At 52.5% G+C, this 288358-nt stretch overlaps 3 protein-coding genes and 1 non-coding gene across 6 annotated transcripts; 3 read left to right on the top strand and 1 right to left on the bottom strand.

Annotated features, from left to right (window-relative positions):
• Positions 1 to 18507: 18507 nt before the first annotated feature.
• On the top strand, positions 18508 to 48249 carry MEP1B (meprin A subunit beta). Its single transcript, XM_078855129.1, has 15 exons — positions 18508 to 18612; positions 18952 to 18979; positions 19182 to 19232; positions 20455 to 20492; positions 21408 to 21492; positions 22793 to 22910; positions 24473 to 24651; positions 26504 to 26722; positions 27799 to 27951; positions 28933 to 29142; positions 29829 to 30302; positions 30954 to 31130; positions 44596 to 44779; positions 46669 to 46849; positions 48220 to 48249. The coding sequence occupies exons 1-15, from the start codon at positions 18508 to 18510 to the stop codon at positions 48247 to 48249; spliced, it is 2232 nt and encodes a 743-aa protein (XP_078711255.1).
• Positions 48250 to 71731: 23482 nt separating this feature from the next.
• Positions 71732 to 71813, bottom strand: TRNAS-GCU (transfer RNA serine (anticodon GCU)). Its single transcript has one exon. It is a non-coding gene; the product is annotated as a tRNA-Ser (tRNA).
• Positions 71814 to 93763: 21950 nt separating this feature from the next.
• LRPAP1 (LDL receptor related protein associated protein 1) lies at positions 93764 to 227086 on the top strand. 2 transcript variants are annotated; one of them, XM_078855680.1, is made up of 8 exons: positions 93764 to 94044; positions 208829 to 208961; positions 217967 to 218094; positions 218422 to 218536; positions 221607 to 221732; positions 222793 to 222875; positions 223518 to 223757; positions 226597 to 227086. In XM_078855680.1, exons 1-8 carry the CDS (start codon positions 93964 to 93966, stop codon positions 226666 to 226668), a joined length of 978 nt encoding a protein of 325 aa, XP_078711806.1. In that variant the 5' UTR covers positions 93764 to 93963; the 3' UTR covers positions 226669 to 227086. The 2 variants fall into 2 exon arrangements, with proteins under 2 accessions (XP_078711806.1, XP_078711805.1); XM_078855679.1 differs by having other exon boundaries at positions 93770 to 94104; positions 226597 to 227072.
• Positions 227087 to 255297: 28211 nt separating this feature from the next.
• LOC144931609 (neutral amino acid transporter A-like) lies at positions 255298 to 281363 on the top strand. 2 transcript variants are annotated; one of them, XM_078855677.1, is made up of 9 exons: positions 255298 to 256252; positions 267886 to 267928; positions 268172 to 268255; positions 268924 to 269090; positions 270275 to 270508; positions 273092 to 273290; positions 276208 to 276402; positions 277338 to 277472; positions 279468 to 279626. In XM_078855677.1, the coding sequence occupies exons 1-9, from the start codon at positions 255798 to 255800 to the stop codon at positions 279489 to 279491; spliced, it is 1536 nt and encodes a 511-aa protein (XP_078711803.1). In that variant the 5' UTR covers positions 255298 to 255797; the 3' UTR covers positions 279492 to 279626. The 2 variants fall into 2 exon arrangements, with proteins under 2 accessions (XP_078711803.1, XP_078711804.1); XM_078855678.1 differs by lacking the exon at positions 273092 to 273290 and having other exon boundaries at positions 255307 to 256252; positions 279468 to 281363.
• Positions 281364 to 288358: the final 6995 nt, after the last annotated feature.

The raw sequence follows: 288358 nt of genomic DNA, 5'->3' as shown, positions 1-288358 counted from the left end.
CGCACTCCGGACGACGCGGGGACCGGCGACCTGGCGGCCGCTGCGGGCCACTGGGTTCCGAGGAGGAGGACCGAGGCACGTTCAGGTGCTTCGTCGGCGCCGCTCCGGGACGTCGATGGGGCCGACCGGCGAGTCGGCATGGCGTGCTTTCGGTGTGGCCGGCCGGGCCATTTCGCATGGGACTGTCGGAGTCGTCCCCGCCATCCGCCTCTTCTCGGATCCCCACCTCTGCAGTCGCCACTGTCTTCGTACTGTGACCCGAGCCAGGCAAGTCGGTATGCATCATACACCCGGCAAGCTTTGTCACCTCATGCATCGTCGACCGCGCATGATTCGTATGTCCGGGGCTTACATGGGGCCGCCGGCGGTTCGCCTCGTACGGTTACTCAATGGAGGAAGTTGGCACGTCGTGTGGTAGCGGCCGCGACGGGGTCCTCTACGGTGCCAGGCTCTATTTAAGGGGTGGACGTGCGGATATTGGTGGACATGGGCGCGTCGGCCACTATCATCTCCGATGTCATATTCCACCTCCTTTCCATTCCCGCTTCGCACGTGCGGCCGGCTTTCGATGTGTGTATTGCTGCCAACGGGGGTAGTATGGGCATTGTGGGTCTGGTCGAAGCGCATGTTTCCATCGGGAACGTTGCGGCATCGGGAATGGTCTTGATTTCCAGATCATTAGCAGTGCCTTGTTTGTTGGGTACCGATTTTCTCTGTCAAATGCCAGTTAAGATCCTCGTTGATCAGGGCTGCATTGAGCTACCTGTGGGGCGTAAGATTTTTTTTTTGCCGTCCCCCGTTGAGTCATCCTGCGCCCGACGTTCTTGTGCAGATGTTTGCCGATATCTCGGTGGAAATTCCTCCGGGCTCCCAAATGCTCGTCCCGTTGCGTTACCGTAAACAATTCCGCGGGATGGACGTGGCGGCAGGCATGCTGTTGTCCCCGTCTAACACCGCTACCAAGGGTCTTGCGCTGGTTGGGGCCCAGACGATCGTCTGGCCGGGTCAACCCCCGTTTTTGCAAGTTTTGAACGGGGGGTCGGAAGGCATTTTATTTGCGGCCGGCATAGTCCTGGCTCATTGCACTACCGCGTTTATAGTCCGCGATGGGAATTGACAGCAAGGGTTGGCGGCGGCGATTGAGCCTCGTGGGACGTCCAACGATCGTTGGATCGCCAAGTTGTGTCAGGAAAATTCGTCCTTGACCACGCATCAACGAAGCGCGCTTCGGGCGCTGTTGTCCGATTACTCCGACGTTTTCAGCAAGAACGATTTCGACTTGGGGCGCACTTCACTGTTGTCCCATCACATTGATACTGGGGGGGCGAGCACTATACGGATGAATCCGCACCGGCTAAGTCCCTCGGAGAGAGACCATGTACGCGGCGCGGTGGATGACATGCTAGCCGCTGATATTATCTCTCCATCGAATAGCCCGTGGGGCGCTCCTGTTGTCCTCTTAAAGAAAAAGGATGGTAGCCTCCTCTTCTGCATTGATTTCCGGAAGCTTAATAAGGTTTCGGTGGCAGACACGTACCCTCTGCCACGGATGGATGACTCCATCGATGCCTTGTCGGGAGTACAATACTTTTCCACCCTCGATCTCTCCTCTGGGTTTTGGCAACTTCCCCTCGACGATTCGTCAAGGGAAAAGATGGCGTTCCGTACGCCTCAGGGGTTATTCCAATTTAACTGTCTTCCCATGGGACTGAACACCGCTCCCGCTACGTTCCAGCGATTGATGGAACTGGTGTTGACCGGGTTACAATGGGACACGTGTCTGATATACTTAGACGACGTCACTGTGTTCAGTCGTACGTTCGAAGAACACCTTCAGAGATTGAGGGCTGTTTTCGACAGGATGCGTTCCGCAAATCTCAAATTCAAACCTAAAAAGTGCCACCTCTTGCGTTATTTGGGACGTCGTGCACCCGGGACTGGCCGACCCCCACCTTGGTGGGGGAGGTACGTCGGTTTGTCGGGTTCGCGTCCTACTACCGTCGATTTGTGCCGAATTTCGCCACTATCGCTAGACCACTGCACCTCCTCACGGCGAAAAATCAAAGGTTCAAGTGGGGACCGGAGGAGGAGACGTCGTTCCGGGACCTTCGCGATCGATTATCGACCGCGCCGACGCTTGATTACACCGATTTCTCTTTGCCCTTTATTCTGGACACAGACGCCAGTAATACGGACATTGACGCTGTTCTGTCCCAGTGTAAAAATGGCGTCGAGCGCGTGGTGGCGTATGGGAGCCGCGTTCTCTCGTCGGCTGAAACCCGCTATTGTGTAACCATAGGGTATTATTGGCAATTGTTCATTTTGTTCGCCAATATCGACCGTACCTGTACGGCAGGAAATTCTTGGTGTGCACGGACCATGCCGCCTTGGAATATTCCATGAAGATCGAACAGCCCTCTGGCCAGTTGTCGCGGTGGTTGGAGACATTGCATGAATTCTCGTTTGATATACAGTATCGTAAAGATTCTCGTCATGGTAACGCGGATGTACTCTCCTGATTATTGCAGGGATCCTCTTGCTCATGCACCTCGGGCACTAATCGGTGCACGCGCCCCCCTCAGCCCCTTCGGCCGGTCATGTCCGCGATGACGGATTCCACGGGCCCGGCCTGTCCTGAGCCGGCTGACGGGGTGTTTGGATCCGCGAGCAACTGTTGGACGAATCATTGACTTCGTTGCGGGGTCAGGTGGGCAGGCCGCGGGTGTCCTCGTCTGCAGACGATTTCCCGCCGGTGGCCCTCTAGGATGGGTTGTTGATGTGGAGGGAGGATTTACTGGGCCGTTGGCGCCTGGTGGTTCCTATCGCACTTCGGTATGAATTGACTCAGGTACTGCACACCGAGAAGTTGTTACATCTTGGCGTGCATAAAACCTTGCTCATGTCACAGCGGGACTATTTTTGGCATGGCATGATGGCTGATGTCGTCAAGGATATTCAGGCCTGTTCCGAGTGCGCTCGTCAGAAACCGCCTAAACGGGGTTATATTCCGCCCTTGAAATCGTTCCAGGTGACGCGCATTAACGAGCTGGTGGCTCTGGACATCCTCGGGCCTTTTTCCCCATCCGCCCGGGATAACAAATTTCTGTTGGTGGGTGTGGAATATTTCTCGCGGTGGCCGATGGCTTGGCCCTTGCCCAATCAGTCGGCGTCGTCTATCACGGAGGCATTTCTGTACGGGTCTAAATTGTTGCTTAATGTGTGTGATGCATTGGGCACCAGGAAAGTACGTACTTCACCCTACCACCCGCAAACGGATGGGATGGTTGAGCAGTTGAACCGTACCCTGTCGGCTATGGTCTGCCATATGGTTAGCGAGAAGCAGGCCGAGGCTTGCCATAACGTAAGGGACGGTGGCCAATTACAGCCAACGTCCGTTGACCGTGGACAATTAGATCCAAGCAGAAACATAACATTTAAAAAATAATGTAAAAAATATATATATTTTTTATGATAGAATATAGTATTGTCATCAGTATAACATAAGTATACCAAGTTTGCAGTCGATACCACATTGGTAATTGGGTTAAAATTGAGTTACAAGATTTGAGGATACAACAACGACAACAACAACAGAGTGAGTTAAAAGAAAGCGTGTAAAAACAGAGCGCCCGGACAAAAAAAATTCACGCGACCATGGGGAGAGCATGCAAACTCAAAATATACAGCAAGTGTTAGGGTCGGGATAGAACCCACAACCTGTATATCAGACGAGGTAGTTCAAATCTCGCCACCATGTGGGAGGTTTATGCAACTGGGCTCACAGTAGATGTGATGTTGAGGCCTGCGCCCAAGGGGAGACTTCAGGCCAGATGGCTGGACACTTAGAAGGCCAATCGTGGAGGCCGCCACTGCGTGTCTCGACCCTGCAGCAGCAGTTGTGGGGTTGGGTGGAGGGTCGAACGAAGAGGTTTCAGTGGTGGTGGCATTAGCGCCTTTGGCCGTGGTGGTGACCTCTTGAGACTCACTCGACCAAATACGTCAAGCGGTTAATCATGTGAGTAACTCAGCCATTCCGCGAATACGACTTGACCTTTGCTCTCGGATTACTAACCAGCTTTTTATCTAGCGTTTCCAACTCCGACATTGCACTGATAGTGGTTCCCTGTACTTTGCCTGGGGGTACTTCTTGTCTTGAACCCATTTCCATGTTTATCACTGATGTCTTGTCCTCAATACGCCACCCTGTCCACCACAGTGATGGTGACTACATACTGCATCCCAGTTTCTAATTCAAAAGTGGATGCTCCTGCAAGCTTGTCACGTTCAACTTAACACCAAGAAGATAATGTTTTGTGAGCCGAGCAATTGCGCCGTGTCACCCATCTTATTTAACGATGATATTCTAATCCATAGTAACGTAATTAATGTTCTTGGCACATTCTCATCTGAGCTATCATGGGATGGCTGTGTTACCCATCTGACTTATCGTGGGATGGCTGTGTTACCCATTTAACATATCGATGGGATAGCTCTGTTATCCATCTAACCTATTGTGGGATGGCTGTGTTACCAATCTGACCTGTCGTAGGGTGGCTGAGCAGTGTTACTAATTGGTGAAGGAGGCATTTGAGAAAGATTGGTTTTGTTTTCCTTATGCACAATTACTTTATTCAAGGAGCAAATACTATAATGACTTACTATAGGGTCCATAGTTTTTGTTACATAGCCACAATCGCACTACTGTGGCATGTCTCTAATTTTCCATTTTGAATGGAGATGTGCGCACTGGCCTGCTGATGTTTTGATGGGGTTGATGATTCCACCACTAGCGTTTCCGAGAACGAACATCAAAGCCAGAAGGTGCGATGTTTGGGTCTCAAATGAGGTGCCTATTCTGGACATTCACATTGTTCTACTCAGTTCGCCAGCGTCATTCAAAATCTGTGTGAGATTCTAGGTTGGTGACAGCAGCAGCGCAATCCCAAAAAATTTACCCGTAAAAACAAAGTTTTTCACTATAAATCCTTTATATGCGTGGCATCGGTTTTATTTTATTATTCATTTCTGTTTTTCTTGAGTAAGAGTTTCATTTTTATCACATTGGTATTTTAAATTAAATGTGAAAAAAAATGTCCTAAAAAGTGGAAAAAAATTTTCACGAAAATAAATTGTAACGCACAACGAGTCTGTGTGCAAAATGTCAGCTCTATTGGATCACGGGAAGTGGGTTAACAAACGACCGAAAGATGTGCACGGTCGTAAGCGCGCAAGCAAGCAAGTGAACTTAATATAAAGGATTTAAAAAAGAGGATCGGGACTTGAGTCGGCGCCGAGGTCCATTGTTGACGTCTTCATTGATGATGGGTAGGTGGTTGTCATTGCCAAGACAACGTCTAAACTCCCTTGAAGTTTGTATGTCTCTGCAGATAGGGATTGGTGTCATGTTCAGTGTTCTGGTTACAATGCACGTCACATTATTCCATTGTGCATCTAGCAGTTTTGTCTGCGAGCTCCCCGATCAAGCTGGAGCATAGTGACTCTGCCACTGAGTCGATCAGTGAGGGGGTGGCAGTTCGTAGTGCATCAGCGGAGGCGCCCCCAGGTCGTCCCTGCAACTTTCTGTAGCAGAGCGATTATTGATTTGGTCTTTTCAGAGATCTTTTTTTTGTTGGCTAACTTCAACAGGCAGCAGAGAGGTCAATCATTGCTGTTCAGTTTCTCTGTTGGCGCTGGAAACCAGTTTCTGTGAGGGTGGTGAAGGCAGCAATTTGCTCACATGTTGTTGAGGGGGGTGTCACCCCTCACCCCTCGCTGCGTCTTGCCTCGCCACACAAGGGGCAGCTGGAGGATAGTCATAAAATGTAATTGTCGTGACATCAAGGATGTCACTGTATGGTGTCGGTCCGAGAGGGCCGTGGCGTGTGATGTCCCTACATCGTGGACAGCACCGGGTGGGTTGCTGTGTGAGGCCGGCTCTAGCACAGCAAGGCGTGCGATGCACTGTCATCGCGTACACCGTGTAGGTGGGTGTAGTACCAGCCCTAGCGGGCTTGGTGAGCACTGGGATAGCGCGGGCACCACGCATAGCGTGTAGTGCGGGCCCCCACAAGGGGGAGTGGGAGAGTGTCAGCCCAGGGGCAGGGTTGCCCCGGGCCATAGCACTCTGGTTGACCCCGTAGACACGTGATCCGGAGTGTCCACAGAGAAGACCCCAAGGTGGGGGGGTTAGGGAGTGATCACGTGTCCGGGGAGAGCTCTCGAGAGGGATCAAGAGGGAGCTAGAACGCTTGAGAAGGCGGGCAGGGCCAAGGGTGGAGTGGCTTCGACCCGGGGAGATATAAGGTGGGTCCCTGGAAGGGACCGGGGTTCTTCGTTCTACAAGCTGGAATCTCCACGTCTACAAGCTGGAAGCTCTCTCTACGAGGCATCAACACGTGATCGGGAACCCGAGTGAGGGTCGGACCCTTCGTAGCTGTAACTCCTACATACAGTATAGTGTAGTTAGCTGGATGGTCACCACCCTAGGCTGTATCTGGTGAATGGGCAGTTACCCCTTTGTGTTAACGGGTTGATGTTACAATAAAAGTGTTGCCTCTAAAGAACGTCTGAGACTCAGTTGGACTGAGTCTCCGACGACGTTTGCACGAGTTCCAGATCATAGCAGCCTCGACTGTGAGTTGGAGCTCGCCTTTTATCCTGCCCAGCGATGCCAGGCTCCGCCCTCGGCCCCGCACCCCTCTGGATCCCCCAGAGGGTTCCATGCCTTGCCCACAGGTCCAACTGGTAGAACGGGCTGCTACCCCTAATTCCATTGTCTACCAATCTCCGAGTGGCACGCGCTACAGTGACTCATTCAATGTCACTACAATTACATACACTTGCATAACGTCATACAATTACACCTTCATTTTAATATCACGATTGATAATACCCCTAGGCAATAAAGCAGAGTTCAATTAGCATAAATGTATACATTTGCATAATTACATATTTTCTTAATTTCGTTAAATGACACATTTTTTATTTTCGCTAAATTTTATTATTTTTCAAGACAATATATACAACACGCAGGAGCAGGAGATCTACTCCATTATCGACCCCCAACTGCCTCAAGAGGCAGTTGGGGGTCGATAATGGAGAAAGTTCCATGAACTTGGAGGTTGAGAACAAGAGGGATATTGGCCTGCAGCTGGAGGGCGATTCTTGCGGATTTTGGGGTTTCAGAAAGGTGATGAATTTGGGTTCCATTCAGTGCCGGATTATCCTAGCAGCAAAAATAGCATATGTTACGCGACCCACACTTTCAAGTGCCCCGCGCTAAATGCTTTCAAGCTATCAATTCCGGTTCAGTGATTCTGCACTTGCTCTATTACTATAATACTATACTGCCTTCAACAATTATGAACGACTGGGTGTTTAAGGTTTATTGTGTTATCTGGCTGTATAGAAAATGAAAAAATACAATTACTTTACTGTGCAAGTTATACATTTGTGTTGAAATATTGGTTATTATTTTATTTAGGGCCCATTTATAACATATGTTACATGTCCCGCACTAGCTTAATCCGGCACTGGTTCTATTCATTTGGGATTTTGCCTGACCTGTGCATGACGGTTTAGACTTTAGAGGCTTGCATGCCATTGTCGTTCATAGAATCCCAAGTTTTGTAGGAAGTCAGGACACAGGCCATCAAACCCCCATTGCCTTGTTGGACTTTGTGGCCATGACGGCCGCTTCGATTTCAGTGACCGTGTATGGTTTCCTTAGATCTGTTACTTGGGGTAGCTGACTCAAGTTGATGGCGAGTTATTTCCAGACGGTATGACTCAAGTTGATGGCGAGTTATTTCCAGAGCAGGGCAGCAACGCGTGGGAAGCCGCAACGCGTGGGAAGCCGCAGCGCGCGGGAAGCCGCAGCGCGCGGGAAGCCGCAGCGCGCGGGAAGCCGCAGCGCGCGGGAAGCCGCAGCGCGCGGGAAGCCGCAGCGCGCGGGACGCCGCAGCGCGCGGGACGCCGCAGCGCGCGGGACGCCGCAGCGCGCGGGACGCCGCAGCGCGCGGGACGCCGCAGCGCGCGGGACGCCGCAGCGCGCGGGACGCCGCAGCGCGCGGGACGCCGCAGCGCGCGGGACGCCGCAGCGCGCGGGACGCCGCAGCGCGCGGGACGCCGCAGCGCGCGGGACGCCGCAGCGCGCGGGACGCCGCAGCGCGCGGGACGCCGCAGCGCGCGGGACGCCGCAGCGCGCGGGACGCCGCAGCGCGCGGGACGCCGCAGCGCGCGGGACGCCGCAGCGCGCGGGACGCCGCAGCGCGCGGGACGCCGCAGCGCGCGGGACGCCGCAGCGCGCGGGACGCCGCAGCGCGCGGGACGCCGCAGCGCGCGGGACGCCGCAGCGCGCGGGACGCCGCAGCGCGCGGGACGCCGCAGCGCGCGGGACGCCGCAGCGCGCGGGAAGCCGCAGCGCGCGGGAAGCCGCAGCGCGCGGGAAGCCGCAGCGCGCGGGAAGCCGCAGCGCGCGGGAAGCCGCAGCGCGCGGGAAGCCGCAGCGCGCGGGAAGCCGCAGCGCGCGGGAAGCCGCAGCGCGCGGGAAGCCGCAGCGCGCGGGAAGCCGCAGCGCGCGGGAAGCCGCAGCGCGCGGGAAGCCGCAGCGCGCGGGACGCCGCAGCGCGCGGGACGCCGCAGCGCGCGGGATGCCCATCGGTTCTAGATAAGCTTCAAGGCTTTACGACTGGACTGAGTGAAGGCCAAGTCGGCAATCACTGCAGCAGTGCTGTGCTGTGCCCTTATTTTAGTCACCAGCTTTAATGACCTCTTTCAACAGTTCTGTTTCTGGTTGACAACATTCATATAGGATAACCCCTCGGGATGTTGTTTTTGTGTGGCAGATGTCATAATTTTTATAAATGTATTGAAGGTTTCAGGCTGTGGCTCCGGGTTCTTCAATTGGGCGTCGGGCTTCAGTCGGTCTTCAGAGAGTTCCAACGTAGTCATGGTGTTGAGGTGATGCCCGGTATCCGTAATCCACTGTGCATCACTGCCGGTCCATGTTGGCTATTTGTAAAATTGCAGATAGTTCGTGAATTGGTTAGTGGTGTCCGTTCTTGTCCTTTCGAACGAAGCGTGGAGTTGGGGTTGTTTAAAGCCATAGATTGTCCCATACAACCCACACCAAATTAAGCGAATTGTATAATGTATTATTTCAGTGAATATGTCCAAGACCCAAACCCAAAGAAAGACAACTCTGTCATAAATCGCAATAACATTGGAACAAGCACATCCTATTGATTTGTGCATGTGTTTTTAATTATAGTCTTAATAAATTTACACAAATTAAGTGACAATACTCTAAATTATAGTTTTACTAATGCTACTCTATTCTCTGGATTAAACTTCCATAGGCGGAAGATACTTCTGGTAGAATGGTAGAGATAAAAAAGAGATTACTTAGTTTCAAGAAGGCTCTTTCAAGAGGCACCTGAGAAGGTGAACATGCGTAGATTTAGAAACCCGAGAATATATCACATTGGATGTATGTTAAACTTCTTTCACACCTAACGTAGCCAACCATGCTAATCGATGGTGCGGGGGAAGGACAAGAAACTAAACACAAAAAGCAGTTTAAAGAAATTCGTTTTTAAACTAGATTATTTTAAAGTGCATAGCTCCATTGCCTTCCTAATATCAGAAGGAACAGCATTCCACGCGACCGCAGAAGCGCACCCGAAAGCACGCGATCTAGCGACCGTCTTTGTTGGATGGCGAGCCATAAGCCATTTTAGCAGACAGGAGAGTCTTCTGTCGAAAGAAACGAAAGGAGGCCATTCCATCTGAAAAATTCCTGCAAATCACTTGGAGAGCTTCATGGAGTTCACCAGGGGGCCGCATGGAGAAAACTGTGACCCATTGGGTCCACAAGTGAACCGCTTGGGGAGCACTGCTGCCAACCTTGATCTTCTTCATTATAGATTCATGGGAACTGGCGCGGACAGACATGCAATGTTCATCTCTTCATAACAGTGGAATTTGGCGGTGGTCGCCAGTGAAAACTATGCTTAGCGCATTGCAGCGGTTAATTGGAATTTATATATCTGGCTACGTTTTATTGGCGGCAGTTACAATCAAACAATCATTAAAGGATCATCTTCATCACCCGTTACATGTGTATCAGCAATACGTGTCTAATTTCATTCGTGTGGTTTACTTTGTCACGTCTGATTATAATCCTTCTGCTTTTAATCTCTCCCACGTTTCCAATTCACAAATTTACCCTCGCTCAGACGTTCGCCTAAAGTAACCAGCATGAGATTGACCATCGAGCCATGGCAGTCGCGATAATCGTGCCTCTCACATCGTGCACGATGGCCCTGGGAGCCTCTACGTTTCACGAGATAATGTGAGAACTTTGCACTCATGGCCATAACCCTCGAGATGCCGCTAGGCACGCCTTCGAGTACACGCACGAACTGTCTCCTGTGCAGCGTGCCTCAGTAGATAGGAGGGAAGTGGTTTTCATTGGCACCCCGTAGGACTGAGCGGGTGGTGTAGTCGTGATCCCCATCTCAGCGATGTCGTCTCTTCACCGCACGCTTCTTCTCACGGTGTTCATCACTCATTTGACCGGAATCCAGGTATGTCTCCCTCTTCAGTGCCCGTGTCGATACACGCTTCACCTAAAACTAAACTTTTTTTTTATTTTACCAGGCAAAGTCCACTGAGCTATGTATCTCTTTTTCAGAAGCGACCTGGTCATAAATGATAGCTCAACGAAGTGGCTTATCACGTGGAAATGTATAGCGGCCAAGTACTCTAAACGCATATTGATTTTAAATGTGGAGGGAAAAAACGGAGAAACCGGAGAAAAAAATACCACGCGACCACGGAGAGAACATGCAAACTCAACATATACAGATGCCAGGGTCGAACTCACGATCTCCTGTATACCAAGCGAAGTAGTTAACATCTCGCCACCGCGGCGCTACCTACAAGGCCCACGAGGGCGCTTTGCCTCTCGTTCATCCAACCGAGAGGCTCAGCGGGAGAGCGAGCGGTTCGCAATGATTAGAAGGTTGGGAGTTTAAATACACATTGGGGGTTTGCCTCACACCATCATCCCTGCGTGGTTGATTAAATGAGTACCACTTTGTAGGGAGGTCAACAGTGGTTGTCCTCTGGAGAGGTCTTGCACCCGCATTAGGAACGTGTAATATTCACCACTGGCTCAGGACTATTTGATAAGGTGATATGTTTGACTCGATAACCAACAAACGCCATCGTAGTTGTGCAGTGGAATCTGAGCTTGCAAGTCTGTAAGCTGCGACAAGTTTAGCAATTGTTCTGTAATGTGACTCAATGAAGCTTACTGAAGTGTTTGTTATCCAGTTGAGATGTGCATACCTGACAACCCCTTTCAGTGCCGATCTTATATTGATCACTCTGTGCCTTTATAAATTTCAACGTTCATTCTAAAAGGTCCCTTCACAAGGGACAAACAAAAAAATAGACAAAAATACATTTTATTTGCCCGTATTGAAACAGCTGTACGCCGTATGGACCTGAAAACTCAATTTCCCTTTTCAAGAATACGAGTGAAACGTATGGGTTGACAGCTATGGATGTGCGTTGGGACTCAATAGTTCCCCATGTGACTTGCCTCAGGCGATCATTGCACGTCTAATCCGCCTAGTTGGACCTATGGTTCAAATCAACGCATTGAAAGAAAACGGTATTCGGTTTGGCAGGAATGATCTCCAATTAGCACGGTTGGCTACGTACGGTGGGAAAGAAGTTCAACACACATCGTGAAAGGAAGGGAGCTGCGATCGTGGGGTCATGGCGAGCGCACTGGACTTGCAATTCAGAGGTCGCCGGTTCAATTCCATGTCCTGGGCGACAGTTGAACCGTTGGAGGAAACTTTCTCAACACCCCCCCCCCCCAACTCTGTCCACTGAGCAGCAGCAGCCGTGTGAAAGGGGGTCAACCAGAGTGAATCAGCAGTGTGGGTACTCCCACCTCTTCCAACACACCTGATCAGCATGGAAGAGTGGACCATATACCGTAACCCTCTGGAGCTCCCTTGAGTGCAGGAGGTCTTCCGCCAGCAGTGGTGCGAGCCAGCACTTGCAGGCAGAAGTGAACTGGGATAAAAAAAATAGGCCCAGGAATTTGCAAACACACCGGGCCAAAATCGGGGCTCTGGAGTAGCTGCGAGACGTTGCGATGTGACGTAGCGTGGTGTTACCGTAGTGTTACCATGGTGTTACCGTGGTGTTACCATGGTGTTACCGTGGTATTAACGTGGTGTTACCGTGGTGTTACCGTGGTGTTAGCGTGATTTTGCCATGCGATCTCACTGACCCATTTAGGGCTGGGTCCAAAAAACAAATGGGTAGGCGGTGAGGAAGAATCTTTGGGGCTGCCGAATTTGGGGGCTTAATGCCAACTGAGAGTGTAAGGTAGCAATGAAGCGGGGAACATTAGAGGTAATAACATATTTTAATACATAAATATAGTCGTTAAATTTCGATTTAAAGCTTTCGTGACTGCAGGGATTCATCTTATTGGTTCTTTCGGTAAAGTCACGTAGAAGGAAAAAAATATAGTCGTTTTTTTTTCACTCAGACCACATTTGCAATTTCCCCACACAGACCGGCCCACCGGCCCTCGAAATGGACCAACCCACCGAGGCATTTGCCCTATGGACTGCTGCCCTATGGCCAGTTCGGGGTCTGCTTTGCCTTATCGCTGAGACACGAGGGCACGTGTCACCACGCCGTGACTTAGGCCGACGTGATGTTTCTGCGTTCACACAAGCTGATCGCTGCACCGTTCGTTACTCGCGTTCCACAATAAACGGTGACCGATTCCTGACGTTTTGGAACCGTATTTGGAAACGGCCGCGGTGTTTGTGTGCGAACCGATTATGGTTTGACCACAGCTGTTCGGCTTGGTGTGATCGAGCAGAATGTGGAGGGAGGGAGGTAGGGTTGGTTGCTCACACAGAACCAGTGGCGTAGTAACTCCATTATATCAGCTCAGGGGGTGCGGCAATCGGTCAGGTGGGGCCCCGATATTCAATTTGTCTAGCACGGTCGCACGCTTGGCTATTTCATATCGCGGGCTCCTCTTGCCTCATCACATCGCCGTTCGGCTCACGGTCTCGGACATTTGACGCTGTAGGGGGCGCACCGCCTTTGCCAAATGCAGCCACTGCAGCTCCGTAGCAGTTACCTCTTTCCGATATAATTGACGCCTATCTCACGAAATACCTTTTCCAAACGTTACTGCTCTAATTACATTAAAATAAAACGTGGATCATAAATGAAAGCAAATTTCGATTTAAAGCTTTCGTGACTGCAGGGATTCATCTTCTTGGTTCTTTCGGTAAAGTCACGTAGAAGGGAAGTAATACAATAATAAAAATAAAACATAATAAAACAATTCTCACGACGTTTCGGCTACAACGCAAGCAGCCGTCTTCAGGTGAAGAATGAGACACTACCAAGCTAGGAGCTTATATATAAACTGGGTTGGAGGTGGAAGAGCGCCTTAACAGAAGGAATGTGCATATGAAGAGGAATTTAGCATATTCATGGAAAATGCGTAGGAGGTGGGAGGGGGGGTTTCAAAGTCATTATGCCTATGCATTATGCAGGATCAACAGCACCAAGGGGGGGTGCAGGGAGTAGCATTAACAAAGGAAAGGAATGTTAATGATATGTAGCTGCAGTTACTAAACAACCACGTAGAAAACTAAAGTATAAACTACATAAAAAACTAAAGTATAAACTGCATAGCACCATCAGTATACTTACTATACTCTACAATAAGCTGAGTTACTAACAACAAGTAATACATTACAATTCTACGTCGTAAAAATTATATAATATGCTTCCATCTAAACTTTATTCTCTTACATCACACGAGCATATACCGTACTATATACTGTCATAGATAAACCCAACGTTAAATTATATACTGTATTGCTATAAACCACCCTATACCTTATACATTTCAACATAACACTATGTATTATTCTACCCACCCTAATGTGTATCGAAATGGTTTATTACGTCCTTCCAGTGATTGCTAAGCCAGAATCCATCTTCTCGGTTAAAATTGTCTCTGTGTTTGTATATGTGGATCGCCTCATGAACGAATCTCTCATGATAGCCAGATGGCTTGCAGAGAACCTCTGTCTTGGAGAAGTCAATGTCATGTGAGCCCACTGAGTTGTAACAGTGATCTGCCACGGCTGAGGTGTTTGTCCTACCGGGTTTCAGGTCAGCTTTATGTTCACGGATGCGGTCCGAGACATGTCGCTTGGTTTCCCCAATGTAACTGCTACCACAGAGGCAACTGAGTTTGTAGACACCAGGGTACTGTATGTCTGGAACCACATATTTTACAGACGGTACCAGATCACGGATTTTATATACTGTGTTGAATCGGACCTGGATCTTGTGTTTAATCAGGATTTTGGAGATCTTTTTTGTGACCCCAGCAATGTAGGGTAAGGTGATGGTCTTGAAAGGCTCCTCAACAGGATCCTTCTTGATTGTTGGAGTGATGGCTTTGCGGATTGTATAGTCGGAGTAACCATTAGCCTTAAGAGCTTGGCGTACGTGTTTGAGTTCACTGGAAATGTGTTCATGGTCGGAGATGCATTGGGCTCTATGATATAGAGTCTTGATGAGGGAATTCTTCTGGGATGGATGGTGGTGGGAATCCGGTTTTAGATAAGCATCCGTATGGGTGGTTTTCCTGTAGACAGAGTGGCTCATTGAACCATCAGGTCTCCTTTTGATTAGGACATCCAAAAAGGGTAGCTTGCCATCATTTTCGACTTCCATGGTGAATCTGATGGCTGGGTGTATGGAATTGATGTGGTCGAGAAATTGGTCTAGAGCAGGCCGGCCATGTGGCCAGATGACAAAAGTGTCGTCTACGTACCTCTTCCATAAGGTCGGGCGTAGAGTGGCAGTCTGGATGGCGTCCGTCTCAAATTTCTCCATGAAGATGTTGGCTACAACCGGAGATAGGGGGGAGCCCATTGGGGTGCCCTCAATTTGCTTGTAGAAGGTTCCATTCCAGGTGAAGTATGTATTGGTTAAGCAGTGTCTCACCAGGGGGGGTACCCCAGCATTCAGTCCTTGATGAACCAAGTCTTCAATGATTGCGATGGTGTCAGGCACAGGCACCTTGGTGAACAAGGAAACCACATCAAAACTGACAAGCAGGTCGTCTGGGGACAGGGCAATCCCCTTGATTGTCGATACCAGGTCAGTAGAGTTTAGTACTGCAGAGGTGGTTTTTCCAGTGAAAGGCCGTAGTACTAAACTCTACTGACCTGGTATCGACAATCAAGGGGATTGCCCTGTCCCCAGACGACCTGCTTGTCAGTTTTGATGTGGTTTCCTTGTTCACCAAGGTGCCTGTGCCTGACACCATCGCAATCATTGAAGACTTGGTTCATCAAGGACTGAATGCTGGGGTACCCCCCCTGGTGAGACACTGCTTAACCAATACATACTTCACCTGGAATGGAACCTTCTACAAGCAAATTGAGGGCACCCCAATGGGCTCCCCCCTATCTCCGGTTGTAGCCAACATCTTCATGGAGAAATTTGAGACGAACGCCATCCAGACTGCCACTCTACGCCCGACCTTATGGAAGAGGTACGTAGACGACACTTTTGTCATCTGGCCACATGGCCGGCCTGCTCTAGACCAATTTCTCGACCACATCAATTCCATACACCCAGCCATCAGATTCACCATGGAAGTCGAAAATGATGGCAAGCTACCCTTTTTGGATGTCCTAATCAAAAGGAGACCTGATGGTTCAATGAGCCACTCTGTCTACAGGAAAACCACCCATACGGATGCTTATCTAAAACCGGATTCCCACCACCATCCATCCCAGAAGAATTCCCTCATCAAGACTCTATATCATAGAGCCCAATGCATCTCCGACCATGAACACATTTCCAGTGAACTCAAACACGTACGCCAAGCTCTTAAGGCTAATGGTTACTCCGACTATACAATCCGCAAAGCCATCACTCCAACAATCAAGAAGGATCCTGTTGAGGAGCCTTTCAAGATCATCACCTTACCCTACATTGCTGGGGTCACAAAAAAGATCTCCAAAATCCTGATTAAACACAAGATCCAGGTCCGATTCAACACAGTATATAAAATCCGTGATCTGGTACCGTCTGTAAAATATGTGGTTCCAGACATACAGTACCCTGGTGTCTACAAACTAAGTTGCCTCTGTGGTAGCAGTTACATTGGGGAAACCAAGCAACATGTCTCGGACCGCATCCGTGAACATAAAGCTGACCTGAAACACGGTAGGACAAACACCTCAGCCGTGGCAGATCACTGTTACAACTCAGTGGGCTCACATGACATTGACTTCTCCAAGACAGAGGTTCTCTGCAAGCCATCTGGCTATCATGAGAGATTCGTTCATGAGGCGATCCACATATACAAACACAGAGACAATTTTAACCGAGAAGATGGATTCTGGCTTAGCAATCACTGGAAGGACGTAATAAACCATTTCGATACACATTAGGGTGGGTAGAATAATACATAGTGTTATGTTGAAATGTATAAGGTATAGGGTGGTTTATAGCAATACAGTATATAATTTAACGTTGGGTTTATCTATGGCAGTATATAGTACGGTATATGCTCGTGTGATGTAAGAGAATAAAGTTTAGATGGAAGCATATTATATAATTTTTACGACGTAGAATTGTAATGTATTACTTGCTGTTAGTAACTCAGCTTATTGTAGAGTATAGTAAGTATACTGATGGTGCTATGCAGTTTATACTTTAGTTTTTTATGTAGTTTATACTTTAGTTTTCTACGTGGTTGTTTAGTAACTGCAGCTACATATCATTAACATTCCTTTCCTTTGTTAATGCTACTCCCTGCACCCCCCCCTTGGTGCTGTTGATCCTGCATAATGCATAGGCATAATGACTTTGAAACCCCCCCTCCCACCTCCTACGCATTTTCCATGAATATGCTAAATTCCTCTTCATATGCACATTCCTTCTGTTAAGGCGCTCTTCCACCTCCAACCCAGTTTATATATAAGCTCCTAGCTTGGTAGTGTCTCATTCTTCACCTGAAGACGGCTGCTTGGGTTGTAGCCGAAACGTCGTGAGAATTGTTTTATTATGTTTTATTTTTATTATTTTATTACTTCCCTTCTACGTGACTTTACCGAAAGAACCAAGAAGATAAATGAAAGCATTTTCATTAAGATACATTTAAACCGCGTTTCAAATAAGTTGCGTTCTTTTGCACTATTGTTTAAAACAAATCTCATGGTGGTTGTCAAGGGGGTCCCAACTCGGGCTTTGTCCACCAGGGGAGGCCAAGGCACCCCCTGCTTGCCCCACGCTCGTTATGCTACTGCACAGAACTCGAATGACTGTTAAACACAGCACAGAAACAGTGCCGGATTAAGCTAGTGCGGGCCTATACCTTATGATGTTATAAAGGGGCCCTAAAAAACATAAATATTAAAACACACATTTTTTTACTTGCATAATAAAGTAATTGTATTTTTTCATTTGCTACACAGCCAGATAATACGACAAATCGCTAACCTTAAACACCCAGTCGTTGAAGGCAGTATAGTACTATAGTAATAGAGCAAGTGTAGAATCACTGAACCGAAATTGATAGCTTAAAAGCATTTAGTGCGGGGCCCTTGAAAGTGTGGGGCCCGTAGCATTATGCAGCTACTTTTGCTACTGGGAGAATCCGGGACTGCACAGAAAGGAGGTGACTGCTCTGTTCATGTGGATATAAAGTTGGTGTCTTTAGTGATGTACGTAGCAGCATCACCCCCACCCCCCCGAAGCGAACACTCTGCAGGACCCTGCTTCTGCACGTAGCTGTCTTCAGGGGAGTTGAGAGTCTGTGCGGATTTTCTGAGCAGACAAGCGGAATACAAATATAAATACATAATGCACCCGGATTGCGGCAGCCAGGTTACCGAGTCGCAACTACAAACGACCCCCAATTTCACTTGGCACCACCGGCTCGCGGTCCAGTTCCAGAACAGCGACAAAAATCACAATCAGTATCTTCAACATCCTCCACAGACTCACCCCCACCTACCTCTTCCTTCTGTAATGCGAGCAAGGACAGGGTGGGCGCTGCCTCCGCACCACTCACACGGGCCGGTGTATTGGAGAGGCGGAGCCTGGTCGTCGGGGTGAGTGGGGGCGGAGACAGGGGCAGGATGAGAAGGTGGAGTTTGGGTCACGTGAGAGAGGGGATATAAGGGAGAGACGGAGGAGGAGCAGGGGGAGAAGAGAGTGAACGACAGAGGGGAGCCACGCTGGCGGTGAGGGGAGAAGTGGCGCCATTGCCACGTGGTTGGGGCCGATAGGCGTACTGGGGTGAAGTGTGCGCGGGCAGCGGAGCGAGCGGGTGCGCACGGGAGAGAGAGAGCCGGAGCGGGTGTGGGGGACCCGAAGGGCGGTGTGGCCCGAGTGGGTGAGGAAGAGCACATGGAGGGGCCGGAGGTGACGGTGTGGCGAGAGCCACACGGAGCGTGCACGGGGGCGTACGGCGATGGAGAGAGAGAGCCACACGGAGTGTGCGCGGGGCGCACGGTGAGGGTCGGAGCGAGGACCAGCGGGTATGAGGAAAAGAACCCAATAAAGGACCAACGGAGAGCGACAACGTGTGAAGGAGTCCTTTATTACACTTCTCATCTCACTCTCCCCGCCCCCTCCACGCACTCTCCTACGTCTCCCTTCTCATCTCACTCTACTGTGACGTGTCTTTAGGCGTGGTTATTCTTGCAGCATAAACATGTGTTTCATTCCTTGCGATGAAAAAAAGTAAAAACGATAACATTGGGACGATCTGTAAACGCCTCTCTGCTTGTGAACCAATAACCGAGCAGGCATTGCGACTGATGCAGCTGTGCGCTCTCTCTCTCGTTACAGTCCACTGCGGACAGGCAGCACACCGTGGGTGAGTGCCGCAGTTTCGGTGGTCTGTGGCCATGAAACCCGGCGTGAGACATCATGACAGCCGCTCCGTGCATTTGGCCTGGCGCGTTAACTCGCAGCCAAATTGTCAAGTTCATCCGCATCTCATAATGCCCCAAATGTCACTCGTATCACAGGTAAAATACAATGTGATGACCACTCTCGACGTTATTCTTTTTTTTCAGAGAAAGATGTGGATGAAGGTCAAAAATGGGACATATTTGACATTAACAAGGGTAAGTTTCCATGTTCACGATGCTGCGAATTTTACCACCTACCCAGCCCCTACCACTCCAATTACTGCCACTCCTGTAATCCACCACACTTGTAATCTACCAGTCATATAATCCACCTCTTGTATATATTGTTATTACATTTGTTACATTTAATTAATATGGTAAAACACACACACAACAGCGGCTCATTTAATAATTCATGCATCAACTGCAGGAGATCCCGAACGAACAAACCCCAATATTTAGTATATATTTTATTTAACAAAAATGTTGTATCACAAAATATACAACACATCACTCCTATAATCCACTACTCCTGTAGTCCACCACTATTATAATCCACCACTCTTGTAACCCACCACTCCTATAATCCACCACTCCTGTAGTCCACCACTCCTATAATCCACCACTCCAAAATCCACCACTTCTATAATCCACTACTCCTTAGTCCACCACTCCTATAATCTACCACTCCTATAATTCTCCACTCCTATAATCCACCACTTCTGTAACCCACCAACTCCAATAATCCACCACTCCTGTAATCCACCACGCCTATGATCCACCACTCCTATAATTCACCACTCCTATAATCCAAGACTCCTATAATCCTCCACTCCTATAATCCTCCACTCCTATAATCCTCCACTCCTATAATCCACCACTCCTATGATCCACCGCTCCTGTAATCCTCCACTCCTATAATCCTCCACTCCTATAATCCACCACTCCTATGATCCACCACTCCTGTAATCCACCACTCCTGTAATCCACCACTCCTGTAATCCACCACTCCTGTAATTCACCACTTCTATAATCCACCACTCCTGTAATCCACCACTCCTGTAATCCACCACTCCTATAATCCACCACTTCTATAATCCACCACTCCTGTAATCCACCACTCCTGTAATTCACCACTTCTATAATCCACCACTCCTGTAATCCACCACTCCTGTAATTCACCACTTCTATAATCCACCACTGCTATGATCCACCACTCACATAATTCACCACTCCTGTAATCCACCGCTCCTATAATCCACGTGTGCCGTATCGAGCTCCGCGCATTGCAGTCGTGGGCAGCAGTGGGCAGAGTAACGCAGCCTCCGCTGTGCACCAACTTCCACCCACCCCCACGGTTAGCAGCACGTCACCTTCTCCGTTGCTCGCTGATTGCAATGTACGCGGTGTCGGACTGATTGTGTGCGGTCGATTACAGATATGAACCTGATTGAGGGAGACATTGCGTACGACCAGGTGAGTAGATTATTCTTCATGCAACTGAATTTGCCTTGCCGTGCGTTTAGTTGTGGTGTGATCTACCTCGCACGTACCAAGTTGTTAGGATTGTTAAGTTGTTTATGAAAAAAAAGCTTCATAGCTCATCGGATTCCTCCTGCAGTCTAAATAAAGTTTCTGCTCCTGATGATTGCCCATTCTGCACGGGGCACGTCCGCTCGTAGTGTAACATCGTGAGTAAGATGGTGAAAGTGACGTCGTGCATGGCTGGATAAATGAGAAACAGCAAATCGTTGCCCCTCTACTGCGACAACTTCGCCAGCACCCTCCTCACACGGAGTCTTGAGACTCTCCTGGGTTAAGCACGCACAACGATGCGAATAATGTAAAAGCTCGTTAATTAGCCGATGACTCAGCATCATGACTAGAGGACCGCAGAGCTTGGGCAATTGTTGACGTCGGCTCCCTCGCCGCGTGACAGTTGCCCTCCCCGCTCGTCTGTGGTTCCTCCTCGCCCCCTCTTGCGTCGTTCGCTGCGTCCGAGTGAGAGCGGCGCCACTTTAACGAGTCGACGTTTGTCACGAGTGCCATGGGCCCAGTAGCGTTGTGGCCAAAGCTATGAGTTGGGGGCCCCCTTGACACCCACCACGAGATGTGTTTTCAACAACAGTGTAAAAGAACAAAAAATATTCAAAATGCGGTTTGAATAAATAGTTTTCATGAAAATGCTTAATGATGTGATGAGGCAAGAGGAGTCGCGATATATAATCGCCTGGGTGCGACAGTGCGAGACAAATCACAATATTGGGGGCCCTACTTGACCGATTTCCGCAGCCCCTAAGCTAATAATGTGGTTTACTACGCCACTGCATGCGCCACAATGTATTCTGGATGCGCCCCGTGTGTGTGGCTGCGTGTGTTGTGCTCCGTAAGGTGTATTCAAGAGGTCGAAGTGCAGTCCGTGATGACCGCTACCGATGGCCCAAAACCATCCCTTACTACCTGGACATGAGCCTTGGTCAGTCGCGCCGATTTCCCAGTGCCTTCGATGCATTTCAATGGTTGTGTTTTTATTGCGACACAACGCGAGCCCGGTACGATACGCCGATAAGTGGACGTATTTGACAGATGTCCTTCTGTGTGCGTGGATATATATGGGTGCAATAATTGCTCCGAATCTGTCTCGTGTTTCCGTAACTTGCAATTCATATTTGTAAGATGATCAGAACACATTACAGCAGAAACATTCGTGCAGGCCGGAAAATACGAACAGATTAAAAAACGCACGAAGGTGGTGTGCAGCATTGTATGTACAAACGGCTTTGTCCAGACCACCAGGTCTGCATGTGTGGCCATTTTGTCATTTAGACCACCGACTTACAGAGTTAATTAAAAAAAAACGTGGCCACCATCCCAACAGGCAGCGGTGAAACAAGGACACAGCTGTACACCGGTTTCATTGGTATTATGACTCATCAGTACAGTACATTCATCAACGTTAGCTCTTGCCGTATACATCTGGGAGCCTCGTATGTGGAGGGGCCTCACCCCCACGCCCCATGAGCATCCCTCAAGACAACGATATTTTGCTCCGCTTATTTTCTGCTGCGATGGGTGAACACGATACACGTCTCTGTGCACCCTTTTTGGACTGCGGCAGATAATTGTGGAACACAAAGACGGTGAAGAACAGCGGAGGTGCTGAAGTGTTTGTTTCTGGCAGGGCTGCCACCGTCTCCTCTTTTTACAACACTGCGCAGTTGATTGCAACAATAAAGTTCAACGCAACAACGCCAGTGCCAGATCTCTGTGCAAATGTTTTTTTAACTAAACTAATTTTTATATTAGCAGGCAAGGTTCGCTGAGCTGTGTAGCTCTTTTTTCAGAAGCAACATGGCCACAAATGATAGTCCAACGAAGTGGCTTATCACCTGAAAATGATAGCAGCAGCCAAATACTCTAAACGCGTGATTCTAAATTTGGAGGGAAAACTGGAGGACTCGGAGAACAATCCGCGTGACCACGGGGAGAACACGCAAACTACAAATATGCAGCAGACGTCAGGGTTATGATCGAACCCACGACCTCCTGTATACGAGGCGAGGTAGATAACATATATCACTGCCTTGGTGCAAATCAATACTTGCCAGCCGTACACAGACGCCAATTGCCGGACAGGCGGCAATCCTTGCATCTTGCCGAGTGACAACTATCTCGGGGTCTCCAACGAGGGCGGTGGTGCAATGCGAATGTTGTGTATTGAATTAGACCAACATTTATTTATGAGCAAGGGTTTGCGTCTGGATTTGTACATTTAGACGTGAATGCCAAGGGCGTCATTATGCAAGCGTTTGAGATGTACCGACTCAAGACCTGTATCGACTTCAAGCCCTGGGCCGGCGAGCGAGAGTACATCCAAGTCATCAAAGACAGCGGGTAACTCTCTCACTATCTCACGTTTCACCACCACCATTATCAAAGACAAAGATCCCCAGTATAGCATTAACAGACTGTTGGGGCAAGTGCTGTTAGCGAGCACCTATGAAGGCCGGCACGGTACACGAGGGGGTGGGTGGCCAGCACCATGACCTACTGCCTTCGTCTCCCCAGTGTTGATGTTTACACACCGCACCAGGTACTCATTTGAGGCTGAGTCGACCTAGGGTAGGCCCAGAACCAGTTCAGATAATCGTTGCTGGTGTTGGCCGTGAGCGGGAATCGAACTTGGGCCGCCGGGTTCGTAGCACAGCGCGTTAACCGCTACGCTAATGTTCTCCACACCACCACCATCGTCATCATCACCATCGTCACCATCGTTCGCCACGATCCATCCACTGCTAGATGGCCTCCTGAAACCGCCACCACCTCTTGCGATCCGGCGATGTGACGATCTGCTCGGCACCCACGCACGAACTGATCTCATGACTCCATCTCTCCAGCGGACGTCCTCTCAGACGCTTTCTATTCCTTGGCTGCCGCTCCGTTATTAGTCTCGACCGTCGATCGTTGTCCCTTCTGGCTGCGACGCGTCCCGCCCCAGCAATGCTCACTAACCCTTAACAGTGTGGACGATGTTCATCGCCCTGCCTGTGTTCTCCAATCCACACGTTCTTCTCTCTGTATTTTAACGTAACTTCAAGCATGCTTGGAATTTAGCTCGTTTTCTTCTTCTTACACGTAAACGCTGCCCATCACACACAGTACCACATTGCAGGCGGCGCAACTGCTTGGGGGCTCACGCACGCACTCTCCCTGGACGTGAGCCCATCACCACTCCTGCTGTCACCTCGTTCCGTAGACTGCCACACCGCAACTTCGTTAATTGTGGGTCCTAGTGAACGAAGTTATGGTGTACATTTTTGTAATTCGTCGAATGTGGACCGTCACGCCGGCTCACAATGGCCGACTGCTCATGGAAAACGACGTCACGAGATAGTGCTGCATACAACTGCATTTGTAAATGTAATTTGTAACGTTCATCCTTACCCACATGTATCGATTGTTACATTTTTATGTGCAATTTTATTGAGCGACTCTGTGTTGTCTTGGTGTGGTCTGGGACTGTTCTAGCTGTTGCTTTGCTGTTTTTCCCAAGCTTGGGAATTGGTATACTTGTGCAATTCGAACTTATAAACTCTTTTATGTATACATTTTTTGTGATTTTATTACCTTTTTTATACTTTGCACTCCTATCGGTTTTTTGTATTGTTTGATGTTGTAACTATCTGACCCTATGCCCCTACTAGACATCTGTGAAAAATAGCTTCATAGCTCATCGGATTTCTCCAGGATAAATACAGATTCTGACTGACTATTAACGTCCACCGGCGAGCGAGTCGGATGGTGTGCAGGGTCTTACAGTTAATGCGCATGGCAGCATTATCCAGGGCGGTCCGCCATCCTTGAACCGTGGACCTCCGCTACGGGCCGGGGGGCGTGCCAACGTTGGGCCGCGTCGACACCCAGCTGAGATGTGCCGCGGTCGCCGTGCCCCACAGGTGCTGGTCCTATGTGGGCAACCTTCACTACGGGAAGCAGGAGCTCTCCATCGGCGCTAACTGCGACCGCCTGGGCACAGTGGAGCATGAGTTCCTGCACGCGCTCGGCTTCTGGCACGAGCAGTCGCGCGCCGACCGCGACGACTATGTCACCATCATGTGGGACCAGATCCTGAACGGTGAGGGCCCGGGCGCGGCCTTCGTTCCGAGCAACGACTTTGAGCGACTCTCTCCTTTCTCTCTGTCTGTCTCTGCTGCTTTCTTCACATTGCTCCACGTTGGGAATCCCCTACCCTCCCATCGTCCTCATCGTCCCTTTAACCTCGCCCATTCAATGGGCGTATGTTGAGCTTCTTTTGCACCGTACGTACTGAACCGCACGGGGGAAGGACAAAAGAATCAACACAAAAAGCACTTCGAAAGAAGTCAGTTTTAAATTTTCTGATCTAAAAGTGCATAGTTCCTGTAGCTTCCTAGTATCAGAAGGAAGAGCGTTACAAACTGCCGCAGAAGCACGTCTAAAAGTGAGCGATGCAGTAACCATCTTTAAAAACTCGTATCTGCATATTATGACATCGATGCTCGTGCTGTTTGTGGCTGGACACTTTACGGTGTTGGCCTTGGGTGTGTGCTCAGCAGCTACAGTGAGGGAAAAAAGTATTTGATCCCCTGCTGATTTTGTACGTTTGCCCACTTACAAATAAATTATCAGTCTATAATTTTAATGGTAGGTTTGTTTGAACAGTGAGAGACAGAATAACAGCAAAAAAATGCAGAAAAACGCATGTCAAAAATTGTATAAATTCATTTGCATTTTAATGAGGGAAATAAGTATTTGACCCCTCTGCAAAACATGACTTAGTACTTGGTGGCAAACCCCTTGTTGGCAATCACAGAGGTCAGACGTTTCTTGTAGTTGGCCACCAGGTTTGCACACATCTCAGGAGGGATTTTGTCCCACTCCTCTTTGCAAATCTTCTCCAAGTCATTAAGGTTTCGAGGCTGACGTTTGGCAACTCGAACCTTCAGCTCCCTCCACAGATTTTCTATGGGATTAAGTTCTGGAGACTGGCTAGACCACTCCAGGACCTTAATGTGCTTCTTCTTGAGCCACTCCTTTGTTGCCTTGGCCGTGTTTTTTTGGGTCATTGTCATGCTGGAATACCCATCCACGACCCATTTTCAATGCCCTGGCTGAGGGAAGGAGGTTCTCACCCAAGATTTAACGGTACATGGCCCCTTCCATCGTCCCTTTGATGCGGTGAAGTTGTCCTGTCCCCTTAGCAGAAAAACACCCCCAAAGCATAATGTTTCCACCTCCATGTTTGGCGGTGGGGATGGTGTTCTTGGGGTCATAGGCAGCATTCCTCCTCCTCCAAACACGGTGCGAATAATCGCACCAACTGTTGTCACCTTCTCACCAAGCTGCTTGGCGATGGTCTTGTAGCCCATTCCAGCCTTGTGTAGGTCTACAATCTTGTTCCTGACATCCTTGGAGAGCTCTTTGGTCTTGGCCATGGTGGGGAGTTTGGAATCTGATTGATTGCTTCTGTGAACAGGTGTCTTTTATACAGGTAACAAGCTGAGATTAGGAGCACTCCCTTTAAGAGTGTGTTCCTATTCTCAGCTCGTTACCTGTATAAAAGACACCTCATTAAAATGCAAATCAATTTATAACATTTTTGACATGCGTTTTTCTGGATTTTTTTTGTTATTCTGTCTCTCACTGTTCAAATAAACCTACCATTAAAATTATAGACTGATCATTTCTTTGTCAGTGGGCAAATGTACAAAATCAGCAGGGGATCAAATACCTTTTTCCCTCATTGTATGTTAACATCCATCTCAGTCCACTAACTCTCGAGTGTGGCGTTCGTGTCCCTCCATGTCTCGTTTTCTTCAATTTCCCTTCCCTGCTCCTACACGCATGTGTCCCATCCAGCGTTCTCGCCCAGGACGTCCACGTGGGCTGTGGTTGTAATGGTGCCTGCGCACCGCATGAACCGCGCGGTGCGTGGTTGCGTTTCGCAGGCAGGGATGGGAACTTCGACAAGTACGAGGACGATGTGACGGATCTGCAGAATGTGCCGTACGACTACTCCTCCGTGATGCACTACGGCGCCGGCGCATTCCAGAAAGCCGAGGAGCCCACCATCATCACGCGCATCCCCGACTTCATGCAGGTCATCGGCCAGCGCTCCGACTTCAGCAAATACGACCTCCAGAAGCTCAACCGCCTCTACAACTGCAGTGAGGGGCGCGCGGACGGCGGGGGGTTGGTGATGCGCGGACGGCTGAGGCCTCACGCGGGGCGAAGGGAACGTCGACACGTGGTGACGTCTTCTCCATGGCCACACAAAACGAGCGTGCAGATCCTGCCGCGTCGCACACTCCCCACTCCCATCGTTGTCATTGTCTCTTTCCCCGAGCTCTTATAACCATCATAATCACAATAATAACCTCGCTCCATTCACAAAAAGCGTTGACTCTCATACATTACCACGTTGACAATGCTGTTTGTTTCCGGCCGCTTGACGCTCTGGGCCTTGTGGGCCTTGTGCTCGACAACCGTAAACATAATTGTCAATAATCAAAGAATGGAAATTTAACCACCTTGCCGTAGCATCACAGTACCCCGGCTGGCCAGGAGACGACGGCCATGGTGGCCACGGGGCGTGGGTGGTCGATTCACGACCGTTCACGCGATCCGCCAACTCCCCTCGCTGCCTCTTGTGTCCCTCAGCGCAGCCACCTCCGCGATGCGGTGTTTGCCGCTCGTTGCAGAGTTTTGAGGTTTGGACCCAGCAGCCTGCCCCGATTAATGCCACAGGCATGTAAACCGCGAATACTACATGCGGTCTGCTTGACAGTGGGCGTTTAAGATCCCACAACGCCACTCCAAACGAGCAGTAGGCCAGGGTCCAAATTTTCGGAGGCTGTCGCGGCCATATTATTTTTTGTATTTTACCAGGTAAGGTCCACTGGAGCTACATAGCTCTTGTTCAGAAGGAACTTGGCCACAAATTATAGCTCAACGAAGTTGCTTATCACGTGGAAATATATGAGCAGCAGTGGGGGGTAGGAGGGAGGAGGAAACTGGAGGGCCTGGAGAAAATCTACACGACCACAGGGAGAGAGAGAGAGAACATGCAAACTCCAATTATACAGGCGCCAGTGTTGGGATTGAAGCCACGACCTCCTGAACACCAGACGAGGTAATTAACACCTCACCACCGGCCTTGATAGGTGCTCGCTAGCTGCACTTGCCCCAACAGTCTAAGGCTCTCGGGAAGGATCTTTGTCCTTGTCAACTCTGTGTTGAGCAGCTCGATCGCTTGCGTTCATGGAGCAGTGCAACTTTGAGGAGCTCAACATCTGCGGGATGATCCAGGGAGCCGGTGACACGCTCGACTGGCAACAAGTCACGTCTGCTGTTAATGGACCCGCTTCGGACTTCACTCACTTGACAAGTTGCCCGGGTAAATATATCACAGCATTGTTTAATTGGACCAACCCCCGTGTGGCTCTCATAGCGTCAGCTAAAGCCGAGAACTCAAATCCTCGTGGATAAGCCACAGTCCCCTTTATAGGTCGTCTTCGTCGTTGTGTTCGCATGGCTGTAAATGAGCGAAGTTGCGCATTTCTCATCTGGCAGCTATTCTATTTTTATTTCAGCAGGTAAGGCTCACTGAGCTATCTAGCTCTGATTCAGAAGCGACCTCGCCACAAATGATAGCTCAACGAAGTGGCTTATCACGTGGAAATTTATAGCAGCCAAATACTCTAAACGCATGTTGATTCTAAATGTGGAGGGAAATACCGAAGGACCTGGAGAAGCATCCAGCAGCAATCCTGCTTTGTGCGATGCAACGCCGAGGCAGCCGTACAACCGCTTATTTCCTTCTCGCACGGATTAATTATGTTCACTCATCGTGTTATATCCAATTCGCGTTATGAAAACAACACGCTTTATAGGAGAACAGACTGTACTTTAATTTGTAATGTAGAGAGAGAGCTATGGGAAGGAGGTGTATGGCCTGCTTATAAATTTTGCTACTGATCTTCTGCACGACACTGATGATTATCTTCCGCTGTGTATTGTAGAGTTTTGTGTCGAACTACCTACGTCTAACAGAGGCAGAGGGGATCCTTGCCTATAAACATCTACAAGTTCAGCATTGGTTCAAGTGATTCTGACTCTGCTGATGAGACAATGAATGTTGAAACCCATCCAGAGCTTGTTTTTACTGAATCAATGCCGCTGAAATAATGCACTCCCGGAAGGCCTGTTGGCTGATGGGATGTGTAAAAAAAAAAAGTTTATGGTTGATATGGCGAGACGGCTATGTGAAGGAGGCGTATCGTCTACTTATTCTTTTTTTCACATTCTCCAAGCGGACGTTTAATGACGTCGAGCGGCGTTGGGCGGTCGCCTCTGCATTTGGTGGTCATCGTTGCAGGGAAGGGCCACTTCATGTTCATGAGAACCTCAGTGGGTACCGAAGGGAGCCATGCGCTACTCGAAACGCGGACGCTGGTTCCAAAGCGCCAGCAGGACCAATGCCTACAGTTCTACTACTCCGGCAGCAGTGGGCAGCGCGGGGACAAGCTCGGGGTCCACTTGCGCGTCGGCAACTCCACCGAGCTCAAGGAGGTCATGTGGATCACTGGTAACGACGCAGACCGAACGTTGCGGCTCGACGCCTCGAGGCACTCGTTTCATTGCAGCCTCGAACACCACACCCCATACAGCGTGGAGCAGTCGTATTGCTTGAGACGATCCAACACTCGCCGATTCACTCCTATCACATACCCACTGGCAATCAGTCACCACCTTATTACTCTTGTATCACAACGACAGTGGTGACTGTTCCTTTGATATCCACTCGGTGATTGCGCCAGCTATGTTGAGGATTCGGTCCACTGGACTCTGACTCTCTTGTCTCATCCACCACACTGTGTTCAACCACGACACTGTAGGTCACAACAACACACTCACCCACCCACACACTTACTCACCCACCCACTCGCTCACACATGCACCTACTCACTCATCCACCGACCCACCCACTCACTCTCCCACTCACCCACTCACACACTCACTCTCCCGCTCTCTCCCCCATTCACTCACTCACCCACTTACTCTCGCACTCACTCACCCGCTCACCCACTCACTTACCCACCCGCCCACCGGTTCTGGCTGCTTTCCGTGTCTCTAGTTTCCTGCGCCTCCATGCAAAAAAAATCGAGCGCATTACCAATTCTCCAGCGTTTTCAGATGGGATTTGCACCACTAAAAATCAACTCGGAGCCTTGCGCGTGTGTCTGTCCCCCCCCCCGGCCCACCACCCCACAGATTTTAGTGATGCTCAGTGGAAGTTTGTCTTCCATCCGCTGGCAGAGACGCAGCCATTCCGCGTGGTGTTCAAAGGATTGAAGGGCTTGGCCACCTCTCCAGGGGGCATAGCCATCGATGATGTCAGCATCATGGAGGTGAAGTGTCCCACCCACATGTGGCGTATCCAGAATTTCTCGCGAGTTCTGGCGTCGTCGCCGTCGGGGCCCGGGGGCAGGATCTACAGCCCGCGGTTCGAGAGCGGCGAAGGCTACAACTTCCAGATCTCCATGTACATCAATGGCACAAGCGACAATCCCGAGAACCTGGCGCTGTATTTCCACCTGACGAGCGGCGACAAGGACAACTCGCTGACCTGGCCCTGCCCGTGGAAGCAGGCGACCATGAGCGTGATGGACCAGCACTGGGACGTCGGGGACCGCATGTCGCGTACCCGCAGCGTCACCACCGATCCGAAATACGAGGGCACCCACCGTGAGCACCGCACGCGCACAAAGACAAAAGGTCTCCCAAATAGTTTTAGTGAGCACCCTGTGCTGCACAAGGTGACTCAGCACCGGCGTGCAAGTGGGTATTCGTCTACCAGTCATGTGCGATGGTTGCTGCTGCGTGTAAACCCAATTTTACTAATTTGTGGCAGAATTTTTTAAGATTGTCAAATATCGAATTTAACGTGAGTAGGGTTGCTGACGGTCGGCGTTATTCGCAGACTTTGAGATGTTTACACCACCAGCAGGCTAACCATAGGGAGATCTCCAGCAGACCACGATACCTTATCTCCTGTCTTTTATGTCCTCTCACGATCCCTCCTACTTCTGGAACCTTCCAATCCGCCACAGCGATATTTAACCAAACTCCCGCCTGAATTCCCAACTCTCTCCTAAATCCCCTTGCGAGCCCTTCAGCCAATCGCACTCTCGCCAGTAGCAACAGACAATCGATCACGAGTGGCCGTTCTGCCTGACCAAACTAGGATTGTCCCAGTACAGCGATTAGCCAGTGGGTGAACGCCGATGTTTGTCATAACAGATCGACTTCGACGGCTTTTACACAACGACGACTAATCTCTCCCACCAACCTCACTCTCCCCTCCCCTCCCCCACACCCAATGCGATGTCTTCACAGCTAACGGAACCACATACTATTACTGGGACCGGCCAGACAGGGTGGGGTCTCCGGTGTCCGGTGAAACGTACTTCCGGGGACCCGGTCTGGGAACGAGCAGCTTCATGTCGCATCACACGCTGCTGTCGCGCAACTACGTCAAGGGCGACGAGCTCATGGTGCTCATCGCCTTCGCAGGTGGGCTCCCCGCCAGGCACCGCCACGCACACTGGTAGAGCAAAACCGCCACCGTCGGCGTCGTGGGGAATATAGGGAACGGAATAAACGAGCACACAAGGATTGCCTCCTTCACACAGCAGAGTCGGGCTTACCTGAACAGACGTTGGTGAATTCTATATTTGGAGTTTTCGTGACTGCAATGATTCATACTCTTTGGTTATTTCGGTAAAGTCACGTAGGTGAAAATTATAAAATAAAATAAAAATGAAAACAACTAAATTACTACAAACTGAGTTGCATTTGTGGTGATTGTTACATTGGGGAAACAAAACGACATGTATCTGACCGCATTCGCGAGCACAAGTCAGATTTGAAACACGGTAGGACGAACTCTTCTGCCGTAGCTAACCACTGCTACAACGCGGTGGGCTCTCATGATATTGTTTTCTCTGATACCAAAATGCTCTGCAAGCCGTCTGGATGCCACCAAAGATTTGTCCACGAAGCCATCCAGATATACAAACATAGACATAACTTCAACCGAGAAGATGGATTCAAATTGAGCAATCATTGGAAGGATGTTATTAACCAAGTAAAACCTTAGCTGCCTATTAGTTTATATTCATACCCACATCTCCAGTATTTTACTCCCAGCCTTGCACGCTACCATCAATAGGAAATTTGACGTGCGGTGTTTCGATCGTGCAGATTTCCCCCCCCACCCAACATACTAGCACAGACATTATGTGACCTCCTTTGCCAGTAGCAAGATATAGTAATAGGGCTTTACCCTTTTATCTGGCAACAAAACTGACACCTTTATACGAGGGATCATATTTGTAATAACCACAACACAAGCAGTCAAAATGCAAACAAAAAGAGACAACTCTGATAATGATATGCACTGTCCTTGAAATTGATTGGTCCACACCCGAGACGGCTTTTCTTAGAGCCTAGTCTCCACTGGTGTTGGACCAGATGACGCCAAAAGGCGTACTACTACTGTACTGGCACAGCTTTAGTCCGAACTCTTGGAACATCCTTGCCGCTCTCCCCGCCCCCACACTCACCCTGGCTCCCCCCCCGCCCCCTCAGCTATATAATCCCTTGTTACAGCCATCTCTTTGGCATACTTCAGCGATTGTTTTCGCTGTGGTGGTCCCCACCTGATGAAGGACGCTTGTGTTGTGCCTGAAACGTCGTGATTTAATTTAGTTGTTTTCATTTTTATTTTATTTTATAATTTTCACCTACGTGACTTTACCGAAAGAACCAAAGAGTATAGACCAGACATGGGCAAAGTACGGCCCGCGGGCCGTATACGGCCCGTTGGGCTTTTTAATCCGGCCCGCCGAACTTGTCCAAATATTATTATTAAATTAAATTTTACCTTCCTCCTGTAATGCCCCCATTTCCCCAATAGTTAGCGTACTTTTACCGGGAGTGTGGTGTATAGTAGAACATCTGGTCACGACCATAATTCATTCCATAACTTTGGTCGCAACCGGTTTGGTCGTGACTCGAACCTAATTTTCCCATTGGATTGTATGTAAATACTATTAATCCATTCCAGACTCCTACGAACTGTATATAAATATTGTTTTTTTAAGATTATTAAGCACAAAAATAGTTAATTATGCCATAGAATTCAGTGTAATAGTATACTAAATGTAAAAACATTGAAAAACACTGAGAAACCCTTGAACAACAGAGAAAACTAACATTGCCGCATCAAGGTTTAGAATCGTTCAACAAGATGATTGTTTTGTCTGCTATATCAGTCGGTCGATTCTGAGAGAGAGAATATTCGTATGAGCAATTCATGTTAATATTGAAAGTAAGTTAACAGTAATATTTGGGTACAGTATTGTTTTTGGAAGCATTCACCATAATATCGTATGAACGTTTACTTCACCGCATCATTGTATGAATGATGCTAGAAGAGATTAACGGGTTCTTATGTTAGCGATTTACATACTCGGCGCTTTCGCTCTCTAAATTACTGCTTGAATGAGGGGAAAGGGTATGACTACACTTACAAAATTAATATCTTACTAGTGTAATAAAAGACTCCATCAGGCACTGCTGGTCTCCGCTTGTCTATTATTTAGGTTCTTCTCCGCATCCCCCACTGGCCTCCTCTCGGACCAGTGTCGTCTCGCGCGCGCCCCGCGCACGCTCCCTCTCGCGTGCCACGCACGCTTTCTCTCGCGTGCCACGCACGCACGCTCTCTCTCTCTCTCTCGTGTTCTGCACGCTCCTCGCGTGCTCCTCTATTCCCGCACTCCGCACACCGCTGGCCGACGGCGTACTGAGGTCCTTCGGCCACGTGGCCGATGGCGCGGATCTTTCCTCACCACCAAACGTGGTTCAGCCTCTTAACTTCCCCGACTGCCCTGATCTCTTCTGGGCTCCCACTTATATACATTCCCCCCACGTGACCCTGGTTCCTCCCCTTCCGGATCCTCAGATCCGGCCTTCCATACTACCCCGCTGGCTCCGCCCCCATTCACCTCGCCTCCCATTGGAGCCGAGGTGAATGGTGGCCCCTCCCACACGCCCCGCAGACCAGGCTCCGCCCCCCAATACCCCGGGTCGTGTGATTGGACCCGAGCCCAGCAACAACCCCATTTACGCTCGCATTACACTAGGAATTTTATATAACAAAAGTTATATACATAACTGTTACGCTTTGTGTAATTCAACAAAACAAACAAAACTTAACTCCGTGTTCTCTCCGAATTTCACGAGTCCGTTCTAGACCCCACAGTTTTTTAAAGAGTTTTAAGCACATAAAACATAATTAAAGTTTGAAAAATCATTAATTATACAAACTTTTCAATAATTTCCTTCTTCACTTCGATTAACATTTTCTTTAAAACCTTCTTCTCACCAACATTACCACTCATTACCACTTTCTCCGAAGGCAAGTTTGTAAAAGAATGCATGGTACAGACAGCAGACATCTTGTGTCCGGAGATCAAAAGCTAATTTGAAAAAGTCAGTTTATCAAGCAGGACTGTGACTCGCCGTGTGGAACTGATTGATAAAAATATAGCCAGTCAATTAAACAAAAAGTCTGATTCCTTTGAATTATATTCACTAGCACTGGATGAAAGTACGGACGTAAAAGACACTGCTCAGCTCCTCATTTTTTTCCGAGGCATTGACGACAGTTTTGCGATAACAGAGGAGTTTTTGACCATGGAGTCCCTGAAAGGAACAACGCGGGGGAGAGGATTTGTATAACCAGGTATCTGCTGTCATCGAAAGAATGACGCTACCTTGGAGTAAACTTGTCAATGTCACAACGGATGGATCGCCACATTTAACTGGAAAAAATGTTGGGCTGCTGAAAAGAATCCAGGATGAAGTGAAAGAGGAAAACCCTGTCTAGGATCTTTTTTTCCTTCACTGCATCATCCATCAGGAATCCCTGTGTAAGTCTGTATTGCAGCTTAATCATGTCGTGAATCCAGTCATACAACTTGTGAACTTTATACGAGCAAGGGGACTTCAGCACCGTCAGTTTATTACCTCCCTGGAGGAAACTGATGCGGATCATCAGGACTTGCTGTACCACTCTCGTGTCCGCTGGTTAAGTTTGGGGAAAGTGTTACAACGAGTGTGGGAGCTGAAAGAGGACATCATCGCATTTTTGGAGTTGATGGGGAAATCTGACGAATTCCCTGAGCTAAGCGACAAGAACTGGCTTAGTGACTTTGCGTTTGCTGTGGACATATTTTCACACATGAATGAGCTGAATGTGAAACTGCAGGGGAAAGATCAGTTTGTTCACGACATGTACAAACATGTGAAAGCCTTCAAATTCAAGCTCACTTTGTTCTCCGGACAAGTTGCGAACAAATCTTTTGCTCATTTCCCCACACTTGCCATGCAGGAAGAGGCACCGCGAAACGCAAAAAAATACAGCAAATCACTTGAGAACCTGCACGGAGAATTCTGCCGTAGGTTCTCTGATTTCGAAAACATTGAACAGTCACTTCAGCTGGTGTCCTGTCTCCTGTCACAAGACCCTGAAACAGCACCACAGGAGCTGCAGTTGGAACTGATAGATCTTCAGTCTGACTCCGTCCTGAAGGAGAAATTCAAATGAATGACTTTTATGCTTCACTTAACAGAGCCACGTTTCCAAACCTCCGGACGACTGCACAGAAGATACTGACTTTGTTTGGCTCGACTTATGTGTGTGAGCTGACATTCAGTGTCATGAACGCCAACAAAACCCGTCACAGATCAAAGTTAATGGATCAGCACCTCAGATCTATCCTGAGAATTGCCACAACCAAAATAACTCCAGACTTGGATACACAGGCAAAAATGGGAGATCAACAACACTGTTCCCACTGAAACTGAAAGTGATGATGTGTTGCTGCAGCGAGGTTGGAGCCAAATCTCCGACACACAGCCTGCGTGGCTGCTCTAACCTGTTAATGTAGATAATAAAGTTCAAGTGAGGTAATTGGTTTGGCGCAGGCCTCAGATGTTTTCATGATGTTTGATCAGTCACGTTACGACATGTTTTTGTATTGTTCATGTTCGTGCAATTTGTTAAATTGCCTTGCAAATAAATTCTTTGCTACCTGTTAAAGGCCAAATCCTTTCATGTAATGACTTTTTACGTGTCATTTATATTAGTTCACACAAACACTCCATCCACGTGTTCCTGGCCTGGCCCCTCTGTCAAATTTTAGAACCCATTGTGGCCCGCGAGTCAAAAAGTTTGCCCACCCCTGGTATAGACGTTGGTGAGTTGCCGGATAAGGATCCTTGCCAATAAACATCTGACAGTTCACCAGCATTGGCTAAAGCATGCCTGACTTTATGACAAGACACTGAATGTTGACATCATTCCAGAGCTTGCTGCCACAGTATTGCACCAATGCTGTTAAAATTCTACACTCCCAGAAGGCCGGGTGGCTGATGGAATGTGTAAAAACACTTTTATGTTTCACGTGGAGGGCCTGCCTATGTGAAGGAGGCGAATTGTTCACATCGGTAATGAAAAACTTGCGCCTTCAGAAGAAAGTTTTCAATGAGTGCTGATGACCTGCGATGGAATATGCACCACAGACGTGACCACCGATGTAGAAAATGTAAACTGCAGATGAAAAGTGTGCAACGCAGCATGGAGAGAGATGCATGCAGATAATTACAATGAGACTTGGGGGGGAAGGGCAGAAAAAGAAGCTCATGGATCAATCTTAATTTTAGAACTTTCGTGACTGCAGGAATTATTATTTGGTTCTTTCGGTTAAGTCACGTCTAAAGATAAAATAATAAATTAAATTAAATAATAGAATACGACGTTTCGATTGCAACACAAGCAATCATCATCAGGTATAATGAAATAGCGACATAAAATCTAACCAGAAAACTATAGACAGACATATTAGCAGACAGATATCACCAAGATACATAGAGAGAGCAACACAGGTAACAGAGAGAGGTGGTCGTCTCTGTGGGGTGGCCTTAAATAGACAGAGGAGGGCGGATGCAGAGAGAGGGAGGGGGGTTAGAGAAAAAATTAGCATATCAATGAGTGGACAACAAAACGTGGTGCTGCAAGTGCGATGACACGGCAAGCAAGCCTGAAAATCAGGAGAAGGACACACTAAAATTAAATAACCTAGTAAAATATCGAAATGTAATGTAATACAACACAGAGGGTCGGTCAACACACAATTAACGCATAGCCTGGTTGATTACGTATTTCAAAGATTGCTAAGTTAGAATTTAAGTGTGAACATTCCAAAGAGAGGACACAGGCAGAGAGAACAAGTAGTCAGAGAGAGAGAAAAAAGAAGATAAGTTTAAAACTTCCCCGTAGAAGTGGTTCAATCTTAATTTTAGAACTTTCGTGACTGCAGGAATTATTATTTGGTTCTTTCGGTTAAGTCACGTCTAAAGATAAAATAATAAATTAAATTAAATAATAGAATACGACGTTTCGATTGCAACACAAGCAATCATCATCAGGTATAATGAAATAGCGACATAAAATCTAACCATAAAACTATAGACAGACATATTAGCAGACAGATATCACCAAGATACATAGAGAGAGCAACACAGGTAACAGAGAGAGGTGGTCGTCTCTGTGGGGTGGCCTTAAATAGACAGAGGAGGGCGGATGCAGAGAGAGGGAGGGGGGTTAGAGAAAAAATTAGCATATCAATGAGTGGACAACAAAACGTGGTGCTGCAAGTGCGATGACACGGCAAGCAAGCCTGAAAATCAGGAGAAGGACACACTAAAATTAAATAACCTAGTAAAATATCGAAATGTAATGTAATACAACACAGAGGGTCGGTCAACACACAATTAACGCATAGCCTGGTTGATTACGTATTTCAAAGATTGCTAAGTTAGAATTTAAGTGTGAACATTCCAAAGAGAGGACACAGGCAGAGAGAACAAGTAGTCAGAGAGAGAGAAAAAAGAAGATAAGTTTAAAACTTCCCCGTAGAAGTGGTTCAATCTTAATTTTAGAACTTTCGTGACTGCAGGAATTATTATTTGGTTCTTTCGGTTAAGTCACGTCTAAAGATAAAATAATAAATTAAATTAAATAATAGAATACGACGTTTCGATTGCAACACAAGCAATCATCATCAGGTATAATGAAATAGCGACATAAAATCTAACCAGAAAACTATAGACAGACATATTAGCAGACAGATATCACCAAGATACATAGAGAGAGCAACACAGGTAACAGAGAGAGGTGGTCGTCTCTGTGGGGTGGCCTTAAATAGACAGAGGAGGGCGGATGCAGAGAGAGGGAGGGGGGTTAGAGAAAAAATTAGCATATCAATGAGTGGACAACAAAACGTGGTGCTGCAAGTGCGATGACACGGCAAGCAAGCCTGAAAATCAGGAGAAGGACACACTAAAACTAAATAACCTAGTAAAATATCGAAATGTAATGTAATACAACACAGAGGGTCGGTCAACACACAATTAACGCATAGCCTGGTTGATTACGTATTTCAAAGATTGCTAAGTTAGAATTTAAGTGTGAACATTCCAAAGAGAGGACACAGGCAGAGAGAACAAGTAGTCAGAGAGAGAGAAAAAAGAAGATAAGTTTAAAACTTCCCCGTAGAAGTGGTTCAATCTTAATTTTAGAACTTTCGTGACTGCAGGAATTATTATTTGGTTCTTTCGGTTAAGTCACGTCTAAAGATAAAATAATAAATTAAATTAAATAATAGAATACGACGTTTCGATTGCAACACAAGCAATCATCATCAGGTATAATGAAATAGCGACATAAAATCTAACCAGAAAACTATAGACAGACATATTAGCAGACAGATATCACCAAGATACATAGAGAGAGCAACACAGGTAACAGAGAGAGGTGGTCGTCTCTGTGGGGTGGCCTTAAATAGACAGAGGAGGGCGGATGCAGAGAGAGGGAGGGGGGTTAGAGAAAAAATTAGCATATCAATGAGTGGACAACAAAACGTGGTGCTGCAAGTGCGATGACACGGCAAGCAAGCCTGAAAATCAGGAGAAGGACACACTAAAATTAAATAACCTAGTAAAATATCGAAATGTAATGTAATACAACACAGAGGGTCGGTCAACACACAATTAACGCATAGCCTGGTTGATTACGTATTTCAAAGATTGCTAAGTTAGAATTTAAGTGTGAACATTCCAAAGAGAGGACACAGGCAGAGAGAACAAGTAGTCAGAGAGAGAGAAAAAAGAAGATAAGTTTAAAACTTCCCCGTAGAAGTGGTTCAATCTTAATTTTAGAACTTTCGTGACTGCAGGAATTATTATTTGGTTCTTTCGGTTAAGTCACGTCTAAAGATAAAATAATAAATTAAATTAAATAATAGAATACGACGTTTCGATTGCAACACAAGCAATCATCATCAGGTATAATGAAATAGCGACATAAAATCTAACCAGAAAACTATAGACAGACATATTAGCAGACAGATATCACCAAGATACATAGAGAGAGCAACACAGGTAACAGAGAGAGGTGGTCGTCTCTGTGGGGTGGCCTTAAATAGACAGAGGAGGGCGGATGCAGAGAGAGGGAGGGGGGTTAGAGAAAAAATTAGCATATCAATGAGTGGACAACAAAACGTGGTGCTGCAAGTGCGATGACACGGCAAGCAAGCCTGAAAATCAGGAGAAGGACACACTAAAATTAAATAACCTAGTAAAATATCGAAATGTAATGTAATACAACACAGAGGGTCGGTCAACACACAATTAACGCATAGCCTGGTTGATTACGTATTTCAAAGATTGCTAAGTTAGAATTTAAGTGTGAACATTCCAAAGAGAGGACACAGGCAGAGAGAACAAGTAGTCAGAGAGAGAGAAAAAAGAAGATAAGTTTAAAACTTCCCCGTAGAAGTGGTTCAATCTTAATTTTAGAACTTTCGTGACTGCAGGAATTATTATTTGGTTCTTTCGGTTAAGTCACGTCTAAAGATAAAATAATAAATTAAATTAAATAATAGAATACGACGTTTCGATTGCAACACAAGCAATCATCATCAGGTATAATGAAATAGCGACATAAAATCTAACCAGAAAACTATAGAACCACTTCTACGGGGAAGTTTTAAACTTATCTTCTTTTTTCTCTCTCTCTGACTACTTGTTCTCTCTGCCTGTGTCCTCTCTTTGGAATGTTCACACTTAAATTCTAACTTAGCAATCTTTGAAATACGTAATCAACCAGGCTATGCGTTAATTGTGTGTTGACCGACCCTCTGTGTTGTATTACATTACATTTCGATATTTTACTAGGTTATTTAATTTTAGTGTGTCCTTCTCCTGATTTTCAGGCTTGCTTGCCGTGTCATCGCACTTGCAGCACCACGTTTTGTTGTCCACTCATTGATATGCTAATTTTTTCTCTAACCCCCCTCCCTCTCTCTGCATCCGCCCTCCTCTGTCTATTTAAGGCCACCCCACAGAGACGACCACCTCTCTCTGTTACCTGTGTTGCTCTCTCTATGTATCTTGGTGATATCTGTCTGCTAATATGTCTGTCTATAGTTTTCTGGTTAGATTTTATGTCGCTATTTCATTATACCTGATGATGATTGCTTGTGTTGCAATCGAAACGTCGTATTCTATTATTTAATTTAATTTATTATTTTATCTTTAGACGTGACTTAACCGAAAGAACCAAATAATAATTCCTGCAGTCACGAAAGTTCTAAAATTAAGATTGAACCACTTCTACGGGGAAGTTTTAAACTTATCTTCTTTTTTCTCTCTCTCTGACTACTTGTTCTCTCTGCCTGTGTCCTCTCTTTGGAATGTTCACACTTAAATTCTAACTTAGCAATCTTTGAAATACGTAATCAACCAGGCTATGCGTTAATTGTGTGTTGACCGACCCTCTGTGTTGTATTACATTACATTTCGATATTTTACTAGGTTATTTAATTTTAGTGTGTCCTTCTCCTGATTTTCAGGCTTGCTTGCCGTGTCATCGCACTTGCAGCACCACGTTTTGTTGTCCACTCATTGATATGCTAATTTTTTCTTTAACCCCCCTCCCTCTCTCTGTATCCGCCCTCCTCTGTCTATTTAAGGCCACCCCACAGAGACGACCACCTCTCTCTGTTACCTGTGTTGCTCTCTCTATGTATCTTGGTGATATCTGTCTGCTAATATGTCTGTCTATAGTTTTCTGGTTAGATTTTATGTCGCTATTTCATTATACCTGATGATGATTGCTTGTGTTGCAATCGAAACGTCGTATTCTATTATTTAATTTAATTTATTATTTTATCTTTAGACGTGACTTAACCGAAAGAACCAAATAATAATTCCTGCAGTCACGAAAGTTCTAAAATTAAGATTGAACCACTTCTACGGGGAAGTTTTAAACTTATCTTCTTTTTTCTCTCTCTCTGACTACTTGTTCTCTCTGCCTGTGTCCTCTCTTTGGAATGTTCACACTTAAATTCTAACTTAGCAATCTTTGAAATACGTAATCAACCAGGCTATGCGTTAATTGTGTGTTGACCGACCCTCTGTGTTGTATTACATTACATTTCGATATTTTACTAGGTTATTTAGTTTTAGTGTGTCCTTCTCCTGATTTTCAGGCTTGCTTGCCGTGTCATCGCACTTGCAGCACCACGTTTTGTTGTCCACTCATTGATATGCTAATTTTTTCTCTAACCCCCCTCCCTCTCTCTGCATCCGCCCTCCTCTGTCTATTTAAGGCCACCCCACAGAGACGACCACCTCTCTCTGTTACCTGTGTTGCTCTCTCTATGTATCTTGGTGATATCTGTCTGCTAATATGTCTGTCTATAGTTTTCTGGTTAGATTTTATGTCGCTATTTCATTATACCTGATGATGATTGCTTGTGTTGCAATCGAAACGTCGTATTCTATTATTTAATTTAATTTATTATTTTATCTTTAGACGTGACTTAACCGAAAGAACCAAATAATAATTCCTGCAGTCACGAAAGTTCTAAAATTAAGATTGAACCACTTCTACGGGGAAGTTTTAAACTTATCTTCTTTTTTCTCTCTCTCTGACTACTTGTTCTCTCTGCCTGTGTCCTCTCTTTGGAATGTTCACACTTAAATTCTAACTTAGCAATCTTTGAAATACGTAATCAACCAGGCTATGCGTTAATTGTGTGTTGACCGACCCTCTGTGTTGTATTACATTACATTTCGATATTTTACTAGGTTATTTAATTTTAGTGTGTCCTTCTCCTGATTTTCAGGCTTGCTTGCCGTGTCATCGCACTTGCAGCACCACGTTTTGTTGTCCACTCATTGATATGCTAATTTTTTCTCTAACCCCCCTCCCTCTCTCTGCATCCGCCCTCCTCTGTCTATTTAAGGCCACCCCACAGAGACGACCACCTCTCTCTGTTACCTGTGTTGCTCTCTCTATGTATCTTGGTGATATCTGTCTGCTAATATGTCTGTCTATAGTTTTCTGGTTAGATTTTATGTCGCTATTTCATTATACCTGATGATGATTGCTTGTGTTGCAATCGAAACGTCGTATTCTATTATTTAATTTAATTTATTATTTTATCTTTAGACGTGACTTAACCGAAAGAACCAAATAATAATTCCTGCAGTCACGAAAGTTCTAAAATTAAGATTGAACCACTTCTACGGGGAAGTTTTAAACTTATCTTCTTTTTTCTCTCTCTCTGACTACTTGTTCTCTCTGCCTGTGTCCTCTCTTTGGAATGTTCACACTTAAATTCTAACTTAGCAATCTTTGAAATACGTAATCAACCAGGCTATGCGTTAATTGTGTGTTGACCGACCCTCTGTGTTGTATTACATTACATTTCGATATTTTACTAGGTTATTTAATTTTAGTGTGTCCTTCTCCTGATTTTCAGGCTTGCTTGCCGTGTCATCGCACTTGCAGCACCACGTTTTGTTGTCCACTCATTGATATGCTAATTTTTTCTCTAACCCCCCTCCCTCTCTCTGCATCCGCCCTCCTCTGTCTATTTAAGGCCACCCCATAGAGACGACCACCTCTCTCTGTTACCTGTGTTGCTCTCTCTATGTATCTTGGTGATATCTGTCTGCTAATATGTCTGTCTATAGTTTTCTGGTTAGATTTTATGTCGCTATTTCATTATACCTGATGATGATTGCTTGTGTTGCAATCGAAACGTCGTATTCTATTATTTAATTAAATTTATTATTTTATCTTTAGACGTGACTTAACCGAAAGAACCAAATAATAATTCCTGCAGTCACGAAAGTTCTAAAATTAAGATTGAACCACTTCTACGGGGAAGTTTTAAACTTATCTTCTTTTTTCTCTCTCTCTGACTACTTGTTCTCTCTGCCTGTGTCCTCTCTTTGGAATGTTCACACTTAAATTCTAACTTAGCAATCTTTGAAATACGTAATCAACCAGGCTATGCGTTAATTGTGTGTTGACCGACCCTCTGTGTTGTATTACATTACATTTCGATATTTTACTAGGTTATTTAATTTTAGTGTGTCCTTCTCCTGATTTTCAGGCTTGCTTGCCGTGTCATCGCACTTGCAGCACCACGTTTTGTTGTCCACTCATTGATATGCTATTTTTTTCTCTAACCCCCCTCCCTCTCTCTGCATCCGCCCTCCTCTGTCTATTTAAGGCCACCCCACAGAGACGACCACCTCTCTCTGTTACCTGTGTTGCTCTCTCTATGTATCTTGGTGATATCTGTCTGCTAATATGTCTGTCTATAGTTTTCTGGTTAGATTTTATGTCGCTATTTCATTATACCTGATGATGATTGCTTGTGTTGCAATCGAAACGTCGTATTCTATTATTTAATTAAATTTATTATTTTATCTTTAGACGTGACTTAACCGAAAGAACCAAATAATAAGCTCATGGATATAAAACATGGAGGGGTTGGAGACGTAATTTTCACTATCAGGCTTGGGCAGCACGCAGCTCGGCTGGCAGCGACGATGACCGGTGGTCAAGAGTAACGACTGGGCGGCAGTCAAGGAAGGGATCATGCTAGATCCTTATCTTATATCTTGTATAGATTTACAGGGCACCTTAATCCAAGGCTCTTTACAACGATTATAACATTGTACAAAATATGATAGTGCTCAAAATAAAGTGGGGCTATTAAAAGGGTGGTACAGTTATGGTGACAGGAGGACAGATGTAGTGACAGGGGTAGTGATAGGGGTAGTGATAGAGTTAGTAATAGGAGTAGTGATAGGGGTAGTGATTTGGGGTTGGGATCGGGGGCAGGGAGTAGCAGTGGTAGGTTGATGATGGGCTAGGGTAGAAGAGATGGGGTTGTTTTAAGGGAGGAACGGAAGCTGGTTCGTGAAGATGGTTGCTCTGTCTGCTGCAGTGGGAGTTAGTTCCAGTGAAGAGGAGCAAGAAGAGAGGAACAGGAGAGATTGCAGAGATGGAACGACGAAATAACCTCGAGCGCAGTCGCTAGGTGATTGTTATATTGCAGTGGCGTGAATGGCTTGGGGGAGGCCTTCATCCACCAGTAGAATGATCATGGCTGATGACAATGCATTCATACTGCCTCATGAAAAGGTAAAGGTGCAGGGCCTGCAACTGCTTGCTCAGGCCGTGAGAGCAAGCTCGCGAGGGTACCTAGCCTACTCTTTCACGCTGACCCCGACGCGTCGGAAGAGGTGGCCGTACCCACATGTCACCTCACCACACGTGACCTGCCCGTCGACTGCGGTGCGCCCGCGTTCGCTGCCAGGTGGACAGAGGCGGCGAGGAGTGCGGTGGTTGAGAATCTTGCGCCGTTGCGACCGCCCGCGCCCGCAGAACGCATCGGACTGGGACAGCAAGGCCGGCGCACTGCCACCCTTTACCACCGTGACAGCTGCCTCTTTTGCCGCGCTGATAATTTGCATGCCAAGAAATACATACGATGGTTATTCATCTCTAATTGTACCATGATGTCAAAATGTATTAAAACTGCAGATGTGGCTCACCTGGTCGCGGAGCAACCACGCCCCTCGACTACAGCCAATCCCGGCCAGACGACACTCAAGCCCGGCCAGACGACACTCAAGCCCGGCGAGACCAAGCCTCTGGACCCGTGCACGGATGTGGAGTGTTTGAATGACGGAGTCTGCCTCGTGCAAGATGGGAATGCTCTTTGCTTGTAAGATATGCATCATGACCCCTGTATGTGCGTGTGTGTGCGAATTGTGAGGGAGCGGTGGTGTAGCGGTTAGCACGCTGTGCTACGAACATGGCGACTCGGGTTCGATTTCTGCTCACGGCCAGCACCTGTGTCGATTATTTGAACTGGTCCTGGGCCTCCCCTAGGGCAACTCAGCCTCAAATGAATACCTGGTGTGATTTTCAACACTTGTCCCAACAGTCTGGACAGGCTATACGGGGATCTTTGTCGCAGTCGTCTTGTGTGTGTGTGACCTAGGGTTGCCACCTGTTAGGGTATGACTATGATAATGCAGGGATTGGCATCTGTGTTTGGATGGCAGCAATTAATTTGTACCGAGGTCCTGTACCGGTATTGTGTTGAATTGTATTACAGCTTAGCCTTCGGCTGCCTGAGAAATGTGTGCGGGTTTGGTCTTAAGTGGGAAAGGTGGTACCCCTAGTGTTGTGCTGCGTGTGTTTTACCATCAAGGTGTTCTCTGCCAGCAGTGATTCATCTTGCACTGCCTTCTCTGTGGCCTGTGCGTGTGTGTACAACGGTGACAATGGTGTTTTTTTACAGTAGAGCAAAATATTTGAGTAAAATATCTGAACACGGCCTTAAAACAAGTCAAGAGTTACCGTATTTCCGGCTCAAATGAGCATTGAGGCGCTGCTCATCTGTTTACAGCCCTGAACTAGTGGTGGAAAAATTCCACATTCCTATGGTGGGGGTAAGTCTATCCATTGAATACCTAAAATGTAGGCTTTCCTAGGCAAGATTTGTTCTGAGTCGGGCTACATGGTAGAGTTACACCCGAATTATTATCATTAACCCTAAACCACCCACCAAGATTGTCAGTTTACAATGATATTATTTATATGTAACCAATGTACTAATCTATAAAGCCCCTCGTCAGTGGCTTAACACTTACAGTAAGATGAGAGGGGAGATGTAGGAGAGTGTGTGGAGGGGAGTAGAGTGAAATGAGAGGTAGGAGAGTGTGGAGGGGAGTAGACTGAGATAAGAGGTAGGAGAGTGTGGAGAGGAGAGTACAGCGAGATGAGAGGGGAGAGGTAGGAGAGTACAGTAATTGGGGTGATTGCATGGGGAGGCTTTCATCCAGCAGTGGATTGATTAAGGCCAATGATGATGATGCCATTCTGTGCTCTCTTGTCTATGAGGTGTCGTGCCGGACGCTGTGGTGGCGAGATGTTAACTCCCTCTCCTGGTATGCAGGAGGTCGTAGGTTTGATCCCAACCCTGACGCCTGCTATATATTTGGAATTAGCATGTTCTCCCCGTGACCATGTGGATTTGTCTCTGGGTTCTCCGTTTTTCCCCTTCACATTTAGAATAAAAATGCGTTTAGAGTATTTGGCTGCCACTATATGTTTCCACACGATCAGCTACTTCGTTGAGCTATCATTTGTGATGGCAGGGTCGCTTTTGAAAAAGAGCTACACAGCTCAGTGGGCTTCACCTGGTAACATAAGAATAAATTTCGATTTAAAGCTTTCTTGACTGCAGGGATTCATCTTCTTGATTCTTTCGGTAAAGTTACGTAGAAGGGAAATAATAAAATAATAAAAATAAAACATAATAAAATAATTCTCACGACGTTTCGGCCACGACGCAAGCAGCCGTCCTCAGGTGAAGACCAGGTCTGTCGGGGAGACGCTGTCTCCCGACCTGGTCTTCACCGCTGTCTCCCGACCTGGTCTTCACCTGAGGACGGCTGCTTGCGTTGTGGCCGAAACGTCGTGAGAATTATTTTATTATGTTTTATTTTTACTATTTTCCTTCTACGTGACTTTACCGAAAGAACCAAGAAGAACATAATACTATAGTTTGTATTTTCTGACCGGGTCGTTGTACATGCTGTGCAGTTGCCCGCCTCTGGCCGACGGCTGGTACAAGGACGATCGCTGCAAGCGGGGCTCTGATTCGGACATCGTGATCCCCGCGGCGGTGACGGGGGTGGTGGTGTTCGTGGTGATGCTCGCCGCCTCGGGCCTCACCTTTTTCCTCCTGAAGAGGAAGAATAAGAAACGAGCTGCCCACAAGCAGGTGGGTACAACGTGATGTTGTTGCACACGCGTAGGCGTAGAGGACTTCCAGATGCGTGGTTGTTCTTTCTTTAGGCATTTTTCGAACGGACCGATGCACGGCGAAAATTCCTGATCACCTAGCGTGTTTTTCCTTTAACCCTACTGTACCTTTCCCTTTCAACTCTCCCGGGCCAATCACCTTCCACCCCTCCTCTCGCTCCCCCCGACTCAGGTGAGTGGTCCCATTGACCTCGTGCCCCCATCCCTTGTGTAATGCGGATTCGTGGCGATGTAGCATATGTGAGTTATGCACACGGCTGGGCTTGTTTTGTATTGGCGACAGCCAGACCAGCAGTCCCCCGATGGTTGTTATTGGCGTTCGTTCCCAGCAACCCTTCGTGAAGCATAGACTGCATGAATGGGGAAGTTAACTATTTTCTGTCACTTTTTGTACTTGCATACTGGATAAGCGGGTGTATTATTAAATTTAATTCGGGGAGTGTTTTGAAATTGCTCTAAACACCGATTGATATTGCCAAATTTGTGTCGTAAGACCTCCACTATCTGGCATTGTGAAACATTAATATTCACGTGTACAAGTTATCATTTTACTTGTAAACATGTTAAAACCTGCGCATCTCATGTATGAAGCCTGTAATAAACAATGCAACGCCGTCCTCCTCCACTCCCTCCTCCTTCCCCACTTCCTCCACTTGACACTTCCCATCCAGTTTCCTCACATGACACGTCCAGCACCATTTGCGTCTCTAAAGAGTCCTTGAACCCAACCTTACGGCTCAGATTCCCCATTGTTTAGTCAAAGTCAAGGTGATGTCCGGCTGCTCATTTGAGTATCGAGGCAGTGTTCATCTCCCGTTTACAGCCCGGCAGAGCCAGTGGTGGAAATTGCTCAATCCTCATATTGGACAGCCCACTTATTTACTTGCAGGGCACCGTGGTGGCCAGATGTGAACTACCTTGCCTGGTATTCAGGAGGTCGTGGATTCAATCCTGACCATGATGCCCATTTATTTGGAGATTGCACGTCTCTCTCTATCCGTGGTCGTGTGCATTTTACTCCGGGTTTTCCCTCCATATTTATAAACGTGTGTTTAGAGTATTTGGATGCTATAAATTCCCACATGATAAGCCACTTTGTCGAGCTATTATTTGTGGACAGGTCTCTTCTGATAAAAAGCTACATAGCTTAGTGGGCCTTACCTGGTAAATAAAATTAGTTTAGAGGGTTTTTTTACTTCTCCATGAAGTAGTGGTCTATTTATCAACCCTTGAGGGATAATGGGAAACCAATCGTACAGCACATTATGTAAGGGCATTGGCCGCACGTTGTTTTAACTGTTTTCTGTCCGTAATGCGTGTCATTTACAGACAAAGAGCCAGAATGCTACTAACTTGTGAGAGGTGAGGGGGCATTCACTCGATATCAGCTGGGATGCTTGAGTAGCTGAGTAGCAAACATCACCACTGACATTCAGAGTCAAAGGAACAACGCAAGACCTCTGATTGAGAAATCTTCTGGGAATTGTAAATTGAAAATGTTTATCTGTTATTAAAGAGTAATTTTAACATTTATTTCCAATTGGTTAAACATATGTTAATTCATTGTACAGGCATAAGGTGTGATATTTGAAATATGCACAATACCTTTGGGGTATGAAACGTCATGTACACATGAATAGTAGGTTATTATATGTAACTGTGTGTTTTACTCAGATTGTTTAAATTATATTTGGGAAGTGTTGACAGCCAATTATGTGAGCTCAATGTCGTTGCCGTAACATATTAGAAAAAAAGACATCTATATAATAAAAATGATAATGTACACAATGGCGCTGGTAAATAATAAACTGTTTGCAATTCCTGTAGTGTGTTTTGTTGAAGCTATCTGTCTGGAAGCTACTCGGCCTATCACTCCGGATGACAATGTGGGTCTTATCGGCTACAGTTGTGTCTTCCCTTCTTTATGCTTGCGAAACGTGGTGCCCTTTCTGAAGCATTCAGGCTTTCCGGATTCATCCCGGATTTAACAAGACTGGATTGTGTGAGTAGCTCACAAATCCTTGAAAGACCTTACCACAGGCCTATCAGTAAACTCCTATGGCAGGTGAAGATGCGTTGGCTGGGTCATGTAACCCGCATACCCAACCACCGAATGCCCAAGCAGCTTCTTTTTAGCCAGATAGAGGGGGGTAAATGGGAACAACATGGTTTAGAGAAGAGATGGGCCGATGCAGTACAGGAAGATGTGGAGCTGAGTATACTTGCCGATGACTTGTACAAGATTGATCTCTATGTAGGAGGCGCATAAAGGACACTACTTAGCAGTTGGAGACAGTTGCTCTCCAACAACAACGGAAGGCAGAAGAGCGATGCTCATAACAAGCAGAGCACCGGGCAACTAAAATGCAGCAACTGGGCACAGTGGTGAGTACAGGTGTAGTGGCATAGAATAGTAATGTAGCAGCATAGCGCTGGCTGCTGGCAGAAAAGGGGATCTGCGGCTTTCAGCAGCCCTGACGTCAGCAGGCCAGGTTATACACCAGAGGGGGGTCTAGGGGAAATGTCACAGAAGGGCACACCAAGAACCACTGGTAGGTTCTAGAAAGGGGGCGTGGCCGGGAGCGGAGCCAGGCCACGCTGACAGTATAAGAGAGGACCCCTGAAGGGGACCTCGGAGCTGTCGTATGGAGTTGGATCCCCGTTGTGCTGCTGAAATCTTCACCATTCTTCTCGTCATTCTTGTCGTCTTCACCATCCTTCTTGTCGTCGTCTCCGTCTTCACCATCTCGGGGCGTCACCAGTCAGGCAGCCTACCAACTGTCCTGACTGAGAAACGTCGCCGACCATAGACGAACAGTTAACCCCGATGGTGCTTGTTAATAAAGAAGTGCCTCCAACTCTTAGTGTCCCCGAGTTAGTCACTACACAGGTGGTGCATCTGCCAGCTATTCCAATCAACCCATAACACCAGGGTCTGCCCCGGGACCTGTCAGCAGCGAGAGCCCTAAACACTTAACTTGGCCTCAAGGTGCACCTAGCCTAGCACAGTCACTGTGGTGATGTTACTGCAACTTATTGGCGAAGGGCGGTTGTTGAGATGAAGCGAGTCACTCAGCCACGCCTTTTTGCTTAAATGTCAGGGTCCAGTTCCTCCCTAACCGTGCAAGATTTAAGTTAGGGTTGGTAAATAAAAGTTTTGCATTACCGGTAACCACATGAGAAACAGTTAAATACTGGTTACCGGTTTGCGGCACACATAGACAGCTCTCGAGCAATAAACATAACATTTTTTTTTAATTGGAGTGCTTCTAATGTTGTATAATGGTCAGGGCACTGGACTTGCAATGCCGAGGTAATCGATTCGACTCCATTTCCCACGCAGCAGTAGAGACAGTGGGGGCACGTCTCATAAACCCTCCCGTCCACACTGAGTAGTGTATGTGCTAAACCGGCAACACGTGCCACGAAGTGGATAACAAAGAGGGAGGTTAAGTGTGGGTACATCCGACCTCTTCCTACTCTATTTATGCTTTAAATCAGTGGTTCTCAGCTGGGGGTAGGCAGACTCCTGGAGGTACCTGGCAATGTCCCAGGGGGTACGTGAGGTTATTTATAAATGTGAAATTATAGCATACGTGAGAGTCATTGGTGAATAACCATGTAAGAATCTTCCAATGTAAACTATGATACATTTTAATCCGTATGGTAACCTAAAGCGATATAAAATACGTTTCTAAACTCATTGATCGTAAACAATGTGGTTTCCAAGAGTAACCAGCGAGTACCAACAAATAACATCATGAACGCTGATCGTCCGTTTATTTTTTTTATTCGCTTGCAGTTACTAGGGTGTTAGGATACCTCACAAAATTGACAATTGCTTAAAATATTGACGTTCATTATTCGTATATTTAGTTCTCAGAACCAGTCAAGGGGGTACTTGGTTGAAATAAAACTCAACAAGGTGGGCACAGTTGCCAAAAAGAGTTGAGAACCACTGTTCTCAATGGTTCGTGGTTCCTGCTATGTGACGGGGGCATAGTTGTCCGCTTACTCATCGTGTTACTTATATTCTCCACCACGACGTTCACGAGCATGCCGTCCAAATTACAACTCGAGGTTGTGAAGCTTTTCACCTTGCTCGGGGCTCTTCCCCACCCACCCACCAACGGTGGCGGGACCAGGGCGTCCGCAGCCGATGCCCGAGCACCTCCGGATTAACATGGTTGACTATGTACGGTGAAAAGGAAGTTAAACGTACGGTACATACATCATATATATGCACACCTATCAAGCCAAACGGTTTAACCGTATTCTTGTGCAGGGAAATTGAGTTTTCATGTCCTTATGGCATACAGCCGTTTCAGACGTTTCAATTTGGGAAAACAAAATTCATACGGCCAAATTAAAACAATCGTGGGCCAGGTTTTTTTTTATCTTGGAGAGTCGCGATCCCCGTATCATCCACATATCAAGCAAGCAGCATGCAAGATCACATACAATAGCATAGGCAGCATCATTAACACGAATTTTCAAAATTAATACACAAAACAGTTTTTTGTTTAGGAACATACATTTGTCTATTTGTTTGCGTTTCTCCCTTGTGATGGGACTGTAGGATGAACGTCGAGATTTGCCGCTAAGTGGCGGTGACATTACCACGACGCTTGTGCCAGGCTATGTGCACAACCCAGGTGCCACGGGTCGACTGACACAAACACACTCAGACGAAGACCCCCATTTAGCCTTAACGTGCTTTTGGAGCAAGTGCTGTTCCTGAGCAGCATAAATGGGGGTCGGCATGGCACAGGAGGAGGTGTGTGGGTAGCACCAGGCCCGGCCGCCTTTGTCTCCCGAAGTCACAGGGAGCAGCACCAATGATCGTGTGAAGTGCACGGAGAGTATATGGCAGAGTGCTTGAGCAGACCGAGAGAGCCACGGCAGAAGGACTACGACGCCATGGCGGAGGTGACGGTGGTGAAGGAGGGCTGGCTCTACAAGCGTGCTGCAAACATATGACTCGGGCGATGAGAAATCAGGCGCACAGGCCGACAAGACGGAACTGCAGACCACGCTCCGCTCGCTGTCCTCCAAGCTCGAGGATATGAGCACATGCAACGACCTGATCGACAAACACGGAGCCGCCCTCCAGCGCTCGCTCAACGACCTGGAAACCCTTAAGCTGCCACCCGAGTGCAGCGAGAAGCTAAAGGCCGTCAATGAGCGCGCCACCCTTTTCCGCTTCACCTCCAATGCTATTGTAATGCGGGCGTAAACGACCTTCCGGAAGTGACGTCATGGGGGGAGGAGTTACGTCACGTGGGGGAGAGGGTAACGGTCTATAAGGGGGGTAACCGGAAGCAGTTGGGAGTGATCGGGGACTGGGAGAAGTGAGAGGCCACGCAGGGCGAAGGGTGAGAGAGAGTGGCGAGGTCGCCACACACCCAAGCCAGGAGGATCGGCACCGTCGGCCAACGGTGACCGACCCTGGGGCAGGAGGAGCAGCGAGGAGGCTGCAGAGAGCAGCGGGTCTGCAAGGGAGGAGTCGGCAGCAGGGGTCTGCACGGCGCGACAGCAGCCTGGGGCTGCAGAGTGTGGGCTACGGGAGCGACAGCAGCCTGGGGCTGCAGGGTGGAGAGTATATAGGGGAGTACCGTGAGGGAAAGAGATCGAACCCAAATAAAGGACACAGGACAGAGAGAAGCGTCCGAGTCTTTTATTACACTGGTGTCAAAGTGTAACGGTATGGCTAAACAATTGAGAAAAAAGAATATTCCGTCTCCGGCATCGGCTTCATCTTCCGACGACGATGACCTTCCTCCTGCGGTGGATCCGACTCTGGCAGAGGAGGAGATCCGTGCTGGGACGAGTGCGGGTCCAGGGGTCCAAGATGTCGCCGAGTCGGCGGACCAGTCTGCACCAAAGGACGCGGATTTGAGATGGAGTCAGATGGCGGAGCAACTTGAGACTCTCAAGAACGTGCTTGCACAGTTGTGTGCGCTTGTTACGCCGAGGACGGCGTCGGAAGGCGATGTTGGTGGTCTGCAGGAGCCCCGGTTGTCTTCAATGTCGACGCCATCAGCCACGCGGCATGAAGACGCCATCTTGGGCGTGGCGCATGACGAAAGGCGGGAAGCCGCCATTTTGGGCCCTCCGCGACGGAAGGCCGCCATCTTGTCGACACCACGCTGCGACGCCATGTTGAACATGCCACCGGAGGAGTCAGCGGCTGGAGGGAACGCGCCAAGGCGTCGCAGTCGTCACCTAACGACTGTCAAGGAATTCTCCATCGGGGGCGATTGGAGTGCGTTCGCCTGCAGATTTTTGGCAGCGGTGCGCTCGGCAGGGTGGACTGACGCCAAGGCATTAGAAGTTCTTCCGACTCTCCTTGATGATGAGTCCGTTAGATTCTTTCGCTCTATAAAAGCCGCGAAGAAGAAAACATTGCGTGGTGTGTTCGACGAAATGGCTGACGCTTACGAGCCGCCGGATGACGCTCATCGCCGGTTTGCGCAACGACAACGCGCACCCGAGGAGTCTCCGGTGGCGTATAGGGGCGCGGTACTGGAGCTGGCAATGGCCGCATACCCGGAGATGGAGCCTGACCTGTTGGAACCTCTCATCCTGGGGAAGATGTTGGAGTTGTCCCGGGATCTCGGCATTCCCATGCCGGTGTGCGGTCACGAGAAGCTCACATCCCGGGCTGCGGCTAAGTGTCTGGACGCCCAGTTCAACCTGCGCCGGTGGAAGCAGGTCACGGCGTGGACGGGTGGGCCCATCGTCGAAGGGGGAGCCGTGGGTTGGGACCCCAAGAATGCGGTTTATGTGCCGGACGACAGGAACCCGCAGGAGCTGTCGGCTGCCGCTGCTCCGTGGCCGGAGCCGCGGGCTGCGCCGCCGACACGGCCGCGTCAGGACGGGGCGCCCACAGCAAGGCGCAATAACATCGACTGCTTTCGCTGCGGGCATAAGGGCCATTATGCAAAGGGGCTGCTGGGTCCGCGTCCCGGGTCCGTCCCAGCAGGAGGCCTCGACAGCGGCCGCTCCAAGGAAGGATTCGCCAGCACAGGCAAGTCGGTGCGCACCAGACACCCGGCAAGGCTTGACACCTCACTCATCACCGTTGTCATGCGATCCGGGTGTTTTTAATAACGGGAGACCATTGACTGTGCCTTGTCGTTCGGTAACGCAGTGGCGTAAGTTGGCTCGGCGGGTCGTCGCGGCCGCTACCGGTTCGTCCACCGTACCTGGGTCGATACAAGGGGTGGACGTACGGATTTTGGTAGATTCCGGGGCGTCCGCGACCATTATTTCGGATGTAATATTCCATCTCTTGAACATCCCACCAGGGGCCGTGAGTCCGGCTTACGCTTCCTGCGTCGCCGTGAACGGGGGTAGCATGGGCATTGTGGGCCAGGTGTATGCTACAATTGCTATCAGGGGAGTGTCGGCCTCGGGTATTGTGTTAATTTCGAGGTCTCTTGCGGTTCCTTGTTTATTAGGGACCGATTTTCTGGCCAAAATGCCCATTTTAATTAGAATTAATGAGAACTGCATTCAATTACCGGAAGGCCGTAAAATTGCCTTTTTGCCGTCGCCCTGGGGGCGACCTGCTCCTGTCGCCCAGGTGCAGGCGTTGTCCGAAGTGTCTGTGGATATTCCACCTGGCTCACAGATTATCATTCCTTTGCGTTATCGGAAGCCTGTACCTGGTCGTCAAGGAGCGATTGGGGTTTTGTTGTCACCGTCCGCCACCATCACGGGTGGATCGGCGCTCGTTGGGGCACAAACTATTGTTAGGCCAGACCAGCAACCATTCTTGCAGGTGCTTAACGCGAGTGCCGAAAGCGTGTGTGTGCCGGCGGGTACCGTGGTGGCACATGCCACTACTGCGTTTACAGCTCATGATGATCTGTCCGGCCGGGGGGTTGTTGGAGGTGTTTCGGGGCCCGGAGCTGTGGATGACCGCTGGATTGCTGAATTGTGTGGGGAGAATTCAGCTCTTTCTGGGGAACAGCATTGTGCGATTCGTAAATTGTTATCGAGCTATTCTGATGTGTTTAGTTCCGATGATTTGGACTTAGGACGCACCTCCTTGCTTTACTATCATATTGACACAGGGGACGCTGCCCCTATTCGGTTGAACTCGCATCGGATGAGTCCGGCTGAGCGAGAGCATGTTCGAGGGGCAGTGGATGACATGTTGGCTGCGGACATAATATCTCCGTCTAACAGCCCATGGGGCGCACCTGTTGTTTTGGTCAAGAAGAAAGATGGCAAATTGCAATTTTGTGTAGACTTTCGTAAATTAAATAAGGTGTCGGTGGCGGATGCGTATCCCCTGCCGCGTATGGACAACTCTCTCGATGCCTTGTCGGGGGCGAAGTTCTTTTCAACGCTAGATCTCTCTTCAGGCTTCTGGCAGCTTCCCCTCGACGAGTCCTCGCGGGAAAAGACTGCTTTCCGTACGCCGCAGGGGTTATTTCAATTTAAATGTCTTCCGATGGGGCTGAATGCGGCCCCTGCCACTTTTCAGAGGTTGATGGAGTTGGTGTTAACGGGGTTGCAGTGGGAGACATGTCTTATATATTTGGACGATATTATCGTTTTCAGCCGCACATTTGACGAGCATTTATCGCGGTTGGAGGCCGTGTTCACCAGGATGCGTTCTGCTAATTTGAAATTTAAGCCCAAGAAATGTCACCTGCTGCAACACTCCATGCGTTATTTGGGCCACATAGTCAGTGCGGACGGGGTGGCCACGGATCCGGACAAAACTGCGTGCGTCCGTGACTGGCCAATCCCTGCCACGGTGGGGGATGTGCGTCGGTTTTTGGGGTTCGCCTCATATTATCGGAGGTTTGTTCCAAATTTTGCTACGATCGCGAGGCCTTTGCATCTCCTGACGGGTAAAGGACACAAGTTCGCTTGGGGACCCCCGGAGGAGGCGGCGTTTCGAGGCCTACGCGATCTATTGGCTACGGCACCGACGTTGGATTATCCGGATTTTGCGCATCCCTTCATTCTGGATACGGACGCGAGTGACACGGGTATTGGGGCGGTGTTATCTCAGTCCAAAGATGGTGTAGAACGCGTGGTCGCGTAGGGTAGCCGGGTTTTGTCTCCCGCTGAAACCCGCTACTGTGTCACTCGCAGGGAACTTTTGGCTATTGTTTTTTTTCTCCGCCAATTTCGACCGTATCTGTACGGTCGTTCGTTTATTGTTCGCACGGATCATGCGGCCTTGCAGTATGCTCTTAAAATGGACCAACCATCCGGCCAGCTGGCGCGATGGTTGGACACGCTGCAAGAATTTTCCTTCCAAATTCACCATCGGAAGGGAGTGCGTCACGCTAATGCGGACGCACTTTCCAGGCTGCCGCAGCGATCCCCTTGCGCATGTGCATCGGGGACGCACAGGTGTGGCCCGATTCAGCACCCCCCTCCGCCTGTCGCGCTGGCAGTCGAAGTGCCGGAAGCTCCACTTGAGCCGGGGCCGGCTGATGGGGGACTGGCTGATGGCATTCTACATCTCCCGAGGTCTGTGTGGATTCGGGAACAGATGTTGGATGATTCCTTGGTAACGTTACGTAAGCGGCCTGTCAAGGGGAGTGGGCGACTCGGTGCGGGCGGCGTGCCGGAAACCGCTCTCCGTGATGGCTTGCTCATGTGGAGGGAAGGGATGCAAGAACGCTGGCGTCTGGTTGTACCGGCATCACGAATTGATTAGGACTCTGCATTGTGACACGCTTTTACATCTGGGGGTGCAGAAGACGCTATTGACGCTGCAGCGAGACTACTATTGGCACGGCATGACGACGGATGTCGTCGGGCACGTTCGCGCGTGTCCCGATTGTGCCCGCCGTAAGCCGCCTAAACATCCATATGTACCGCCGATACAATCCATCCAGGTGTCTCGAGTTAATGAGTTGGTGGCGTTAGATATTTTGGGACCCTTTCCGCCATCCGCTAGGGGAAATAAATATTTGCTGGTAGGGGTGGAGTACCTCTCCCGCTGGCCGGTGGCCTGGCCTTTGCCTGACCAGTCAGCGGCGTCTATCACGGACGCCTTTCTTTTTGGGTATGTTATGGACAAAGGGGCGCCGGAGAGGCTCCTTACAGACCAAGGCCGGAATTTTTCCTCCAAATTGTTGGGGGAGGTGTGTGCGGCGCTGGGTACAAAAAAAATACGGACATCTCCCTACCACCCACAAACGGATGGTATGGTGGAACGGCTTAATCGGACCCTGTCCGCCATGTTGTGCCATACGGTTAGTGAAAAACAATCGGATTGGGATTTGCATATCCCTGGGGTGCTTTTAGCGTACCGGATGACGCCGCATGCGGCTACAGGATATTCGCCGTTTTTTCTAATGTACGGTCGTGAAAACGTACCGCCGATTAATGAACAGTTGGGAACCGAGGCGAGGGGACCTGTCAAGCCTCTTCCTGATTACATTCAGGACACCATTCGCCGAGTCACTGAAGCGCGGGTGGAGGCTCGCATGGCTACGGCCAAAGCCCAGGCTCGGAACGAGCGGTGTGCGCGACGTTCAAAAGGGGAATGCCCTTGGAAAATGGGGGACCTGGCCTGGCTCCATTGTCCACAGGTGCGGCCAGGTACCTCTCCTAAATTACATAAGCCATGGCAAGGGCCGGTTCGCCTCATCGAGGTTCCCAACCCACAGTCGGCGCGTGTTCGGTTTGGTTCTCGGCGTTGGTTCGTCCATACATCTCGGTTGAAACCAAACGTGGCCCCTCGACCGGATGCGTCATCTCCTGAGGTTGCCTTGCCGGGGTCTGTCGCTGCCGACTCGCCCTTGCCTGTGCCTGCTGACTTTGCTAGAGAGCGCCTGTCGTGCCTTTCACAGACGAGCCGGCCGTGACGCGGCAGGGGAAAGCGGACCCAGCTCGGGGTGCGCCTACCACGGCTGCGGAACCTTTGAGGCCCGCAGCCCTTCCTACCCTGCCGCGGACACGATTGCGGGACGCCTCTGGTGCTGCGCCTTCAAAAACAGGGGACCGGGACGTTGCCAGGCCTCCAATAGCGACAGACGAACTTCAGCCTGTCGCTCTTAAAACCCTGCCACGTTCCCGCTCGGCGGGAGGGCCACCGACCGTCCGGGACGGCCCGGCGACCCGCACCCGCTCGAAATCCCTCACATTTCGTTAATTATTGTGTTGTGTTCTTGTTCTTTCTGTATATTATCGTGTGTTCCGTGTCCTTTTACGTATTCGGTCGTGTTCGCTCGCATTGCTTATTGGAGTTGTGTTCAGCCGAGGTCGGCTGGATTTTCTCTACGGGGGAGGGTGGTGTAATGCGGGCGTAAACGACCTTCCGGAAGTGACGTCATGGGGGGAGGAGTTACGTCACGTGGGGGAGAGGGTAACGGTCTATAAGGGGGGTAACCGGAAGCAGTCGGGAGTGATCGGGGACTGGGAGAAGTGAGAGGCCACGCAGGGCGAAGGGTGAGAGAGAGTGGCGAGGTCGCCACACACCCAAGCCAGGAGGATCGGCACCGTCGGCCAACGGTGACCGACCCTGGGGCAGGAGGAGCAGCGAGGAGGCTGCAGAGAGCAGCGGGTCTGCAAGGGAGGAGTCGGCAGCAGGGGTCTGCACGGCGCGACAGCAGCCTGGGGCTGCAGAGTGTGGGCTACGGGAGCGACAGCAGCCTGGGGCTGCAGGGTGGAGAGTATATAGGGGAGTACCGTGAGGGAAAGAGATCGAACCCAAATAAAGGACACAGGACAGAGAGAAGCGTCCGAGTCTTTTATTACACTATGATCAATAGTGATCTTTTGCTCTAATGTCATATTGAGGGCGGTGCTCATCTCCAAAAACTCAAGCACACGGGCGAGAAGCCGTGCATGTGTGACGAGTGCGGCAAGACGTTTCTCGTGCTCGGCCTACAAGTATTTTTTTTCGCTTGTGTTGTTAAACGTGTGTGTACCCTTGATATTTTAAAGATGGCAGTTATCCTGCTGTGTATCCTACTACTGTCCCTCCCGGCCATATCTAGTGCCACACTTAACTCTACCACCAGAAACATTTCTCACTCATGCCGTAAATGACTTGCAGATTACGATTGACAACTACAACCTTTTTCGGCTTGACCGAGGGTCTAAAGGAGGTGGAATTGCCATCTACAGTATGTTTGTAATACTATTCCATGTTCACCAGCTCACTCCTTGTAAAAAAAAATGTTGCTTTGAAGGTCTAGCTCTCAGAATAACTCTCCCAAATAATCAACAGATATTGGTAGTGTGCTGCTATAGACCGCCTAGTGGTGTAATAAAAGACTTTGTTACACACTGCTGGTCTCCGTTGCTCTTTATTTAGCTTCTTGCTCGCACCCCGCTGGTCCCGACAGCGGACCAGCGTCTCCTCATGCGCGCCCCGCACGCGCTCCCTCGTCAATCCTTTTGCTCCCCCACTCCGCACACCGCTGGCCGATGGTGTGCCGAAGCTCCTCCAGCCACGTGGCTGATGGCGCGGATCCCCTCCGGCCACCCAACGTGGTCCAGTTTCTTCACTCCAACAACTGACCCGGAGCCCTTCCGGTCTCCCACCTATATCCCCTTTACCAAGTGATCCTGTCTCCTCCCCTTCCGGACCGTCAGATCCGGCCTTCCCATAGCGCCCTGCTGGCTCCACCCCCATTCACCTCGCTTCCGATTTGACCCGAGGTGAACGGCGGGCCCTCCCATATGCCCCCATACTGGGCTCCGCCCCCCAATACCCCGGGCCTTATGATTGGGCCAGAGCCCAGCAGCGAACCCCGTTTACGCTCGCATTACATGACCCCTCCCCCCGATGTAAAAGACTATCTGTCCCAGCTGAAACAGGATAAAATAATGCGAGCGACGGCAACACATTCACGACTCACAACAGACACAACGGAGAGCACAATAACGATGAACACAATCAATGAAAGGGAAGGGATCTGGAACGAATGTGGGTCGCCGGCCCGTCCTCTACGAGAACCAGCACCCTCAGAGGTCGCAGTCCAGACAGGGTTTGAGGAGCAGCGGAAACGGAATCATCCGCCGCTGGTGGAGGCCCGTCCTTCACAGCACCCCGCTCACTAGAGAGGCCCGTAATCGGGGCCCCTTGCAGCTGCAACCTCGGCAGGGTTGGAGGGGCAGCGGAAGCAGGTGCCCCCGTCGCTGTGGTAGGCCCACCCGGTGCAGAAATCCCTTTGTCCGGTAGGATCACCGTCGGCCCGTCTACAGGAGGCACGACAGGCGCGCTTGCAGGTTGAACAGGCAAGGGCAGTGGCACGTCGGACGCGACAGACACCGGCAAGGCAACGTTAGGAGATGACGCATCGACACGTGGGGCAACGTAGGGTTTCAATCGGGACGTGTGATCGTACCAACAGCGCGACCCGACCCGAACGCGTGCGGACTGTGGACTAGGGACCTCAATCAGCACCACCGGCCCTTGCCAGGGTTTGTGCAACTTAGGGGAGGTCCCCACCGGCACCTGTGGGCAGTGGAGCCAGGCCATGTCCCCCACTCGCCAAAGGGACCCACGATGAGAGCGCTGGGCGCACCGTTCATTCCGGGCCTGGGTCTTGGCCATAGCCAATCGGGCCGCGTCCCGCGCCTCTGCCATGCACCGAACGGATTCGCGAATATAATCGGGGAGGGGTTTAACAGGACCCTTCGCCCGCATGTCAAGTTGCACCTCCACAGGCGGCACATTCTCGCGACCGTACATCAAAAAGAAAGGTGAATACCCTATCGACGCATGTGGTGCCATCCGGTAAGCGGAGAGCACTCCCGGGATATGCAAATCCCAATCGGCCTGCTTCTCGTTAACCGTATGGCAGAGCATGGCCGACAGGGTTCGGTTCAACCGTTCAACCATCCCATAAGTTTGTGGATGGTAGGGAGAGGTCTGAACTTTCTTAGTTCCCAGTGCGTCGCACACATCCCGCAATAGGTTTGAAAAAAAATTACGCCCTTGGTCCGTAAGCAGCCTTTCCGGCGCCCCCTTGTCCATCACGTACCCGAACAGGAATGCCTCCGTGATAGACGACGCCGACTGGTCGAGCAAAGGCCAAGCCATTAGCCATCGCGAAAGATATTCGACCCCGACCAACAAAAATTTGTTCCCCCGAGCGGACGGGGGAAAGGGCCCCAGAATGTCCAACGCCGCCAATTCGTTAACCCGCGTCACTTTAATCGACTGCACTGGGGGAACATACGGTTGTTTGGGCGGCTTCCGCCCAGCACAGTCGGAGCACCCCCGAATGTGCCCGACGACGTCAGTCGTCATGCCGTGCCAAAAATATTCACGTTTCAAAGTCAACAAGATTTTCTGCACCCCGAGATGTAACAACTTCTCAGCGTTCAGAATCCGAATCAACTCGTATCGCAACGACGACGGCACAACAAGGCGCCAGCGACCCTGCAAGTCCTCTCTCCACATCAACAACCCGTCACGGAGAGCTGCTCCCAGCATTCCATCAGATGACGGATACCCCTTCGACTTTGCAGCCTGACTCCGCAAGGCCCCAAGCGAGTCATCGAGCAATTGTTCACGAACCCACACGGAATGCGGAAAATTCAAAACCCCGTCAGCCGGTTCCGGACATGTGGAAGCCGCGGGCATCTCCACAGTGGACACGACAGGCCGCGGGGGCTGTGGAACCCGCGTGCACCTGTTCGTGCCAGAGGCACAGGCGCAGGTGGATCCCTGCGGCAGTCGCGAGAGCGCGTCCGCATTAGTGTGACGCGAGCCCTTACGGTATTGAACATCAAACGAGAACTCCTGCAAAGTTTCCAGCCATCGTGCCAGCTGGCCAGATGGCTGGTCAACTTTCAGGGAGTATTGCAAAGCCGCATGGTCCGTGCGCACAATGAATTTCCGGCCATACAAATACGGGTGGTATTGGCGGACAAAATGCATAATAGTTAACAATTCCCGCCAGGTGACGCAATAGCGGGTCTCCGCCAGAGAGAGAACGCAGCTCCCATAAGCCAAAACGTGCTCGACGCCACCTTTACACTCCGATTGGACGGCGCCAATACCCGGTGTCACTAGCGTCGGTATCCAAAATAAAAGGCAAAGTGAAATCAGGGTAATCCAGCGTCGGCGCTGATGCCAAGCGATCGTGTAGGCCGTGAAACACCGCCTCCTCCGCCGGCCTTCATCTGAACCTCTGGTTCTTTGCCGTAAGGAGGTGTAGCGGCCTAGTGATCGTAGCAAAATTTTTAACCAATAATAGGAAGCGCACCCGACAAATCGACATACGTTTCCCACCGTGGCCGGAGTCGGCCAGTCCCGAACGCACGCCGTTTTGTCCGGGTCCGTGGCCACATCATCAGGGCTGACAATGTGACCCAAATAGCGCACGGAGTGCTGCTAAAGGTGACACTTTTTGGGCTTAAATTTCAAATTGGCGGAACGCACCTTGGCAAAAACAGCATCCAATCTCTGAAGATGCTCCTCAAACGTGCGGCTGAAAACAATGACGTCCAAATATATCAGGCACGTGTCCCACTGCAGGCTGGTCAACACGAGTTCCATCAACCTCTGGAACGTAGCAGGGGCAGCGTTCAAACCCATGGGGAGACAATTAAACTGAAACAGGCCCTGCGGCGTACGGAAAGCCGTCTTTTCCCACGACGATTCGTCCAGGGGGAGCTGCCAGAACCCTGAAGAGAGGTCGAGAGTCGAAATAAATTTCGCCCCAGACAAGGCATCGAGGGAATCATCCATACGCGGCAGGGGGTAAGCGTCTGCAACCGACACTTTGTTTAACCTCCGAAAATCAACACAAAATCGCAGGCTACCATCCTTCTTCTTCACCAGGACCACCGGAGCGCCCCATGGGCTGTTGGACGGAGAGATAATGTCTGCGGCCAGAATATCATCTACTGCGCCGCGGACATGATCCATCTCCGCTGGGCTCAACCGATGCGGATTCATACGAATAGGACTAGCATCCCCGGTATCAATGTGATGGGAGAGCAGTGAGGTGCGTCCCAGATTGAAATCATCTTTGCTAAAGGCGTCGGAATATTTGGACAGCAGCGTGCGAAGCGCGGACCGCTGGTACGTAGTCATGGATGCGTTTTCCTGACACAACCCGGCGATCCATCGATCGTCCTGCGATGTAGAAGCCGAAACCCCCGCCACGAGACCCTGGTGATCCGCATCATCATGGGCCGTGAAAGCGGTCGTGGCATGGACCAAGACAATACCGGCCGGCACCACAACATTGTCCGCGCCTCCGTTTAACACTTGCAAAAACGGAGGCTGACCCGGCCGAACAATCATCCGGGCTGCGACCAGCACCAGGCCGCCCGTAACAGCGTTGGACGGCGACAACAACACACCCGCCGCCCCCTCAACCCCAGGCACGGGTTTCCAATAGCTCAGCGGAATGAGCATCTGCGAGCCCGGCGGAATGTCGACCGAAACGTCGGACAGCGCCTGCACTGGGAGGTCCGGGGTGGACCGGCCCCACGGCGTCGGCAAAAAGAAAATCTTACGGCCCGCCGGTAACTCAATGCAATCCTGATCGACCCTTATCTGAATCAGCATCTTTGCCAGGAAATCGGTCCCCAATAAGCAAGGCACAGCGAGGGACCTGGAGATCAACACCGTCCCCGAAGCCAATACATCCCCAACGGAAATGCGTGCTTCCACCTGACCCACGATGCCCATACTCCCCCCGTTAACGGCAACACACGCATCGAAAACCGGACGTACCCGCGACGGCAGAATGAATAGGAGATGGAATATAACGTCCGAGATGATAGTGGCGGACGCGCCTGAATCAACTAAAATCCGCACGTCAATCCCCTGTATAGAGCCCGACACGGTCGAAGACCCAGTGGCGGCCACAATGACTCTGCAAGCCAGTTTCCGCCACTGTGTTGTCATCTGACGCGGATCACTAAGAGTCCCCCCGTTAGAACAGCCCCCCGGAACGCACTCTGACAACAATGAATGAGATGACAGGCCTTGCCGGGTGTCTGATGCGTACCGACTTGCCTGACACGGGTCATCGTCCGACGGCGATGGCGCGTCCTTGGTCGGGGCCTCCGGGCGAAGAGGTGGACGAGGGCAACTCTGGCAGTCACGCTCAAAATGTCCGAGACGTCCGCAGCGATAACACGCCATGTCGGCCCGGCTCCCCCGGCGTCCTGGCGATTCACCGACGAGGGCCCCGAGCGCGACAGAGCTCCCCCCCGTGGAACCCACTGGGCCGCCGCAGTGACATCGCCAGGCTCCGCCTCGTCCAGGACGAATACGGCCTTCGACAGTGTCCAACCAACGGCCTTCCCCTCCATGGTCGGACCGCCCATCCAGGCGGCCATCTGCGCCCAACGGCGCAAGTTAAACTGCGCGTCGAGGCACTTGGCAGCCAACCAGGAGGTCAGCTGCTCGTGGCCGCACACGGGCAGTGGAATGCCCAGGTCCTTGGACAGTTCCAACATCTTCCCCAGTATCAAGGGCTCCAACAAGTCGGGCTCTGTCTCGGGATATGCGGCCATGGCCAGCGCAATCACAGCGCCACGGAAGGCCACGGGTGATTCCTCCAGTGCCCGTTGTCTTTGGACAAATTTACGGTGTGAGTTGTCCGGAGGCTCGTATGCTTCCGCCATCTCGTCGAAAGCCCCTTTCAGCGCCGCCTTTTTCGCAGCCGTGATGGAGCTGTAAAATTTTAAGGACTTGTCATCGAGGAGCGTTGGCAGAACCTCCAAGGCCTCCGCATCCGTCCACTTGGTGGAGCGGACAGCCGATTCGAAGCGCCAAGCAAATGCGCTCCAATCCCCTCCGACGGCAAATTCCTTAATAGTCATCAGACGGTGGCTGCGAGTCCCCCCGCTGCTGAGACTTTGTAGATATACGCAGACGGCCCGGCTCCCGCGATGACATCTTGTACACCTGTCGTGTCGCTCGCCGCCGTGTCGCCCGCGCCCTCCGTGCTCGGGACCGCCACCGCTGGAGGAAGGTCCTCGTCGTCCTCTGAAGAAGGCGTAGGTTGATTTTTCTTCTTGAGATGTTTTGAAATCTCGAAGCACTTCTGACCCCAATGTAATAAAAGACTTCGTTACACACTGCTGGTCTCCATTGCTCTTTATTTAGCTTCTTGCTCGCACCATGCTGGTCCCGACAGCGGACCAGCATCTCCTCACGCGCGCCCCGCACTCGCTTCCTCGTCAGTCCTTCCATTCCTGCTCGCACCCCGCTGGTCCCGACAGCGGACCAGCGTCTCCTCACGTGCGCCCCGCACGCGCTCCCTCGTCAGTCCTTTTGCTCCCCCACTCCGCACACCGCTGGCCGACGGTGTGCCGAAGCTCCTCCAGCCACGTGGCTGATGGCGCGGATCCCCTCCGGCCACCCAACGTGGTCCAGCTTCTTCACTCCAACAACTGACCCGGAGCCCTTCCGGGCTCCCACCTATATCCCCTTTACCACGTGATCCTGTCTCCTCCCCTTCCGGACAGTCAGATCCGGCCTTCCCATAGCGCCCTGCTGGCTCCACCCCCATTCACCTTGCTTCCGATTGGACCCGAGGTGAACGGCGGGCCCTCCCATATTCCCCCATACTGGGCTCCGCCCCCAATACCCCGGGCCGTATGATTGGGCCAGAGCCCAGCAGCGAACCCCGTTTACGCTCGCATTACAGTGGTAAGGATGTTGAAGCTGCGTCTGCACTGAGAGAGCTTCTTGGGGGCCTCCCTTAAGGTGACAGTTTTAGTGGGTGATCTGAATTGGAATTGGCTAAACCCGCCGGCCGTGGCCTCAAATTTAGCAGATTAATTTTACCTATTTCAATTAATAAATGTCCCCACAAGACCCAAACTAAAAAATCCGGGACAGTCATCTTTGCTTGAAGTCCTATTGACAAATGCACCTCACAATTTCACACTGACTGGTGTTCTGGGTAATAACCTTAGTGATCACTCCTTCATATTTGGGGTGAGATCATCAGCCAGACCCAAAGCCCCCCTAAATTGGTTGAGAAGCACTCCATGAGACACTTCAACATACAGGCATTTACTAATGATGTGCTTCACTCAGATATTGGCAAGGTCTGTGATACCCCCAACCTGACTACGGCTTGGGAGAACTTCAGGTACACGTTTCTCCAAATTCTTAACAAACATGCTCCCTTGGTTAGATTTAAAATGAAAGGCAGCTGCCCACCATGGTTTAATCTTTTGATTACTAAGCTCATGAAAACTAGGGACAAGGCTTGGGCATGTGCTCAGAAAAGTAATTTGGTCAATGACTGGCTAGAATACAGGATTTTAAGGAATAGATGCGTCAAAAAGATATGGCATGCAAAAAATGCTTACTTTTCTTCCACTCTCCTGGAATCACATGGCAATTCCAGGACCTTCTGGAAAACAATAAAATGTATCGAAAAGGCATCCAACACAGATAATCTGCCCATTGCGCTTAACCGAAATGGGGACTATTTTTCAGAGCCCCAAAAAATAGTTGACAATTTTAACCTTCATTTTTCTGAAGCTGGTGACCTTTTTGATAATGTATTGGAAGTTAGCCCTGCTCTTGCAATTTCCTACACCCCTGTCCAAACATTAAACGAATTTAGTTTCCAGCCTATCCACGAAAGTAATGTTCTGAAACAACTATCCTACCTCAAAGGGTCCTCCTATACCGGAGCGGATAGTATTCTCGTCTTTGCTCTGCTAACTGTTGGTCACCTAATATACAAACCTATAGCCCATATTTTCAACCTGTCCATCAAAGAAGCATCAGTACCTCTCGAATGGAAACATTCCTATGTTCGTCCACTTCACAAAGGGGGCCGATAAGATGATCCAAATAACTACCAAACTATCTCAATTTTGTCCTCGTTGATGAAAATTTTTGAAAAATTCTTGAACTACCAAATTAGCAATTTCCTGTCCGACAACAATCTATTACATCGAAACCAATCTGGGTTCCGAAAAAAAATTCAGCACCACATCTGCTGCATTAGACTCTCTGAATCACATTTATGGTAGCCTTGATAATAAGCAGTACTGTGCCAGTCTTTTTCTTGACTTGTCCAAAGCCTTTTATACAGTCAGCCACAACATCCTGCTTAGTAAACTAACACGCAGTAGAATGGTTACAAAATTACGTCTCTTCTCGCACCCAAACTGTATTCATACAATCTTAATTTTGGAGCTTTCGTGACTGCAGGAATTATTCTTTGGTTCTTTCGGTTAAGTCACGTCTAAAGATAAAATAATAAATTAAATAATAGCATATTACGACGTTTCGATTGCAACACAAGCAATCATCATCAGGCATAAAAGTAGCAACAAAAATCTAACTAGAAAACTATAGACAGACATACAAGCAGACAGACATCACAAGGACACACAGAGAGAGAACACATATTGGCACAAAGAGAGAGGTCGTTTCTGTGTCGGTGCCTTAAATATAGAGAGGGGGGCGTGGGCGGAGAGAGGGAGGGGACAGAGAAAAAAATTAGCATATCAATGAGTGGACGGCAACGTGATGCTGCAAGTAAGATGACGACGCGGCACAGCAATGCAAGCTTGAAAATCAGGAGAAAGACACACTAAAATTAAATAACCTAGTAAAATATCGAAATATAATGTAATGCAACACAGAGAGTCGGTCAACACACAATTAACGCATAGCCCGGTTGATTACGAATGTATTCATACAGTGAGGGAAAAAAGCACTTTATCCCCTGCTGATTTTGTACGTTTTCCCACTAACAAAGAAATGATCAGTCTATAATTTTAATGGTAGGTTTATTTGAACAGTGAGAGACAGAATAACAACAACAAAATCCAGAAAAACGTATGTCAAAAATGTTATAAATTGATTTGCATTTTAATGAGGGAAATAAGTATTTAACCCCCTCTCAATCATAAAGATTTCTGGCTCCCAGGTGTCTTTTATACAGGCAACGAGCTGAGATTAGGAGCACACTCTTAAAGGGAGTGCTCCTAATCTCAGCTTGTTACCTGTATAAAAGACACCTCTTCATAGAAGCAATCAATCAATCAGATTCCAAACTCTCCACCATGGCCAAGACCAAAGAGCTCTCCAAGGATGTCAGGGACAAGATTGTAGACCTACACAAGGCTGGAATGGGCTACAAGACCATCGCCAAGCAGCTTGGTGAGGTGACAACAGTTGGTGCGATTATTCGCAAATGGAAGAAACACAAAAGAACTGTCAATCTCCCTCGGCCTGGGGCTTCATGCAAGATCTCACCTCGTGGAGTTGCAATGATCATGAGAACAGGGAGGAATCAGCCCAAAACTACACGGGAGGATGGGAGGATCTTGTCAATGATCTCAAGGCAGCTGGGACCATAGTCACCAAGAAAACAGTTGGTAACACACTGCGCCGTGAAGGACTGAAATCCTGCAGCGCCCGCAAGGTCCCCCTGCTCAAGAAAGCACATATACATGCCTTTCTGAAGTTTCTCAATGAACATCTGAATGATTCAGAGGACAACTGGGTGAAAGTGTTGTGGTCAGATGAGACCAAAATGGAGCTCTTTGGCATCAACTCAACTCGCCGTGTTTGGAGGAGGAGGAATGCTGCCTATGGCCCCAAGAACACCATCCCCACCGTCAAACATGGAGGTGGAAACATTATGCTTTGGGGGTGTTTTTCTGCTAAGGGGACAGGACAACTTCACCGCATCAAAGGGACGATGGACGGGGCCATGTACCGTCAAATCTTGGGTGAGAACCTCCTTCCCTCAGCCAGGGCATTGAAAATGGGTCGTGGATGGGTATTCCACCAAAACACACGGCCAAGGCAACAAAGGAGTGGCTCAAGAAGAAGCGCATTAAGGTCCCGGAGTGGCCTAGCCAGTCTCCAGACCTTAATCCCATAGAACAGACATGGGCAAAGTACGGCCTGCTGGCGTATACGGCCCGTTGGGCTTTTTAATCCGGCCCGCCGAACTTGTCCTAATATTATTATTTTAAAAAATGTTACCTTCCTCCTGTAATGCCCCCATTTCCCCAATAGTTAGCGCACTTTGACCGGGAGTGTGGTGTACAGTAGAACATCTGGTCACGACCATAATTCGTTCCATAACTTTGGTCGCAACCGGTTTGGTCGTGACTCGAACCTAATTTTCCCATTGGCTTGTATGTAAATACGATTAATCCGTTCCAGACTCCTACGAACTGTATATAAATATTGTTTTTTTAAGATTATTAAGCACAAATATAGTTAATTATGCTATAAAATTCAGTGTAATAGTATACTAAATGTAAAAACATTGAATAACACTGAGAAACCCTTGAACCAGTGGCGGCTCCTGCAAAATCTCTCAGGGGGGGCAAATGTTTGGATGCTTGATAAGGATAAGGTCCACCCATGCAATGGATAAATTAACAGCTTAAGCATGTAAAGGCAACTTCACTACTTTAATATTAATGAAAAATAAAGTGACTCTTACAATACATCTCCTTGTTTGTTTCTATACTCACTATTATTACACTGCTTACATCACATTACTCGCTTAATACACTGCTTACTTATACTGAAATTTTGCTCTTCTCTCTTTCAAAGTAGCAAAGTGATCAATTACTCTCTCATTGAAAGCAGGCATGTTCCTGACTAGTTCCCTCTCCATGGAAAGCATAGCCATTGCATTCAGACGTTCCTGTCCCATTACATTTCTCAGGAATGTCTTGATTTTCTTTAAGGTTGAGAAACACCTCTCAGCTTCAGCAGTTGTCATGGGAGTGGTTATGAGGATGTTCAACAGAGCAACAGTCTCTGGAAAAGTATCCTGGAGGTTGTACTTCAGCAAAACCTGGTACAGCGCTCGTGCACCACAGCAGCCCTTGAATTCTGGACGCTCATAAATGAGAGACAGTTCAGTCTTCAGCTTCGCCTTAGTTAACATAGGGTATGCCCTGACAGTGATGTTCAGAGCCTCAACAGGGAATGTATGGCCATGCTTTTGAAACATCTCTCCTTGTAGCAGCGTGGCACTTACAAGGTGGTCAGTAAAGGAGAACCTTTCTTTGGTGTGGACCAAGATTGTGTCGCAGACCTGACAAAATAAATACATTTATTTTAGTTATAAAATAAATTATTTATTATAATATAAATATTGAGATACAAGGTTTCTATCCCGACAGCAACAATGTATCAGGCAGAATCCATATTTTATATCTCCATATTTTTTCAAAAATTAATGCTATTGGTCACCCTTTACATCTGTCAATGTGTTTTATAAATATTTAACCAATGAAAAGCATTAAAAGAGCTTGTAAATTATTTTGGGGAAAAAACAGGTTTTCTTTCGTTTCCTGAAAAGTAACAGTTTTGGACATACAAGGCTTCCGTCCGACAACAATGATTTGTGTGTGTGTTATTACGTTAATTAACATTTTACCAAAATTCAAGCTCAAATGGAGTGTGACAAGGGTTTTTAACCAGTAAATGTATTTTCAATCCACTCAGTTTCTTTTATTAAAGATTCCACTAGGTGGCGACAAATTATATTGTTGACTGAAACGTGCTTACGTATGATGACGTAAGCACGTTAGTGCGAGCCCTCCCGGAAGCCATAGAGAATGGATTGGAGCGCCCCCCGTTCGAAAAAAAACATCTTTGAATGTAAGTCTATGGGAACACTCTGGGCGATTCTCAGCCAGAGTGAAATCGCCCAAAAAGAGGCGGTACTCCACAGAACGTGACATGACGCTGATTGGACTATATCCAGAGGCACAGTAACGGCTAGCGTGACTCTGTGGTTGAATGTTAATGTGATTGAAAAAGTCCCTTTTACACTTTGGTGGTGCGTCGCCCAATCGCCCTAATGAAGAAACCGCCCCTGCCTTGAACAACAGAGAAAACTAACATTGCCGCATCAAGGTTTAGAATCGTTCAACAAGATGATTGTTTCGTCTGCTACATCAGTCGGTCGATTCTGAGAGAGAGAGAGAATATTCGTATGAGCAATTCATGTTTATATTGAAAGTAAGTTAACAGTAATATTTGGGTACAGTATTGTTTTTGGAAGCATTCACCGTAATATCGTATGAACGTTTACTTCACCCCATCATTGTATGAATGATGCGAGAAGAGATTAACGGGTTCTTATGTTAGCGATTTACATACTCGGCGTTGTCGCTCTCTAAATTACTGCTTGAATGAGGGGGAGGGGTATGACTACACTTACAAAATTAATATCTTACTAGGAATTTTATAGAACAAAAGTTATATACATAACTGTTACGCTTTGTGTAATTCAACAAAACAAACAAAACTTAACTCCGAGTTCTCTCCGAATTTCCCGAGTCCGTTCTAGACCCCACAGTTTTTAAAAGAGTTTTAAGCACAGAAAACATAAAGTTTGAAAAATCATTAATTATACAAACTTTTCAATAATTTCCTTTTTCACTTCGATTTAAATTTTCTTTAAAACCTTCTTCTCACCAACATTACCACTCATTACCACTTTCTCCGAAGGCAAGTTTGTAAAAGAATGCATGCTACAGACAGCAGACATCTTGTGTCCGGAGATCTAAAGCAAATTTGAAAAAGTCAGTTTATCACGCAGGACTGTGACTCGCCGTGTGGAACTGATTGATAAAAAATTAACCCGTAAAACTAGCGTCCTCTCGTCCTCTGGCTTGAGATGGCTGCCACCATTAAGCAATTGGTAATTCCATATAAAAAAAAATTCCTAAAAAGTGTAAAATTTTGGAAAATAATTTTCACGAAAATTAATTGTCACGCACAACGAGTCTGTGTGCAAAATGTCAGCTCGATTGGTTCACGGGAAGTGGGTAAAAAAACGACCGAAAGATTTGCACGGTCTTAAGCGCGCAAGCAAGCAAGCAAGTGAACTTAATATAAAGGATTTAAAAAAAAAAATCGCGACGAAGGAGGGATTCGAAACCACGCGTGCAGAGCACAATTCATTAGCAGTCCATCGCCTTAACCACTCGGCCACCTCGTCTCACGCACTCTCACACACAAGCACATACAAACAGAACCAGGACGAAGACTTGCACGCACATACATACAAACAGACCCCCCCCACACACACAGTCATACCATTATTTTTTCCTAAAAAGTGTAAAATTTTGGAAAACATTTTTCACGAAAATAAATTGTCACGCACAACGAGTCTGTGTGGAAAATGTCAGTTCGATTGGATCACGGAAAGTGGGTTAAAAAACGACCGAAAGATTTGCACGGTCGTAAGCGCACAAGCAAGCAAGCGCGCAAGTGAACTTAATATAAAGGATTTAAAAAGATAGCCAGTCAATTAAACAAAAAGTCTGATTCCTTTGAATTATATTCACTAGCACTGGATGAAAGTACGGACGTAAAAGACACTGCTCAGCACCTCATTTTTATCCGAGGCATTCACGACAGTTTTGCGATAACAGAGGAGTTTTTGACCATGGAGTCCCTGAAAGGAACAACGCGGGGAGATGACTTGTATAACCAGGTATCTGCTGTCATCGAAAGAATGACGCTACCTTGGAGAGTAAACTTGTCAATGTCACAACGGATGGATCGCCAAATTTAACTGGAAAAAATGTTGGGCTGCTGAAAAGAATCCAGGGTAAAGTGAAAGAGGAAAACTCTGTCCAGGATCTTATTTTCCTTCACTGCATCATCCATCAGGAATCCCTGTGTAAGTCTGTATTGCAGCTTAATCATGTCGTGAATCCAGTCGTACAACTTGTGAACTTTATACGAGCAAGGGGACTTCAGCACCGTCAGTTTATTACCTCCCTGGAGGAAACTGATGCGGATCATCAGGACTTGCTGTACCACTCTCGTGTCCGCTGGTTAAGTTTGGGGAAAGTGTTACAACGAGTGTGGGAGCTGAAAGAGGACATCATCGCATTTTTGGAGTTGATGGGGAAATCTGACGAATTCCCTGAGCTAAGCGACAAGAACTGGCTTAGTGACTTTGCGTTTGCTGTGGACATATTTTCACACATGAATGAGCTGAATGTGAAACTGCAGGGGAAAGATCAGTTTGTTCACGACATGTACAAACATGTGAAAGCCTTCAAATTCAAGCTCACTTTGTTCTCCAGACAAGTTGCGAACAAATCTTTTGCTCATTTCCCCACACTTGCCATGCAGGAAGAGGCACCGCGAAACGCAAAAAAATACAGCAAATCACTTGAGGACCTGCACGGAGAATTCTGCCGTAGGTTCTCTGATTTCGAAAACATTGAACAGTCACTTCAGCTGGTGTCCTGTGCCCTGTCACAAGACCCTGAAACAGCACCACAGGAGCTGCTGATAGATCTTCAGTCTGACTCCATCCTAAAGGAGAAGTTCAACTGAATGACTTTTATGCTTCACTTAACAGAGCCACGTTTCCAAACCTGCACAGAAGATACTGACTTTGTTTGGCTTGACTAATGTGTGTGAGCAGACATTCAGTGTCATGAACGCCAACAAAGCTCGTCACAGATCAAAGTTAACGGATCAGCACCTCAGATATATCCTGAGAATTGCCACAACCAAAAACAGGACCCTGCGGGGTGGGCTGGTAGGAACGAATAACCAAAGAATATAAACATAATGTATTATTACACTTGTTTAGCCAGGAAAGCCCCACTGAGTCAAAAGGTTTTTGTAGGGTCCTGCCAAGTGTTTGCAGTAGGGGGCGATGTTGCTACACCTAATCGGACGATACGAAGGGAGAGATTGAGGCCTAGTTCTAGGCTTTATGCCTAGCTGTAGGCTTTAGGGCGCTGTGAGTTAATTTTTAATTTAAATGTTTAATGATTTATGTAAAAGCTTTAAATTTAAATGTTTCTATTTAAAAACATGAGGGAATGTAACATTTGTAATAAAAGACTTGACCACGGTCTCTGGCTCAGTGTCCTTTATTCGGTCCGTACTGCGTTCCCACACGGCTGTCTCTCTTATTCTCTCTGTGCTGGTTCCGATGTCACTCCAGTCCACATCAGCAGCCCCGCTGCTGTTCTTGTCGCTCTTGCAGCCCCACAGCAGCTCCGCTGCTGTACTCTCACACAGCTCCCTTGGCTGTTCCTGCTGCAGCTCTGACAGCCTCGTGCTGTCTCGCCTTCTCGTCGCTCCTGCGACTCTTGGCAGCCACCCCGCTGCCCCTCACACACAGCCTTACTGCCTATCTCTATCTGCAGCTTTGCACCTCCCAGTAGCTCCCTACTGTTCCCAGGGTTGGCTCCCGCTTCTGACGGTGCCCCCTCGGCTCGTACGCCCGCGTGGCCCCACACCTTTCCATTCACACCCCGACTGACTTCTCCTTCCGGTTTACGCGCTTAAGGACCCCCTACCTTTCACCCACGTCACCTGGCTCCGCCTCCTCGTGACGTCACATCCGGAAGGTCGCTTTCGCCCGCATTACACCACCCTCCCCCATAGAAAAAACCCAGCCGACCTCGGCTGAACAACACCAAAGCGTAATGCGGTGAACCGACCTTCCCCCTTAAAGGACACTAAGCATGCAATATAACAACAAGAACAACACACAAGTAACATCGACGAACGTACGAAAGCATGCGATAAATACGACGGCAAGAACAAGAACAATAACAACATACAATCAACGAAACGTAAGCGATTTGGAACGAGTGCGGGTCGCCGGCCCGTCCCGGACGGTCGGCGGCCCACTTGTAGAACGGGGACGCGAAGGAACACGAGAAATGACAGGGGGTAATTCCCCTGCTGCGATTGGAAGTCCACCGACATCTCGTGTCCCTGACGAATCAGTCTTGGTCGTATTCCGCGAATGCGCCTGCAGCGGGGTCGGAAGGGTCGCCGGGCTTGAAGGTACCGCAGCCCTGGCAGGCGCCCTCCGAACAGGCCCACTCCTCCCCCGCGGTGTCACGGTCGGCCTGTCTGGAACAGGTACGACAGGCGCTCCAGCAAGATCAATGGACGCAGGCGGGGAAGAGTCAGAGTCAGCAGCAACAGACCCCGCTCATCCGGCACATAGATCGCCCTTGTGGGGTCCCACCCCATCGCGCCTCCTTCCTTGACGGGCCCACCCGTCCATGCCGCCACTTGCTTCCAGCGACGGAGATTAAACTGCGCATCCAGACACTTTGCTGCCGCCCGGGACGTGAGCTTCTCATGCCCACACACAGGCATGGGGATCCCCAGATCCCGAGACAGCTCCAGCATTTTCCCCAATATGAGAGGCTCGAGCAGATCCTGTGGCGTGTCAGGATATGCTGCCATGGCCAGCTCCAACACCGCACCCCTGAACGCCACGGGCGATTCTTCGGGTGCTCGTTGTCGTTGAGCGAATCGCCGATGCGCGTCGTCAGGTGGCTCATAGGCGTCGGCCATTTCCTCAAAAACTCCACATAAAGTCTTCTTCTTATCGGCCGTTATGGAACGGAAAAATCGAACAGATTCGTCGTCCAGTAGAGTCGGCAACACTTCCAAGGCCTCCGCATCGGTCCATCTTGCTGAACGAACCGCCGCCAAAAATCGGCAGGCGAAAGCGCTCCAATCGCCCCCGATAGAGAATTCCTTAACTGTAGTAAGGTGGCGACTCCGACTCCTCTTTACGCCGTCTTCCAATGATGGTTGTTCTGGAGGCAAATTCAAAATGGCGTCGGCCCGCGGCGTGGCCAAGATGGCGGTTTGGCGCCGAGGAGCGCGCAAGATGGCGTCTTCTTGCCGCGTGGCCAATGGCGGCGGCAGGGCAGGCAACGTGGCGGCCCGTGGAGCACCTTCTCGTTCCATCATCGTCCTTGGCGTAACGAGGTGACATAGATGCGCCAGGACGTCCTTGAGTGTCTTCAGTTGTTCTGCCACCTGTTGCCATCTTTGGTCAGCGTCCGATGTTGTTGACGGACCCGCCATCGCGCCGATATCTTCCACGCCCGTCCCCGTGCTCGCCTCAGCAGGGCTCTCCTCCACCACCCCAGCAGAATCCGTGGTCGGAGGGAATTCGTCGTCGTCGGACGAAGAAGCCGATGCTGGCGCCGGGGGAATTTTCTTCCTTACTTGCTTAGACATGCCGTTTCACTTCTGACCCCAGTGTAATAAAAGACTTGACCACGGTCTCTGGCTCAGTGTCCTTTATTCGGTCCGTACTGCGTTCCCACACGGCTGTCTCTCTTATTCTCTCTGTGCTGGTTCCGATGTCACTCCAGTCCACATCAGCAGCCCCGCTGCTGTTCTTGTCGCTCTTGCAGCCCCACACAGCTCCCTTGGCTGTTCCTGCTGCAGCTCTGACAGCCTCGTGCTGTCTCGCCTTCTCGTCGCTCCTGCGACTCTTGGCAGCCACCCCGCTGCCCCTCACACACAGCCTTACTGCCTATCTCTATCTGCAGCTTTGCACCTCCCAGTAGCTCCCTACTGTTCCCAGGGTTGGCTCCCGCTTCTGACGGTGCCCCCTCGGCTCGTACGCCCGCGTGGCCCCACACCTTTCCATTCACACCCCGACTGACTTCTCCTTCCGGTTTACGCGCTTAAGGACCCCCTACCTTTCACCCACGTCACCTGGCTCCGCCTCCTCGTGACGTCACATCCGGAAGGTCGCTTTCGCCCGCATTACACATTGTTAAACATTAACTCCCTTTCACACACGCGGGGGTACGATACGAAGGGAGAGTTTCAGGTCTAGTTCTAGGCTTTAGGCCTAGCTGTAGGCTTTACGCCGCCGTGAGTTAATTTTTAATTGAAATGTTTTAATTATTAATGTAAAAGCTTTAAATTTAAATGTTTCTATTTAAAAACATGAGGGAATGTAACATTGTTAAACATTAACTCCCTTTCACACACGCGGGGGTACGATACGAAAGGAGAGTTTCAGGCCTAATTCTAGGCTTTAGGCCTAGTTGTAGGCTTTAGGGCGCTGTGAGTTTTTAATTTAATTTAAAAGTTTTAATTAAAAGCTATCTCAGGGAATTATTAGGGTGCTGTGAGTTTTTTATTTAATTTCAAAGTTTTAATTAAAAGCTATCTCAGGGAATTACAAGGGAATGTTGCACGTGTTTAGCCAGGAAAGCCTCATTAATTTAAATGTTTTAATTAAAAGCTATTTGAGGGAATTATAAGGGAATGTTACACTTGTTTAGCCAGGATAGCGTCACTGAGTCTAAAGGTTTTTGTAGGGTCATGCCAAGTGTTTGCAGTAGGGGGCGATGTTGCTACACGGACGGACGGACGGGCGGATGGACGGACGATATAATCTATTGGTGTCTGGTCCACTTCGTTCCTACCAGTATAACTCCAGACTTGGATACACTGGCAAAAATGGGAGATCAACAACACTGTTCCCACTGAAACTGAAAGTGATGATGTGTTGCTGCAGCGAGGTTGGAGCCAAATCTCCGACACACAGCCTGCGTGGCTGTGTGGGGGTCGCTAGCCCCCGAGATCCCTCCCTCGGTACCCCTAACGGCCGGGTTAACCTCATTACTCGCCCCCTCGCTGCTAGGCGAACCGCTGCTGGGTTCTTCACCCATGGAGTGAGAGCCGTCGCTCGAGGATTCCCCTCCCCCGCGGGTCCGCGTAGTAGGCATGGTTAATTACGTACGCGCACACCCACACACAGCTCTGTGCGGCACTCACTCAACACTGACCACTCACGTTAGGATCGCGCACCTGTATTATACACGTCGTGAACGTGCGCGCACACACACATACAGCTCCACACGCGATACCCACTCTTGCGCCGCTCTGCGCCGCGCTGGCCGCTCACGTTATGATCGCGCACCTGGGGTACGCCGATTACGCACGCCGCGAGCTTACGCATACACAGTACCACACGCGTTCGCACTTATAACACGAGATCACACGAGGCCACGATCAGCTATTAATGATTTATTATCCGCTACCTGGAACTAGATGTTAAATCAGTGAGTCGACGAGGCTGGCCTACGCCGATACCTCTGAATCTATTCTCTATTTATCGGCTATGATCCTACTTTTACCTCCTTACTCACCGTTAAGTGTCCACGGCGGTCCGCTGATCCTTGTGCTAACAGCGTACCTCGGCGCGTCGCACGGACGTCCGGGTCGCTGGCTGGAGCTGCGTCTGGTCGCCTGGCGCTGGAGTAAGAGCCCGATTTCCCCTTTGCGCCCACTATTTATCCTCCCTACCTCAAAGGGAATGTGGCTCTGGACAATAGGCTCGCGACCCTCTGGCACGCGCACCGCGGTTCCGGGCGCTTTTGATATGCTACTTAATGCTCAACCTGCGCGGCGAAAATTCCAATCAATCCGCTTTTGATATGCTAATTAATGCTCAACCTGCGCGGCGCAAATTCCAATCAATCCCTTTCTCACGCAGGCCCCCCCATTATCGCAGTTTATGCGGCGGCGTCCGTCACAAAGGTGCGCCGTGGGAATTTATGCACGGCTCCCCGCGTGACTTCGCTCTCCCGATTACTCATACCAACAGCCTTATCCTTTAACTCCCCTAACAATGGTGCCTGCGTGCCCGAGCGTAATTATGCCGTCCCTCCGTTTCCTGTGCGGGGGTGCCTGATTATGCAATTCAGATGCGCTGCGTGTTTTCTAATGATGCTCCTCCATCACAATGCTTATTCCCTCTGCCTGCCCCGTCGATACTTGCGTGTGTGGGGTGTGTGGGATGCGTTTCACCCGCGGTGGCCGAGTGGCCCCTCGCTGCGACCTTGCAATCTTAAGGCCGGTCGCAGCGCCGCGGTGCAAAGTAGCGTCGGGGGAGGTCGTCCAATTCCCTGGTCGCCGGAAACCGTGAAAGTTTAATCCCGGTAAGGGCTTCTCGGATAAAAACCGGTCGGCCAGGTGACCTCCTCTAGGAGCTCTATGGGGGGGGGGGAAATGAGTGCGGGTGTGTTCATGTGAGGTGAGGTGAGGGGGACGCGGGGTCGGCTCCGTCGCTTGGTGGTGGCGAGGTCGGAGATGGGGCGCCTGCTGAACGGCTTCGTGGCGGCGGCATGACATAGCCCCCCGAGATGCCGGTCCCCGTCCCGGGTTGACTGGAGCACCTTGCTTGGGCCGCGCCCACGAGGAAACGCTGCGGGGTCCGGGGGGTCCGTCCGGACCTCGTGGCTGGTCTCGGGGTGGGTGGCTCCATCCTCTGCAGCTCCTGCGGCGGCCTCCTCCTCCACTCCAGCGGCTCTCCCTGTCGCTCGGTACCTGCGGGCTGGGGTACAAACTCAGAAGCGGAGGGGTTTAGGGGCCGTCGTCCGCGCCGTCTCCGGACTGGATCGGTGCGTCTTGGGGGCGCGGCGGGGCCCATGTAGTGTGCGAGGCCCCCCAACATGAGGGGTGCGGGTACTCCGGGATTTCGGGGCCTTCGGGTGACGGGGTTCTCTCTCGCCGGGGCCGCTTTCCACGGTTTTAAGTGGCGGACGTTGACCACCGTCTCTCGACCCCTCTCCCCGCCATAAATTAGTACCGTCCAGGGGGAGATCTGCCGCACCACGGTCCAGGGTCCCCGCCAGTAGGTCGTCAGTTTCTCCACCTGCCCGGCCCCGACGCGAGGGGTGTGTAGCCACACCTTAGCGCCTGTCAGGAATAAGGGGAGTTCCATGCGGGGTCGGGTGCCCTGTTCCTGCCGCCGATGCGCGGCTTCCCCTTGCGGGTAAGCTCGGCCTCAGGCTTCTCGCAGGGTCTCCAACAGGTGTTCCACGGGGTGGCTTCCCTCCTCCGGCTGGGGGGAAGGGACGCCGAATAGCAGATCTGCGGGTAAACGAGACTCACGGCCGAACATCATTAAAAACGGGGTTTGTCCCGTCGACGTGTGTACGGTGGTGGCGTAGGCGAAAGGGCGTATGGGAGGTGTTCGTCCCAATCCCGTTGATTTGCGGCCGCCATACGTTTGAGTTTCCCCGCTAGGGTCTGATTCATGCGCTCTACCATACCGTTCGCTTGGGGGTGGTACGCTGTGGTTCGGTCCTTCTGGATTCCGAATTCTCGGCACAGTGCCTGGAACAGCTCGGCCTCGAACTCGCTACCCTGGTCGGTGAGGACTCGTTCTGAGATCCCGTGCTTGAGTACGTAATGTTCCACGAATGCCCGGGCCACCACCAAGGCCGTTTTATCAGGGATGGCCACTGCCACGGGGTAGTGGGTGAAATACTCTACTGCGACTAGGATATACCGGTTGCCTCGATGGGATCGCGGGAATGGCCCCTGTAGATCGATCCCGACCAGCTGATTCGTGCGGCTGACGCGGAACGGCCTTAGGGGTACCTGGTATCGTGCCGGTTTCGGCCCGCACTGCTGACAGGCGCGGCAGCCCTGTACCCAGGCCGCCACGTCTTGTGCCAATTTGGGCCAGAGATATTGGCGACGCAGGGTCTCTCGAGTGCGTCGTTCCCCATCGTGGCCCCCGAGTGGGTGGTCATGCACCAGCCGTAGCAGCTGGGGTCGCACCTGGGCAGGAACACAGATGCACCCCGGCTGGCCGGCCTCGGTTAACTCCCGTACCACTCCGTTCTGCACACACAACCGGGCATACAAACCGCTCCAGGGTCCTGGTAGGGCGCTTTTTTCCTCCCGCAGTGCCGCCTCCACTGCCGCCAGATCGGGATCTCGCTGCTGGGTCTGTCTCAGCTGCTCGTCGTTCAGGCCCGGGAAGGCACAGCCGACATCCTCCTGGATCCGTCCGATCGGGTCCCGAGCCGCGGGTCCCGCGCTTGCCAGGCGGTCGAAGGGATCCTCGGTGCCACCTGTGAGGGTCTCTGTGGCGCACACTGCACTCTCTCTCGCTGGGCGGGGGTCAGTGGCCGCGGCCTCTCGGGGGTCCGTTGCCTGCCGGCAGCGTCCCCCCGTGAAACACGGGCAGGCTTCCTCCGCCCTTGTCTCGGCGTACACCGTGGGCCGCCTCGACAAGGCGTCCGCGTTTGCATGCGTCCGGCCAGCCCGATACTCGATTTGCAGGTTGTACTCCTGCAACTGCGCCAACCACCGGGCCATCTGCCCCCGCGGCTCCTTGAATGTAAGAAGGAACTGCAGAGCATAATGGTCAGTGCGTACGCGACATTTCCTGCCGTACAAATACGGCCGGAACTGCTTACATGCGAAAATCACTGCGTACAACTCTTGGCGGGTCACGCAATAGTTCAGCTCGGCCCCACTCAAGGTCCGGCTGGCGTACGCGATGACTCGTTCCGTTCCATCCTGTACCTGTGACAACACCGCGCCCAGCCCGCTGCTGCAGGCGTCGGTGTCCAAAATAAAATCGGTGGTAAAATCGGGGAAAGCGAGGGTGGGGGCGTGGGTGAGGTGGTCTTTGAGAGTGGTGAAGGCCGTCTGGCAGGCCCCCGTCCACTGATAGGGGTGCTTAGGGGAGGTGAGTTGGGTGAGGGGGCGTGCAATCTCGCTGAATCCCTTTACAAATCGATGATAATAGGTGGCGAGCCCCAAAAATGATCTGATCTCCGTCAGATTCCTTGGCCGTGGCCACTCCACTACGGCGCGTACCTTCTCCGGATCCGTACGCACGCCTGCCTCGTTGACGCGATGCCCGAGGTACCCCACCTCGCGTTGTGCGATGTAACACTTACGTGGCTTGAGCTTGAGATGAGCCGCTCGCAGTCGCTGGAACACCTCTCGTAGCCTGGACCAATGCTCAGACAAAGATCTACTGAACACGATCACATCGTCCAAGTAAATCAGGCACTGTTCCCATTGCAAACCCCGCATCACCAACTCCATCAGCCGCTGGAACGTCGCGGGCACATTGGTGAGTCCGAACGGGAGTACTCGAAACTCGAATAGTCCCATCGGGGTGGTGAATGCGGTTTTCGGCCGATCCTCCTCCGCCATCTCCACCTGCCAGTACCCGGACGCGAGATCGAGGGTAGAAAAATATCGCGCTCCGTCGAGGCTGTCAAAAGTGTCGTCGATGCGAGGTATGGGGAAGGCATCGCCGAGCGTGACTGCGTTCAATTTACGGTAATCGACGCAGAACCGGGTTGACCCATCCTTTTTCGTTACTAGTACCACCGGGACTGACCAGGGGCTCGCCGAGGGCTGAATTATGTTATCGCGAAGCATGTCCCCAACCACCTCTTTGATCTGGGTGCGTTCGGGTGCGCCCACTCGGTACGCAGGGAGTTTGATGGGTCGGGCTGCACCGGTGTCAATTTGGTGCTTAACAAGGTCGGTCCGACCCACGTCCGAGTCGTGTTCGCTGAACACGTCGGCATACTCCCGCAGTAACTCGCGCAGCTGATCGGCCTCTCCCTTAGATAAATCCGCCCATGGTACATGTAACGCGTCGAGCAGGGGAACGACCTCGGCTCGGGGAGTCGGGCCGACTCGCCAGGCCAGGTCCTGGTCACCCTCAGGACGACCGGGGTCTTCAGCCCAGAGTGCGAACACCGAGTCGTTAGAGTGGCGTGCGTGCAGGGGGTGTACGGTGGCTATCGGGGTGCGCCGTCGCAGTATCGCTGGGGTATTGTGGGGGTTAAACATCCGCATAAACAATCGGTCCCCATCTGCGTTTACCAACGTGGCAGATCCCACGACCCCATACCGTTTTGCCAACTCCGGGTGAGGAGTTAGCATTACCTCCCCTGATGGTCGGAGCGCGGGGTCGGTGGGATATGTTGCCACCGGCACCAGCATCTCGGTGAGCGAGCCGATGGTGACTGCCGTCGCCAGGATAGCGGCCACAGGTGCGAAGCGGGGGCGCGTTGGTTCTCGTCCCAGGAACGGTATCCGCTCGCCGTTGCTCTCCATGGTGGCGCATCGCTGGCGGGGTTGCACGTTGAGTCCCAGTTGTTCTAAGAGGTCGGTACCTGCGATACACTCGTGACACAACGCACTCGACACGTAGAACTCCTGGGTGCACACCTGACTGCCTATGCGGACCTCTAGGGTTGCTCTCCCCAGCAATCCCATTCCGGCTCCGCTCGCCGTGTGCAGCGCGCGGTCCGGGGCCTGCAGGTGACGCACGTCGACCCCGATCGCGCTGCAGTGAGCTGCACTCACGAGCGAGGCCACCGCCCCCGTGTCCAGCAGGATTCGGGTACGCACTCCGTTTACCTCCCCTTCCACCAGCGACGTGGCCCCCGTGATCCCCGCCACCAGCTCCCGTAGCCAGTCGCCAGGAGTCACCGTTTCCGGGGGCGTTGTTGCTGGAACCTGTGTGGAGATCACTCGCTTGCCATTATCACTACAGCTTGTTCGTGTCGGGGCTACGTCGATTTCACCCCCCGGTGGTCCCCTCTCTAGGGAGGCCTTAGTGTTTGACCTTAGCTCTTGTCTAGCTCGGGCGACCTGAGGACAGTCCCTCCTGAGATGCCCTCGCCGATCGCAAACATAACACGTCCGGGGAGGGGTGGCGGCTCCGTAGTGGGTCCCCTGCTCGCTCCCTCTCCCTGTACGCAGTTGTTCCAACTCGGACTCTAATTGGGATACCTTCCCGGCCAGCCCCCCTACTGTGGAGTGTAGCTCACCCATCTCAGACTGGATGGTCTTCACATTTCTATTCGCTTCCTCGCGTATATCTCCTATGCCGGTCTGTAGCCCGGCTACCCAACCCGGGGTTGTCTCGCTGGGTCTCTGGGGCTCCCTTTCCCGTCCCCTTCCTGCGATGTCGAGCTCTTCCTCCTCGTCGGAGAGTAGGCTCGCTACGGCGCACTCTCGTCCCCTCCCTCGAGGCTGCGCGCGCTCACCCGAGAGTTTCTGGCATTTGCGCGCGCGCTCGACGAGGGTGTTAAAGGAGAGGCGTGCACCGTCGACATTTGGCTGCCACCACGGGGTTTGTGCCAAATATCGCTGGACCTTCCCGGCGGCGAGGCCCTCAATTGTTTTTGACTCGTACTCCGGGTACGCGAGCTGGGTCAGCGTGCGCACGTCCTCAGCGTAATCTCGCAAATCCTCGCCGGGTTGGCGACGGCGTGCCTCTAATGCTGCCTGCGCCTCCTCCTCGTCATAGGCGCCGAAGCGTCGTTCGAGTTCGCACATTAATTCTTCCCACTGAGTTTGTGCGCTTGCGGGCAAAGCTTCCACAAAGTCAGCTGCCCGTCCATCTAAATGTAGCTCTAACTGCTGCAACGCCTCCTCCTCTGACCACCCATTAACCTTTTTAGCCCCCCTGATGCTGCGGGCAAACGATTTCCATGATGGAATTCCTTTGCCCGTAAATGTGCATTTTACTTTAACTTGGGTTAGGGGGCCTCTCTCCCTTGGGGGCGCGGGGGATCGTCCCGTTTCTGACACCAATATGTGGGGGTCGCTAGCCCCCGAGATCCCTCCCTCGGTACCCCTAACGGCCGGGTTAACCTCATTACTCGCCCCCTCGCTGCTAGGCGAACCGCTGCTGGGTTCTTCACCCATGGGGTGAGAGCCGTCGCTCGAGGATTCCCCTCCCCCGCGGGTCCGCGTAGTAGGCATGGTTAATTACGTATGCGCACACCCACACACAGCTCTGCGCGGCACTCACTCAACACTGACCACTCACGTTAGGATCGCGCACCTGTATTATACACGTCGTGAACGTGCGCGCACACACACATACAGCTCCACACGCGATACCCACTCTTGCGCCGCTCTGCGCCGCGCTGGCCGCTCACGTTATGATCGCGCACCTGGGGTACGCCGATTACGCACGCCGCGAGCTTACGCATACACAGTACCACACGCGTTCGCACTTATAACACGAGATCACACGAGGCCACGATCAGCTATTAATGATTTATTATCCGCTACCTGGAACTAGATGTTAAATCAGTGAGTCGACGAGGCTGGCCTACGCTGATACCTCTGAATCTATTCTCTATTTATCGGCTATGATCCTACTTTTACCTCCTTACTCACCGTTAAGTGTCCACGGCGGTCCGCTGATCCTTGTGCTAACAGCGTACCTCGGCGCGTCGCACGGACGTCCAGGTCGCTGGCTGAAGCTGCGTCTGGTCGCCTGGCACTGGAGTAAGAGCCCGATTTCCCCTTTGCGCCCACTATTTATCCTCCCTACCTCAAAGGGAATGCGGCTCTGGACAATAGGCTCGCGACCCTCTGGCACGCGCACCGCGGTTCCGGGCGCTTTTGATATGCTACTTAATGCTCAACCTGCGCGGCGCAAATTCCAATCAATCCCTTTCTCACGCAGGCCCCCCCATTATCGCAGTTTATGCGGCGGCGTCCGTCACAAAGCTGCGCCGTGGGAATTTATGCACGGCTCCCCGCGTGACTCCGCTCTCCCGATTACTCATACCAACAGCCTTATCCTTTAACTCCCCTAACAATGGTGCCTGCGTGCCCGAGCGTAATTATGCCGTCCCTCCGCTCCCTGTGCGGGGGTGCCTGATTATGCAATTCAGATGCGCTGCGTGTTTTCTAATGATGCTCCTCCATCACAATGCTTATTCCCTCTGCCTGCCCCGTCGATACTTGCGTGTGTGGGGTGTGTGGGATGCATTTCATCCGCGGTGGCCGAGTGGCCCCTCGCTGCGACCTTGCAATCTTAAGGCCGGTCGCAGCGCCGCGGTGCAAAGTAGCGTCGGGGGAGGTCGTCCAATTCCCTGGTCGCCGGAAACCGTGAAAGTTTAATCCCGGTAAGGGCTTCTCGGATAAAAACCGGTCGGCCAGGTGACCTCCCCTAGGAGCTCTATGGGGGGGGGGGGGAATGCGTGCGGGTGTGTTCATGTGAGGTGAGGTGAGGGGGACGCGGGGTCGGCTCCGTCGCTTGGTGGTGGCGAGGTCGGAGATGGGGCGCCTGCTGAACGGCTTCGTGGCGGCGGCATGACAGCTGCTCTAACCTGTTAATGTAGAACAGGACCCTGCGGGGTGGGCTGGTAGGAATAATACTTAGTACCGGTACAGGGATATCGACTGGGTATAGAGGAGTTAAAGAAAAAATTACTGTATTCTAGTGTTTAAAGTTTCGTTGTGAGGCGCCGGAAGCGACGGCAATCTTGTTTATTTCAAAAGATCGCAGGGGGAGCGGGCGGCCATCTTGTCGGACAGGGTCATGCCAAGTGTTTGCAGTAGGGGGCGATGTTGATACACGGACGGGCGGACGGACGGATGGACGGACGGACGGACGGACGATATAATCTATTGGTGGTCTGGTCCACTTCGTTCCTACCAGTATAATAAAGAAGTTCAAGTGAGGTAATTGGTTTGGCGCAGGCCTCAGATGTTTTCATGATGTTTGATCAGTCACGTTACGACATGTTTTTGTATTGTTCGTGTTCGTATAATTTGTTAAATTGCCCCTTCTTCTTGGTTCTCTCGGTAAAGTCACGTAGAAGGGAAGTAATAAAATAATAATAATAATAAAATAATAATAATAATAAAACAATTCTCACGACGTTTCGGCCACAACGGAAGCAGCCATCCTCAGGTGAAAACCAGATGACTTTACCGAAAGAACCAAGAACATGAATCCCTGCAGTCACGAAAGCTTTAAATCGAAATTGTTAAATTGCCTTGCAAATAAATTATTTGCTACCTGTTAAAGGTCAAATCCTTTCATGTAATGATTTTTACGTGTCATTTATATTAGTTCACACAAACACTCCATCCACCTGTTCCTGGCCTGGCCCCTCTGTCAAATTTTAGAACCCATTGTGGCCCGCGAGTAAAAAAGTTTGCCCACCCCTGCCAAAGAACATCTGTGGAGGGAGCTGAAGATTCCAGTTGCCAAATGTCAGCCTCGAAACCTTAATGACTTGGAGAAGATCTGCAAAGAGGAGTGGGACAAAATCCCTCCTGAGATGTGTGCAAACCTGTGGGCAAACGTACAAAATCAGCAGGGGATCAAATACTTTTTTCCCTCACTATAGATGGTTGAAGGTCAAACAGTGTTAAGATAACAAAAGGGGTTCCACAGGGTTTCATCCTCGGCCCCTTCTTGTTCTCTCTTCATGTCAATGACTTGGGCAATGATCTAGATCATTCCAGGGTAAATCTGTTTGCAGATGACACGATACTGATTACTGCTGGTCGCTCTCCAGATGACGTGATTGCTAAGCTCCAGGGGGATTTTAACAAACTATAACATCAGCTAGTTGCTCTTAAACTAGTCTTGAATACTTCCAAAACCAAGGTGCTATGCTTCTCACCAGGACTAAAGCAGGAAGTTATTTTTCCCCAATTATATTTCTTAAATAATCATCAAATAGAGCAAGTCAAGATCTATAAGTATCTTGGGGTCATCTTTCATTCAAAACTGAATTTTCAAAATCACATTGATTATATTCTAGATTTGAAGCTTTCGTGACTGCAAGGAATCATCTTCTTAGGTTTTTTCGGTAAAGTCACGTAGAAAGTAAAATAAAATAAAAATAAAAACAAAAATCACGACGTTTCGGAGGCAACACAAGTCTCCGTCATCAGGTGGGACCGTCACAGCCAGATTAGCTGTATCAAGTGAGGCAATGATTCAAGATGTAATCCCTTAAAAGCGAGTTGAGGGGGGAGGGAGAGGGAGGGGGGAGCTCATCAGACTATGGTAGCCAATGAAAGGAACGTATCGGGAGGGAGGGGGGGCGAGGCCAAAAGGGTGGGCGATGGACGTGGAAGCGCTTGTGCCCAAGCGGCCAATTACTGCACACGCCAACACAATGGAGCGATTGTGCGCAAGCGGCCAGCCACTGCACCCGCCAACACAATGGGCAGAGAGGAGGAGGGGGAGGTCTAATACACATGATAGACAAAAGAACGAAAATGATGATGGGTACAAACTTAGGGGGAGCTCATCAGACTATGGTAGCCAATGAATGGAACGTATCGGGAGGGAGGGGGGGGGGCGGGGGGGGGGGGGCGAGGCCAAAAGGGTGGGCGACGGACGTGGAAGCGCTTGTGCGCAAGCGGCCAATTACTGCACACGCCAACACAATGGAGAGAGAGGGGGAGTGGGGGGTCTGATACACATGATAGACAAAAGAACGAAAATGCCCATGTTTATACCAATGCTGGCTGAACAATGAAGAGAGTACTGTTAAAATAACTGGGGATGTTAACACTCGGTAAAGTACAGTAAAATAGTGCCCGTCAGATAAGATGGTCCAAAAAAATTGTGATTAAGTCTTTTTTGCGTGGTTGATAACATCTTTCCAATGATTACTAAGTTTGTACCCATCATCACGGTTGAAATTTTGTCTGTGTTTGTATATTTGTATGGCTTCGTGTACAAACCTTTGATGGTAGCCGGGAGGTTTGCAGAGAACCTTGGTCTCGGAAAAGACAATTTCATGAGAGCTCACCGAGTTGTAGCAATGATCGGCCACGGCAGAAGAATCAGTTCTGCCGTGTTTCAGATCTGACTTGTGCTCGCGGACACGATCAGAAACATGACGTTTCGTTTCTCCAATGTAGCAATCACCACAAATGCAACTCAATTTGTAGACTCCAGGATACTGTAAGTCAGGAACGACATCCCTCACAGATGGAATCAGATCACGGATTTTATGCACTGTACTGAATCGGACTTGGATCTTATGTTTGTTTAGAATTTTGGAGATCTTTTTGGTCACGCCAGCTATGTATGGTAACGTGATGGTTTTGGTCGGAGTTTCATGTGGCTGTTTCTGTGTGGTGGGAGAGACAGCTTGGCGGATAGTACGGTCAGAGTATCCGTTCATCCTGAGGGCCCGATGTACATGTCTTAATTCACCGGTCAGGTGGTGTTTGTCAGAAATGCCATGTGCTCTGTGGTATAGCGTTTTGATGAGAGAGTTCTTTTGAGATGGGTGGTGGTGGGAATCCGGTTTCAAGTAGGAGTCTGTGTGGGTGGCTTTTCTGTAGACAGAATGTCCCAAGGAACCGTCAGGACTCCTCTCAAACAGAATATCCAAGAATGGTAGTTTACCGTCTTTCTCCACTTCCATGGTGAATCTGATGGATGGGTGTCTAGAATTGATGTGGTCAAAGAAGTGGTTCAATGCTGGGAGGCCATGTGGCCAGATGACGAAAGTGTCATCCACATATCTCTTCCACAGGGAAGGACGCAGGGTGGATGTCTGGATGGCGTCTGATTCAAACTTTTCCATGAATATGTTGGCTATAACTGGTGACAAAGGGGAGCCCATAGGGGTACCCTCATTCTGTTTGTAGAAGGTGCCATTCCAGGTAAAATAGGTGTTGGTGAGGCAATGCCTAACCAGCGCAGGTGCATCAGAATTCAATCCATGTTGGACTAAGTCCTCAATTATTGTTAGGGTGTCCGGTACTGGGACTTTGGTAAACAAAGATACTACATCAAAGCTGACGAGGATGTCATCAGGAGATAGTGCCATGTCCTTAACCATAGAGACTAATTGGGTTGAGTTGAGTACTGCTGAAGAGGTCTTGCCTGTGAAAGGGAGCAGAGATCTCCAAAATTCTAAACAAACATAAGATCCAAGTCCGATTCAGTACAGTGCATAAAATCCGTGATATGATTCCATCTGTGAAGGATGTCGTTCCTGACTTACAGTATCCTGGAGTCTACAAATTGAGTTGCATTTGTGGTGATTGCTACATTGGAGAAACGAAACGTCATGTTTCTGATCGTGTCCGCGAGCACAAGTCAGATCTGAAACACGGCAGAACTGATTCTTCTGCCGTGGCCGATCATTGCTACAACTCGGTGGGCTCTCATGAAATTGTCTTTTCCGAGACCAAGGTTCTCTGCAAACCTCCCGGCTACCATCAAAGGTTTGTACACGAAGCCATACAAATATACAAACACAGACAAAATTTCAACCGTGATGATGGGTACAAACTTAGTAATCATTGGAAAGATGTTATCAACCACGCAAAAAAGACTTAATCACAAATTTTTTGGACCATCTTATCTGACAGGCACTATTTTACTGTACTTTACCGAGTGTTAACATCCCCAGTTATTTTAACAGTACTCTCTTCATTGTTCAGCCAGCATTGGTATAAACATGGGCATTTTCGTTCTTTTGTCTATCATGTGTATCAGACCCCCCACTCCCCCTCTCTCTCCATTGTGTTGGCGTGTGCAGTAATTGGCCGCTTGTGCACAAGCGCTTCCACGTCCGTCGCCCACCCTTTTGGCCTCGCCCCCCCCCCCCGCCCCCCTTCTCCCTCCCGATACGTTCCATTCATTGGCTACCATAGTCTGATGAGCTCCCCCTAAGTTTGTACCCATCATCATTTTCGTTCTTTTGTCTATCATGTGTATTAGACCTCCCCCTCCTCCTCTCTGCCCATTGTGTTGGCGGGTGCAGTGGCTGGCCGCTTGCGCACAATCGCTCCATTGTGTTGGCGTGTGCAGTAATTGGCCGCTTGGGCACAAGCGCTTCCACGTCCATCGCCCACCCTTTTGGCCTCGCCCCCCCTCCCTCCCGATACGTTCCTTTCATTGGCTACCATAGTCTGATGAGCTCCCCCCTCCCTCTCCCTCCCCCCTCAACTCGCTTTTAAGGGATTACATCTTGAATCATTGCCTCACTTGATACAGCTAATCTGGCTGTGACGGTCCCACCTGATGACGGAGACTTGTGTTGCCTCCGAAACGTCGTGATTTTTGTTTTTATTTTTATTTTATTTTACTTTCTACGTGACTTTACCGAAAAAACCTAAGAAGATTGATTATATTGGTAAAAAGACAAAATTATAAATTGGTTTTCTGTATCGACACAAGCACTGCTTCCCTCCTATGTTCCGCTTGGAATTTATAAAAACTACCGTACTGCCTCTACTTGATTACTGTGATATCATATATAAATCAGTCCCCAGTACTATACTGAAGAATCTTGACTCAATTCATCACTCGGCCTTAAGATTTGCATTGAACTACCCATATAGGACCCACCACTGCGATCTCTACATTGGGTCAAACTTAACTTCTCTTAATGATCGACGGCTTGTGCATCAGATCTTATTTATTCACGATGTACTTACAAAAAAATCAGCAGACTACCTGGTGGATCTCCTCACTGTTTCGAAGAACAAATGTGACCTAAGGTTTTCGCTCATTTACCAGCTTCACAGTCCTTATTGCCGTACAAATACTGGAGGAAGGGCCTTTTCTATTGATGCCCCCAGGGTCTGGAATGCCATCGCCAATAAACTGCAACTTGGATCACTACCTATGAGATCTCCACTCAAAACTGCTCTAGAGGAGTTGTACACCCCTAGCTGCCACTGCTATTCAGAATGGCCTGGAATGAAATGTATCGTTCCAGATGACCGCTGCAAAGTATGATCTTGAGTTTTGATTATAGTGTGCTGATCTTTAAAGGTGTATTGAAACATTTTGATTTTGCTACTGATATTCCTGCTGTTATGGAGTTACTCATGCAGCTAGCTATGGCTGCAAAGTTTGGTCGTACATGTTATGTATATCGTTTATTGTTAAATTTGAATCACAGTTTCTATGATCACTGTTACATTGTTTTTATAGCTTTACTAGCGGTAAGTACCTGGCGTTGCTCGGGCGAAAAAGGCACACACACACATGGACTTACACACAGACATTGACCCACACACATAGAAACACATCGACTTAGACGCACACACACACATATAAGGTTAAACCCAGGATGGATCGTTAGCAGGCCAGCCTAAATGTTTCTAACTGGCGAAGATGTTCCATTAGGGGGATGCACGTTTCGCAAGCGTTTAGAAGGGAGGGAATTACCGTGGCCGAGAAGAGCTGAAGCTTCGTGCGGAGCGACAGACCAGGTAGCTTCCACACAGCATAACGCAGCCGATGAAAAGATAATGGCGCTCGACTGATTTGAAGTGAGACTTCTGCTGTTTAACTGGAGCCGGTCATGAGCACACTGGGCAGGTATGGGAATCTCGGCAATCTCTCCACAACTGGAGCATCACGAATTGTGAGCTGTGGGGGTGGATTGTTCGATGGTACAAAATACCCAGGCAGGTGCTTAGTTTTGGAGGGGCTGATGGTAAGGCCCCACCTCTTAGTGGCAAGCTCCAGGTTCAGCAGCAGCGAGCAGCAATCACCAGAGCATCGGCATACATAACATGGTTGAGCAATAGGGAGGCATCCGTTGACCGCACCCGGGCATCGATCAGCCCCCATTGTATCTGCACCATATGGTAATTGATCGGGTACAGCCAGTGAAGGCTTCACGAACTACGTGGTCAAAAGATATGTTACATAATGTGGAGCCAGAGGACATCCCTGTGACCCTGTCACACCCCAAGGTGTAGAGGGAATGGCTCTGACTGACGGCCACGTAGTTTGACGCGGAGCCGCTCACCATCATGAAGGTCCTTAAGGATCGTGAGCAAAGTTTGAGGGACTCCGAAAGCATGAAAAACAACCGAGAAGCCAGGCCTACTGATGGTATCATAGGCCTTGAGCAGGTCAATAAAGCACATACATTCACTCACACACACACGGACCTACAGGCACGCAAAGAAATGGACTTACACTGACTGACATGGAGCCATGCACACAAAGCGACCAACACAGACGCCCATGGACTGACACACACAGACATAGACTGACACACATACAACGACTCACACACACACATCGACTCACACACAGACATACGTGGACTCACACACACATTGACGTAAACACACATGTACTTACACAGACACATATCGACTAAGATGGAATTCCTTTCTAGCTCAGACCCCGCTTGCTTGCCCATCGCCACATATTTAACCTTGTTGTAACAGCTCTCTTGCTGGTTCAGCAGTTCTACTGCTGGATTTTTTTTCCGCCTGAGGACGACCGTTTGTGTTGCGATCGAAACGTCGCGATACATAATTTTTTGTTTTATTTTATTTTTCTACCTACGTGACTTTACCGAAAAAACCAAAGAGAAATGATGAAATGTGCAGTGAACACCTACGGGCTATCTGCCCAATGGATCGTGACGATGATGACGTTGGCTTTCCTGGATAAATGTTGTCCATACTGTTGCTGTGAAGTTGAGGGTGATGTTTTTGGACGAACGTGTTGAGTTATTTCAGGGCTGCTTCAGGTTGCAGACGTCACGACGTCCCGCACCACCGATTAGCACGTTGGCTACGTGCGGTGCGAAAGAAATTCAAAAACAGCCGCCATTCGCCAACGGCGCCTGTGCCAAGCCAGGTGCACTTTGAGGCCACGTGAGGTGTCGAAAGATTGCCGACAGGAAGGTCTCGGGACAGACCCAGCAGGTACAGTGGGTTGGCTGACTGATATGACTGGCAGATGCACACCAACTGTGCCCCCTGCTGAGCCAATTTTCAGCATTTTATCTGCCCGGCACTCCGCTCGTTGTTGTGAGCGTCGCTCCTCTTGCCCCTCCGTTGTTGTTGGAGGGCGACTGCCTCCAACTGTCCAGTAGCAGCGTCATTCGCGAGCTTCCTCCACAGAGGCCGATCATGACACGGCTGGTACCAGAAAGAAGTTCAACCAATACCAAAACCCGCCACTCGCCGCTGATGGTGACGTCACCACGGCGCCTGTGCCAGGCCAGGTGCACTTTGAGACCACGTGAAGTGTCGAAGGCTCGCTGATAGGAAGGTATCGGGACAGACCCAGCAGGTGCCATGGGTTGGCTGAGGTGCACCAGCTGTACCCTCTACTGTGTCAAACAAAGACAACATCCCTGGCATAGCCTTAACAGACTGTTGGGGCAAGTGCTGTTAGCGAGTAGCACGGCACAAGAGGGGGTTGGGTGGCCAGCACCACGCCCGGCCGCCTTTGTCTCCCCAGTGGCGACGCTTACACACCGCGCCAGGTACTCATTTGAGGCTGAGTCGACCAGAAAGCCGGGTCGCCAGGTTCGTAACCGCTGCACTACCGTTCCACACGTGTCAATTCACAGACTGACACACACGCATCCGGCCCATTCATTCTCGCCATGATGTCAGCACATTCCCCTTGACGTCTGCACGCTTCCCATGACGTCATTTGTGCGTGGGTGGGGGGTGAGCGATGACGTCCACACCCTCCTCCCCATTGACCCGCTCGCCCACAGAGCAAGGATCGCAACGGGCGATGTCATTGCCCGCGCCGGATGCGACGACCATCTTGTTTAGTTCACGGATTGCAGTGGGAGCGGGTGGCCATCTTGTTTAGTTCAAGGCCGCATCCAGCGGTGCGCGACGCGATTCGGCGATTCACCCTTGGGGGGTCTCGCATCGCAGACGCGGCGCCCAGCTGCACTGTATCGCTCTTGGTGTGCATGCCGCAGCGTGTTCGCGAATTTGTTGTGGATTGAGTCGGCGAGGTAGAGTAGGCAGTCACGCGAGGGATGAGAGCGAGAGACGCGGAGGCGATGCGGTTCGTGGCGATGGCGTTGGTGATGGTGGCGTGCGCAAGTTGCGGGGCAGACGTGAGTCCTGGGGAGTTCCGAGTGGCGAAGATCGAGCAGGCGTGGAACAAAGCGCAACGCGTGAGGAGCTTGCACCACCATCACTCCTCGCCACCGTCACTATTCACTCCCCACCATCACTCTTCACTCCCCACCATCACTCCCCACCATCACTCCTCACCATCACTCCCCACTTCCCACCATCACTCCTCACCATCACTCCTCACTCCCCACCATCACTCCTCACCATCACTCCCCACTTCCCACCATAACTCCTCACCATCACTCCTTTCTCCCCACCATCACTCCCCACCATCACTCCTCACTCCCCACCATCACTCCCCACCATCACGCCTCACTCCCCACCATCACTCCCCACCATCACTCCTCACTCCCCACCATCACTCCCCACCATCACTGCCCACCATCACTCCCCACCATCACTCCCCACCATCACTCCCCACCATCACTCCCCACCATCACTCCCCACCATCACTCCCCACCATCACTCCCCACCATCACTCCCCACCATCACTCCCCACCATCACTCCCCACCATCACTCCTCACTCCACCACCATCACTCCACACTTTCGCTCCTCACTCCCCACCATCACTCCCCACCATCACTCCCCACACCCCACCATCACTCCCCACCATCACTCCCCACCATCACTCCCCACCATCACTCCCCACCATCACTCCCCACCATCACTCCCCACCATCACTCCCCACCATCACTCCCCACTTTCACTCCTCACTCCCCACCATCACTCCCCACCATCACTCCCCACCATCACTCCCCACTTTCACTCCTCACTCCCCACCATCACTCCCCACCATCACTCCCCACCATCACTCCCCACCATCACTCCCCACCATCACTCCCCACCATCACTCCCCACCATCACTCCCCACCATCACTCCTCACTCCCCACCATCACGCCTCACTCCCCACCATCACTCCCCACCATCACTCCCCACCATCACTCCGCACCATCACTGCCCACCATCACTCCCCACCATCACTCCCCACCATCACTCCCCACCATCACTCCCCACCATCACTCCCCACCATCACTCCTCACTCCCCACCATCACTCCCCACTTTCACTCCTCACTCCCCACCATCACTCCCCACACCCCACCATCACTCCCCACCATCACTCCTCACCATCACTCCCCACCATCACTCCCCACCATCACTCCTCACTCCCCACCATCACTCCCCACCATCACTCCTCACCATCACTCCCCACTTCCCACCATCAATCCTCACCATCACTCCTCACTCCCCACCATCACTCCTCACCATCACTCCCCACTTCCCACCATAACTCCTCACCATCACTCCTCACTCCCCATCATCACTCCTCACCGTCACTCCTCACTCCCCACCATCACTCCTCACCATCACTCCTCTCTCCCCACCATCACTCCCCACCATCACTCCTCACTCCCCACCATCACTCCCCACCATCACGCCTCACTCCCCACCATCACTCCCCACCATCACTCCTCACTCCCCACCATCACTCCCCACCATCACTGCCCACCATCACTCCCCACCATCACTCCCCACCATCACTCCCCACCATCACTCCCCACCATCACTCCCCACCATCACTCCTCACTCCACACTTTCGCTCCTCACTCCCCACCATCACTCCCCACCATCACTCCCCACACCCCACCATCACTCCCCACCATCACTCCCCACCATCACTCCCCACCATCACTCCCGACCATCACTCCCCACCATCACTCCCCACCATCACTCCCCACCATCACTCCCCACCATCACTCCCCACCATCACTCCCCACTTTCACTCCTCACTCCCCACCATCACTCCCCACCATCACTCCCCACCATCACTCCCCACCATCACTCCCCACCATCACTCCCCACCATCACTCCCCACCATCACTCCTCACTCCCCACCATCACTCCCCACCATCACGCCTCACTCCCCACCATCACTCCCCACCATCACTCCCCACCATCACTCCGCACCATCACTGCCCACCATCACTCCCCACCATCACTCCCCACCATCACTCCCCACCATCACTCCTCACTCCCCACCATCACTCCCCACTTTCACTCCTCACTCCCCACCATCACTCCCCACACCCCACCATCACTCCCCACCATCACTCCTCACCATCACTCCCCACCATCACTCCCCACCATCACTCCTCACTCCCCACCATCACTCCCCACCATCACGCCTCACTCCCCACCATCACTCCTCACTCCCCACCATCACTGCCCACCATCACTCCCCACCATCACTCCCCACCATCACTCCCCACCATCACTCCTCACTCCCCACCATCACTCCCCACTTTCACTCCTCACTCCCCACCATCACTCCCCACCATCACTCCCCACACCCCACCATCACTCCCCACCATCACTCCCCACCATCACGCCTCACTCCCCACCATCACTCCCCACCATCACTCCCCACCATCACTCCCCACCATCACTCCTCACTCCCCACCATCACTGCCCATCATCACTCCCCACCATCACTCCCCACGATCACTCCCCACCATCACGCCTCACTCCCCACCATCACTCCCCACCATCACTCCTCACTCCCCACCATCACTCCTCACTCCCCACCATCACTCCCCACCATCACTCCTCACTATCACTCCTCACTCCCCACCATCACTCCCCACCATCACTCCTCACTCCCCACCATCACTCCCCACTTAAACTCCTCACTCCCCACCATCACTCCCCACCATCACTCCCCACACCCCACCATCACTCCCCACCATCACTCCCCACCATCACTCCCCACCATCACTCCCCACCATCCATCACTCCTCACTCCCCACCATCACTCCCCACCATCACGCCTCGCTCCCCACCATCACTCCCCACCATCACTCCCCACCATCACTCCCCACCATCACTCCCCACCATCACTCCCCACCATCACTCCTCACTCCCCACCATCACTCCCCACCATCACTGCCCACCATCACTCCCCACCATCACTCCCCACCATCACTCCCCACCATCACTCCTCACTCCCCACCATCACTCCCCACTTTCACTCCTCACTCCCCACCATCACTCCCCACCATCACTCCCCACCATCACTCCCCACCATCACTCCCCACCATCACTCCCCACCATCACTCCCCACCATCACTCCCCACCATCACTCCTCACTCCCCACCATCACGCCTCACTCCCCACCATCACTCCTCACTCCCCACCATCACTCCCCACCATCACGCCTCACTCCCCACCATCACTCCTCACTCCCCACCATCACTGCCCACCATCACTCCCCACCATCACTCCCCACCATCACTCCCCACCATCACTCCTCACTCCCCACCATCACTCCCCACTTTCACTCCTCACACCCCACCATCACTCCCCACCATCACTCCCCACACCCCACCATCACTCCCCACCATCACTCCCCACCATCACGCCTCACTCCCCACCATCACTCCCCACCATCACTCCCCACCATCACTCCCCACCATCACTCCTCACTCCCCACCATCACTGCCCATCATCACTCCCCACCATCACTCCCCACCATCACTCCCCACCATCACTCCCCACCATCACGCCTCACTCCCCACCATCACTCCCCACCATCACTCCTCACTCCCCACCATCACTCCTCACTCCCCACCATCACTCCCCACCATCACTCCCCACCATCACTCCTCACTATCACTCCTCACTCCCCACCATCACTCCCCACCATCACTCCTCACTCCCCACCATCACTCCCCACTTTCACTCCTCACTCCCCACCATCACTCCCCACCATCACTCCCCACACCCCACCATCACTCTCCACCATCACTCCCCACCATCACTCCCCACCATCACTCCCCACCATCACTCCCCACCATCCATCACTCCTCACTCCCCACCATCACTCCCCACCATCACGCCTCGCTCCCCACCATCACTCCCCACCATCACTCCCCACCATCACTCCCCACCATCACTCCCCACCATCACTCCTCACTCCCCACCATCACTCCCCACCATCACTGCCCACCATCACTCCCCACCATCACTCCCCACCATCACTCCCCACCATCACTCCCCACCATCACTCCTCACTCCCCACCATCACTCCCCACTTTCACTCCTCACTCCCCACCATCACTCCCCACCATCACTCCCCACCATCACTCCCCACCATCACTCCCCACCATCACTCCTCACTCCCCACCATCACTCCCCACCATCACGCCTCACTCCCCACCATCACTCCCCACCATCACGCCTCACTCCCCACTATCACTCCCCACCATCACTCCCCACCATCACTCCCCACCATCACTCCCCACCATCACTCCCCACCATCACTCCTTACTCCCCACCATCACTCCCCACCATCACTGCCCACCATCACTCCCTACCATCACTCCCCACCATCACTCCCCACCATCACTCCCCACCATCACTCCTCACTCCCCACCATCACTCCCCACCATCACGCCTCACTCCCCACCATCACTCCCCACCATCACTCCCCACCATCACTCCTCACTGCCCACCATCACTCCCCACCATCACTCCTCACCATCACTCCCCACCATCACTCCCCACCATCACGCCTCACTCCCCACCATCACTCCCCACCATCATTCCCCACCATCACTCCCCACCATCACTCCTCACTCCCCACCATCACTCCTCACTCCCCACCATCACTCCCCACCATCACTCCTCACTCCCCACCATCACTCCCCACCATCACGCCTCACTCCCCACCATCACTCCCCACCATCACGCCTCACTCCCCACTATCACTCCCCACCATCACTCCCCACCATCACTCCCCACCATCACTCCCCACCATCACTCCCCACCATCACTCCTTACTCCCCACCATCACTCCCCACCATCACTGCCCACCATCACTGCCCACCATCACTCCCTACCATCACTCCCCACCATCACTCCCCACCATCACTCCCCACCATCACTCCTCACTCCCCACCATCACTCCCCACCATCACGCCTCACTCCCCACCATCACTCCCCACCATCACTCCCCACCATCACTCCTCACTCCCCACCATCACTGCCCACCATCACTCCCCACCATCACTCCTCACCATCACTCCCCACCATCACTCCCCACCATCACGCCTCACTCCCCACCATCACTCCCCACCATCATTCCCCACCATCACTCCCCACCATCACTCCTCACTCCCCACCATCACTCCTCACTCCCCACCATCACTCCCCACCATTACTCCCCACCATCACTCCTCACTCCCCACCATCACTCCCCACTATCACTCCTCACTCCCCACCATCACTCCCCACCATCACTCCCCACCATCACTCCCCACACCCCACCATCACTCCCCACCATCACTTCCCACCATCACTCCCCACCTTCACTCCCCACCATCACTCCCCACCATCCATCACTCCTCACTCCCCACCATCACGCCTCACTCCCCACCATCACTCCCCACCATCACTCCCCACCATCACTCCCCACCATCACTCCTCACTCCCCACCATCACTGCCCACCATCACTCCCCACCATCACTCCCCACCATCAATCCCCACCATCACTCCTCACTCCCCACCATCACTCCCCACTTTCACTCCTCACTCCCCACCATCACTCCCCACCATCACTCCCCACACCCCACCATCACTCCCCACCATCACTCCCCACCATCACTCCCCACCATCACTCCTCACTCCCCACCATCACTCCCCACCATCACGCCTCACTCCCCACCATCACTCCCCACCATCACTCCCCACCATCACTCCTCACTCCCCACCATCACTCCCCACCATCACTCCCCACCATCACTCCCCACCATCACTCCCCACCATCACTCCCCACCATCACTCCCCACCATCACGCCTCACTCCCCACCATCACTCCCCACCATCACTCCCCACCATCACTCCCCACCATCACTCCCCACCATCACTCCCCACCATCACTCCTCACTCCCCACCATCACTCCCCACCATCACTCCTCACTATCACTCCTCATTCCCCACCATCACTCCCCACCATCACTCCCCACTTTCACTCCTCACTCCCCACCATCACTCCCCACCATCACTCCCCACACCCCACCATCACTCCCCTCCATCACTCCCCACCATCACTCCCCACCATCACTCCCCACCATCACTCCTCACTCCCCACCATCACTCCCCACCATCACTCCCCACCATCACTCCCCACCATCACTCCCCACCATCACTCTTCACTCCCCACCATCACTGCCCACCATCACTCCCCACCATCACTCCCCACCATCACTCTTCACTCCCCACCATCACTCCCCACCATCACTCCCCACCATCACTCCCCACCATCACTCCCCACCATCACTCCTCACTCCCCACCATCACTCCCCACCATCACTCCTCACTATCACTCCTCACTCCCCACCATCACTCCCCACCATCACTCCCCACCATCACTCCCCAATTTCACTCCTCACTCCCCACCATCACTCCCCACCATCACTCCCCACACCCCACCATCACTCCCCACCATCACTCCCCACCATCACTCCCCACCATCACTCCTCACTCCCCACCATCACTCCCCACCATCACGCCTCACTCCCCACCATCACTCCCCACCATCACTCCCCACCATCACTCCCCACCATCACTCTTCACTCCCCACCATCACTCCCCACCATCACTGCCCATCATCACTCCCCACCATCACTCCCCACCATCACTCTTCACTCCCCACCATCACTCCCCACCATCACTCCACACCATCACTCCCCACCATCACGCCTCACTCCCCACCATCACTCCCCACCATCACTCCCCACCATCACTCCTCACTCCCCACCATCACTCCTCACTCCCCACCATCACTCCCCACCATCACTCCTCACTCCCCACCATCACGCCTCACTCCCCACCATCACTCCCCACCATCACTCCCCACCATCACTCCCCAATATAACTCCCCACTCCCCACCATCACTCCCTACCATCACTCCTCACTCCCCACCATCACTCCCCACCATCACTCCCCACCATCACTCCCCACCATCACTGCCTACCATCACTCCCCACCATCACGCCTCACTCCTCACCATCACTCCCCACTATCACTCCCCACCATCACTCCCCACCATCACTCCCCACCATCACGCCTCACTCCCCACCATCACTCACCACCATCACTCCTCACTCCCCACCATCACTCCTCACTCCCCACCATCACTCCTTACTCCCCACCATCACGCCTGACTCCCCACCATCACTCCCCACCATCACTCCCCACCATCACTCCTCACTCCCCACCATCACGCCTCACTCCCCACCATCACTCATCACTCCCCACCATCACTCCCCACCATCACTCCTCACTCCCCACTCCCCACTATCACTCCCCACCATCACTCCTCACCATCACTCCTTACTCCCTACCATCACTCCCCACCATCACTCCCCACTCCCCACCATCACTCCCCACCATCACTCCCCACCATCACTCCCCACCATCACTCACCACCATCACTCACCACCATCATTCCTCACCATCACTCCTCACCATCACTCCTCACCATCACTCCTCACCATCACTCCTCACCATCACTCCCCACCATCACTCCCCACCATCACTCCCCACTCCCCACCATCACTCCCCACCATCACTCCCCACCATCACTCCCCACCATCACTCCCCACCATCACTCCCCACTCCCCACCATCACTCCCCACCATCACTCCCCACCATCACTCCCCACCATCACTCCCCACTCCCCACCATCACTCCCCACCATCACTCCCCACGTCACTCCCCACGTCACTCCCCACCGTCACTCCCCACCGTCACTCCCCACCGTCACTCCTCACTCTCCATCACTCCCCACCATCACTCCCTACCATCACTCCTCACTCCCCACCATCACTCCCCACTATCACTCCTCACTCCCCACCATCACTCCCCACCATCACTCCCCACCATCACTCCTCACTCCCCACCATCACTCCCCACCATCACTCCTCACTATCACTCCTCACTCCCCACCATCACTCCCCACCATCACTCCCCACCATCACTCCCCACTTTCACTCCTCACTCCCCACCATCACTCCCCACCATCACTCCCCACACCCCACCATCACTCCCCTCCATCACTCCCCACCATCACTCCACACCATCACTCCCCACCATCACTCCTCACTCCCCACCATCACTCCCCACCATCACGCCTCACTCCCCACCATCACTCCCCACCATCACTCCCCACCATCACTCCCCACCATCACTCTTCACTCCCCACCATCACTCCCCACTCGCCACCATCACTCCCCACCATCACTGCCCACCATCACTCCCCACCATCACTCCCCACCATCACTCTTCACTCCCCACCATCACTCCCCACCATCACTCCCCACCATAACTCCTCACTCCCCACCATCACTCCTCACTCCCCACCATCACTCCGCACCATCACTCCTCACTATCACTCCTCACTCCCCACCATCACTCCCCACCATCACTCCCCACCATCACTCCCCACCATCACTCCCCACTTTCACTCCTCACTCCCCACCATCACTCCCCACACCCCACTATCACTCCCCTCCATCACTCCCCACCATCACTCCCCACCATCACTCCCCACCATCACTCCCCACCATCACTCCCCACCATCACTCCCCACCATCACTCTCCACCATCACTCTTCACTCCCCACCATCACTCCCCACCATCACTCCCCACCATCACTCTTCACTCCCCACCATCACTCCCCACCATCACTCCCCACCATCACTCCCCACCATCACTCCTCACTCCCCACCATCACTCCTCACTCCCCACCATCACTCCCCACCATCACTCCTCACTATCACTCCTCACTCCCCACCATCACTCCCCACCATCACTCCCCACCATCACTCCCCAATTTCACTCCTCACTCCCCACCATCACTCCCCACCATCACTCCCCACACCCCACCATCACTCCCCACCATCACTCCCCACCATCACTCCTCACTCCCCACCATCACTCCCCACCATCACGCCTCACTCACCACCATCACTCCCCACCATCACTCCCCACCATCACTCCCCACCATCACTCCCCACCATCACTCTTCACTCCCCACCATCACTCTCCACCATCACTGCCCATCATCACTCCCCACCATCACTCCCCACCATCACTCTTCACTCCCCACCATCACTCCCCACCATCACTCCACACCATCACTCCCCACCATCACGCCTCACTCCCCACCATCACTCCCCACCATCACTCCCCACCATCACTCCTCACTCCCCACCATCACTCCTCACTCCCCACCATCACTCCCCACCATCACTCCTCACTCCCCACCATCACGCCTCACTCCCCACCATCACTCCCCACCATCACTCCCCACCATCACTCCCCAATATCACTCCCCACCATCACTCCCTACCATCACTCCTCACTCCCCACCATCACTCCTCACCATCACTCCCCACCATCACTGCCTACCATCACTCCCCACCATCACGCCTCACTCCTCACCATCACTCCCCACTATCACTCCCCACCATCACTCCCCACCATCACTCCCCACCATCACGCCTCACTCCCCACCATCACTCACCACCATCACTCCTCACTCCCCACCATCACTCCTTACTCCCCACCATCACTCCCCACCATCACTCCCCACCATCACTCCTCACTCCCCACCATCACGCCTCACTCCCCACCATTACTCATCACTCCCCACCATCACTCCTCACTCCCCACTCCCCACCATCACTCCCCACCATCACTCCTCACCATCACTCCTTACTCCCCACCATCACTCCCCACCATCACTCCCCACTCCCCACCATCACTCACCACCATCACTCACCACCATCATTCCTCACCATCACTCCTCACCATCACTCCTCACCATCACTCCTCACCATCACTCTCCACCATCACTCCCCACCATCACTCCCCACTCCGCACCATCACTCCCCACCATCACTCCCCACCATCACTCCCCACCATCACTCCCCACTCCCCACCATCACTCCCCACCATCACTCCCCACCATCACTCCCCACCATCACTCCCCACCATCACTCCCCACCATCACTCCCCACCATCACTCCCCACCGTCACTCCCCACCGTCACTCCCCACCGTCACGCCCCACCGTCACTCCCCACTGTCACTCCCCACCGTCACTCCTCACTCTCCATCACTCCCCACCATCACTCCCTACCATCACTCCTCACTCCCCACCATCACTCCCCACTATCACTCCTCACTCCCTACCATCACTCCCCACCATCACTCCCCACCATCACTCCTCACTCCCCACCATCCCTCCCCACCATCACTCCTCACTATCACTCCTCACTCCCCACCATCACTCCCCTCCATCACTCCCCACCATCACTCCACACCATCACTCCCCACCATCACTCCTCACTCCCCACCATCACTCCCCACCATCACGCCTCACTCCCCACCATCACTCCCCACCATCACTCCCCACCATCACTCTTCACTCCCCACCATCACTGCCCACCATCACTCCCCACCATCACTCCCCACCATCACTCTTCACTCCCCACCATCACTCCCCACCATCACTCCCCACCATCACTCCTCACTCCCCACCATCACTCCTCACTCCCCACCATCACTCCGCACCATCACTCCTCACTATCACTCCTCACTCCCCACCATCACTCCCCACCATCACTCCCCACCATCACTCCCCAATTTCACTCCTCACTCCCCACCATCACTCCCCACCATCACTCCCCACACCCCACCATCACTCCCCACCATCACTCCCCACCATCACTCCCCACCATCACTCCTCACTCCCCACCATCACTCCCCACCATCACGCCTCACTCCCCACCATCACTCCCCACCATCACTCCCCACCATCACTCCCCACCATCACTCTTCACTCCCCACCATCACTCCCCACCATCACTGCCCACCATCACTCCCCACCATCACTCTTCACTCCCCACCATCACTCCCCACCATCACTCCCCACCATCACGCCTCACTCCCCACCATCACTTCCCACCATCACTCCCTACCATCACTCCCCACCATCACTCCTCACTCCCCACCATCACTCCTCACTCCCCACCATCACTCCCCACCATCACTCCTCACTCCCCACCATCACGCCTCACTCCCCACCATCACTCCCCACCATCACTCCCCACCATCACTCTCCAATATCACTCCCCACTCCCCACCATCACTCCCTACCATCACTCCTCACTCCCCACCATCACTCCCCACCATCACTCCCCACCATCACTGCCCACCATCACTCCCCACCATCACGCCTCACTCCTCACCATCACTCCCCACTATCACTCCCCACCATCACTCCCCACCATCACTCCCCACCATCACTCCCCACCATCACGCCTCACTCCCCACCATCACTCACCACCATCACTCCTCACTCCCCACCATCACTCCTTACTCCCCACCATCACGCCTGACTCCCCACCATCACTCCCCACCATCACTCATCACGCCTCACTCCCCACCATCACTCATCACTCCCCACCATCACTCCCCACCATCATTCCTCACTCCCCACCATCACTCCCCACCATCACTCCTCACCATCACTCCTTACTCCCCACCATCACTCCCCACCATCACTCCCCACCATCACTCCCCACCATCACTCACCACCATCACTCACCACCATCACTCACCACCATCACTCCTCACCATCACTCCTCACCATCACTCCTCACCATCACTCCCCACCATCACTCCCCACCATCACTCCCCACTCCCCACCATCACTCCCCACCATCACTCCCCACCATCACTCCCCACCATCACTCCCCACTCCCCACCATCACTCCCCACCATCACTCCCCACCATCACTCCCCACCATCACTCCCCACCATCACTCCCCACTCCCCACCATCACTCCCCACCGTCACTCCCCACCGTCACTCCCCACCGTCACTCCCCACCGTCACTCCTCACTCTCCATCACTCCCCACCATCACTCCCTACCATCACTCCTCACTCCCCACCATCACTCCCCACTATCACTCCTCACTCCCCACCATCACTCCCCACCATCACTCCCCACTCCCCACCATCACTCCCCACCATCACTCCCCACCATCACTCCTCACTCCCCACCATCACTCCCCACCATCACGCCTCACTCCCCACCATCACTCCCCACTCCCCACCATCACTCCCCATCATCACTCCCCACCATCACTCCTCACTCCTCACCATCACTCCCCACCATTACTCCCCACCATCACTCCTCACTCCCCACTATCACTCCTCACTCCCCACCATCACTCCCCACCATCACTCCCCACCATCACTCCTCACTCCCCACCATCATGCCTCACTCCCCACCATCACTCCCCACCATCACTCCCCACTATCACTCCCCACTCCCCACCATCACTCCCCACCATCACTCCCCACCATCACTCCTCACCATCACTCCCCACCATCACTCCTCACTCCCCACCATCACTCCCCACCATCACTCTTCACTCCCCACCATCACTCCCCACCATCACTCCCCTCCATCACTCCTCACTCCCCACCATCACTCCCCACCATCACGCCTCACTCCCCACCATCACTCCCCACCACCACTCCCCACTCCCCACCATCACTCCCCACCATCACTCCCCACCATCACTCCTCACTCCCCACCATCACTCCCCACCATCACGCCTCACTCCCCACCATCACTCCCACCATCACTCCCCATCATCACTCCCCACCATCACTCCTCACTCCTCACCATCACTCCCCACCATTACTCCCCACCATCACTCCTCACTCCCCACTATCACTCCTCACTCCCCACCATCACTCCCCACCATCACTCCTCACTCCCCACCATCACGCCTCACTCCCCACCATCACTCCCCACCATCACTCCCCACTCCCCACCATCACTCCCCACCATCACTCCCCACCATCACTCCCCACCATCACTCCTCACTCCCCACCATCACTCCCCACCATCACTCTTCACTCCCCTCCATCACTCCCCACCATCACTCCCGTCCATCACTCCTCACTCCCCACCATCACTCCCCACCATCACGCCTCACTCCCCACCATCACTCCCCACCACCACTCCCCACTCCCCACCATCACTCCCCACCATCACTCCCCACCATCACTCCCCACCATCACTCCCCACCATCACTCCCCACCATCACTCCTCACTCCCCACCATCACTCCACACCATTACTCCCCACCATCACTCCCCACTCCCCACTATCACTCCCCACTATCACTCCCCACCATCACTCCCCACCATTACTCCCCACCATCACTCATCACTGCCCACCATCACTCCCCACCATCACTCCCCACCATCACGCCTCACTCCCCACCATCACTCCCCACCATCACTCCCCAATATCACTCCCCACTCCCCACCATCACTCCCTACCATCACTCCTCACTCCCCACTATCACTCCCCACCATCACTCCCCACCATCACTCCCCACCATCACTCCCCACTATCACTCCCCACCATCATGCCTCACTCCCCACCATCACTCCCCACCATCACTCCTCACTCCCCACCATCACTCCTTACTCCCCACCATCACGCCTGATTCCCCACCATCACTCCCCACCATCACTCCTCACTCCCCACCATCACTCCCCACCATCACTCCTCACTCCCCACCATCACGCCTCACTCCCCACCATCACTCATCACTCCCCACCATCACTCATCACTCCCCACCATCACTCCCCACCATCACTCCTCACTCCCCACCATCACTCCCCACCATCACTCCTCACCATCACTCCTTACTCCCCACCATCACTCCCTACTCCCCACCATCACTCCCCACCATCACTCCCCACTCCCCACGATCACTCCCCACCATCACTCTCCACCATCACTCCCCACCATCACTCCCCACCATCACTCCCCACCATCACTCACCACCATCACTCACCACCATCACTCACCACCATCACTCCTCACCATCACTCCCCACCATTACTCCCCACCATCACTCCCCACCATCACTCCCCACCATCACTCCCCACCATCACTCCCCTCCATCACTCCTCACTCCCCACCATCACTCCCCACCATCACTCCCCACTCCCCACCATCACTCCCCACCATCACTCCCCACCAACACTCCCCACCATCACTCCCCACCATCACTCCCCACCATCACTCCCCACTCCCCACCATCACTCCCCACCATCACTCCCCACCATCACTCCCCACCATCACTCACCACCATCACTCACCACCATCACTCCTCACCATCACTCCTCACCATCACTCCCCACCATCACTCCCCACCATCACTCCCCACTCCCCACCATCACTCCCCACCATCACTCCCCACCATCACTCCCCACCATCACTCCCCTCCATCACTCCTCACTCCCCACCATCACTCCCCACCATCACTCCCCACTCCCCACCATCACTCCCCACCATCACTCCCCACCATCACTCCCCACCATCACTCCCCACCGTCACTCCCCACCGTCACTCCCCACCGTCACTCCCCACCGTCACTCCTCACTCTCCATCACTCCCCACCATCACTCCCCACCACCACTCCCCACTCCCCACCATCACTCCCCACCATCACTCCCCACCATCACTCCTCACTCCCCACCATCACTCCCCACCATCACGCCTCACTCCCCACCATCACTCCCACCATCACTCCCCATCATCACTCCCCACCATCACTCCTCACTCCTCACCATCACTCCCCACCATTACTCCCCACCATCACTCCTCACTCCCCACTATCACTCCTCACTCCCCACCATCACTCCCCACCATCACTCCTCACTCCCCACCATCACGCCTCACTCCCCACCATCACTCCCCACCATCACTCCCCACTCCCCACCATCACTCCCCACCATCACTCCCCACCATCACTCCCCACCATCACTCCTCACTCCCCACCATCACTCCCCACCATCACTCTTCACTCCCCTCCATCACTCCCCACCATCACTCCCGTCCATCACTCCTCACTCCCCACCATCACTCCCCACCATCACGCCTCACTCCCCACCATCACTCCCCACCACCACTCCCCACTCCCCACCATCACTCCCCACCATCACTCCCCACCATCACTCCCCACCATCACTCCCCACCATCACTCCCCACCATCACTCCTCACTCCCCACCATCACTCCACACCATTACTCCCCACCATCACTCCCCACTCCCCACTATCACTCCCCACTATCACTCCCCACCATCACTCCCCACCATTACTCCCCACCATCACTCATCACTGCCCACCATCACTCCCCACCATCACTCCCCACCATCACGCCTCACTCCCCACCATCACTCCCCACCATCACTCCCCAATATCACTCCCCACTCCCCACCATCACTCCCTACCATCACTCCTCACTCCCCACTATCACTCCCCACCATCACTCCCCACCATCACTCCCCACCATCACTCCCCACTATCACTCCCCACCATCATGCCTCACTCCCCACCATCACTCCCCACCATCACTCCTCACTCCCCACCATCACTCCTTACTCCCCACCATCACGCCTGATTCCCCACCATCACTCCCCACCATCACTCCTCACTCCCCACCATCACTCCCCACCATCACTCCTCACTCCCCACCATCACGCCTCACTCCCCACCATCACTCATCACTCCCCACCATCACTCATCACTCCCCACCATCACTCCCCACCATCACTCCTCACTCCCCACCATCACTCCCCACCATCACTCCTCACCATCACTCCTTACTCCCCACCATCACTCCCTACTCCCCACCATCACTCCCCACCATCACTCCCCACTCCCCACGATCACTCCCCACCATCACTCTCCACCATCACTCCCCACCATCACTCCCCACCATCACTCCCCACCATCACTCACCACCATCACTCACCACCATCACTCACCACCATCACTCCTCACCATCACTCCCCACCATTACTCCCCACCATCACTCCCCACCATCACTCCCCACCATCACTCCCCACCATCACTCCCCTCCATCACTCCTCACTCCCCACCATCACTCCCCACCATCACTCCCCACTCCCCACCATCACTCCCCACCATCACTCCCCACCAACACTCCCCACCATCACTCCCCACCATCACTCCCCACCATCACTCCCCACTCCCCACCATCACTCCCCACCATCACTCCCCACCATCACTCCCCACCATCACTCACCACCATCACTCACCACCATCACTCCTCACCATCACTCCTCACCATCACTCCCCACCATCACTCCCCACCATCACTCCCCACTCCCCACCATCACTCCCCACCATCACTCCCCACCATCACTCCCCACCATCACTCCTCACTCCCCACCATCACTCCCCACCATCACTCCCCACTCCCCACCATCACTCCCCACCATCACTCCCCACCATCACTCCCCACCATCACTCCCCACCGTCACTCCCCACCGTCACTCCCCACCGTCACTCCCCACCGTCACTCCTCACTCTCCATCACTCCCCACCATCACTCCCCACCATCACTCCTCACTCCCCACCATCACTCCCCACTATCACTCCTCACTCCCCACCATCACTCCCCACCATCACTCCCCACTCCCCACCATCACTCCCCACTCCCCACCATCACTCCCCACCATCACTCCCCACCATCACTCCCCACCATCACTCCCCACCATCACTCCCCACCATCACTCCTCACTCCCCACCATCACTCCCCACCATCACGCCTCACTCCCCACCATCACTCCCCACTATCACTCCCCACTCCCCACCATCACTCCCCATCATCACTCCCCACCATTACTCCCCACCATCACTCCTCACTCCCCACTATCACTCCCCACCATCACTTCCCACCATCACTCTTCACTCCCCACCATCACGCCTCACTCCCCACCATCACTCCCCACCATCACTCCCCACTATCACTCCCCACTCCCCACCATCACTCCCCACCATCACTGCCCACCATCACTCCCCACCATCACGCCTCACTCCCCACCATCACTCCCCACCATCACTCCCCACCATCACTCCCCACCATCACTCCTCACTCTCCACCATCACTCCCCACCATCACTCCCCACCATCACTCTTCACTCCCCACCATCACTCCCCACCGTCACTCCCCACCGTCACTCCTCACTCTCCATCACTCCCCACCATTACTCCCCACCATCACTCCTCACTCCCCACCATCACTCCCCACCATCACTGCCCACCATCACTCCCCACCATCACTCCCCACCATCACGCCTCACTCCCCACCATCACTCCCCACCATCACTCCCCAATATCACTCCCCACTCCCCACCATCACTCCCTACCATCACTCCTCACTCCCCACTATCACTCCCCACCATCACTCCCCACCATCACTCCCCACTATCACTCCCCACCATCATGCCTCACTCCCCACCATCACTCCCCACCATCACTCCTCACTCCCCACCATCACTCCTTACTCCCCACCATCACGCCTGATTCCCCACCATCACTCCCCACCATCACTCCTCACTCCCCACCATCACTCCCCACCATCACTCCTCACTCCCCACCATCACGCCTCACTCCCCACCATCACTCATCACTCCCCACCATCACTCCCCACCATCACTCCTCACTCCCCACCATCACTCCCCACCATCACTCCTCACCATCACTCCTTACTCCCCACCATCACTCCCTACTCCCCACCATCACTCCCCACCATCACTCCCCACTCCCCACGATCACTCCCCACCATCACTCTCCACCATCACTCCCCACCATCACTCCCCACCATCACTCCCCACCATCACTCACCACCATCACTCACCACCATCACTCACCACCATCACTCCTCACCATCACTCCCCACCATTACTCCCCACCATCACTCCCCACCATCACTCCCCACCATCACTCCCCACCATCACTCCCCTCCATCACTCCTCACTCCCCACCATCACTCCCCACCATCACTCCCCACTCCCCACCATCACTCCCCACCATCACTCCCCACCATCACTCCCCACCAACACTCCCCACCATCACTCCCCACCATCACTCCCCACCATCACTCCCCACTCCCCACCATCACTCCCCACCATCACTCCCCACCATCACTCCCCACCATCACTCCCCACCATCACTCACCACCATCACTCACCACCATCACTCCTCACCATCACTCCTCACCATCACTCCTCACCATCACTCCCCACCATCACTCCCCACCATCACTCCCCACTCCCCACCATCACTCCCCACCATCACTCCCCACCATCACTCCCCACCATCACTCCCCTCCATCACTCCTCACTCCCCACCATCACTCCCCACCATCACTCCCCACCATCACTCCCCACTCCCCACCATCACTCCCCACCATCACTCCCCACCATCACTCCCCACCATCACTCCCCACCATCACTCCCCACCGTCACTCCCCACCGTCACTCCCCACCGTCACTCCCCACCGTCACTCCTCACTCTCCATCACTCCCCACCATCACTCCCCACCATCACTCCTCACTCCCCACCATCACTCCCCACTATCACTCCTCACTCCCCACCATCACTCCCCACCATCACTCCCCACTCCCCACCATCACTCCCCACTTCCCACCATCACTCCCCACCATCACTCCCCACCATCACTCCCCACCATCACTCCCCACCATCACTCCCCACTCCCCACCATCACTCCCCACCATCACGCCTCACTCCCCACCATCACTCCCCACTATCACTCCCCACTCCCCACCATCACTCCCCATCATCACTCCCCACCATTACTCCCCACCATCACTCCTCACTCCCCACTATCACTCCCCACCATCACTTCCCACCATCACTCTTCACTCCCCACCATCACGCCTCACTCCCCACCATCACTCCCCACCATCACTCCCCACTATCACTCCCCACCATCACTCCCCACCATCACTCCCCACCATCACTGCCCACCATCACTCCCCACCATCACGCCTCACTCCCCACCATCACTCCCCACCATCACTCCCCACCATCACTCCCCACCATCACTCCTCACTCCCCACCATCACTCCCCACCATCACTCCCCACCGTCACTCCCCACCGTCACTCCTCACTCTCCATCACTCCCCACCATCACTCCCCACCATCACTCCTCACTCCCCACCATCACTCCCCACTATCACTCCTCACTCGCCACCATCACTCCCCACCATCACTCCCCACTCCCCACCATCACTCCCCACTTCCCACCATCACTCCCCACCATCACTCCCCACCATCACTCCCCACCATCACTCCCCACCATCACTCCCCACCATCACTCCTCACTCCCCACCATCACTCCCCACCTTCACGCCTCACTCCCCACCATCACTCCCCACTATCACTCCCCACTCCCCACCATCACTCCCCATCATCACTCCCCACCATCACTCCTCACTCCTCACCATCACTCCCCACCATTACTCCCCACCATCACTCCTCACTCCCCACTATCACTCCCCACCATCACTCCCCACCATCACTCTTCACTCCCCACCATCACGCCTCACTCCCCACCATCACTCCCCACCATCACTCCCCACTATCACTCCCCACTCCCCACCATCACTCCCCACCATCACTCCCCACCATCACTGCCCACCATCACTCCCCACCATCACGCCTCACTCCCCACCATCACTCCCCACCATCACTCCCCACCATCACTCCCCACCATCACTCCTCACTCCCCACCATCACTCCCCACCATCACTCTTCACTCCCCACCGTCACTCCCCACCGTCACTCCCCACCGTCACTCCTCACTCTCCATCACTCCCCACCATCACTCCCCACCATCACTCCTCACTCCCCACCATCACTCCCCACTTTCACTCCTCACTCCCCACCATCAATCCCCACCATCACTCCCCACTCCCCACCATCACTCCCCACTTCCCACCATCACTCCCCACCATCACTCCCCACCATCACTCCCCACCATCACTCCCCACCATCACTCCTCACTCCCCACCATCACTCCCCACCATCACGCCTCACTCCCCACCATCACTCCCCACTATCACTCCCCACTCCCCACCATCACTCCCCATCATCACTCCCCACCATCACTCCTCACTCCTCACCATCACTCCCCACCATTACTCTCCACCATCACTCCTCACTCCCCACTATCACTCCCCACCATCACTCCCCACCATCACTCTTCACTCCCCACCATCACGCCTCACTCCCCACCATCACTCCCCACCATCACTCCCCACTATCACTCCCCACTCCCCACCATCACTCCCCACCATCACTCCCCACCATCACTGCCCACCATCACTCCCCACCATCACGCCTCACTCCCCACCATCACTCCCCACCATCACTCCCCACCATCACTCTTCACTCCCCACCATCACGCCCCACCATCACTCCTCACCATCACTCCCCACCATTACTCTCCACCATCACTCCTCACTCCCCACTATCACTCCCCACCATCACTCCCCACCATCACTCTTCACTCCCCACCATCACGCCTCACTCCCCACCATCACTCCCCACCATCACTCCCCACTATCACTCCCCACTCCCCACCATCACTCCCCACCATCACTCCCCACCATCACTGCCCACCATCACTCCCCACCATCACGCCTCACTCCCCACCATCACTCCCCACCATCACTCCCCACCATATTCTCAGGTTTTTTCGGTAAAGTCACGTAGGTAAAACATTAAAAGTAATGAAAGTAAAATAAAACAAAACAAAAATAAAAATAAAATTCACGACGTTTCGGAGGCAACACAAGTCTCCGTCATCAGGTAGGACCGTCACAGCCAGATTAGCTGCATCAAGTGAAGCAATGATTCAAAATGTAATCCCTTATAAGCAAGTTGAAGGGGGGGAGGAGAGGGGGGGGGGAGTTCATCAGAATGTGGTAGCCAATGAATGGAACGTATCGGGAGGGAGGGGGGTGGGAGGGGGAGGGAGCCAACAAAACATTTGGCGACGGCTTGGACGCGGCTGCTGCGCACGCCAACACAATGGGCAGAAAGGGGGGAGGGGAGGTCTGATACACATGATAGAACAAAGGAACGAAAATGCCCATGTTTATACCAATGCAGGCTGAAAAATGAAGAGAGTACTGTTAAAAATAACTGGGGATGTTAACACTCGGTGAAGTAAATTAAAATAGTGCCTGTCAGATAAGATGGTCCAAAAAGTGTAATTAAGTCTTTTTTGCGTGGTTAATAACATCTTTCCAGTGATTACTGAGTTTGTACCCATCATCACGGTTGAAATTATGTCTGTGTTTGTTTCCCCACCATCACTCCCCACCATCACTCCCCACCATCACTCCCCACCATCACTCTTCACTCCCCACCATCACTCCCCACCATCACTCCCCACCATCACTCCCCTCCATCACTCCTCACTCCCCACCATCACTCCCCACCATCACGCCTCACTCCCCACCATCACTCCCCACCATCACTCCCCACTCCCCACCATCACTCCCCACTATCACTCACCACCATCACTCCCCACCATCACTCATCACTCCCCACCATCACTCCCCACCATCACTCCCCACCATCACTCCCCACCATCACTCCCCACCATCACCCCTCACTCCCCACCATCACTTCCCACCATCATGCCTCACTCCCCACCATCACTCCCCACTATCACTCCCCACTCCCCACCATCACTCCCCATCATCACTCCCCACCATCACTCCTCACTCCCCACCATTACTCCCCACCATCACTCCTCACTCCCCACTATCACTCCCCACCATCACTCCCCACCATCACTCTTCACTCCCCACCATCACGCCTCACTCCCCACCATCACTCCCCACCATCACTCCCCACTATCACTCCCCACTCCCCACCATCACTCCCCACCATCACTCCCCACCATCACTGCCCACCATCACTCCCCACCATCACGCCTCACTCCCCACCATCACTCCCCACCATCACTCCCCACCATCACTCCCCATCATCACTCCCCATCATCACTCCCCACCATCACTCCCCACCATCACTCCTCACTCCCCACCATCACTCCCCACCATCACTCTTCACTCCCCACCATCACTCCCCACCATCACTCCCCTCCATCACTCCTCACTCCCCACCATCACTCCCCACCATCACGCCTCACTCCCCACCATCACTCCCCACCATCACTCCCCACTCCCCACCATCACTCCCCACCATCACTCCCCACCATCACTCCCCACCATCACTCCTCACTCCCCACCATCACTCCCCACCATCACTCCCCACTCCCCACTATCACTCCCCACTATCACTCCCCACCATCACTCCCCACCATTACTTCCCACCATCACTCCTCACTGCCCACCATCACTCCCCACCATTACTCCCCACCATCACGCCTCACTCCCCACCATCACTCCCCACCATCCCTCCCCACTCCCCACCATCACTCCCCACCATCACTCCCCACCATCACTCCCTACCATCACTCCCCACCATCACTCCTCACTCCCCACCATCACTCCCCACCATCACTCCCCACCATCACTCCCCACTCCCCACTATCACTCCCCACCATTACTCCCCACCATCACTCCTCACTCCCCACCATCACTGCCCACCATCACTCCCCACCATCACTCCCCACCATCACTCCTCACTCCCCACCATCACTCCTCACTCCCCACCATCACTCCCCACCATCACTCCTCACTCCCCACCATCACGCCTCACTCCCCACCATCACTCCCCACCATCACTCCCCACCATCACTCCCCACCATCACTCCCCACCATCACTCCCCACCATCACTCCTCAATATCACTCCCCACTCCCCACCATCACTCCCCACCATCACTCCCCACCATCACTCCCCACCATCAGTCCTCACTCTTCACCATCACTCCTCACTCCCCACCATCACTCCCTACCATCACTCCTCACTCCCCACCATCACGCCTCATTCCCCACCATCACTCCCCACCATCACTCCCCACCATCACTCCCCACCATCACTGTCCACCATCACTCCCCACCATCACGCCTCACTCCTCACCATCACTCCCCACTATCACTCCCCACCATCACTCCCCACCATCACTCCCCACCATCACTCCCCACCATCACGCCTCACTCCCCACCATCACTCCCCACCATCACTCCTCACTCCCCACCATCACTCCTTACTCCCCACCATCACGCCTGACTCCCCACCATCACTCCCCACCATCACTCCTCACTCCCCACCATCACTCCCCACCATCACTCCTCACTCCCCACCATCACTCCCCACCATCACTCCCCACCATCACTCCTCACCATCACTCGTTACTCCCCACCATCACTCCCCACCATCACTCCCCACCATCACTCCCCACCATCACTCCCCACCATCACTCCCCACCATCACTCCCCACCATCACTCCCCACCATCACTCACCACCATCACTCACCACCATCACTCACCACCATCACTCACCACCATCACTCCTCACCATCACTCCCCACCATCACTCCCCACCATCACTCCCCACCATCACTCCCCACCATCACTGCCCACCATCACTCCCCACCATCACGCCTCACTCCCCACCATCACTCCCCACCATCACTCCCCATCATCACTCCCCACCATCACTCCCCACCATCACTCCCCACCATCACTCCCCACCATCACTCCTCACTCCCCACCATCACTCCCCACCATCACTCTTCACTCCCCACCATCACTCCCCACCATTACTCCCCACCATCACTCCCCTCCATCACTCCTCACTCCCCACCATCACTCCCCACCATCACGCCTCACTCCCCACCATCACTCCCCACCATCACTCCCCACCATCACTCCCCACCATCACTCCCCACCATCACTCCTCACTCCCCACCATCACTCCCCACCATCACTCCCCACTCCCCACTATCACTCCCCACTATCACTCCCCACCATCACTCCCCACCATCACTCCCCACCATTACTTCCCACCATCACTCCTCACTGCCCACCATCACTCCCCACCATTACTCCCCACCATCACGCCTCACTCCCCACCATCACTCCTTACCATCCCTCCCCACTCCCCACCATCACTCCCCACCATCACTCCCCACCATCACTCCCTACCATCACTCCCCACCATCACTCCTCACTCCCCACCATCACTCCCCACCATCACTCCCCACCATCACTCCCCACTCCCCACTATCACTCCCCACTATCACTCCCCACCATCACTCCCCACCATTACTCCCCACCATCACTCCTCACTCCACACCATCACTGCCCACCATCACTCCCCACCATCACTCCCCACCATCACTCCTCACTCCCCACCATCACTCCTCACTCCCCACCATCACTCCCCACCATCACTCCTCACTCCCCACCATCACGCCTCACTCCCCACCATCACTCCCCACCATCACTCCCCACCATCACTCCCCACCATCACTCCTCAATATCACTCCCCACTCCCCACCATCACTCCCCACCATCACTCCCCACCATCACTCCCCACCATCAGTCCTCACTCTTCACCATCACTCCTCACTCCCCACCATCACTCCCTACCATCACTCCTCACTCCCCACCATCATGCCTCACTCCCCACCATCACTCCCCACCATCACTCCCCACCATCACTGTCCACCATCACTCCCCACCATCACGCCTCACTCCTCACCATCACTCCCCACTATCACTCCCCACCATCACTCCCCACCATCACTCCCCACCATCACGCCTCACTCCCCACCATCACTCCCCACCATCACTCCTCACTCCCCACCATCACTCCTTACTCCCCACCATCACGCCTGACTCCCCACCATCACGCCTGACTCCCCACCATCACTCCTCACTCCCCACCATCACTCCCCACCATCACTCCTCACTCCCCACCATCACTCCCCACCATCACTCCCCACCATCACTCCCCACCATCACTCCTCACCATCACTCGTTACTCCCCACCATCACTCCCCACCATCACTCCCCACTCCCCACCATCACTCCCCACCATCACTCCCCACCATCACTCCCCACCATCACTCCCCACCATCACTCCCCACCATCACTCCCCACCATCACTCCCCACCATCACTCCCCACCATCACTCCCCACCATCACTCACCACCATCACTCACCACCATCACTCACCACCATCACTCACCACCATCACTCCTCACCATCACTCCCCACCATCACTTCCCACCATCACTCCCCACCATCACTCCCCACCATCACTCCCCACCATCACTCCCCACCATCACTCCCCACCATCACTCCCCACCATCACTCCCCACCATCACTCCCCACCATCACTCCCCACTCCCCACCATCACTCCCCACCATCACTCCCCACCAACACTCCCCACCATCACTCCCCACCATCACTCCCCACCATCACTCCCCACCATCACTCCTCACCGTCACTCCCCACCATCACTCCCCACCGTGACTCCTCACTATCACTCCTCACTCCCCACCATCACTCCCCACCATCACTCCCCACCATCACTCCCCACCATCACTCCCCACCATCACTCCCCACCATCACTCCTCACTCCCCACCATCACTCCCCACCGTCACTCCTCACTATCACTCCTCACTCCCCACCATCACTCCCCACTATCACTCCTCACTCCCCACCATCACTCCCCACCATCACTCCCCACCATCACTCCTCACTCCCCACCATCACTCCCCACCATCACGCCTCACTCCCCACCATCACTCCCCACTTTCACTCCCCATTCCCCACCATCACTCCCCACCATCACTCCCCATCATCACTCCCCACCATCACTCCTCACCATCACTCCCCACTATCACTCCCCACTCCCCACCATCACTCCCCACCATCACTCCCCACCATCACTGCCCACCATCACTCCCCACCATCACGTCTCACTCCCCACCATCACTCCCCACCATCACTCCCCACCATCACTCCCCACCATCACTCCTCACTCCCCACCATCACTCCCCACCATCACTCCTCACTCCCCACCATCACTCCCCACCATCACGCCTCACTCCCCACCATCACTCCCCACTATCACTCCCCACTCCCCACCATCACTCCCCATCATCACTCCCCACCATCACTCCTCACTCCTCACCATCACTCCCCACCATTACTCCCCACCATCACTCCTCACTCCCCACTATCACTCCCCACCATCACTCCCCACCATCACGCCTCACTCCCCACCATCACGCCTCACTCCCCACCATCACTCCCCACCATCACTCCCCACTATCACTCCCCACTCCCCACCATCACTCCCCACCATCACTCCCCACCATCACTCCCCACCATCACTCCCCACCATCACTGCCCACCATCACTCCCCACCATCACGCCTCCCTCCCCACCATCACTCCCCACCATCACTCCCCACCATCACTCCCCACCATCACTCCTCACTCCCCACCATCACTCCCCACCATCACTCTTCACTCCCCACCATCACTCCCCACCATCACTCCCCACCGTCACTCCCCACCGTCACTCCTCACTCTCCATCACTCCCCACCATCACGCCCCACCATCACTCCTCACTCCCCACCATCACTCCCCACCATCACTCCCCACCATCACTCCCCACTCCCCACCATCACTCCCCACTTCCCACCATCACTCCCCACCATCACTCCCCACCATCACTCCCCACCATCACTCCCCACCATCACTCCCCACATCACTCCCCACCATCACTCCTCACTCCCCACCATCACTCCCCACCATCACGCCTCACTCCCCACCATCACTCCCCACTATCACTCCCCACTCCCCACCATCACTCCCCATCATCACTCCCCACCATCACTCCTCACTCCTCACCATCACTCTGCACCATTTCTCCCCACCATCACTCCTCACTCCCCACTATCACTCCCCACCATCACTCCCCACCATCACTCCCCACCATCACTCCCCACCATCACTCCCCACTCCCCACCATCACTCCCCACCATCACTCCCCACTATCACTGCCCACCATCACTCCCCACCATCACGCCTCACTCCCCACCATCACTCCCCACCATCACTCCCCACCATCACTCCCCACCATCACTCCTCACTCCCCACCATCACTCCCCACCATCACTCTTCACTCCCCACCATCACTCCCCACCATCACTCCCCACCGTCACTCCCCACCGTCACTCCTCACTCTCCATCACTCCCCACCATCACGCCCCACCATCACTCCTCACTCCCCACCATCACTCCCCACCATCACTCCCCACCATCACTCCCCACTCCCCACCATCACTCCCCACTTCCCACCATCACTCCCCACCATCACTCCCCACCATCACTCCCCACCATCACTCCCCACCATCACTCCCCACCATCACTCCCCACCATCACTCCTCACTCCCCACCATCACTCCCCACCATCACGCCTCACTCCCCACCATCACTCCCCACTATCACTCCCCACTCCCCACCATCACTCCCCATCATCACTCCCCACCATCACTCCTCACTCCTCACCATCACTCTGCACCATTTCTCCCCACCATCACTCCTCACTCCCCACTATCACTCCCCACCATCACTCCCCACCATCACTCCCCACCATCACTCCCCACCATCACTCCCCACCATCACTTCCCACCATCACTCCCCACCATCACTCCCCACTCCCCACCATCACTCCCCACCATCACTCCCCACTATCACTGCCCACCATCACTCCCCACCATCACGCCTCACTCCCCACCATCACTCCCCACCATCACTCCCCACCATCACTCCCCACCATCACTCCCCACCATCACTCCCCACCATCACTCCTCACTCCCCACCATCACTCCCCACCATCACTCTTCACTCCCCACCATCACTCCCCACCATCACTCCCCTCCATCACTCCTCACTCCCCACCATCACTCCCCACCATCACGCCTCACTCCCCACCATCACTCTCCACCATCACTCCCCACTCCCCACCATCACTCCCCACCATCACTCCCCACCATCACTCCTCACTCCCCACCATCACTCCCCACCATCACTCCCCACCATCACTCCCCACTCCCCACTATCACTCCCCACTATCACTCCCCACCATCACTTCCCACCATTACTTCCCACCATCACTCCTCACTCCCCACCATCACTGCCCACCATCACTCCCCACAATCACTCCCCACCATCACTCCTCACTCCTCACCATCACTCTCCACCATTACTCCCCACCATCACTCCTCACTCCCCACTCACTCCCCACCATCACTCCCCACCATCACTCTTCACTCTCCACCATCACGCCTCACTCCCCACCATCACTCCCCACCATCACTCCCCACTATCACTCCCCACTATCACTCCCCACTCCCCACCATCACTCCCCACCATCACTGCCCACCATCACTCCCCACCATCACTCCTCACTCCCCACCATCACTCCCCACCATCACTCTTCACTCCCCACCATCACTCCCCACCATCACTCCCCTCCATCACTCCTCACTCCCCACCATCACTCCCCACCATCACGCCTCACTCCCCACCATCACTCTCCACCATCACTCCCCACTCCCCACCATCACTCCCCACCATCACTCCCCACCATCACTCCTCACTCCCCACCATCACTCCCCACCATCACTCCCCACCATCACTCCCCACTCCCCACTATCACTCCCCACTATCACTCCCCACCATCACTTCCCACCATTACTTCCCACCATCACTCCTCACTCCCCACCATCACTGCCCACCATCACTCCCCACAATCACTCCCCACCATCACTCCTCACTCCTCACCATCACTCTCCACCATTACTCCCCACCATCACTCCTCACTCCCCACTCACTCCCCACCATCACTCCCCACCATCACTCTTCACTCTCCACCATCACGCCTCACTCCCCACCATCACTCCCCACCATCACTCCCCACTATCACTCCCCACTATCACTCCCCACTCCCCACCATCACTCCCCACCATCACTGCCCACCATCACTCCCCACCATCACGCCTCACTCCCCACCATCACTCCCCACCATCACTCCCCACCATCACTCCCCACCATCACTCCCCACCATCACTCCTCACTCCCCACCATCACTCCCCACCATCACTCCCCACCATCACTCTTCACTCCCCACCATCACTCCCCACCATCACTCCCCTCCATCACTCCTCACTCCCCACCATCACTCCCCACCATCACGCATCACTCCCCACCATCACTCCCCACTCCCCACCATCACTCCCCACCATCACTCCCCACCATCACTCCCCACCATCACTCCTCACTCCCCACCATCACTCCCCACCATCACTCCCCACCATCACTCCCCACTCCCCACTATCACTCCCCACTATCACTCCCCACCATCACTCCCCACCATTACTTCCCACCATCACTCCTCACTCCCCACCATCACTGCCCACCATCACTCCCCACCATCACTCCCCACCATCATGCCTCACTCCCCACCATCACTCCCCACCATCACTCATCACTCCCCACCATCACTCCCCACCATCACTCCCCACCATCACTCCCCACCATCACTCCCCACCATCACTCCTCACTCCCCACCATCACTCCCCACCATCACTCCCCACCATCACTCCCCACTCCCCACTATCACTCCCCACTATCACTCCCCACTATCACTCCCCACCATCACTCCCCATTATTACTCCCCACCATCACTCCCCACCATCATGCCTCACTCCCCACCATCACTCCCCACCATCACTCATCACTCCCCACCATCACTCCCCACCATCACTCCCCACCATCACTCCCCACCATCACTCCCCACCATCATGCCTCACTCCCCACTATCACTCCCCACTATCACTCCTCACTCCCCACCATCACTCCCCACCATCACTCCCCACTCCCCACCATCACTCCCCACTTCCCACCATCACTCCCCACCATCACTCCCCACCATCACTCCCCACCATCACTCCCCACCATCACTCCCCACCATCACTCCCCACCATCACTCCTCACTCCCCACCATCACTCCCCACCATCACGCCTCACTCCCCACCATCACTCCCCACTATCACTCCCCACTCCCCACCATCACTCCCCATCATCACTCCCCACCATCACTCCTCACTCCTCACCATCACTCCCCACCATTACTCCCCACCATCACTCCTCACTCCCCACTATCACTCCCCACCATCACTCCCCACCATCACTCTTCACTCCCCACCATCACGCCTCACTCCCCACCATCACTCCCCACCATCACTCCCCACCATCACTCCCCACCATCACTGCCCACCATCACTCCCCACCATCACGCCTCACTCCCCACCATCACTCCCCACCATCACTCCCCACCATCACTCCCCACCATCACTCCTCACTCCCCACCATCACTCCCCACCATCACTCTTCACTCCCCACCATCACTCCCCACCGTCACTCCCCACCGTCACTCCCCACCGTCACTCCCCACCGTCACTCCTCACTCTCCATCACTCCCCACCATCACTCCCCACCATCACTCCCCACTCCCCACCATCACTCCCCACTATCACTCCTCACTCCCCACCATCACTCCCCACCATCACTCCCCACCATCACTCCCCACTTCCCACCATCACTCCCCACTCCCCACCATCACTCCCCACCATCACTCCCCACCATCACTCCCCACCATGATGCCTTACTCCCCACCATGATGCCTCACTCCCCACCATCACTCCCAACTATCACTCCCCACTCCCCACCATCACTCCCCACCATCACTCCCCACCATCACTCCTCACTCCCCACCATCACTCCCCACCATCACGCCTCACTCCCCACCATCACTCCCCACTATCACTCCCCACTCCCCACCATCACTCCCCATCATCACTCCCCACCATCACTCCTCACTCCTCACCATCACTCCCCACCATTACTCCCCACCATCACTCCTCACTCCCCACTATCACTCCCCACCATCACTCCCCACCATCACTCTTCACTCCCCACCATCACGCCTCACTCCCCACCATCACTCCCCACCATCACTCCCCACCATCACTCCCCACTATCACTCCCCACTCCCCACCATCACTCCCCACCATCACTCCCCACCATCACTGCCCACCATCACTCCCCACCATCACGCCTCACTCCCCACCATCACTCCCCACCATCACTCCCCACCATCACTCTCCACCATCACTCCTCACTCCCCACCATCACTCCCCACCATCACTCTTCACTCCCCACCATCACTCCCCACCGTCACTCCCCACCGTCACTCCCCACCGTCACTCCTCACTCTCCATCACTCCCCACCATCACTCCCCACCATCACTCCCCACTCCCCACCATCACTCCCCACTATCACTCCTCACTCCCCACCATCACTCCCCACCATCACTCCCCACTCCCCACCATCACTCCCCACTTCCCACCATCACTCCCCACTTCCCACCATCACTCCCCACCATCACTCCCCACCATCACTCCCCACCATCACTCCCCACCATCACTCCCTACCATGATGCCTCACTCCCCACCATGATGCCTCACTCCCCACCATCACTCCCAACTATCACTCCCCACTCCCCACCATCACTCCCCATCATCACTCCCCACCATCACTCCTCACTCCTCACCATCACTCCCCACCATTACTCCCCACCATCACTCCTCACTCCCCACTATCACTCCCCACCATCACTCCCCACCATCACTCCTCACTCCCCACCATCACTCCCCACCATCACTCCCCACTATCACTCCCCACTCCCCACTATCACTCCCCACTCCCCACCATCACTGCCCACCATCACTCCCCACCATCACGCCTCACTCCCCACCATCACTCCCCACCATCACTCCCCACCATCACTCCCCACCATCCCTCCTCACTCCCCACCATCACTCCCCACCATCACACTTCACTCCCCACCATCACTCCCCACCATCACTCCTCTCCATCACTCCCCACTCCCCACCATCACTCCCCACCATCACTCCTCACTCCCCACCATCACTCCCCACCATCACTCCCCACCATCACTCCCCACTCCCCACTATCACTCCCCACTATCACTCCCCACCATCACTCCCCACCATTACTCCCCACCATCACTCCTCACTCCCCACCATCACTGCCCACCATCACTCCCCACCATCACTCCCCACCATCACTCCTCACTCCCCACCATCACTCCTCACTCCCCACCATCACTCCCCACCATCACTCCTCACTCCCCACCATCACTCCTCACTCCCCACCATCACGCCTCACTCCCCACCATCACTCCCCATCATCACTCCCCACCATCACTCCCCACTATCACTCCTCACTCCCCACCATCACTCCCCACCATCACTCCCCACTCCCCACCATCACTCCCCACTTCCCACCATCACTCCCCACCATCACTCCCCACCATCACTCCCCACCATCACTCCCCACCATCACTCCCCACCATCACTCCCCACCATCACTCCCCACCATTACTCCCCACCATCACTCCTCACTCCCCACTATCACTCCCCACTATCACTCCCCACCATCACTCCCCACCATCACTCTTCACTCCCCACCATCACGCCTCACTCCCCACCATCACTCCCCACCATCACTCCCCACCATCACTCCCCACTATCACTCCCCACTCCCCACCATCACTCCCCACCATCACTCCCCACCATCACTGCCCACCATCACTCCCCACCATCACGCCTCACTCCCCACCATCACTCCCCACCATCACTCCCCACCATCACTCCCCACCATCACTCCTCACTCCCCACCATCACTCCCCACCATCACTCTTCACTCCCCACCATCACTCCCCACCGTCACTCTCCACCGTCACTCCCCACCGTCACTTCTCACTCTCCATCACTCCCCACCATCACTCCCCACCATCACTCCCCACTCCCCACCATCACTCCCCACTATCACTCCTCACTCCCCACCATCACTCCCCACCATCACTCCCCACTCCCCACCATCACTCCCCACTTCCCACCATCACTCCCCACTTCCCACCATCACTCCCCACTTCCCACCATCTCTCCCCACCATCACTCCCCACCATCACTCCCCACCATCACTCCCCACCATCACTCCCCACCATGATGCCTCACTCCCCACCATGATGCCTCACTCCCCACCATCACTCCCAACTATCACTCCCCACTCCCCACCATCACTCCCCACCATCACTCCCCACCATCACTCTTCACTCCCCACCATCACTCCCCACCGTCACTCCCCACCATCACTCCCCACCGTCACTCCTCACTCTCCATCACTCCCCACCATCACTCCCCACCATCACTCCCCACTCCCCACCATCACTCCCCACCATCACTCCCCACCATCACTCCCCACTCCCCACCATCACTCCCCACTTCCCACCATCACTCCCCACTTCCCACCATCACTCCCCACCATCACTCCCCACCATCACTCCCCACCATCACTCCCCACCATCACTCCCCACCATGATGCCTCACTCCCCACCATGATGCCTCACTCCCCACCATCACTCCCAACTATCACTCCCCACTCCCCACCATCACTCCCCATCATCACTCCCCACCATCACTCCTCACTCCTCACCATCACTCCCCACCATTACTCCCCACCATCACTCCTCACTCCCCACTATCACTCCCCACCATCACTCCCCACCATCACTCCCCACCATCACTCCCCACTATCACTCCCCACTCCCTACTATCACTCCCCACTCCCCACCATCACTCCCCACCATCACTGCCCACCATCATTCCCCACCATCACGCCTCACTCCCCACCATCACTCCCCACCATCACTCCCCACCATCACTCCCCACCATCACTCCCCACCATCCCTCCTCACTCCCCACCATCACTCCCCACCATCACACTTCACTCCCCACCATCACTCCCCACCATCACTCCCCTCCATCACTCCCCACTCCCCACCATCACTCCCCACCATCACGCCTCACTCCCCACCATCACTCCCCACCATCACTCCCCACTCCCCACCATCACTCCCCACCATCACTCCCCACCATCACTCCTCACTCCCCACCATCACTCCCCACCATCACTCCCCACCATCACTCCCCACTCCCCACTATCACTCCCCACTATCACTCCCCACCATCACTCCCCACCATTACTTCCCACCATCACTCCTCACTCCCCACCATCACTGCCCACCATCACTCCCCACCATCACTCCCCACCATCACGCCTCACTCCCCACCATCACTCCCCACCATCACTCCCCACCATCACTCCCCACCATCACTCCCCACCATCACTCCCCACCATCACTCCTCACTCCCCACCATCACTCCCCACCATCACTCCCCACTCCCCACTATCACTCCCCACTATCACTCCCCACCATCACTCCCCACCATTACTCCCCACCATCACTCCTCACTCCCCACCATCACTGCCCACCATCACTCCCCACCATCACTCCCCACCATCACTCCTCACTCCCCACCATCACTCCCCACCATCACTCCTCACTCCCCACCATTACTCCTCACTCCCCACCATCACGCCTCACTCCCCACCATCACTGCCCACCATCACTCCCCACCATCACTCCTCACTCCCCACCATCACTCCCCACTATCACTCCTCACTCCCCACCATCACTCCCCACCATCACTCCCCACTCCCCACCATCACTCCCCACTTCCCACCATCACTCCCCACCATCACTCCCCACCATCACTCCCCACCATCACTCCCCACCATCACTCCCCACCATCACTCCTCACTCCCCACCATCACTCCCCACCATCACGCCTCACTCCCCACCATCACTCCCCACTATCACTCCCCACTCCCCACCATCACTCCCCATCATCACTCCCCACCATCACTCCTCACTCCTCACCATCACTCCCCACCATTACTCCCCACCATCACTCCTCACTCCCCACTATCACTCCCCACCATCACTCCCCACCATCACTCTTCACTCCCCACCATCACGCCTCACTCCCCACCATCACTCCCCACCATCACTCCCCACCATCACTCCCCACTATCACTCCCCACTCCCCACCATCACTCCCCACCATCACTCCCCACCATCACTCCTCACTCCCCACCATCACTCCCCACCATCACTCCTCACTCCCCACCATCACTCCCCACCATCACTCTTCACTCCCCACCATCACTCCCCACCGTCACTCTCCACCGTCACTCCCCACCGTCACTCCTCACTCTCCATCACTCCCCACCATCACTCCCCACCATCACTCCCCACTCCCCACCATCACTCCCCACTATAACTCCTCACTCCCCACCATCACTCCCCACCATCACTCCCCACTCCCCACCATCACTCCCCACTTCCCACCATCACTCCCCACTTCCCACCATCACTCCCCACCATCACTCCCCACCATCACTCCCCACCATCACTCCCCACCATCACTCCCCACCATGATGCCTCACTCCCCACCATGATGCCTCACTCCCCACCATGATGCCTCACTCCCCACCATCACTCCCAACTATCACTCCCCACTCCCCACCATCATTCCCCATCATCTCTCCCCACCATCACTCCTCACTCCTCACCATCACTCCCCACCATTACTCCCCACCATCACTCCTCACTCCCCACTATCACTCCCCACCATCACTCCCCACCATCACTCCTCACTCCCCACCATCACTCCCCACCATCACTCCCCACTATCACTCCCCACTCCCCACTATCACTCCCCACTCCCCACCATCACTCCCCACCATCACTGCCCACCATCACTCCCCACCATCACGCCTCACTCCCCATCATCACTCCACACCATCACTCCCCACCATCACTCCTCACTCCCCACCATCACTCCCCACCATCACACTTCACTCCCCACCATCACTCCCCTCCATCACTCCTCACTCCCCACCATCACTCCCCACCATCACGCCTCACTCCCCACCATCACTCCCCACCATCACTCCCCACCATCACTCCTCACTCCCCACCATCACTCCTCACTCCCCACCATCACTCCCCACCATCACTCCTCACTCCCCACCATCACTCCTCACTCCCCACCATCACGCCTCACTCCCCACCATCACTGCCCACCATCACTCCCCACCATCACTCCTCACTCCCCACCATCACTCCCCACCATCACTCCCCACCATCACTCCCCACTATCACTCCCCACTCCCTACTATCACTCCCCACTCCTCACCATCACTCCCCACCATCACTGCCCACCATCATTCCCCACCATCACGCCTCACTCCCCACCATCACTCCCCACCATCACTCCCCACCATCACTCCCCACCATCACTCCCCACCATCCCTCCTCACTCCCCACCATCACTCCCCACCATCACACTTCACTCCCCACCATCACTCCCCACCATCACTCCCCTCCATCACTCCCCACTCCCCACCATCACTCCCCACCATCACGCCTCACTCCCCACCATCACTCCCCACCATCACTCCCCACTCCCCACCATCACTCCCCACCATCACTCCCCACCATCACTCCTCACTCCCCACCATCACTCCCCACCATCACTCCCCACCATCACTCCCCACTCCCCACTATCACTCCCCACTATCACTCCCCACCATCACTCCCCACCATTACTTCCCACCATCACTCCTCACTCCCCACCATCACTGCCCACCATCACTCCCCACCATCACTCCCCACCATCACGCCTCACTCCCCACCATCACTCCCCACCATCACTCCCCACCATCACTCCCCACCATCACTCCCCACCATCACTCCTCACTCCCCACCATCACTCCCCACCATCACTCCCCACCATCACTCCCCACTCCCCACTATCACTCCCCACTATCACTCCCCACCATCACTCCCCACCATTACTCCCCACCATCACTCCTCACTCCCCACCATCACTGCCCACCATCACTCCCCACCATCACTCCCCACCATCACTCCTCACTCCCCACCATCACTCCCCACCATCACTCCTCACTCCCCACCATTACTCCTCACTCCCCACCATCACGCCTCACTCCCCACCATCACTGCCCACCATCACTCCCCACCATCACTCCTCACTCCCCACCATCACTCCCCACTATCACTCCTCACTCCCCACCATCACTCCCCACCATCACTCCCCACTCCCCACCATCACTCCCCACTTCCCACCATCACTCCCCACCATCACTCCCCACCATCACTCCCCACCATCACTCCCCACCATCACTCCCCACCATCACTCCTCACTCCCCACCATCACTCCCCACCATCACGCCTCACTCCCCACCATCACTCCCCACTATCACTCCCCACTCCCCACCATCACTCCCCATCATCACTCCCCACCATCACTCCTCACTCCTCACCATCACTCCCCACCATTACTCCCCACCATCACTCCTCACTCCCCACTATCACTCCCCACCATCACTCCCCACCATCACTCTTCACTCCCCACCATCACGCCTCACTCCCCACCATCACTCCCCACCATCACTCCCCACCATCACTCCCCACTATCACTCCCCACTCCCCACCATCACTCCCCACCATCACTCCCCACCATCACTCCTCACTCCCCACCATCACTCCCCACCATCACTCCTCACTCCCCACCATCACTCCCCACCATCACTCTTCACTCCCCACCATCACTCCCCACCGTCACTCTCCACCGTCACTCCCCACCGTCACTCCTCACTCTCCATCACTCCCCACCATCACTCCCCACCATCACTCCCCACTCCCCACCATCACTCCCCACTATAACTCCTCACTCCCCACCATCACTCCCCACCATCACTCCCCACTCCCCACCATCACTCCCCACTTCCAACCATCACTCCCCACTTCCCACCATCACTCCCCACCATCACTCCCCACCATCACTCCCCACCATCACTCCCCACCATCACTCCCCACCATCACTCCCCACCATCACTCCCCACCATGATGCCTCACTCCCCACCATCACTCCCAACTATCACTCCCCACTCCCCACCATCATTCCCCATCATCTCTCCCCACCATCACTCCTCACTCCTCACCATCACTCCCCACCATTACTCCCCACCATCACTCCTCACTCCCCACTATCACTCCCCACCATCACTCCCCACCATCACTCCTCACTCCCCACCATCACTCCCCACTATCACTCCCCACTCCCCACTATCACTCCCCACTCCCCACCATCACTCCCCACCATCACTGCCCACCATCACTCCCCACCATCACGCCTCACTCCCCATCATCACTCCACACCATCACTCCCCACCATCACTCCTCACTCCCCACCATCACTCCCCACCATCACACTTCACTCCCCACCATCACTCCCCTCCATCACTCTTCACTCCCCACCATCACTCCCCACCATCACGCCTCACTCCCCACCATCACTCCCCACCATCACTCCCCACCATCACTCCTCACTCCCCACGATCACTCCTCACTCCCCACCATCACTCCCCACCATCACTCCTCACTCCCCACCATCACTCCTCACTCCCCACCATCACGCCTCACTCCCCACCATCACTGCCCACCATCACTCCCCACCATCACTCCTCACTCCCCACCATCACTCCCCACTATCACTCCTCACTCCCCACCATCACTCCCCACCATCACTCCCCACTCCCCACCATCACTCCCCACTTCCCACCATCACTCCCCACTTCCCACCATCACTCCCCACCATCACTCCCCACCATCACTCCCCACCATCACTCCCCACCATCACTCCCCACCATCACTCCCCACCATCACTCCCCACCATCACTCCTCACTCCCCACTATCACTCCCCACCATCACTCCCCACCATCACTCTTCACTCCCCACCATCACGCCTCACTCCCCACCATCACTCCCCACCATCACTCCCCACCATCACTCCCCACTATCACTCCCCACTCCCCACCATCACTCCCCACCATCACTCCCCACCATCACTGCCCACCATCACTCCCCACCATCACGCCTCACTCCCCACCATCACTCCCCACCATCACTCCCCACCAGCACTCCTCACTCCTCACCATCACTCCCCACCATTACTCCCCACCATCACTCCTCACTCCCCACTATCACTCCCCACCATCACTCCCCACCATCACTCTTCACTCCCCACCATCACGCCTCACTCCCCACCATCACTCCCCACCATCACTCCCCACCATCACTCCCCACTATCACTCCCCACTCCCCACCATCACTCCCCACCATCACTCCCCACCATCACTGCCCACCATCACTCCCCACCATCACGCCTCACTCCCCACCATCACTCCCCACCATCACTCCCCACCATCACTCCCCACCATCACTCCTCACTCCCCACCATCACTCCCCACCATCACTCTTCACTCCCCACCATCACTCCCCACCGTCACTCTCCACCGTCACTCCCCACCGTCACTTCTCACTCTCCATCACTCCCCACCATCACTCCCCACCATCACTCCCCACTCCCCACCATCACTCCCCACTATCACTCCTCACTCCCCACCATCACTCCCCACCATCACTCCCCACTCCCCACCATCACTCCCCACTTCCCACCATCACTCCCCACTTCCCACCATCACTCCCCACTTCCCACCATCACTCCCCACCATCACTCCCCACCATCACTCCCCACCATCACTCCCCACCATGATGCCTCACTCCCCACCATGATGCCTCACTCCCCACCATCACTCCCAACTATCACTCCCCACTCCCCACCATCACTCCCCACCATCACTCCCCACCATCACTCTTCACTCCCCACCATCACTCCCCACCGTCACTCCCCACCGTCACTCCCCACCGTCACTCCTCACTCTCCATCACTCCCCACCATCACTCCCCACCATCACTCCCCACTCCCCACCATCACTCCCCACTATCACTCCTCACTCCCCACCATCACTCCCCACCATCACTCCCCACTCCCCACCATCACTCCCCACTTCCCACCATCACTCCCCACTTCCCACCATCACTCCCCACCATCACTCCCCACCATCACTCCCCACCATCACTCCCCACCATCACTCCCCACCATGATGCCTCACTCCCCACCATGATGCCTCACTCCCCACCATCACTCCCAACTATCACTCCCCACTCCCCACCATCACTCCCCATCATCACTCCCCACCATCACTCCTCACTCCTCACCATCACTCCCCACCATTACTCCCCACCATCACTCCTCACTCCCCACCATCACTCCCCACCATCACTCCCCACCATCACTCCCCACTATCACTCCCCACTCCCTACTATCACTCCCCACTCCCCACCATCACTCCCCACCATCACTGCCCACCATCATTCCCCACCATCACGCCTCACTCCCCACCATCACTCCCCACCATCACTCCCCACCATCACTCCCCACCATCACTCCCCACCATCCCTCCTCACTCCCCACCATCACTCCCCACCATCACACTTCACTCCCCACCATCACTCCCCACCATCACTCCCCTCCATCACTCCCCACTCCCCACCATCACTCCCCACCATCACGCCTCACTCCCCACCATCACTCCCCACCATCACTCCCCACTCCCCACCATCACTCCCCACCATCACTCCCCACCATCACTCCTCACTCCCCACCATCACTCCCCACCATCACTCCCCACCATCACTCCCCACTCCCCACTATCACTCCCCACTATCACTCCCCACCATCACTCCCCACCATTACTTCCCACCATCACTCCTCACTCCCCACCATCACTGCCCACCATCACTCCCCACCATCACTCCCCACCATCACGCCTCACTCCCCACCATCACTCCCCACCATCACTCCCCACCATCACTCCCCACCATCACTCCTCACTCCCCACCATCACTCCCCACCATCACTCCCCACCATCACTCCCCACTCCCCACTATCACTCCCCACTATCACTCCCCACCATCACTCCCCACCATTACTCCCCACCATCACTCCTCACTCCCCACCATCACTGCCCACCATCACTCCCCACCATCACTCCCCACCATCACTCCTCACTCCCCACCATCACTCCCCACCATTACTCCTCACTCCCCACCATTACTCCTCACTCCCCACCATCACGCCTCACTCCCCACCATCACTGCCCACCATCACTCCCCACCATCACTCCTCACTCCCCACCATCACTCCCCACTATCACTCCTCACTCCCCACCATCACTCCCCACCATCACTCCCCACTCCCCACCATCACTCCCCACTTCCCACCATCACTCCCCACCATCACTCCCCACCATCACTCCCCACCATCACTCCCCACCATCACTCCCCACCATCACTCCCCACCATCACTCCCCACCATCACTCCTCACTCCCCACCATCACTCCCCACCATCATGCCTCACTCCCCACCATCACTCCCCACTATCACTCCCCACTCCCCACCATCACTCCCCATCATCACTCCCCACCATCACTCCTCACTCCTCACCATCACTCCCCACCATTACTCCCCACCATCACTCCTCACTCCCCACTATCACTCCCCACCATCACTCCCCACCATCACTCTTCACTCCCCACCATCACGCCTCACTCCCCACCATCACTCCCCACCATCACTCCCCACCATCACTCCCCACTATCACTCCCCACTCCCCACCATCACTCCCCACCATCACTCCCCACCATCACTCCTCACTCCCCACCATCACTCCCCACCATCACTCCTCACTCCCCACCATCACTCCCCACCATCACTCTTGACTCCCCACCATCACTCCCCACCGTCACTCTCCACCGTCACTCCCCACCGTCACTCCTCACTCTCCATCACTCCCCACCATCACTCCCCACCATCACTCCCCACTCCCCACCATCACTCCCCACTATCACTCCTCACTCCCCACCATCACTCCCCACCATCACTCCCCACTCCCCACCATCACTCCCCACTTCCCACCATCACTCCCCACTTCCCACCATCACTCCCCACCATCACTCCCCACCATCACTCCCCACCATCACTCCCCACCATCACTCCCCACCATGATGCCTCACTCCCCACCATGATGCCTCACTCCCCACCATGATGCCTCACTCCCCACCATCACTCCCAACTATCACTCCCCACTCCCCACCATCATTCCCCATCATCTCTCCCCACCATCACTCCTCACTCCTCACCATCACTCCCCACCATTACTCCCCACCATCACTCCTCACTCCCCACTATCACTCCCCACCATCACTCCCCACCATCACTCCTCACTCCCCACCATCACTCCCCACCATCACTCCCCACTATCACTCCCCACTCCCCACTATCACTCCCCACTCCCCACCATCACTCCCCACCATCACTGCCCACCATCACTCCCCACCATCACGCCTCACTCCCCATCATCACTCCCCACCATCACTCCCCACCATCACTCCTCACTCCCCACCATCACTCCCCACCATCACACTTCACTCCCCACCATCACTCCCCTCCATCACTCCTCACTCCCCACCATCACTCCCCACCATCACGCCTCACTCCCCACCATCACTCCCCACCATCACTCCCCACCATCACTCCTCACTCCCCACCATCACTCCTCACTCCCCACCATCACTCCCCACCATCACTCCTCACTCCCCACCATCACTCCTCACTCCCCACCATCACGCCTCACTCCCCACCATCACTGCCCACCATCACTCCCCACCATCACTCCTCACTCCCCACCATCACTCCCCACTATCACTCCTCACTCCCCACCATCACTCCCCACCATCACTCCCCACTCCCCACCATCACTCCCCACTTCCCACCATCACTCCCCACCATCACTCCCCACCATCACTCCCCACCATCACTCCCCACCATTACTCCCCACCATCACTCCTCACTCCCCACTATCACTCCCCACCATCACTCCCCACCATCACTCTTCACTCCCCACCATCACGCCTCACTCCCCACCATCACTCCCCACCATCACTCCCCACCATCACTCCCCACTATCACTCCCCACTCCCCACCATCACTCCCCACCATCACTCCCCACCATCACTCCCCACCATCACTCCCCACCATCACTGCCCACCATCACTCCCCACCATCACACCTCACTCCCCACCATCACTCCCCTCCATCACTCCTCACTCCCCACCATCACTCCCCACCATCACGCCTCACTCCCCACCATCACTCCCCACCATCACTCCCCACCATCACTCCTCACTCCCCACCATCACTCCTCACTCCCCACCATCACTCCCCACCATCACTCCTCACTCCCCACCATCACTCCTCACTCCCCACCATCACGCCTCACTCCCCACCATCACTGCCCACCATCACTCCCCACCATCACTCCTCACTCCCCACCATCACTCCCCACTATCACTCCTCACTCCCCACCATCACTCCCCACCATCACTCCCCACTCCCCACCATCACTCCCCACTTCCCACCATCACTCCCCACCATCACTCCCCACCATCACTCCCCACCATCACTCCCCACCATCACTCCCCACCATCACTCCCCACCATCACTCCCCACCATTACTCCCCACCATCACTCCTCACTCCCCACTATCACTCCCCACCATCACTCCCCACCATCACTCTTCACTCCCCACCATCACGCCTCACTCCCCACCATCACTCCCCACCATCACTCCCCACCATCACTCCCCACTATCACTCCCCACTCCCCACCATCACTCCCCACCATCACTCCCCACCATCACTGCCCACCATCACTCCCCACCATCACACCTCACTCCCCACCATCACTCCCCACCATCACTCCCCACCAGCACTCCTCACTCCTCACCATCACTCCCCACCATTACTCCCCACCATCACTCCTCACTCCCCACTATCACTCCCCACCATCACTCCCCACCATCACTCTTCACTCCCCACCATCACGCCTCACTCCCCACCATCACTCCCCACCATCACTCCCCACCATCACTCCCCACCATCACTCCCCACTATCACTCCCCACTCCCCACCATCACTCCCCACCATCACTCCCCACCATCACTGCCCACCATCACTCCCCACCATCACGCCTCACTCCCCACCATCACTCCCCACCATCACTCCCCACCATCACTCCCCACCATCACTCCTCACTCCCCACCATCACTCCCCACCATCACTCTTCACTCCCCACCATCACTCCCCACCGTCACTCTCCACCGTCACTCCCCACCGTCACTTCTCACTCTCCATCACTCCCCACCATCACTCCCCACCATCACTCCCCACTCCCCACCATCACTCCCCACTATCACTCCTCACTCCCCACCATCACTCCCCACCATCACTCCCCACTCCCCACCATCACTCCCCACTTCCCACCATCACTCCCCACCATCACTCCCCACCATCACTCCCCACCATCACTCCCCACCATCACTCCCCACCATGATGCCTCACTCCCCACCATGATGCCTCACTCCCAACTATCACTCCCCACTCCCCACCATCACTCCCCACCATCACTCCCCACCATCACTCTTCACTCCCCACCATCACTCCCCACCGTCACTCCCCACCGTCACTCCCCACCGTCACTCCTCACTCTCCATCACTCCCCACCATCACTCCCCACCATCACTCCCCACTCCCCACCATCACTCCCCACTATCACTCCTCACTCCCCACCATCACTCCCCACCATCACTCCCCACTCCCCACCATCACTCCCCACTTCCCACCATCACTCCCCACTTCCCACCATCACTCCCCACCATCACTCCCCACCATCACTCCCCACCATCACTCCCCACCATGATGCCTCACTCCCCACCATGATGCCTCACTCCCCACCATCACTCCCAACTATCACTCCCCACTCCCCACCATCACTCCCCATCATCACTCCCCACCATCACTCCTCACTCCTCACCATCACTCCCCACCATTACTCCCCACCATCACTCCTCACTCCCCACTATCACTCCCCACCATCACTCCCCACCATCACTCCCCACCATCACTCCCCACTATCACTCCCCACTCCCTACTATCACTCCCCACTCCCCACCATCACTCCCCACCATCACTGCCCACCATCATTCCCCACCATCACGCCTCACTCCCCACCATCACTCCCCACCATCACTCCCCACCATCACTCCCCACCATCACTCCCCACCATCCCTCCTCACTCCCCACCATCACTCCCCACCATCACACTTCACTCCCCACCATCACTCCCCACCATCACTCCCCTCCATCACTCCCCACTCCCCACCATCACTCCCCACCATCACGCCTCACTCCCCACCATCACTCCCCACCATCACTCCCCACTCCCCACCATCACTCCCCACCATCACTCCCCACCATCACTCCTCACTCCCCACCATCACTCCCCACCATCACTCCCCACCCTCACTCCCCACTCCCCACTATCACTCCCCACTATCACTCCCCACCATCACTCCCCACCATTACTTCCCACCATCACTCCTCACTCCCCACCATCACTGCCCACCATCACTCCCCACCATCACTCCCCACCATCACGCCTCACTCCCCACCATCACTCCCCACCATCACTCCCCACCATCACTCCCCACCATCACTCCCCACCATCACTCCTCACTCCCCACCATCACTCCCCACCATCACTGCCCACCATCATTCCCCACCATCACGCCTCACTCCCCACCATCACTCCCCACCATCACTCCCCACCATCACTCCCCACCATCACTCCCCACCATCCCTCCTCACTCCCCACCATCACTCCCCACCATCACACTTCACTCCCCACAATCACTCCCCACCATCACTCCCCTCCATCACTCCCCACTCCCCACCATCACTCCCCACCATCACGCCTCACTCCCCACCATCACTCCCCACCATCACTCCCCACTCCCCACCATCACTCCCCACTATCACTCCCCACCATCACTCCTCACTCCCCACCATCACTCCCCACCATCACTCCCCACCCTCACTCCCCACTCCCCACTATCACTCCCCACTATCACTCCCCACCATCACTCCCCACCATTACTTCCCACCATCACTCCTCACTCCCCACCATCACTGCCCACCATCACTCCCCACCATCACTCCCCACCATCACGCCTCACTCCCCACCATCACTCCCCACCATCACTCCCCACCATCACTCCCCACCATCACTCCCCACCATCACTCCTCACTCCCCACCATCACTCCCCACCATCACTGCCCACCATCATTCCCCACCATCACGCCTCACTCCCCACCATCACTCCCCACCATCACTCCCCACCATCACTCCCCACCATCACTCCCCACCATCCCTCCTCACTCCCCACCATCACTCCCCACCATCACACTTCACTCCCCACAATCACTCCCCACCATCACTCCCCTCCATCACTCCCCACTCCCCACCATCACTCCCCACCATCACGCCTCACTCCCCACCATCACTCCCCACCATCACTCCCCACTCCCCACCATCACTCCCCACTATCACTCCCCACCATCACTCCTCACTCCCCACCATCACTCCCCACCATCACTCCTCACTCCCCACCATCACTCCCCACCATCACTCCTCACTCCCCACCATCACTCCCCACCATCACTCCCCACCATCACTCCCCACTCCCCACTATCACTCCCCACCATCACTCCCCACCATCACTCCCCACCATCACTCCCCACCATCACTCCCCACCATCACTCCCCACCATCACTCGTCACTCCCCACCATCACTCCTCACTCCCCACCATCACTCCCCACCATCACTCCTCACTCCCCACCATCACGCCTCACTCCCCACTATCACTCCCCACCATCACTCCCCACCATCACTCCCCACCATCACTCCCCAATATCACTCCCCACTCCCCACCATCACTCCCCACCATCACTCCCCACCATCACTCCCCACCATCACTCCCCACCATCACGCCTATCTCCCCACCATCACTCCCCACCATCACTCCTCACTCCCCACCATCACTCCTTACTCCCCACCATCACGCCTGACTTCCCACCATCACTCCCCACCATCACTCCCCACCATCACTCCTCACCATCACTCGTTACTCCCCACCATCACTCCCCACCATCACTCCCCACTCCCCACCATCACTCCCCACCATCACTCCCCACCATCACTCCCCACCATCACTCCCCACCATCACTCCCCACCATCACTCCCCACCATCACTCACCACCATCACTCACCACCATCACTCACCACCATCACTCACCACCATCACTCCTCACCATCACTCCCCACCATCACTCCCCACCATCACTCGCCACCATCACTCCCCACCATCACTCCCCTCCATCACTCCTCACTCCCCACCATCACTCCCCACCATCACTCCCCACTCCCCACCATCACTCCCCACCAACACTCCCCACCATCACTCCCCACCGTCACTCCCCACCATCACTCGCCACCGTCACTCCCCACCATCACTCCCCACCGTGACTCCTCACTATCACTCCTCACTCCCCACCATCACTCCCCACCATCACTCCTCACTCCCCACCATCACTCCCCACCATCACTCCCCACCATCACTCCCCACCATCACTCCTCACTCCCCACCATCACTCCCCACCGTCACTCCTCACTATCACTCCTCACTCCCCACCATCACTCCCCACTATCACTCCTCACTCCCCACCATCATTCCCCATCATCTCTCCCCACCATCACTCCTCACTCCTCACCATCACTCCCCACCATTACTCCCCACCATCACTCCTCACTCCCCACTATCACTCCCCACCATCACTCCTCACTCCCCACCATCACTCCCCACCATCACTCCCCACCATCACTCCCCACTATCACTCCCCACTATCACTCCCCACTCCCCACCATCACTCCCCACCATCACTGCCCACCATCACTCCCCACCATCACGCCTCACTCCCCATCATCACTCCCCACCATCACTCCCCACCATCACTCCTCACTCCCCACCATCACTCCCCACCATCACACTTCACTCCCCACCATCACTCCCCTCCATCACTCCTCACTCCCCACCATCACTCCCCACCATCACGCCTCACTCCCCACCATCACTCCCCACCATCACTCCCCACCATCACTCCTCACTCCCCACCATCACTCCTCACTCCCCACCATCACTCCCCACCATCACTCCTCACTCCCCACCATCACTCCTCACTCCCCACCATCACGCCTCACTCCCCACCATCACTGCCCACCATCACTCCCCACCATCACTCCTCACTCCCCACCATCACTCCCCACTATCACTCCTCACTCCCCACCATCACTCCCCACCATCACTCCCCACTCCCCACCATCACTCCCCACTTCCCACCATCACTCCCCACCATCACTCCCCACCATCACTCCCCACCATCACTCCCCACCATCACTCCCCACCATCACTCCCCACCATCACTCCCCACCATTACTCCCCACCATCACTCTTCACTCCCCACTATCACTCCCCACCATCACTCCCCACCATCACTCTTCACTCCCCACCATCACGCCTCACTCCCCACCATCACTCCCCACCATCACTCCCCACCATCACTCCCCACTATCACTCCCCACTCCCCACCATCACTCCCCACCATCACTCCCCACCATCACTGCCCACCATCACTCCCCACCATCACGCCTCACTCCCCACCATCACTCCCCACCATCACTCCCCACCAGCACTCCTCACTCCTCACCATCACTCCCCACCATTACTCCCCACCATCACTCCTCACTCCCCACTATCACTCCCCACCATCACTCCCCACCATCACTCTTCACTCCCCACCATCACGCCTCACTCCCCACCATCACTCCTCACCATCACTCCCCACCATCACTCCCCACTATCACTCCCCACTCCCCACCATCACTCCCCACCATCACTCCCCACCATCACTCCCCACCATCACTGCCCACCATCACTCCCCACCATCACGCCTCACTCCCCACCATCACTCCCCACCATCACTCCCCACCATCACTCCCCACCATCACTCCTCACTCCCCACCATCACTCCCCACCATCACTCTTCACTCCCCACCATCACTCCCCACCGTCACTCTCCACCGTCACTCCCCACCGTCACTTCTCACTCTCCATCACTCCCCACCATCACTCTCCACCATCACTCCCCACCATCACTCCCCACTATCACTCCTCACTCCCCACCATCACTCCCCACCATCACTCCCCACTCCCCACCATCACTCCCCACTTCCCACCATCACTCCCCACTTCCCACCATCACTCCCCACTTCCCACCATCACTCCCCACCATCACTCCCCACCATCACTCCCCACCATCACTCCCCACCATCACTCCCCACCATGATGCCTCACTCCCCACCATGATGCCTCACTCCCCACCATCACTCCCAACTATCACTCCCCACTCCCCACCATCACTCCCCACCATCACTCCCCACCATCACTCTTCACTCCCCACCATCACTCCCCACCGTCACTCCCCACCGTCACTCCCCACCGTCACTCCTCACTCTCCATCACTCCCCACCATCACTCCCCACCATCACTCCCCACTCCCCACCATCACTCCCCACTATCACTCCTCACTCCCCACCATCACTCCCCACCATCACTCCCCACTCCCCACCATCACTCCCCACTTCCCACCATCACTCCCCACTTCCCACCATCACTCCCCACCATCACTCCCCACCATCACTCCCCACCATCACTCCCCACCATCACTCCCCACCATGATGCCTCACTCCCCACCATGATGCCTCACTCCCCACCATCACTCCCACTTATCACTCCCCACTCCCCACCATCACTCCCCATCATCACTCCCCACCATCACTCCTCACTCCTCACCATCACTCCCCACCATTACTCCCCACCATCACTCCTCACTCCCCACTATCACTCCCCACCATCACTCCCCACCATCACTCCCCACCATCACTCCCCACTATCACTCCCCACTCCCTACTATCACTCCCCACTCCCCACCATCACTCCCCACCATCACTGCCCACCATCATTCCCCACCATCACGCCTCACTCCCCACCATCACTCCCCACCATCACTCCCCACCATCACTCCCCACCATCACTCCCCACCATCCCTCCTCACTCCCCACCATCACTCCCCACCATCACACTTCACTCCCCACCATCACTCCCCACCATCACTCCCCTCCATCACTCCCCACTCCCCACCATCACTCCCCACCATCACGCCTCACTCCCCACCATCACTCCCCACCATCACTCCCCACTCCCCACCATCACTCCCCACCATCACTCCCCACCATCACTCCTCACTCCCCACCATCACTCCCCACCATCACTCCCCACCATCACTCCCCACTCCCCACTATCACTCCCCACCATCACTCCCCACCATTACTTCCCACCATCACTCCTCACTCCCCACCATCACTGCCCACCATCACTCCCCACCATCACTCCCCACCATCACGCCTCACTCCCCACCATCACTCCCCACCATCACTCCCCACCATCACTCCCCACCATCACTCCCCACCATCACTCCTCACTCCCCACCATCACTCCCCACCATCACTGCCCACCATCATTCCCCACCATCACGCCTCACTCCCCACCATCACTCCCCACCATCACTCCCCACCATCACTCCCCACCATCACTCCCCACCATCACTCCCCACCATCACTCCCCACCATCCCTCCTCACTCCCCACCATCACTCCCCACCATCACACTTCACTCCCCACCATCACTCCCCACCATCACTCCCCTCCATCACTCCCCACTCCCCACCATCACTCCCCACCATCACGCCTCACTCCCCACCATCACTCCCCACCATCACTCCCCACTCCCCACCATCACTCCCCACCATCACTTCCCACCATCACTCCTCACTCCCCACCATCACTCCCCACCATCACTCCTCACTCCCCACCATCACTCCCCACCATCACTCCTCACTCCCCACCATCACTCCCCACCATCACTCCCCACCATCACTCCCCACTCCCCACTATCACTCCCCACTATCACTCCCCACCATCACTCCCCACCATCACTCCCCACCATCACTCCCCACCATCACTCGTCACTCCCCACCATCACTCCTCACTCCCCACCATCACTCCCCACCATCACTCCTCACTCCCCACCATCACGCCTCACTCCCCACTATCACTCCCCACCATCACTCCCCACCATCACTCCCCACCATCACTCCCCAATATCACTCCCCACTCCCCACCATCACTCCCCACCATCACTCCCCACCATCACTCCCCACCATCACTCCCCACCATCACGCCTATCTCCCCACCATCACTCCCCACCATCACTCCTCACTCCCCACCATCACTCCTTACTCCCCACCATCACGCCTGACTTCCCACCATCACTCCCCACCATCACTCCCCACCATCACTCCTCACCATCACTCGTTACTCCCCACCATCACTCCCCACCATCACTCCCCACTCCCCACCATCACTCCCCACCATCACTCCCCACCATCACTCCCCACCATCACTCCCCACCATCACTCACCACCATCACTCACCACCATCACTCACCACCATCACTCACCACCATCACTCCTCACCATCACTCCCCACCATCACTCCCCACCATCACTCGCCACCATCACTCCCCACCATCACTCCCCTCCATCACTCCTCACTCCACACCATCACTCCCCACCATCACTCCCCACTCCCCACCATCACTCCCCACCAACACTCCCCACCATCACTCCCCACCGTCACTCCCCACCATCACTCGCCACCGTCACTCCCCACCATCACTCCCCACCGTGACTCCTCACTATCACTCCTCACTCCCCACCATCACTCCCCACCATCACTCCTCACTCCCCACCATCACTCCCCACCATCACTCCCCACCATCACTCCCCACCATCACTCCTCACTCCCCACCATCACTCCCCACCGTCAATCCTCACTATCACTCCTCACTCCCCACCATCACTCCCCACTATCACTCCTCACTCCCCACCATCACTCCCCACCATCACTCCCCACCATCACTCCTCACCATCACTCCTCACCATCACTCCTCACTCCCCACCATCACTCCCCACCATCACGCCTCACTCCCCACCATCACCCCCCACTATCACTCCACATTCCCCACCATCACTCCCCACCATCACTCCCCATCATCACTCCCCACCATCACTCCTCACCATCACACCCCACCATTACTCCCCACCATCACTCCTCACTCCCCACCATTACTTCTCACTCCCCACCATCACTCCCCACCATCACTCCTCACTCCCCACCATCACGCCTCACTCCCCACTATCACTCCCCACCATCACTCCCCACCATCACTCCCCACCATCACTCCCCACCATCACTCACCACCATCACTCACCACCATCACTCACCACCATCACTCACCACCATCACTCCTCACCATCACTCCTCACCATCACTCCCCACCATCACTCCCCACCATCACTCCCCACCATCACTCCCCACCATCACTCCCCACCATCACTCCCCTCCATCACTCCTCACTCCCCACCATCACTCCCCACCATCACTCCCCACCATCACTCACCACCATCACTCACCACCATCACTCACCACCATCACTCACCACCATCACTCCTCACCATCACTCCCCACCATCACTCCCCACCATCACTCCCCACCATCACTCCCCACCATCACTCCCCACCATCACTCCCCTCCATCACTCCTCACTCCCCACCATCACTCCCCACCATCACTCCCCACTCCCCACCATCACTCCCCACCATCACTCCCCACCATCACTCCCCACCATCACTCATCACTCCCCACTATCACTCCTCACTCCCCACCATCACTCCTCACCATCACTCCCCACCATCACTCCTCACTCCCCACCATCACTCCCCACCATCACTCCCCACCATCACTCCCCTCCATCACTCCTCACTCCCCACCATCACTCCCCACCATCACTCCCCACTCCCCACCATCACTCCCCACCAACACTCCCCACCATCACTCCCCACCATCACTCGCCACCGTCACTCCCCACCATCACTCCCCACCGTGACTCCTCACTATCACTCCTCACTCCCCACCATCACTCCCCACCATCACTCCTCACTCCCCACCATCACTCCCCACCATCACGCCTCACTCCCCACCATCACTCCCCACTATCACTCCCCATTCCCCACCATCACTCCCCACCATCACTCCCCATCATCACTCCCCACCATCACTCCTCACCATCACACCCCACCATTACTCCCCACCATCACTCCTCACTCCCCACCATTACTTCTCACTCCCCACCATCACTCCCCACCATCACTCCTCACTCCCCACCATCACGCCTCACTCCCCACCATCACTCCCCACCATCACTCCCCACCATCACTCCCCACCATCACTCACCACCATCACTCACCACCATCACTCACCACCATCACTCCTCACCATCACTCCTCACCATCACTCCCCACCATCACTCCCCACCATCACTCCCCACCATCACTCCCCACCATCACTCCCCTCCATCACTCCTCACTCCCCACCATCACTCCCCACCATCACTCCCCACCATCACTCCCCACCATCACTCCCCACCATCACTCACCACCATCACTCACCACCATCACTCACCACCATCACTCCTCACCATCACTCCCCACCATCACTCCCCACCATCACTCCCCACCATCACTCCCCACCATCCTCCCCACCATCACTCCCCACCATCACTCCCCACCATCACTCCCCACCATCACTCCCCTCCATCACTCCTCACTCCCCACCATCACTCCCCACCATCACTCCCAACTCCCCACCATCACTCCCCACCATCACTCCCCACCATCACTCCCCACCATCACTCCCCACCATCACTCATCACTCCCCACTATCACTCCTCACTCCCCACCATCACTCCTCACCATCACTCCCCACCATCACTCCTCACTCCCCACCATCACTCCCCACCATCACTCCCCACCATCACTCCCCTCCATCACTCCTCACTCCCCACCATCACTCCCCACCATCACTCCCCACCATCACTCCCCACCAACACTCCCCACCATCACTCCCAACCATCACTCCCCACCATCACTCGCCACCGTCACTCCCCACCATCACTCCCCACCGTGACTCCTCACTATCACTCCTCACTCCCCACCATCACTCCCCACCATTACTCCTCACTCCCCACCATCACTCCCCACCATCACGCCTCACTCCCCACCATCACTCCCCACTATCACTCCCCATTCCCCACCATCACTCCCCACCATCACTCCCCATCATCACTCCCCACCATCACTCCTCACCATCACACCCCACCATTACTCCCCACCATCACTCCTCACTCCCCACCATTACTTCTCACTCCCCACCATCACTCCCCACCATCACTCCTCACTCCCCACCATCACGCCTCACTCCCCACCATCACTCCCCACCATCACTCCCCACCATCACTCCCCACCATCACTCACCACCATCACTCACCACCATCACTCACCACCATCACTCACCACCATCACTCCTCACCATCACTCCTCACCATCACTCCCCACCATCACTCCCCACCATCACTCCCCACCATCACTCCCCACCATCACTCCCCTCCATCACTCCTCACTCCCCACCATCACTCCCCACCATCACTCCCCACCATCACTCACCACCATCACTCACCACCATCACTCACCACCATCACTCCTCACCATCACTCCCCACCATCACTCCCCACCATCACTCCCCACCATCCTCCCCACCATCACTCCCCACCATCACTCCCCACCATCACTCCCCACCATCACTCCCCACCATCACTCCTCATTCCCCACCATCACTCCTCACCATCACTCCCCACCATCACTCCCCACTCCCAACCATCACTCCTCACTTCCCACCATCACTCCTCACCCTCACTCCCCACCATCACTCCCCACTCCCCACCATCACTCATCACTCCCCACTATCACTCCTCACTCCCCACCATCACTCCTCACCATCACTCCCCACCATCACTCATCACTCCCCACCATCACTCCTCACCATCACTCCCCACTATCACTCCTCACTCCCCACCATCACTCCTCACCATCACTCCTCACTCCCCACCATCACTTCTCACCATCACTCCCCACCATCACTCCCCACCATCACTCATCACTCCCCACTATCACTCCTCACTCCCCACCATCACTCCCCACTCCCCACTATCACTCCTCACTCCCCACCATCACTCCTCACCATCACTCCCCACCATCACTCCCCACTCCCCACCATCACTCCCCACCATCACTTCCCACCATCACGCCTCACTCCTCACCATCACTCCCTACCATCACTCCTCACTCCCCACCATCACTCCCCACCATCACTCCCCACCATCACTCCTCACTCCCCACCATCACTCCTTACTCCCCACCATCACTCCCCACCATCACTCCTCACTCCCCACCATCACTCCCCACCATAACTCCTCACCATCACTCCCCACTTCCCACCATCACTCCCCACCATCACACCTCACTCCCCACCATCACTCATCACTCCCCACCATCACTCCCCACCATCACTCCCCACCATCACTCCTTTCTCCCCACCATCACTCCCCACCATCACTCCCCACCATCACTCCCCACCATCACTCCCCACCATCACTCCCCACCATCACTCCTCACTCACCACCATCACTCACCACCATCACTCCCCACCATCACTCCTCACTCCCCACCATCACTCCCCACCATCACACCCCACCATCACTCCCCACCATCACTCTCCACCATCACTCCTCATTCCCCACCATCACTCCTCACCATCACTCCCCACCATCACTCCTCACTCCCCACCATCACTCCTCACCATCACTCCCCACTCCCCACCATCACTCCTCACTCCCCACCATCACTCCTCACTCCCCACCATCACTCCTCACCATCACTACCCACCATCACTCCCCACTCCCCACCATCACTCATCACTCCCCACTATCACTCCTCACTCCCCACCATCACTCCTCACCATCACTCCCCACCATCACTCATCACTCCCCACTATCACTCCTCACTCCCCACCATCACTCCCCACCATCACTCCCCACCATCACTCCCCACTATCACTCCTCACTCCCCACCATCACTCCTCACCATCACTCCTCACTCCCCACCATCATTCCCCACCATCACTCCCCACCATCACTCCCCACCATCACTCATCACTCCCCACCATCACTCCCCACCATCACGCCTCACTCCTCACCATCACTCCCCACCATCACTCCCCACCATCACTCCCCACCATCACTCCCCACCATCACTCCCCACCATCACTCCCCACCATCACGCCTCACTCCCCACCATCACTCCCCACCATCACTCCTCACTCCCCACCATCACTTCCCACCATCCTCCCCACCATCACTCCCCACCATCACTCCCCACCATCACTCACCACCATCACTCCTCACTCCCCACCATCACTCCCCACCATCACTCCTCACTCCCCACCATCACTCCCCACCATCACTCCCCACCATCACTCCCCACCATCACTCCTCACTCCCCACCATCACTCCCCACCATCCTCCCCACCATCACTCCCCACCATCACTCCCCACCATCACTCACCACCATCACTCCTCACTCCCCACCATCACTCCCCACCATCACTCCTCACTCCCCACCATCACTCCCCACCATCACTCCTCACCATCACTCCCCACCATCACTCCCCACTCCCAACCATCACTCTTCACTCCCCACCATCACTCCTCACCATCACTCCCCACCATCACTCCCCACTCCCCACCATCACTCATCACTCCCCACTATCACTCCTCACTCCCCACCATCACTCCTCACCATCACTCCCCACCATCACTCATCACTCCCCACCATCACTCCTCACCATCACTCCCCACTATCACTCCTCACTCACCACCATCACTCCTCACCATCACTCCTCACTCCCCACCATCACTTCTCACCATCACTCCCCACCATCACTCCCCACCATCACTCATCACTCCCCACTATCACTCCTCACTCCCCACCATCACTCCCCACTCCCCACTATCACTCCTCACTCCCCACCATCACTCCTCACCATCACTCCCCACCATCACTCCCCACTCCCCACCATCACTCCCCACCATCACTTCCCACCATCACGCCTCACTCCTCACCATCACTCCCTACCATCACTCCTCACTCCCCACCATCACTCCCCACCATCACTCCTCACTCCCCACCATCACTCCTTACTCCCCACCATCACGCCTGACTCCCCACCATCACTCCCCACCATCACTCCTCACTCCCCACCATCACTCCCCACCATCACACCTCACTCCCCACCATCACTCATCACTCCCCACCATCACTCCCCACCATCACTCCCCACCATCACTCCTTTCTCCCCACCATCACTCCCCACCATCACTCCCCACCATCACTCCCCACCATCACTCCCCACCATCACTCCCCACCATCACTCCCCACCATCACTCCTCACTCACCACCATCACTCCCCACCATCACTCCTCACTCCCCACCATCACTCCCCACCATCACACCCCACCATCACTCCCCACCATCACTCCTCACTCCCCACCATCACTCCCCACCATCACTCCTCACTCCCCACCATCACTCCTTACTCCCCACCATCACGCCTGACTCCCCACCATCACTCCCCACCATCACTCCTCACTCCCCACCATCACTCCCCACCATCACTCCTCACCATCACTCCCCACTTCCCACCATCACTCCCCACCATCACACCTCACTCCCCACCATCACTCATCACTCCCCACCATCACTCCCCACCATCACTCCCCACCATCACTCCTTTCTCCCCACCATCACTCCCCACCATCACTCCCCACCATCACTCCCCACCATCACTCCCCACCATCACTCTCCACCATCACTCCCCACCATCACTCCCCACCATCACTCCTCACTCACCACCATCACTCCCCACCATCACTCCTCACTCCCCACCATCACTCCCCACCATCACACCCCACCATCACTCCCCACCATCACTCCCCACTCCCAACCATCACTCCTCACTCCCCACCATCACTCCTCACCATCACTCCCCACCATCACTCCCCACTCCCCACCATCACTCATCACTCCCCACTATCACTCCTCACTCCCCACCATCACTCCTCACCATCACTCCCCACCATCACTCATCACTCCCCACCATCACTCCTCACCATCACTCCCCACTATCACTCCTCACTCACCACCATCACTCCTCACCATCACTCCTCACTCCCCACCATCACTTCTCACCATCACTCCCCACCATCACTCCCCACCATCACTCATCACTCCCCACTATCACTCCTCACTCCTCACCATCACTCCCCACTCCCCACTATCACTCCTCACTCCCCACCATCACTCCTCACCATCACTCCCCACCATCACTCCCCACTCCCCACCATCACTCCCCACCATCACTTCCCACCATCACGCCTCACTCCTCACCATCACTCCCTACCATCACTCCTCACTCCCCACCATCACTCCCCACCATCACTCCCCACCATCACGCCTCACTCCTCACCATCACTCCCCACCATCACTCCCCACCATCACTCCTCACTCCCCACCATCACTCCTTACTCCCCACCATCACGCCTGACTCCCCACCATCACTCCCCACCATCACTCCTCACTCCCCACCATCACTCCCCACCATCACACCTCACTCCCCACCATCACTCATCACTCCCCACCATCACTCCCCACCATCACTCCCCACCATCACTCCTTTCTCCCCACCATCACTCCTTTCTCCCCACCATCACTCCCCACCATCACTCCCCACCATCACTCCCCACCATCACTCCCCACCATCACTCCCCACCATCACTCCCCACCATCACTCCCCACCATCACTCCCCACCATCACTCCTCACTCACCACCATCACTCCCCACCATCACTCCTCACTCCCCACCATCACTCCCCACCATCACACCCCACCATCACTCCCCACCATCACTCCTCATTCCCCACCATCACTCCCCACCATCACTCCCCACCATCACTCCTCACTCCCCACCATCACTCCTTACTCCCCACCATCACGCCTGACTCCCCACCATCACTCCCCACCATCACTCCTCACTCCCCACCATCACTCCCCACCATCACTCCTCACCATCACTCCCCACTTCCCACCATCACTCCCCACCATCACACCTCACTCCCCACCATCACTCATCACTCCCCACCATCACTCCCCACCATCACTCCCCACCATCACTCCTTTCTCCCCACCATCACTCCCCACCATCATTCCCCACCATCACTCCCCACCATCACTCCCCACCATCACTCCCCACCATCACTCCCCACCATCACTCCCCACCATCACTCCTCACTCACCACCATCACTCCCCACCATCACTCCTCACTCCCCACCATCACTCCCCACCATCACACCCCACCATCACTCCCCACCATCACTCTCCACCATCACTCCTCATTCCCCACCATCACTCCTCACCATCACTCCCCACCATCACTCCTCACTCCCCACCATCACTCCTCACCATCACTCCCCACTCCCCACCATCACTCCTCACTCCCCACCATCACTCCTCACTCCCCACCATCACTCCTCACCATCACTACCCACCATCACTCCCCACTCCCCACCATCACTCATCACTCCCCACTATCACTCCTCACTCCCCACCATCACTCCTCACCATCACTCCCCACCATCACTCATCACTCCCCACTATCACTCCTCACTCCCCACCATCACTCCCCACCATCACTCCCCACCATCACTCCCCACTATCACTCCTCCCTCCCCACCATCACTCCTCACCATCACTCCTCACTCCCCACCATCATTCCCCACCATCACTCCCCACCATCACTCCCCACCATCACTCATCACTCCCCACCATCACTCCCCACCATCACGCCTCACTCCTCACCATCACTCCCCACCATCACTCCCCACCATCACTCCCCACCATCACTCCCCACCATCACTCCCCACCATCACGCCTCACTCCCCACCATCACTCCCCACCATCACTCCTCACTCCCCACCATCACTCCCCACCATCCTCCCCACCATCACTCCCCACCATCACTCCCCACCATCACTCACCACCATCACTCCTCACTCCCCACCATCACTCCCCACCATCACTCCTCACTCCCCACCATCACTCCCCACCATCACTCCCCACCATCACTCCTCACTCACCACCATCACTCCCCACCATCACTCCTCACTCCCCACCATCACTCCCCACCATCACTCCCCACCATCACACCCCACCATCACTCCCCACCATCACTCCTCATTCCCCACCATCACTCCCCACCATCACTCCCCACCATCACTCCTCACTCCCCACCATCACTCCTTACTCCCCACCATCACGCCTGACTCCCCACCATCACTCCCCACCATCACTCCTCACTCCCCACCATCACTCCCCACCATCACTCCTCACCATCACTCCCCACTTCCCACCATCACTCCCCACCATCACACCTCACTCCCCACCATCACTCATCACTCCCCACCATCACTCCCCACCATCACTCCCCACCATCACTCCTTTCTCCCCACCATCACTCCCCACCATCACTCCCCACCATCACTCCCCACCATCACTCCCCACCATCACTCCCCACCATCACTCCCCACCATCACTCCCCACCATCACTCCTCACTCACCACCATCACTCCCCACCATCACTCCTCACTCCCCACCATCACTCCCCACCATCACACCCCACCATCACTCCCCACCATCACTCCCCACCATCACTCCTCACTCCCCACCATCACTCCTCACCATCACTCCCCACTCCCCACCATCACTCCTCACTCCCCACCATCACTCCTCACTCCCCACCATCACTCCTCACCATCACTACCCACCATCACTCCCCACTCCCCACCATCACTCATCACTCCCCACTATCACTCCTCACTCCCCACCATCACTCCTCACCATCACTCCCCACCATCACTCATCACTCCCCACTATCACTCCTCACTCCCCACCATCACTCCCCACCATCACTCCCCACCATCACTCCCCACTATCACTCCTCCCTCCCCACCATCACTCCTCACCATCACTCCTCACTCCCCACCATCATTCCCCACCATCACTCCCCACCATCACTCCCCACCATCACTCATCACTCCCCACCATCACTCCCCACCATCACGCCTCACTCCTCACCATCACTCCCGACCATCACTCCCCACCATCACTCCCCACCATCACTCCCCACCATCACTCCCCACCATCACGCCTCACTCCCCACCATCACTCCCCACCATCACTCCTCATTCCCCACCATCACTCCCCACCATCCTCCCCACCATCACTCCCCACCATCACTCCCCACCATCACTCACCACCATCACTCCTCACTCCCCACCATCACTCCCCACCATCACTCCTCACTCCCCACCATCACTCCCCACCATCACTCCCCACCATCACTCCCCACCATCACTCCCCACCATCACTCCCCACCATCACTCCTCATTCCCCACCATCACTCCTCACCATCACTCCCCACCATCACTCCCCACTCCCAACCATCACTCCTCACTCCCCACCATCACTCCTCACCATCACTCCCCACCATCACTCCCCACTCCCCACCATCACTCATCACTCCCCACTATCACTCCTCACTCCCCACCATCACTCCTCACCATCACTCCCCACCATCACTCATCACTCCCCACCATCACTCCTCACCATCACTCCCCACTATCACTCCTCATTCACCACCATCACTCCTCACCATCACTCCTCACTCCCCACCATCACTTCTCACCATCACTCCCCACCATCACTCCCCACCATCACTCATCACTCCCCACTATCACTCCTCACTCCCCACCATCACTCCCCACTCCCCACTATCACTCCTCACTCCCCACCATCACTCCTCACCATCACTCCCCACCATCACTCCCCACTCCCCACCATCACTCCCCACCATCACTTCCCACCATCACGCCTCACTCCTCACCATCACTCCCTACCATCACTCCTCACTCCCCACCATCAATCCCCACCATCACTCCCCACCATCACGCCTCACTCCTCACCATCACTCCCCACCATCACTCCCCACCATCACTCCTCACTCCCCACCATCACTCCTTACTCCCCACCATCACGCCTGACTCCCCACCATCACTCCCCACCATCACTCCTCACTCCCCATCATCACTCCCCACCATCACACCTCACTCCCCACCATCACTCATCACTCCCCACCATCACTCCCCACCATCACTCCCCACCATCACTCCTTTCTCCCCACCATCACTCCCCACCATCACTCCCCACCATCACTCCCCACCATCACTCCCCACCATCACTCCCCACCATCACTCCCCACCATCACTCCCCACCATCACTCCCCACCATCACTCCTCACTCACCACCATCACTCCCCACCATCACTCCTCACTCCCCACCATCACTCCCCACCATCACACCCCACCATCACTCCCCACCATCACTCCTCATTCCCCACCATCACTCCTCACCATCACTCCCCACCATCACTCCTCACTCCCCACCATCACTCCCCACCATCACTCCCCACTCCCCACCATCACTCCTCACTCCCCACCATCACTCCTCACTCCCCACCATCACTCCTCACCATTACTACCCACCATCACTCCCCACTCCCCACCATCACTCATCACTCCCCACTATCACTCCTCACTCCCCACCATCACTCCTCACCATCACTCCCCACCATCACTCATCACTCCCCACTATCACTCCTCACTCCCCACCATCACTCCCCACCATCACTTCCCACTATCACTCCTCACTCCCCACCATCACTCCTCACCATCACTCCTCACTCCCCACCATCATTCCCCACCATCACTCCCCACCATCACGCCTCACTCCTCACCATCACTCCCCACCATCACTCCCCACCATCACTCCCCACCATCGCTCCCCACCATCGCTCCCCACCATCACGCCTCACTCCCCACCATCACTCCCCACCATCACTCCTCACTCCCCACCATCACTCACCATCACGACTGACTCCCCACCATCACTCCCCACCATCACTCCTCACTCCCCACCATCACTCCCCACCATCACTCCTCACCATCACTCCCCACTTCCCACCATCACTCGCCACCATCACACCTCACTCCCCACCATCACTCATCACTCCCCACCATCACTCCCCACCATCACTCCCCACCATCACTCCTTTCTCCCCACCATCACTCCCCACCATCACTCCCCACTCCCCACCATCACTCCCCACCATCACTCCCCACCATCACTCCCCACCATCACTCCCCACCATCACTCCCCACCATCACTCCCCACCATCTCTCACCACCATCACTCACCACCATCACTCCTCACTCCCCACCATCACTCCTCACCATCACTCCTCACTCCCCACCATCACTTCTCACCATCACTCCCCACCATCACTCCCCACCATCACTCATCACTCCCCACTATCACTCCTCACTCCCCACCATCACTCCCCACTCCCCACTATCACTCCTCACTCCCCACCATCACTCCTCACCATCACTCCCCACCATCACTCATCACTCCCCACCATCACTCCCCACCATCACTTCCCACCATCACGCCTCACTCCTCACCATCACTCCCTACCATCACTCCTCACTCCCCACCATCACTCCCCACCATCACTCCCCACCATCACACCTCACTCCCCACCATCACTCCCCACCATCACTCCCCACCATCACTCCCCACCATCATGCCTCACTCCCCACCATCACTCCCCACCATCACTCCTCACTCCCCACCATCACTCCTTACTCCCCACCATCACGCCTGACTCCCCACCATCACTCCCCACCATCACTCCTCACTCCCCACCATCACTCCTCACCATCACTCCCCACCATCACTCATCACTCCCCACTATCACTCCTCACTCCCCACCATCACTCCCCACCATCACTCCCCACCATCACTACCCACTATCACTCCTCACTCCCCACCATCACTCCTCACCATCACTCCTCACTCCCCACCATCATTCCCCACCATCACTCGCCACCATCACTCGCCACCATCACTCGCCACCATCACTCGCCACCATCACTCGCCACCATCACTCGCCACCATCACTCCCCACCATCACTCCCCACCATCACTCCCCACCATCACTCCTCACTCCCCACCATCACTCCCCACCATCACTCCTCACTCCCCAACATCACTCCCCACCATCACTCCCCACCATCACTCCTTACTCCCCACCATCACTCCCCACCATCACTCCCCACCATCACTCCCCACCATCACTCCCCACCATCACTCCTCACTCCCCACCATCACTCCCCACCATCACTCCCCACCATCACTGCCCACCATCACTCCTCACCATCATTGCCCACCATCACTCCTCACTCCCCACCATCACTCCCCACCATCACTCCCCACCATCACTCCCCACCATCACTCCCCACCATCACTCCTCACTCCCCACCATCACTCCCCACCATCACTCCTCACTCCCCACCATCACTCCTCACCATCACTCCTCACTCCCCACCATCACTCCCCACCATCACTCCTCACTCCCCACCATCACTCCCCACCATCACTCCCCACCATCACTCCCCACCATCACGCCTCACTCCCCACCATCACTCCCCACCATCACTCCCCACCATCACTCGCCACCATCACTCCCCACCATCACTCCTCACTCCCCACCATCACTCCCCACCATCACTCCTCACTCCCCACCATCACGCCTCACTCTCCACCATCACTCCCCACCATCACGCCCCACCATCACTCCCCACCATCACTCCCCACCATCACTCCTCACTCTTCACCATTACTCCCCACCATCACTCCTCATTCCCCACCATCACTCCCCACTATCACTCCTCACTCCCCACCATCACTCCCCAACATCACGCCTCACTCCTCACCATCACTCCCCACCATCACTCGTCACTCCACACCATCACTCGTCACTCCCCACCATCACTCCCCACCATCACGCCTCACTCCTCACCATCACTCCCCACCATCACTCCTAACTCCCCACCATCACTCCTCACTCCGCACCATCACTCCCCACTCCCCACCATCACTCCCCACTCCCCACCATCACTCCTCACTCGCCACCATCACTCCCCACTATCACTCCTCACTCCCCACCATCACTCCTCACTCCCCACCATCACTCCCCACCATCACTCCCCACCATCACTCCTCACTCCCCACCATCACTCCCCACCGTCACTCCCCACTCCCCACCATCACTCGTCACTTCCCACCATCACTCCTCACCATCACTCCTAACCATCACTCCCCCCCATCACTCCCCACCATCACTCCCCACCATCACTCGCCACCATCACTCGCCACCATCACTCGCCACCATCACTCGCCACCATCACTCGCCACCATCACAACTCACTCCCCACCATTACTTCCCACCATCACTCCCCACCATCACTCCCCACCATCACTCCCCACCATCACTCCTCACTCCCCACCATCACTCGTCACTCCACACCATCACTCGTCACTCCCCACCATCACTCCCCACCATCTCGCGCTCACTCCTCACCATCACTCCCCACCATCACTCCTAACTCCCCACCATCACTCCTCACTCCGCACCATCACTCCCCACTCCCCACCATCACTCCCCACTCCCCACCATCACTCCTCACTCGCCACCATCACTCCCCACTATCACTCCTCACTCCCCACCATCACTCCTCACTCCCCACCATCACTCCCCACCATCACTCCCCACCATCACTCCCCACCATCACTCCTCACTCCCCACCATCACTCCCCACCGTCACTCCCCACTCCCCACCATCACTCGTCACTTCCCACCATCACTCCTCACCATCACTCCTAACCATCACTCCCCCCCATCACTCCCCACCATCACTCCCCACCATCACTCCCCACCATCACTCGCCACCATCACTCGCCACCATCACTCGCCACCATCACTCGCCACCATCACTCGCCACCATCACTCGCCACCATCACTCGCCACCATCACTCGCCACCATCACTCCCCACCATCACTCCCCACCATCACTCCCCACCATCACTCCCCACCATCACTCCTCACTCCCCACCATCACTCACCACCATCACTCCTCACTCCCCAACATCACTCCCCACCATCACTCCCCACCATCACTCCTTACTCCCCACCATCACTCCCCACCATCACTCCCCACCATCACTCCCCACCATCACTCCCCACCATCACTCCTCACTCCCCACCATCACTCCCCACCATCACTCCCCACCATCACTCCCCACCATCACTGCCCACCATCACTCCTCACCATCATTGCCCACCATCACTCCTCACTCCCCACCATCACTCCCCACCATCACTCCCCACCATCACTCCCCACCATCACTCCTCACTCCCCACCATCACTCCCCACCATCACTCCTCACTCCCCACCATCACTCCTCACCATCACTCCTCACTCCCCACCATCACTCCCCACCATCACTCCTCACTCCCCACCATCACTCCCCACCATCACTCCCCACCATCACTCCCCACCATCACGCCTCACTCTCCACCATCACTCCCCACCATCACTCCCCACCATCACTCGCCACCATCACTCCCCACCATCACTCCTCACTCCCCACCATCACTCCCCACCATCACTCCTCACTCCCCACCATCACGCCTCACTCTCCACCATCACTCCCCACCATCACGCCCCACCATCACTCCCCACCATCACTCCCCACCATCACTCCTCACTCTTCACCATTACTCCCCACCATCACTCCTCATTCCCCACCATCACTCCCCACTATCACTCCTCACTCCCCACCATCACTCCCCAACATCACGCCTCACTCCTCACCATCACTCCCCACCATCACTCGTCACTCCACACCATCACTCGTCACTCCCCACCATCACTCCCCACCATCACGCCTCACTCCCCACCATCACTCCCCACCATCACTCCCCACCATCACTCCCCACCATCACTCCCCACTCTCCACCATCACTCCCCACCATCACGCCTCACTCCTCACCATCACTCCCCACCATCACTCCTAACTCCCCACCATCACTCCTCACTCCGCACCATCACTCCCCACTCCCCACCATCACTCCCCACTCCCCACCATCACTCCTCACTCGCCACCATCACTCCCCACTATCACTCCTCACTCCCCACCATCACTCCTCACTCCCCACCATCACTCCCCACCATCACTCCCCACCATCACTCCCCACCATCACTCCTCACTCCCCACCATCACTCCCCACCGTCACTCCCCACTCCCCACCATCACTCGTCACTTCCCACCATCACTCCTCACCATCACTCCTAACCATCACTCCCCCCCATCACTCCCCACCATCACTCCCCACCATCACTCCCCACCATCACTCGCCACCATCACTCGCCACCATCACTCGCCACCATCACTCGCCACCATCACTCGCCACCATCACTCGCCACCATCACAACTCACTCCCCACCATTACTCCCCACCATCACTCCCCACCATCACTCCCCACCATCACTCCCCACCATCACTCCCCACCATCACTCCCCACCATCACTCCCCACCATCACTCCCCACCATCACTCCCCACCATTACTCCCCACCATCACTCCTCACTCCCCACCATAACTCCCCACCATCACTCCTCACCATCACTCACCACCATCACTCCCCACCATCACTCCCCACCATCACTCCCCACCATCACTCCCCACTCCCCACCATCACTCCCCACCATCATTCCTCACCATCACTCCCCACCATCACTCGCCACCATCACTCGCCACCATCACTCGCCACCATCACTCGCCACCATCACTCCCCACCATCACTCATCACTCCCCACTATCACTCCTCACTCCCCACCATCACTCCCCACTCCCCACTATCACTCCTCACTCCCCACCATCACTCCTCACCATCAATCCCCACCATCACTCATCACTCCCCACCATCACTCCCCACCATCACTTCCCACCATCACGCCTCACTCCTCACCATCACTCCCTACCATCACTCCTCACTCCCCACCATCACTCCCCACCATCACTCCCCACCATCACGCCTCACTCCTCACCATCACTCCCCACCATCACTCCCCACCATCACTCCCCACCATCACTCCCCACCATCATGCCTCACTCCCCACCATCACTCCCCACCATCACTCCTCACTCCCCACCATCACTCCTTACTCCCCACCATCACGCCTGACTCCCCACCATCACTCCCCACCATCACGCCTGACTCCCCACCATCACTCCCCACCATCACTCCTCACTCCCCACCATCACTCCTCACCATCACTCCCCACCATCACTCATCACTCCCCACTATCACTCCTCACTCCCCACCATCACTCCCCACCATCACTCCCCACCATCACTACCCACTATCACTCCTCACTCCCCACCATCACTCCTCACCATCACTCCTCACTCCCCACCATCACTCGCCACCATCACTCGCCACCATCACTCGCCACCATCACTCGCCACCATCACTCGCCACCATCACTCGCCACCATCACTCGCCACCATCACTCCCCACCTTCACTCCCCACCATCACTCCTCACTCCCCACCATCACTCCCCACCATCACTCCTCACTCCCCAACATCACTCCCCACCATCACTCCCCACCATCACTCCTTACTCCCCACCATCACTCCCCACCATCACTCCCCACCATCACTCCCCACCATCACTCCCCACCATCACTCCTCACTCCCCACCATCACTCCCCACCATCACTCCCCACCATCACTGCCCACCATCACTCCTCACCATCATTGCCCACCATCACTCCTCACTCCCCACCATCACTCCCCACCATCACTCCCCACCATCACTCCCCACCATCACTCCTCACTCCCCACCATCACTCCCCACCATCACTCCTCACTCCCCACCATCACTCCTCACCATCACTCCTCACTCCCCACCATCACTCCCCACCATCACTCCTCACTCCCCACCATCACTCCCCACCATCACTCCCCACCATCACTCCCCACCATCACGCCTCACTCCCCACCATCACTCCCCACCATCACTCCCCACCATCACTCGCCACCATCACTCCCCACCATCACTCCTCACTCCCCACCATCACTCCCCACCATCACTCCTCACTCCCCACCATCACGCCTCACTCTCCACCATCACTCCCCACCATCACGCCCCACCATCACTCCCCACCATCACTCCCCACCATCACTCCTCACTCTTCACCATTACTCCCCACCATCACTCCTCATTCCCCACCATCACTCCCCACTATCACTCCTCACTCCCCACCATCACTCCCCAACATCACGCCTCACTCCTCACCATCACTCCCCACCATCACTCGTCACTCCACACCATCACTCGTCACTCCCCACCATCACTCCCCACCATCACGCCTCACTCCCCACCATCACTCCCCACCATCACTCCCCACCATCACTCCCCACCATCACTCCCCACTCTCCACCATCACTCCCCACCATCACGCCTCACTCCTCACCATCACTCCCCACCATCACTCCTAACTCCCCACCATCACTCCTCACTCCGCACCATCACTCCCCACTCCCCACCATCACTCCCCACTCCCCACCATCACTCCTCACTCGCCACCATCACTCCCCACTATCACTCCTCACTCCCCACCATCACTCCTCACTCCCCACCATCACTCCCCACTCCCCACCATCACTCCTCACTCGCCACCATCACTCCCCACTATCACTCCTCACCCCTCACCATCACTCCTAACCATCACTCCCCCCCATCACTCCCCACCATCACTCCCCACCATCACTCCCCACCATCACTCGCCACCATCACTCGCCACCATCACTCGCCACCATCACTCGCCACCATCACTCGCCACCATCACAACTCACTCCCCACCATTACTCCCCACCATCACTCCCCACCATCACTCCCCACCATCACTCCCCACCATCACTCCCCACCATCACTCCCCACCATCACTCCCCACCATTACTCCCCACCATCACTCCTCACTCCCCACCATAACTCCCCACCATCACTCCTCACCATCACTCACCACCATCACTCCCCACCATCACTCCCCACCATCACTCCCCACCATCACTCCCCACTCCTCACCATCACTCCCCACCATCATTCCTCACCATCACTCCCCACCATCACTCGCCACCATCACTCGCCACCATCACTCGCCACCATCACTCGCCACCATCACTCGCCACCATCACTCGCCACCATCACTCGCCACCATCACTCGCCACCATCACTCGCCACCATCACTCGCCACCATCACTCGCCACCATCACTCGCCACCATCACTCGCCACCATCACTCCCCACCATCACTCCCCACCATCACTCCCCACCATCACTCCTCACTCCCCACCATCACTCCCCACCATCACTCCTCACTCCCCAACATCACTCCCCACCATCACTCCCCACCATCACTCCTTACTCCCCACCATCACTCCCCACCATCACTCCCCACCATCACTCCCCACCATCACTCCTCACCATCATTGCCCACCATCACTCCTCACTCCCCACCATCACTCCCCACCATCACTCCCCACCATCACTTCCCACCATCACTCCTCACTCTTCACCATTACTCCCCACCATCACTCCTCATTCCCCACCATCACTCCCCACTATCACTCCTCACTCCCCACCATCACTCCCCAACATCACGCCTCACTCCCCACCATCACTCCCCACCATCACTCCCCACCATCACTCCCCACTCTCCACCATCATTCCCCACCATCACGCCTCACTCCTCACCATCACTCCGCACCATCACTCCGCACCATCACTCCCCACTCCCCACCATCACTCCCCACTCCCCACCATCACTCCTCACTCGCCACCATCACTCCCCACTATCACTCCTCACTCCCCACCATCACTCCTCACTCCCCACCATCACTCCTCACTCCCCACCATCACTCTCCACCATCATTCCCCACCATCACTCCCCACCATCACTCCCCACCATCACTCCTCACTCCCCACCATCACTCCCCACCATCACTCCTCACTCGCCACCATCACTCCCCACTATCACTCCTCATTCCCCACCATCACTCTTCACTCCCCACCATCACTCCTCACTCCCCACCATCACTCTCCACCATCATTCCCCACCATCACTCCCCACCATCACTCCCCACCATCACTCCCCACCATCACTCCTCACTCCCCACCATCACTCCCCATCGTCACTCGTCACTCCCCACCATCACTCCTCACCATCACTCCTAACCATCACTCCCCACCATCACTCCCCACCATCACTCCCCACCATCACTCCCCACCATCACTCGCCACCATCACTCGCCACCATCACTCGCCACCATCACTCGCCACCATCACACCTCACTCCCCACCATCACTCCCCACCATCACTCCCCACCATCACTCCCCACCATCACTTCCCACCATCACTCCCCACCATCACTCCCCACCATCACTCCTCACTCCCCACCATCACTCCCCACCATCACTCCTCACCATCACTCACCACCATCACTCCCCACCATCACTCCCCACCATCACTCCCCACTCCCCACCATCACTCCCCACCATCATTCCTCACCATCACTCCCCACCATCACTCGCCACCATCACTCGCCACCATCACTCGCCACCATCACTCGCCACCATCACTCGCCACCATCACTCGCCACCATCACTCGCCACCATCACTCGCCACCATCACTCGCCACCATCACTCGCCACCATCACTCGCCACCATCACTCGCCACCATCACTCGCCACCATCACTCGCCACCATCACTCGCCACCATCACTCGCCACCATCACTCGCCACCATGACTCCCCACCATCACTCCCCACCATCACTCCCCACCATCACTCATCACTCCCCACCATCACTCCCCGCCATCACTCCCCGCCATCACTCCCCGCCATCACTCCCCACCATCACTCCCCACCATCACTCCCCACCATTACTCCCCACCATCACTCCTCACTCCCCACCATCACTCCCCACCATCACTCCCCACCATCACTCCTCACCATCACTCACCACCATCACTCCCCACTATCACTCCCCACCATCACTCCCCACCATCACTCGCCACCATCACTCGCCACCATCACTCGCCACCATCACTCGCCACCATCACACCTCACTCCCCACCATCACTCCCCACCATCACTCCCCACCATCACTCCCCACCATCACTCCCCACCATCACTCCCCACCATCACTCCCCACCATCACTCCCCACCATTACTCCCCACCATCACTCCTCACTCCCCACCATCACTCCCCACCATCACTCCTCACCATCATTCACCACCATCACTCCCCACCATCACTCCCCACCATCACTCCCCACTCCCCACCATCATTCCTCACCATCACTCCCCACCATCACTCGCCACCATCACTCGCCACCATCACTCGCCACCATCACTCGCCACCATCACTCGCCACCATCACTCGCCACCATCACTCGCCACCATCACTCGCCACCATCACTCGCCACCATCACTCGCCACCATCACTCGCCACCATCACTCGCCACCATCACTCGCCACCATCACTCGCCACCATCACTCGCCACCATCACTCGCCACCATCACTCGCCACCATCACTCGCCACCATCACTCGCCACCATCACTCGCCACCATCACTCGCCACCATCACTCGCCACCATCACTCCCCACCATCACTCCCCACCATCACTCCTCACTCCCCACCATCACTCCCCACCATCACTCCCCACCATCACTCCCCACCATCACTCCCCACCATCACTCCCCACCATCACTCCCCACCATCACTCCCCACCATCACTCCCCACCATCACTCCCCACCATCACTCCTCACTCCCCACCATCACTCCTCACTCACCACCATCACTCCCCACCATCACTCCCCACCATCACTCCCCACCATCACTCCCCACCATCACTCCCCACCATCACTCGCCACCATCACTCGCCACCATCACTCGCCACCATCACTCGCCACCATCACTCGCCACCATCACTCGCCACCATCACACCTCACTCCCCACCATCACTCCCCACCATCACTCCCCACCATCACTCCCCACCATCACTCCCCACCATCACTCCCCACCATCACTCCCCACCATCACTCCCCACCATCACTCCCCACCATCACTCCCCACCATCACTCCCCACCATTACTCCCCACCATCACTCCTCACTCCCCACCATCACTCCCCACCATCACTCCTCACCATCACTCACCACCATCACTCACCACCATCACTCCCCACCATCACTCCCCACCATCACTCCCCACTCCCCACCATCACTCCCCACCATCATTCCTCACCATCACTCCCCACCATCACTCGCCACCATCACTCACCACCATCACTCGGCACCATCACTCGCCACCATCACTCGCCACCATCACACCTCACTCCCCACCATCACTCCTCACTCCCCACCATCACTCCTCACTCCCCACCATCACTCCCCACCATCACTCCTCACCATCACTCACCACCATCACTCCCCACCATCACTCCCCACCATCACTCCCCACCATCACTCGCCACCATCACTCGCCACCATCACTCGCCACCATCACTCGCCACCATCACTCGCCACCATCACTCGCCACCATCACACCTCACTCCCCACCATCACTCCCCACCATCACTCCCCACCATCACTCCCCACCATCACTCCCCACCATCACTCCCCACCATCACTCCCCACCATCACTCCCCACCATCACTCCCCACCATCACTCCCCACCATTACTCCCCACCATCACTCCTCACTCCCCATCATCACTCCCCACCATCACTCCCCACCATCACTCCCCACCATCACTCCCCACCATCACTCCCCACCATCACTCCCCACCATCACTCGCCACCATCACTCGCCACCATCACTCGCCACCATCACTCGCCACCATCACTCGCCACCATCACTCGCCACCATCACTCGCCACCATCACTCCCCACCATCACTCCCCACCATCACTCCTCACTCCCCACCATCACTCCCCACCATCACTCCCCACTCTCCACCATCACTCCCCACCATCACGCCTCACTCCTCACCATCACTCCCCACCATCACTCCTAACTCCCCACCATCACTCCTCACTCCGCACCATCACTCCCCACTCCCCACCATCACTCCCCACTCTGCACCATCACTCCTCACTCCCCCCCATCACTCCTCACTCGCCACCATCACTCCCCACTATCACTCCTCACTCCCCACCATCACTCCTCACTCCCCACCATCACTCCTCACTCCCCACCATCACTCCCCACCATCATCCCCCACCATCACTCCCCACCATCACTCCCCACCATCACTCCTCACTCCCCACCATCACTCCTCACTCCCCACCATCACTCCCCACCGTCACTCCCCACTCCCCACCATCACTCGTCACTCCCCACCATCACTCCTAACCATCACTCCCCACCATCACTCCCCACCATCACTCGCCACCATCACTCGCCACCATCACTCGCCACCATCACTCGCCACCATCACTCGCCACCATCACTCGCCACCATCACACCTCACTCCCCACCATCACTCCCTACCATCACTCCCCACCATCACTCCCCACCATCACTCCCCACTATCACTCCCCACTATCACTCCCCACCATCACTCCCCACCATCACTCCCCACCATCACTCCCCACCATCACTCCTCACTCCCCACCATCACTCCCCACCATCACTCCTCACTCCCCACCATCACTCCCCACCATCACTCCCCACCATCACTCCCCACCATCACTCCTCACCATCACTCCTCACTCCCCACCATCACTCCCCACCATCACTCCCCACCATCACTCCTCACTCCCCACCATTACTCCCCACCATCACTCCTCATTCCCCACCATCACTCCCCACTATCACTCCTCACTCCCCACCATCACTCCCCAACATCACACCTCACTCCTCACCGTCACTCCCCACCATCACTCGTCACTCCACACCATCACTCGTCACTCCCCACCATCACTCCCCACCATCACGCCTCACTCCCCAACATCACTCCCCACCATCACTCCCCACCATCACTCCCCACCATCACTCCCCACTCTCCACCATCACTCCCCCCATCACGCCTCACTCCTCACCATCACTCCCCAGCATCACTCCTCACTCCGCACCATCACTCCCCACTCCCCACCATCACTCCCCACTCCGCACCATCACTCCTCACTCCCCACCATCACTCCTCACTCGCCACCATCACTCCCCACTATCACTCCTCACTCCCCACCATCACTCCTCACTCCCCACCATCACTCCCCACCGTCACTCCCCACTCCCCACCATCACTCGTCACTCCCCACCATCACTCCCCACCATCACTCCCCACCATCACTCCCCACCATCACTCGCCACCATCACTCGCCACCATCACTCGCCACCATCACTCGCCACCATCACTCGCCACCATCACTCGCCACCATCACTCGCCACCATCACACCTCACTCCCCACCATCACTCCCTACCATCACTCCCCACCATCACTCCCCACCATCACTCCCCACCATCACTCCCCACCATCACTCCCCACCATCAATCCCCACCATCACTCCCCACCATCACTCCCCACCATCACTCCCCACCATCACTCCCCACCATCACTCCCCACCATCACTCCTCACTCCCCACCATCACTCCCCACCATCACTCCCCACCATCACTCCTCACCATCACTCACCACCATCACTCCCCACCATCACTCCCCACCATCACTCCCCACTCCCCACCATCACTCGCCACCATCACTCGCCACCATCACTCGCCACCATCACTCCCCACCATCACTCCCCACCATCACTCCTCACTCCCCACCATCACTCCCCACCATCACTCCCCACTCTCCACCATCACTCCCCACCATCACGCCTCACTCCTCACCATCACTCCCCACCATCACTCCTAACTCCCCACCATCACTCCTCACTCCGCACCATCACTCCCCACTCCCCACCATCACTCCCCACTCTGCACCATCACTCCTCACTCCCCCCCATCACTCCTCACTCGCCACCATCACTCCCCACTATCACTCCTCACTCCCCACCATCACTCCTCACTCCCCACCATCACTCCTCACTCCCCACCATCACTCCCCACCATCATTCCCCACCATCACTCCCCACCATCACTCCCCACCATCACTCCCCACCATCACTCCCCACCATCACTCCTCACTCCCCACCATCACTCCTCACTCCCCACCATCACTCCTCACTCCCCACCATCACTCCCCACCGTCACTCCCCACTCCCCACCATCACTCGTCACTCCCCACCATCACTCCTAACCATCACTCTCCACCATCACTCCCCACCATCACTCGCCACCATCACTCGCCACCATCACTCGCCACCATCACTCGCCACCATCACTCCCCACTCTCCACCATCACTCCCCACCATCACGCCTCACTCCTCACCATCACTCCCCACCATCACTCCTCACTCCGCACCATCACTCCCCACTCCCCACCATCACTCCCCACTCTGCACCATCACTCCTCACTCCCCCCCATCACTCCTCACTCGCCACCATCACTCCCCACTATCACTCCTCACTCCCCACCATCACTCCTCACTCCCCACCATCACTCCTCACTCCCCACCATCACTCCCCACCATCATTCCCCACCATCACTCCCCACCATCACTCCCCACCATCACTCCCCACCATCACTCCTCACTCCCCACCATCACTCCTCACTCCCCACCATCACTCCCCACCGTCACTCCCCACTCCCCACCATCACTCGTCACTCCCCACCATCACTCCTAACCATCACTCCCCACCATCACTCCCCACCATCACTCGCCACCATCACTCGCCACCATCACTCGCCACCATCACTCGCCACCATCACTCGCCACCATCACTCCCCACCATCACTCCTAACCATCACTCCCCACCATCACTCCCCACCATCACTCGCCACCATCACTCGCCACCATCACTCGCCACCATCACTCGCCACCATCACTCCCCACTCTCCACCATCACTCCCCACCATCACGCCTCACTCCTCACCATCACTCCCCACCATCACTCCTCACTCCGCACCATCACTCCCCACTCCCCACCATCACTCCCCACTCTGCACCATCACTCCTCACTCCCCCCCATCACTCCTCACTCGCCACCATCACTCCCCACTATCACTCCTCACTCTCCACCATCACTCCTCACTCCCCACCATCACTCCTCACTCCCCACCATCACTCCCCACTATCATTCCCCACCATCACTCCCCACCATCACTCCCCACCATCACTCCTCACTCCCCACCATCACTCCTCACTCCCCACCATCACTCCCCACCGTCACTCCCCACTCCCCACCATCACTCGTCACTCCCCACCATCACTCCTAACCATCACTCCCCACCATCACTCCCCACCATCACTCGGCACCATCACTCGCCACCTTCACTCGCCACCATCACTCGCCACCATCACTCGCCACCATCACTCGCCACCATCACTCGCCACCATCACACCTCACTCCCCACCATCACTCCCTACCATCACTCCCCACCATCACTCCCCACCATCACTCCCCACCATCACTCCCCACCATCACTCCCCACCATCACTCCCCACCATCACTCCTCACTCCCCACCATCACTCCCCACTATCACTCCCCACCATCACTCCTCACTCCCCACCATCACTCCCCACCATCACTCCTCACCATCACTCCTCACTCCCCACCATCACTCCCCACCATCACTCCTCACTCCCCACCATCACGCCTCACTCCCCACCATCACTCCCCACCATCACTCCCCACCATCACTCCCCACCATCACTCCTCACTCCCCACCATTACTCCCCACCATCACTCCTCATTCCCCACCATCACTCCCCACTATCACTCCTCACTCCCCACCATCACTCCCCAACATCACACCTCACTCCTCACCATCACTCCCCACCATCACTCGTCACTCCACACCATCACTCGTCACTCCCCACCATCACTCCCCACCATCACGCCTCACTCCCCAACATCACTCCCCACCATCACTCCCCACCATCACTCCCCACCATCACTCCCCACTCTCCACCATCACTCCCCCCCATCACGCCTCACTCCTCACCATCACTCCCCACCATCACTCCTCACTCCGCACCATCACTCCCCACTCCCCACCATCACTCCCCACTCCGCACCATCACTCCTCACTCCCCACCATCACTCCTCACTCGCCACCATCACTCCCCACTATCACTCCTCACTCCCCACCATCACTCCACACTCCCCACCATCACTCCCCACCGTCACTCCCCACTCCCCACCATCACTCGTCACTCCCCACCATCACTCCTAACCATCACTCCCCACCATCACTCGCCACCATCACTCGCCACCATCACTCGCCACCATCACTCGCCACCATCACTCGCCACCATCACTCGCCACCATCACACCTTACTCCCCACCATCACTCCCTACCATCACTCCCCACCATCACTCCCCACCATCACTCCTCACCATCACTCCCCACCATCACTCCCCACCATCACTCCCCACCATCACTCCCCACCATCACTCCCCACCATCACTCCCCACCATCACTCCCCACCATCACTCCCCACCATCACTCCTCACTCCCCACCATCACTCCTCACTCCCCACCATCACTCCCCACCATCACTCACCACCATCACTCACCACCATCACTCCCCACCATCACTCCCCACCATCACTCCCCACTCCCCACCATCACTCCCCACCATCATTCCTCACCATCACTCGCCACCATCACTCGCCACCATCACTCGCCACCATCACTCGCCACCATCACTCGCCACCATCACTCGCCACCATCACTCGCCACCATCACTCGCCACCATCACTCGCCACCATCACTCGCCACCATCACTCGCCACCATCACTCCCCACCATCACTCCTCACTCCCCACCATCACTCCCCACTCTCCACCATCACTCCCCACCATCACGCCTCACTCCTCACCATCACTCCCCACCATCACTCCTAACTCCCCACCATCACTCCTAACTCCCCACCATCACTCCTCACTCCGCACCATTACTCCCCACTCCCCACCATCACTCCCCACTCTGCACCATCACTCCTCACTCCCCACCATCACTCCTCACTCGCCACCATCACTCCCCACTATCACTCCTCACTCCCCACCATCACTCCCCACCATCACTCCTCACTCCCCAACATCACTCCCCACCATCACTCCCCACCATCACTCCTTACTCCCCACCATCACTCCCCACCATCACTCCTTACTCCCCACCATCACTCCCCAACATCACACCTCACTCCTCACCATCACTCCCCACCATCACTCGTCACTCCACACCATCACTCGTCACTCCCCACCATCACTCCCCACCATCACGCCTCACTCCCCAACATCACTCCCCACCATCACTCCCCACCATCACTCCCCACCATCACTCCCCACTCTCCACCATCACTCCCCCCCATCACGCCTCACTCCTCACCATCACTCCCCACCATCACTCCTCACTCCGCACCATCACTCCCCACTCCCCACCATCACTCCCCACTCCGCACCATCACTCCTCACTCCCCACCATCACTCCTCACTCGCCACCATAAACTCCCCACTATCACTCCTCACTCCCCACCATCACTCCTCACTCCCCACCATCACTCCCCACCGTCACTCCCCACTCCCCACCATCACTCGTCACTCCCCACCATCACTCCTAACCATCACTCCCCACCATCACTCCCCACCATCACTCGCCACCATCACTCGCCACCATCACTCGCCACCATCACTCGCCACCATCACACCTCACTCCCCACCATCACTCCCTACCATCACTCCCCACCATCACTCCCCACCATCACTCCCCACCATCACTCCCCACCATCACTCCCCACCATCACTCCCCACCATCACTCCCCACCATCACTCCCCACCATCACTCCTCACTCCCCACCATCACTCCCCACCATCACTCCCCACCATCACTCCCCACCATCACTCCTCACCATCACTCACCACCATCACTCCCCACCATCACTCCCCACCATCACTCCCCACTCCCCACCATCACTCCCCACCATCATTCCTCACCATCACTCCCCACCATCACTCGCCACCATCACTCGCCACCATCACTCGCCACCATCACTCGCCACCATCACTCGCCACCATCACTCGCCACCATCACTCGCCACCATCACTCGCCACCATCACTCGCCACCATCACTCGCCACCATCACTCGCCACCATCACTCGCCACCATCACTCGCCACCATCACTCGCCACCATCACTCGCCACCATCACTCGCCACCATCACTCGCCACCATCACTCGCCACCATCACTCGCCACCATCACTCGCCACCATCACTCGCCACCATCACTCCCCACCATCACTCCCCACCATCACTCCCCACCATCACTCCTCACTCCCCACCATCACTCCCCACTCTCCACCATCACTCCCCACCATCACGCCTCACTCCTCACCATCACTCCCCACCATCACTCCTTACTCCCCACCATCACTCCTAACTCCCCACCATCACTCCTCACTCCGCACCATTACTCCCCACTCCCCACCATCACTCCCCACTCTGCACCATCACTCCTCACTCGCCACCATCACTCCCCACTATCACTCCTCACTCCCCACCATCACTCCTCACTCCCCACCATCACTCCTCACTCCCCACCATCACTCCCCACCATCATTCCCCACCATCACTCCCCACCATCACTCCCCACCATCACTCCTCACTCCCCACCATCACTCCCCACCGTCACTCCCCACTCCCCACCATCACTCGTCACTCCCCACCATCACTCCTAACCATCACTCCTAACCATCACTCCCCACCATCACTCGCCACCATCACTCGCCACCATCACTCGCCACCATCACTCGCCCCCATCACTCGCCACCATCACTCGCCACCATCACTCGCCACCATCACTCGCCACCATCACTCGCCACCATCACACCTCACTCCCCACCATCACTCCCTACCATCACTCCCCACCATCACTCCCCACCATCACTCCCCACCATCACTCCCCACCATCACTCCCCACCATCACTCCTCACTCCCCACCATCACTCCCCACCATCACTCCCCACCATCACTCCTCACTCCCCACCATCACTCCCCACCATCACTCCCCACCATCACTCCTCACCATCACTCCTCACTCCCCACCATCACTCCCCACCATCACTCCTCACTCCCCACCATCACGCCTCACTCCCCACCATCACTCCCCACCATCACTCCCCACCATCACTCCTCATTCCCCACCATCACTCCCCACTATCACTCCTCACTCCCCACCATCACTCCCCAACATCACGCCTCACTCCTCACCATCACTCCCCACCATCACTCGTCACTCCACACCATCACTCGTCACTCCCCACCATCACTCCCCACCATCACGCCTCACTCCCCAACATCACTCCCCACCATCACTCCCCACCATCACTCCCCACTCTCCACCATCACTCCTCACCATCACACCTCACTCCTCACCATCACTCCCCACCATCACTCCTAACTCCCCACCATCACTCCTCACTCCGCACCATCACTCCCCACTCCCCACCATCACTCCCCACCATCACTCCTCACTCCCCACATAAACGCCTCACTCCCCACCATCACTCCCCACCATCACTCCCCACCATCACTCCTCATTCCCCACCATCACTCCCCACTATCACTCCTCACTCCCCACCATCACTCCCCAACATCACGCCTCACTCCTCACCATCACTCCCCACCATCACTCCTAACTCCCCACCATCACTCCTCACTCCGCACCATCACTCCCCACTCCCCACCATCACTCCCCACTCTGCACCATCACTCCTCACTCCCCACCATCACTCCTCACTTGACACCATCACTCCCCACTATCACTCCTCACTCCCCACCATCACTCCTCACTCCCCACCATCACTCCTCACTCCCCACCATCACTCCCCACCATCATTCCCCACCATCACTCCCCACCATCACTCCCCACCATCACTCCCCACCATCACTCCTCACTCCCCACCATCACTCCCCACCGTCACTCCCCACTCCCCACCATCACTCGTCACTCCCCACCATCACTCCTAACCATCACTCCCCACCATCACTCCCCACCATCACTCGCCACCATCACTCGCCACCATCACTCGCCACCATCACTCGCCACCATCACTCGCCACCATCACTCGCCACCATCACTCGCCACCATCACTCGCCACCATCACTCGCCACCATCACACCTCACTCCCCACCATCACTCTCTACCATCACTCGCCACCATCACTCGCCACCATCACTCGCCACCATCACTCGCCACCATCACTCGCCACCATCACACCTCACTCCCCACCATCACTCCCTACCATCACTCCCCACCATCACTCCCCACCATCACTCCCCACCATCACTCCCCACCATCATTCCTCACTCCCCACCATCACTCCCCACCATCACTCCCCACCATCACTCCTCACTCCCCACCATCACTCCCCACCATCACTCCCCACCATCACTCCTCACTCCCCACCATCACTCCCCACCATCACTCCTCACTCCCCACCATCACGCCTCACTCCCCACCATCACTCCCCACCATCACTCCTCATTCCCCACCATCACTCCCCACTATCACTCCTCACTCCCCACCATCACTCCCCAACATCACGCCTCACTCCTCACCATCACTCCCCACCATCACTCGTCACTCCACACCATCACTCGTCACTCCCCACCATCACTCCCCACCATCACGCCTCACTCCCCAACATCACTCCCCACCATCACTCCCCACCATCACTCCCCACCATCACTCCCCACTCTCCACCATCACTCCCCACCATCACACCTCACTCCTCACCATCACTCCCCACCATCACTCCTAACTCCCCACCATCACTCCTCACTCCGCACCATCACTCCCCACTCCCCACCATCACTCCCCACTCCCCACCATCACTCCTCACTCCCCACCATCACTCCTCACTCGCCACCATCACTCCCCACTATCACTCCTCACTCCCCACCATCACTCCTCACTCCCCACCATCACTCCCCACCGTCACTCCCCACTCCCCACCATCACTCGTCACTCCCCACCATCACTCCTAACCATCACTCCCCACCATCACTCCCCACCATCACTCGCCACCATCACTCGCCACCATCACTCGCCACCATCACTCGCCACCATCACTCGCCACCATCACTCGCCACCATCACACCTCACTCCCCACCATCACTCCCTACCATCACTCCCCACCATCACTCCCCACCATCACTCCCCACCATCACTCCCCACCATCACTCCCCACCATCACTCCCCACAATCACTCCCCACCATCACTCCTCACTCCCCACCATCACTCCCCACCATCACTCCCCACCATCACTCCCCACCATCACTCCTCACCATCACTCCTTACTCCCCACCATCACTCCCCACCATCACTCCCCACTCCCCACCATCACTCCCCACCATCACTCCCCACCATCACTCCCCACCATCACTCCCCACCATCACTCCCCACCATCACTCACCACCATCACTCCCCACCATCACTCACCACCATCACTCCTCACTCCCCACCATCACTCCTCACTCCCCACCATCACTCCCCACCATCACTCCTCACCATCACTCCCCACCATCACGCCTCACTCCCCACCATCACGCCTCACTCCCCACCATCACTCCCCACCATCACTCCTCACTCCCCACCATCACGCCTCACTCCCCACCATCACTCCCCACCATCACTCCCCACTCCCCACCATCACTCCCCACCATCATTCCTCACCATCACTCCCCACCATCACTCGCCACCATCACTCGCCACCATCACTCGCCACCATCACTCGCCACCATCACTCGCCACCATCACTCGCCACCATCACTCGCCACCATCAGTCGCCACCATCACTCGCCACCATCACTCGCCACCATCACTCGCCACCATCACTCGCCACCATCACTCGCCACCATCACTCGCCACCATCACTCGCCACCATCACTCGCCACCATCACTCGCCACCATCACTCGCCACCATCACTCCCCACCATCACTCCTCACTCCCCACCATCACTCCCCACCATCACTCCTCACTCCCCACCATCACTCCCCACCATCACTCCTCACTCCCCAACATCACTCCCCACCATCACTCCCCACCATCACTCCTTACTCCCCACCATCACTCCCCACCATCACTCCCCACCATCACTCCCCACCATCACTCCTCACTCCCCACCATCACTCCCCACCATCACTCCCCACCATCACTGCCCACCATCACTCCTCACCATCATTGCCCACCATCACTCCTCACTCCCCACCATCACTCCCCACCATCACTCCCCACCATCACTCCCCACCATCACTCCTCACTCCCCACCATCACTCCTCACCATCACTCCTCACTCCCCACCATCACTCCCCACCATCACTCCTCACTCCTCACTCCCCACCATCACTCCCCACCATCACTCCCCACCATCACTCCCCACCATCACTCCCCACCATCACGCCTCACTCCCCACCATCACTCCCCACCATCACTCGCCACCATCACTCCCCACCATCACTCCTCACTCCCCACCATCACTCCCCACCATCACTCCTCACTCCCCACCATCACTCCTCACCATCACTCCTCACTCCCCACCATCACTCCCCACCATCACTCCCCACCATCACGCCTCACTCCCCACCATCACTCCCCACCATCACTCCCCACCATCACTCGCCACCATCACTCCCCACCATCACTCCTCACTCCCCACCATCACTCCGCACCATCACTCCTCACTCCCCACCATCACTCCCCACTCCCCACCATCACTCCCCACCATCATTCCTCACCATCACTCCCCACCATCACTCGCCACCATCACTCGCCACCATCACTCGCCACCATCACTCGCCACCATCACTCGCCACCATCACTCGCCACCATCACTCGCCACCATCACTCGCCACCATCACTCGCCACCATCACTCGCCACCATCACTCGCCACCATCAGTCGCCACCATCACTCGCCACCATCACTCGCCACCATCACTCGCCACCATCACTCGCCACCATCACTCGCCACCATCACTCGCCACCATCACTCGCCACCATCACTCGCCACCATCACTCGCCACCATCACTCGCCACCATCACTCGCCACCATCACTCGCCACCATCACTCGCCACCATCACTCGCCACCATCACTCGCCACCATCACTCGCCACCATCACTCGCCACCATCACTCCCCACCATCACTCCCCACCATCACTCCTCACTCCCCACCATCACTCCCCACCATCACTCCTCACTCCCCACCATCACTCCCCACCATCACTCCTCACTCCCCAACATCACTCCCCACCATCACTCCCCACCATCACTCCCCAACATCACTCCTTACTCCCCACCATCACTCCCCACCATCACTCCCCACCATCACTCCCCACCATCACTCCTCACTCCCCACCATCACTCCCCACCATCACTCCCCACCATCACTGCCCACCATCACTCCTCATCATCATTGCCCACCATCACTCCTCACTCCCCACCATCACTCCCCACCATCACTCCCCACCATCACTCCTCACTCCCCACCATCACTCCCCACCATCACTCCTCACTCCCCACCATCACTCCCCACCATCACTCCCCACCATCACTCCCCACCATCACTCCTCACTCCCCACCATCACTCCCCACCATCACTCCTCACTCCCCACCATCACTCCTCACCATCACTCCTCACTCCCCACCATCACTCCCCACCATCACTCCTCACTCCCCACCATCACTCCCCACCATCACTCCCCACCATCACTCCCCACCATCACGCCTCACTCCCCACCATCACTCCCCACCATCACTCCCCACCATCACTCGCCACCATCACTCCCCACCATCACTCCTCACTCCCCACCATCACTCCGCACCATCACTCCTCACTCCCCACCATCACGCCTCACTCTCCACCATCACTCCCCACCATCACTCCCCACCATCACTCCCCACCATCACTCCTCACTCTTCACCATTACTCCCCACCATCACTCCTCATTCCCCACCATCACTCCCCACTATCACTCCTCACTCCCCACCATCACTCCCCAACATCACGCCTCACTCCTCACCATCACTCCCCACCATCACTCGTCACTCCACACCATCACTCGTCACTCCCCACCATCACTCCCCACCATCACGCCTCACTCCCCACCATCACTCCCCACCATCACTCCCCACCATCACTCCCCACCATCACTCCCCACTCTCCACCATCACTCCCCACCATCACGCCTCACTCCTCACCATCACTCCCCACCATCACTCCTAACTCCCCACCATCACTCCTCACTCCGCACCATCACTCCCCACTCCCCACCATCACTCCCCACTCCCCACCATCACTCCTCACTCGCCACCATCACTCCCCACTATCACTCCTCACTCCCCACCATCACTCCTCACTCCCCACCATCACTCCCCACCATCATTCCCCACCATCACTCCCCACCATCACTCCCCACCATCACTCCCCAACATCACTCCCCACCATCACTCCTCACTCCCCACCATCACTCCCCACCGTCACTCCCCACTCCCCACCATCACTCGTCACTTCCCACCATCACTCCTCACCATCACTCCTAACCATCACTCCCCCCCATCACTCCCCACCATCACTCCCCACCATCACTCGCCACCATCACTCGCCACCATCACTCGCCACCATCACTCGCCACCATCACTCGCCACCATCACTCGCCACCATCACTCGCCACCATCACTCGCCACCATCACACCTCACTCCCCACCATCACTCCCCACCATCACTCCCCACCATCACTCCCCACCATCACTCCCCACCATCACTCCCCACCATCACTCCCCACCATTACTCCCCACCATCACTCCCCACCATCACTCCCCACCATCACTCCCCACTCCCCACCATCACTCCCCACCATCACTCCCCACCATCACTCGCCACCATCACTCGCCACCATCACTCGCCACCATCACTCGCCACCATCACTCGCCACCATCACTCGCCACCATCACTCGCCACCATCACTCGCCACCATCACTCGCCACCATCACTCGCCACCATCACTCGCCACCATCACTCGCCACCATCACTCGCCACCATCACTCGCCACCATCACTCGCCACCATCACTCGCCACCATCACTCGCCACCATCAGTCGCCACCATCACTCGCCACCATCACTCGCCACCATCACTCGCCACCATCACTCGCCACCATCACTCGCCACCATCACTCGCCACCATCACTCGCCACCATCACTCGCCACCATCACTCGCCACCATCACTCGCCACCATCACTCGCCACCATCACTCGCCACCATCACTCGCCACCATCACTCGCCACCATCACTCCCCACCATCACTCCTCACTCCCCACCATCACTCCCCACCATCACTCCTCACTCCCCAACATCACTCCCCACCATCACTCCCCACCATCACTCCTTACTCCCCACCATCACTCCCCACCATCACTCCCCACCATCACTCCTCACTCCCCACCATCACTCCCCACCATCACTCCCCACCATCACTGCCCACCATCACTCCTCACCATCATTGCTCACCATCACTCCTCACTCCCCACCATCACTCCCCACCATCACTCCCCACCATCACTCCCCACCATCACTCCTCACTCCCCACCATCACTCCCCACCATCACTCCTCACTCCCCACCATCACTCCTCACCATCACTCCTCACTCCCCACCGTCACTCCCCACCATCACTCCTCACTCCCCACCATCACTCCCCACCATCACGCCTCACTCCCCACCATCACTCCCCACCATCACTCGCCACCATCACTCGCCACCATCACTCCCCACCATCACTCCTCACTCCCCACCATCACTCCCCACCATCACTCCTCACTCCCCACCATCACGCCTCACTCTCCACCATCACTCCCCACCATCACTCCCCACCATCACTCCTCACTCTTCACCATTACTCCCCACCATCACTCCTCATTCCCCACCATCACTCCCCACTATCACTCCTCACTCCCCACCATCACTCCCCAACATCACGCCTCACTCCTCACCATCACTCCCCACCATCACTCGTCACTCCACACCATCACTCGTCACTCCCCACCATCACTCCCCACCATCACGCCTCACTCCCCCACCATCACTCCCCACCATCACTCCCCACCATCACTCCCCACCATCACTCCCCACCATCACTCCCCACCATCACTCCCCACTCTCCACCATCACTCCCCACCATCACGCCTCACTCCTCACCATCACTCCCCACCATCACTCCTAACTCCCCACCATCACTCCTCACTCCGCACCATCACTCCCCACTCCCCACCATCACTCCCCACTCCCCACCATCACTCCTCACTCGCCACCATCACTCCCCACTATCACTCCTCACTCCCCACCATCACTCCTCACTCCCCACCATCATTCCCCACCATCACTCCCCACCATCACTCCCCACCATCACTCCCCACCATCACTCCCCACCATCACTCCCCACCATCACTCCCCACCATCACTCCTCACTCCCCACCATCACTCCCCACCGTCACTCCCCACTCCCCACCATCACTCGTCACTTCCCACCATCACTCCTCACCATCACTCCTAACCATCACTCCCCCCCATCACTCCCCACCATCACTCCCCACCATCACTCCCCACCATCACTCGCCACCATCACTCGCCACCATCACTCGCCACCATCACTCGCCACCATCACTCCCCACCATCACTCCCCACCATCACTCCCCACCATCACTCCCCACCATCACTCCCCACTCTCCACCATCACTCCCCACCATCACGCCTCACTCCTCACCATCACTCCCCACCATCACTCCTAACTCCCCACCATCACTCCTCACTCCGCACCATCACTCCCCACTCCCCACCATCACTCCCCACTCCCCACCATCACTCCTCACTCGCCACCATCACTCCCCACTATCACTCCTCACTCCCCACCATCACTCCTCACTCCCCACCATCACTCCCCACCATCACTCCCCACCATCACTCCCCACCATCACTCCCCACCATCACTCCCCACCATCACTCCCCACCATCACTCCTCACTCCCCACCATCACTCCCCACCGTCACTCCCCACTCCCCACCATCACTCGTCACTTCCCACCATCACTCCTCACCATCACTCCTAACCATCACTCCCCCCCATCACTCCCCACCATCACTCCCCACCATCACTCCCCACCATCACTCGCCACCATCACTCGCCACCATCACTCGCCACCATCACTCGCCACCATCACACCTCACTCCCCACCATCACTCCCCACCATCACTCCCCACCATCACTCCCCACCATCACTCCCCACCATCACTCCCCACCATCACTCCCCACCATTACTCCCCACCATCACTCCTCACTCCCCACCATAACTCCCCACCATCACTCCTCACCATCACTCACCACCATCACTCCCCACCATCACTCCCCACCATCACTCCCCACCATCACTCCCCACTCCCCACCATCACTCCCCACCATCATTCCTCACCATCACTCCCCACCATCACTCGCCACCATCACTCGCCACCATCACTCGCCACCATCACTCGCCACCATCACTCGCCACCATCACTCGCCACCATCACTCGCCACCATCACTCGCCACCATCACTCGCCACCATCACTCGCCACCATCACTCGCCACCATCACTCGCCACCATCACTCGCCACCATCACTCGCCACCATCACTCCCCACCATCACTCCCCACCATCACTCCCCACCATCACTCCTCACTCCCCACCATCACTCCCCACCATCACTCCTCACTCCCCAACATCACTCCCCACCATCACTCCCCACCATCACTCTTTACTCCCCACCATCACTCCCCACCATCACTCCCCACCATCACTCCTCACCATCATTGCCCACCATCACTCCTCACTCCCCACCATCACTCCCCACCATCACTCCCCACCATCACTCCCCACCATCACTCCTCACTCTTCACCATTACTCCCCACCATCACTCCTCATTCCCCACCATCACTCCCCACCATCACTCGCCACCATCACTCGCCACCATCACTCGCCACCATCACTCGCCACCATCACACCTCACTCCCCACCATCACTCCCCACCATCACTCGCCACCATCACTCGCCACCATCACTCGCCACCATCACTCCCCACCATCACTCCCCACCATCACTCCCCACCATCACTCCCCACCATCACTCCCCACCATCACTCCCCACCATCACTCCTCACTCCCCACCATCACTCCCCACCATCACTCCTCACCATCACTCACCACCATCACTCCCCACCATCACTCCCCACCATCACTCCCCACCATCACTCGCCACCATCACTCGCCACCATCACTCGCCACCATCACTCGCCACCATCACACCTCACTCCCCACCATCACTCCCCACCATCACTCGCCACCATCACTCGCCACCATCACTCCCCACCATCACTCCCCACCATCACTCCCCACCATCACTCCCCACCATCACTCCCCACCATCACTCCCCACCATCACTCCCCACCATCACTCCTCACTCCCCACCATCACTCCCCACCATCACTCCTCACCATCACTCACCACCATCACTCCCCACCATCACTCCCCACCATCACTCCCCACTCCCCACCATCACTCCCCACCATCATTCCTCACCATCACTCCCCACCATCACTCGCCACCATCACTCGCCACCATCACTCGCCACCATCACTCGCCACCATCACTCGCCACCATCACTCGCCACCATCACTCGCCACCATCACTCGCCACCATCACTCGCCACCATCACTCGCCACCATCACTCGCCACCATGACTCGCCACCATCACTCCCCACCATCACTCCCCACCATCACTCCTCACTCCCCACCATCACTCCCCACCATCACTCCCCACCATCACTCCCCACCATCACTCCCCACCATCACTCCCCACCATCACTCCCCACCATTACTCCCCACCATCACTCCTCACTCCCCACCATCACTCCCCACCATCACTCCTCACCATCACTCACCACCATCACTCCCCACCATCACTCCCCACCATCACTCCCCACCATCACTCGCCACCATCACTCGCCACCATCACTCGCCACCATCACTCGCCACCATCACTCGCCACCATCACACCTCACTCCCCACCATCACTCCCCACCATCACTCCCCACCATCACTCCCCACCATCACTCCCCACCATCACTCCCCACCATCACTCCCCACCATTACTCCCCACCATCACTCCTCACTCCCCACCATCACTCCCCACCATCACTCCTCACCATCACTCACCACCATCACTCTCCACCATCACTCCCCACCATCACTCCCCACTCCCCACCATCACTCCCCACCATCATTCCCCACCATCACTCGCCACCATCACTCGCCACCATCACTCGCCACCATCACTCGCCACCATCACTCGCCACCATCACTCGCCACCATCACTCGCCACCATCACTCGCCACCATCACTCGCCACCATCACTCGCCACCATCACTCGCCACCATCACTCGCCACCATCACTCGCCACCATCACTCGCCACCATCACTCCCCACCATCACTCCCCACCATCACTCCCCACCATCACTCCCCACCATCACTCCCCACCATCACTCCCCACCATCACTCCCCACCATCACTCCCCACCATCACTCCCCACCATCACTCCCCACCATCACTCCTCACTCCCCACCATCACTCCCCACCATCACTCCTCACCATCACTCACCACCATCACTCCCCACCATCACTCCCCACCATCACTCCCCACCATCACTCGCCACCATCACTCGCCACCATCACTCGCCACCATCACTCGCCACCATAACTCGCCACCATCACTCGCCACCATCACACCTCACTCCCCACCATCACTCCCCACCATCACTCCCCACCATCACTCCCCACCATCACTCCCCACCATCACTCCCCACCATCACTCCCCACCATCACTCCCCACCATTACTCCCCACCATCACTCCTCACTCCCCACCATCACTCCCCACTCCCCACCATCACTCCCCACCATCATTCCTCACCATCACTCCCCACCATCACTCGCCAACATCACTCGCCACCATCACTCGCCACCATCACTCGCCACCATCACTCGCCACCATCACTCACCACCATCACTCGCCACCATCACTCGCCACCATCACACCTCACTCCCCACCATCACTCCCCACCATCACTCCCCACCATCACTCGCCACCATCACACCTCACTCCCCACCATCACTCCCCACCATCACTCCCCACCATCACTCCCCACCATCACTCCCCACCATCACTCCCCACCATCACTCCCCACCATCACTCCCCACCATCACTCCCCACCATCACTCCCCACCATCACTCCCCACCATCACTCCCCACCATCACTCCCCACCATCACTCCCCACCATTACTCCCCACCATCACTCCTCACTCCCCACCATCACTCCCCACCATCACTCCTCACCATCACTCACCACCATCACTCCCCACCATCACTCCCCACCATCACTCCCCACTCCCCACCATCACTCCCCACCATCATTCCTCACCATCACTCCCCACCATCACTCGCCACCATCACTCGCCACCATCACTCGCCACCATCACTCGCCACCATCACTCGCCACCATCACACCTCACTCCCCACCATCACTCCCCAACATCACTCCCCACTCCCCACCATCACTCCCCACCATCACTCCCCACCATCACTCCCCACCATCACTCGCCACCATCACTCGCCACCATCACTCGCCACCATCACTCGCCACCATCACTCCCCACCATCACTCGCCACCATCACTCGCCACCATCACTCGCCACCATCACTCGCCACCATCACTCGCCACCATCACTCGCCACCATCACTCGCCACCATCACTCGCCACCATCACTCGCCACCATCACTCGCCACCATCACTCCCCACCATCACTCCTCACTCCCCACCATCACTCCCCACCATTACTCTCCACTCTCCACCATCACTCCCCACCATCACGCCTCACTCCTCACCATCACTCCCCACCATCACTCCTAACTCCCCACCATCACTCCTCACTCCGCACCATCACTCCCCACTCCCCACCATCACTCCCCACTCTGCACCATCACTCCTCACTCCCCCCCATCACTCCTCACTCGCCACCATCACTCCCCACTATCACTCCTCACTCCCCACCATCACTCCTCACTCCCCACCATCACTCCTCACTCCCCACCATCACTCCCCACCATCATTCCCCACCATCACTCCCCACCATCACTCCCCACCATCACTCCCCACCATCACTCCTCACTCCCCACCATCACTTCTCACTCCCCACCATCACTCCCCACCGTCACTCCCCACTCCCCACCATCACTCGTCACTCCCCACCATCACTCCTAACCATCACTCCCCACCATCACTCGCCACCATCACTCGCCACCATCACTCGCCACCATCACTCGCCACCATCACACCTCACTCCCCACCATCACTCCCTACCATCACTCTCCACCATCACTCTCCACCATCACTCCCCACCATCACTCCCCACCATCACTCCCCACCATCACTCCCCACCATCACTCCCCACCATCACTCCCCACCATCACTCCTCACTCCCCACCATCACTCCCCACCATCACTCCCCACCATCACTCCTCACTCCCCACCATCACTCCCCACCATCACTCCCCACCATCACTCCCCACCATCACTCCTCACTCCCCACCATCACGCCTCACTCCCCACCATCACTCCCCACCATCACTCCCCACCATCACTCCTCACTCCCCCACCATTACTCCCCACCATCACTCCTCATTCCCCACCATCACTCCCCACCATCACTCGTCACTCCACACCATCACTCGTCACTCCCCACCATCACGCCTCACTCCCCAACATCACTCCCCACCATCACTCCCCACCATCACTCCCCACCATCACTCCCCACCATCACTCCCCACTCTCCACCATCACTCCCCACCATCACGCCTCACTCCTCACCATCACTCCCCACCATCACTCCTCACTCCGCACCATCACTCCCCACTCCCCACCATCACTCCCCACTCCGCACCATCACTCCTCACTCCCCACCATCACTCCTCACTCGCCACCATCACTCCCCACTATCACTCCTCACTCCCCACCATCACTCCTCACTCCCCACCATCACTCCCCACCGTCACTCCCCACTCCCCACCATCACTCGTCACTCCCCACCATCACTCCTAACCATCACTCCCCACCATTACTCGCCACCATCACTCGCCACCATCACTCGCCACCATCACTCGCCACCATCACACCTCACTCCCCACCATCACTCCCCACCATCACTCCCCACCATCACTCCCCACCATCACTCGCCACCATCACTCGCCACCATCACTCGCCACCATCACACCTCACTCCCCACCATCACTCCCCACCATCACTCCCCACCATCACTCCCCACCATCACTCCCCACCATCACTCCCCACCATCACTCCTCACTCCTCACCATCACTCCCCACCATCACTCCCCACCATCACTCCCCACCATCACTCCTCACCATCACTCACCACCATCACTCCCCACCATCACTCCCCACCATCACTCCCCACCATCACTCCCCACTCCCCACCATCACTCCCCACCATCATTCCTCACCATCACTCCCCACCATCACTCGCCACCATCACTCGCCACCATCACTCGCCACCATCACTCGCCACCATCACTCGCCACCATCACTCGCCACCATCACTCGCCACCATCACTCGCCACCATCACTCGCCACCATCACTCGCCACCATCACTCGCCACCATCACTCGCCACCATCACTCGCCACCATCACTCGCCACCATGACTCGCCACCATCACTCCCCACCATCACTCCCCACCATCACTCCTCACTCCCCACCATCACTCCCCACCATCACTCCCCACCATCACTCCCCACCATCACTCCCCACCATCACTCCCCACCATCACTCCCCACCATCACTCCCCACCATCACTCCCCACCATTACTCCCCACCATCACTCCTCACTCCCCACCATCACTCCCCACCATCACTCCTCACCATCACTCACCACCATCACTCCCCACCATCACTCCCCACCATCACTCCCCACCATCACTCGCCACCATCACTCGCCACCATCACTCGCCACCATCACTCGCCACCATCACACCTCACTCCCCACCATCACTCCCCACCATCACTCCCCACCATCACTCCCCACCATCACTCCCCACCATCACTCCCCACCATCACTCCCCACCATCACTCCCCACCATCACTCCCCACCATCACTCCCCACCATCACTCCCCACCATCACTCCCCACCATCACTCCCCACCATCACTCCCCACCATTACTCCCCACCATCACTCCTCACTCCCCACCATCACTCCCCACCATCACTCCTCACCATCACTCACCACCATCACTCTCCACCATCACTCCCCACCATCACTCCCCACTCCCCACCATCACTCCCCACCATCACTCCCCACCATCATTCCTCACCATCACTCGCCACCATCACTCGCCACCATCACTCGCCACCATCACTCGCCACCATCACTCGCCACCATCACTCGCCACCATCACTCGCCACCATCACTCGCCACCATCACTCGCCACCATCACTCGCCACCATCACTCGCCACCATCACTCGCCACCATCACTCGCCACCATCACTCGCCACCATCACTCGCCACCATCACTCGCCACCATCACTCGCCACCATCACTCGCCACCATCACTCCCCACCATCACTCGCCACCATCACTCCCCACCATCACTCCCCACCATCACTCCCCACCATCACTCCCCACCATCACTCCCCACCATCACTCCCCACCATCACTCCCCACCATCACTCCCCACCATCACTCGCCACCATAACTCGCCACCATCACTCGCCACCATCACACCTCACTCCCCACCATCACTCCCCACCATCACTCCCCACCATCACTCCCCACCATCACTCCCCACCATCACTCCCCACCATCACTCCCCACCATTACTCCCCACCATCACTCCTCACTCCCCACCATCACTCCCCACCATCACTCCCCACTCCCCACCATCACTCCCCACCATCATTCCTCACCATCACTCCCCACCATCACTCGCCACCATCACTCGCCACCATCACTCGCCACCATCACTCGCCACCATCACTCGCCACCATCACACCTCACTCCCCACCATCACTCCTCACTCCCCACCATCACTCCCCACCATCACTCCTCACCATCACTCACCACCATCACTCCCCACCATCACTCCCCACCATCACTCCCCACCATCACTCGCCACCATCACTCACCACCATCACTCGCCACCATCACTCGCCACCATCACTCGCCACCATCACACCTCACTCCCCACCATCACTCCCCACCATCACTCCCCACCATCACTCCCCACCATCACTCCCCACCATCACTCCCCACCATCACTCCCCACCATCACTCCCCACCATCACTCCCCACCATCACTCCCCACCATTACTCCCCACCATCACTCCTCACTCCCCACCATCACTCCCCACCATCACTCCTCACCATCACTCACCACCATCACTCCCCACCATCACTCCCCACCATCACTCCCCACCATCACTCCCCACTCCCCACCATCACTCCCCACCATCATTCCTCACCATCACTCCCCACCATCACTCGCCACCATCACTCGCCACCATCACTCGCCACCATCACTCGCCACCATCACTCGCCACCATCACTCGCCACCATCACACCTCACTCCCCACCATCACTCCCCAACATCACTCCCCACTCCCCACCATCACTCCCCACCATCACTCCCCACCATCACTCGCCACCATCACTCGCCACCATCACTCGCCACCATCACTCGCCACCATCACTCGCCACCATCACTCCCCACCATCACTCGCCACCATCACTCGCCACCATCACTCGCCACCATCACTCGCCACCATCACTCGCCACCATCACTCGCCACCATCACTCGCCACCATCACTCGCCACCATCACTCGCCACCATCACTCGCCACCATCACTCCCCACCATCACTCCTCACTCCCCACCATCACTCCCCACCATTACTCCCCACTCTCCACCATCACTCCCCACCATCACGCCTCACTCCTCACCATCACTCCCCACCATCACTCCTAACTCCCCACCATCACTCCTCACTCCGCACCATCACTCCCCACTCCCCACCATCACTCCCCACTCTGCACCATCACTCCTCACTCCCCCCCATCACTCCTCACTCGCCACCATCACTCCCCACTATCACTCCTCACTCCCCACCATCACTCCTCACTCCCCACCATCACTCCTCACTCCCCACCATCACTCCCCACCATCATTCCCCACCATCACTCCCCACCATCACTCCCCACCATCACTCCCCACCATCACTCCTCACTCCCCACCATCACTCCCCACCGTCACTCCCCACTCCCCACCATCACTCGTCACTCCCCACCATCACTCCTAACCATCACTCCCCACCATCACTCGCCACCATCACTCGCCACCATCACTCGCCACCATCACTCGCCACCATCACACCTCACTCCCCACCATCACTCCCTACCATCACTCCCCACCATCACTCCCCACCATCACTCCCCACCATCACTCCCCACCATCACTCCCCACCATCACTCCCCACCATCACTCCTCACTCCCCACCATCACTCCCCACCATCACTCCCCACCATCACTCCTCATTCCCCACCATCACTCCCCACCATCACTCCCCACCATCACTCCTCACCATCACTCTTCACTCCACACCATCACTCCCCACCATCACTCCTCACTCCCCACCATCACGCCTCACTCCCCACCATCACTCCCCACCATCACTCCCCACCATCACTCCCCACCATCACTCCTCACTCCCCCACCATTACTCCCCACCATCACTCCTCATTCCCCACCATCACTCCCCACCATCACTCGTCACTCCACACCATCACTCGTCACTCCCCACCATCACGCCTCACTCCCCAACATCACTCCCCACCATCACTCCCCACCATCACTCCCCACCATCACTCCCCACCATCACTCCCCACTCTCCACCATCACTCCCCACCATCACGCCTCACTCCTCACCATCACTCCCCACCATCACTCCTCACTCCGCACCATCACTCCCCACTCCCCACCATCACTCCCCACTCCGCACCATCACTCCTCACTCCCCACCATCACTCCTCACTCGCCACCATCACTCCCCACTATCACTCCTCACTCCCCACCATCACTCCTCACTCCCCACCATCACTCCCCACCGTCACTCCCCACTCCCCACCATCACTCGTCACTCCCCACCATCACTCCTAACCATCACTCCCCACCATCACTCCCCACCATTACTCGCCACCATCACTCGCCACCATCACTCGCCACCATCACTCGCCACCATCACACCTCACTCCCCACCATCACTCCCTACCATCACTCCCCACCATCACTCCCCACCATCACTCCCCACCATCACTCCCCACCATCACTCCCCACCATCACTCCCCACCATCACTCCCCATCATCACTCCCCACCATCACTCCTCACTCCTCACCATCACTCCCCACCATCACTCCCCACCATCACTCACCACCATCACTCCCCACCATCACTCCCCACCATCACTCCCCACCATCATTCCTCACCATCACTCCCCACCATCACTCGCCACCATCACTCGCCACCATCACTCGCCACCATCACTCGCCACCATCACTCGCCACCATCACTCGCCACCATCACTCGCCACCATCACTCGCCACCATCACTCGCCACCATCACTCGCCACCATCACTCGCCACCATCACTCGCCACCATCACTCACCACCATCACTCGCCACCATCACTCGCCACCATCACTCGCCACCATCACTCGCCACCATCACTCGCCACCATCACTCGCCACCATCACTCGCCACCATCACTCGCCACCATCACTCGCCACCATCACTCGCCACCATCACTCGCCACCATCACTCGCCACCATCACTCGCCACCATCACTCGCCACCATCACTCGCCACCATCACTCCCCACCATCACTCCCCACCATCACTCCCCACCATCACTCCTCACTCCCCACCATCACTCCCCACCATCACTCCCCACTCTCCACCATCACTCCCCACCATCACGCCTCACTCCTCACCATCACTCCCCACCATCACTCCTAACTCCCCACCATCACTCCTCACTCCGCACCATCACTCCCCACTCCCCACCATCACTCCCCACTCTGCACCATCACTCCTCACTCCCCACCATCACTCCTCACTCGCCACCATCACTCCCCACTATCACTCCTCACTCCCCACCATCACTCCTCACTCCCCACCATCACTCCTCACTCCCCACCATCACTCCCCACCATCATTCCCCACCATCACTCCCCACCATCACTCCCCACCATCACTCCCCACCATCACTCCTCACTCCCCACCATCACTCCCCACCGTCACTCCCCACTCCCCACCATCACTCCTCACTCGCCACCATCACTCCCCACTATCACTCCTCACTCCCCACCATCACTCCTCACTCCCCACCATCACTCCTCACTCCCCACCATCACTCCCCACCATCATTCCCCACCATCACTCCCCACCATCACTCCCCACCATCACTCCCCACCATCACTCCTCACTCCCCACCATCACTCCCCACCGTCACTCCCCACTCCCCACCATCACTCGTCACTCCCCACCATCACTCCTAACCATCACTCCCCACCATCACTCCCCACCATCACTCCCCACCATCACTCCCCACCATCACTCCCCACCATCACTCCTCACTCCCCACTCCTCACTCCCCACCATCACTCCCCACCATCACTCCTCACTCCCCACCATCACTCCCCACCATCACTCCTCACTCCCCACCATCACGCCTCACTCCCCACCATCACTCCCCACCATCACTCCCCACCATCACTCCCCACCATCACTCCTCATTCCCCACCATCACTCCCCACTATCACTCCTCACTCCCCACCATCACTCCCCAACATCACGCCTCACTCCTCACCATCACTCCCCACCATCACTCGTCACTCCACACCATCACTCGTCACTCCCCACCATCACTCCCCACCATCACGCCTCACTCCCCAACATCACTCCCCACCATCACTCCCCACCATCACTCCCCACCATCACTCCCCATTCTCCACCATCACTCCCCACCATCACACCTCACTCCTCACCATCACTCCCCACCATCACTCCTAACTCCCCACCATCACTCCTCACTCCGCACCATCACTCCCCACTCCCCACCATCACTCCCCACTCCCCACCATCACTCCTCACTCCCCACCATCACTCCTCACTCGCCACCATCACTCCCCACTATCACTCCTCACTTCCCACCATCACTCCTCACTCCCCACCATCACTCCCCACCGTCACTCCCCACTCCCCACCATCACTCGTCACTCCCCACCATCATTCCTAACCATCACTCCCCACCATCACTCCCCACCATCACTCGCCACCATCACTCGCCACCATCACTCGCCACCATCACTCGCCACCATCACTCCCCACCATCACTCCCCACCATCACTCCCCACCATCACTCCCCACCATCACTCCCCACCATCACTCCCCACCATCACTCCTCACTCCCCACCATCACTCCCCACCATCATTCCCCACCATCACTCCCCACCATCACTCCCCACCATCACTCCCCACCATCACTCCTCACTCCCCACCATCACTCCCCACCGTCACTCCCCACTCCCCACCATCACTCGTCACTCCCCACCATCACTCCTAACCATCACTCCCCACCATCACTCGCCACCATCACTCGCCACCATCACTCGCCACCATCACACCTCACTCCCCACCATCACTCCCTACCATCACTCCCCACCATCACTCCCCACCATCACTCCCCACCATCACTCCCCACCATCACTCCCCACCATCACTCCCCACCATCACTCCTCACTCCCCACCATCACTCCCCACCATCACTCCCCACCATCACTCCTCATTCCCCACCATCACTCCCCACCATCACTCCCCACCATCACTCCTCACCATCACTCTTCACTCCACACCATCACTCCCCACCATCACTCCTCACTCCCCACCATCACGCCTCACTCCCCACCATCACTCCCCACCATCACTCCCCACCATCACTCCCCACCATCACTCCTCACTCCCCCACCATTACTCCCCACCATCACTCCTCATTCCCCACCATCACTCCCCACCATCACTCGTCACTCCACACCATCACTCGTCACTCCCCACCATCACGCCTCACTCCCCAACATCACTCCCCACCATCACTCCCCACCATCACTCCCCACCATCACTCCCCACTCTCCACCATCACTCCCCACCATCACGCCTCACTCCTCACCATCACTCCCCACCATCACTCCTCACTCCGCACCATCACTCCCCACTCCCCACCATCACTCCCCACTCCGCACCATCACTCCTCACTCCCCACCATCACTCCTCACTCGCCACCATCACTCCCCACTATCACTCCTCACTCCCCACCATCACTCCTCACTCCCCACCATCACTCCCCACCGTCACTCCCCACTCCCCACCATCACTCGTCACTCCCCACCATCACTCCTAACCATCACTCCCCACCATCACTCCCCACCATTACTCGCCACCATCACTCGCCACCATCACTCGCCACCATCACTCGCCACCATCACACCTCACTCCCCACCATCACTCCCTACCATCACTCCCCACCATCACTCCCCACCATCACTCCCCACCATCACTCCCCACCATCACTCCCCACCATCACTCCCCACCATCACTCCCCATCATCACTCCCCACCATCACTCCTCACTCCTCACCATCACTCCCCACCATCACTCCCCACCATCACTCACCACCATCACTCCCCACCATCACTCCCCACCATCACTCCCCACCATCATTCCTCACCATCACTCCCCACCATCACTCGCCACCATCACTCGCCACCATCACTCGCCACCATCACTCGCCACCATCACTCGCCACCATCACTCGCCACCATCACTCGCCACCATCACTCGCCACCATCACTCGCCACCATCACTCGCCACCATCACTCGCCACCATCACTCGCCACCATCACTCGCCACCATCACTCGCCACCATCACTCGCCACCATCACTCGCCACCATCACTCGCCACCATCACTCGCCACCATCACTCGCCACCATCACTCGCCACCATCACTCGCCACCATCACTCGCCACCATCACTCGCCACCATCACTCGCCACCATCACTCGCCACCATCACTCGCCACCATCACTCCCCACCATCACTCCCCACCATCACTCCCCACCATCACTCCTCACTCCCCACCATCACTCCCCACCATCACTCCCCACTCTCCACCATCACTCCCCACCATCACGCCTCACTCCTCACCATCACTCCCCACCATCACTCCTAACTCCCCACCATCACTCCTCACTCCGCACCATCACTCCCCACTCCCCACCATCACTCCCCACTCTGCACCATCACTCCTCACTCCCCACCATCACTCCTCACTCGCCACCATCACTCCCCACTATCACTCCTCACTCCCCACCATCACTCCTCACTCCCCACCATCACTCCTCACTCCCCACCATCACTCCCCACCATCATTCCCCACCATCACTCCCCACCATCACTCCCCACCATCACTCCCCACCATCACTCCTCACTCCCCACCATCACTCCCCACCGTCACTCCCCACTCCCCACCATCACTCCTCACTCGCCACCATCACTCCCCACTATCACTCCTCACTCCCCACCATCACTCCTCACTCCCCACCATCACTCCTCACTCCCCACCATCACTCCCCACCATCATTCCCCACCATCACTCCCCACCATCACTCCCCACCATCACTCCCCACCATCACTCCTCACTCCCCACCATCACTCCCCACCGTCACTCCCCACTCCCCACCATCACTCGTCACTCCCCACCATCACTCCTAACCATCACTCCCCACCATCACTCCCCACCATCACTCCCCACCATCACTCCCCACCATCACTCCCCACCATCACTCCTCACTCCCCACTCCTCACTCCCCACCATCACTCCCCACCATCACTCCTCACTCCCCACCATCACTCCCCACCATCACTCCTCACTCCCCACCATCACGCCTCACTCCCCACCATCACTCCCCACCATCACTCCCCACCATCACTCCCCACCATCACTCCTCATTCCCCACCATCACTCCCCACTATCACTCCTCACTCCCCACCATCACTCCCCAACATCACGCCTCACTCCTCACCATCACTCCCCACCATCACTCGTCACTCCACACCATCACTCGTCACTCCCCACCATCACTCCCCACCATCACGCCTCACTCCCCAACATCACTCCCCACCATCACTCCCCACCATCACTCCCCACCATCACTCCCCATTCTCCACCATCACTCCCCACCATCACACCTCACTCCTCACCATCACTCCCCACCATCACTCCTAACTCCCCACCATCACTCCTCACTCCGCACCATCACTCCCCACTCCCCACCATCACTCCCCACTCCCCACCATCACTCCTCACTCCCCACCATCACTCCTCACTCGCCACCATCACTCCCCACTATCACTCCTCACTCCCCACCATCACTCCTCACTCCCCACCATCACTCCCCACCGTCACTCCCCACTCCCCACCATCACTCGTCACTCCCCACCATCATTCCTAACCATCACTCCCCACCATCACTCCCCACCATCACTCGCCACCATCACTCGCCACCATCACTCGCCACCATCACTCGCCACCATCACTCCCCACCATCACTCCCCACCATCACTCCCCACCATCACTCCCCACCATCACTCCCCACCATCACTCCCCACCATCACTCCTCACTCCCCACCATCACTCCCCACCATCACTCCCCACCATCACTCCCCACCATCACTCCCCACCATCACTCCTCACCATCACTCCTTACTCCCCACCATCACTCCCCACCATCACTCCCCACTCCCCACCATCACTCCCCACCATCACTCCCCACCATCACTCCCCACCATCACTCCCCACCATCACTCCCCACCATCACTCACCACCATCACTCCTCACTCCCCACCATCACTCCCCACCATCACTCCTCACTCCCCACCATCACTCCCCACCATCACTCCCCACTATCACTCCCTACCATCACTCCTCACCATCACTCCCCACCATCACGTCTCACTCCTCACCATCACTCACCACCATCACTCCTCACCATCACTCCCCACCATCACGCCTCACTCCCCACCATCACGCCTCACTCCCCACCAGCACTCCCCACCATCACTCCTCACTTCCCACCATCACGCCTCACTCCCCACCATCACTCCCCACCATCACTCCCCACCATCACTCCTCACTCCCCGCCATCACTCCCCACCATCACTCCCCACCATCACTCCCCACCATCACTCCCCACCATCACTCCTCACCATCACTCCCCACCATCACTCCCCACCATCACTCCTCACTCCCCACCATCACTCCCCACCATCACTCCTCACTCCCCACCATCACGCCTCACTCCCCACCATCACTCCCCACCATCACTCCCCACCATCACTCCTCACTCCCCACCATCACTCCCCACCATCACTCCCCACCATCACTCCCCACCATCACTCCTCACCATCACTCCTCACTCCCCACCATCACTCCCCACCATCACTCCTCACTCCCCACCATCATGCCTCACTCCCCACCATCACTCCCCACCATCACTCCCCACCATCACTCCCCACCATCACTCCTCACTCCCCACCATTACTCCCCACCATCACTCCTCATTCCCCACCATCACTCCTCACTATCACTCCTCACTCCCCACCATCACTCCCCAACATCACGCCTCACTCCCCAACATCACTCCCCACCATCACTCCCCACCATCACTCCCCACCATCACTCCCCACTCTCCACCATCACTCCCCACCATCACGCCTTACTCCTCACCATCACTCCCCACCATCACTCCTAACTCCCCACCATCACTCCTCACTCCGCACCATCACTCCCCACTCCCCACCATCACTCCCCACTCCCCACCATCACTCCTCACTCCCCACCATCACTCCTCACTCGCCACCATCACTCCCCACTATCACTCCTCACTCCCCACCATCACTCCTCACTCCCCACCATCACTCCCCACCGTCACTCCCCACTCCCCACCATCACTCGTCACTCCCCACCATCACTCCTAACCATCACTCCCCACCATCACTCCCCACCATCACTCGCCACCATCACTCGCCACCATCACTCGCCACCATCACTCGCCACCATCACTCGCCACCATCACTCGCCACCATCACACCTCACTCCCCACCATCACTCCCTACCATCACTCCCCACCATCACTCCCCACCATCACTCCCCACCATCACTCCCCACCATCACTCCCCACCATCACTCCCCACCATCACTCCTCACTCCCCACCATCACTCCCCACCATCACTCCTCACTCCCCACCATCACTCCCCACCATCACTCCTCACTCCCCACCATCACTCCCCACCATCACTCCCCACCATCACTCCTCACCATCACTCCTTACTCCCCACCATCACTCCCCACCATCACTCCCCACTCCCCACCATCACTCCCCACCATCACTCCCCACCATCACTCCCCACCATCGCTCCCCACCATCACTCCCCACCATCACTCACCACCATCACTCCTCACTCCCCACCATCACTCCCCACCATCACGTCTCACTCCTCACCATCACTCCCCACCATCACTCCTCACCATCACTCCCCACCATCACGCCTCACTCCCCACCATCACGCCTCACTCCCCACCATCACTCCCCACCATCACTCCTCACTCCCCACCATCACGCCTCACTCCCCACCATCACTCCCCACCATCACTCCCCACCATCACTCCTCACTCCCCACCATCACTCCCCACCATCACTCCCCACCATCACTCCCCACCATCACTCCTCACCATCACTCCTCACTCCCCACCATCACTCCCCACCATCACTCCTCACTCCCCACCATCATGCCTCACTCCCCACCATCACTCCCCACCATCACTCCCCACCATCACTCCTCACTCCCCACCATTACTCCCCACTATCACTCCTCATTCCCCACCATCACTCCTCACTATCACTCCTCACTCCCCACCATCACTCCCCAACATCACGCCTCACTCCTCACCATCACTCCCCACCATCACTCGTCACTCCACACCATCACTCGTCACTCCCCACCATCACTCCCCACCATCACGCCTCACTCCCCAACATCACTCCCCACCATCACTCCCCACCATCACTCCCCACCATCACTCCCCACCATCACTCCCCACTCTCCACCATCACTCCCCACCATCACGCCTTACTCCTCACCATCACTCCCCACCATCACTCCTAACTCCCCACCATCACTCCTCACTCCGCACCATCACTCCCCACTCCCCACCATCACTCCCCACTCCCCACCATCACTCCTCACTCCCCACCATCACTCCTCACTCGCCACCATCACTCCCCACTATCACTCCTCACTCCCCACCATCACTCCTCACTCCCCACCATCACTCCCCACCGTCACTCCCCACCGTCACTCCCCACTCCCCACCATCACTCGTCACTCCCCACCATCACTCCTAACCATCACTCCCCACCATCACTCCCCACCATCACTCGCCACCATCACTCGCCACCATCACTCGCCACCATCACTCGCCACCATCACTCGCCACCATCACTCGCCACCATCACACCTCACTCCCCACCATCACTCCCTACCATCACTCCCGACCATCACTCCCCACCATCACTCCCCACCATCACTCCCCACCATCACTCCCCACCATCACTCCCCACCATCACTCCTCACTCCCCACCATCACTCCCCACCATCACTCCTCACTCCCCACCATCACTCCCCACCATCACTCCTCACTCCCCACCATCACTCCCCACCATCACTCCCCACCATCACTCCTCACCATCACTCCTTACTCCCCACCATCACTCCCCACCATCACTCCCCACTCCCCACCATCACTCCCCACCATCACTCCCCACCATCACTCCCCACCATCGCTCCCCACCATCACTCCCCACCATCACTCACCACCATCACTCCTCACTCCCCACCATCACTCCCCACCATCACGTCTCACTCCTCACCATCACTCCCCACCATCACTCCTCACCATCACTCCCCACCATCACGCCTCACTCCCCACCATCACGCCTCACTCCCCACCATCACTCCCCACCATCACTCCTCACTCCCCACCATCACGCCTCACTCCCCACCATCACTCCCCACCATCACTCCCCACCATCACTCCTCACTCCCCACCATCACTCCCCACCATCACTCCTCACCATCACTCCCCACCATCACTCCCCACCATCACTCCCCACCATCACTCCTCAGTCCCCACGATCACTCCCCACCATCACTCCTCACTCCCCACCATCACGCCTCACTCCCCACCATCACTCCCCACCATCACTCCCCACCATCACTCCCCACCATCACTCCTCACTCCCCACCATCACTCCTCACTCCCCACCATCACTCCTCACTCCCCACCATTACTCCCCACCATCACTCCTCATTCCCCACCATCACTCCCCAACATCACGCCTCACTCCTCACCATCACTCCCCACCATCACTCGTCACTCCCCACCATCACTCGTCACTCCCCACAATCACTCCCCACCATCACGCCTCACTCCCCACCATCACTCCCCACCATCACTCCCCACCATCACTCCCCACCATCACTCCCCACTCTCCACCATCACTCCCCACCATCACGCCTCACTTTTCACCATCACTCCCCACCATCACTCCTAACTCCCCACCATCACTCCTCACTCCCCACCATCACTCCCCACTCCCCACCATCACTCCCCACTCCCCACCATCACTCCTCACTCGTCACCATCACTCCCCACTATCACTCCTCACTCCCCACCATCACTCCTCACTCCCCACCATCACTCCTCACTCCCCACCATCACTCCCCACCATCACTCCCCACCATCACTCCCCACCATCACTCCCCACCGTCACTCCCCACCGTCACTCCCCACTCCCCACCATCACTCGTCACTCCCCACCATCACTCCTCACCATCACTCCCCACCATCACTCCTCACCATCACTCCCCACCATCACTCCCCACCATCACTCGCCACCATCACTCGCCACCATCACTCGCCACCATCACACCTCAATCCCCACCATCACTCCCCACCATCACTCCCCACCATCACTCCTCACTCCCCACCATCACTCCCCACCATCACTCCCCACCATCACTCCCCACCATCACTCCTCACTCCCCACCATCACTCCCCACCATCACTCCTCACTCCCCACCATCACGCCTCACTCCCCACCATCACTCCCCACCATCACTCCCCACCATCACTCCTCACTCCCCACCATTACTCCCCACCATCACTCCTCATTCCCCACCATCACTCCCCACTATCACTCCTCACTCCCCACCATCACTCCCCAACATCACGCCTCACTCCTCACCATCACTCCCCACCATCACTCGTCACTCCACACCATCACTCGTCACTCCCTACCATCACTCCCCACCATCACGCCTCACTCCCCAACATCACTCCCCACCATCACTCCCCACCATCACTCCCCACCATCACTCCCCACTCTCCACCATCACTCCCCACCATCACGCCTCACTCCTCACCATCACTCCCCACCATCACTCCTAACTCCCCACCATCACTCCTCACTCCCCACCATCACTCCCCACTCCCCACCATCACTCCTCACTCCCCACCATCACTCCTCACTCCCCACCATCACTCCCCACTCCCCACCATCACTCCTAACTCCCCACCATCACTCCTCACTCCCCACCATCACTCCCCACTCCCCACCATCACTCCTCACTCCCCACCATCACTCCTCACTCCCCACCATCACTCCTCACTCGCCACCATCACTCCCCACCATCACTCCTCACTCCCCACCATCACTCCTCACTCCCCACCATCACTCCTCACCATCACTCCCCACCATTACTCCCCACCATCACTCCTCACTCCCCACCATCACTCCCCACCATCACTCCTCACCATCACTCACCACCATCACTCCCCACCATCACTCCCCACCATCACTCCCCACTCCCCACCATCACTCCCCACCATCATTCCTCACCATCACTCCCCACCATCACTCGCCACCATCACTCGCCACCATCACTCGCCACCATCACTCGCCACCATCACTCGCCACCATCACTCGCCACCATCACTCGCCACCATCACTCGCCACCATCACTCGCCACCATCACTCCCCACCATCACTCCCCACCATCACTCCCCACCATCACTCCTCACTCCCCAACATCACTCCCCACCATCACTCGCCACCATCACTCCTTACTCCCCACCATCACTCGCCACCATCACTCGCCACCATCACTCGCCACCATCACTCCCCACCATCACTCCCCACCATCACTCCCCACCATCACTCCCCACCATCACTCCCCACCATCACTCCCCACCATCACTCCCCACCATCACTCCCCACCATCACTCCCCACCATCACTCCTCACTCCCCAACATCACTCCCCACCATCACTCCCCACCATCACTCCTTACTCCCCACCATCACTCCCCACCATCACTCCCCACCATCACTCCCCACCATCACTCCCCACTCCCCACCATCACTCCCCACCATCATTCCTCACCATCACTCCCCACCATCACTCGCCACCATCACTCGCCACCATCACTCGCCACCATCACTCGCCACCATCACTCGCCACCATCACTCGCCACCATCACTCGCCACCATCACTCGCCACCATCACTCGCCACCATCACTCCCCACCATCACTCCCCACCATCACTCCCCACCATCACTCCTCACTCCCCACCATCACTCCCCACCATCACTCCCCACCATCACTCCCCACCATCACTCCTTACTCCCCACCATCACTCGCCACCATCACTCGCCACCATCACTCGCCACCATCACTCGCCACCATCACTCGCCACCATCACTCCCCACCATCACTCCCCACCATCACTCCCCACCATCACTCCCCACCATCACTCCCCACCATCACTCCCCACCATCACTCCTCACTCCCCAACATCACTCCCCACCATCACTCCCCACCATCACTCCTTACTCCCCACCATCACTCCCCACCATCACTCCCCACCATCACTCCCCACCATCACTCCCCACCATCACTCCCCACCATCACTCCTCACTCCCCACCATCACTCCCCACCATCACTCCCCACCATCACTCCTCACCATCATTGCCCACCATCACTCCTCACTCCCCACCATCACTCCCCACCATCACTCCCCACCATCACTCCCCACCATCACTCCTCACTCTTCACCATTACTCCCCACCATCACTCCTCATTCCCCACCATTACTCCCCACTATCACTCCTAACTCCCCAACATCACTCCTCACTCCCCACCATCACTCCCCACTCCCCACCATCACTCCCCACTCCCCACCTTCACTCCTCACTCCCCACCATCACTCCTCACTGGCCACCATCACTCCCCACTATCACTCCTCACTCCCCACCATCACTCCTCACTCCCCACCATCACTCCTCACCATCACTCCTTACTCCCCACCATCACTCCCCACCATCACTCCCCACTCCCCACCATCACTCCTCACTCCCCACCATTACTCCCCACCATCACTCCTCATTCCCCACCATCACTCCCCACCATCACTCCCCACCATCACTCCCCACCATCACTCCTCATCATCACTCCCCACCATCATGCCTCACTCCCCACCATCACTCCCCACCATCACTCCTCACTCCCCACCATCACTCCCCACCATCACTCCTCACTCCCCACCATCACTCCCCACCATCACTCCCCACCATCACTCCCCACCCATCACTCTTCACGATCACTCCCCACTATCACTCCCCACCATCACTCCCCACCATCACTGCTTACCATCACTCACCACCGACATTTCCTCACTCCCCACCAAACGCTCCCCCATCCTCACTCCTCCCCACCACTCACCCACCCACCATAACGCCTAACCACCATAATTCCTTACTTCTTACTCAACCCCAACTATCACTCCTCACCAACATCACTCCTCACCAACATCACTCCTCACCAACATCATACCCCACAGGGGCAGTAAGCACCATCGACTACTGACCACCATCCCACCTCACGCAGGCACTCGCCTTCATCGGGTAGACCATCATCCAGCAGTGGATTGGCAAAGGGTTGTCTCTACAGTACCAGTGTGGTCAAAATGTCTTGTGACCGCCCAAATAATTGACCCCGAATTGTTTTTTCCTTTGCGTATTAATTCATGTTTTCAAACTCATTGGTATACAACAATACTACGTTTGAACATCGGGGTCACATGACATCTGGATCACCCTGGTGTGCTCTCTTTCTACTCGCTTCGATTAACACTTAATGGGGAAGTCAACAGTGCTTGTCATATGCAGAGAATTGCCCCAGCCATAGGAATGTGGAATGTCCAACACTGGTTTCAGGGCTTTAAACGGGATGTGTACCCTCAGTGTTTATTTGAGCGGGACATCACTAGGGGCATTACTATGACTAAGGATTTGCGGGGTCAAACGTTCCGCTTTGTGTCGCATTAATCAGAGCCCCATCTGGCCTCGCCCTTGTGTCACGGCGCTTCTGATGTCTTTGTATGAGGTCTGAAATAGATTTGTGTTGAACCAGGACCCATGTCGAAGAGAGAACGTCCTTGCCAATAAACATCTGGCAGATCACCAAGCGCGCATGACTGCTGATGAGACACTTGAATGTCGAAACAGGTCCCATGTTTGCCTGTGTTGGTCCGACGCTGCTGAAACTGCACTCTCCGAAGGCCGTATGGCTGATGGCACGTGTAGAAAAGAGTTTAATATTTATTTTCTAACCCCAGGATTTGGGAATGAGGCGAATTTTCTGCTCATTTAAGATGTTGTATTTAGACTGGAGGAATCCGATGAAGTATGAAGCTCTTTTCCAAAGATGTTCAATTCGAGTGACGACTTTTCGCGGAGTGTCCTGGATTGTGATGTTTGGTCAAAACCACTGAGGTTGCATCTGGTTAATTATACAATTAACCCCTTTATTGTGGTTGCAGATTAACTCTGCTTGTAAAAAAGTAACACATCTAACATTCATTCCTATCATTCCCCATTACCACGTGCAATGGTTCACGTATTACCTTATAACTCGTGACCTATGACTACGCTTTAAAACTAACGGAACTTCACCCTCATTCTACATGTTAGTTTTACATACATTGTTATATCCCCACTTCCATATCGGAAATTATAGCCCAACTTACATATGCGAAATGTATTTACGTAATATTGATTTATGTTTGTGTGGTGTATCGACTTTGTTTTTGTTATAGAGTATCTGGGACAACGGCGGTTGTCCTATGGATAGACTCGCCTCCACCATAGGATTGTGGAATTTCCATCACTTGAATGGCTAAGGGATATAATCAGTAGATGAGCAGCGCCTCAATTCTTATTTTAGTAGGACATACCCTCGACGTTTTAAAATGAGGTGGATTGGTGGTGAGGTGGTTCGCGGGTAAATAAATGAGCACTGTATCTTAATTATTAATTATAGTTATATATTAATTACATCAGAACCCTTGAGTGGCAACATTCAACTGGACCAGTGCTGGATACAACTTTTTGTTCTTGCATATGATGACAGCAAAGATGTTCAGGAGCTAGATGCTTCATGAAAGAGCATTTTGTGATTTTGCTATTCACTCTCTATTAACGGAGGAGCTCGGCATTTTCTCCGGGATATGGTCCATAGTTTGAACGGCATTGCCACAGTCGCACCACTGTGGCTTCTCTTTAATGTCTCCCTGTGTCTCTGTATCTCTTTGGATCTAATGGGTGTACTCTGTGGTCCATAAGTTGGGTTGCATGGCGACAATCGCACCACTGTGTCTTGTCTTTAATGTATCTTTGTGTCTCTGGATTTGTTTGAGTCTGTATGTATCTCTGAATCTATATGGGTTTACGGTATGGTCTAAAGGTTGGGTTGCATGGCTTGTTTTATTTTATTAAAAAAATATAATAAATTGGCGCAGCCTCTGGGCCACCTAGAGCTGCATCACACGCACAAAAGGTGGCGCTCGAGACGTAGCTACGTGCACCGCTGCACCCTATTTATTATTTAACCTTTTACCTTTGAAAGCCACTGCTATGTCCGAAGATGCTTTTTTCAGGAGGGTCTTGCATTGGGTTATTTGACCAATACCAATTATATCCTGCACCTCCGATGAGCGCGGTTGGCTGCGTACAGTGCAGAAGAAGTTCAACATACATTCAGTACATCCTATGTTTGTAGCTTTGGGAAGAAACCAGAGAACCCAGCGGAAACCCATGCAGATCATGGGCAGATAATACAGCAAGGTGCCCGAAAAAGTGTTGGCACTGTGCGCGCCACCCTGCACCGTAGCCCAGCCTCTTGCAGTCTTTCCCTCCGTGTTGGTGTTAATAGGTTTTTTTAGGCAAGTACGGTTTCAAAAACACATAGACACGTGATCAAAAAGTACTCCTCAGCCTTGTATGTTATGAAAAAAACCCATCAGCAATTCCTGAAGAACTGAATTGTGGTCCTCTTGTCATATGTAAACATCCATTTGAGCAAATGTGATGGAATACCAGGCAGCATCGAGACAGATAACTGTAGACTGGTTTTATTCTCATTAGGACTCATCAGCACAGTATAGTCACTAATGCTGGCTGCTGTAAAGTTTGCAAGAGATGACCAAAGACAAAAGGACCACAATGCATTTCTTCAATCCATCCAGCACCTGCATATAAACTGACCTCATCACTCCATCTACTCCACTAGAAAACTCTCGGATGCTTTACATTCCTAGGCTGCCACTCGGTTATTATTTGTGATAATCGTTTTTTATTCTGTCTCGCAATTTTTTTTGCTGACATTGTTTGCCCCAGAAAACTAAGCACATGTTTGTGAGTGGAGTGATAGTGTGGTGGTTAGTGTGGTGGCCTTGATAGGTACTCGCTAACAGTACTTACCCCAAAAGTTTATGGAGGCGATACAGGGGATATTTGCCTTTGTTTATTTTTGGAGCAGTAGTGTAGTGGTTAGTGCACTGTGCCATAAACCTGGCAAGACGAATTCAATTCCCGCTCATGGCCAACACCAATGACAATTACCTGAACTGTCTTGGGGCTCCTCTAGGTCGACTCGGCCTCAAATTAGTACCTGGTGAAATGTTTAAGCATCGCTACTGGGGAGACAAAGGCGGTTGGGCGTAGTTCTGGCCACCCACCCCCTCGTGTACCATTGCGGCCTTCATAGGTTCTCACTAACAGCACTTGCCCCAACAGTCTGTTAAGACTATACTGGGGATCTTTGTCTTTGGGGCAACAGATACAGCTATCGGCAGTGCAGCTGTCGGACCTGCACGGAGAGCTGCGCATGCTGGAGCGGCAGGAGCTTTCTGTGAAGCGGGACGGCCACGTGGAGGAGCAGCAGACAGAGCAGCTCAACCGCAACCTTTTGGGTACGAGAGTCACAGAGCCGTAAGGCCACTCGCTCTGCTTGGGCAAGCCTAGAAAGCAATCAGCGCCCAATTGACCAACAAAATCAATACGCAGACAAAACGCCTCCTTCGCATATTTGCATCGGTTCCATTTTCTCCATAGTATGTGATCCATATTTTATCGCAAGTCATCGGCACTGATTGAAAACTTTCTTCTTTAGGCATTAGTTTTTAATTGCTGATGTGAACAATTCGCCTCCTTCACATAGCTGTCTCTCCATATATTCCCTGAGCCACATAGCCTTCTGGGAGGGCATGTTTTTTGTAGCATTGGTGCAATATAAGCAAATTCTGGATCAGCTTTGACATTCATTTATTAATTAGCAGTCAGGCTTGCGTGAACCAATACTGGTGAACTGCCAAATCTTGTAGAAAAAGGCCCTCTTTGAAAGATCGGGTCCTCGTTTGATGCGAAATAATATAATACGTAACACAAATTATAGCGTTGTAGAGAACACGAGTATCAAAATAAATAAGAAGACATTACGCCTCCTTCATATACGTCTCTCCACATAAAATATATATTTGTCTGAACTACATATAAAAAACGTATCTTTTTGGCAGTTCTCTTGTCGATTACAGTTGGCCCTTGATTAGACATGGGTGGATTATCCGGGTTTTTGGATTAACTGGGCTCAAAAATAATAAATATATTTACACAAGTGCACACTGGTTTTGTACGTTGCTCAGTCTTTGAGGTTCAGTCACTGCCCATGGGACATTAAACACATCGGCAAATAAACGGATTACTTTAAGAAGCAATAAAAGTGTAGAGGAGTAGTGTGATGACGTCATGTCATGAGCGCTGTAAGGAGACACCTTCGACAACAGGGGCGGTCCGAGTGAAGGGAAGGAGCTGCCCAAGGGGTACTTAAAGGGGACCCCGTAACAAAGGCGTGGTCGTTGTGGGAGCCCGGAGTGTGGATCAGCTGAAGGAGGTCTCTCCCGCTCGTGACCAGACGGTCTTGGCTGAACCCCCGTCCGGGGTCGACAAGTGGGAGAGCCCAAGGGATAGCCTACGTTTCGACGAGTAGAGCTTGGGGGTCCACGGGAAGGACCAAGTATAGCGAACACCTACCCCTGGTGTGAGCCGAGTGTTTAAACCGTGTTAATAAACGGTGAAAGCCCTTACAAGAAGTTCCGTCTCCGCGTGGTTCTACGACGCAACAAAAGCAGTCATTGCAATCTACATTTTCGCCCCCATTCTACGTTTGGTAATCGATAAATACATTTTATAGCTACTGCAGTTACATTATCTGCATCTTATTTGGGTCATCTTAACTCCCTCTATTGCCACGAAGAAAAATCACTGAGTGTTGCTTGCGGTGTTTTTTGTGATGGCTTTGCTCAACGTTACCTGCGTGATAAGTCGATCTTTGCCGATTGGTCACTGCACTGACCTTTGTTGCTCGCCACTCGGTGATTTCTCCGCTTTTTTTATTCAGTTTGTCCATGTTAACAACTATTTATTTTTCATTATAAAAGGTTTTTGGTTTAGATTGTTTTTACAATAGAAAATAAAAATAAAAAAATCAATAATAGGATAACATATGTTATCAAGGGCTGTTGTATCAACATAGGCTAAACTTATTTGGCATCGATTTCTGCAGACCCTAGAGAGGGCACAGTTTTTACTTGCCATCATTTTGCGACCAATGTAGTAGAACCGATTTAGCACTTTTGGAGTTGATCAGTTTCGTGAAATCACGTTGTGAATAGTTTTACACAGTCACAGCTACAGGGTGTCTAGACTTCCTGCCCTCTCTGGGCCCACGCACCACTCGCTCACTCACTGTCAACCCTCAGCACTTTTGACGCACGTGCATTTGACATTCATCCTCGTCTGTTACCTGTCGGTACTATAATCACCCTATAATATGTTTAATGTTTCTGTAATTTAATTCTGTAATTATACTTTGATGAATTTATAAATGATCTGTCCTAGCCGATTTGTGTTGCAGGGGATTGAATATTTATCTTTCGTTTAACATGTATTTATGGTTGTGCAATATTTTCGATCGCTCTCTTGTGATAGTTATTTTTGTGCTGATTTATATTTCTTCATTGCTGTTATTTACTTTGTTGTTGCTATTCTAATGTTGGTGATCCAGGTCACGCTTGCAAATGAGACTCATCCCGGCCTCTTTAGTTCCACCTGTTCAAACAAAAGAAACTTGAACACGCAGTCACCGCCCGCCACCAAGCACACACCCAACATATTTTTTTCCAAATAAAAAACCCCACCATAAAAACGCTCTGTAACATGAATTAAAATGTCAAGGGAAAAAGATGTCAAGAAAATATTTAACCTCCTTTTTTGTTTATTAATCCAAATCATTACACAATGTGCAGGGAGATCTGTTCTTGGCCCCATTCTCTTGTCAGCGTATGTGTCTCATGCGTCTCCAGTAGCCAGGCTCAAGAGTGTCAGTGTAAACGTACATCAGTACACTGATGATACCCAGCTCCACATCTCCTTTGAAAACTTCTGATACGGACATAATAACATTGCTATCAGAATTTGCATCAGCTCCACAACACTGGCTGATGCTAAACTACCTGCAAATCAACCCCTCAAACTCTGAGGCCATGATCCTTGCACCTCATCATTGTGGTGGGTAGTTGCATAACACCACAGCAATCTCAAGTTGCTGGGTATTACACTCAACAAAGATCTCACCTTTGAATCAGATATCAGTGATTCATCTTCTTGGTTCTTTCGGTAAAGTCACGTAGAAGGGAAGTAATAAAATAATAAAAATAAAACATAATAAAACAATTCTCACGACGTTTCGGCCACAACGCAAGCAGCCGTCCTCAGGCGAAGAATGAGAACATTATCAAGCTAGGAGCTTATATAGGTGTTGCGAGGAGGAGCGCCTTAACAAAAGAATGTGCATATGAAGAGGAATTTAGCATACCAATGGACAATGCGTAGGAGGTGGGCGGAGGGGTTTCAAAGTCCCATTATGCCCATGCATTATGCAGGATCAACAGCACCACGGGGGGGCGCAAGGAACAGCGTTAATAAAGGAAAGGAATGTTAGTGATATGTAGCTGCATTTACCAAACAACCACGTAGAAAACCAAAGTAAAAACTACATAAAAAACTAAAATATAAACTGAAACTTACTATACTCTACAATAAGCTGAGTTACTAACAACAAATAATAAATTACAATTCTACGTCGTAAGAAGTATATAATATACTTCCATCTAAACTTTATTCTCTTAGCATATACAGTACTATATACTGCCATAGATAAACCCAACATTAAATTATATACTGTATTGCTGTAAACCACCCTATACTTTATACATTTTAATATAACACTATGTATTATTCAACTCACCCTAATGTGTATCGAAATGGTTTATTACGTCCTTCCAATGATTGCTAAGCCTGAATCCATCTTCTCGGTTAAAATTGTCTCTGTGTTTGTATATGTGAATCGCCTCATGAACGAATCTCTCATGATAGCCAGATGGCTTGCAGAGAACCTCCGTCTTGGAGAAGTCAATGTCATGTGAGCCCACTGAGTTGTAACAGTGGTCTGCCACGGCTGAGGTGTTTGTCCTACCGTGTTTTAGATCAGCTTTATGTTCACGAATGCGGTCTGAGACGTGTCGTTTGGTTTCCCCAATGTAACTGCTACCACAGAGGCAACTTAGTTTGTAGACGCCAGGGTACTGTATGTCTGGAATCACATCTTTTACAGATGGTACCAGATCACGGATTTTATGTACTGTGTTGAATCGGACCTGGATCTTGTGTTTAATCAGGATTTTGGAGATCTTTTTTGTGACCCCAGCAATGTAGGGTAAGGTGATGGTCTTGAAAGGCTCCTCAACAGGATCTTTCTTGATGGTTGGAGTGATGGCTTTGCGGATTGTGTAGTCGGAGTAACCATTAGCCTTAAGAGCTTGGCATACGTGTTTGAGTTCCCTGGAAATGTGTTCATGGTCGGAGATGCATTGGGCTCTATGATATAGAGTCTTGATGAGGGAATTCTTCTGGGATGGATGGTGGTGGGAATCCGGTTTTAGATAAGCATCCGTGTGGGTGGCTTTCCTGTAGACAGAGTGGCTCATTGAACCATCAGGTCTCCTTTTGATTAGGACATCCAAAAAGGGTAGCTTGCCATCATTTTCGACTTCCATGGTGAATCTGATGGCTGGGTGTATGGAATTGATGTGGTCGAGAAATTGGTCTAGAGCAGGCCGGCCATGTGGCCAGATGACAAAAGTGTCGTCTACGTACCTCTTCCATAAGGTCGGGCGTAGAGTGGCAGTCTGGATGGCGTCCGTCTCAAATTTCTCCATGAAGATGTTGGCTACAACCGGAGATAGGGGGGAGCCCATTGGGGTGCCCTCAATTTGCTTGTAGAAGGTTCCATTCCAGGTGAAGTATGTATTGGTTAAGCAGTGTCTCACCAGGGGGGGTACCCCAGCATTTAGTCCTTGATGAACCAAGTCTTCAATGATTGCGATGGTGTCAGGCACAGGCACCTTTGTGAACAAGGAAACCACATCAAAACTGACAAGCAGGTCGTCTGGGGACAGGGCAATCCCCTTGATTGTCGATACCAGGTCAGTAGAGTTTAGTACTGCAGAGGTGGTTTTTCCAGTGAAAGGCCGTAGGATTTCGGACAAAAAACGAGCCAGTTTGTAAGTGGGGGAGTTGATAGTAGAGACAATGGGACGAAGAGGTGTATCTTCTTTATGTGTCTTTGGCAAGCCGTACAATCTTGGTGGCCTGGCTGCAGAAGTTTTCAACGAGAACTGTTTGGTCTGATCAATTAATGCGGTTGAAGCAGAAATGATGTTGTTGGTTTTGGAGACGAGGCTGTTGGTGGGGTCTCTTTTTATTTTTGTATAGCTGCCATCGTTGAGTAGTTCTTGAATTTTGTTGTTGTATTCTATTTTGTCCATGATGACAGTGGCATTGCCTTTGTCGGCTGAGAGGATGACAATGTCATCCCTCTTTTTTAATTGAGCTAATTCAAAACGCTCATCTTTGCTGATGTTGCTAGCTGGCATCTGAGCGTTTTTGAGGGTTACAGAGATGCCAGCTAGCAACATCAGCAAAGATGAGCGTTTTGAATTAGCTCAATTAAAAAAGAGGGATGACATTGTCATCCTCTCAGCCGACAAAGGCAATGCCACTGTCATCATGGACAAAATAGAATACAACAACAAAATTCAAGAACTACTCAACGATGGCAGCTATACAAAAATAAAAAGAGACCCCACCAACAGCCTCGTCTCCAAAACCAACAACATCATTTCTGCTTCAACCGCATTAATTGATCAGACCAAACAGTTCTCGTTGAAAACTTCTGCAGCCAGGCCACCAAGATTGTACGGCTTGCCAAAGATACATAAAGAAGATACACCTCTTCGTCCCATTGTCTCTACTATCAACTCCCCCACTTACAAACTGGCTCGTTTTTTGTCCGAAATCCTACGGCCTTTCACTGGAAAAACCACCTGCAGTACTAAACTCTACTGACCTGGTATCGACAATCAAGGGGATTGCCCTGTCCCCAGACGACCTGCTTGTCAGTTTTGATGTGGTTTCCTTGTTCACAAAGGTGCCTGTGCCTGACACCATCGCAATCATTGAAGACTTGGTTCATCAAGGACTAAATGCTGGGGTACCCCCCCTGGTGAGACACTGCTTAACCAATACATACTTCACCTGGAATGGAACCTTCTACAAGCAAATTGAGGGCACCCCAATGGGCTCCCCCCTATCTCCGGTTGTAGCCAACATCTTCATGGAGAAATTTGAGACGGACGCCATCCAGACTGCCACTCTACGCCCGACCTTATGGAAGAGGTACGTAGACGACACTTTTGTCATCTGGCCACATGGCCGGCCTGCTCTAGACCAATTTCTCGACCACATCAATTCCATACACCCAGCCATCAGATTCACCATGGAAGTCGAAAATGATGGCAAGCTACCCTTTTTGGATGTCCTAATCAAAAGGAGACCTGATGGTTCAATGAGCCACTCTGTCTACAGGAAAGCCACCCACACGGATGCTTATCTAAAACCGGATTCCCACCACCATCCATCCCAGAAGAATTCCCTCATCAAGACTCTATATCATAGAGCCCAATGCATCTCCGACCATGAACACATTTCCAGGGAACTCAAACACGTACGCCAAGCTCTTAAGGCTAATGGTTACTCCGACTACACAATCCGCAAAGCCATCACTCCAACCATCAAGAAAGATCCTGTTGAGGAGCCTTTCAAGACCATCACCTTACCCTACATTGCTGGGGTCACAAAAAAGATCTCCAAAATCCTGATTAAACACAAGATCCAGGTCCGATTCAACACAGTACATAAAATCCGTGATCTGGTACCATCTGTAAAAGATGTGATTCCAGACATACAGTACCCTGGCGTCTACAAACTAAGTTGCCTCTGTGGTAGCAGTTACATTGGGGAAACCAAACGACACGTCTCAGACCGCATTCGTGAACATAAAGCTGATCTAAAACACGGTAGGACAAACACCTCAGCCGTGGCAGACCACTGTTACAACTCAGTGGGCTCACATGACATTGACTTCTCCAAGACGGAGGTTCTCTGCAAGCCATCTGGCTATCATGAGAGATTCGTTCATGAGGCGATTCACATATACAAACACAGAGACAATTTTAACCGAGAAGATGGATTCAGGCTTAGCAATCATTGGAAGGACGTAATAAACCATTTCGATACACATTAGGGTGAGTTGAATAATACATAGTGTTATATTAAAATGTATAAAGTATAGGGTGGTTTACAGCAATACAGTATATAATTTAATGTTGGGTTTATCTATGGCAGTATATAGTACTGTATATGCTAAGAGAATAAAGTTTAGATGGAAGTATATTATATACTTCTTACGACGTAGAATTGTAATTTATTATTTGTTGTTAGTAACTCAGCTTATTGTAGAGTATAGTAAGTTTCAGTTTATATTTTAGTTTTTTATGTAGTTTTTACTTTGGTTTTCTACGTGGTTGTTTGGTAAATGCAGCTACATATCACTAACATTCCTTTCCTTTATTAACGCTGTTCCTTGCGCCCCCCCGTGGTGCTGTTGATCCTGCATAATGCATGGGCATAATGGGACTTTGAAACCCCTCCGCCCACCTCCTACGCATTGTCCATTGGTATGCTAAATTCCTCTTCATATGCACATTCTTTTGTTAAGGCGCTCCTCCTCGCAACACCTATATAAGCTCCTAGCTTGATAATGTTCTCATTCTTCGCCTGAGGACGGCTGCTTGCGTTGTGGCCGAAACGTCGTGAGAATTGTTTTATTATGTTTTATTTTTATTATTTTATTACTTCCCTTCTACGTGACTTTACCGAAAGAACCAAGAAGATGAATCCCTGCAGTCACGAAAGCTTTAAATCGAAAGATATCAGTGAGTTAATCCGGATTTGCACTTAACACACCCAACCTCGACGTCACATCAGAAATTGCAAAGATAAGGGTGTCACAAATACTTTCGTGTATCGTCTTGGTGCCACATGCCTTTTACTTTTGTAACTCGCCTCAGCAAACGTCTCCAGTGTCTCCAAAACACCCTCCTCGCCAGAGTCCTTTGCCCGGCCCCATCTCTTTTGAGCTCCTCAAACCTTTTGAAGGAGCTCCACTGGTCACCAGTGCATAAGAGAGTTGAGTTTAAGGTCGCAGCAAAGACAGCCGGTCAACCAACCTACCTAAGTGATACCAATCGCCCATATGCACCTTTACGACACCTACGCTCATCTGATATGGACCTGCTGTGTACAAAATGTACTTACTTATGACAATGGAAATGGAGGTTTCCATCGGGAACAGTCTGCCCACTGAAGTCCACTCAGCTGTGACAATCGGTTCTTTTAAGACCGGAATGAATACATTCATTTTCTTTTTTGTTTGGTTTAACTTAATTAAATATTTCTCAAATTCTTGCTGAATATGGCGTGTTACCAATCTTGGACTGATTGATCGACAGCAAAACCTGTGGTGTTTTAGGAATTAAATGGTAGTTCTGCAGAGCACAGGGAGAAAACTACTAGGATAGACGATCGGCTTCAACATCCAGAGTCTGTCATGCACTGTGGGTACAACTACCTGTGGGGAGTGGTAGTGTCGTGGTTAGCGCGCTGCGCTATGAACCCAGTGACCCAAGTTTGATTCCCACTCACGGCCAACAACAGTAAAGGTTATTTGAATTGCTTTTGGGCCTCCCCGAGGTCGACTTAACCGGGTGTGGTGAGTAAACATCGCCACTGTGGAGACAAAGGCAGCCAGGGCGTGGTCCTGGCCACCCACCCGCTCATGTGCTGTTGTACCGGCCTTCATAGGTGCTCGCTAACAGCACCTGCCCCAACAGCCTGTTAAGGCTATATGGGGGATTTTTGTCTTTGGTAAGCAACCACTGCCTTCTGATTAAGTGGAATATTTTTTTAAACAGCTGCGGTTGTTTATGCAGAATGTCAATATTTATATATTGTTTACAGGTGACTAAAAACAGCTAATTTTTTTGCTTTGATTTCATTTTGGTGCCACTTGCTGATGATCTGGTTTTTATTCTTTGCCATTTGTTGCCTTTTAGCAATATCTTACTTTTTTACATTATGGTAAATATTGTGAAAGCTTATCTTTCTTATTCTTGGTTCTTTTCTACGTGACTTTACTGAAAGAACCAAGAATATTAATTCCTGCAGTCACGAAAGCTTTCAATCAAAACTTATCTTTCTTGATTAATAATTTCATACTTTTGGGTTAGATTGTGTGCATATAATGCCAACTTTCAGCTTTACCCCCTGCCACCTGACAAAGCCAATCAAAAATCAAGTTGCCACGTGGGCATATGTATTTTTTCTTGTGGTGTTAATGAATTGACTGGCTTTTAATCAATTAAAATGGGTGGCATGTCTACACTCATGCTGTGTAACGTAGCTGTGTTGGCACGCTACGGCCTGGATGGAGGAAAGAAGGAGAACTTCGGGCTTAATTCCAACCGGCTGATGGAGTTTGGAGACAGCAAGCCGTTCAGAGACCCAAAACTCAACAAGATGTGGGAGAAGGTGAGTGCATTGGTGGACAGCGAGTGAGATTGGTTTTGCCCTCGGAATGTGGAGTTTTCCACCATTAGTTCAATCCATTCACCACAAACTGACTTCGTTGCTGCATCTCCTCAATGGATGTCCTCGTCCGTTTTGGGCATGTTAATCACATCACGCCACCTATTTGGTTTGCGAAAGCCAACGTGTTAAATTATTTAATTCTGTCGATAAATGCTAACTGTGAGTGAACTCTTGAATGGGATAAAAAAAAATTGGTGAAAATTCCTCCGCGTAATCCTACACACCTGTTACATTTAGGGCATTACGTTTGTATGTGGCACCCACTAGGCGCGTGCCTCTGGGAGGTTTGAAAATGCCGGCGACTTGCAGCGCTTAGAGCGAGATTTCCATCTCCATGATGAGCGAATACAAGAGTACGAGGCGATGGTCATCCAATCGACAGGTACGTACACACCCATGTACAGAGCATGACAATTACATACTCGACATATTGTCGCCATGGTCAATCCACTGCTGGATGAAGGCCTCCAAAAATCGCCACCTCTCGCGATCCTGCGATGTAATAATCCATCCAGCACCTGCACACGAGCTGATTCCATCGCTCCATCTCCTCAGTAGATGGCCCATTCGATGTCTCAATTCCTTGGTTGCGTTATTATTTTTGATAGGCGTCCATTGTCTCTTGTTAGCATGTCCTGCGGAGGCCCACTCGCCTCTATTAATAATGTATTTGTTGACCTGCAATAGCCTGTCTTCTCCATGTGAACGCAAGATGAAAAGTTTGTGCAGTATTTTTAAGGAGGTTATTTATGTGTTGCTGTGCGAGGCAGGACTGCTAAATCTGGCAAATCGTCTGTAGCTGTGCCTGTTTGAGATGCATCTGTTACAGGCTGGATCTACTGCACACAGGGTGATGTGGTAATGCCTGTAAATTATCGATATTTAATAAATAACCTAATATCTGTTCCTCCACAGCATGGTCTGTACACGGCCTTCTGGGAGTGAATATCTTTACCGGGATTGGTGCAATACAATCTCTTGACTGGTTTTGACTTTCAGTGTTTCATGAATAGTCAGGCTAAACCAATAATAGTTGTAACTGTCAGAGAGAGATATATATATCCTGTGTAGGCAAGGACCCTTTCCCAACGTATTCCAATACATCAGCATTGGTTTACTCCGAGAAGGTCATGTGGCTGATAGGATGTGTAAAAATATTTATATTTTTGTGTGGAGGATGAGATATGGGAAGGATACGTATTGCCTGCTGATTCATGGTTTAATTCAAGTGATAATTTACAGGCACCATCACCACATCAAACGGTGTTAAGGTTTCCGCCACACCCCATGTTCAGTACATCCACCCGAAACTAAACTATTTTTTATTCTACCAGGTAAGGCCCACTGAGCTAGATTGAAAACTAATTTCTTTACAAATGCTTTTTGTGTTTAGTTGTTCTTCCTCTACACCTCCAATTAGCCCGGTTGGCTACGTTCGTTCCAAAAGAAGTTCGGCATACGTAGTTCTTTTTCAGAAGTGACCTGGCCACAAATGATAGCTCAACGAAGTGGCTTATCCCGTGGAAATTTTTAGCAGTAGCCAAATACTCTAAACGCATGATTCTAAATGTGGAGGGAAAATCCAGAGGACCCGGAGAAAAATCCACGTGACTATGGGGAGAACACGCAAACTCCAAATGTAAAAACATTAGGGTCGGGATCGAACCCATGATCTCCTGCATACCAGGCGAGGTAGTTAACATCTCGCCACTGCGGCACCCTGTAGCGAATGCTTCTCAAAATAGACGCAGCTACAAACAACTCTCCAAATATATAAAGACTGTTTTAGGAGTGTCCTAAAAACCTTTCCTAGTCCGGCAATGTTGCTACGTGTAATCCCAGTTGAGTATGTTCAGGTAATTATTGAGCATTGGGATGTTTGGCCAATACCCGTTGCATGGTTTATTTTAGCTGTATGAAAAAAATGCAGAATGTGGAGGAAACTGACGCAGAACAGGGGGAGAAAATAGAAACTCCACTCACTCACTCTCCCACTTTGTAGAATGTATGTATGTTGAACTTCTTTTGCACCGCGTATGTAGCCTTCAGTGCTAATTGGGGGTGTGGGGGGAGGACAATAAACTAAACACAAAAAGGAGTTATAAAAAAATACCTTTGAATCTAGATTTAAAATTACAAAGCTCAATTGGCTTCCTAATATTGGAAGGAAGAGCGTTCCAGACGGCCGCAGAAGCACATATGAAAGCGCGTTATGCAGTGACTGTCTTTGTTCGATGGTTAGCCAAAAGCCACTGTGAGGGTGACCAGAGTTTGCGTGATGGTTCGTGCTCCTGACAAGATCATCAAGGTATTGTCGTTTATTTGTGGCAAGCACTTTGTGTGTAATGAGTGCTACTTTATAATGTTTCGTTTGGAAACTGGAAGCCAATGCAGCTCGGCGAGCACTGGACGGACAAATGGGGAGAACATACAAACTTCACTCACACTCACTCATGCACCCTCCTTCCACTCTCTGTAGAATGGCATGCACTTTCACTCTGTTAATGGAGAGAACAAACTCCACTCACATTCACTCTCGCTTTGTAGAATGGGGAGAATAATTCAACTCCACTCGCACTCACTCGGTTATGCACACTCACTTTCACTCACTCTCTAAAATTGGGAAAACAAACTGCACAGTCACTCACTCATGCACACTCTCTCTTTCTCACTTGATAAATGAGGAGACCAAACAAACTACACTCACACTAATGCACACTCACTCTCACTAACTATCTCAATATTTCGAGTGGAGAGAACAAACAAGCTCCACTCTCACTCATGCATACTAACTATCTTTTGCTTTGTAGAATGGGGAAAACATACAAACTCCATGCAGAAATGTGCCCAAGTCAAGAACCGAACCCAGGCCCTTCTTGCTGTAAGGCACTGGGTGTTATGAATGAACCACCCTGTCACCCTAATGAGGCTCCTATCCTGGTCTATTGAGTTATTACGTGGTTAAAAAAAATAAACTTGAAACTTGAAAATGTTCTGAGTTGACACAGGAAAGTAATTCATGAACTCCAAGTAAACACATTCCTGAGGCTGTTCTCGGTCAACACAAATTGCCATGTTGTTGCCTCAGGGTATATATAAACAAAAAAACGAATGTACATCAATGGCCATGTGCATGATTATCATAACATAAATAAAGTTTTTTCCTACACAAATGAGCATTGATACAGTGCTCATTCCTGTTTACAGCCCTGAGCCAGTGGTGAAAATTCCACATTCCTTTGACAGTGGCAAGTGTATCAGGAGGATAACCACTGTTGACTTTCTGCACAACGTGGTACTCACTTTATTGATCCTGCAGAGATGTTTGGCCGAGTCGACCGTCAACCGGGATGTGACCTGGCAACCTTCTGATTGGGAGCTGCTTGCTATATCGCTGAGCCAGCTCGTCTGGTCGTCATAATAAAAGGCACCCATTCTTGTCATTCTTTCAGGACACAACATGAACACAGTTGATGGAGCTGGAATCCCAGATAAGCAGCTGAAGGAAGAGAGAAGTAAACTGCATAACTCCTTGCAGCGCCTGCGAGAGTTGATGAGCATGGGATACGTGAACAGCGGTAATGCACAGTGCTGGATAGAGGCGCACATTAGGCGAGGCTGTCTCATGAGTTACAAGATAACTAAGCCGACAAATCTCTTCCATATCTGTCCTTCTACATGAAACATACAAAGTATGTTTTACACACCCTGCCAGCCACACTGCCTTTTGGAAGTACATAATTTCAGTAGCATTGGTTCAACGCAAATTCTGGACTGGTTTAGACATTTAATGTCTCATCAGCAGAATCAGGCTTCCTTGAACCAATGCTGGTAAACTGCTGGATGTGATAGGCAAGGACCCTCTCAAATATGGGTTCTAGGTCGACTCAACTAATTATCACGCAACACAATATAATCACGAGCATCATGGAGCGTCGAAGATTGTGCCTCATTAATGCCTTCATTAAACATAATTTTCAGGTTTGTTAACAGTAGAGGTCATCTAAAGCTGTAATGTATAGGGATACAATCCAATTGTAGGTAAGAGATTTGCAGTAAAAGTGCCATGTGCTTGTCTTGCTCTAGTTTTGTTTGGCCGGGTGGCTTAGTGGTAGAGTGAGGGGCTCACAATCGGGAAGGTCGCGAGTTCACATTCTGGTTGAGGGTTGACTCAACCCATCATCCTTTTGGGGTCAATGGAACAAGTTCCACTTTGTTGGGAAGTCAAAAATGATTGATCCATAGGTAGTCTCTCCCCCGTCATAGGAATATGGAATTTCCCCCACTGCCTCAAGGCTGTGAACAGGAGAAGAGCACCACCTCAATGCTCATTTGAGCTGGAAATCACTTAGACTTTTTTTATATCAGTCTTAAACATCTGGTGATAGGTCGTGTTATAATTTGTCTCGTTTAAAACTATATCTGAAAGGTAACTTCCCCTTTCAGCACTGCATAGCTATGAAGTATAAAGTGCTGGATAACTCAAAATACATTAAATATTGACAGGGGACACTAATGATCTTTCCTGAGTGTTGATGCTGCAAATTGCACTTTGCAAATCAGGAACAGCTGGCGTAGAACTGGATTATGTTGCTCTAACAATATTTCCACATTGTTCTATATCTCGTATTTGCACAGAGTTCACCGAGCCTGTTGCAATGGAACTGTGGGAAATGGCCCAACAAGCAAACCTCTCTGAGAAAGAGCTGCACGATGTAAAGGTACGTGACTCAAGTTCATTTTGTTTAACGAGGACATAACTCGAGAGACTAGGTCAGCCTCATTTGCAAGGACATGTTTTTGTGTTTAGTTTGTTGTCCTTTCCCCGCACCTCCAATTAGAACGGTTGGCTATGTATGGTGCAAAGGAAGTTCAACATACATGCTGACCTGGGTCACCACAATGACAAAAGCAGTCGCACAAAAACAAGTACAATTAAGCAAATAAAAATTGGAGCTAAAACATCCACGTGACAGAAGAACTTGCACGCGTCTCTATACATCTTTGCGCTTTCTTCCATTGTCTTCTCTTGTGTTTTTCATAAATGACCATGTTTCTGAACCGTATGTTGTAGCAGGTGTTATGTGCCGATTAATAACTTATTTATCTTGGTGTATGGAGTCAAGGTATGGAGGTGGTCATGAAGGTTTGTTACAGTTTTTAAGGGAGTGTCCTCAATGTTTTTTCGTGGCCCAAAGTAGGCTTTGTTCACATAATTAAGTCAGCAAGCTACAATTAAATTTGTGTTTGAATGTTTACGAATAGTTTAGAATGTTGGCTTGTGTTAAAAGACACCGTGTCTGACATGTTTGCGTACGATCTCGTTTTTGTCCAAGTGTAAGCATTGTCTTTTGAATCCCCAGGAGGAACTCTTGACGTTGGAGCGAATCTCAGAAAAACACAGCCATTTCCGCGAACAGCTGCAGGTGTCCCACGAGAAACTTCAGCACGCCAAGGCAACGTATGACGATGTACCCTTTGACAAGACGGCACAGGACAGTAAACGGGAAAACGTAAAACTATCGCACGATGTGGATCGTCTTGGTGAAATGCAACGCAGGCATAATGAGTTGACGGACAAGACACGCTCGCTAGCGTACAAGGTGAGAATTTGTTTACATAGGTTACAATTATTTCCACTGAATGTGTTGGCTACAGGGTCATGGATAAATATCATTAAAGTCTCCACAACGATGTGACTGCGACGACGATCTGTAACTTGTGTCTTCTTTATTATTTATTCATTCCTTTACAGCTGGACAGCTCCACGCTCTTCACTCTGACACGGCTGCACTCCCATTCCCGCGCGGTTAGATGTTCTCGCTCGCGCCAGCTCGCTCACATCCTCTCCCGCTCCCGCGCGCCGCTGACAGGCGGCTCGCTGGAAGGAAGCCTCCGGCCCGCCACGTGGCCGCTGGCGTCCCGGAGGCGAGCGACGTGGTCCCTCTGCCTGACTCCACACTCTGACCCCCAGCCCCTTCCGGCTTCCCCTTATATCCCCTGACCTACGTCACCAAGCCCCGCCTACAGCCACGCCCCTTCCCGACCCTTCTAGATGGTTACTCCCCAGGGCCTTTGAGCACCGCCCTTGAACTTCGGCTCATCCCTCTGATTGGTTGATGGCCCAGGCGGCGGAGCCTATCCCACCGATCGTTGGTGAACTCTCGTATTACACATGTACACCTGGCCCGTAAGATGAATGGATACTCGGACCGTACTATCCGCCAAGCTGTTTCTCCTACCGTGGAGAAACAACCCCCTGAGAATTCGATCAAAATCATTATGTTGCCAAACATAGCAGGCGTTACCAAAAAGATCTCCAAAATTCTAAACAAACACAAGACCCAGGTCCGATTCAGTACAGTACACAAAATCCGTGATCTGATCCCATCCGTAAACGATGTCATTCCTGACTTACAATACCCTGGTGTCTACAAACTGAGTTGCATCTGTGGTGATTGTTATATCGGGGCAATGAAACGACATTTCTGACCGCATTCTCGAGCACAAGTCAGATTTGAAACACGGTAGGACGCATTCTTCGGCCGTAGCTGACCACTGTTAGCTGAACACAACTAGCTGTCTTGCAGTAAACTGCAAGGCAGCTAGTTCATATTCATATCCATATTCCCAGTCTTTCACTCCCAGCTTTACACACTACCATCACTAAGAAATGTGACTCCAAGCCCTGCTTACTCCCATCACTTGGAAATTTGCCGCGCGTTGTTTTGAGCGTGCAAGCTTAGCTCCCTAGCAACTCTAATTTACTCCCCTGCAGCATAACAAATTATTTCATTAATCGGCTTAATTTAACTTTCTTATCAACCAGTTCAACTTCTGCCCCCTGCATCACATGCGCACCTCTCAGCGCACACCCCGCCCCCACACTCACCCTGGCCCCCCCTCTCCCCGCCGCAGCTGTATAATCCTTCGTCACAGCCATTTATTAGGCACACTTAAGCGGTACTTCACTTCTCTTACACTTACCCTTATCTTAACTATTAATCAGCTAATCCCCCGCCCCCCCCACTCTTTGGTCCCCCCCCCCTCTTACGCTATATAATCACAGGTCTCTAAACAGCTCTCTTTATTCACTACAGTAATTTTGCTGTGGCGGTTCCACCTGAAGATGGAGGCTTGTGTTGCTTCCGAAACGTCGTGATTTAATTTAGTTGTTTTCATTTTAATTTCTTTTGTTTTTTACCTGGTTTTTACTTTACTGAAAAAACCAAAAAGTATACTCCCAGATAGCCTGTTGGCTGATGGGATGTGTCAAATATATATATTTTTTTACATGGAGGGACAAATATGTGAAGGAGGTGAATTCTGTATTTATTTTGTTATTCACAACGATGCTAATGATTGCCGTTATTTATGGATCGTTTAAAGAGTCTGCAATGTATGTATTGATTATACTTCCCATGGTGACATCTGTGTGCGATCCCATGTTTACAAGGCACGAGTTATTCACCCATGGCCTTGCAGCCATTTTCTCTCCCACGTTACAACTTTATCATTGCCTGCATTGTCTCTCCAGTGGCACTTTGAGGCAAATGAGCTGTAAGGCTTTTGTGTTAGAGAAATATAACCTGCTCAAAGGAATTTTTTAAATAAGCTTTTTAACTACAAATTATTTTACTTGAAGAGGCAGCTTGAGCTTAGTTTTTTATATATTTATTTTCATGTTATTGCTAACGAATATCTTCAATCGAAGATATTTTTTTATCTCTGCAAATTTCAAGTACAGATGAAAACATTAAACTCGTTTAAAGCGTTACATTGTGAAATGCTTTATCCACTCACCCTCTCCCTGCTCTGAAGGGCCAATGACTACGACATTTACCTCGTAGTTTTTGCTGCAATAGTGCAGCATTAACATCACATCAAGTGACCAAGCGGAAGACCAAAGAGCAGACGGTGGGAGACTGGGATGTAACCGTCTTCCTCTTTACAGCAGCTGCGAGATCTAGCGGAGGGGTAGAGAACTTTGGCAGCGGGGTGTGGTGATGGTTGCCTTGAATGGCGTTGGCCACAATGACGTCTTCAACTTGGCCAGCGGTGACGAGATTTTTCAGTCTTGGAAGTGGCTTTAGCAGAGTGGCAGCCTAGGAATGGACCGTGTCCGAGAGGATGTCCGTCGAGTATATGGAGCGATGAGAGCAGCTTGCGTACCGGTCGGTGCTGGGTGGATTGTTGCATCGCAGGATCGTGAGAGGTGGCGGCCATGGCAGCATTAGGAGGCCTTCATCCAGCAGTGGATCGATTGTGGCGGATGATAATTATGTAAGTGCTGAATATGAAAGTTGAATGCTTAATGCATTCAAAATAATGATCATAATGTTCAGGAATGGCCGTAGAGGTTCTGATGAGAACGTACGCAGCACATGCAATGCTGATCGCTGGTGGTCACGGTGCGTGTTCTGTGGCACTGTGTGGTTACAGGTCAAGAAGTTGCACCAGGATCTTTCCACTCGCCTCTCCCGGCCGATTAATCGACAGCACAATGAACTTTGACAAACGCACACATGGTACACATGGGCTTGGTTTAGTCAATGTACGTATGTGATAGTTGTAATAGTGTTGTGATTCAAATTACAGAGCAGTTACTAATGTTTTTTTTATAATTCAAGTTGCTTTTTCCTTAAAATCACATAATTTTTGCACGGTGTCCTCGATGCATAATTTTCTTGATTAAAGTAAACATGTTCACTTTTCAAACACAAAGTTTGGTTGATGTCTTTGTTCAAATCATGACATAAAAAGTACGAGGGTTTTTCAGAGAACATGTTTGCCATCACCTTGACAGACTTTCTCTGCATGGTCACCTCTACTGAACTCTACTTCTTATAACCGCCTACAAACTAATTAACGATAAACTATATATTTTTTATTCTACCAAGTAAGGACCACTGAGCTATATAGCTCTTTTTCAGAAGTGACCTGACCACAAATGATAGCTTAACGAAATGGCGTTTCGTTCTGGGGAATTTATAGCAGCCAAATAGTCTAAAACACGTGTTTCTAAATGTTGAGTTAAAAACCGGAGCTTCTGGAGAAAAATCTAAGCGACCATGGGGAGAACATGCAAACTGCATTTATACAGGCGTCGGATCGGGATTGAACCCACGACCTCCTGTATACCAGATAAGGTAACATCTCGCCACCATGGTGCCCATGACCGTCAAGGTCACCATCGGCACAGACGTCTTATGGTTGGTCCTTGGACCGTAATGGCACCACTCTCTTCACAGCCTCCCATTTGGAGCTTCTATTACATGCCCAGAGAGATGGAAATCTGAAGTGGCTGAGTCTGGGTTCTTCCGAATGTCCCAGATCATTCCAGCCAAGCTTTCTCAATGTTCCCGTACGGTATGTGAGTGTCCATGGGGGGCGGGGGTGCACTTTGGGTGTCTCGCGTTGCCGGCCACACGCTCGGATATCCGCCATTAAAAGGGAAACCGTGTTGCGCGTGAATTTCGCCGTCTAGAAGTGCTCCGCATGCTGCTTGAAAACCAGCTTTACCGGCAGCCACTCAAGCAGCACCTATGCACTAGACTCGGCAATGTACGCATTCAAGGTTCAGCTCCCTAGTCCTGGAACATTGTTATAAGTTATATCAGTCACGACCAGTTATATATTTTCACATGCATTAACATCACGGTTAACCAGCATCGGTTCATGCAAGCCCGAGTGCTGATGAGACATGTCAAAATTGACCCTATTTTGCTTCTGTTGAACCAATGCCGGTGAAATTACGTACTGGTCGATGGGATGTGTAATTTTTTTATGCGGAAGGAACACATATATTGTCTGCGTGTTTATTTTTTGTTACTTCTTTATCCACAATGACAGCAGATGCTTTTACGTTCATTAGCTATAGGACAGACGGAGGGGGTGAGACGTTCAGGCTAGTTGTTCGAGGTCGCTGCGCGTTCACTGTGCTGCTACTGCAGCTGCGGCATCTGGCGGAGAGGAGGACTCGTGGGTAGCGAGGAGGTGTGGTGGCATCATCGGCTTCTGCATTAGGAGTGCGCATGCTCCCTGAACCTGCAGAATTGGGTGTTTGTAAACTGCACCCTCCGATTAGCACGGTCGGTTAAGTACGGCGCGAAAGAGGTTCAGCGTACACACATTGTTTGGTGATGTTGAAGTTGGGGATGCTACTGATGTTGACGAGCATGAAGTTGGTGATGTTGATGATGAAGGTGATAATGCTGACGCTGTTACGTTTAGGTATTGATGTTGGCAAGGGTGATGATGATGAGGCAATGCAGATATTGATGGTGACAATTTTGGAATTGTTAATGATGGGGATGATGTTGATGACAATGTTGATGTAAATGGAATTTGTGATGATGGTCATGACAATGATGGTGATGCTGAGCTGGGTAGATGATGATCGCATTGCCTTTGGCGACGATGCAGTTTAAGTAGGAATGTGTTTTCCTGCCACTTTATAGTGGTGCGTTTAAGTGGCAATGTGGCTGCTATGGCTGTAGCTGTTCATTTTATTGCATTTCAATTCTAGGGAGATTAACTTTTTTGGTGTGGGCTTGGGGTAAATAGACGTCCGGGCCAGTCGTGGGAGCTCCCGCGCAGCGCTGACTTATTTTGCCCACTTGAGATTCGTGCCCGGGTGGAGGGAGGCAGGTGCTCGTGTTCAAGTGCAGGAGGTACCCACAGCTCCCCCTGGGCTGGGATGCCGACGTGGAGTGGATGTAGACAGCCCCAGCAGAGGCTGGGTTGCAGCTCCTACCACCCAGCTGCTTTTGATAGTCAATTATTGGAGAGAGCTGCGATCTCGGTGACCTTTGTAACGGTCGAATCATTTAAATGACAAACGTATAATTGAAACACGTTCATTGCGTCACAGTATACGTTTCAATTACACTTAGCGGAATATATTACATTAATAATGATGTACAACATAAAACGTTCAGTGATTTGCTGCTCAAACGAGCCAATATTTTGTGCTCATCTGAGATCAGTGGGGGAAATTCCACGTTGCGAGACTCCGTTTATTTCCTCCACAAAGTGGTACCCAATTTAATAACCCTGGAGGCCTGAGCGTTGATGGGCTTCGTCAATCCCAAACCAGAATGTGAGCTCGCACGTCCCGATTAGCCGTTTGCTCCGTGGCTTAGCCACCTGGTCCTTTGGTCAATTCACTACTGGATGAAAGCCTTCCCCAGCGATGACGGTCACGATCATACTTCACCACGCCGCTCAGTGCGGGTGGGTGAAGAGGGATGCCCGGGATCGGTTCGGAGATTTAATACACCACTGATGATGGCCATGGCTGGGGATCGAACTCTGGTTACCTGTTTCATAGTGCAGTGCGCTCACCGCTCTGCCACCACCCCGCTCCTATGATAACACTCACCCTTACGGTTGCGTGAGTTTTTATACAGACATCTGTGTTCATTTATGCGAAAGGCAGCAGCAGGCAGCTGATGCAATCCGAGACGGACGTTGGTGTTTGGCGGAGGCTACGTCACGGAAACACAACAGGATGCAAATTAGCGTCTGGCTCCCAAGATCCAATACATCGATACAGTCGCATTCATTTTGGTTTATTGTGGTTTGCGCAAAAGCAGATGAAGACAAACAATTAAAATAATGCTACGTTACCAGATGTATTAATTAGCTTTAACGTTGCCCTCACATCCATTGTAGTATGCACGTAGATGATATATTTGAGTTATTTCTGTAGGGAGCAACACATCTATTATCAGTTCACAATGACTCGTTTATTATGCGTAGCATGGTGGTCGTGAGATCGTAACCGCAATTCTCACTTGGAAGATTAGATACGGGCGCCGTGTATGCACATGCTCGGGGCACTTGTCTGTAGATATGTCGCTGGCGCATAGGTATGACAGTGGTTTGTAGGTATGGCACTGGGTTGTAGGTATGGCACTGGTCTGTAGGTATGCCAATGTCATGCCTGCGGAAATGCTGAGAGATTCTTGGTTGTTTTGCAAGTAGCTGGAAGGTATCTACCTACTTTTATTTTTAAACCACAGGTTTATGTCAATCCACTGCTGGATGACGGTCTCCCCCACCCTGTGCAAGTCTTGGGGTGTGTTCGACCATACTTCACCACGCTGATCATGGCAGGCAGGTTTAGCCTTGACTCGCACACTGATCGAGTCACCGGGTTCCTAATACAGGGTACCAACCACGGGGTATTTCTGCCATTCGAGGGCAGCAACGGAGTAATATGGTAACTTGTCCCACTCATTGTACCTTAAATGAGTGTGCAGACTTCAGTGATGTCACTGTGCTTTGTAATGAACTATAACGTCGAGGGCCCCCTTTGGCGGTGGTATGTGCACAAGCGCAGTCTTTCAAGTTACAGTAGTTTGTTGACAACTCGAGAGACCAGCAATCTCATTTACGGGAGTGACCTGGAGTAAAATGCCACGTGCCACATTTTGTCCAGAGCGCTGCCGTACGATGGACGACAAATGTATCAGGCTAACGTTTTGGGCAATGGTCCTTTGCCAGAGAGGGAGAGAGCGGAGAGAGATTGACTGAACCTGCGTTGGAGATTGCGCTGCGCATTGTGGGTCCCGGAGCAATTTGGGTCATTGTAGTACAGCGAAAGAGCGCTGAGTTCATGTACTGTGTGTGTGCAATTGTCCACGTTTATAATGTTTAGATATTGAGAATGCTAAATTTAAAACCGCACAATAATCAAGTCTGTTGTGTTAATTAAAAACATAATTTCAAAGTATTATAAAAAAAAAAATTGCACAGTGTGAGGCTCTGAGAAAACTGGGACACTTCAAAGTGTGAGGCAGTGGCCCAGCTATTGACAAATGTAGACAACACCACGCCATCATGAACATCGTTGTGCAGGATATCAGCAACAAAATAAAGAAGCAGACGTACGGATCCTCCCCGTGTGTCTTCCGATATTTATTTAAAATAGTACACATCTCATCAGCCACATGTCCTTCTGAAATACACTGCCAGAAGGCCGTGTGGCTGATGGGATGTGTAACATTCTTAGTGTATGTGGAGAGACAAATATGGGAAGCACATGCTCTGCTCGTTCGTGTGATTGACAAACGCGATGTGTCCACTGTAGGGGAAAGCCACTGCCTTCGGGTCCAGAAGCTTCCAACCCTTCATCTTGTGTTGTGCTTCATATAATTTTGCATCGACCTTCGTCTCATATCTAACATACGGGGGTCCTTGCCAACGCTGTAAAATCTGGCGGTTCACCAGCGTTGGCTCAAGCAAGCCTGACTGCTGAGAAGACACTCAATGTTGACGTCAGTCCCCAGTTTGCTTGTACTGTGTACACAAATGCTGTTAAATTATGCGCTCTCAACAATGCCGTGCTGTTGACGGGACTTGTGAAACATACTCATACTTGTCTGCTTGATTCTGTTTTAACGTGTCTGTCTATATATTCATATCTCTTCTGCAGTGAGAGGCCATGCTTGTATAATTTGTATATGACATTAATGCACAGGTGCCTTTAGATCTCGTGTAAGAGCCTCCTTGTCTCACTCCTTATTTGTATTTTTTTTGCTTTCTTAAGAAAACACATCTGTGTAACTGGTCCATCTCAACAAATGGGTGTGTTTTATATATATGTAACTTAAGCATATTTCTAATTTAAGAATTACAGTATTGGTTTGTAATAGCTCGGATAATTGCATCAGTTTCCACTGACACAAGTGTCTTCAGATTTTACAGAAGCTGGGCTCCTCTCTGACTGACCCCTCACAACCTCCACACTCCTCGTGGCACTGCTGTACTCGGGTTATTATTTTTCTTATAACAATCAAAAACTCCGGCTCTATTCCACTCTGCATAGGCCGAGTGAATTCGTACTCAATGAGCAATTAGACGCTGCTGATATCCTGCTTACAGCCCTCGAATCAGTGGTGGGAACTCCAGCGTCCTAAGGCAGGGTTGAGTCTACCCATAAGAAAACTACTGTTGACTTCCCCACAGCGCGGTATCAATTTTATTGACCCCAGTGGGATGATGGGCCGAGAACTCCCAACCAGGATTCGAACTCACAATTTCCCGAATGAGAGCCGCCCGATCCACCAGGCCGTGTGAACTGTCGGAATGGAAATATGTACGAACGTCATCGTTTCCCTTCCATTCTAAACCTATTTTACTTTGGCCAGTTAGGAGCACATCGGAATAAGCAGAAGTGTCACGAAGGTCGCTGTTTTTTAGTCAGAAATAGATAAAACAGTACCGCTTTTTTGCAATCAGTTACAAAATTATGGCACGCTGATCAGTCCTGGCTGCAAGGGTGTTGTGGTTGTGGTGATGGATGTGTGGGTGGAAATGTGAACACCCTTTTCACATTTGCACAGGGATATCCCACTTTTATGCTAAGCTGTAGATTCTTTATAACTTCACTCTTATATCCGTGTATTTAAATATTCGAACAAAAGGCACAATATATCTGTTTCATGTGCCTGTAACTTGTAATGGTTCCATGATAAGCTTAAAAATAATATTCACAAGCAGAGACTTGTGCTACAGGGAGTGTATTAATTAACATTGATTTATGTTTGTGCAATTTTTTTTAAATGCCTCATGTGACAGTTGTGTTTTCCCTGATTTTTGTGCATTCCTTTATTTGATTTGTTTTGCTTTTGCCATCTTGGTAAACCAGGTCACTCATTGCAAATGACACTCATCCTGGTCTCTTGAGCTCTCACCCGGATACAAAAATGAACTTGAACGCTTGGCTTGGATGCACTAGAGGCAACTCCAAAGTGAATTTCTTTTGAAACCTTGTGGACTGAAAGACGTCAAACCCTACAGCTAAAAATAATGGTACAGTCCTGCAATTGCTTACTTTCGCCACTGCTGGCGGAGCAGCCTCCACTCCAGGAAGCTCGAGAGATAGAAGGTGTTTTGACCTACTCTTCCACGCTGCCAAATCCACATCTAAGTGTGAAATGTAGCGTACTCTTTGGTTATTTCGGTAAAGTCACGTAGGTAGAAAGCAAACCTTCGGGCTACCATCAAAGATTTGTCCATGAAGCCATCCAGATATATAAACAGAGACAATTTCATCCGAGAAGATGGGTATAAGCTGAGCAATCATTGGAAGGACGTTATTAACCAAGCAAAGTCGTAACTTGCTGTGGTGCTTCCAGCCTTCCTGCCGTTTGGCTGTTATCTCCAACTCTCTGAGTTGCATTGCCCAGTTGGGTGCCTGCATTAACGGGCTGGGATCTCACTAACATGGCCACCTCTGCTCCCTTAGCCTCGATGGTTCTGGCTGTGTGATGGGCTGTGTGTCTCACTGGTGCGACCACTGTTGCGGTGGTTCTCTTGCGTTGACGCGCTTGCCTCTTACAGCGCCGCAGCTTGTGTTACACATAGACATGACATTAACTTGCTAATCTCCCTAATCTCTCTGCCTAATCTCTCCCATCAACATTGTGCTAATCTTCCATTAACACTGCTATTGTGCACATATGCGGGGACGATACTCTTATGCGGTGACGGAAGCTCATTTCATGCTCATCTCTCCCTAATCTCCCCCATTAACACAATTGACGTGCTTGCGTGTGGGGATGGAATTCCTTTCCAGCTCAGACCCCGCCTGCTTGCCCTTCGCCAACATATATAACTTCTTGTTGTAACAGCTCTCTCGCTGTGTTCTTCCTGGTTCAGCAATTCTACTGCTGGGTTATTTTTTTCCGCCTGAGGACGACCGCTTGTGTTGCGATCGAAACGTCGTGATTTTTAAAATTTTTAATTTTCCACCTACGTGACTTTACCAAAAGAACGAAAGAGTATGGATTCCTGCAGTCACGAAAGCTTCAAATCAAGATTGAAATTTAACGTGATTAATTATTTATTTTGGACGAGGTACAAACTCACATTTAAGTGTCAAATTAACGTATTTTTTTATTTTGTTAAAATATTTCACCTGGAATATCGCTCGAGATGGGGAATGTGTCGTTTGCAAGCGTGTCCAGGTTCGTCGAGTGACCCTAGCGCACACGGTTAGTCTTACTCATGCACCAGCATCGTCTGCTGATGATCTGTGGAGTCGAAAATGGCCGTCGTTACATAACGCCCTCGCAGGCTGAAGCGTGCCCCAGACCTGACGTGTGGCGTGGCTGAGGCAGCAGTGTCCTTGGCACGCAATGCGCGGGAGCTCTGCCAAGCAAAGCGAATTTTCTGAAGGGACACAAAAACTCACAACCCTAACAATTACGAAGCTTATTAATTGTCAATTCCAAGCCAAAGTGATATCAAATGGGCAACGGGGCAGTGGTCATCTGCTGCTTTACAGGCCTGTAGAGCCAGTGGTGGGCATTCTCCATTCCTATGATGGGGGTGAGTCTATCCGCGTCAACCACTGTTGATTTTCCAGCAAAGTGGCTGCTGCACATTGAAAAGAATCAAATCTCCAAGAGAACAACTGAACCACAGTTCTTTTACATTCAGTATTGGAATGCTTTTGGAACCCGTTTTGTTTTAATTTGGCCCCCGTTTTGTTTTAATTTGGCCCCAAATTGTTGAAACGGAACCCAACACAGTGGGTGAGAGGATTACCACACTGCTGGTCTGCTAAATCCACGCTGACTCTTTCAGACAGGAAGGCAGCCTGGAGCTTGTCCTTTTGTGGAGTATCCGGTGATGCAGGCACTGGCCCAGTTACAGTCCTCAGCTGGCTCAAATGGGACTAAAATGTGCATTTAAACATAATCAAAGTTGTGATGTGGATGTTTAGTGAAGCGTGTGGACCATGGGTAGTTGATACATTGTGTGGTAGTAAGGTTATTTAATTGGAGACGAATGATGTATCAACATGTTTTAATTACATCCCTGAGCAAATGAGATCTCGCGATATGCCAAAGCGAGCACTGTAAGTTTGGCGTGCAGAAACCAGACGCCTACCCTGGCAAGTACACGCTTGCGTGCTCATACGTGCACACAGCCCCTACGGAAACATGTTGGGCTTCTCCATTTAGTTTAAACATTGAACTTAGTTCAACTTGAACAAATCATCTTCTTGGTTCTTTCGGTAAAGTCACGTAGAAGGGAAGTAATAAAATAATAAAAATAAAACATAATAAAATAATTCTCTTATTTTTATTATTATGTTTTATTTGTATTATTTTATTACTTCCCTTCTACATGACTTTACCGAAAGAACCAAGAAGATGAATCCCTGCAGTCTCGAAAGCTTTAAATCGAAATTGAACAAATCAGTTAACCTTGAGACGGGGGGGGGGGGTGTCTTTTGGGGAGACACGGAGGAAGTTTATTGATTCCCGGGTGAGAGCCTGATGAGAGGTTACGACTTCTCGCGATGGGTTGCAAAAAAGGGCACCCAAGTAAGGGACACAAAACATGGACACAGATTGAAAGAGCAATTGTAGAACAAGGCGAGTTAAATAAAAACAAAGTAAGACAATAATCTCTTAAAACTCGTGCACATTTGCGCAGCCAATTATGAGCCGTTATTTATTCTCACAACGACGAGTCTGACAATTTGTCAACTCGCCGTTGAGCTGAAACAATCACAGTTGGTGCGTTAAACGCGCGTCCGCACACCAATGAATGTGTTTGCTGTGTTGGGTGGTGGAGGATCATAACACCAATTTGGTCAGATAATCACGTGGCCTAACTCGAAATGATCTAATGATTAACGCTTGCTATTGTTAACGATTGCTGTTTTATTTGACTCTGTACTCTCAGACGCCGTGAGGCTTTTCTTGACCTTAGCACAGCGTTGGCGTTCTCCAAACACACGCGGCAGGCAAGGCGACGAGGCCTATTGTAAACAACCCTCCCCTGTGAAGCCCTCAGAAAACATCGACCCGGGATGAAACCGCTGGTCCAAGCTTTGTTGATACCACAGGCGCTTGAGAAGCTTTAACAGCCTGCATGTTGGGCACAGCACATGTGCAACTGCCCACGTAATAAAGTACACACACTAACACGTGCAAAACAAAGTTTGGATAAATACTGATGAACAAAAAGAAAATGTTTTCAAAAAAAACATCAACAAAAATGAAATCCACTCTCAAACATCGCAGCACAACGCATTGCTTTGCTGTGCAAAGTTTATAATCGGTTACAGTGAAATATAAAAAGAAGCTAAAATTTTAAGAATCCAGCCCAAACCAAATTAACTGTGCAACTCCTGAGGGCTCAGACTGTTCTGCCAAGAATCCGAGTGACCACGTGCTGGGAAATGTGACGGAGCGACCGTGTGAACAAAGCAGAAGCATTCATCCCCCTCTCTTTACCCCGAATCACCATTTCGTTTGGGATTCAATGTCAAGACCGATATGTCTTGCCTAAATCGTCACATGGCCTAGAGCTCCATCACTAATTATCACCCGATTTTAATCCCACATTTTTAGCAAACATCAAAGAGAACAGATTTAATCCCAGTTTCTGCCTTTCGTTTAAAGCCACATTGCACCGATAAACCATGCAATTTGATTCAAACAATACCACAGCACCTATGTATGATGTATGTTGAACTGCTTTCGCACTGTACGTAGTCAACCGCGCGAATCGGAGGTGCATCTAAGTTTGTCGTGTGCGTGCTATGCATGTTTCGCTTGACATCCTGGTCAACCTTGCAAATGAGTTCTATCTCAAGGGATTTTCCAGGTGAAATATTTGAATACAGTATGAAACATTTTTTGCATGATTTCTCTTCGTCAGCATGGTTAAGGCTGTCAAATAACTAAACGTTTGATATGATTCAGGTATGCGTTCCAACAGCAATTACATTATGTTCTCGCTTGGTGATGTTGGCAAGCAATGTGTTCAGGAGCGAGATGCCAATGTCATGCTGCTGCTCGCCACGACCAGAGGGCTTCAGCAGAGAGAGTTCATCTTCTTGGTTCTTTTGGTAAAGTCACGTAGAAGGGAAAGAATAAAATAATAAAAATAAAACATAATAAAATAATTCTCACGACGTTTCGGCCACAACGCAAGCAGCCGTCCTCAGGTGAAGAACAGGTCTGTCAGGAAGACAGCGTCTGAATGAAACACCACCAGGCTTGGAGCGTATATTTAAGCTGGGTCGGAGGAGGAAGAGCGCCTTGACAAAATAATTTGCATATCAAGAGGAATTTAGCATATTTATGGGAAATGCAGATATGGGATTAGTCACTACTTGTGAAATGTGTAGGAGGTGGGCGGGGGGTTTCAAAGTCATTATGCCCGTGCATTATGCAGGATTAGCAGCATCAAAGGGAGGGGATAGGGGTAGCATTAATAAAGGGAAGGAATGTTAATAGTATGTAGCTGCAGTAAATAAACCACAACGTAAAAAAACTAAAGTATAAACTACATAGTATCATCAGTATACTAAATATACTCTCCAATAAGCTGAGCAACTAACAGTAAGTAATACATTACAATTCTACATCGCAAAAAATATAATATGCTTCCAGCTAAACTTTTTCTTTTGCATTTTATTATGTTTTATTTTTATTATTTTATTATTTCCCTTCTACGTGACTTTGCCGAAAGAACCAAGAAGATGAATTCCTGCAGTCACGAAAGCTTTAAATCAGAGAGAGTTCGTTCGTGCCAGTTTGCTGTACCTCCTCCATTGAAGGAGCGCAGACTATAGTGGGTTAGCTACATGGTCCATAGTTTGGGTTGCATGGCCACAATCACACTACTGAGGCTTTGCTTTAATTTGTAATTCATGAAGGAGATGTTAGTGTAATAAATCACTTCGACGACGATCTGTAGTTCGTGTCTTCTTTATTATTTATTTCTCGACAGCTGGAGAGCTCCACGTTCTCTTCACAGTAACACCGCTCCACCTCGCTCCGCGGTGTAAGTTGTTGTTCCGCGCATGGCTCGCTCACGCTCGCCGCTCCTGCGCGCCGCTGACAGACGGCGCGCGAGGAGACAGCCTCCGGCCCGCCACGTGTCCGCTGGTGTTCCGGAGGCGCGAGACGTGGTCCCGCTTCCAGACTCCACACACTGACCCCGAGCCCCTTCCTGCTTCCCCTTATAACCCCTCACCTACGTCACCAAGCCCCGCCTATAGCCACACCCCCTTACGAACCTTCTTGGTGTTTACCCACAAGTACCCTTGAGCTCCGCTCTTTAAATTTGGCCCAATTGATCGCATCCATCCAATCCACCAATCGTCGGAATTAGCACCGTAATCCACTCCGCCAGCCAATATGTGCGGTCGACCATCCTCGTGATCCATAAACGCGGTAGTGGCGTGAGCCAAAACTGTACCGGCCGGGACCAAAATGCCTTCCGGACCCCCGTTCAAAACTTGCAAAAATGGGGCCTGACCAGCCCGGACATTCGTCTGAGCAGCCGCAAGAGAAAAATTGTTGGTGGCGGTGTTGGACGGGGACAGTAGAACCCCTGCCACGCGTCACTTTCATTGAAACGTTTCCGATATCGTAATGGAATGAGCATTTGGGTGCCCGGAGGAATCTCCACCGTGACCTCTGCGAGCGCCTGCATAGCAACGCACGGCGATGGACGATTCAACGGGGATGGCAAAAAATACATTTTCCACCCCTCTGGCAACTCCAGACAGCCCTGGTTAACAAGAATTTTAATGAACATTCTACGAAGAAAGTCAGTGCCCAACAAGCAGGGCACCGCCAAGGACCTCGAAATCAAAACCGTCCCCGACGCAGCTACATTACCAATGGCGACATGGACCTCTACCTGTCCGATGATGCCCATACTCCCCCCCCATTGGCGGCAATGCACGCATCGAAAGCCGGCCGCACATACGAAGCAGGAATAGACAGGAGGTGGAAGATGACGTCGGATATGATAGTCGCCGATGTCTACCAAAATCCGAACGTCCACCCCCTGTATAGTATCCGGCACCGTGGAGGATGCCGCCGCAGCCGCCATAACGCGAAGCGCCAATTTTCTCCATTGAGTGATCGTACGCGGCAATCCCTCAACGGCACCGTGTGAATCGCGAACCGATGGAACATTACACGCTTGGGACGATGCATGAGGTGTCAATATATGCCGGGTGTCTGATGCATGCCGACTTGCCTGGCCGGGGTCACGGTCCGTCCAAGGAGGCGACGCCAAAGACGGAGTCACAGGAGACGATGGGGGATGGAGACGACTGACAGTCACGCGCGAAGTGGCCCATCCGGCCACAGTTGAAGCACGTCGTCCCAGCCCGCCGGGCGGCCCCATCACCATCCCTGCGCAGCGTCGAGGCCCCGTCCCGACGTCCCACCGGTCCCCGCCACGGCACCTAGCGGGGCGCAGCGGCGGCTTGGTCCTCGACTCCTGCGTCATGCGGAACGTGGACAACGTGAGATGGCACCCATCCAATTGGCTCACCATCCTTGGCAGGGTCCCCCGTCCAGGCGGCCATCTGCGCCCAACAACGCAAGTTGTCCTTAGCATCGAGGCATCTAGCGGCCCACCGGGACGTTAACGACTCATGGCCGCACACCGGCAGCGAGATACCCATTTCCTTGGACAACTAACATCCTCGCCAGGATCAGAGGGTCAAGCACGTCAGGCGTGGCATCGGGGTAAGCGGCCATTGCGAGCGCTAACAGGGCCCCCCGGTAGGCAAGGGGAGACTCGTTGGACCCCTGTTGATGGTGCATGAACTTCCTCTGAGCGTCGGACGGTGGTTCGTAAACGTCCGCCATCTCGGCGAACGCGGCCTTCAACGTCTTTTTCTTCTCCGAGGGAATAGAGCGGAACACCGCCAACGAGACGTCGTCGAGAAGAGTAGGCAAGGTGTCCAACGCCTCCTCCATCCACCGCACTGAACGGAAAGCGGATTCGAACCGCCAATTAAAAGCACTCCAGTCGCCGCCCGTGACAAATTCCTTTATATTCGGAAGGCGATGGCTGCGTCCCGCACCGCTATCCTTGGGCGAAGCTGCCCCCGCCGTCCGCACGCCACGTGGCTCTGGCAAAATGGCGGGCTCTGACTGCGCACCCGCAGCCACGCCCAAGATGGCGGCTTTGCGCCACGTGGCGGCCGCCATGACTGTGACGGCAGATGGTCCCTCCAAAAGCGCCATGGCGGCCGAGTCTTGCACGAGGGGACCCTCCGAGACCCCCCGACGGGAGCCCCGCTCGTCACCCCTCGGCAGCGTTTCCTGCGGACGTCCAGGCACCGTGGATGAGGTGACCAGCATCACGAGGTTGAGTAGAACTGCGAGGAGAGAATCGATCTGCTCCGCCACCCGCTGCCAGCCGTCGTCCACAGCCAGAGGCGAAGACGGCTCCGCTCCGACGTCCTTGGCCGGCCGCGCCAGCCGCGCCAGCCGTCGTCCACAGCCGGAGGCGAAGACGGCTCCGCTCCGACATCCTTGGCCGGCCGCGCCAGCCGCACCAGCCGCGGTTACAGTAACCGGGTCTGCAGCACCCGGGGTCAGTAGGTCTTGGTTGAGCGAGTCGTCATCGTCGTCCAAAGATGGCGCAGGTGGGTTCTTTTTCTTGAGATGCTTGGACATTGTCGCAGCGCCTGCTTCGTCCGATTTCAAGAGTCACTTACACCACTTGTAATAAATCACTTCGACGATGATCTGTAGTTCGTGTCTTTATTATTTATTTCTCGACGGCTGGACAGCTCCGCGTTCTCTTCACAGTAACACCGCTCCACCTCGCTCCGCGGCGTAAGTTGTTGTTCCGCGCATGGCTCGCTCACGCTCGCCACTCCTGCGCGTCGCTGGCAGACGGCGTGCGAGGAGACAGCCTCCGGCCCGCCACGTGACCGCTGGCATTCCGGAGGCGCGAGATGTGGTCCCGCTTCCAGACTCCACACACTGACCCCGAGCCCCTTCCTGCTTCGCCTTATAACCCCTCACCTACGTCAAAAAGCCCCGCCTATAGCCATGCCCCCTTACGAACCTTCTCGGTGTTTACCCACAAGTACCCTTGAGCTCCGCCCTTAAACTTTGGCCCAATTGATCGCATCCATCTGATTGGCTAATGGCTGAAGCCGCGGAGCCAATCCCACCGATCGGGGACCGTCGGTGAGCTCTCGTATTACATTAGCATCGAACTGTTAACGGTCTGATGCGATTGATGGTTACACAGGGGTCTTTGAGGAGGAATGTCAAAGCCAGGAGGAGTTTGTTCTGGACCTCCGGGTTCCATTTTGTTTGCCAGCAGCGTTCTTCTGGATCTGGATGAGATTCTGGGATGGTGACTGCAGCAGCAGTAGTGCGATCCCAGAAGGGGTGCGATCTGGACTTGAGTCGGCGATCTGGACTTGAGTCGGCGGCGAGGTACATGTTTGAGGTCTTCGTTGATGGGTATGTGGTCGTCTTTGGCAAGAAAAGGTGGAAACTCCCTTGCAGTTTGCATGTCTCTGTGGATAGAGACGTCTCTGTCCTCAGCAAATTCTGATGATCGATCTGCAACCTGTTGGCCAAAGAGCGCACATTCTTTTGACAGGAAAACAATATACAGTGTAGTTAAAATCAAATACCTGAGTATTTGATGACTCTAAGCAACACCTTTATATGCCTAGGTGAGATAAATAATGAAATTGATGTCACAACACTAAACCTTACGATAAAAAGCACTGTCATGGATTATGCATTTCAAGGGGGGGTGGGGAGCTTTGACGGCAAATAAAACAAATGACGTGTTGTGGCGTTTCGTTACATTGCGCAAGTTACGTCACGCCATGATAAAGTGGCCAAAATGAAAGCTCAAGCTGCAGTGGTCGCATGGCTTCTGATATGTGTATCTTCCAATGCCGTTGGCATAGTCATCCTAACGTGACTAATCACAAATTGCAGCTTGTTCAACACCCCGCTGAGTAATTTGTTTGCTTAGTGTTTAAACAAGTCATTCTGAGTCAGCAAAACTTGGATTCGCGACAAGCGAAATCTGGCATCAGCATTAAAGTCCTGGAACTAGCATCCAACCATAAACTCTTCCACACGATACTGTCTGTGACAGATCATCATCAGCGACGGTCAATCTACTGCTGGATGAATGCCTCCCCAAGCTGCTGCCACCTCTCCAGATCCAGCGATACAACAAACCATCCAGCACCTGAAATTATTTCATCGCTCCATCTCCTAGGGTCGACATCCTCCCAGCTGTGTTCCATTCCTTTGGGCGCCGCAGTTAATTTTTCTTGAACATCGTCAGCTCCTCCACGCTGACTCGATGTCTTGGAAAAGGTGGGTGTACCCACACTTTACCCCAACAATAGAAAAACTGCGCGTTCTCTTTCCCGAAGCCCTCCCGGTGCCAGCAGACCTCGACATTGGCATCGAGCCTTTATAACGTAGTGCCAGCCGCGAGAATAGAATCCCACCACTCGCGACCTGCCGAACGACCGTGCACTGCTGGGTGGATAGAGACGGTGGGGGCGGGGGAGTTAAGAAACTTGATAAAAGTTAAAGATGCCGCCCCAGAAGATGGAATCGAACCTGAGACTCTGGATTGCAAGTCCAATGACGGTTACGCCACCGCGGCAGGTCCCTTGGTTTCTGAGTTAAATAGGTGAAGCTATCGTGTTTATTGCTCTAGACATTTATAGCAAACTTTGTGACCATGTTTTTAAGCAATTATTTTCACGTGGTGACCAGTAATGGTGAAAACACCTTCAAAAAGTCGAGTGGGGAGGCTGAGCAGATTCTTGGGAGAAGCAGCAGCAACAATCTTCGTGCACAAGTCGCCTCAACTCTATTTTAAACTAATAGTATTTTATTTACCAGGTAAAGCGCACTGAGCTATGTAGCGCTTTTTAAGAAGCGACCTGGCCACAAATGATATAATGTGGAAATGTATAGCAGCCGAGTAATCTAAACACATGTTTCTAAATGTGTAGGGAAAACCCGGAGGACCCGGAAAAAAAATCCACGCGACCACGGGGAGAACACGCAAACTCAACATATACAACAGGCGTCAGGTTCAGCATCCACCACACGACCTCCTGCATACCTGGCGAGGGAGATACCATCTCATCACCGCGGTGCTCTCAATCGTATCCACATTTTTAATCACGCGTTTCAAAACAACCAGTCCTGTACCAGTCCTGTACAGTGCACATACGAACGATACGATCATACAGGCGTCGGGTGTAATCTCCTGCCCCAATAAGGGCGCTGCGGTGGCTCAATGAGGGGACAGGGAGAGGCAGGGGATGAACATCTCCCACTTTGGGGAAAGATCACCACACCTCGAGGGTGGAACTTCGTGAACTTTTATCTCCTTACCAGCCGTGCTAACCAGTCTGGTGATAAATATGTGGCCGTGAAGAGGAACACCATCGCGATTGGTGACGTTTGGGACAATGACCCTCCTCCTACATAGCACATGAGGCAGTGTTGTTGAGGAATGTGATGTTTTTTATTTGTGCACCACTGCCAATGTAGTTGCAGCGTGACCGGGCTCTTGTCAAATTTTCTCCAAAACGAATTGAACCGCGTTTCATCAGTGCTTGAGTCACAAGTCTAATTCTAGTCTTACGACAGGCTTCAATGTGGCTTCTTTGTAACAAAAAAAAAACAACCCCAATCTGAGTGTGGTTAATTATTATTGCGTGTATGGTTACTGGTGGAATGCACTGTCTTTAGACCCTGGGTGGTTTTCCACCGTTGGCAGTGCAGTGTGACACATGAAGGACGCGTCTCACTGCAATGTGGATAACCAGACCATACAACTTTCCCGTCTCTGTCTCCCCACATACTGAGGGTATTTTCTTACACAACTGATTGGCCACAGGGCTTTATTACTTCGTGTTATCCATTAGAGAGTCTGCTTTGAACCAGGACTCCCATCTAAGACAGGGTCCTTGCCTATAAGCATCTGGCGGTTCACTATCATTAGTTCACGCAAGCCTGATTGCTGTAGAGACACTGAATATTATCCATTAGAGAGTCTGCTTTGAACCAGGACTCCCATCTAAGAGAGGGTCCTTGCCTATAAGCATCTGGCGGTTCACTATCATTAGTTCACGCAAGCCTGATTGCTGTAGAGACACTGAATATTAATACAAGTCTTCATATTCTTGGGTTTTTTCGGTAAAGTCACGTAGGTAATTTTTTTTTATTAAACTTAATAAAAGTAAAATAAAAAATAAAATAAAAATCACGACGTTTCGGAGGCAACACAAGCTTCCGTCTTCAGGTGGAACCGTCACAGCACGCTTTCTGTATCAAGTAAATGAGAAATTCCAAAATTCCAAGAGATCCGACCCGGTGGTTGAGGGGGGAGGAGCTAGGGCACGTCCCTGGATAGGAGTTTTTATGGTAAGGTTGGTGCGGCTGAAGCTACGGCTAGTCTACATAACAAAGGACTGAGCCTTTGTTATGTAGACTGGCTGAGAGGGGGGGTGCCAGAGTTGTTAAAGTGCGGCTGCTGCTAATGGGACTGAGCCACTGCTATTTAGATGGTAAAAGCAAAAAAGCCGGTCAGGAAGAAACAGCCTCCTGCTATGTTGCTTGGTGGGTAAAACTTAAAGCAGGAAACCAGCGTGTGAAAAAAAACCCCAAGAATATGAATCCTTGCAGTCACGAAAGCTTCAAATCTAGAATTAATACAAGTCCACAGTTGGCTTGTATTAAATAAATGCTGCTGAAATTATGCACTCATAAGGTTGTGTTGGTTGACAGGATGCGTGTAAAAAGACACTGCTAATTTGTGTGGAGAGGCGACTATGTGCAGGAGGCAAACTGCCTGCATATTATGTTGCTAAGCATATACTGCACAGCAATGCTCAAGGTTAGTGTGTTATGTAACTGTTGTTTTTTGACGAACGATGCACTTAATTATTATTAAATTCACAGCTATTTGGATTGCCTCTCTCTGTTAAACATCTGTTTAGATTCGCGGACCTGCCTCCAAATCCACGGGCATCTACCGTCTGTGTGGGGATTTTTATTTTTAAACACACGAGGTTTCGCAGCCGCTTAGTAAATCCACGCGTGGTGTTCCGGGGTCAGGCTGCTGCGCTTGTTGAGCGCCTCCACCACTGAGGTGCGGCGGCCGTCTTCTCGTCAACTCATTCAGGCGCGCCCGCAACAATGCGATGTGAAAGCCTGGATAGGAAACTGAATACTGAGCACGTGGCTCCACGTGGGCAACGCGACGTGGGAGAACCACAGCCTTCACCTGACAAAACCTGATTCTCGCTGCTTCGTTCAGAACGCGCCGCCCACGGCACTAGCCCGCTTTTGTTTGTCATCTTCAGCTAAACAATGTTTGAATGCTGCTCTTTCTGCTGCTGCCCATGTATGCACCGAAACACAAACGTCAAGGTGGGCGGTGAGACGTGGCCTAGCCTGAGCGCGTTAGCCGCAGGCTGCCCTGGTTAATACTGTATGGTGGGTATATTAACCGTAAATACTATGGGCGCATCTGCTTCACAGAGGGCGTTAAAGATCCCTTGACGTCATTTCTAAAAAAAATATTCGGCTACGTGTGCTCGTGTCACGGTCTAAATGTATACAAAAAATACCTGGAAGATTAAAACCCACCTGCACACAGGGACAGCTGCCACTGGGGGCCCCTTTCGATTGGTTGACATGAGATGCCATGTAAGGCACTTTTAGTTGCTGAGGAATGTATTTGTCTGTATCTGTATGTTGAACTTCTTTCGCACCGTACGTAGCCAACCGTGCTAATTGGAGGTGCGGGGGGAGGATAACAAACTAAACACTTAATTTATTCATGAGTGGGGAGCCTCTATCTCGGAGCAGTAAACCCGATTCTGGCTCAACCCGGCGTGGCTTCCAAGATCCGACGAGATATAGGCGACCGCATTCTGGGTGATTGTCATTGGCGATTCATAACAACAGAACATGATATATTTAAACACAAATTTGGAGAAATAAAGGTACAAATATAAACAGAGAAAGCAATAATCAGCGCAAATTCACTGACATCCTGCTGTCATAACCAATAACAATGAACAGGAAATTATTGAAGAGCTCCACAAAGAAGCAGCCGTCCTCAGGTGACGGCTGCTTGCGTTGTGGCCGAAACGTCGTGATAATTATTTTATTATGTTTTATTTTTATTATTTTATTATTTCCCTTCTACGTGACTTTACCGAAAGAACCAAGAAGATGAATCCCTGCAGTCACGAAAGCTTTAAATCGAAATGTCCAGCAATAGTTTAAACGTGGGCTTTCGCGACCAGTATTATTCATAATAAAGGTTTTTGGGTTAGATCGCGTTATTTATAAATGTGTCGCAACCCTCTACCACCGACACAGCCAATCAGTAAAACATGTGTCACGTTGACAAAAGACAAATAGTTCACTAGAGCACTTGCCTCAAGTACATTAAACCCATCTTTGTGGTTTAAATATGTCGATGACACTTTGGTTGTCTGGCCACATGGTAAAGATACACTGAATGAATGTTTAAATCATCTCAATGCGCAAAACCCAGACATTCAGTTCACCATGGAAATGGAGGTGAACAACACACTCCCCTTCCTGGATATTTTGCTTGGACGTGGTCAAAATGGCAAAATAACAAACAGCGTCTACCGAAAGGGTATGCACACTGATGCATATCTGAATGCAGATGCGCATCATCACCCAGCACAAAAATCCTCTCTCATCAAGACGCTCATACATCAGGCAAAGACAGTGTCAGATGGTGAAAGTTTAAGAAAAGAGATTAAACATGTTAAGGAAGCACTGCGACTGAATGGCTACAATAATGATCAAATTAACAGAGCATTGAATGCCAAATCAAGATCAAACAACAATACTGCTGAAAGTTATCAGATTATCAAAACAATTAAAATACCGTATATCTCAGGAGTTACTGACAGATTAGCCCTTGTTTTGCAAAAGCAAAACATTAAAGTGAGATTTGGTACGGTACACAAAATAATAAAACTAGTGTCTTGTACTAAAGATGAATTACCAAAGTTATCAACAGAAGGTGTATACCAGATCAATTGCTTAGGCGGTAAGTGTAATATTGGACAGACGGGACGTAACATTAGCATAAGACTAAAATAACACCAAAGGAACATTACATTTTCCCAAACACAGTTGTCAGGAGTGGCAGAGCATGCTTGCCAACAAGGACATTCAATTGATTTTGATAGCGTTGAAGTGTTATGCAGAAACAATTATAACTGGCCAAGATTAGTCGGAAAATCAATTGAAATTGAGACTAATTCAAATAATTTCAACCGCTGTGATAGCTTTCGACTAAGCGCAGCCTGGAAGCATATTATTAAGTAATACACAACACATATGCAATTCCTTACAGGTGAGTCACATGCTAAGTGGCTGATTACTGATCTATTACATAATTGCATACACTCCCACCCCCGCCTCTGATCTAGAATCCTGATGAGGTTCAACAATGATGACGTCATCCTGCACTATTTAAGACCGGAATCCGGTAGATGGCTTCACTATTCTGGCAAATCGCCCGTAGATGCTGGATGTAATTTTCATCAAAACATCGGACTCGAATTGTAAATGTTGTGGATCTGCTCTTCAACACACCGTTGGGCTAAAGCAGTGAACTATTTGTCTTTTGTGAACGTGACACATTTTTTACTGATTGGCCGTGTCAGGTGGTTGAGGGTTCATATTCTTAGGTTTTTTTGGTAAAGTCACGAAGGTCAAACATCTAAATTAATAAAAATAAAATAAAATAAAGATCACGACGTTTCGGAGGCAACACAAGTCTCCGTCATCAGGTGGGACCGTCACAGCCAGATTAGCTGCATCAAGTGAGGCAATGATTCAAGATGTAATCCCTTAAAAGCAAGTTTCAACCGTGATGATGGGTACAAACTTAGTAATCATTGGAAAGATGTTATCAACCACGCAAAAAAGACTTAATTACACTTTTTTGGACCATCTTATCTGACAGGCACTATTTTACTTTACTTTACCGAGTGTTAACATCCCCAGTGTTTAACAGTACTCTCTTCATTGTTCAGCCAGCATTGGTATAAACATGGGCATTTTCGTTATTTTCTATCATGTGTATCAGGCCTCCCCTCCCCCTCTCTGTCCAATGCGTTGGCGTGTGCAGCAGTAGTCGCTTGCGCTCAACCGCGTCCACGCCGTCGCCCATCCTTTTGGCCCCGCCCCCTCCCCCTCCCGATGCGTTGTACGTGGCACTCCGTGCCGTCCTTGAGCCCCGCCCCCCTCCCTCCCGATACGTTCCATTCATTGGCTACCACATTCTGATGAGCTCCCCCCCCCTCTCCTCCCCCCTCAACTTGCTTTTAAGGGATTACATCTTGAATCATTGCCTTACTTGATGCAGCTAATCTGGCTGTGACGGTCCCACCTGATGACGGAGACTTGTGTTGCCTCCGAAACGTCGTGATCTTTATTTTATTTTTATTTATTTTGATGTTTTACCTACGTAACTTTACCGAAAAAACCTAAGAATATGAATCCTTGCAGTCACGAAAGCTTCAAATCTAGAATGGTTGAGGGTTAATTACTAGCGGGAAGTACCCGGCGTTGCCCGGGTGAAAATATATTACAAGACTTCTCTTAAAAACCTTACATATATGTAATGTAGTAACTCGGCGGGAGACGACTTCACGGGTAGCACACTCTTTTATTTCACCAACTATAGTTACACGGGTGACTAACACCAGCTATAGTTACTCGGGTGACCAACACCCACTTAGTTACACGGTTGGCTAACACCAGCCTAACCCACACGGTTCTCCTGGCTACACCAACACGGGCTCTTACGCCCCGTAGCCTCTCGGAACACACCCAGCCGGGGTGTCCGTCTCGACTCTGGGTCCCACAGTCCCGACCCACATGGGCGTCGGACCACGGGTCCCACAGTCTCGCCTCCGAGCCACACAGGGCCCCGGTCCTGACAAGGACAGCGGGACTAGGGGTCTCAGGGCACTACTTCTTCAACTCCGTCTTCAATCTTCAACTGGTTAACAACAACCCCGAGTGCTCCCGCGCGTCCTCTTTTATGTCCATCCTGCGGACGTCGCTGAGAGCACCCATCCCATTTGACCAATCACTGCTCGCTGCCCACGATCCCCTTTTCTCACCTCGTGTCAGCGCGCACAATCCCCTACGCCGCGCCGCCCCGTACTCACTCACTCCCGGCGCGCGCGTCCACACCACGCCCACATGCGTGCCCAACCCCGCACCCCGCGCCGCCCCGTAATCCATCACTGTCGGCGCACGTCAACACCACCACTACATATACATACACAGACACAAAAAAGGTTTCATGTATGTAAAAAGTATTTGTGTATGAATTTAACGTGTTTAGGAGAATAAAAACTAATACTAAATAAGCAATGGAACTGTGAACCCAAATGATGGACCACATAATAAGCCAGTGTGGTCTCCGTCTCTTTAATAGAGGAATAACAGGACTTGCATGAGCTCTCTCCTGAAGCCCTTTCATTGCCAGCAGACCTGAACATTGACATTTAGCTCTCCAAAAGTGCCATACACCAGAAGACAAACAGAAACATGTATTTAATTGTAGTTAACATTTATTTAGTGCCTTTTTTCAGTTTCATTCAATCGGTATAGCCCTTTGAGCCATGCAGCTCTTGACTCAGGTGCAACCGCAACAAATAAAAACATGAACAAAGAACATCTTAAAGTGACGACGCGCATCAGAAACATCCAGGAAAAAACAGCAAAATCTTCCAGAATAAACCGCCGTATATCAACGCTGTGTGCAAAATAACAACCATATAACAATTGAGATTAAAGTTATCAGGCTAACTCTATACTTTAAACAAACATGGCTTAACCATATGTTTTCGAAATCACCAGATCAGTACACTATAATCAAAACTCAAGGTCATACTTTACTTGTATGATATGCCTTTGTTTTTTTTATTGAATCCGATGAGTCGTAAGTATATGGTTAATGGTAGAAAAACACGTATTTATTTGTACTGTAGGAAGGCACTTCACAATACACAGACGGTATAAAATTTGTAATAGGAATAAGGCAGAAATTTGGGAGAAGGGAGGTAAGGAAGGTAAGATCCGAGGCAAAAGAACAACAGCGCGAGGATGGTGTGGTGAGTGGTGAGGGTGAGTGGTGATGGTGAGTGGGTGAGGGTGAGTGGTGGTGGTGAGGGTGAGAGGAGAGGGTGAGTGGTGGTGGTGAGGGTGAGTGGTGAGGGTGAGTAGTGAGCGTGAGTGGTGAGGGTTAGTGGTGAGTGGTGAGGGTGAGTGGTGAGGGAGAGTGGTGAGGGTGTATATATTTTTGCCTATGATGACAGCAGTACATACTGTGGTGGTGGTACCTGCTATGATGACAGCAGTACATGCTGACGTTATGTATGTTAAATGTAAAAGGTAAATTTGTGAATGTGTGTGTCTGTTCGAAATGTTAAGCATACAGTACTTGGCGACATGCAGTTTTTAAAACGGGAATAGGGCGATTCTAAAGTAATCTACAATCTTCGATTCCTTTGCACGATTCAAAGAATCGATTCTTGGCACGCTCGGGTTTAATTTTTAATAACTGAGTTTTATTTTCATTGGTATGTTATGTTTTAAAGTTTTCAGCAGTTTTTAAATATATTTTCGCCCCGGGCAACGCTGGGTATATCGACTCGATAGCACAAAGTCCTCGCCTGACAGAGTGGCGTGTCGAGGCCTAGTACTGTGCAGAGCCTCCGGCCTCGCCTAGATTGCCCAACCGGCCGAGGCTGGGGGCTGGGCCGCTACCACCCCCCCTCGCGCTACAATAATACTGTCTAATCGCTATAATTTTATTATCTACCGACCCTATAATAGTAAGTGCACACATTGGGGTGGGAGGGAGAGAAGAGGTCGTGAAACTTTGATTAATTTACCTCAGCGTTGCGTGTAAATGCGTGTGCATTTTTAACGTGAGTGATAAATGGCGTCCATCCTGCAGCGACGGCGTGCGCGCGTTGCCAGGGGCGCCGGTCAGCAAAAGTAAATGAATAAAGAAAAACCGCACTAAATCGACAATTAAACTACTTTAAAGTTTAGGAATGAAAAAACGGAAATGCCTATTCCCACCGCTGGGCTCGGGGCGTGCCTTCCGGCAAAAAAAATTATTCGTCAACCCCACGGTCCGAGAGCCAAATCCCCCACAAGCACGAGCGTACGCAGACAAAGAATGACGTTTATAGGTAAGAGTAGACGCGATCCAACCCAAAAACCGTTATGGCCAGCAAAATTCTGCAAGCATTGATCGGCTACATTTGCCCTGATAGGGTTTCTCCATTGTTGCAATGTCCTGGTGAAATCGCTCGTCATGCTTGTCGCTCACTGCTCTGCAGTTAGGTGGGAATTTTTTTAGATGAGAGTGCATAAAATTGTCTTTTCCGAAACCAAGGTGCTCTGCAAACCTCCTGGCTACCATCAAAGGTTTGTACACTAAGCCATACAAATATACAAACACAGACATAATTTCAACCGTGATGGTGGTTACAAACTGAGTAATCATTGGAAAGATGTGATTAACCATGCAAAAAAGATTTAACTACACTTATTTGGACCATCTTATTTGACAGACAACTATTACAGGTTATTGATAGACAGCCAGGCTTGTTTTACCAGGTTTAGTTTCGTTTTTCACACTTTTGTTATGTAGGCCAGGCTTAATCACAAACCGTACCTCTCCATAACAAAGGCTCAGCCTTTTGTTATGCAAGTCTATTCTTAGTCTTAAGCCTCACCTTACCATATTAATAAAAAGTGTGCCGTACTTGGCCCTCCCCCTCTCCAACCATTATATATACGGAGTGGTAGCTCTTGTAATCTCTCATTTACTTGATACAGCTGTCGTGGCTGTGACGGTTCCACCTGAAGACGGAAGCTTGTGTTGCCTCCGAAACGTCGTGATTTTTATTTTATTTTACTTTTATTAATTTTAATGTTTTACCTACGTACTTTACCGAAAAAACCTAAGAATATGCATAAAATGTATCGTTAGTGACACGTTGCAACCAAGGCTTTTGTCTGCCTTGTTGTTTCCGAGAAAATGTACCACTAACTGGAAGGCTTTCCATGCCGCCTTTTCCTTGCTACGCAGTGCACTGTCAAATGCATTATTTCAAAGAAGTTCACGAATCTGAGGACCAACAAAGACACCTTCCTTTATCTTAGCTTCACTTAACCTTGGAAATTTTCCACGGAGGTACTTAAAAGCTGCTTGTGTTTTGTACATGGCTTTGACAAAGTTCTTCATCAGACCCAGCTTGAAGTGTAAGGGTGGAAACAAAATCTTCCTTGATTCAACAAGTGGTGGATGCTGAACACTTTTCCTCCCAGGCTACAATGACTATTGGTGTGGCCAATTTATCTTGATGTAGTGGGAATCTCTCGCATGACTATCCCATTCACAGAGAAAACAGCAGTACTTTGTGTATCCAGTCTGCAGACCAAGCAAGAGAGCAACAACCTTCAAATCGCCACAAAGTTGCCACTGATGGTCATAGTGTATGCATCTCCAAAGTTGTTTCCTGTTGTCATAGGTTTCCTTGATATGGACTGCATGACCAACTGGAATGGATGGCAAAACATTGTCATTATGCAGCAAAACAGCTTTAAGACTCATCTTCGATAAATCAATGAACAGTCTCCACTCATCTGGATCATGAACGATGTTGAGGGCTGCCATCACACCATCGATGTTGTTGTAGGCTACAAGATCACCTTCCATGAATAAGAATGGGGCAATATGCTTTTGACGGTCATGGAACATGGAAACCCTAACATCACCTGCCAGGAGATTCCACTGCTGCAGTCTGGAGCCCAAAAGCTCTGCCTTACTCTTGGGTAGTTCCAAATCCCTGACAAGGTCTTTCAGTTCACCTTGTGTTATGAGGTGTGGTTCAGAGGAAGAGGATGGGAGAAAATATGGGTCATGTGACCTTGATGGTTCATGGCCAGAAGTTCATCCTTTTCCTCTTCATTGTCTGACTCAAGTGAGATTGATTCTGGTTCATCAGAAACCGGCAGTCATTCTCTGTGGGGTACTGGGCGTATAGCTGATGGAATGTTAGGATAATGCACAGTCCACTTTTTCTCCAATGATACACCTTTCCCAACTGGAGGCGCCATGCAGAAATAACATGACCTGTTGGCTCTCTCCAAATCATTGGCACTACAAAAGGCATATATTTCCTTTTCCTGTTCAACCACTGGCGAAGATTTGTTACACAAGTGTTGTAGCATATGTGTGGGGTTCACATCTTGTCCTGATCTACAATTTTGCAGCCAAAATAAAGGTGATGGGCTTTCTTAAGCATAGTGGTTATAATGTGCTTTTGTGGTGCGAAAGTCACTTCACCACAAACATAGCAGAAGCTATCTGCTTTGTTTACACAAGTACGAGACATCTCTGATCACTTTGGCTAAACAGAAAATGTCCCTTTGCAAAATCAAACACTGACAAATAAGACAGCACGAGACTGCATGATTTCTAGAGCTGATATAGGGCAATTTGTTGAGCAGAGGGATGTAAACCGAGTTATAATTACATCAGCCATGACTTCTAAGAAACACATTCCTGCAAAGGGAGCTGGTAGGAACGTTGGGTTGCTCGGTCAATGGCCAGGGTAAACGGTGGCGTGGTGTATTCCGCAAATATGCCCGACTGAGAGGGTGGGCACAAGCCGGCGTGAGTAGGTTAAACGTTGAGTTTAAGGGCACCACGGGGTGACCAGCCCCTCCCCACCCAGCCCCACCCCACCCAGCCCCACCCTCCCCACCCAGCCCCTCCCCACCCAGCCCAGCTCCACCCCACCCAGCCCCTCCCCACCCAGCCCAGCTCCACCCCTCCCACCCCCCACCCAGCCCCACCCTCCCCACCCAGCTCCTCCCCACCCAGCCCCACCCAGCCCCTCCCCACCCAGCCCCTCCCTCCCCACCCACCCCCTCCTGCACGACGGACGGACACAATAATCCCTTGTGGGCTGGTGTAACCAGGAGGTTCCTACCAGTATAACATGATGCAATTCATATCATGTGTGAAGCAATACCAGGTTCAGATTGCATCATTCATTGTTTTGCTCAAAAATAAATTACTGTCCAAAACCAGTCATAGATTTATTCATAGATCCAGTCAAAGATGTATTTTAGTAATTTCTGGTGTAAATTGAGACCCCTTCCCTTTATAACTCACTTATCCTCCGCCATTACCAAGTTAAGGGTTGTATATACTGACCCAGTAGCATATCTTGAAAACTAGAGCCAATCAACAATTGTAAGCATCATTTTCATTCTCAGTGACCCAGAATTAAAGTTGGACTACATTTATTTCGGAAGCATTTTGGCTGTAGACCAGTGTAATTACAACTAGCTTCATCAGGCAGGCGACAGCCAGATTTGTGAAGTCCACTTGTTTCGTTCCTTAGAGGCGTAGTTGTGATGACAACACTTAAACTGACGCTATTTGGCCTCCTCTGGCACACCGGCCGTACGTCTTGGCAGGGGTACCCACGCTTTACCTCGCCACACGATACTTGTGGTGCATCCACGCGCTAAGGGGGAACAATTAAAGTGATCCATTGTGTCAACTACCGCGCCACATGCAGGCTGTAGCTTCCAGGGCTGGCTTATCCGGTAGTTCAGCATTGTTTCAGTCAAACATGACTGCTGATGGGACACTACATTGGCGATACTCGTCCAGAGATTGCTTAAATCAATGTACTCACAGAGTTCCGTGTGTGTGGCTGATGGAATGGCCAAGTCGAGGCCTTAAGCCAGTGGTGGAAATTCAACATTCCTATGGCGGGGACGAGTCTCTACATGGGACCGCCACTGTTGACTTTCCCACGCAAGGTGGTACTCATTTATATATATATCGATCCTGAAGGGATGATGGGCTGAGATAACTCCCCAGGCAGGATAACTTTAAGTAGGCTGAACTCTGCCCCATCAACGGAGCCTCGCCCTCCAACACAATACTGGGAGTGGATGATATTTCACGGCAGTCTCGCGGCGTCATGGTGTGTGTGGGTCCTGGAATGTGAACAAATGTGACGTCGACGCACACGCCCCGCTACGAACAACATCACCATTAACCACAACATCATCACCAATCCCCCCTCACCATCATCACACTATCACCAATCCCCCCTCACCATCATCACCAAAACACAACACCATCATCACCACACACCACCTACCATCACCACACAAAGATCCCCCGTATAGCCTTATTAAGACTGTTGGGGCAAGTGCTGTTAGCGAGCGTCTCTGAAGGGCCGGCACGGCACACGAGGGTGTGGATGGGCAACACCACGCCCGGCCGCCTTTGTCTCCCCAGGAGGCGACATTCACACACAGTGAGCGGGAATCGAACTCGGGGCGCAAGCGCAGCGCTAACCGCTGTCCCACCGCTCCCCCCACCACACCCCCCACCGTCACTCGATGCAGGATATCGCAATGGTTGCGTCATTCCGCCTTCCTTAAGTAGCTGAAGTAGCGTTCTCTCTCGCCACTCGCTCGCCCTCTCTCCCTGCAGCTGCTCACCTCACTCACTGTCCGACCCCCCTCTTTGTCAACCAACAATCCCTCCCGACTCTCCTCGCCCCGAGCGCTCATCCACTCGGCCGCTTCTCCTCGCCGCTGTCCAGGGACCAGTCTATCCACCCCACCCCTCTCTGTGCTCGCAAACCCGGCCTGCTCACCATCACCCCCCCTGCCTCGAGAGGTAAAACCCCGTTGGGACGACGAGAAAGAATGGCACCCGCCAAGGAGAAGAGGCGACCGTGGAGCTCGCGGCTGCGCGCGTTCGTGCGCGGCAACCTCCTCGTGCTGCTCACGGTCGCCGGCGTGCTGCTGGGCATTGGCATCGGCATGGCGGTGCGCAACGCCGACCTGAGCCTCGCCTCCAAGACGTACTTCTCCTTTCCCGGCGAGCTGCTCATCCGCATGCTCAAGATGATCATCATCCCGCTCGTGGTCTGCAGCCTCGTGTCCGGAGCCGCTAGCCTCGACCCGCGCTCGCTCGGACGCCTCGGTGGGTTGGCCATCCTCTTCTTCCTCGTCACCACTCTCATCGCCTCCTCCGTGGGGGTCGCCTTCGCCTTCATGCTCAAGCCCGGCGCGGGCGGCGTGAAGCCCGTGGTGTACACGGGCGCGGTCGTCCTGCCGCAGTCGAAGGAGGCAGTGGACTCCTTCCTGGACCTCGCCAGGTAAGAGGCCCCAGGGCGCTCGACCCCGAAGAGGGAGGGAGCCGTGAGCGAGTCGCTCCCGGCACCGCCAACATCATCCGCCTCCGCCGCCACGTGCGTTGATGGGTTCGATGGTTGCGACTTCCCCGGCTGAGTGACTCACGCGCGCTCCGTGATGCACTCAACCCACTCGCGCATAGTCTTAACTCGCTCTCACTTGCATCTCACACACACTCACGTTTGTCTACTCACTTGAATCTCTCACACAGTATACTCTCTCACTTGCATCTCTTACACGGTGTTCTCACTCTCACTTGCATCTCTCACACTCACGTCTACTCTCTCGCTTGCATCTCACACACACACTCACGTTTGTCTACTCACTCTCACTTGAATCTCTCACACACAGTATACTCTCTCACTTGCATCTCTTACACGGTGTACTCACTCTCACTTGCATCTCTCACACTCACGTCTACTCTCTCGCTTGCATCTCACACACACACACTCACGTTTGTCTACTCACTCTCACTTGAATCTCTCACACAGTATACTCTCTCACTTGCATCTCTTACACGGTGTACTCACTCTCACTTGCATCTCTCATACTCACGTCTACTCTCTCGCTTGCATCTCACACGTCTACGCTCTCACTTTCATCTTACAAACACGTCTACTCGCTTGCATATCACTATCACGTCTCTCTCATTTGGCTCTCGTACTCACCTCTACTCACTCTCACTTGCATCTCTCACTAACACAAAAGACAAACATCCCCCGTATAGCAGTGGCGGCTCCTGCAAAATCTCTCAGGGGGGGCAAATGTCTGGATGATTGATAAGGATAAGGTCCACCCATGCAATGAATAAATTAACAGCTTAAGCATGTAAAGGCAACTTCACTTCTTTAATATTAATGAAAAATAAAGTGACTCTTACAATACATCTTGTTTGTTTATATACTCACTATTAAAACAAACCACTCAAGTTTATTTTATTAAAGATTCCACTAGGTGGCGATAAATTATATTGTTGGATGAAACGTGCTTACGTATGCTGACGTTATCACGTATGATGACGTAAGCACGTTAGTGCATGCCCTCCCGGAAGCCATAGAGAATGCATTGCAGCGCCCCCGTTCGAAAAAAAACATCTTTGAATGTAAGTCTATGGGGCCACTCGGGGCGATTCTCAGCCGTAGTGAAATCGCCCAAAAAGAGGCGGTACTCCACAGAACGTGACATGACGCTGATTGGACTATATCCAGAGGCTGACAGTGACGGCTAGCGTGACTCTGTGGTTGAATGACATTGGTGGTGCGTCGCCCAATCGCCCTAATGAAGAAACCGCCCCTGCCGTATAGTCTTAACAGACTTGTGCCAAGTGCTGTTAGCGAGCACCTCTGAAGGCCGGCACGGCACACGAGGGCGTGGGTGGCCAGCACCACGCCCGGCCGCCTTTGTCTTCCCAAGTGTTGATGTTTACACCCAGCACCAGGTACTCATTTGAGGCGGAGTCGACCTAGGGGAGGCCCAGGACCGGTTCGGATATAAACATTGCTGGTGTTGACCGTGAGCGGGAATCGTTGTGCTGTGCATTAATCACTGTGCCACCGCTCCCCAAAAACACGCACACACGCACTCGTGCAATGCATGGCAAACAGGTAAAGACCCGTATGCAAATATATTTAAAATCTTTAACTTCAAATTTGAGCCAACCTTTTTTCTTTTCGAACCTTCAACAACCACCGCCACCAGTGTTACAGTTTGTGTGTGGATGTTGGAATCTGTTGGCGTCAATAAGACGTCAAAATCTAAAAGCACACGCTTTATCTTCTGGCCTAAAAATTAGAGATAATTGTATACACTTTCACCTAAACCCAGGACTACGAGAGCGTGAGTCTGGAGGATTGGAAAGGAGCCTGATCCTAAAGACTGCATCGCTTTATGGATAACTTAGCTATGAGGTGACTGGAAGTGTTACACTCAAGTTAATGGGGATCTGGCAAGAAGGATCTAGGATTCCAGTTCCTTGTGTTGCACACAACAATAATCGACATGAGGACCCATCTGTAAGAGAAAGGGACCCTGCCTATAGACATCTGGCAGTTCACCAATATTGCTTCAAGAAAGCCCTGACTTGCTGTTGAGACTTGAAAACGGATCATAGTTTTTTGTATTGACTGAATGCTGCTGGAATTATGCACTTCCACATAACATTGGGCTGTGCCCAATGGTATGTTTAAAGTATATATAGGTATATATGTTTTATGTGGAGGGACAAGTATGTGAAGGAAGAATATTGGCTAACGATATTAATCGATGGGTTGATGTGTCGTTGCCCCCTGCTGGTTTGTATCGCACTTCAGTCCTGGATACAAGTGCTGACATGGCACGTGGCACATGGTGTGTAATCTAGTTGTGGATAGATCCCTCTATGGATGCGTGGGATGGGGAAATGACTCGCAGGCTTTTCAAAGTCTGGCTGGACGCGAGGCAGCCCTTATCAAACACAAATACTGAGGCTGACTCAGCCCATTGATATTTATCCAAGTCATGCTGTATGTCCAGTCTGGAGGCATTCATTACGCAATGTTTACGCTTTCAAAAGTGAGTATTGCACATGGATAAGTGAAAAAGTAAACAAGTGGCAATCTATGGGCCCACATAGTAGTCGGCACTCCATCAGTGGAGGAGGAAGAGCAAATGTCCACCAACTCGCTCTCCTGAAGCCCCCTCGTGACCAGCAGACCTCGACATTGGCATCTGGCTCCTGAACCATATTGCCATACACAAACATAGAATGGCAATACAAAATAACCATTGCCATCGTTGTGGGCAATACAAGTAATTAAACACGCAGGACATTTTCCTGCTCCACATATCTTGTGTGTGTATATATGGAGGGCCAGATATGAGAGGTGCATAATGCAACATTTGGCATGTGATAAAATTAATTCAAATCACCTTCAAATTCTGCCCTGAAAGTCTGTATTGTCATTTATACAGGGTGTTTCAAAAATATGAACCCAATTTCAAAGCAGTATATTTCACGATGGCAACATGTTATAATTACACAAAGTTACAAATGGGTTAATGAGTTATCAAGTCTCTCCTCTATGGGAACTTCATTTGCCAGTAAAAATATTATAATTGTTTTTTTACCCTTCTATCTGGCAACAAAACTGACACCTTTTTACAAGGAGTCATGTTTGCATAGACCGCAATACCTGCAGTCATAATACAAACAAAAGAACATAACTCTGATAATGTGCACTGTCCTTGAAGTTGATTGGTCCACACCCGAGACAGCTTTCCTTAGAGCCTAGTCTCACATGGGTTGGACCAGATGACGCCAAAAGGCGCACAACTCAAAGACAATGCACCATCAGAGTATGAGAGCTCGGGGCAAGCATCTACACTATGGGAACCTCATTTGCCAGTAAAAATATGATAATTGTTTTTTTACCCTTCTATTTGGCAACAAAACTGACACCTTTTTACAAGGAGTCATGTTTGCATAGACCGCAAACATGACCAATTATCATATTTTTACTGGCAAATGAGGTTCCCATAGTGTAGACCTGTAATTAAGGACTCAATCCATAAGAGTACATTACCTTGAATGCCATAGGTACTCCGAAGACGATTGACTGAAATGCTGTGATCAACCGTATCAAACGAAGCAGACAGGTCCAGTAGGCAGAGCAATGTGACTTCACCACGGTCAGTTGCCATAAATGCATCACGGATGATCTTCAGCTTTGCCGTTTCTGTTGAGCAACTGCGTCGGTATTCTGACTGCAGGCTTGGGATGGGGCTGTTTTGCTTAAGAAAATCCACAAGCTGACGATTCACTACTTTCTCAATTATCTTCGACATGAATGTTAAATTCGAAATTTGCCTGGAGTTATTGATGTCCGAAGGGTTTGCTTTAGCCTTCTTCAACTGTTCATTGACGACATGGCAAGTTGGTAGGCAACCTTGAACAATTGAAGTATTTCACGTGTGCCTAATGAACGGCAGAAGCTCTGGAAGGAACTCCTTTCATGACTTGATTCGGCAGTGGGTCCAGCCCACAGAACTTCGTTGGAGCAATCATTATGATTCTCTGGATCTTCTTGGCTGAACATGGCATGAACATATCCAGAATGGCTGGGACTGGTGACAGGAATTACTCTGGGGTATTGCCTTCTGTTTCTCTACGGACTTCAGCAAACTTTTCAGTGAGAGAAGTCATTAGGTTCTGCGCTGATGGACAGTTCATTCCTGGTTTCACCACCATGTTTGTTCCCAGAAGATTCGCCTTGGAGCTCAACGGCTTACTCGGCTGAGCAGACCGCTCCGTGAATCTGCGGTTCCAATACGATGGCTCCTTCCCACGGGAGACACGGTGCCGTTCACGTTTCGGCCCACCTGCCTATCCGAAGATAAGTCTGTTCAACAGAAGCGTTGCTCTTGCATGCGTGAGTGTCATCGAAGTTGGCAGCACTTGGGAGTTACCCCGAGCCAGAAGTTGCTGGCCAATGACACTTTCCCCACTGGTGAAAATTCATCAACCAGGGACTGGAGAGTACTCTAGCACAGATAAAAAATAAAATGTCTGCGCTATCTGGCTCGTGAGCACTGAAGAGCTTTGAGTTGATGATAGCAGTCCGGAATGTTTCCTTATCTAGCACTCCCCAGCTAACCTCTCGCCACACTGTCGTCAATGATTGGTGGGGAAATGAAAGGTATCGGCGAACTCGACTGTGGTCTGAGATAACGTTTGGTGGCTCAACCAATATTTCCTCGAGAGTTCCGACCTACATAATCGCAAGGTCCAGTGTTCCACCATCACGGTGTGTGGGCACGTTGTGGCACGTGTTGCACATGAGTGAGCATGTAGTTTATGTGGATGGCGTGTGGCTCATGAGCTCTTTCAATGTGAATATTCAAGTCACCGACCGATACGATCTGCCACTTGTACAGCGCGATGGCTTGAAGGTACCTCAACAGCTCGACGAAGAACGTGTCGGGGAATGAGCGATGACCCTTGGGCGATAGAGAAGCAGCTGGACGATAGTGCTAGAGCAGGGGTCCCCAACCCCCGGGCCACGGATCGGTACCGGTCTGTGGCCTGTTAGGAACTGGGCCGCACAGCAGGAGGTGAGTGGCGAGTCCGCACGTGGCCCGCCCCATTATTTTATTTACCACTTCCAACCACGCCTCTTTCCCGCACTGCGCACTTGTCTCAGTCTCAGTTTTGGTAAGCCCACAAGCTAACCCGATCCAAAATGAGTAAAAAACAAACATCGCTGGAGAGCTTCTTTGAAAATGGGGAAAGATCCGGTTCGTGAAAAAATTGTCTTCCACGAAACCGGTCCCTGGTGCCAAAAAGTTTGGGGACCGCTGTGCTAGAGGACGCGGTGACCGAGAAGCACAGGGACCCGGAACGTCTTCAGGTGCAAATGGTGGAGGGATGATCTTCCACGCCAGCTTCTTGGACGCGATGGCTGCCACTCCACCATGGTTTGTCCTGGCATCGCATTGTTATGGGCGTGGTACGTCCAGACGTAGCCCGGTGGTGTGCACCGATTTAGTGCTGTATCTTCGCTTGTGTATGCCACGTCTCGGTGACTAGGAACACGTTGTAGCTACCTTTTTAACGATGACTTGTTTCCAATGGACCGTGTATTTAGGAGACCGAATTACACAGGCCAAAGGGGGCAGCAGCACTGGCAGAGTGATTTATGGTCTGGACCGGTGGTAGCTGTCCGTGGTAGTGAGATATTAATTCCCTTGCCTCGTATGCCAGTGCACATAGGTTAGATCCCGACCCTGACGCCTGTTGTATATTTGGAGTTTGCATGTTTTCTCCATGGTCGTGTGGATTTTTATCCGGGTCCTCCGGTTTTTCTGTCCATATTTAGAAACATGCGTTTAGAGTATATGATTGCTCTACACTTCTACACGATAAGCCACTACCTTGAGCTATCATTTGTGATAGCCAGGTTGCTTCTGAAAAACAACTATAAAGCACTGTGGGCCTTATCTGGTAAAATAAAAATAGTTCATAGTTGTAAAGTGTTATTTTATTGTTTCTATCTCCATGACGGTGGGTGATAGCACGGCCGATTGCCCAGCCGTCGCCCAGCCGTCGCAGGTAGTGCGGCAGTTTCGCTATAAGGCAGTGGATCCGGTGGGGCTAAAACACGAGATGGAGATGGAATCGGACACCACGGCCACGTTCTCTGTATGATGTGCACGCCGATCCAGTGGCTGCTATAGGCAGAGCCGAAAGATGGCAGCCTTGCCCTTGCGTGCCCTTCTCAGTGGGGAGACATCTGGGCAGTTGCGCAGGAACTGCTCACGCGTGTGTAGTAGTAGGTTGGCATCATCACCGCTACGGCTGATTATAATAGTCTGTACTTAAAACCAGCGACTGAAAGACTTACAAGTGGGTATTCCAGGCGTGCGAGGCAGACGATAAATGTGTGTTCACAACACCGTTGTCGCAGCAGATATTGCTGTCGTCGCAGTTGCTGCTGTAGTAAGTTGTTGATTTTCTGTTAACTGTCGTTGGGCGCCACGGTCGCGATGTCTTAACTCCCTCGCCTGGTATGAAGGAGGTCGTGGGTTCGATGCCGACCCTGACGCCTGCTGTATATGTTTAGTTTGCATGTCTCTCTCCCCGTTGTCGTTTGGTTTTTACTCCAGGTCCACCGTGTTTTCCCTCTGCATTTATAATCAACATGCGTTTAGACTATTTGGCTGCTATACATTTCCACTTAATAAACCACTTTGTTGGGGTCATCATTTGTGGCCAGGTGGCTTCTGAAAACGAGCCTGAAAGTTGAATGGGCCTTACCTAGTAAAATAAAAATAGTTTATAGTTTTTAATAGTTGTAGTTATTTCCGTGGGAGTAGTTGCTATAGTGGTCGTTACTGCTGTAGTGGTTGTTAAAGTTACTGCTTCATTGGCTCTAGTTGGAGATTATGCAGCAGTAATTGGCAATGGTTTTGCGGTAGTAGCTACTGCAATAACTGTGTGTAGTTGCTGCTGTTTTTGTAGTGGTTGCTTTCTGTAGTAGTTGTTCCCGTTTGTGCCGTAGTTAGTTGCTGTTATTGTTTTAGTTGCTGGTGTAATACTTGTTTTTGTTGCTGTAGTTGCCAGTTGTTGTCGTTGCTGCTGTTGCAGTCGTTGGTGGTGGTTGTTTATGCTGTAAGCGGTTGTTTCTATTACTGCTGTAGTTATTTCTGTTGCTAAAGTAGCTGTAATTAATGCTGTAGTACTCGTTGAGTTGCTGTTATTGCTGTAGCACAGTCGTAGCAGCTGAAGGGCACCCCCGGTGCAGCCACGATATATACTATTCGGCTATTACATACAGTATTTGAAAACCTTAAGCCAATAATTTAGGTATACGCGGTGGTAGTCTATATATAAAGACAATGCAAGCACTGCACCACAATTCGGTAATGTTTCCAAAAGTCCGATCAGAACGAGATAATATGTCAGCATTGAAATAATAAAGCGGTAACGATGTGTGTGCGTGTTCAGTCGTTCAATTGTAATGTGAAATTTTATCAAGGGACTGTGTGTTGTCTTGGTGTGGTCTGGGACTGTTTCTTGCTGTTGTGCTGTCTTGCTCAAGCTTGGGAGTTTTAACTTCCATACTTGATCTATTTTACGTATTTTTTGTGATTTGCTTTCCTTTCCTATACTTTGCACTCTGATCGTGTTTTTGTATTGATTGTTGTTGTAGTAATTTTATGACCCACCCCTACTGGACATCTGTGAAAAAAGAGTTTTCTAGCTCTTCGGATTTCTCAAGTCTAAATAAATATTCAGATTTTGTGTTCCCACGCCGAAGCACCACAAGTCAAGTCTAAACCAGCTGAGACACATTTGATCAAAAGTAATTAAAATAGATCGGCATGGCAGGAGAGGTATTGTTGTATATGCTGGGTCTTGAAAATTAATAAAAATAATAAAAATTAAATGAAGATTGGAAAAATGCGTAATTATCCGAAATTATGCAATTTAATGTAATTATCATATTAAGTGATGTAAATGTATTCAATTATGATAATGTATGCAGTTATGATAATTATGCTTAGCTTCGTTGTCTAGGGTCGTATTATCAATCGGGATAATACAATTATTCTCGCTTTAACATTTACTTATTATTTCTTAGTGTGTTTATGTTAGGTCTCCGAATTCAAATCTCACCGCAGAATACAGTTCATATAATTAAGGTTATTATGCATGTACTTAGGAAGGCACTACTCAGACACTTCTGTGTTAAGCAACTTTAATTCTAAACAAAAACATACACTCTAATATGCGAACTCTTATGCTTGGAATTGTTAACACAGTACTCCCTGGAGATGTTCTCCTCATTGATCCGTACATTTAACCCTCAATGATTATGTTGTCAAATTGGGTAATCAGAACAATTATTACTTCCTCGGAGTAACGCTAGCATATACGGCGATAGGAAAAAGTCCTTAAACATGCATGCGGCGATATTCATACGAACGGCAATAGAGAAACATATCCCGAAGGCAAAAGTAGCTATCAATTAATTCATTGGCAAGATTATGCAATTAACGAAACGAATGACTAAAATACTTCTAACAATCGTATTCATGTAACTCGACGGCAGAAATTATTTTCACTATCAGTTGATATTTAACGCACCATTTTGGAATGGCAACCCTTCTTGAAACACAAAGATAATTTTTGGAACAATCTTATTCGTCCCGATATGCGTGTTGTGTGTGTGTGTGTCTTCATTGATCAATTATCTGCGTAAAGCAGATGCCGAGGTTGGGCATTCCTTGTAGCAAAATTTAGTTTGTTCCCTGCAGAGCGGTGAGTGTGTGAGGTTGGGCGTATCATACAAACGGCTTCGTTGCTCCCTGTCTCGCTCAGAGCGTCGTCTGCAGCTGTTTGTCCGCTGCTGGATGACGAGTCGGCACGACGATTCCGTCGTCAGATAGCGCGTGCAGCTCGTCTGCTGGTCGCCACTCCTCACTCTTGCATTGGTTCCCAGCTGATGCTTGTCGGTGTGTGTTTATTCTCGAGTTATATTTTGATATCTGGAGGTTGGAGAGATAGCTTTAGTTTACACTGAAGTTTTCGTGATTGCAGGAGCTCATGTACTTTGGTTAATTTGGTAAAGTCACGTAGATAGAAAGATACAAAATGTATACATATGCGGTGAATAAGAGTAAAATAAGGGAATTGATAATACAGCCACGAATGTAGACTGCAGTCTATAATATCGACTTATTCTTCTCATCAAGCTTCGAACTTTTACCGTATTAAAAAAAATATTCCAGTTATCATGTCCATTTGTGGCTCTGGAGATTTGTTTGTGAACTGTCCAAAACGTTTAGGGAGGTCATGGCATATGGTCGTCTGACAACCTAGAGATTTCGCAGATCGTCGTTAACCCCTCTTTGCCCTGGGAGTTTATTGTTTAATGGCCTTTTACGACCTCCAGATGCTTGGTGCGGTTTGTGAGGGGTAGCAGATTGAGAGTGTTGGGTTTACTTATTTATTATTTAAGAAAAAAATATATATTGGCCGAATTATTCTTAATATTATTTTTTGGAAAAAGTATGCACAGTCACCCTTAATTTCCCATTAATTAGTCTTAATATTGACGGCAATCAAAACCACAATGCAAACACGCGAGACAATGAAGTCTCTCTTTGAAACATGGGAATCGCACCATAGCGAGTGGTTGTGCAGGAAGCAGGATCTTACACAAGGAGCTTTTATTATTGCCTTAAACCACGGTCTCGTGTGACCTGGGCGACTTGCAGTGGCCTACAGGAAGTGACTGCTTCAGCTGGAATCCATACCAAAAAGTACTGCCACGTGTAGATCGCTCGGCCTCCATTAGAAACCAATAGCTCCTTCACAAAATTGCCCCTCCACATACAACATAAAGGTATTGTTACACTCCCCGTTAACCACGCGGCCATCTGGGAGTGTGTAATTTCAGCAGCATTTATTTAATACAAACTCTGGACCCGTTTTGATATTTCAGTGTCTCGTCGGTAGTCATTCTTGCGCAAAGCAATGTTGGCAATTATAGACGAAGACCCTCTCACTGAAACAAGATAAATGTCAGTGAGTGCTGGAATGTTGAAACGCGTCAGCGATGGAGTGTAAACGTGTTTGTCGACATGGCTGCGCCGCCCATGCAAACTACGGGTGTGGTGTGTGCCTTCGGCGTTGGACGTCACGACCAATTGTTTTGATTTTATATCTATATATATTTTTGGAATTTGTTCTTTTAGTGTTTGAGATGTTTACTTTATGAACCCTACTCGACGAGATGCTCAGCAACTGGTGAGCTCGGCCGCAATGGTCTCCCTCTAGGCTCAGCGTTTTGCAAGTTAATTTATGCAGGTGGCATGGGCCTTGCTGCACAGGCCACAAACGTCGAGAACATTGCCAATACTCTAGCAGCGGATCTCACTTTATTGGAGGCATATAATCCGTCCACCTAAACAATCAGAATCCGATCAGAATGTTTATTTATACTGGAGGAATCCAATGAACTATAAAGTTATATTTTTTACAAATTTACAGGAGTTCAGCTATAATTCAGCAGGTGCAACATTTGATGCGCCCTTTTGTTGGTAGCCCACTGCACTATAACCTCACTCCCAGATATCTCTGTGTTATCATGAACAGACTTTCAAGCTCCACAAAAGACAGATCTGTGAAAATAAAAAATCAAGAATTGCCCTGCTATAGAAACTTGCACGAACGACCTAGGGGTGTCTCAGGTGATGTGCTGCGAACTGCCGACCCCTCACTGATTTACTCAGTGGCAGTCCCTGCACTCCAGCCTGGTCGGGGAAGTTGTAGACAAAACTGCTAGATGCACAATGGAATAATGCGATGTACATACCAACCAGAACACTGGAAATGACTGGTGAACATTCTGCCACCAAATATTCGCAGAGACGTTACGCAAACTGCAAGGGATCTTCCACGTTTTCTTGCCTATGGCAACCACCTAGCCATCAACCAAGACCTCAACAATGTACCTCGTCGCTGACTAGTCCAGATCCCCCTTCTGGGATCGTGCTGCTGTTTCACTGTCCAAAAAAATCTCGCCTAGATCTGGAAGAACGTTGGCGAACAGAGTTGAAGAACGCAGACTTCGGCTGGCTTTGACATTGTTCGAAGACACCGGTGGTGTAACTGTCAACTGCATCAGAACATCAACTGGATACTTGGAAAATACAAGTCAAGCCACAGTGCCAGTGTTATCTGGGAAACTCTCTCAGATGAACTTTAAAACTTTATCTGGTTCATGGAGAGATTAAGAATCCTTCTCCATAATTACAATCATCTTAACTGTCCCTTTGTAATAACAATGGTTGATACTTTGAAAATTATGGTTTGCTCACCTTTCAAAACAACGTGAAAACTTGCCAGGCCGAAGTCAATATACGTTTAAAATGTTTTGTCGTTACATTTTTTGTGGGGGGGGGGGCAACGTTTTTGCAATGTTTTCAACTCTTATTCTCTTCTCGAGCCTCATACTTTTATGTCACTCGCTCGCATATGACTGGACGTGGTTCACAATTGCAGTCTTAATCTTTGTTTTCCATGATCGTCACCGTTTGGTTTTTCTTTCAACAGAAACATATTTCCTGCAAATCTGGTCTCTGCAGCATTCCAGTCGGTAAGAATTTTGCAAAACAAGACTTTCTGTGGAATATTCTCATGAACCTCCGATTATCACGGTTGACTATGTACATACATAACTGTGCCATTTGTCCTGGTTTACAGGACATGACGACTTAACAATTTTATCACCAAGTTGTAAAATAACATCAAATTATATGGGAGATGACGTATTATAAATGACTGTTGTTTTCGATGTATGCCATTAGCTCTAAGTTTGCGATGTTTAATATTTTTTCAGTACGCAACAAAATACGAGACGGTGTTCATTAAGATTAATTTGACCACCGATAATGGAACGATGGAAATAATCAAACAAGAAAAGGTGAGTGACATAGTTCCACAGTGTCTTCAGCAGTTATACTAAAGCACATCTAGTTCTCATAAACATTGACTTTTAACTTAACTGTAATGGAACTATTTCAAATTATATTTGTGGGTGCCATTAGCTCTAAGTTTTGTGCCAAACACTGAATTTGGAAACCAGGCCGGATTTTAATTGAAGCCGAATGGTAATGTTTTTGGATGGAGATTTAGTCAAGTTTAAAGATGCAGTGAGATGGATGTCGTCAGATAGACTGACTAGTTCATTTGTGTGAAAGAACCAGAAGGTTTGCTCTACCACAGCTATCTGGCCGACGAGCTACTAATTAGCTATTGTGAACGTTTGGAAATTAATAATGCAGCAATTCATACTCTTTGGGTCTTTACCAAAAGACCCAAAGAGTTACCGAAAGACCCAAAGAGTATGAATTCCTGCAGTCACGAAAGCTTTAAGTCAAGAATAATGCAAGAAACTAGAGCAGCTGCTCGCAGTCTCTGACAAAGAAGTTACGGAAGTTTTCTTACTGTATTGTCCTCTTGGAGTAATTTCCGTGATGTTATCTTTAAGTTGCTCACTGTAATTGTGTTTTTTTTCCCACTCGTTTTATGCGAAGCTAGTTACTGAAGACAACTGTTCAGTGTTGATCGTTGTCTTTTTGTTATTTGCAGGTGCCCATGGGTTCTGATGCTGATGGAATGAACATCTTGGGTCTCGTGATGTTCGCTATTTGCTTTGGAATCGCTCTGCGCAAATTGGGCCCTGAGGGAGAAGCTCTGATCGTGTTCTTTAACAGCTTCAACGAGGCCACGATGGTACTGGTGTCCTGGATCATGTGGTATGTGTGTGTCCTTCGCTCTGCCTGTGTGTATTCGGCACATATCGTGCATCAAATAGGTATTGTGCATCATTTAAGGGTGCAAACGGTGACGAGGTGTTAACTACTTTGTCAGGTATACAGGAGGTCGTGGGTTTGATTCCGACCCTGACGCCTGCATGTTCTCCCCGTGGTCACGTGGATTTTTCTCAGGGTCCTCCGGTTTTTCCCTCCACATTTAGAAACATGCTTTTAGAGTATTTGGCTGCTATAAATTTACACGTGATAAGCCACTTTCTTGAGCTATCATTTATGGCCAGGTCGCTTCTGAAAAAGAGTTATACCTTGCAAGCTATTGAAGTTTCATGGCATGCGATAAATCAGGGACTAACCTTAATAACACCGATACTTATCTTCACACTGCCTTGTAAAGTGCAGTGAACTTGTTCTGTCAATGAGCCAAGGCTTTGATCCAACACAAAACATAGTTTTGCATTAAATAAACCACTAGTTTCTTATCCATACAAAGATTCCATTTTAAATGGAGTGGAAATGTGGACCTTGAGAAAGAGCCAACTGAGACGGTTAGAATAGTGTGGAGAAGGAATTGGAGTGAGCTGGACCGAGAAGATCAAGAAAGTAATCTTGAATGGCATCAATGAAATAATAACGCTAATGGAAGTCATTCGAAGGAAAGGGCAGAACTGGATTGATCCCATGCTAGGAGGGCACAGTTTGATGAAGATGGAGGTTAGAGATGGAAAGGTTCGAGAGAAAAACCAAGGGTTGGGATGTTGGGGGAGCTGAAAGAAGCGGCGTTTGTGAGAATGAAGAAGACTGCAGAAACGGAAAAGGATGGGGAAGATGGCCGCCAAGGGCCTGCCGCTTGAGCAAAATGACTAAGGGGGGAAGAATAAACAAACCATTCTGCTGTCTACTTCGCAAGCACTGCTGATGATAGCCCTGGGCCAGTGGTGAAAATTACTCATCTACAAGGAGGGTATGAGTCTGTCCATAGGACTGTTGACTTCCATAAAAAGTTGTATTAATTGTTTCTACCCTGGAAGGATGATGGGCTGTCAACCCCCAACCAGGGTTTGAACTTTCAACACTTCGGGCTGGCGAACCGCTTGCTCCACCGCTGAGCCGCCTGGTCGGTTGCTGAACCGCACTAATAATTATGTCCTGTGTTCCCTTCCCCTCAGGTATGCGCCCCTGGGTATCATGTTTCTGGTGGCCAGCAAGATTGTGGAGATGGACGATTTGGTGCAGCTCATCACCAGCCTGGGGAAGTACATCCTGTGCTGCATTCTGGGACATGCCATGCATGGCGGCATCATCCTACCTCTCATCTACTTTGCGTGCACGAGGCAGAACCCGTACCGCTTCCTCCTGGGCATCATCACCCCCCTCACAACGGCATTCGGCACTGCGTCCAGGTGAATGTAATTGTCGTGTCCTCGAGCTCGCTTCTTCTGTTTGATGTTGTCGTCGAGACCACAAGGCACGTATTCTGTTGTTATTGGAGAATATATTATCCAATCGTTGGAATTGCGCACAGATCCGTAGACTCGCACAGAGACCCACAGAGTAAAAATATTTGTTAGCCATTGATTATTTTGTGTTGTGTATTTAGTTTTGCGTCAAGCTAAGACCCAATATTTAACAGAGGGGTTCCTTGCCTATAACATTTGGCAATTCACCAACATTGGTCAAAATAAGCTGGGACTCTGCTGTTACGAGACGATGTTGAAAACTGTTCAGAGTTTTCTTGTGTTGGACCAATACTGCTGAAATGATCCACTACCAGTTGTAAGTGCATCATAATACCGATTGTATGTGCAAATAAATACTTGTATGTTTTATGTGGAGGGACACATCTGTGCACAAGACGGTCTTGTCTGCTGCACCGCGTAGGTGATGGTTTAGGCCCTTGTCAGACAGCTCTGCTAGGGTCCCCACCTCTCCAGGTTTGACCCGGACAGTAGAGGAATTGGCGTCAATGTTGACATGGTTACCGATATTTACAAATTGATTTGTACTGAGAGCTGGTACTGATCTTGCAGTCGATTGCACAGTTTTATTGCAGTCGATTGTACAGTTTTCAAAACAGACCTGTTTCCTGAGAAATATGTGAGTTACGTGGTCAACTAGTTGATCATGGGTTCGATGGGGTTCATTAACTTTGCAATGTTAACGCGACCCTGGTTCTTTTAATGGTTGTTGAATTTGCACATTGCTTGTATGATCTTGCACCGTGTTACTGCTTCATCCTGAAAACCGTACGGGTGCCACGGCGTGGGAGGGTTTCACTCCATTAACCAACTTGAATGACATAGCCGTAATGTTTTAAGCCCCTACGCAAATATCGAGGATTTTGGACTCCAGCACAGCTGCTTCCTTTGTTGCCATGTGACTTGGGGCAGGTTGAATGGGGCGGATGAGACTGTTCATAATGGCACTTATTCTAAAGCCACATGGTAGATACTGCGGGCAATATACGCAATGCAAACGAAACGTCATCTGTACAAACGATATATACAAACACTTCAAAATACACGATGCATGCCAGCCACTGTACGTACAGCATAATGTGTCAATTTTGTATGCATGTGTATTGGGTACAGATGGAGACTCGGTCTTTTCTGAAGGCAACACGTTTATTTATAACAATAATAACGGGAATACAAGGTCCCTAACACTAACCCTGGGGAGTGTTGTATATGTCGGGTTTTGAAAGCTAATATTATTAATTTATGTGACTGTTTGCGATTATGCTAATGTGGGTAGTTATGATAATTAGGCTTTGCTTCGTTGTCGAGGGTCGTATTATCAATCGGGACAATTCAATGAGTTGCTTTAACATTTACTGATTATGTCTTAGTGTGATTATGTCAGGTCTACAAATTCAAATCTCAACGCAGGATACAGTTCTTATAAATAAGATTATTATGCATGAACTCCGGAAGGAACCACTCAGACTTTTTAAGCAATTTTAATTCTAAACAAAAACATAACACTCTAATATGCGAACTCTCATGCTTGGAATTATCCACAGTATCACCGGGGAAATATCCCTCATTGATCCGTACATTTAACCATCAATGATTGCATTGTTAAACTGGGCAACCGAACAATTTATTAATTCCACCGAGTAACGCGAGCATATACGGCGATAGGGAAAGTCCTTAAAACATGCATGCGACGATATTCATACGAAAGGCAATAAAAAGCTAATTATTATATCCCGAAGGCAAAAGTTTACGTCAATTGATTCATCGGCAAGATTATATAATTAACTAAATGTCTTGGGACGATGGTGTGCGGCGGTGTGTGTCTGCTGACGCAGATGCTTTTCTTTTCGCTAAGCCTCAATTAATTCGTGGGAAAGATTCTGTGATCCAACAAAAGGGTTAACACTATTCTCTCTGTGAGCGTGTAGATTCGTAACAAAGGTTTCAAAAGTTTAGTTTACATGGATGAATCTATTGGTAATTTTTACGCGATCAAAATAATTTTTTAATATAAGTACTACTTATAAACGACCGTATTCTTATCACACAATGAGCACCAATGTCTTCACGATCAGCTAATGGTTCATGCACTCTTATAATTAGTCTTCTTATGATTGGCTCGGGTTGGTTCCATGTGGGTGTGTGTTGGATTGTCCCCTTGATAAATGATTGTGTTAGTCCGGGTATGTATATGTGTGTGTGTGTGGTTTTGGTTCCCTTGATCAATTCTTTGCGTCAGGCAGATGCCGGCGATGCGTGTTGGCGTGTGAATGCGGGCGTGTCATACGAACGGCTTCGGAGAGCCCTCTCTCTCGCTTGGGGCGTGTTTGCTGTTAGCTGCCTTCTCTCTCCGCAGCTGAATGAGCTGCGTCGGCACGATGCTTGTCCTTGAAGATGCTTGGTCGCTCTTGTCGCTCGTCCGCTGGCAGCTGACCCCTTGTTCGATGGCGCGGCTGGCGCTGTGATGCTGGCTTGGTCGATGTTTGGCGCTTTCCGCCCTTTCTCGAGGATGATTGCTGGAATTCTCGTCAGCTCAACTCGAACTGCAGTGGCTCGTGGGAGCGGACACTCAGGGCAGAATGGCTTTCGAGCGATACTTCTTCAGTCAGCGCTGAATTCACACTGGGTAGCACATCGCTACTCGGCGAGCCTCGCCATCCTGGTTGGTTGCTGGCCCTTCTCCTGTTGCTGGAGTCTTCTTCTGCTGGCAAGTTTCTTCTCTCTCAAGGCTTCTGTGTTGGTGGTGTGTGTGGTCGAGCCCACGGTGCTCTCGCTGGCGCTGCTCGTTCGCTGGCACTCTCAAAATTTGTTAATTATATTCGCACACCTCTTAAACAACTGCGGAAAGCTTAGTACAATACAACTTGTCGCAATCCTTGACTTTACAAGCGACTCAACACATCAGGATAAATGTAGAATAAAACTTTCAGCGATACTCTGTCGGCTCATGCCGAACTCAGCTCTTAACAACGCATCGCCCCTTCTCTCTGCGAGCCACAACACCCATGGTTGATGTCGGTGCCTGCTTCCTCGCAAGCCTCCCTCACAAGCCTCCGTCGCGAGGATACTGAGAGTGCACCCTCTGTGTTCGGGCTTAAACAAAAAACGTGAAATTCCCTCCCCTCTTCGCGCGTCTTCTCACAAAGGACCCGAATTTCCTTTGATGTCGCTTTGCTGTTGGGGAGGGGGGAGTGGTATGTGTGTCCGTGTGTGCGTGTGTTTGTTCTAGTTTATTGGGGGTGATAATTTGCTTCCTCGAGCCATCTTTTAATCCGGAAAACAGATGCCAAACTGCAATAAAACCCTTTGTGAGAGCCACTTCCTTTGCCCCGAGTTTATTATTTAATGACATTTTACGACCTCCAGATGCTTGGTGCTTGAGAGTGCGCTGCGGGGTTAAATGTTTTGGTTTCATTATATATTATAAAAAAATATATATATTGGCGGAATTATTCTTAGTATGAATTTTGGAAAAAGGCTCCTATACAACAGGAGGTATAGCCTCCGGGCTAACATGCCCTAATCACTGGGACCACTCTCTATATCACAGCCCTCCAGCTCGGGGGGACCCAGGGGAGGCTAGCCTGACCCGACCTAGCCAAGGTCCTCGGGTCCCGACCACTGGCCCACTCGGTCCCGGCCCTGACAAGGACTTCGGGTCCGGGGGTTCCCAGGGTTCTATTCTGGGCTGGCTCTTTGGTCTTCTGCTTGACGACAACTGGAAAACCTGTTCAGAGGTCCGACTTATTTACGGTGCCCAGGGTCACTCCGCCCCTGGCCACACCTACTCTCTAGAACCTTCTGGAGGTACCTGGATTATTGCGTAATCCCCCAGCCCCCACTGGGGGTGTGTACCTCCGGTTCCCAACCACCCTCTGGGTTCCCTGGCCTAACGGCGTTACTTCATGCAGGCCGGACTCGCTGTTGCCCCCTCTTGACCCATGGCTGGCGCTACATCAGGTCGGTAGTGGTGATGGCGTATTACGCTAACAATACTCACTACGCATGTATGCGTGTACAACTTTTTTTTGCACCGTACGTAGCCAACCGTGTTAATCGGAGGTGCGGGATGTTTCACAATGAATGCTGCGTACACAGCATGGCAAACACTTAAGCATACATGCAATACCTTTCGATTTAAAGCTTTCGTGACTGCAGGGATTCATATTATTGGTTCTTTCGGTGAAGTCACGTAGAAGGGAAATAATAAAAGAATAAAAATAAAACATAATAAAATGAAATTCTCACGACGTTTCGGCCACAACGCAAGCAGCCGTCCTCCGGTGAAGAAACAGAGCTGTCGGAAAGACAGCGTCTTAATGAACACTGCTAAGCTTGGCAGCGTATTTTAAGCTGGGTGGGAGGAGGAGAGAGGCTTGACAAAGGAGTTTACATATAAATGGAGAAATTTAGCATATTGATGACAAATGCAGATATGGGGTTAGTCACTCTTTGTGGAATGTGTAGGCGGTGGGGGGTCTCAAAGTCATATTATGCTAGTGTATTATGTAGGATTAGCAGTAATAAAGGGAGGGAAATTTTAATAATAAAGAACTGCAGCAGCCAAACTACTGCGTATCAAGCTAGTGCATTATGTGGAAAACAAAAAAGGAGTTTCTAAAGAACTACAAATACCCTACTACCATACAATAAACCGATGTGAAAAAACTAAATATGAACTACATGAATATAATCAATGTACTCAATAGTGTAGTGTATACCCAGTTACTTAATGTTAATAGTTCAGCTTATTGGAGAGTATATTGAGTACATTGATTATATTGATGTAGTTTATATTTAGTTTTTTCACATCGGTTTATTGTATGGTAGGAATTTGTAGTTCTTTAGAAACTCCTTTTTTGTTTTTCACATAATGCACTAGCTTGATACGCGGTGGTTTGACTGCTGCAGTTCTTTATTATTAAAATTTCCCTCCCTTTATTACTGCTAATCCTACATAATACACTAGCATAATATGACTTAGAAACCGCCTACACATTCCACAAGGAGTGACTAACCCCATATCTGCATTTGTCATCAATATGCTAAATTCCTATGTTGATATGTAAACTCCTTTGTCAATGCTCTCTCCTCCTCCCACCCAGCTTAAAATATGCTGCCAAGCTTAGCAGTGGTCATTAAGACGCTGTCTTTCCGACAGCTCTGTTTCTTCACCGGAGGACGGCTGCTTGCGTTGTGGCCGAAACGTCGTGAGAATTTCATTTTATTATGTTAAATTTTTATTATTTCCCTTCTACGTGACTTTACCGAAAGAACCAAATGCAATATCGTACACTGTACCCACAACATACAAGGCAACAGGACATTACCACTACGTATTACACAACGCCGTTAAACGGTCTACATGGTGCACCGCACATTGGCCGCTCTCCTTTGTGCCACCATTGCCTCTCTTTAAGAGCAAGGGCGACCTGTGTTGCCTCCAGATGTTTGAAGAGACGTAACCATGCTGCCATTTTCTCTCCTACGTGGAAGGACGGGTACAGGAGGGGGGGGTGTATTTATCTTCTTCCACGTACATGTAAGTTGAATTTCTTTCACATCGTACGTAGCCAACCGTGCTAAAAGGAGGTTCGGTTTCTTCACTCGCCATTGGGGTGCAGCTCGGCAACGTTGCCGCTGATGATCAAATGCATCGAGGAGAACAATGGCGTGGACAAGAAGATCAGCCGCTTCATCCTCCCGATTGGCGCCACGGTGAACATGGACGGAGCAGCCCTCTTCCAGTGCGTGGCGGCCGTCTTCATCGCGTACATGAACAACGTGACACTGGACGCCGGACAGATCTTCACCATCCTGTGAGTCGCCTATTGCCTGTACAGTGGTGAGGAGTAGTCCGTGGTGCTGACGCATTGAACAGTTGAATGCCTCCACTCATCACGATGCTGTGCCATCAGTGGGGGGACAATGACCCAGAGTCACTCGCAGGAACCTGTACGTGGGTTTATGGTCTCGATAAAGTAAAACCGGTTTATTTAAGTTTTAACTCCACCCAACAAAATAATGCTTTGGATTGTGTGCCATCATTGTCAACCATTATTTAACCACTATTGCATGAAGACCTCCTCATGCCATTGTCATCCTTTAGCCCTACGATGCCATTATCCATACTTTTAGTTTTTTAGGTAAAGTCACGTACGTAAAAAATGAAATTAAAATTTATAAAAATAAAATAAAATAATATTAATTTAATTTTTTACCTACGTGACTTTACCGAAAGAACTAAGAGTATGAATCCTTGCAGTCACGAAAGCTTCAAATCTAGAATCCATTATCCATCTTTCTTCCGCATATGAGCTGTTCTTATTACACCATCTCTTCCTTGTGATGTTGCTGCCAGAGTAACTCGCAACATGCACTTCAGTATTAACCAGGACGGCCTGCCGGATTTGAACCACTCATCTCCTGCAACAAGCGGCGAATGCGATATGGAGCCAATGCCTGAATTTTGACAGCTGTTTGTGTTGGAGTGTAGGGAGTGGTAGTGTAGCGGTTAGCACCCTGCGCTACGAACCCAGCGACCCGAGTTCGATTCCTGCTCATGGCAAACACCAGTAACAATTATCTGAACTGGTCATGGGCCTCCCCTAGGTCGACTCCGCCTTAAATGAGTACCTGGTGTGACGTGTAAACATCTCCACTGGGGAGATAAAGGCGGCCAGGCGTGGTGTTGCCCCCCCCCCCCCCCCGTCCCCTGTGTTAACACAAGCTGTGCTGTGTGTCTTACTGACAGCGTTACAGCAACGGCGTCGAGTGTGGGAGCTGCTGGGATTCCGGCAGGTGGCGTACTTACACTGGCCATCATTTTGGAAGCAGTGAGCCTGCCCACCAACGACATTTCCCTCATCCTGGCAGTCGACTGGCTCGTGTGAGTTCTCCAGTGCACTTGCATTCCCCACACCTGTGCCTGTGGTGTCCGACCTATCATAGTCCCCACTTGCCCACGAATTAGAGCCCGACTGATACATAGATTTAACCGATGTTATTGGCTTAACCGAGGTATCGGTCAACAGTCTGATGTGCCACGATTACATATATAATGAACCAAAAATAAATCGATTCTTGTACCTGTAAATGTTACGTTTGGCAGTTGGTATTGCTATTTGTTAAATGATCTGGTAGAGGGAGCTCTGATACTACAAGCGTGAGGTGGCGCAGCTGAGGCGTGCACTTAAGTCACTAGCATATTCGGGGTCGTACGATGCTTGCAGTGCATGACCCATCATTACCTCACCAACTCTTCTCCCCGCCATCAGTCTCTGCACGTGGCCTCTTCAATTTTGCTACAAAAAAGGTGTTGATTAATGTGCACTTCAACATGCAGTAGTGAGAATGCAGAGGTGCTGTTATCTTCACTACAATCTGCAACTGCTCGAGTGGCATGACTAGAGACATGAACTCTGATGTGCGAGCACTGCCAGACTTGGCCAAAATAGCTGACGTTAAATTTGAAAGTATTTTTTACTATTAGTTTTATGTTGAATCCATTAAAAAACTTCTTGATGTGTGTTTTTATTTGTTTGCTTGTTCATAGTATAATTTCAGTTCAATGTTCTCAAATATTTAAAGTTTAATAAAGTAGAAGAATAAAAAATGTATTAGAAAATGTAGCATTTTTTTACAATATCGGTCTATATCGGCAGTCGGTGAACTAGTACTCCAAAATCAGTATCAGCATTGGACCCAATAATCTGGCATCGGTTGGGCTCTACCACTAACACACCAGTACACCCACCCACCCACTCATCAACTAACCAATCCACTCACTCACAAACTCGCTCACTAACCAACTCAACCACTCGCTCAATTACCAACCCACCCACCCATCCAAACTGTGATGTTTGATAACATAAGTTGTGTCTGCAACAGTTCCATGGAGCACAGGCTGGCAACCGCTGGCATAGACAATTCAAACTGGTTGTCACTCTAATTTAGGATGCCCTGAAAGGTTAAACATGCTATAAATCTAGACGTTGTTATTTGCCTATTGTGGTCACAGTACATCTCTGTGTTGCATCTATCCGGCCAGGTGGCTCAGCCCTCAAGCGAGTGGCTCGCAATCCAGAGGTTGAGAATTCAAATCCTGGTTGGAAGTCGACTCAGCGTTTCATCCCTTTGGGCTCAATAAAATGAGTATCACCTTCTGGGTCATAAGAATGTGCTCGAAAACAATTAGACTTCTGAATTAATATTTTGAATGTTAATTATGTCCTGTTAGTGACATCATTGTCTGATTAACCCTTTCCTGTTCCGAGACGTCTGCAAGTTGCAGGGTGGGTCCCGTTCACTGCTGAATCTCGGAACGCGCAAGTAGTTTGCGTACATTTTATTTAGAGGCATAATGCCGTAGTTTTTAGAGACGTACTGTACTCGCCGCAGAGAACTGTAGCCACACGAACACACTCTATGATAGCTGGCACCAAACTGTGCCACACACCCTCCCGCATGGCCTTCTGATTCTAGAACGGAATTGAAAAACTGATGACATACCCTTGTCATCGGAATGGAAAAAGCTTGATAAAAGTAAATGGTCTTGGGCAAATTCACAGCACTAGAAAGGGTTTTGGCCAGTGGTTGAGACTAACGATGGAATGGCAGCCCACTGAGTGAACACGCTCGAGAGGAAGTCCAGAGGGATGAGATTGGCTCGTTTGCAGGTGCCGGACAGATTGTTACATCGCAAAACTGTGCGAGATGGCTTGGGGAAACCTTTACCCAGAAGTGTATTGAGCAAGTCTGGTGATAATGATTTGTTGTTTTATTGCATTGAGTTTATAAATAAAAATGGTACGTTTTCTCCCTGGTAACATATCCTCCATTGCGAGGGGGTTCACACTAACGAGGCCATTGTTGGTTGTGCCAGGGACCGGACGTGCACCGTGATTAACGTGGAGGGTGACGCGATCGGGGCGGGGATCCTGCACGTGCTGAGCCAACGCGACCAGAAGAAACGTGGCAGAGAAGAGGAGCTGCAGGAGGTGAAGTGCGAGCCAGTGCCCAATGGGAAGACGTGGCACGAAGACCGGCCACTCATGCCAGGCAATGGCGATATCGTGGAGCCCAGCCGTGAGTCCGTGCTCTAGCTGGTGCCATGCCGCCCTCTCGCCGATTCACAACGACGACAAAGATGCCAACGACACCTCGACAGCGTCACCGGTTGTTGCTTAAGTCACCTCCTTCGTAGACCAGAAATTCAATTGGCGAATTAGGAGTGGGAATTCACTGAGATCGTAAATGTTACAAGTTGAGTGCAGAGCTAATGCACACCCGAATAAAATTTCAATTTTGATCAAGGCTGTGGAATTAAAAATTTAAAATACCTTAGCCTGTAGGTTTTTGCAGCAAATGATTTGATATGGTGCAATTGTAAGAATTGTTTCCACTGGCGAACTGAAACGTGAAGAATTGGCTTATTGTTAAACACGTAAACGCTTCATAATTTAATTAGTTTGGCTATGTCGGGTGGTGGAGGCTCTAGCAGCAGAAATTTGGCCAGATGTTTGTGGCCAAACCCAAACATAACGAGTAATATGACCTTGTTATATTTTGCACATCCACAATACAGATGGGCATAACAAAATATTCCCTTTTTATTTATTTTATTTATTGTAAGCATTTTCCACCACCAGAAGAAAGCTGCTGGAGTGGGCTTAGGCCAGTGTATCAACATACAGCTACTTCCTACTTGATACAAAGAGCAAAAATAGCACAAGGTGTTTTTTTATGTTTTGGCGTTTCGGGAGTGTTCATTTTGGTGTGTACAAAATACACGCAAGTTTACATCTTTAGAATAATTGTATATCTTGAAATTGTTACAATGTTCTTATGTTGGAAACATAGACAGCCTTAAAATAGGATGTGTTCAAGGTTTCAAAAAAGTCATAGATATTTTAAAGATAACACATGAATTATTCCATAAATCCTAAATTACTGGATACAATTTCTACGATATAACAATAATCATAACAACAATAATTCCCAGGCCACAGAGAAAAGCAACGCGCACGTTCCTTTGCTTCGTTTGGTATTTGTACTGAGAAGCAAGTGTCGGCCGTTTGATTTGGAGGTCAGCTTTCTGTGCTGATCAGGTATTTTTCTGAGCAGTTTATTCCTATTCCTACCAATAGGCACGCGGGTCCCAGTGAGCATTTGCACAGCGCCCTGCTGCTTGTTCATCGTGGTGTAGAGAGCACACGCGAAAGCAGGTGATTGCTGCAATGCCAGCGTACTGTTGGTGCAGAGTGTATACGGATATCAATCTGTAAATGTATTTGAACAAAGGACCATGAATACAAAACTGGCACGTTTGACTGGTAAACATAAATTATTTAATATTTGAAAATACTTGAATACAGTTTAACAGTTTATATTGTGTGGTTCTAACACAAGCGCCAGCCGATGCTTCTTGAGGGCCTTTTCATATCGCCCTCCCTTTCTATCCTTAGCCCCTCTCCTCTCTTATCTACCCCCCCCCCCTCGATTTCTATAGCCACACCTTTTTCGGTGGAACAGTTGCCACAAAGACTATCATTTTATTTTGTACATAGACCGTGGGACCATTTACTTTATTCGATCAGTGCTTAGAACAGGGACTTGTTCTGAAAATGAAATCGAGCAGCTGGCTTTGTTTTTGCTAGTGCACAATAGCTATTTGTCGTTGCGAGTGCACAATAGTTATTTTTGAAAAATGTAAAGTAAAACCAACTCGAACTGTGCAGTTCGAAAATGTATTGTTACGAATAAAGAGCAAGTGACAATTCCTATTTGTGGTTATGATGTTTTCAAAAGGCTCAACACATTCGTCAATTCTTCATATGTTGTGTTGCAGAGATAAGCAACTGGTTTTAGGAACGGCATCAATAGTAGCACATCAATATCCAGGTATTTTTGGCCATTTGATGGTGTTGGTGCTAAGTTGCATCCCACGCTGGAAAATGAGGCTTACCGCAGCCTTCGCTCGGAGGTTTGGAGAGCTGTGCGGTGCTGCAAGGATGAGTGGTGGTACCGGGTTGCTGAAGAGATGGAATCTGCCAAAGTATCCCGTGATCACAATTCACTCTTTAATTACGTTAAAAAAAACTTTACCTGCAGAACCACACCTATTACTATCCTTCGGGGAAAGAACGGTGATCCGATCTCTCACCTGCTGGAACAGGTTTGCTAATGTGCTGAGCATTTCTGTCAGGTCTTGGGAGAGGTGAGGTGGGGATGACCCTGCTGGGGCTGCGGTATTGTGTTATCTGTTGAGAGTTTCATAGGTGATCCAGAGTCTGAGAACAGGAAAAGTGCTGGTCAGAGACGATCTCCCAAGTGAAATGCAGAGGGAGGGTAACGTCTGTGTGGACTTTTATACGACATCATCACAACTGTCCGAACCACTGGACGAGTTTTGCAAGAATAGAAGGATGTCCTGGTGGTCCCCCTCTTGAAGGTGAACCGCACAGACTAACTACAGGGCATCCTCCTCAGTGAGCTGGGAAAGGTCCTGGCAAGGATTATTCAACATTGTCTTGCCAAGCATGCTGAGGAGAGGCTTGCGGAGCCCCAATGGGGTTTTCAGGCCAGGGCAGTCCTGCACAGACGCCATAGCTTTTTTACGTCTGCTACAGCAGATGTATAGGAAATTCCAAAAGGACCTACATCTCTACTTTATTGACCTGATCAAGGCCTATGATATCGTCAATATGCCAGGGCTCTGGGTTGTTTTTTGTACTTTTGGTGAGTGGGTGTCTGGGTTGGTGAGTGGGCAGGTGAGTGAGTGGACGGGTGAGTGTCTGTGAGTCGGTAATTGAGTGAGTAGGTGATTGGGTGGGTGGGAGGGTGGGTGAGTGAGTGAGTGGCTGAGTGCATGAGTAGGTGGGTGGGTGAGTGAGTGGGTTGGTTAGTGTGGGTAGGTATGTTGTATATGTCGGGTCTTAAAAATAGAAAGAAATGAAAATGGGAAAATGTGTAATTATCCGAATTTATGTTAATTTATGTCATTGTGCACATAATGTACGCTAATTATGGAGGTGTATGTATATGTCAACACAGTACTCCTGGAGATGTTCTCCTCATTGATCCGTACATTTAACCCTCAATGATTACGTTTGTCAAACTCCGGACAGGTCGGGTCCGTGGGATCCGCCATCGTGGACATGACTGGCCGAAGGGGCTGAGGGGGGCGCGTGCACCGATTAGTGCCCGAGGCGCACGCGTAAGAGGATCCCTGTGGTAAGCGGGAGAGGGCGTCCGCGTTACCATGACGAGAACCTTTGTAGGTACTGTATGTCAAACGAGAATTCCTGCAGCGTCTCCAACCACCGCGACAGCTGGCCAGAGGGCTGTTCAATTTTCAAGGAATATTGCTAGGCGGCATGGTCCGTGCGCACCAGGAATTTATTGCCCTATAGGTATGGCCGATATTGGCAAACGAAATGAGCAATCGCCAATAATTCCCGACGGGTTGCACAATAGCGGGTTTCCGCCGACGAGAGAACGTGGCTCCCATTCGCCACCACGTGCTCGACGCCATTTTTACACTGGGACAGGACGGTGCCAATGCCCGTATCACTGGCGTCCGTGTCCAGAATAAAGGGCAATGAGAAATCGGGGTAATCAAGTGTCGGCGCGGTCGCCAATCGATCGCGAAGGTCACGGAACGCCTTCTCCTCCGGTCCCCACTTGAACCTCTGATTTTTCGCTGTGAGGAGGTGCAGCGGTCTCGCGATAGTGGCGAAATTAGGTACGAATCGACGGTAGTAGGACGCGAACCCGACAAACCGACGTACCTCCCCCACTGAGGTGTGGGTCGGCCAGTCCTGGACGCACAACGTCTTGTCCGGGTCCGTGGCTACACCGTCCGAGCTGACAATGTCCCAAATAGCGCACGGAGCGTTGCAAGAGGTGGCACTTTTTAGGTTTGAATTTGAGAATCACGGAACGCATCCGGCCGAAAACAGCCCTCAATCTCCGAAGGTGTTCCTCAAACGTACGACTGAACACAATGACGTTGTCTAAGTATATCAGGCACGCGTCCCATTGTAACCCGGTCAACACCAGTTTCATCAACCGCTGGAACGTGGCAGGAGCGGCGTTCAGTCCCATGGGAAGACAGTTAAATTGGAACGGCCCCTGAGGCGTACGAAACGCTGTCTTTTCCCTCAACGACTCGTCGAGGGGAAGTTGCCAAAACCCAGAGGAGAGATCGAGAGTAGAAAAGTATTGCGCTCCCGACAAGGCATCAAGGGAGTCATCCAAACCTTATTAAGCTTTCGGAAATCAACGCAGAGGCTGCCATCCTTTTTCTTTACAAGGACAACGGGAGCGCCCCATGGGCTATTCGACAGGGAGATGATGTCAGCGGCTAGCATGTCGTCCACCGCGCCGCGCACATGGTCCCTCTCTGAGGGACTCAGCCAGTGTGGATTCATCCGTATAGGGCTCGCCCCCCCAGTATCAATGTGATGGGACAACAGTGAAGTGCGCCCCAGGTCGAAATCGCTTTTGCTAAAAACATCGGAGTAATTGGACAAAAGCGCCCGAAGCACGCTCCTTTGCTGCGTGGTCCAAGGACACAACTCGGCGATCCAGCGATCGTCGGCCGTTCCCCGAGGCTCAACCGCCGCCGCCAACCCTTGCTGCCAATCCTCATCGTGGACCGTAAACGCGGTAGTGGCATGAGCCAGGACCGTTGCCGGCCGCAGTCCCGCGCGAAGTGGCCCAGCCGGCCACATCGAAAGCACGCCATTCCGGCTCGCCGGTCGGCCCCCCCGACGTCCCGGAGCGGCGCCGACGAAGCGCCCGAATGCGCCGCGGTCCCCTTCCTCGGATCCAGTGGCCCGCAGCGGCCGCGAGGTCGCCGGTCCCGTAGGGTTGCCGTCCATGGCAGGGTCACCCGTCCAAGCGGCCATCTGCGCCCAACGATGCAATTTTTTTCTTGAGATGCTTGGATATGTCAAGAATCACTTCTGACCCCAATTATAATAAAGCAGGTCGACGACAAGCGACTGTGTCTCCGTCTCTTTATTTTTTCGTTATTTGGATAGCTCACGTTCCGCTCTCCCGGTCGTTCCGCGGCACATCGCGGGAACTGACGTCCCGCTCGCATGCCGCTTTCTCGCTTCCCCGCTCCCGTGCACTGCTGGCAGACGGCGCGCTGGGAGCCATCTCCGCGTCGCCACGTGGCCGATGGCTCGCGGAGACCCTTGACGTGGCCCAGTTTCCAGCTTCCACCAACTGACCCCGAGCCCCTTCCTCTTATATCCTCTTCCCACGTCACCCAGACTCCACCCTTCGCCACACCCCTTAAGAACTTTCTAGATAATACCACCCCCTAACGCCCGCGGGCTCCGCGTGGCGCCTGGTTGGCTTAGGGGCTGGGGTGGCGAAACCCAGCATACGCTCGCATTACACACGGATGAAAAGATGGCTTGGGGAAGGAGACTAAACAGATGGCTTAATGAATCAGAACACACACACACACACGGACACACGTCCAACCCCCCCACCCCCCCCCCCACAGCGAAGCGACATCAAAGGATATTCGGGTCCTTTGTGAGAAGAGAAAGAAAGAGGGGAGGGAATTATACATTTTTAAGCACGAACACAGATCGTGTGGACTCAGTCTCGCGAGGGAGCAGGGGCAGTATTCTTGCGATGGAGGCTTGCGAGGGAGGCTTGCGAGGGAGCAGGCCCCGACATCAACCATGGGTGTCGTGTCTCGCAGAGAGAAGGGCCGATGTGTTGTTAAGAGCTGAGTTCGGCATGAGCCGACAATGTATCGCTGAAAGTTTTATTCTACATTTATCCTGATGTGTTGAGTCGCTCGCAAAGTCAAGGTTGTATTGTACTAAGCTTTCACAGTTAAGAGGTATGCGAATACAATTCACAAATTTTGAGATTGAGTGCCAGCACACAAGCAGCGCCAGCGAGAGCACCGTGGGCTCGACCACACACACCACCAACACAGAAGCCTTGAGAGAGAAGAAGCTTGCCAGCAGAAGAAGACTCCAGCAACAGAAGAATGGCCAGCAATCAACCAGGATGGTGAGGCTCGTTGAGTAGCGATGTGCTATCCAGTGCGAATTCAGCGCTGACTGAAGAAGTATCGCTCGAAAGCCATTCTGCCATGAGTGCCCGCTCCCGCGAGCCACTGCAGTTCGAGTTGAACTGACGAGAATTCCAGCAATCCTCCTCGAGAAAGGGCGGAAAGCGCCAAATCTCGACCAAGCCAGCATCACAGCTCCAGCCGCCTGTGAGCAAGGGTGTCAGCGCCAGCGAGAGCGCCGTGTGTTTGAGCACACACACCATCCGGCACCAGCTGGGAACTAAGACATCCAGCAGCGGACGAGCTATGCGTGCTATCTGACGACGGAATCATCGCGCACCGCCGATGGCGAGTGTCGTGCCGACTCGTCATCCAGCAGCGGACACGAGCGAGAGAAAGAGCAAGCAGCTGTTTGTATGCCCCTCCCCCACCCTCACAAGCCCACGACGCAGCGCCCGGCGTCTGCTTAATACAAATCATTTATCAAGGAGACAATATACACACACACATGAACCATTAGCTGGTTGTGAAAGCATCACTGCTCATCGAGTGATATGAACATGGTCGTCTATAAGTACATTAGTCGTTACTTTTCTTTTAATCGCATCAAAATTACCAATACAGTGATACCTCGGTTCACGAACTTAATTCGTGAACTGACTCTGGTCGTGAACCGAATTGGTCGTGAACCGAGGCACATTTTCCCATAGGGTTCAATGTAAATCCGGTTAATCCGTTCTGACCTTTTTTTTGGTTTTTGAAGCACAAAAATATAAAACAAATGACAATACACATTACTGTAGTACTGTACAGTATAGTAATGTATAAAGAGAGAACACTAACCTTGCTTGAGATGACTTCTGGCATGGAGGAAGGCAGGTGGGAGGCAGGTGGGAGGCGGGTGGGAAACAGTAAGCACTCAAACGGGTGAACTGTACAATACAGTAAGTACAGTATTGTACAGTACAGTACTGTAAAAGCACACCAAAAATCAAAAAGTCACTGAAAGTGTCTTCACAGTACTCACAGTACTTCTTTCTGTGTCTCTGCTTCTCTCCACGATCTTCCTACAGGAAGTCACGACCATGTGACAGCCTGGAATTAGCATAAAAATGGCCGCGGCTCCTGTTCGTGAACCGAAGCGGAGTTCGTGAACCGGAGCATAATTTTATGAAATTTTCTGTTCGTGAACCGAGTTGTTCGTGAACCGAAGCGTTCGTGAACCGAGGTCTCACTGTAGATTCATCGAGGTAAACTAAACGTTTGAAACCTTCGTTACGAATCTACATGCTCACAGGGAGAATATTGTGTTAAACCTTTTGTTGGATCACAGAATCTTGCCCACGAATTAATTGAAGCTTAGCCAAAAGATAAGCATCTTGCATAAGCAGGTGTACACGGATGCACACATTGTCCCAAGAAATTTTGTTAATTATATAATCTTGCCGATGAATCCATTGACGTATACTTTTGCCTTCGGGATGTAATAATTTGCTTTTTATTGCCTTTCGTATGAATATCGTCGCATGCATGTTTTAAGGACTTTCCCTATCGCCGTATATGCTCTCGTTACTCCGTGGAATTAATCAATTGTTCGGTTGATGGTTGAATGTACGGATCAATGAGGGAAAATTCCCCGGTGATACTGTGGATAATTCCAAGCATGAGAGTTCGCATATTAGAGTGTTACGTTTTTGTTTAGAATTAAAATTGTTTAACACAGAAGAGTCTGAGTGCTTCCTTCCTGAGTTCATGCATAATAATCTTAATTATGAGAACTGTTTCCTGCGTTGAGATTAGAATTTGGAGACCTGACATAAACACACTAAGACATAATCAGTAAATGTCAAAGCGAAAATAATTGTATTGTCCCGATTGATACGCTAGACAACGAAGCTAAGCCTAATTATCATAACTACCTAAATTTGCATAGTCGCATACATTCGCATACATTATCTCCTCTATTTGCATAATACATGCCATAAGTGCATACATTAGCATAATTTCCTTTAACTACGCAATTTTTCCAATCTTCATTTTTTTTTTTTTATTTGTATTAAATTTTCAAAACCCGACATATACAACATAATGGGGACCTCGTCCGGGATCTCTCGCAGACAGTTTATGCATGAATGAAAGAATGAATCACTGTTGTGTTAACCAGAGTATTGTGATCTAACATTGCCTTGTGATTGTAAACGGGCATAAAAAAAACGCACTCTGAGGCGAAATTCCAGAGTAGCAGGGTTAGAACAAAGACAGTTGGATTAAGATCATTTTCTCGAGTCAAACTGACTGCATCCTGTGATAAGAAAGTTATATACGCACTCTGAGGCGGAATACCAGAGTAGCTCGAGTCGAACTGACTGCATTCTGTGATACAATTGTTTTTATATGCACTCTGAAGTGGAATACCAGAGTAGCTTATGCCACACATGAATGGATTGCGGAATACTGGGAACTCGTATTAAAACGTATAGGCCGGTCTGCTACAGAGCAGACAAGGCAGAGAGACACATGGGAGGGGAGCTGTATCAATGACATTAAGACACATCGAGAGGAACTACTTAAGGACTTGATAAAATGTAACAAAAGTGAACACGATGTAAAAACTGCAGAAATAGCAAGACTGGACTCATACCTTCTCGCACAGGCAGACAGACAGATTATGGAATGAGGAAAATTTCGAAAAGGAAACGGGCGAAAAACTGTCTCTGATAGATGAG

This window comes from Lampetra fluviatilis, chromosome 4, assembly GCF_964198595.1.
Source record: "Lampetra fluviatilis chromosome 4, kcLamFluv1.1, whole genome shotgun sequence".
Classification (NCBI taxonomy): Eukaryota; Metazoa; Chordata; class Hyperoartia; order Petromyzontiformes; family Petromyzontidae; genus Lampetra; species Lampetra fluviatilis.
This window is presented reverse-complemented; position numbering and strand designations above follow the sequence as displayed.

What these genes read in the sequence shown, in the direction of transcription:
- MEP1B (XM_078855129.1), top strand. Translation starts at nt 18,508, where the DNA reads ATGGAGGGGCCGGAGGTGACGGTGTGGCGAGAGCCACACGGAGCGTGC. An exon ending in CATATTTGACATTAACAAGG is followed by an intron (nt 19,233 to 20,454) that starts GTAAGTTTCCAT and finishes GGTCGATTACAG; the next exon opens with ATATGAACCTGATTGAGGGA. An exon ending in CAAGTCATCAAAGACAGCGG is followed by an intron (nt 22,911 to 24,472) that starts GTAACTCTCTCA and finishes CGTGCCCCACAG; the next exon opens with GTGCTGGTCCTATGTGGGCA.
- LRPAP1 (XM_078855679.1), top strand. Translation starts at nt 93,964, where the DNA reads ATGAGAGCGAGAGACGCGGAGGCGATGCGGTTCGTGGCGATGGCGTTG. An exon ending in CGTGGAACAAAGCGCAACGC is followed by an intron (nt 94,105 to 208,828) that starts GTGAGGAGCTTG and finishes TTGGGGCAACAG; the next exon opens with ATACAGCTATCGGCAGTGCA. An exon ending in TCAACAAGATGTGGGAGAAG is followed by an intron (nt 218,095 to 218,421) that starts GTGAGTGCATTG and finishes GGCACCCACTAG; the next exon opens with GCGCGTGCCTCTGGGAGGTT.
- LOC144931609 (XM_078855677.1), top strand. Translation starts at nt 255,798, where the DNA reads ATGGCACCCGCCAAGGAGAAGAGGCGACCGTGGAGCTCGCGGCTGCGC. An exon ending in TCCTTCCTGGACCTCGCCAG is followed by an intron (nt 256,253 to 267,885) that starts GTAAGAGGCCCC and finishes TTCTTTCAACAG; the next exon opens with AAACATATTTCCTGCAAATC. An exon ending in TCTCTGCAGCATTCCAGTCG is followed by an intron (nt 267,929 to 268,171) that starts GTAAGAATTTTG and finishes ATATTTTTTCAG; the next exon opens with TACGCAACAAAATACGAGAC.